The sequence below is a fragment of the Taudactylus pleione genome, unplaced genomic scaffold, assembly GCF_031769625.1.
Source record: "Taudactylus pleione unplaced genomic scaffold, aTauple2 ptg000016l, whole genome shotgun sequence".
NCBI lineage: Eukaryota > Metazoa > Chordata > Amphibia > Anura > Myobatrachidae > Taudactylus > Taudactylus pleione.
Window position 1 is genome coordinate 14,694,489 of NW_028284418.1, and position 286,416 is coordinate 14,980,904.

A 286,416-nucleotide genomic window follows, 5' to 3' on the forward strand; every position below is an offset into this window, starting at 1 on the left:
GGATTCCTAAAAAGCCGGTAAGTATGAATATAATTAATTATAGAGCAACATACAAGTAGACATCATTATCTGTATTAAAATACAACAGAGTATTTGGTTGGTTCTGTAAAGCTGGCACTTCATTGGTGTAGGTCACATACAAAGAGAAGGGAAGGCATTTTTCCTGATAACCATGCCCAGTAAAGGATTAGATAGTGGGCCTGATTCACTATGGATCACTATTTTGCTTATAGACACGCAGCGCAGTTGCTAAAATCAGCGGTGATATGTAAATGTTTGCATTCGCATTGCGATTGCAGCCTGATATAAGGACGCCCACATCCCCTTACTCACATCCGTATACTTGGCCAACATAGAGAAACAATCAGTAACATCGGACGGTTAAGAGTCCAGACCTTACTCAGGAATTGCTTACTTCAGCACACGCTATGAAGCCTCAGGCGGCCTCTGGTATCGCAGTGGCTAATTTATGTGCACCCATGCAACGCTGTTGAAACGCATTGTCACGCTTGCATTCGGCCGACCACCCCCGTCACCACCCACAAACGACACTTCTTGTCAATCATTCTGCCATGGGTCTGTGTTTCCTCTGCGATCGCTGTCCCAATCACAGTACCTAGTTCGCGCACGCGCGCTATGATGCATACGCGGTACGCAACAATCGACCGATTGCGTGCGTATAAGCAACTGCGTTCCTTGCTGAATCAGGCCCAGTGTTCACTGTAGGGTTTTTTTTAGAGCAGGGGTGCTGAATACAGAGGAGGAAAAATCTCTGCACAGCAAAGCAGAGTTGTAACTACACATTTTGGTGACCTGTGTAGTGTTCATTCTAGGATTTTGTTAGGCCCGAGCATTTGCTATCACAGGCATACGCAAACGCATCGGGGGGTTTCCGGCTGCCTGGAACCCCCCCCCTCCCCAGCCCATGACCACAACAGAAATAGAATTTTACTAGTGCTTCATGTTCTTCTCAGTATCACAAATGAAATAATTAGCATCACCTGTAGATCTTTTAACATGTATCAGCCAGTAATAAATAACCTGTGCACCAGCTAGGAGTTCTGGAAAACATGCACTGTTAGGAATGCACTGCTATAGAGCCCAATATGTACATATATGTCCAGGGCAGTGCTAGGTTCTTCTGCTGCTCCTCCAGGCTCCTGGACTTGCTCCAATACTCTGGAATGGTGCCCACAACTAAAATAAAAAAATTCAGCTGAGGCAGGGTGGCCCTACTGATGCATCTAATGGCTTACTGTGATCACTAGTTTAGTATATGCTGGAATTATGACACACAATACACTTTGTATGACGCATATTAAAACTGGTTAAGTACTAATTCTGCCCCCTTCATGGACTGGCAACACGTACTCAATCAAGCTTTTGGAAACCCCCCTCTAGAAATCCTGCGTTTGCCACTGACAGGGGATGGCATACCTGTGCGCGCCTTTGGCGCTCGCATACCAAAAAAGGGCGTGTCTATCTGTGAGGGTCATGGTGCACTTTCCACCACTCATACAACAGAAAAGGAGACAGATGGTTTAATGAATATAAATATGAGCCATAAACACCCAAACCACAGCTTAATGTGGGCCCAGTGTGACCTCACATACTAAGGATACACAAGGAGAACACAGGAAACAAATCATTTGGATGGAAAATAATAATATATAGAATGAATCTCACAATTACTACTACACTAATGTATTATCTGCTCAGCGACATGTGGGATAGGAGCCGCACTCACACTCCTCTTCACCCGGGCAGCGGACATGACACAGTCATACCTGTACTCTTGTGAGGAGGCTACAGAATGCGACACTGAGCCCGGATTCACACAGGCCTAATGCCGGAGCCTGCAGTGATATCACTGCCCGTCCCCCCACCCCCCCAAACAGGCCTATACTACAGAGCAGGACTCCCGATTCATAGAATGGAGGGTTAGGGGGAAGGGGGAGGGTAAGTATATACAGCCAACATTACACACCCATTCCTCCCCATTCACCTTATGCCACACAGTAGTGCCCCTTGTAAGACATTATGCTACACACAGCAGTGCCCCTTATAAGATATTATGCCACACACAGTAATGCCCCTTATACAACATTATGCTACACAGTAATGCCCCTAAGTTATAATACTCTATACCACATACAGTAATGCCCCTTACAACACATTATGACACACAGTATTGCCCCTTATAACACATTATGCAACACACAGTAATGCCCCTTATAATACAATATGCCACACACAGTAATGCCCCTTATAGCAAATTATGCCATACGCAGTAACCCCCTAATAACACATTACGCCACACACAATTAACGCCCCTTGTAATACATTATGCTACACACAGTAACGCACCAGTCACTGTTCAAGTGTTATCTCTATGCTCAGTCACCTCACATGTTTTGCTCCCATCAGCAGCTGCTGGTGTCTGCCTTTGTGTGCAGGACTGTGTGGGGTGGCAGGGGCTCACCTCTCTCAGCCAATGAATGCTCAGATATGGCTCTACAAAGGCTAGAGCCGCTTCTGAACATATGATTTGGGAGATATCAACCATCGTGGTTGGTATCCAGTGCGTGGCTCGGGATTTTCATGTTTGTGTTTTAAGAAGACCTTGGATGCCTACTTTGGACAAGGGGACCACTCCTGGTAGTGTAGGCAAGTATGTGTGTGTGTATGTAATAAAACTGTACTTTCACGGTGTGTTTTTTTTTTTTTAGACATTCTTTACAGGTGAACTACAGGTACCAGTGGGCCCTTAATGTCCCGCATGCTGGTACTTGTGGTTCTTCAAGTACCAGCATGCGGGGTAAAGATAATGTTGATAATTCTATTTTTTACACACCACATACACTATCAACCCACCACCCACCACCCAGGGGTGGCAGGGATAACCCCAGGCTATCAGCCTAGGTCAGGGGTGCCCTGGAGATGGGGACCCCTTTATTGGGGGGGTCCCCAACTCCCCAGGGATTTCTGGCCTGGGCTGACTAGCAGTCAGGACTGATGCTGTGGCTGGGGGGCCCGGTGAAAGGGCTCCCCTGGCTGTGGCATCAGCCCCCGCTAGGGTCTGGTGCTGCTTTTAATTATAGGGGGACCCCACGCAATTTTTTACCCCCTATAATTAAAACCAGGACTGGCCCTGCAGCCTGGTGCTGGTTCCTAAATTACGGTGGAACCCTACTTATTTTGTTCCCCGTAATTTTAGGTACCAGAACTGGCTGGCACGTCCGAGGCTGGTTAGGCTTTAGGGGAGGGACCCTATGTCATTTTAAAAAAAAATATACCCTATTTAAACTATTTACAGGCAGAAACATACACAAATCACAATGATTTGTGTATATTTCAGCCAAACTCGCAGCTCTGGAGGTGAGTGTTTAAAACTTCAATTTGGCAGAGAGTTTGCAGGCATCTCACCCGAGATTGTCATCTCGATTATTGGTAAATTTGCGAGCTGTATTTTTTAGGTGAAAAGTACTTCTGAGTTTGCCAGATGGTGAGTTGATTTCAGTTTGCTAGATCACCTGAGTTTTACGAGTGAGAAGAGAGAAATCTCTCTCTAACTCACCTGACTTTGCCTTTAGTAAATTTGCGAGTTGAAAATCATGCCTAAACTCTCCTGAGATATGCATCTCGACCATTCTTAATTCTTAGTAAATTTACCCCTAGGTCTCTTAAAGAATGAAATTCATACTCCTCTCACTCACCTACAAAGTCATCAATGGTCAGAGAGCAACATTTCCCCCATCGACAGTGAGAGGCATATACTTTAATAGGCTGGACAAGAAATCTCACTTATCCGCTGTGAGGGGTGCCTATACAAATAAAATGACCTTCCCAACCAGTCCAGGTGACCATTGGGAAACCCTCATCCACTCACTGGTCATCTCCAGATTGGACTACTGTAACCTCATCCTATCTGTCCTCCCTGACTCCCACCTCTCTCCACTCCAATCTGTTCTCAATGCTGCTTCTCAGCTCATCTAGCTCTCCAATGATCTACATCTGCCTACCCCTCATATAAGCCGTACAGTGGTTCCTCTTCCCCTCCAGTACCCAATTCAAGGTTCTTACACTCACTTTTACATCTCTGACCTCATCTCCCAACACACTCCTGCCCACCCACTTTGTTCAACAAATGCATGCCACCTCTACTGCCAACTATTTACTTCCACCCACTCCTACCTCCAAGATTTTGCCTGTGCTGTTCCCTACCTCTGAAACTCTTTCCCTCTCCCTTTCAGACTCTCCACCTTTCTACAAATCTTTAAACGGGCTCAAGACCCTCTACCAGGGTTAGACTGGTCCACAAGGGTACAGGGGAAACCGCCGGTGGGCTGCACTGCCCGAGGTCCTACCCCTTTCTCTAGAATTCAGGTTCCAGACTACTGTATATTTTCTACAATGCATTGCTGTTTGTAATCTGGTACATTATCTTGCATGCACACAGGGCGTATCTGTAATGGGTGCAGGGTGTACACAGGCCCCTAGGTCCAGGGGGGCCCACACCGCACACCCTGCACCCATACTTTCTAATACTTACCTCTCCAAAGTCCCACATCGCCTGGAGAGGCACTACACAGAATGCCTGGAAAATGGCCACAGCGGCCATTTTCCCAGCGTTCTGCGCATGCGCTGTAGGGAAATTGCCGGGAAAATGGCTGCAGCACCATTTTCCAGGTGTCCTGCGCAGTAGACTCTGGACACAGATTAGTGCCCGGAGTCTACTGAACCCATCATGGCGCTGCGGCCGCGGGAGAGAAAGGATTGGTCCCCAGATGGTGCGTGAACAGGGCCCCCTCCTCTCTAAATACACCCCTACAAGCACTAGCAGTATTTACTATATATATATATTTAAAGGGGCTCAGACCATGTACTCTATTGGGTAGCCAAGCCTCCGTGGAGGCTGGCATTGTATAGTTTATATTAACCCCCACTGGAGATTGGCCCCACCCCTAAGTCTGGGCCCCTATCACTACATTCCCCCAGTGGACCCTTCATGCCCCAGTTCGACACTGCCCGCTACTTCATAGCCTTCCAGCTCTCATCCTAACCCACTGCTAAATGCTCCTTCCTCCCTGTCTTCCCCATCTGTGTCATGCCTGTTTGTCTGCTCCTCCCCTTTAGAATGTAAGCTCTCATGAGTAGGGCCCTCTTCTCTACTGTGCTTCCCCTTACTTATACTTTCATCTACTCCTTACTCCCCACAAGGGCACCTAACACTTGGTTGCTTATACGCTGCAGAACACTTGTGGTGCCATATACTGTAAATAAAGGATTATAATAATAATTATAACAAACTGGAAACTGGAAGCAATGTCCCTTTTTTTGTAAAATGGATAAAAAAATTCTAGAAAATGGGGTGGAATGATGAATTTAAGTCTCTGTCTCCCCTATATCTGTCCCCATGTCCCTAAAAAGATAGGGCACACTCTTTTGAAAAAGGGAAGACCCTTCTTTCATACTAGGTACCCCTATATAAATTATTGCCAGCTGATTACTTTTATCATCAATATCCCCTACGCTACAAGAAAAACATGGAGTCCAGACATGGGGAAGATCCCTCCCAACCTAGTTTCCATTAAAGTCCAAATTAGGGGTGTCGCAGAATATCCCCACTACAATAACGAAGGGGCAGCTGGCCTCTATGGCTGTGGCAGCTGTCAGGGTTCAGCCTAGGATCGGCCTCTCACCTCATTGCCGGCTTCCCCTGACTTCCTTGCGGTCAGACGTCTGGTGCAGTGATGGATGTGGGGCTGAGTATTCTGCCTTAGGTGCTTTTCGCGAGCTTCCATGGTCGGCTGTGTGTGCTGGGGATCGGAGTTCCCATCATGGGTGCCGCCATGACAGTTCCTCTCATGTGACAGTACTCCTAACCTATGGTAGCATGATTTCAGTCAGCTGATGCTGTGCTCCAGTAATCTGCTACCCCTGGGTATAAATCCGCCTCCAGAACTCCAGGAAGTTGCTGTTCAACTTCTTCTTCTCTGTTCCAGTGATACCAGTGTTGCTCTGTGCTAATCTTTCAGAGAGTTACTTCAGCCTGTTCACAGTTCTCCAGTTTCCAGTATTAGCTTCCAAGCTATTCTTAGTCTGAGAGTAGTTCTCTCCCAGTATCCAGACTGTTTTGTTTTCTATGTCTGTGTGTCTTTGTATATGTGCTGCTAGTATTGCAGCTTCCTTGTGTCACTGAGGTCTCAGATTACCTGCTGGTATTATTAGCCCACAGTTGGACCTCCCAGCACATATCTGTGTCAATCTGCCCATTGTCTTGTCAGTGCAAATCTGCACTTGCATTTAGCACTCTCCTAGTGTATGCCTGACTTCTCTTTGTGTCTTGTCTCTGCCAATCATTTCCAGCGTTCCCATATATTCCCTGAGTCCACTCTGCTCTTGTCTGTGCAATCTCCAGTATATGTCTGTGTTCTTTGCTCAGTGTCTTGTCTCCGGTAATCAGCTCCAATCATTTCCAACATTTCCATATATTCCCTGAGTCCACTCTGCTCTTGTCTGTGCAATCTCCAGTATATGTCTGTGTTCTTTGCTCAGCGTCTTGTCTCTGGTAATCAGCTCCAATCATTTCTAGCATTCCCATATATTCCCTGAGTCCTCTCTGCTCTTGCCTTTGCAATCCCCAGTATATGTCTGTGTTTTTCTGCATACTTAACTGTTTCCAGTCATTGCCTGTGTTATAGCATTCAGTTCCATTTCCAGAGTTCATTCATTCCATTCACCTCCAGTCATATTGCATTCATTATAGTTTCCGGTCTTCTGCCATTCCCAGGTACCTGTCCAGAGGGTTGCGACCTGCTCACTTGGTGCAGTTGAAAACCAAATCCCAATTGGAGGGGTCACTGGAGAAAACCACCAAGTGAGTTAGACTCCGCGCCTCTGGGCAGGTCTAGCCAAACCTGGGGTTGGCTGCAACTAGAAGACCTAGTCTAGTCACTCCCCTAGTCACCCGAACCCCTCGGCTCACCGTCCTCCACAGAGGAATTCTTGCACTGGATCGTGACAGTTTGAACAGCCCAATATGCAAGCCGCCGGGTTCCAGGGTGATGCAGGGTTTCAGGATTTACTCTTTCGTGTGACTGCACAGGAGACAGCTTTGCAATCCGTCAGACAGCAGCTGCAAGAACTCTCTAGTCAAATGATGGTTATTCATTCAGTTCTAGCTGCTTTGTCCCCAGACACACCACAAGTTCCACCAGCGAATTCTCCACAGTTTTGTTCTGAAGTTTCAATTACACCTACAGATGAGAAAATTTCTGTGCAAGCTAGTGAACCTCTCAAGTGTCCTCTGGTTCCCCAATTTTCTGATATGCGTGACCCTGAACCTTTCAAGAGTTTCTACTGGCTTCTAGAACAACTACAAAATCTCCGTCCCAAAATTTTTCAAGTTATTCCCAAGCTTTCTAGTGCTACTCCTGACTTGACTAACAGCTTTTCCAAACAAACTAAAGTAAAGCATCAAAGTTTCCTGCACCCTAAACTTACTGAGGTTGAACGTCAGCGATGCCGGGAACTGCATCTCTGTTTATATTGTGGTTATGACAATCACTTTCTTAAGGACTGTACTCTGCGCCCACTGAGAAGTGGTGACAAGTGTGTGACTCCCAATGTCTGCGCTTTCAGTTCTCCCCATCATCCATCAGTGATTCCCGTTTCTTCAGTTACAGATATGGAGGTGATGTCCACTGAGCAAAAGAAAGTTCAAGTTTTCGATTGGGGCCCTGCTACAAGATGCTTCAACCCTCGTCTAAGAAATATTGGGAGGATATTACAACCTTCTAAAGTCAGGGACACTGCTCATTCCATCTCTACTGATCACGGCCCGGATTCCATTTCCATCAGTCCCAGTCCGGATTCTGTTTTTCCCAATACGGGACTCCAGTCAGTAGCCCCAGGAGGGGTCTCAACTTCCTTACCTGGAGTGGAGGTCCCAAGTCTCACACCCCAGCAGGGGGTCCCAAGTCTCGCACCCCAGGAGGGGGTCCCAAGTCTCGCACCCCAGGAGGGGGTCCCAAGTCTTGCACCCCACGAGGGGGTCCCAAGTCTCGCACCCCAAGAGGGGGTCTCAAGTTCCACACCCCAGAAGGGGGCCTTCGTTTCAAGTTTCATGCCCCAGGAGAGGGTTTCAAATATCTCACCCCAGAAGGGGGTTACAAGTGTTGTACCCCAGGAGGGGGCTTTCATTTCAAGTTTCACACCCCAGGGAGGGGTCTTCGTTTCGAGTTTCATGCCCCAGGAGGGGGCCTTTGTTTCGAGTTACACGCCTCAAGAGGAGACCATCGTTTCGAGTTTCACACTCCAGGAGAGGGCCTTCGTTTCGAGTTTCATGCCTCAAGGGGAGGCCTTCATTTCGAGTGTTATGCCCCAGGAGCGGGCCGTAATTTCAAGTGTTACTCCCCAAGAAAGGGTCTCAAGTTCCATACCTCAAGAGGAGGTTCTGAGCCACTCACCCCAGGAGGAAGTCTGTGTTCTTGCATCCCAAAAGGGGGTTTCATATTGCGTACCCCAAAAGGAAAAGCCAAGTCAGCTTCCCCAGAAGGGGGTTTTAGGTCCCATAGTCCAACAGGGAGTGTCAAGTTCTGTACTCCCGGAGGGGGCCTTGAGTATCTCACCCCAAAAGAAGGTTTCAAATCATGTTTCCCAGGAAGGGGCCTCAAGTCAAGTACCTCAACAGGGGTTTCCTGACTCTATACCCCAGGAGAGGGTTTCAAGTGTCGTACCCCAAGGAGGGGCCTCTAATGCTATACTCCAAGAGGGGGTTCCTAGTGTTACGCCCCAAGAGGGAGCCTTAAATATTCTTCCCCAGAAAGGGATTTCAAGTATTCCACCCCAGGATGGGGTTCCAGTGTCATACCCCAGGAGGGGAATTCAAGTGTCTCACACCAGGATGGGGTTCCCAGTGTTGTGCCCCAAGGGGGAATTTCAAGCGATTCTCCAAGAAGGGACCTCAAGTGTCTCACCCCAGGATGGGGTTCCAAGTGTTGTACCTCAAGATGGGATTCCCAGTGTTATACCCCAGGAGGGGATTTCAAGTGCCTCATCCCAAGATGGGGTTCCCAGTGTAATGCCCCAAGATGGGGTTCGTGGTGTTATTCCCCTGGAGGGGACTTCAAGTGTCTCACCCTGGGATGGGGTTCCCAGTGTAATACCCCAGGAGGGGATTTCCAGTGTTATGTTTCAAGAGAAAGTTCTTGTTTCAAGTTCTTCACCCCAGGATAGGGTTTCTAGTGTTATACCCCAGGAGGGGATTTCAAGTGTTACACCCCAAGAGGAAATCCTCGTTTCAAGTTCTTCACCCCAGGAGGGTGTTTCAAGCCTCTTACCCAGAGAGAAGGTTCCTAGTGTCCTTCCCCAGGTGGGGACTTCAAGTGTCTCACTCCTGGATGGGGTTCCCAGTGTCATTCCCCAGGAGGGGATTTCGAGTAGTATACTTCAAAGAACAACTTCCGCTAATTTGTACATCCCAGTTATAAATTCTTCTGTTCCTATGTTCAGGGGATCTTCACAAGCCTCACGCTCTTTTGAATCGGAGTCTAGCATTTTTGAACAGAATTCCCAGGAGATTGATAACCACTTGGAAAATTTGACTTTTGTGATCTCAGAGGTCCCTGGGCTTCTGGGGAAAAAAGGACTCAAGTCTCTAGTTGAGGCAGTTGGAGGTAGAGTTGTGGAAAATCTTAGTAAAGAAACCAATTACCTCATCATGAGCCCCAACGGTGATAAATCTAAACGGAAAGTGGCAGAAAATCTTGGTATCAAGGTCATCGACGAGGACCAATTGTTTGAAATAATGTATTCTTTGTCCAATGACGTAGTAGGTACTGACCATATAATCCCTGAGAATAACAAATGTTTTAATTCTGGTGCAGATAAAGAACATCAATTAATGCCAATTACATCTCCTGTTTATCAATCGATGGATCTCCAGTATAATTCCATGTCCACTCCTAACTGTGTTTTGTCCATTCCAGTATGCTCAACTAAAGTGTCTGAGGTATCTTCAATTCCAAAAGGGAAAAGCCCTAAATCAAAGACCAAAGAAATGTCATGCTCACAACCAGTTCTCCTACCTTCCTCTTCGGATAAAACCAGTTCTTCAACTAAAGACCTTATCTCTGAGCAAAATTTTTTGGGAACAGATAATTGCCTGAAGGACTTGTCTTTTGTGATCTCGGGAGTCTTAGAATCTGTTGAGAATAATGAAGCCAAATCTTTAATAGAAACTTATGGAGGCAAAGTTTTTGAGAAACTCAGCAGTAAAATCAATTATCTTATTTTGGGCCATGATGGTGGGAGATCCAGGCGAGCAAAAGCAAAAGATTTGGGGGTCAAAGTCATTAATGAGGATAAATTTTTTGAATTGGTGGACATTTATTTCAGCAAACAGTTACTTCTTGAACAAGCCTCCTTATGTAGTATTCCAGTACTTCCAGTCTCTAAAAACGGATACGAAAGTTGGGAGGATATCTGAAAAGTTATTTTTTCTAGTCTGCTGGAACCCAGTTCTTATTGTGTCTTCAAGCAAGATTTTTTTTCTTGTTGATGTTTTCAAGTCGGATTTTCGAGTTTCCTGTGTTTTTCAAGTATATTTTTTGTGTCTTTCTGAGGAGTTCCAGTTGAACCTTTATGGGTGTTCGGTGCCCACCCTAAAAGGAGGGGGTACTGTCAGGGTTCAGCCTAGGATCGGCCTCTCTGAGCTCCTTGCCGGCTTCCCCTGACTTCCTTGCGGTCAGAAGTCTGGTGCAGTGATGGATGTGGGGCTGAGTATTCTGCCTTAGGTGCTTTTTGCGGCTCTGTGTGCTGGGGATCGGAGTTCCCATCATGGGCGCCGCCATGACAGTTCCTCTCATGTGACAGTACTCCTAACCTATGGTAGCATGATTTCAGTCAGCTGATGCTGTGCTCCAGTAATCTGCTACCCCTGGGTATAAATCCGCCTCCAGAACTCCAGGAAGTTGATGTTCAACTTCTTCTTCTCTGTTCCAGTGATACCAGCGTTGCTCTGTGCTAATCTTTCAGAGAGTTACTTCAGCCTGTTCACAGTTCTCCAGTTTCCAGTATTAGCTTCCAAGCTATTCTTAGTCTGAGAGTAGTTCTCTCCCAGTATCCAGACTGTTTTGTTTTCTATGTCTGTGTGTCTTTGTATATGTGCTGCTAGTATTGCAGCTTCCTTGTGTCACTGAGGTCTCAGATTACCTGCTGGTATTATTAGCCCACAGTTGGACCTCCCAGCACATATCTGTGTCAATCTGCCCATTGTCTTGTCAGTGCAAATCTGCACTTGCATTTAGCACTCTCCTAGTGTATGCCTGACTTCTCTTTGTGTCTTGTCTCTGCCAATCATTTCCAGCGTTCCCATATATTCCCTGAGTCCACTCTGCTCTTGTCTGTGCAATCTCCAGTATATGTCTGTGTTCTTTGCTCAGTGTCTTGTCTCCGGTAATCAGCTCCAATCATTTCCAACATTTCCATATATTCCCTGAGTCCACTCTGCTCTTGTCTGTGCAATCTCCAGTATATGTCTGTGTTCTTTGCTCAGCGTCTTGTCTCTGGTAATCAGCTCCAATCATTTCTAGCATTCCCATATATTCCCTGAGTCCTCTCTGCTCTTGCCTTTGCAATCCCCAGTATATGTCTGTGTTTTTCTGCATACTTAAATGTTTCCAGTCATTGCCTGTGTTATAGCATTCAGTTCCATTTCCAGAGTTCATTCATTCCATTCACCTCCAGTCATATTGCATTCATTATAGTTTCCGGTCTTCTGCCATTCCCAGGTACCTGTCCAGAGCGGGGTCGCAACCTGCTCACTTGGTGCAGTTGAAAACCAAATCCCAATTGGAGGGGTCACTGGAGAAAACCACCAAGTGAGTTGGGCAGGTCTAGCCAAACCTGGGGTTGGCCGCAACTAGGAGACCTAGTCTAGTCACTCCCCTAGTCACCAGAACCCCTCGGCTCACCATCCTCCACAGAGGAATTCTTGCACTGGATCGTAACAGCAGCAATGGAGATCAATAAATGTATCTTGCCCCAAATTAAATCACAATTCGAAGACCTTAATGCTCGCTACGATTCAGCTCTGGCTAAGATCAGTTCTAATACTACCCATATTACTGCTTTAGAGAAGCGGACTAAGTTCTAACTTATCCATATCTCAGCAGTTAATCACAGCTACACAGAAATAAACACTAATCTGTATATACTTATTAATACATTATATAATATACTTTTAGATCAAACATTAAACAAAATGACTGATGCAACAGGGACCCATCTATTTACTTTGGAGAGGAAAAGGGTAGGCCTTATTTCTCTCCAGGCCTGAGACCCTTCAACAAATGCGACACAGCTGCACCTCACACAACTATACTAATACAGAATCTCATCCTAACATTTCTATATATTCTACCTTGCAATATAAGGGAAAATAAAGGAACATAAGCATGCATATATTCGTGAATTGCTGAAAGAATATGTACGACCACATATTCCTGCGTTATCAGTCCAGCCTCATGAACCTTCGTCATAACTCAGAAGAAAGTTCATATCTCATAATCGCATCGTCTAATTTCTTTTTAATACATTGGAAAATCTTCCTGAAGCATTTCACTAATAAATAGAAAATCAACAACATTATCATGATAAAAAATATTAATGTTCTCAATATATGCATAATATTGCTTAACCAATTTCCAACCCATGCGAACAAGGTACTGGGGTTCGACCAAGTGAACCAGCTGTCGGGAACTACACCCTCACGTTTATTCTGCAAATTCATTTTTAACCCGAGTAACTTCATTTAACCTTTATTTTATTTCTTCTGCATCAGAAGAATTTGTGATGTATGTATAACACTTTAGCCCATATACTGTTTGTAATTTGACACAATATCCAAAGTTGCAGCTGTAAGGTAGTGTGTGCTGCATTTAATTCAATGTTTTATTGCTTGAAACTCTCTTACCACAATGTCTGCAATATTGTTTATTAATAATACCCATTCCAAAAGAATTCACCAGTAATCATTTATAAGCTCTATGCCCACACATATATAACATAACCCCTGCGGTAGTGTCATGGTTTACTAGACAATGTGTTAAAAAAAAAGCATTATAAGGAACATTACAACGGGCACTCTTTTCATCCACGCTTTCTTCTTGCTTGTCACATTCTGCGATAGGATGACTTTTTTTTATTGTACCCCTACATTCCTTCTGTTATTACACAGTTTATTAATGCACTTACACATTATTTTTATAAGGTTTTTGTGTATTTAATGATCTCTAAAAGATCCCCAAACAAGTTTATTTCTGTAAGGTCCTCTTTGTAAAATTGTGTTACAAATACTGGTTCCTAAATAAGTACCTTCAGCCATACCGTTTTGTTAATACACATTATTAAGTTATCCTGATCATACCTTGGATACATTGTTAATTCCAAACATAGGGAACCTGTGACATTATAGGGTTCAAGTGTGTGAGTTCCACATAGTGAGTGAAGTGTTGTTTGATTTGAGTGCAATGAAATAGACATTAGCACATGGTGACTACATACCCAACAATCAACTTTATTGTTCCTCCTATGCGCTCATGATAAGTGTTAAGGGAAGAAGTGTCAGTGTATATAGAGGTGCTGTCTCTGCACCATTGTATACCCCTTTTCTCTGAATTTAAACCACAGTATTTACATAAACACCTTGGAGTTGTGAGGTAAACCTTCACACCTTTGCCTTACTGTAATGGCTCTTTTCCGATATTTCACCAGATACATCTTTTACCTAGTACCAGTGAGGTAAACCTTCACACCTTTGCCTTACTGTAATGGCTCTTTTCCGATATTTCACCAGATACATCTTTTACCTAGTACCAGTATGAGACCTTATTTACCTGTATTTCATTACTTTAATGTATTTCTTTTAAACTTTCTAATTATTTTTACATATGGGTTAATAAGAATTTTTCACCTTGGTCTTCTGACCATCCTCTGATGCGTACCTATACCTGGGAGTATCAGTAGTAAAATGAGTGTGTGCGTCTTTTATGACTCTTAATGTGATTAAAACCATATCCCTTATGATCATGAGTTTTAAAATAGGAGAGGAGTCTACCAAAATGACCCCGGCAGTACCCCTAGGATAACTCTCCACACCGTCCTCATCAGTCACCAGTCCTTGTCAGCTCTTATTCACTAGAAAAAATTAAAATGAAAAATGCAACAAAAATAACTGTCCCAATTAATGGATACACAGAGGCTTGTTCACATCTAGCCATCTTTCCTTTTCTTTGTCCACAACCTGCAGACCACTACTAATAATGTCCCCTATTCTGTAAACCTTATCTTGGCCTGAACTGTGACTTTGATCAGGCCCATCATCTAATAAGTTTGTTAAATTTAAATCACAGTCAATATCTTTATCTGTGTCTTCTTTTGCTTTAACTGACCTCACCGCCGGGTCGGAAACCTACTTGCAGTGAGATAAGTGAATCCAATTGTCCTTTTCAGCCACATGGAGGTTGTTAGCAGAACCTGGAATGGGCCTTGCCATCGATCTATGAGACAACCAGAACATAAGAAATTTCTCACCATTACCAGTGGCAAATGCAGGATTTCTAGAGGGGGTTTCCAAATGCTTGATTTTAGAGTGAGTGTGGCCTGTCCACGAGGAGGGTATAGTGTGTCATAATCCCAGCATATACAGGACCAGCAATCACAGTAAGCCATTAGATGCGGCAGTAGGGCCATTGTGCCTGAGCTGAATGTTTTATTTCAGATGTGGGCACAATTCCAGAGCATTGGAGCAAGTTTGGGAGTCTGGGGGAGCGACAGAAGAACCTAGCACTGCCCTGGACCTATATGTACATATAATAATAATAATAATAATAATAATAATAATAATAATAATAATTTTATTTATATAGCGCTTTTCTCCTAAAGGACTCAAAGTGCTTTACATTTACAGTGCAAAATACAAAATAAACTTAAACAAGGGACATTAGTGAAATGCTTGGGTGAATAGGTGAGTCTTGAGTCTATTTTTGAAGGATTCTAGAGTGGAGGCCTCTTGAACTGTGCGGGGAAGTGAGTTCCATAAGGTTGGAGCCACAAAACTGAAAGCTCGACCCCCAGACGAATTCCGTGAGATTCTAGGTACTGTTAATAGTCCTTCATCAACGGATCGCAGTAATCGAGTGGGACAGTAGGGAATCAGAAGCTGCTTCAGGTACCCTGGGCCATGGTCATGAAGGGCTTTGTAAGTTATTAATCCAATCTTGAAAGCAATTCGCCATCTGACAGGCAGCCAGTGAAGGCAGTAGAGAATGGGTGTTATGTGGCTGGAACGGGGCTGGTTGGTTAATAGCCTGGCAGCTGCGTTTTGTACCATCTGCAAGCGGTGTAATTCTTTTGCTGGGAGACCGAGGTAGAGGGCATTGCAGTAGTCTAGGCGTGATGATATAAATGCATGTATGACTTTAGGCAGATCTTCTGAGGGAATTAAGTGCTTGATTCTGGCTATGTTCCTCAGATGAAAGAATGAGGATTTGATTGTGGCTGATACCTGATGTTTAAGTGTCAAGCCACTATCCAGGACAACACCAAGATTCTGCACATGTTTAGTGTTTTGTAATTCTGAACCCCCAAGCGTAAGTCCTGTTGGTTGGCTATGCTGTAGCCCTGTCCTGTGACCTATCATAAGAACCTCTGTTTTATCAGGGTTCAGTCGCAGCCAACTGGCAGTCATCCACTCCTGAAGCTCAGCTAGGCAGCCATTTAGGGTTGTTATTGGGTCCTTTGTACCTGGAGCAAAGGACAGGTACAGTTGTGTATCATCTGCATAGCAGTGGTAAACCAGGCCATGACGTCTGATTATTTCACCCAGTGGCAGCATGTATACTGCAAAAAGCATGGGAGATAGTATAGAACCCTGTGGGACACCGCATGGAAGTGACACTGGTGATGAAGAGTTTACTCCAGAAGAAACTCTCTGTGACCTGCCAGTGAGAAATGATTTGAACCATCTAAGGACTGTGCCATCCAGTCCACACAAATTTTTCAGGCGCTCAATTAGAATCCCATGGTCCACAGTCTCAAATGCTGCTGAGAGATCCAGAAGGATTAAGATTGAACAATCACCTCTGTCTCTTGCCATCAGAAGATCATTAAGCACACATACCAGGGCTGTTTCAGTGCTATGTCTTCTCCTGAATCCCGACTTGAATGGATCATAAATATCATGGGTAGACAGGTGGGTTTCCAGTTGCATTGCCACCACTTTCTCAATGACCTTTCCTAGAAAAGGAAGGTTTGATACTGGTCTATAGTTGGTCATGCAGTCGGGGTCTAAATTAGGTTTTTTAAGAAGTGGTCTAACAATTGCTTCCTTTAGTGGTTCTGGAAAAATGGCTGTTTGCAAAGAGCATTGAACTATTTTTGCAATTACAGGGCCAATAATGTCTCTACACCCTATGAGAAGCTTGGTTGAGGCAGGGTCCAGATCACAGGTGGTGGGTCGCAACATTCTGATAATTTTAGCAATGTCTTTTGCATCCATATCGGTCTCCTTATGTACTGGATAGTGTACAGTATTAATAATTAGCCCTATAGATGGTCTATAGCAGTGCACCCCTAACAGTGCATGTTTTCCACATCTTCTAGTTGGTGCACAGGTATATTTATTACTGGCTGGCACATTTTAAAAGATCCACAGGTGGTGCTAATTATTTCATTTGTGATACTGAGAACAACATGCAGCACTAGTAATTCTATTATATTAGTATTTCTATTGTGGTCATGGTGTTGGCTGGGGAGGGGGGTTTCCAGGCAGATGGAAACCCCCCCAGCATTTGCCTATGAGTCTCTTCATAGGCTTTCCTTGCTTTTCTTGTAACTTCTTCAGATGCTGTGAGAATTGTATAACATAGTCCGTAGTTAAATCATATAAGAGTGACAAGTCTGTTGCTGGACTAACAATAAGTATAGGCAGTTTTCAAAAAAATAGCTCATAAGGCACAGGTTAAGTGGCTGTTTTGGAGTGGTGTGGATACTATACAAAACCAGAGGCAAAGGCCCCAGCCAACTCATGGCAGTCTCCATACCCACCTTAGCTAACTTTGCTTAATGTTAGTGTTTACACATTCAATTTTGCTTTTCTTTATATACTCATATATTGACATATTCCTTGGAATACCTTTCCTGTAAAATGTGTACCTCTGTCACCTTCAACGACACATGGGATACTATATCTGGGCACAAATTCCTGCACTGCGAATAATGCTGCTCATGATGACAGATTTTTGTGACAACATCAGGAAACTGTGAAGTCCTCACAAACAACAAATGATTAGATAAATGTAAGGTATCCAGGACACATTGAACCTGCTAATGATAGTGAGATTAGTTGCAGGAAGGACACGGACATCAGTAATAATCATCAATTGAATCAGTTGAATCAGATCTAACAGTTCACTTCTGGGGAATAGAATAAACAAATTGTTGATTAGAATAAACAGGCATAGCTATAACCGTAAGCTTAGAGATTAAGTCAGCTTCAGAGACAATAGTCTATAAGATACAAATCTTGGTATTACTGATTAAAATAAGCAAGCATAGATATAGCAATAAGCTCAGGCGTTACATCAACATTGTCATCATCAAAGACAGTAATCTCTGAGGTTCAAATTTTGAATAAAACAAAATAAAGAGACAAAACAGGAGAAATAATAACAGTTCTATAGGAAATAGGTAATGGGGTTTGGGGAAGGGGGGCAAGGGGAGGAGGAAGGAGGAGAGCCGCTATGAGGGTGAGAGAACCTTCTTATTGCTACACTGTGAGAAATTACAATTGTTTGATGAAATACATTTGGTCAATTTGGATAAAATAATTGTTGCTTTAAAAGTTTCTTAAAGCAGATTAAATGTGCCAGACACTGGTAAAAGTTCTGGTGGTTCTGGTGACCATTTAGAAACAAAATTCACATTCTCATCATCATACAAGTCTTTCATAATTGCATACATACTTGTCATTCCTAATCACATATGCATTTTTTTTATTATTATCCCTAGATCCCGCATTATGCTACCTCCATTCCCCATCCTCTGCTTCCACGCTCTAAACATTTTTTTTTAAATTGACTAGCCTCATAACTTTCTGGCAACTCGCTCGATGCCATACATGAAAAATGTCTTTCCCTTTTCTTTTCTCTCTGCTGCAAAAATAAAACTCCATTTTTTTTTCTCAAATAGCTAATCTCTATGACCTTGAAACGGGAACACTCTTCCAGCTCCTCAAATAAGCTTTACACTTACAATGAGAAACCTTAATTCTTTCTTAAGTACAAGTTTGTTAATGGGATACTTTTATAATTTTCATGGTAAACTACCCTGGTTTCAGATTTCCGTTTCACCAAACCAATTCCTTCTCACCTTCATTCAAACAACCATTACCATCCAGGTGCGTCACACACCATTCCCCCATACTCTGTAGCTTATCAAGCTACAATCAACCTCTGCACCCTCAAATCACTTGCTCATACCCTCTATCACTTACAGGAACTTCCTTCAATCCCATACAAGTACTTAGACAGTGTTGCCCTTTAAAAATCAAATGAGATTAACTTTTTTCCCTTTCAAAATTGTGACACATCTGTCAAAATGAAAACCCCCCAAATCTACCCTCATGTTACCTGTCTTTCGTTATCAGGTCAACACGCCCTTCATGTACAATCTGACTTCGTTAACAGATTTGTACTTCAGTTACCTGGTGCCTCCCTTGTCTTTGTTATCAGGGTTCCGCGCACCTGTTACACCTGTGACTATACGTATACCTTATGCACCTGCCCTCGTTATCAGGTTTTTCGCACATTTTATGTACAATCTGCCCTCGTCATCAGATTTGTACCTATACTGTGCTTATCTGCCGTTCGTTATCAGATTTAGCAATTTTACATCAATATTATCTTGTTTTTAAATATCTGCAGATCGATTTTACACTATCTAGCCACGCGCATGGACTTCTCTTCTTTGTTTATAATATTACCCTCGCAACTGCCACATAAACAGATTCACGTCTCAATACACAACGTTCATAAAAGACAATAAAGAAAATCCAAAAAAAACACCTATGTCACCAATGCCCATTACCTCAACCCCTAAATAATTACTTAAAAACAACAAAAATCTACACATTTATCTGGTACAAAACAGGGACAGAAAAAAATAAAAACTGGTTTGCACAATTTTTTCTTTGGAGTGAGTAGATATCAATGCAATTCTTTGATACTTACAAGTTCAAAACATTCTATTTTCAAGAAATTATTATAGCATAACAGTCTATCCAATCCAGTAATAATTTCAGAAATCCTGTACCAATAAACAGAATAATGCAAAGACAATTACTCAATTTGCAAATTTAAAGTCCATCAATATCTTACACCTAACATATTTCAGGGGAAAATGTTGCGCCGGACATGAAATAACTTTCTCTTATCTAATGGCGCACTGCCCAGACTGTGAAGGAGTCCCAGAACACACTAATCTGTATATACTTTTTGATACATTATATAATATACTTTTAGATCAAACATTAAACAAAATGACTGATACAACAGGGACCCATCTATTTACTTTGGAGAGGAAAAGGGTAGGCCTTATTTCTCTCCAGGTCTGAGACCATTCAACAAATGAGAAACAGCTGCACCTCACACAACTATACTGATACTGAATCTCATCCTAACATTTCTATATATTCTACATTGCAATATAAGGGAAAATAAAGGAACATAAGCATGCATATATTCGTGAATTGCTGACGGAATATGTACGACCACATATTCCTGCATTATCACCGGTTATCTTCTCCCCTTACTGCACTAATAACATATAATCACTGCAATTTGAACACATGTGCACGTATTTCCTTCTTACAAATTGTTCTTTATCCTGCCTAGTTTGTCAGCGCCTTGAGGGGGTGAGTAGCCATATCGTCCTGTACTTTTCTAACAACCATTAACCAATATCCATCTGATATTTATCTCATGGAATGTGGGATGTATCACTTCCCCTTTTAAGAGTAAAAAAGTGATAACTCATCTTAAAGTAATACCTTGACATGATGTGTCTTCAAGAAATGTATTAGGTTAACTCTGATTCCTCTTCTCTTAGGGCCATTGGATTGGGACTTGTGTTTCTGCCTCATTCCGATCTAAGGGCCTGATTCATTGCAAATCGCAACTGCGTTTGCAGTAGCGATTACACACGCAGTCTCACTGCGATAGTATGCTAATCCATTGCGATCGCTATACCGTCGCAGTACACCATAAGGATGCCCACTTCCCCTTACATCCATAATCCTTAGCAGTGGTGTAACTAGGGGGGGTTAAGCAGGGCACGTGCCCTGGGCACTGTGTCAGGCCCAGCAGAGGGGCGCCACCGGCCAGAGCATCATACCCGCACCGGCCCCCTCCACCCCCAATGTGTCCAGATCAAAGAGGACTTGTCAGTCTAATAATGAGCAGGTAACTGTGCCTGCTGGTGCTGGCTGTAGGGGGAGCAGCAGCAGAAGTGTGCAGCCCCTCCCAGGCAGTCACTGTTATTCCCATCAGAGTTGCCGGGTGACAGAGTGACTCACTCTTCCTTCCCCAGCACTCTCTCTGCTCAGGAGCAGCCACTGGCCAGCCAGGTAAGTATTAGATTTTTTGCTAGGTGGGGGGTGCGTACTGCGGCAGGGCGGTGACTTTTAAAAACAATTGATGTGAGTCTGTGTCAGTGTGTGTGTGACTGTGTGTCCGTGTGTGTGTCTGTTAGTGTCTGTGTCCATCTGTCAGTGTGTGTGTGTGTATCTATCAGTGTGTGCATCTGTCAGTGTGTGTTTGTGTGTGTTTCTGTGTTGGTGTGACACAGAAGGGGGGAGGTGATGTGTTCTGAGAGACGACACAGGGAGGAGGTGATGGTGTGGCCGAGAGACAACAAGTGGGGGGAGGTGATGGTGTGCTGAGAGATGACACAGGGGGAGGTGATTTGTGCTGAGAGACAAGGCAGAGGGGAGGCAATGGTGTTCTGAGATATTATTCAGTGGGGAGGTGATGGTGTGGCTGAGAGATGATGCAGGGGGAGGTGATGTATGCTGAGAGATGACTCAGGGGGGAGGTGATGTGTGCTGAGAGACGAGGCAGGGGGGATGCAATGGTGTGGCTGAGAGAAGATGCAGGGGGGAGGCAGTAGTGCACTGAGATATGATGCAGGGGGAGGTGATGGTGTGCTGAGAGACAATGCAGGGAGGAGGTGATGGTGTGGCTCAGAGATGATACATGGGGGGAGGTGATGGTGTGGCTGAGAGATGACACAGTGGGGGGAGGTGATGGTGTGCTGAGAGATGATGCAGGGGGAGGTGATGTTTGCTGAGAGATGAGGCAGAGGAGTGGCAATGGTGTTCTGAGAGATGATGCAGGGGGGAGATGATGGTGTGGCTGAGAGATGACGCAGGGGGGAGGTGAGTGATGTATGCTGAGAGACAACTCATGAGGGGAGGCGATGGTGTGGCTGAGAGACGATGCAGGGGGGAGGCGATGGTGTGGTGGAGAGACGATGCAGGAGGAGGCAGTAGTGTGCTGAGAGATGACGCAGGGAGGAGGTGATGGTGTGGCTGAGAGATGACGCAGTGGGGGGAGGTGATGGTGTGCTGAGAGACGACGCAGGGGGAGGTGATGTGTGCTGAGAGACGATGAAGGGGGGAGGCAGAAGTGTGCTGAGAGATGACACAGGGGGTGAGGTGATGGCTTGCTGAGAGACAATGCAGGGAGGAAGTGATGGTGTGGCTGAGACGACGCATGGGGGGAGGTGATGGTGTGGCTGAGAGATGACAGGTGATGGTGTGCTGAGAGATGACGCAGGGGGAGGTGATGTGTGCTAAGAGATGAGGCAGAGGATTATGCAGGGGGAGGTGATGGTGTGGCTGAGAGATGACGCAGGGGGGAGGAGAGTGATGTATGCTGAGAGATGACTCAGGAGGTGAGGCGATGGTGTGGCTGAGAGACAATGCAGGGGGAAGACAATGGTGTTGCAGACAGACGATGCAGGAGGCAGTAGTGTGCTGAGAGATGACGCAGGGGGAGGAGGCGATGGTGTGGCTGAGAAAAGACGCATGGGGGGAGGTGATGGGGTGGCTGAGAGATGACGCAGTGGGGGTAGGTGATGGTATGCTGACAGACGATGCAGGGGGGAGGTGATGTGTGCTGAGAGATGATGAAGGGGGGAGGCAGTAGTGTGCTGAGAGATGACACAGGGGGGAGGTGATGGCTTGCTGAGAGACAATGCAAAGAGGAGGTGATGGTGTGGCTGACAGACGACGCATGGGGGAGGTGATAGTGTGGCTGAGAGACGACACATGGGGGGAGGCGATGGTGTGGCTGAGAGATGACAGGTGATGGTGTGCTGAGAGATGACACAGGGGGAGGTGATGTGTGCTAAGAGACAAGGCAGAGGGGAGGCAATCGTGTTCTGGAAGATTATGCAGGGGGAGGTGACGGTGTGGCTGAGAGATGATGCAGGGGAAAGGTGGTGTATGCCGAGAGACGATGCAGGGTGAGGTGATGGTGTGGCAGAGTGATGATGCAGGGGGAGGCAGTAGTGTGCTGAGATATGACGCAGGGGGGAGGCGATGAAGTGCTGAGAGACGATGCAGGGAGGAGGTGATGGTGTGGCTGAGAGACGACGCATGGGAGGAGGTGATGGTGTGGCTGAGAGATGACGCAGTTGGGGGAGGTGATGGTGTGCTGAGAGATGACACAGGGGGAGGTGATGTGTGCTGAGAGATGAGGCAGAGGAGAGGCAATGGTGTTCTGAGAGATTATTCAGGGGGGAGGTGATGGTGTGGCTGAGAGATGACGCAGGGGGGAGGTGAGTGATGTATGCTGAGAGACAACTCAGGAGGGGAGGCGATGGTGTGGTGGAGAGACGATGCAGGGGGGAGGCGATGGTGTGGTGGAGAGATGATGCAGGGGGAGGCAGTAGTGTGCTGAGAGATGACGCAGGGGGGAGGTGATGGTGTGGCTGAGAGACGACGCAGGGAGGTGATGGTGTGGCTGAGAGATGATGCAGGGAGGTGATGGTGTGGCTGAGAAACGAAGCATGGGGGAAGGTGATGGTGTGCTGAGAGAAAACGCAGGGGGGAGGTGATGTCTGCTGAGAGACGATGCAGGGGGAGGCAGTAGTGTGCTGAGAGATGATGCAGGGGGGAGGCGATGGTGTGCTGAGAAACGATGCAGGGAGGAGGTGATGGTGTGGCTGAGAGATGAAAGGTGATGGTGTGCTGAGAGATGATGCAGGGGGGAGGTGATGTGTGCTGAGAGACGAGGCAGAGGAGAGGCAATGGTGTTCTGAGATTATTCAGGGGGGAGGTGATGGTCTGGCTGAGATATGATGCAGGGGAGAGGTGATGTTTGCTGAGAGATGACTCAGGAGGGGAGGCGATGGTGTGGCTGAGAGACAATGCAGGGAGGATGTGATGGTGTGGCGGAGAGATGATGCAGGGGGAGGCAGTAGTGTGCTGAGAGATGACGCAGGGTGGGAGGTGATGGTGTGGCTGAGAGATGATGCAGGGAGGAGGTTATGGTGTGGCTGAGAAATGACGCATGGGGGGAGGTGATGGTGTGGCTGAGAGATGATGCAGTGGGGGGAGGTGATGGTGTGGCTGAGAGATGACAGGCGATGGTGTGCGAGAGATGATGTAGGGGGAAGTGATGTGTGCTAAGAGACAATGCAGAGGGGAGGCAATCGTGTTCTGAGAGATTTTGCAGGGGGAGGTGATGGTGTGGCTGAGAGATGACACAGGGGGAGGTGATGTATACTGAGAGACGACTCAGGAGGGGAGGTGATGGTGTGGCTGAGAGACAATGCAGGGAGGAGGTTATGATGTGGCTGAGAGACGACGCATGGGGGGAGGTGATGGTGTGGCTGAGAGATGACACAGTGGGGGGAGGTGATGGTGTGCTGAGAGATGATGCAGGGGGAGGTGATGTGTGCTGAGAGATGAGGCAGAGGGGAGGCAATGGTGTTCTGAGAGATTATGCAGGGGGGAGGTGACGGTGTGGCTGAGAGATGACGCAGGGGGGAGGTGAGTGATGTATGCTTAAAGTCGACATAGGAGGGGAGGCGATGGTGTGGCAGAGAGACGATGCAAGGGGAGGCAGTAGTGTGCTGAGAAATGATGCAGGGGAGGTGATGGTATGGCTGAGAGATGACACAGGGAGGAGGTTATGGTGTGGCTGAGAGACGACGCATGGGGGAGGTGATGGTGTGGCTGAGAGATGACACAGTGCGGGGAGATAATGGTGTGCTGAGAGACGAGGTAGGGGGGAGGTGATGTGTGCTGAGAGACGAGGCAGGGGGGAGGCAATGGTGTGGCTGAGAGACGATGTAGGGGGGAGGCAGTAGAATGCTGGGATATGATGCAGGGGGAGGCGATGGTGTGCTGAGAGATGATGCAGGGAGGAGGTGATGGTGTGGCTGAGAGATGAGGCAGGGGGGAGGCAATGGTGTTCTGAGAGATTATGCAGGGGGGAGATGATGGTGTGGCTGAGAGATGACGCAGCGTGGAGGTGAGTGATGTATACTGAGAGATGACTCAGGAGGGGAGGCGATGGTGTGGCTGAGAGATGATGCAGGGGAAGGCGATGGTGTGGCGGAGAGACGATGCAGGGGGAGGCAATAATGTGCTGAGAGATGACGCAGGGAGGAGGTGATGGTGTGGCTGAGAGGCAATGCATGGGAGGAGGTGATGGTGGGCGGAGCGATGATGTAGTGGGGGGAGGTAATGGTGTGCTGAGAGATGACACAGGGGGAGGTGATGTGTGCTGAGAGTTGAGGCAGAGGAGAGGCAATGGTGTTCTGAGAGATTATGCAGGGGGGAGGGGATGGTGTGGCTGAGAAATGACGCAGTGGGGGGAGGTGATGGTGTGCTGAGAGATGACACAGGGGGAGGTGATGTGTGCTGATAGATGAGGCAGAGGAGAGGCACTGGTTTTCTGAGAGATTATGCAGGGGGGAGGTGATGGTGTGGCTGAGAGATGACGCAGGGGGGAGGTGAGTGATGTATACTGAGAGATGACTCAGGAGGGGAGGCGATGGTGTGGTGGAGAGACGATGCAGGGGGAAGGCGATGGTGTGGTGGAGAGACGATGCAGGGGGAGGCAGAAGTGTGTTGAGAGATGACGCAGGGGGGAGGTGATGGTGTGGCTGAGAGACGACGCAGGGAGGTGATGGTGTGGCTGAGAGATGTCGCATGGGGGAGGTGATGGTGTGGCTGAGAGATGATGCAGGGGGGAGGTGATGTGTGCTGAGAGACGAGGCAGAGGAGAGGCAATGGTGTTCTGAGATTATTCAGGGGGGAGGTGATGGTCTGGCTGAGATATGATGCAGGGGGAGGTGATGTATGCTGAGAGATGACTCAGGAGGGGAGGCGATGGTGTGGCTGAGAGACGATGCAGGGGGGACGTGATGGTGTGGTGGAGAGATGATGCAGGGGGAGGCAGTAGTGTGCTGAGAGATGACGCAGGGTGGGAGGTGATGGTGTGGCTGAGAGATGATGCAAGGAGGAGGTTATGGTGTGGCTGAGAAATGACGCATGGGGGAGGTGATGGTGTGGCTGAGAGATGATGCAGTGGGGGGAGGTGATGGTGTGGCTGAGAGATGACAGGTGATGGTGTGCGAGAGATGATGTAGGGGGAAGTGATGTGTGCTAAGAGACAATGCAGAGGGGAGGCAATCGTGTTCTGAGAGATTATGCAGGGGGAGGTGATGGTGTGGCTGAGAGATGACACAGGGGGAGGTGATGTATACTGAGACGACTCAGGAGGGGAGGTGATGGTGTGGCTGAGAGACGATGCAGGGAGGAGGTTATGATGTGGCTGAGAGACGACGCATGGGGGGAGGTGATGGTGTGGCTGAGAGATGACACAGTGTGGGGAGGTGATGGTGTGCTGAGAGACGATGCAGGGGGGAGGTGATGTGTGCTGAGAGATGAGGCAGAGGGGAGGCAATGGTGTCCTGGGAGATTATGCAGGGGGAGGTGATGGTGTGGCTGAGAGATGACGCAGGGGGGAGGTGAGTGTTTTATGCTTAAAGTCGACATAGGAGGGGAGGCGATGGTGTGGCAGAGAGATGATGCAAGGGGAGGCAGTAGTGTGCTGAGAAATGATGCAGGGGGAGGTGATGGTATGGCTGAGAGATGACACAGGGAGGAGGTTATGGTGTGGCTGAGAGACAACGCATGGGGGAGGTGATGGTGTGGCTGAGAGATGACACAGTGCGGGGAGGTAATGGTGTGCTGAGAGACGAGGTAGGGGGGAGGTGATGTGTGCTGAGAGACGAGGCAGGGGGGAGGCAATGGTGTGGCTGAGAGACGATGTAGGGGGGAGGCAGTAGAATGCTGGGATATGATGCAGGGGGAGGCGATGGTGTGCTGAGAGATGATGCAGGGAGGAGGTGATGGTGTGGCTGAGAGATGAGGCAGGGGGGAGGCAATGGTGTTCTGAGAGATTATGCAGGGGGGAGATGATGGTGTGGCTGAGAGATGACGCAGCGTGGAGGTGAGTGATGTATACTGAGAGATGACTCAGGAGGGGAGGCGATGGTGTGGCTGAGAGATGATGCAGGGGAAGATGATGGTGTGGCGGAGAGACGATGCAGGGGGAGGCAATAGTGTGCTGAGAGATGACGCAGGGAGGAGGTGATGGTGTGGCTGAGAGGCAATGCATGGAAGGAGGTGATGGTGGGCGGAGTGATGATGTAGTGGGGGGAGGTAATGGTGTGCTGAGAGATGACACAGGGGGAGGTGATGTGTGCTGAGAGTTGAGGCAGAGGAGAGGCAATGGTGTTCTGAGAGATTATGCAGGGGGGAAGGGGATGGTGTGGCTGAGAGATGACGCAGTGGGGGGAGGTGATGGTGTGCTGAGAGATGACACAGGGGGAGGTGATGTGTGCTGATAGATGAGGCAGAGGAGAGGCAATGGTTTTCTGAGAGATTATGCAGGGGGGAGGTGATGGTGTGGCTGAGAGATGACGCAGGGGGGAGGTGAGTGATGTATACTGAGAGATGACTCAGGAGGGGAGGCGATGGTGTGGTGGAGAGACGATGCAGGGGGAAGGCGATGGTGTGGTGGAGAGACGATGCAGGGGGAGGCAGAAGTGTGCTGAGAGATGACGCAGGGGGGAGGTGATGGTGTGGCTGAGAGACGACGCAGGGAGGTGATGGTGTGGCTGAGAGATGATGCATGGGGGAAGGTGATGGTGTGGCTGAGATGATGCAGGGAGGAGGTTATGGTGTGGCTGAGAAATGATGCATGGGGGAGGTGATGGTGTGGCTGAGAGATGATGCTGTGGGGGGAGGTGATGGTGTGGCTGAGAGATGACAGGCGATGGTGTGCGAGAGATGATGTAGGGGGAAGTGATGTGTGCTAAGAGACAATGCAGAGGGGAGGCAATCGTGTTCTGAGAGATTATGCAGGGGGAGGTGATGGTGTGGCTGAGAGATGACACGGGGAGGTGATGTATACTGAGAGACGACTCAGGAGGGGAGGTGATGGTGTGGCTGAGAGACGATGCAGGGAGGAGGTTATGATGTGGCTGAGAGACGACGCATGGGGGGAGGTGATGGTGTGGCTGAGAGATGACACAGTGGGGGGAGGTGATGGTGTGCTGAGAGACGATGCAGGGGGGAGGTGATGTGTGCTGAGAGATGAGGCAGAGGGGAGGCAATGGTGTTCTGAGAGATTATGCAGGGGGGAGGTGACGGTGTGGCTGAGAGATGATGCAGGGGGGAGGTGAGTGTTTTATGCTTAAAGTCGACATAGGAGGGGAGGCGATGGTGTGGCAGAGAGATGATGCAAGGGGAGGCAGTAGTGTGCTGAGAAATGATGCAGGGGGAGGTGATGGTATGGCTGAGAGATGACACAGGGAGGAGGTTATGGTGTGGCTGAGAGATGACGCATGGGGGAGGTGATGGTGTGGCTGAGAGATGACACAGTGCGGGGAGGTAATGGTGTGCTGAGAGATGAGGCAGGGGGAGGTGATGTGTGCTGAGAGACGAGGCAGGGGGGAGGCAATGATGTGGCTGAGAGACGATGTAGGGGGGAGGCAGTAGTATGCTGAGATATGATGCAGGGGGAGGTGATGGTGTGCTGAGAGATTATGCAGGGGGGAGATGATGGTGTGGCTGAGAGATGACGCAGCATGGAGGTGAGTGATGTATACTGAGAGATGACTCAGGAAGGGAGGCGATGGTGTGGCTGAGAGACAATGCAGGGGGAGGCGATGGTGTGGCGGAGAGACGATGCAGGGGGAGGCAATAGTGTGCTGAGAGATGACGCAGGGAGGAGGTGATAGAGTGGCTGAGAGGCAATGCATGGGGGGAGGTGATGGTGGGCAGAGCGATGATGTAGTGGGGGGAGGTGATGGTGTGCTGATAGATGACTCAGGGGGAGGTGATGTGTGCTGAGAGTTGAGGCAGAGGGGAGGCAATGGTGTTCTGAGAGATTATGTAGGGGGGAGGTGATGGTGTGGCTGAGAGATGATGCAGGGGGGAGGTGTGTGATGTATGCTGAGAGATGACTAAGGAGGGGAGGCGATGGTGTGGCTGAGAGACGATGCAGGGGGAGGCAATAGTGTGCTGAGAGATGACACAGGGGGGAGGCGATGGTGTGGCTGAGAGACGATGCAGGGAGGAGGTGATGGTGTGGCTGAGAGACGGCTTATGGGGGATGTGATGGTGTGGTTGAGAGATAAAAGTTGATGGTGTGCTGAGAGATGATGCAGGGGGAGGTGATGTGTGCTGAGAGATGAGGCAGAGGAGAGGCAATGGTGTTCTGAGAGATGATGCAGTGGGGGGAGGTGATGGTGTGCTGACAGATGATGCAGGGGGGAGGTGATGTGTGCTGAGAGACGATGAAGGGGGGAAGCAGTAGTGTGCTGAGAGATGACACAGGGGTGAGGTGATGGCTTGCTGAGAGACAATGCAGGGAGGAGGTGATGGTGTGGCTGAAAGACGACGCATGGGGGAGTTGATGGTGTGGCTGAGAGATGACAAGTGATGCAGGGGGGAGGCAATAGTGTGCTGAGAGATGACGCAGGGGGGAGGCGATGGTGTGCTGAGAGACGATGCAGGGAGGAGGTGATGGTGTGGCTGAGAGACGACGCATGGGGGATGTGATGGTGTGGCTGAGAGAGAAAAGGTGATGTTGTGCTGAGAGATGATGCATGGGGGGAGGTGATGGTGTGGCTGAGAGACTACACAGGGAGGATGTGATGGTGTGGCTGAGAGATGACGCAGGGAGGGGTTGGTGTCGCTGAGAGATGACGCATGGGGCAAGGTGATGGTGTGCTGAGAGATGATGCAGGGGGGAGGTGATGTGTGCTGAGAGATGATGTAGGGGGGAGGTGATGGTGTGGCTGAGAGACGACGCATGGGGAAAGGTGATGGTGTGCTGAGAGATGACGCAGGGGGGAGGTGATGTGTGCTGCAAGACGATGCAGGGGGGAGGCAGTAGTATGCTGAGAGCTGATGCAGGGGGGAGGCGATGGTGTTCTGAGAGACGATGCAGGGAGGAGGTGATGGTGTGGCTAAGAGATGATGTATGGGGGAGTTGTTGGTGTGGCTGAGAGAAGAAAGGTGATGGTGTGCTGAGGGACAATGCAGGGGGGAGGTGATGTGTACTGCGAGACAAGGCAGAGTAGAGGCAATGATTTTTCTGAGAGATTATGCGGGGGGCAGGTGATGGTGTGGATGAGAGATGATGCAGGGGGTAGGTGATGTATGCTGAGTGACAACTCAGGAGGGGAGGCAATGGTGTGGCTGAGAGACAGTGCAGGGTGGGAAGTGATGGTGTGGCGGAAGAGGCCTTAAATTTGAAAAAATTTATATGTGCCTTTATCATGAGGCCTTATAATTGGTATAATTAATGCAGGGGGAGGCAGTAGTGTGCTGAGAGATGACGCAGGGTGGGAGGCGATGGTGTGGCTGAGAGACAACGCAGGGAGGAGGTTATGGTGTGGCTGAGAAATGACACATGGGGGGAGGTGATGGTGTGTCTGAGACATGACGCAGTGGGGGGAGGTGATGGTTTGGCTGAGAGACGATGCATGGGGGGAGGTGATGGTGTGGCTGAGAGATGACAGGTGATGGTGTGTTGAGAGATGATGCAGGGGGAGGTGATGTGTGCTAAGAGACGAGGCAGAGGGGAAGCAATCATTTTCTGAGAGATTATGCAGGGGGAGGTGATGGTATGGCTGAGAGATGATGCAGGGGTGAGGTGATGTATGCTGAGAAACGACTCAGGAGGGGTGGCGATGGTGTGGCTGAGAGAAGACGCAGGGAGGAGGTGATGGTGTGGCTGAGAGACGATGCATGGGAGGAGGTGATGGTGTGGCTGAGATGACGCAGTGTGGGGAGGTGATGATGTGCTTAGAGAAGACGCAGAGGGGAGTTGATGTGTGCTGAGGGACGAGGCAGGGGGAGGCAATGGTGTGGCTGAGAGATGATATAGGGGGGAGGCAGTAGTGTGCTGAGATATGACACAAGGTGGGAGGCGATGGTGTGCTGAGAGACGATGCAGGGAGGAGGTGACGGTGTGGCTGAGAGATGACGCATGGGGGGAGGTGATGGTGTGGCTGAGAGATGACACAGTGGGGGAGGTGATGTTGTGCTGAGAGACAATGCAGTGGGGAGGTGATGTGTGCTGAGAGATGAGGCAGAGGGGAGGCAATGGTGTTCTGAGAGATTATGCAGGGGGGAAGTGATGGTGTGGCTGAGATGATGCAGGGGGGAGGTGATGTATGCTGAGAGATGACTCAGGAGGGGAGGCGATGGTGTGGCTGAAAGATGATGCAGGGGGAGCTGATGGTGTGGTGGAGAGATGATGCAGGGGGAGGCAGTAGTGTGCTGAGAGATGATGCAGGGGTGGAGGCAATGGTGTGGCGGAGAGACAGTGCAAGGAGGAGGTTATGGTGTGGCTTAGAAATGATGCATGGGGGGAGGTGATGGTGTGGCTGAGAGATGATGCAGTGGGGGGAGGTGATGGTGTGGCTGACAGACAACACAAGGAGGAGGTTATGGTGTGGCTGAGAAATGATGCATGGGGGGAGATGATGGTGTGGCTGAGAGATGATGCAGTGGGGCAAGGTGATGGTGTGCTGAGAAACAACGCAGCGGGAGGTGATGTGTGCTGAGAGATGATGCAGGGAGGTGATGGTGTGGTTGAGAGATGACGCAGTGGGGGGATGTGATGGTGTGCTGAGAGACAACACAGGGGGGATGTGATGTGTGCTGAGAGATGAGGCAGAGGGGAGGCAATGGTGTTCTGAGAGATTATGCAAGGGGGCGGTGAGTGATGTATGCTGAGTGACGGCTCAGGAGGGGAGACGATGGTGTGGCTGAGAGACGACACAGGGGGGAGGTGATGGTGTGGCGGAGAGTGAATATAGGAGGAGGCAGTAGTGTGCTGAGAGATGTCGCCGGGGGGAGATGATGGTGTGGCTGAGAGACGATGAAAGAGGAGGTCATGGTGTGGCTGAGAGATGCTGCATGGGGGGAGGTGATGGTGTGGCTGAGAGATGACGCAGTGGGGGGAGGTGATGGTGTGCTGAGAGACGACGCAGGGGGGAGGTGATGTGTGCTGAGAGATGAGGCAGAGGGGATGCAATGGTGTTCTGAGAGATTATGCAGGGGGGCGGTGATGGTGTGGCTGAGAGATGACGCAGGGGGAGGTGAGTGATGTATGCTGAGAGACGGCTCAGGAGGGGAGGCGATGGTGTGGCTGAGAGATGACACAGGGGGGAGGTGATGGTGTGGCAGAGAGAGAATATAGGGGGAGGCAGTAGTGTGCTGAGAGATGTCGCCGGGGGGAGGCGATGGTGTGGCTGAGAGACGACGAAAGAGGAGGTCATGGTGTGGCTGAGAGATGCTGCATGGGGGGAGGTGATGGTGTGGCTGAGAGATGACGCAGTGGGGCAAGGTGATGGTGTGCTGAGAAACAACGCAGCGGGAGGTGATGTGTGCTGAGAGATGATGCAGGGAGGTGATGGTGTGGCTGAGAGATGACGCAGTGGGGGGATGTGATGGTGTGCTGAGAGACAACACAGGGGGGATGTGATGTGTGCTGAGAGATGAGGCAGAGGAGAGGCAATGGTGTTCTGAGAGATTATGCAAGGGGGCGGTGAGTGATGTATGCTGAGTGACGGCTCAGGAGGGGAGGCGATGGTGTGGCTGAGAGACAACACAGGGGGAAGGTGATGGTGTGGCGGAGAGTGAATATAGGAGGAGGCAGTAGTGTGCTGAGAGATGTCGCCGGGGGGAGATGATGGTGTGGCTGAGAGACGACGAAAGAGGAGGTCATGGTGTGGCTGAGAGATGCTGCATGGGGGGAGGTGATGGTGTGGCTGAGAGATGACGCAGTGGGGGGAGGTGATGGTGTGCTGAGAGACGACGCAGGGGGGAGGTGATGTGTGCTGAGAGATGAGGCAGAGGGGATGCAATGGTGTTCTGAGAGATTATGCAGGGGGGCGGTGATGGTGTGGCTGAGAGATGACACAGGGGGGAGGTGAGTGATGTATGCTGAGAGACGGCTCAGGAGGGGAGGCGATGGTGTGGCTGAGAGATGACACAGGGGGGAGGTGATGGTGTGGCAGAGAGAGAATATAGGGGGAGGCAGTAGTGTGCTGAGAGATGTCACCGGGGGGAGGCGATGGTGTGGCTGAGAGATGACGAAAGAGGAGGTCATGGTGTGGCTGAGAGATGCTGCATGGGGGGAGGTGATGGTGTGGCTGAGAGATGACTCAGTGGGGGGTGGTGATGGTGTGCTGAGAGACAAGGCAGGGGGAGGCTATGATGTGCTGAGAGATTATGCAGGGGGGATGTGATGGTGTGGCTAAGAGACAACACAGGGGGGAGGTGATGTGTGATGAGAGATGACTCAGGAGGGGAGGCGATGGTGTGGCTAAGAGACGACACAGGGGGGAAGTGATGGTGTGGCGGATAGACGACACAGGTGGGAGGTAATGGTGTGGCAGCAAGATGACGCAGGGGGGAGGCAATGGTGTGCTGAGAGATGACACAGGTTGGGAGGCTATGTGTAGCTGAGAAATGATGCAGGGGGGAGGTTATGGTGTGCTGAGAGATGACGTGGGGGGAGGTTATGGTGTGCTGAGAGACGATGCAGGGGGAGATTGTGTGGCTGAGAGATGCAGGGGGAAGGGAGTTACACAGGGGAAACAAGTCTGGTTGAACCGCTGTTTTATGATAATGACCTTGTTAATATACCTACACAAACAGGCACCTTCCGGATGATGTGACCTACATGAATAGTGAATACCAACTGAAGACGCTGTCTTCCAAGGGAGGATACATTTCTTCAGAGGTTCCACATTGTGAGAAACTACCGTATAGGTCAGGTGCATATGGAATGGAGAGGAATATTCCCAGAGTGATGAGAAATGGGTGGCGTGTCATGTTAGCACACCCCATTTTCAGTGGCCATGCCCCTTCGGTATGTGACCACGCCCATCTAGTTATGCCACTGATCCTTAGCAAGGCTTCAAAACCATTGCCATCGCAGCCTCATGCATACTTGCTCTGACCTTACTCAGAAATTGCTAACTTCGTCACACACTATGAGTATTCAAACTGCATACGGCATCATAGAGGATAATTTATGCACATCCCTGCAACGGCGTTCAAACGCCTTGACATGCTTGCATTTCGCCGCCCCCCCTCCCACGTCACCCCCCCAAACTGTACTTCCTGTCTATCACTCTGCGATGGAACTGTGTAGTCACTGCGATCGCAGTCCCGATCATAGTGGCTGGCTCGCACGCACTGCTATGTATGCGAAGAACGTAACAATCGCCCAATTGCGTGCGTATCAGCTTTTCTGATCGGTAATGAATCAGGCCCTAAGTCCAGAGGTGTGCCCATACTATTTAGATGTAATTCACTGTGTGACATAGTAGACCAACTTTCCAAAAGGACGTTACATTGTTCTGAAGCTTAATATTTACAAAACTTGCTACACTTTGGTTAATTATGCTCCTAATGTTAACGCTGCTCAATATTTCCAATTTATTATGCAACTGTTGGCTCAGAGGGATCCCACAACTCTGGTGCTTATAGGTGCTTTCAACACAGTGGAAGATCTGTGCTTTGATAAATCACCTCCTCCAAGACAGTGGTCTCCTTCTCAGTATTGCCTTATTCCTGCCATTCAAGCGGTCCATCATTTAATTGTCCCTCAGACCATTCATACATCTTTCATTCTCTAGTACATCGGTCTTTCTCCCGTATAGACTATATACTTATTTCTGATACTTTGGTAGCCAGACTCTGCAATGTAGATATCCATGACATACTTATCTCTGACCATGCCCCTCTCTTTCATATTGGTTTTCCCTGCTGAGCATTCAGTTGACCACCTTTGGCGCTTCTCCATATGTTTCAGCAATTCAGAGAATTTGATTAAAAATTCTGAATATGCGTTGGTCAGAATATTTGGATGATAACGTAGAACATTGAAGCCCTCCTGTCCTTTTTTGTAAGAGGTCAAATTCGATCATGCATGAACACATTAACAATTATGTTTCTAAGCAATGGAATGAAGTTGAGACAACCCACATATCTCTTCGAGACTCACTGACTACAAGTTTCTCAACCTATTCCTCTGACCCAACTGACAAGAATTTACTTACAATTGTATTTAAATAAAAACATGCCTGTCATCTTCTTGAAAAGTTTCTTTTGACCTATGCCCAAAACAATGTGGCATTAAGTAGACTTAAATGTAACAGATGGGATAATAATGCAGACTTCTGTTAGCAAACATGGCAAAACCATGGGAGCCTAATGCCTCTTCGCTGACTACCTCCTTTAAGGCTATGTACAACATTTTATATGCATACTTTACCAAGCTTTATGCTGACCTGCCCATAGATGCCAAGCTTCAGACTTGGCTTCTCTATGAGGTTAATCTCCCCAAGTTATCGTCGTCTCTAAGGACATTTTTAGAAGGAGATGTGACAGAAACTGAATAAAATGTTACCATATCCTACTGTATCTGCCTCATAATAAGTTCCCTATATTCAATGGCTTATCTGGAAAATATTATAAACTGCTCCAGCATAATTTAATACCTACCCTTCTAGAGGTGTATGGGATCATTCAGAATAATTCCTCACCATTCCCAATTATTATTTTTTCAATATAACACTTTAATTAATTTCCGTCACAAAATATATATAACAAAACATACAATAAAATAAAAGAAACAATAAAATAATAATAGTGGAATGCAAATGTATATTAACATAGGTACATATCCATAATTTTAAAACCTTTATTAGGTATCATTAATAAACAATATTGTTAAAATCAGCAAAGTAAAATTATATAGAATAGTAGTGAAAATTAAAATAAAAGGCTGTAAACATCTCTATGTCCCATTCTTAGTATTTCAAGCTGTATTCATTGAGTATCCTTTGTCGAAGCTGGATTATTGACTGAGACCAGATCAGTTTAAAATTGGATCGCAACGACGCCATCTTGCGACTGGTCGCAAGACGCCATCTTGGAAATGAGATCGCAAGACGCCATTTTGCGAATGTCCGCCTAAGCGCCATTTTAGATAAACTCACACTTTAGTACATGTGGCGATATTACTATTAGCATCATGCGATTGCATCTGTGACCATCGCCATAAGTTATGGCGACTCATCAGAAGCCCATTTCATGACTTTACGTAGTTTGGGTGGTCTGGATAAAGTGTGTGTATTATTATAATTCCCCTAAAGGATATATTTCAGAAATGGCTGTACAGTATGTCAAAATTGGATTGCATTAGCTAAACAGAGCAAATGGCCACGTGACAACTAGCCTGTGAAGACAAGCTTCATGGACATAACGTCTGCTCTCACTCCAGGTGGCCCTGCTCGAATACAGCAAGAGGGTCATTTGTAGCACCTTACATTAGCAGGCTTCCTACAATAAAATACCTTCAAAGCCAAGAGTGTTATCTGAAGTTTGGGTTTTGTAGCTGTGCTAATTTGCATTTACACAGGCCCTGGGAGAACAAAGACCAGTATTTTGGAGCCTGAAAAGGGTGGGGGCTGCTGGGGCATGAGCAAGTCATGGAGCTGCAATGCTCAGCATTACACACTGCTCTAGGGATAGCTGAGAGCGAAGAAGTGCTCCCCATGTCGGTCTATGGTGGTCTCCCTCCACACAGATTCTCTAAGACTTCAGATCAGCATTATCTCTGTGCTCTAATGAATTCATGTGCCTATAGAGGCTCATGCTATAATTGCATAATCACTGTGAGTTTAAGTGAGATTTAAGTGCACCATTTCTCATACACACATTAATACGCACAATTGCGCTGTTAACTAGTCGCATATTAGCGAATGCATAAGACCCTGTATGAAAACGCTGAATATTAGCTTCACGCACACGCATCTGCACCAAGTTAACTAGCGTCTTTACATCAAACCCCACATACTCACACATTACATATTCACATACAAGGTTCCATAAGCTTTAAGGTATAAGATTCGAGTATGCACATTTATTATAATTGTTAGGAAATAAATATTATTTCGTAACTAAGGTTTTATATGTGATAAGTAAGCCATGTTTGGTATTGTACTGATGCGTACTCTCTCAACAGTATTCCGGTAATATCGATGGAGAGATCGCAACATGCATTCTCAACTTATGGACCACAGAGACTTCAAGCAACAAAATGTACATTATATGAACAACTGTTAGAATTTGCATGAGGCGGGAAACCAGAGACCACCAGTTAGAGGCTGGATTGTGTCTATTTGAATCTACCTGTTAAATGCCTTGTAACATATGCCCTCTCCTTTAGGATCAATGGTATTAGCAACAAACTTCTCTATTGTGTTGTTTATTCCTGGGGGGTATAAATATGTGTGCTCTGACCCTGGGATCCTAGTCTTTGTGCTGAATGCTGATTGACGAGGGGTTTCTTGCTGATGCCTAACATCTGGACCAGAGAGCGCTGCGTATGTATAATTGTACTTGGGTCTGTATAATCTCTTTGCACTAAGATTATATGAGGATCATAGCGTGTAACTGCTGTACTTTTACTTGAATAATACTTTGTGCTTTGGAACCACAGGTTCTAGGTCTGGAGTCTTTATTTACTGTATGACTGCGTACGCAAATTAGCGTCATCCTTAGAGGTTTATAGGCAGGATATTAGAAGGTATAGGCAGGGGTATATAGAGGTTCAAAGACAGTATCTTTACCTTTGACAGGTTTTTAATATTGCAGATTGCTGAAAACTGAAATATTAATAAACCTGTCAAAGGATGCTCAATAAATACATAGAAAATGATCTTACAAATCCACGCTAATGAGATGTTTCCAGATAACGAACCTTTTTCACAGACTCCAAACGTATTGAAATCAGTCCATATGCAAAAGAACATAGAAAAAAGCACTCTTTTGTGATAAAGTTCTTACTATAAGTATAGTACACCTTCAGTGCTGAAAACGGATGGAGAGGTGAAAACAGTCCCGATCCACAGTGGAGGTAGATTGTAGGAGAATAGTCAAAACGTCCATAAAGAATGCATCCACACTGTGATCACAATAAGTGGTGCTTACATGTAAGCTTACATAAGTCAGGTATGGTACACCCACGTAGCGGTTTCTTTAGGGGTCTCCTTTAACAATCACAAATCCGCAGATTCCTCATATGAATAGGATCCACGACACCCCAAAAATAAAGGGACCAAACAGTCACCACGGATAGCTAACACTCCAAAGTTTAATACAAAAACATAAAAACATAATAAACATACCCTATGTGCATCAAACAATCCTACAGCGTAAAGATGGATCCCGGGAATAACGCTAAAGTAGGTAGGTAGATCACACAGGGTGGGAAAATACAGACACTAGGACGCGTTTCGACGCTCTGCGGCGTCTTTATCAACTTTAATGTCTGTATAAATGAAGAAGTATGCACCCTAAATAAAGTGCAACACATATAAAATAATAATACAGGACAGTGTAGTATCGCTTACCAAAAACGTGCAGCATGTGTGATCATACGGCCGCCATCTTGTTTGGAATAACTACATGTCCCATAAACCACTGCTGGTATTTAAACCCTATGCCCGATGTCCAGATATTTAATTGGACATCGCAGTCACGTGTCCACCAGAACATCATTACAGTGCGTCACGCACAACTACATGACGCGAAACACGTAGTAACGTAAGCGCCATCCGAAAGGCAATGGCCTAACGCGCACCACGTGATATCACGGCGCCATTTTGATAAGAAAAACTACAAATCCCATAAAATATAAGGATTTGCTTGAATGAATGAGAACGGCCTCATTAACTCCCTCGTATATTTGTTATCATTCTGGGTGGAAGACCTATAATGTCACATGATCCCTCTATCTTGAGATTAAAAATAATAAAACTTGCAATTACTAAATGGGATATCTATGAAATGTGAAACTATATATACGATGTCCAAATGTAAAATTGGACATAGAAGTCATCTCTTGATCTAACTCCAACTGCCATTATCACAATAACATGGTATGACACACGCCATCCAGATGGTAAGAAACTACAAAACCTAATGATATGACGTGAACTACGTGATATAACAGGCGCCATTTTAATCCTAAAACTACATATCCCATGAATCAAAGATGACTGAGTTATATATAATAAATCTCATAACTGTCTCTCTAATTCCGCATATATTTATTAAAGACCCCAGGCAAGAGACATGTTGCATCACTAGATCATTTTATATGATCATAGTATATAAAGTCTTAAAAAGAATTTTGAAAAACTTGCAGTTGCTTAGCAACCCAAAAAAGGGAAATGACCATAGCATTATAGTCGGTTTCCATCTTGTACATTACACATAGTAAAACAAACATAATAAATACAATCAAATGAAAAACATATTATAATAAAAACATATAGAATAAAAAAATAAAATAAAAAAACATACTTTATAAAAACCACTTAATTTCAAAATCGAAGTTTAATCCTTTGGGTTTAAGTGTCTGAAGTTCATATATACAGCGCATCTCTATTTTAGCGAGTCTGATATCCCTATCTCTAACATGCCAATTGTCCCTAACACAGACAATGCTCAATGACTACAGCTTGAAATACTAATAATGGGACAAAGAGATGTTTACAGTCTTTTATTTTAATTTTCACCTATTCTATATAATTTTACTTCGCTGATTTTAACAATATTGTTGGAGCCTGTCGGGGGTTAAATACATCCTGTAAATAAGTTTCTAAAACATTTCCACATGGGATATACATTTAAAAATACGGAAGCACGTTTTGAAAATAGAGCCCCAGCCATCTTCTGTAAGAGATCTAGAAAGATCCGATTCCCATTTCAAGAGAGCTGAGAAAAGTTACAGGTTTGGAAGCACCTACTAATAAACTATACCACCAAGATATATTTTCTTATATCGCCCTCAGATAAGTCTCTCAAACATGTATTGTGGGGTAGCCTGCAAAGGCTGAGAGCCCAATTGTAAACTTTGCAACCAATGGCGTAACTGTAAGTATTTATAGAAATCTCTTGACGAAACAGAATACAATTCTTGAATGTGGGAGATCGGGAAAAGGACTCTATTGGCATAACATCGTTCAGTGAAGACACCCCCTGAGCCAACCATATATCACATTTCAAATCAGGGATCAAAACAGCTATAAGTAAGATTAGTAGTGGGAAGTCGAAAATCGTTCAGTCTAACTACAGCTTTATACCATGCAGACACAGAGGCACTTATTGCCATTGAGGAAGAAGGCACTGGCTTTTACAGATATACGGTAACCATAGTAAATCAGATAATGAAAAAGAATGAGACATGTTCCGCTCCTAAATTACCCATGGTTTAGGAACCTCTAAGTGAAACCAATCCCCAAATAACATAAAATATATGCCCACTGGTACAATTCTAGGTCTGGAAATGCAAGATCCCCCCCGTCTTAGGCAAGGACAGAATACATCTATAGACAACCTAGATAAAAATATCATAAAATGTAGATAACACTGACAAAAGGAATAACTTGGGAATGGTGCGAAATAGGTACATTAACTTGGGTAACAGTACCATTTTTAAAGCAGCAAAATGGCCCAACCATGAAAATTCTTTTAACATCCAATCAGCTGTTAAGAGTGAACATTTAGTCAAAAATTTAGTTACAAGCCACAATATCAACCCCCCTATTTGGAAAATGAACCCCCAAATATGTAAGACTCTTATCTTGCCATGTATAGTTGGAAAACCCTTTAAGCCTAGTCAGAAGCTCAGGATAAAAATTTATAGGAAGTGCCTCTATCTTAGCTATATTTAGTTTATAATAAGACACTCTGGAATATTGTTCCAATATCGTATGTAATAACGACCATGAGGATTCAGGGCTAGTAACGCACAGTAATACGTCGTCAGCAAACAAATAGATTTTGTGAGATGAGCTCCCCAACTGAGGACCCTGTATCATTCCCAGTTTTTAAGTAGTCTCACACTGCTCTCATTCTCAAACCTAATAAAGACACCCAAGTTATGGACTCTTATCACCCGATTACACTGTTTAATCTTGACTTAAATCCTCTCTAAAATCATGGCCACCAGACTTCAATGTATTTTACCTTAGATGCTTACTATCAGCTAGGTTTTGCACAGGGTCGCCATTCTGTACTTGTTATCCAGACAGCCTTTACGATAGTGGTGGCATCCTTCCACGGCCCGCAGATGGAGCCCATGCTTCTTGTGCTTGATACACAGAAGGTTCTTTGGTCCCACCTTTATTTTGTACTTAAATGTAGGGAGCTTGACTGTGACTTTATTAGACTGATAACATATTTTTGTCCTTCACCCTCTGCTTCTTTACTTGTGAATGATGGGGAACTCGGCAGGGATGTCCCCTTTCCCCATTGCTATTTACAGACGAGCAGTCAGGGTAGGCAGGGGAAGCAGAGCATCCCCTGTCACAGTCCTGATATTTAATATAAAAATGATTTGAATAATACAAAGAATATATAACTTATAAACATCGTCTTTGTTTATTGTAATCATTTTTATGGTTAACACTCACCAGCTTTGCTGGGAGATGAGAGATGAGGCAACAACAGCTCAGCCTTGCTTCTGTATAGTCAGACACTGCTTGAAGAGCTGGGGTGGGGCCATACCACAGGCAGTAAGCTGCACAAAAAGAGAGCTAATAGAGTCATGCCTCCGAGTATGGAGGGTGTGCCTTGAGCACTGATGGACACATTGGATGTGTCATCTGACCAGGAAGTGCACTGTAGTGTTCAGAGTTCGGAGCCCAGCCAGCAGCAGCAAGAGAAGACACAGTGATGTAGGAATGAGAATCAATAAGCACTGAAGCTTAGTGTAGTGAGGGGAGAGTTACAGTGAGTAGGGGGTGAGACAGGCTCCCAGCACTCAGACCCATCTCCATGTGTGCCTCCCCAGCCATTGACCTCACTGCACATCACTGGCTATTTAATTTAGTGATAGATCCTCTACTTCAGATCTGGTCCAAGGGTAGATTGCAATCTACCGGTAGCTCACGGGGAATCCAATGGTAGATCGTGACCAACTGATGTAAAATAAACCTGAAACTGCTTCTGGAGCCTCAGAAGCCCAGCTCCCAGTACTGCAGCGCGCGGGTGAAGTCATGACATCATGCACGCACTGTAAGGATCCCGCCGCTGCTACTGTTAGCCTGCCTGGCCCTACAGAGCATGCTGAGTGTCATGGGGAGCTGCTGTCCCACCAGCACATAGGCTCCTCACAGCACCAAGCACATTCCCAGACTGGTAGCAGTAGTCTTTTTGCAAGTGCCGGAGCCGCTCCTGGAGGTAGTGTGTGTGGAGTGATTGTGTCATATGTGCGGTAAAGGGGCTGCAGCGTGACACTGCCAGGGCACAGCCTCCTCCTGCTATGGTACCATGCCACCCAGGGCCGGCTCCAGGGGTCGGAGCACCCTGTTATGTATGTGAGAGCTGTTGTATAATACTACTGTATTTTATATATGTGAGAGCTGTTGAATAATACTACTGTCGTTTATGTATGTGAGAGCTATTGTATAATACTACTGTATTTTATGTATGTGAGAGCTGTTGTATAATACTACTGTATTTATGTATGTGAGAGCTGTTGGGAAAACAAAATCAGTGCGCATAGTGCCTGTGAGCCTGATCAGAGGTGGGCTCTATGGACGCACAACTGCGATTTCTTATAGATTTATACCTGCAAAAATATGCAGTCACCGTCTATAATACCAGCGATCCCATAAGCAACTGCGATTGCCATTGTAAAGTTAGGGGATTTTGCAGTAACAAAAATAAATTGCTGAACAGCACAAACATCGGCATAGCGTCCACCTTTGAATCAGGTCCTTTGACGCTGGTAGATCACCGCTAAATAAGTGAACAAAAAGTAGATCCCAGGTCACAAAAGTCTGGCAACAAAATTCTCTCTTTAGGGGCATTTCTCTAGGTCATAGTGAGATCAAGGTGACGGCATTTGCTGACAATCTCCTTTATATATGTCCAAACCTCGGGATTCTTTACCTTGCATTTTTCATTTGTTTGAGTTGTTTTGCCAGATCTTTGGATTTTATATTAACCCTAGTAAATCTATAGCTATGCTACAGGATACACGCAAAGTCTGTCTTAGTTGCGGAAATTCTCTTCCCTTTCGGTGGGAGCCTACCAATTTTCCTATTTGGGTATTCATTTACCGAAAAATATTGTTCTACTGTACTGTGCAAAAGTTTTAAGGTAGGTGTGGAAAAAATGCTGCAAAATAAGAATGCTTTCAAAAATAGAAGTGTTAATAGTTTATTTTTATCAATTAACAAAATTCAAAGTGCATGAACAGGAGAAATCTAAATCAAATCAATATTTGGTGTGACCACTCTTTGCCTTCAAAACAGCATGAATTCTTCTAGGTACACTTGCTCACAGTTTTTAAAGGAACTCGGCAGGGAGGTTGTTCCAAACATCTTGGAGAACTAACCACAGATCTTCTGTGGACGTAGGCTTGCTCAAATCCTTCTGTCTCTTCATGTAATCCCAGGCAGACTCAATGATGTGGAGATCAGGGCTCTGTGGGGGCCATATCATCACTTCCAGGACTCTTTGTTCTTCTTCACGCTGAAGATAGTTCTTAATGACATTGGCTGTATGTTTGTCCGGCTGCAAAATAAATTTGGAGCCAATCAGACGCCTCCCTGATGGTACTGCATGATGGATAAGTACCTGGCTGTATTTCTCAGCATTGAGGACACCATTAATCCTGACCAAATCCCCAACTCCATTTGCTGAAATGCAGCCCCAAACTTGCAAGGAACCTCCACCACACTTCACTGTTGCCTGCAGACTCTCATTATTGTACCTCTCTCCAGCCCTTCGGAGAACAAACTGCCTTCTGTTACAGCCAAATATTTCATATTTTGACTCATCAGTCCAGAGCACCTGCTGCCATTTTTCTGCACCCAGTTCCTATGTTTTCATGCATAGTTGAGTCGATTGGCCTAATTTCCACATTGAAGTTATGACTTTAAACAATAAACAAAATTCCTCTGTGTGCAAATGAATACCATACAAAACAAGGTAACTCTGTCAGAAGAAACTACATAAGACCATCCAGTTTTCAGTCACTCACCCCAAATCCCACTCGAGCCAGAGACTCAAGTCTGGATTCACAAACATAAACATGACATCTACCCACTGTAATGGGTAACATGAAGTGTTTGAAGTGTTTCTTGACATGTTTCAAGATATAGGGATTACACCATCAAGTATTATTTAGCTGTTTTCAGATAGTTTAAAGAGAATATTTAGGGCCACATTTACAGTTGAATGTTCACCAATTTGTTTGCATATGCTATAGTGCCTACCATTTGGACTTTCCACTTCTACTAGAACATCTACCAGAATGCTTGTAGTTCTTATGGCCACTCTCAGAAAACAAGAGATCATGGTATTGTCTAATCTGGATAACATCTTTGAAAATTGTTACGTTACCACATACAGAATGACCCAGGTGATGACGATGAAGAGTCATCTGGTGTCAAATGATGCCACTAATAAATTGTCTTTGTATAGTGTTCTTATGCACTACAGAATTCTTCCTTTAGCAAGGTGGCATATGCAGATCTTCAATTTGGCTTATTCAATTAGTGGAATAGCAAACCAACGAGTTATCAGAATTACAAATATCTTAAGGACATCCCAATCCAACGATAAAAGATCATGGAGTACCTCTTAGAACCACAATGGATTGTTTCTACCACAAACTCAAGCACCAAATGCTGGGGTTCTCATCTATTTACAGAAGTAGTACAAGGAGTATAACTCCAGTATGAAAAATGACTGCACGTAAACATACTGGAAATGAGGACAGTATGGTATTTGAGCCACAAACAGGATTTTTTCCCCACAACAGGACACTAATTGCTTTCCTATACCACTATTAAGCAGAGCCATGATGGTGAAAGATATCAACAATAATGTCATGGGCATATGAAAATGTGATATCCCTCTCTGTTTTACACATACAAAAACAACAAAATAGCAGATCTCCATCACATCCAGAGGTATGGACCTTACATACTTGCTCAATTTGCCGACTTTGTGGCTGCCTCATCCAGAAGGGGGCAGGTAGATTGGTGTGGGGCTTGATTCTGCTATTGTGTCATCATGGCTCTGCCCCATCTATGCAATTCCCAAATTACTGGTATTGTAAAACTGGAGGTGGGGCCATAATGATGCAATTCAGCACAAATCGTGTCATCAAGCTGCCTGGACCACCAACTTCACTCATGAAGCGAGTGGCCCCAGGGACATTTGCCTACTATTCCAGGCCTCCAGGAGAGCCACCTAAAATTCAGGAGTCTCCTACCATTCCATGAGAGTAGGCAAGTATGCTCTAGCCTTCTCAGAAGGCTTCAGGATGCCTACCCCAAGACTGGAATGAAGATAGCTGATAGACACTAGATGCAGGAGGTATCCATCAATCTCTGGGATGAATAATACCATGTCAGAGACTACCAAAGTCTGGTAACAGGTATCCAAATAAAAAAGGGCACAGGCAATAATTAGTCATGAGATAAATCAGAGTTCTGGCAACAGGTATCCAAATAGAAAGGACACATGCAACAAATCCAAGTTTGGCAGCAGGTATCCAAAGAAGAAAGCAATAGGGGCTGAGGCACAAGAGTTAGGAACCAAGGTGTCTGCAAGGAAGACTAATCACCTAACATCTCCTGTTAGTTGAAACTCCATTAAATAGGCTAGAGTGGGAGAACCTTGCATGCTGGTCCGGGCAGGCACCCAAACTTCTGGCTTTTGTGTATCAGGAGCTTAAGACATAAGTGCTTCTGTGCAGGTACCTAGGTCTGTGATTCATACACAGCTCCAGGGGCAATATAGACATGACTGCAGGTGCCAGGTACAGCAGCCTGCTCGCGGAGAGCAGACTGCAAGTGCTAACACAAATTTGTTTTGCTCCCAACTTTGAATCAGCCCCTTGATGTACAAAAGGAAAATACATCTAGATAGATATGAGGTTGGTGCAAAAGTGTGGTGCTGGGTCTACCTAGATGAAACTAATTAACTTTGCAATAGTATGAACCAAGTTCTGAGTAAAATAATTTTGTGATATTGGAGGATAATCAATTACTTGAAAAAGAAATGTGTGGTTTATAAAGCAAAGGTTTATTGAAGAGAAAAAATATTGAAATATTTTCTTACCTAAAATTGTCATATGCAGGGACAAATAAGAGTTTGAGAAACCGATTTAAAAGAATCTCTGGAAGAAGAGCATAAAATTAAGGTTCTTAAAGTGTTTTGCAGAGCCAATAAGAGAGAGAGATTCTGGGGCATTTTCAATTTGGGGCGAGAACTGCTTTTAAGGACTAGGAGACAGGATTATGACTAATAGTTACAGTGAATGCCTTGAGGAATGTGAATTATTGAAATAAACTGCAATGCAAGGAGGCCACTAAAGTAGACTCATACCAGAAGGATCAAGATATTGTTTTGGATCAAAAAACGGACATAAAGAGAATTTATAAAAGGGCATCAGAGCATATGCAGGGTGTGAATGGGAGACAGTGGCCCATCAAACTTAAATATTGAAATAAAAAGACCCTAATCCAATCCTAACAAATAAGACCTGCAAACTGTACTTAGACTCTTCAAAACTGCTTTGAGGAACAAATGGAATCCTTCACTTGTTACTGACTTATGCTAGGTAAAAGAGACATGCTGAGATGAAGAGGTTGAAAGAGACATTCTCTAGCTTGTACAAAAGTTGTGGTCTTTTCTGTTCTAAAATTTCAAGAAAAGACTCTTCAAGAGCTACAACAGTTACTGAATTTGGGGAAAACTCTTTTGGCCAGATATGCAAAAGAAAGTGATGGTGCAGAACCAGAGGCTTTAAATAAAAAAACAAAGCTCTGTGGCTTTGGTATGCTCACTATAAGAGGAATTGGAGCGTAATTCTGATTTTTGAAGACTAAACACGCAACAGTACAAAGAGATGGAGTACTTAAAAAGCACTAATGAGACGTGCCCAATTTATTGAGAACCTGTCTGAGCAGCTGGAACAGACAAATTAGATGAAAGAGAGCTTAGAAAAGGTCAACCAAACTTGAGAGTGAACGTAATGAGCTAGCATATCAGGTAAAGCCTCATTAAGATTCAGACTTGCTAGTTGGAGAGATTCTACTAAAGAAAGCATAAAAGAAATTTGTAATGAAACGGACCAAGATCAAGGTCTAGAAAGCACTGGAGGCGGAAGTTTCGGGTATGACAGGGTGTGTGGCGATGTGCAGAAGGTGGGCAGATAGAAGAATGACCCAGGTTGCTCTTTGATGCCAATTTATCTAAACAGTCTGTGAAGGATGTTGATAATCCAGTCAAAGATGTTATATACAGGTTGTAATTATCATAAAGAAAAAGCTACTGAAAGGAAAAAGAGAAGAAACCAAGCTAATCCAGGGAAAGTTTTCTCAGGAGAATGAAACTGTCACATCTCCTCGCATGTGGTACCTTGCTCTCATGTATGATCCTTGACTTGTTCCTGAATTCTCTCTAATTATTCCTTGACCTCTCTGGATATGACCTCTGACTTGATTCTGATTCCTCTCAGTGTATTTAGTCATTTATCTGTTACCTTAAGTGTACCAGCCCTGGCTTGCTGACTTCTCACAGAGTACTAGATCATAATATTATCACACTAGGGCCTAGTACAGGAAATGTAAAAGGTACAGCAAAGCCCAGACCTCCTTATGGGAGCACATGGCGAAACCAGTGATGCATTAGACTTCGCACCTCTGACACTTGTAGCACTAATACTAGCTGATAATTACAAGAATCCAAAATTCCAACAGAAATGTGACCAAAACCTAATGGAGAACTCAGCTAAATGAAGAGTGATAGAAAAAGACCAAAGTTGAACAGAATGATGGATTACTGAAATACTGGCAATACAGCATAGACCATATTGCAGGTGTAAGAAAGTTTGCTTTGCCACAGAAACAGATCTTAAAGCCGTGGTGCAGAGGGGAGGGGGGCAATAATATTGTATCTGACAATGAGGGTGATGATGATGATGACTGTATTGTACCTTAAAAAGATGATGTTCATGGTAATGAATGTATCCAAGTAAGACAGTCACCATTGGTTCCACCTCATGCCCATGGCAAGCGCATTGTTGTTATGTCTGGCCAAAAGATCAAACAATCCACCACTCAGGTTGGAACTATTTCTACCCCATCCCAGACAATGTTTGCCAAGCTAAGTCGAGGTAGGAATGTTAACTATCTAAAGCAATTGGAGTTGTAAGAGAGAGCTGGAGAAACTATAAATATCAGAAGCAGTTTCTTGAGCATAAACAAGAAATAAAATGCAGCTGACTTTTACCATGAACAGCACAGATACTAGCAGCTCTAGAGTTGGAGTTACCTGACAATAGCCATGACATGAAAAGGCACCAATCTGTTTAAAGTGAAAGAACACTTTTCTAGTGCCAGCAATTGGGCTAAGTTGATAAAAAGCTAACATGTAACAGAAAATAGACAAAGATTAGAGCACCAGATTGGAGAAGAAAAAGGATGGTCTTGTAGAGGTGGAAAGAACCTGATGAAGTAGTGGAAGAGGCACTTTACCATAAATTACTTTATCCAGAAGTCGGTCACCCCTGAGCTTGTGAGCTGGGGATGGGGATATGTGGTGCTTACTGGCCAAGTGGCACTGGTTAGTCACCTGTTCATGACTTGGAAATCAGGATTGGCTCCCACACAAGATTAATAAGAGGTGTGAGCACACCTTAGAGGCAGCTTAGTGCAGACCTACAGGTGGCAGGCTAGCAGCCTAGAGGGCCTAGTGGGCCATTGTATAACTGGCGAGAGGTAAGAGATGAAAAGATGAGAGGCAAAGATGATTTACAGGTAAGAGGATCTGCAGCAAGCAAATCTGCAGAAACAGAGAGAAAATGGGAAATGACTAAGTACACACACTGTACTGGGAAATGACTAAGTACACACACTGTGGATCCAGACGCAGAACTGGCACAGGATGATGACACTTCGGAGATAGTACTAAGGGGCTGATTCAGAGCCGCTCGCAAGTGGCTCGATGTTACCCCACTGCGCATTTGCTGCCTTTCGCATGCGCATGTGCGAGACCCGTCCAGCGACTGCAGCTCAATCACTACGGGTCTCGCTACAAGACGGGGCGGCTGTCAATGGTGAGTGACAGCTCACCCCGTTTTGCAGGCGGGGAGGGGGTGTGGCTTAGCAATGCCTCATGTTTTTGGGCGGCCGTACTGACATCACTAGTGATGTCAGTAGTGGACTTCCTGCTCTATTGGGCTTGCGGGAGCTGAGACCCTACCACAGGGTCTCGTCGCAAGCCCGATGGTCTCGATAATCGCGACGGACTCCAGGCAGCTCGCACAAGCTGTGGATGGTCACTCACAGCTTTGCAAGTGGGCTGTTGAAAAAAAAAAACGCCCTGATTCAGAGCGAGCTCTCGCCAGCAGTGAGCTGCTCTGAATCAGACCCTAAGTACACACACACCGGGGTAACACTAGGAGAGTATCACTGGAAGAAAGGAGTTTGGAACCTGGAAAGTTGCAACAGCAAGTATACACTGGAAGTAACAATGTTGTACAACTTCCTATTGTCTGGAGCCCGGCTAAATACCTTAAGGTAGCAGTCCATTGGAGGATAGTGTTGGCTGACAGCAACCAATGCTACCGTTGGCTAAAGGGCAATCAGGTGATGTAGACTGTCATGGCTGCGCCCATGACGGTAACCGCAGGAACCAAATCACGGAGCGAGCACATGGTTGTCCTAGCAGATCCCAGGTATAATCCTAAGCGTGTCACTCGCCGCCGCACCTGTTGTCTGACCGCTTCAGAGGTCAGGGGAAGCCAGCGCTGAGGTGAGTAATGGCCGATCCTAGGCCGCAACCTGACACAGGATTTGTATTGAGACGCCCACCGGTGGCTTCGCAGATCCAAGTGCTTGCACCAAGACACAGCATCAGAGACAGATCAGTTGATTATCAAAGTTCTGAGTAACCCTATAGTTAATCATAATAGTCGTCGGAGCTAAGATGCCAGGGCCATCAAAACTACATACAAGGACACAGTTGTTGGCTGCAACACACCTACAAAACAGTCGCGTCACTCCTGTAACCACCATGGATTACCTCCCACAAATGGTCCCTACCTATCAATTACTCTACATGTAAATCCACTATGTGAGCGACAATGGTATACCATAGGGATGCATGCGCCGCGTGACTCCAATGCATGCACAGTAATTAAAATGTCATCCAACTGTGAAAATATTGTGTTTATATCCATCCTTGAATAAGGCCCTAAATTATCGACTCATCTTGAAGGTTGGAATTATAATAGACTAACTTTCAAACTAGGGACTTTGTCTACGATTTCTATCTCAACACGATAGTCCAGATTTTGGGAAAGATGTATCCAGCATTGGAAATGGATACAGAGGAGGAGTTGCCCAAGCAACTAAACAGCTTCTAACTGTCATTTATTTAGTACACTCTTTGAAATGACAGAAAATGAATGGTTGCTTTTGACAAACTACCCCACTTCTAGGGGTGAGCGGGTTCGGTTTTACTCGGTTTTACTCAGATCTTTTTATTGGCTATCGCCGAACACGTGTTTTGGATAGCGAATGAAATCGAGCCGAAATTGCGGTAAAGTGGCGATAAGAACCGAGTAAAACCGAGTAAAACCGAACCCGCTCACCCGTTCTCTCCAAGGCTAGCAGTGGATCCTCTTTCTAATTGTGTTACCTTGAATATTACCACCTTATTGTTTGCTATGACTCTATCACTATTATCTCACATTAATCTCACTGTTTATTTGTGCAATGAAGCAAGCAAGTTTAAACAGTAATGCAAACTTTAATTTTCAAAAATAGAATTTTAAAGAGGACTTTATATAAATAAATAACAATAATAATAAAAAGTGAACATCGCACATATTACTAAAATTATTTCTTAAATGAATGTATTTCATGTTCTGGCCCAGGGCTACCCAGATGAGACCCATCTGTTGATCGACAGGTGTTCCCAGGCGAGCTCCATTTTCTCCTCTAGTAAGAAATCTCCTTCCTCATGTGCGTCAATATTTACATATGTTTTCGGCAAAATGAAAACATGCCCTTTATGCAGTTTATCCATTACTCTTATACCAAGGAGAAAGTTGCATTATTTTTTTAGAAAATGTTTTTGCACTGATGATCATGTGCAGTTTGTTTTTCATATTCATTATTATTTTATAGTGAACATTCTGAAAAAGTCTGCTATGATTGTAGCTAATTTGTAAAAAAAATTTAACCATTTAACTAACAATTTTTTTTATAACAAATGCCCTCCAAAAAGTTAAAAACCTATTTTAAAAAATGATCTAAAATAATTTATTGAAATAATTCTGCACACTCATGTCCATAGGCCCCCTTTGTAACATTATCTCCGCCCACTGGCAATAGACCCCCACCCCAGTGGCAATTGCTCTCCATTAGCATTGCCCCCTAGTGGTAATAGATCCCTGTGTAATAGTCCCCATTTCTGCTCCCATCCCTCCCCCCCAACTGATCGATGTCATTTTTAACTAATTTAAAAACCCTCCATTAACTAAATGTCTTTACTTAGGGAATTACACACCCTACCCCCACACCCAGTGCAAACAGAGCCACCCCATTGCAATTACCATCCCCACCCCCCACACTCATGAGGCATTACCCCTCCCCCACATGCAGAGTGCAGTGGAGCCTGTGTGTTATAATTCCCAAAGCCTGCTCTGTGTGAACCCCCTAGAACCCAGGCTAGCGAGGTCTTCTGCCAATAACAACCACCCGTTCCCTTAGAACTAGGTTACGTTCAACGGTACTTAGGCGGCCGTCTGAGCTTACAACTCGGGGTACTAGTGACTCACACGAAGGTACAAGGGAATTCAGTGGTGAGAGGAACGACAGGAACAGTAACAGGTTCAGGTAGACTTTGGAGTCTATGGTACGACTTAGTGAACTGAAGGTGTGGCTTTGAAGCCAATGGTGTGGCTTGGAGCCGGTATCAGAAGAAAGTAACAGTTGATGCAGCTTACAGAAGATAGTACACAATTGATATGGCTTTTGAGAGCCGATGGTGCGACTTGGAGCTGGTTACAAAAAATAGTACACAATTGATGCGGCTTTGAGAGCCGATGGTGCGGCTTGGAGCCGGTAGCAGAAGAAAGTAAAAATTGATGCAGCTTTGAGAGCCGATGGTGCAGCTTGGAGCCTCATTACAGAAGAAAGTACACAATTGCTGTGGCTTTTGAGAGCCGATGGTGTGGCTCGGTGCCGGTTACAGAAGATATTATACAACTGATGTGGCTTTGAGAGCAGATGGTGCGGCTTGGAGCCGGTAGCAGAAGAAAGTAACAATTGATGCAACTTTGAGAGCCGATGGTGTGGCTTTGAGCCAGTTACAGAAGATAGTACACAATTGATGCGGCTTTGAGAGCCGATGGTGCACAAGTTAGAGTACTAGCACGTGTACTAATTAGTGTACTGCATCCATAAGAGTTGGTACACGAGTTTGAGTACTAGTTTGTGTACTGCGGTTTTGAGAGCTGGTACACAGGTCTGTGTTGTATGGTACGGCTTTGGGAGCCGGCGGCAGCACAGAAGCTGCTGGGGCAGCTAAGGAACTATAGGAGAGACTGGAGAGCCAGTGGCAGAACAGAAACTGCTGGTACGGCTATTTGCCGAGGCAGGAGAGCCGTTTGCAGCATGGAAGCTGCTGGTGCGGCTAGGGAGCCATTGGAGTAGGTAAGAGCCGGGAGCAAGGTAATACCACTGGAGTACCCTTCCACGAGGTGATACAGAATGCTGACGGTGCAGCTGAGCTGAGAGGACCTACAGCAATGCTATAGTCGGCGAGGCGGCAAAAGACCAACGTGTACACATAGGAAGACAAACCAATCACGCTGTGTGGATAACATGTGACCTACTGAGGCGTGCAGATCGCCTAGCAACTGAGGGAACCAGAACAACAGCGTCCTGAGAAGGTAAACTGCTAGAGAGAGACAAGTCATGACCGCGACTTGTAACACTGTGTCTAGGGAGCTGATGATCAGTTCCTCCTGCTTCAACTGATCTCTGCACTTGTCAAATAGGCCTGGGAGGGGGAATCCCCTCCTCGTACTTTTGTCTACGGCACAGCATTCTTGGGCATGATTATGGCAGTGATTTCCGTGGTTACAGACCACTACATCACTGCCTTAGGGGCCTGGGAGTCAGAGGAGATCCGTTCTGCACATGGATCTCCTTTTTAAAAGCAGTGGGTTAGCACAATCGCATGTGATGCGACCGTGTCAGCTAAAGTCCAGCTGGCTGCAGTGGCATCCCATGTGACCACACCAATTAACTGATTAAGAAGTAACATTAATTTTTAAGAACAATGTAATTTCCTTCTCACAATCCTTCTCTTTTTGCAACAGCTGTCTGCTTTGTAATTGGCAAACAGAGCAACTTACTAAGGCTGTTCAAAAATGTCATCCTATTACTGTGCCCTTATGTTAGAAATCCTTTTATTTAAAAAATACTATAATTCTTATCTCTAAATACTTTTTGATCTATTTGAATGTTTGTATTGTGCTAATTCTGTCCTTTGTACATGTCCAGTTCTTGACCTCAGCCCATACCTCATTTAGTAGCCCTTTTCTAATTTTTGTTTTGTATTTTATTAATGTATTTTTGGAAATAGGGTGTCCAAAACTCTATGCAGTCCTTGAGGTGATCAAGTAACTTCTGTTTGTTAGTAAGTTATTTGTATCTTCAGTATATTAGGGCCTCTTTCCCTGTAGCCCTAGTTAACCATATGTAAGCAATATGATGTCATTGTGGTTGTAGATCTACCATTCAGACTAGTCACCAGACCCTGGTGAGGGAACACTATAATAGACTATTTCTAAACTTTAAGTAAGCTCAGTACCTAAAGGGCGTCTTCACCCTGAACGGCTGAAATTGTGACTTCCTTACTTGATGTTTATTTGATGTTTACAGTATTACACTATTGTGATTTCTTTCTTTACATGATTGTGGGAGACCTCATTCATCGTAATCAACATGACGACCACTAAGGATAGAATGCAGTTAGTTAGTTTTTTATTTATGTTTCTCTACTTGTAGATCAGCTCTACATTTTTTACACACTAAGGACCCCCATTTAACAAAGCGCTTAGCTTACCGTTGTTTGCCACTGTATCGCTTTGACACTGTATCGCTTACGCCATCTATAGATAGCAATACGGTTCCCATTGCCGGCAATGGGAACCTAGCAATAGCCTCTCCAGCTTCAGAGAAGCCTTCCAGGCATGGCTGAGTCTCTGCGAGGTGAAAGTGTAATGCGCAGACTGGCCGTCACGCACTCTCATGACACACAGCCCAACACTGGCAGCGATAGGCATGGAGGATGCCGCCAAGAAGGGAGACATCACTGGATCTCGCCAGAGGGGTAAGTAATGTTAAATACCAATATCATATTAATTAGTATCACTGTGATACTAAACAATATATGCCGCTGGTAATAAGTATAGTTAAATGGGGCCCTAAGCTTTCTGTTTATCTTTTTATCCATCGTGCCAGTTAACATAGCTTTCTTCTTTATCATTTTCCCAGTTCTTCAGTGTAGCATATATTTTATAGGCTGCTCACTTGAGGATAAAAAGCACAGTTGTGTTCACTATCACTGTCATTTACTATACACTGTTAAGTGGCATTTATAGCATATTTCTGCTTGTTAGAGCACACCCGCATTAACTCCTAGAATCTAACAGAGAGGTCTTCGCATATAACAGCTTCCATTCCCTTAGAGATGTACACTTTTACTGGTACTAGGATGCCACCAGGTCTTAAACAATAGTAGGAGTTTATGCAAAAAACTAGGTGGCTACGGAGAATTGGTGATAGGCGACAGAATACTTGAGGCAGCTGTAAATATTGAGAGGCAGGATTAAGGCCAGGAACAGTGTGCAGATTGAACATGGAGCAGGTACTGCAGGAGACTGCAGTGGAAATGGGGTATGCTAGTAAGATGGATTAACCATGAGAACAGGCACGTCACAGAACTGTAGAGAATAACAGGAGTCCAACATGATCTAATGACAGGCACAGCATAGACTGGAATCAAGAATAAACAAGATGCCAGCAGTCTGGACAAGTCAGGAATACAGCAGGTAGGTCTGCTAGCTTGCAGGGAAGAACGCTATAACTATCACTGCCTTTTACCCAGGTGGCTGACCAATCAGGGCACCTGTAAGGACAAGATCCCTAATCAAAGGAAACTTGCTGCAGCTGCCGGGGCAGAAGCAGTGGTACTGCATCCCAGCTGCTAGGCAACACTGAGGACCAACATGCCCCGCGACTGGCGTGATGTAGCCACCCAGTGTCCCGGTGGCCTAGCAAAGGCCGGGACCTGGCAGTGAGTATGAGCCACTGCAAGCAGCGTGGTGGCTAATAACACTGCTATATTCCACAAGAGAGTTTTGATATATTTTTTGGATGCATCACTAGAGCTGTTATTGGATGAGAGGGCATCAAATTGGTTGTAAATCAGATTTGCATACCTCATGCAGTAATATAAAAGTAAAAGGATTAAGGGAAGGTAGAAAAAGTATATATGAAGTTATGTTGGAAATTGTTTGTGTTTTAGAATCAGTCCAGCGCTGAAGAATTGTCCAAATCTTCTGACCTTCCCTAGCAGCAAATTATGCATGTGAGATCTCTTTTGTATCTGTGCGTTATTTCTGCTTTGTTTTAAGAAACTCTTTTGCTTTTACAATTCTGTAGAGCTGTTTTTGTTAGTCTACTATTGCAAAAAATGCATTAGCACACATGAACACCAGCCTGCCCATGACAAGCCTCCTAATTTAGAGCAGTAACTGGTGTTTGTTTCACAGTTTTCATACTGGTTTCTTGCCCATAGAAGAAACTAGATTGGGGGATCATTGCCAGAGATGCCTTGCACTGTGATATTAAGTCAGTTATTGATGCAATTTACTAAGAAAACGTCAACTGGTCAGCTGAGAGATACAGCAATACAGACTGGATGTCTCACACGTGCAGCATCATTCTTCCACTAGAAAGTCAGACCACTGGACAGTGGACAGGAAGCCTGGACTTCGGTTTCCAGTTCCAAAAAAAGTTAGTGAAAAACTAAAAATAAATAAAAAGAAAAATTAGAAAATGCCCTACACACATAATGTCAAATGTATATGTGGCTAAGTCATTTTCTAAAGATTGGGATAGAGACTTGGGGAATTTTATCGATGATCAATGGCTATTATCTGTGCAACTCAAAGCAGTTCAATTAGTGTATCAGTTATAGAAACCCATTATAAGGTCCTTTCTATATGGTATTGAATTTACTCTTGAAAATGTATCCAGGGACATCTGTGAACTGCTGGCAGTGCAATGGAGCTCTGGGGGACCCCTACATTTTTGATGGCTTTGTCCCAGATTGCAGGCTTTTCGGGATGGAGTGATCGCCATTGCAGGAGAAGTTTTTGGTTCCTGTTAAATTCGTAAATAAACCTTTTAATACATTCCTGCCTATAAACCTCTAAGATTCACCTGCCTAGAACCTCTAAGACAAAACCTGCCTGTACCTTCTAAAACCACAAGATGTCGCTATTTTTATTATACCATTAATGAAATACCAAGACAGTTGATTAGCGGTCCGAAGCGCTAAAGATTATTATTCAGGTAAAAGTACAGATGTTACAACGCTATGATCTAATAATGAGCGCAAATAAATTGTACAAACATTAGGTCATAAGGTACAGTTAAAATACATTAAACGGTTATTAAAGATCAAAATACAATGAGCAATATGAGAAAGAGAGAGAGAGAGAGAGAGAGAGAGAGAGAAAGAGACATATTAAAATACAATGAGAGATATATCAATGTCTGCTGAGAGCACATGTTCAAGATGGCTGGTGATGGAGTATGTGTGTGTTTGTTTGTGTGTGAGGGGGGTTGGGCCGAAGCACATGTTTTTCCTTTGTTTGCAAGCCTCATGATCCCTAGGCAAACTCCATCCTGCACCAAGCTGCAACTCCGCAAATCATCCATCAATGACCACAACCACAACAAAGACAATATACCTATCTGACCCACACAACACCACAACTGGGCAGAATCACCATTTCCCTTGTTCACCCCACATGGAGGCAAGCCATCTCCAACAAACCGCAGACAACATACCCATCTGACTCACACAACACCACACGGCAACCACCCACGACCATTCAAAGCTGCCATCAATTCAACCTCCACGATACAACACTGACACCACCCTATGATCACATTCATGAGTATACAGCACACACAAAGCTCATCTCTCCAACCAGCATCAATCATTCACAAATGGGAAGGCAAATACAGAACACATGGCAAGGCCCCAACACAGAACACATGGCAGGGCCCCAACACAGAACACATGGCAGGGCCCCAACACAGAACACATGGCAGGGCCCCAACACAGAACACATGGCAGGCCCCAACACAGAACACATGGCAGGCCCCAACACAGAACACATCAGAGGATCTCAATCAACCAGCATCAATCATTCACAAATATCACAACAATTCCACAATCAATCCCTTTCCTGCATGCTAACAACAGACTATTGTACCCTACAGTGTAGATGAAGAGTACAGATTAGATAACATATCATCCACTGTATGCTAACACAGACTCATGAATATCCTTAGAAAACTACAAACCACACACCATGCTAAGCTAATAACAGATTAACACCTAACATAGCTACAGACACCCAAATAGGCTAAATATTACACATTTTATACTCAGCTATAACCCAGGGGAACTGAGATCCATATTCCGTTGTCTTGTGAGAGAGGAAACCTCTCTCTCCTCCAAAAATCTGCCAGTCTCTGCTAAGCTGTGTTTTCTCAGCTATGTGCATGCTATGTTCCAGCCCCCTTTTACCTGTGAGGTCATCAGAAAGGGAGTATCCTTTTGGGTTACCTGAGACTACTGTTTCTACTCTCAGCTAGCTAGCTCTATTGATTAGACTGGAATAACCAGTCCTTTGGAGAAATCTGTTACAGGGCATTTATTGGACAATTCCAAATGGATACAAAAGGTCTCCAACCTCCTTTTGTATCCCCCAACATGCAAATCTAAGCTGCTATGGAAAACAACATTTCAAATAGATATTCTCTCTAACATTCATATTTCATAGCCGCATGTTCTGATCTTCATATTGATGTCACCGGAATGCTGTGGAAACAGAGTCGATCAGTACGTTTCCACACACAGTTCAATTGTCATTTACTAAGCCATAGTTACAGAAAACATTTCTTTATATACTGACATTGCGTTTAAACCAAGTAATAATTAACCTTTTTGTGTTATGGGACCATTGCTTTTAAATGTATGTATGCAGGGAAAACACCACTGAATTGCGTTGTGCGTCTGAGGGTCGGTGGGGCACTCAGCGAGCAGCACTAAGCTGGAAGGGCATCTATGTGTGTGTGTGGCCATGCCAGTATGATTTTGGGAAGGATCACTAATAAACTGACTGTATTCTGTTTAACATTGTGTGTATGAGTTGCAGGGAATTTTGCTACTTTTCAAATATAAGTCTGTGTGATATTATAAATGGGCCACATATACACACACATATATATATATATATATATATATACAAGCACACATGTATTTTTCTGATGTTTTTAAACTGCAATTGCAAAATGTGTTTATACAGTGAATTTAATTCTCATACAGGAAGGAGGCTTCCAGCTGTGCTGTCGGAGCCTCCCTGTCTAGTCTGCCTGTGTTTGAGGAAGGCTGACTATGTACCTTTTGTTTACAAAATAGTGCTGTGAGATTTTATTTCTAAGATGGAGTCTTGGCCCTTTACAAGACAGCATTGCGCAGATTCCAATTGCAAACAGATTCTGTCTTCGCCAATTATCCGGTTTTGACAGTCCACCCTTTGATAGCCAATCAAGCGCTATCACAACCTGTTCTGAATCTGTTTAGCCATGCATGAGAATATACCGTTCAATGTTATTATGGTATGACACGGTATGGTCATTTGAACCATTCAGATAATGCGTCTCCGGGAGGGACATGAAACTGTCCTTATACGCACACCGCGGATCCTTAAGGGATCATGGGAAAGATGTTGGGATGCACCTATCCTATAAGGAGAGCCTTGGAAGGAGTTGGGACTGCATTACCTAAGATGACTTAAAACAACATAAACATTATATCCATGCATGACCACTCAAACTCAGGCTACATTATTATACACTACATATTGGACCGGCACTCCCCTGGTTTGGTATAGCACTCCTCCTTTCGACTCCTCTGCATCAATGCCGACATCAGCTCCCATTGTCTGTATCAGTCCCCTATCACCGAAACCAGGAATCCCCGAGCAACCCAGGATGATGAAAACTCTGAAAAAGAATACAAAAATGAACACAGCGGACTGGTCCATTGCTGCAACACTGATCTGCAATTTCTTTAGCTCAGACAGCTCACAGTCACCTTTTAATCTTCCCGGCACAAGCTCACGATCGACAGGTACATGCTATCGGCCTCGTCTCCGCCTTGCATCTCCCCCGGTAGATTAATCCTCCCTGTATTTGGTGGAATGGACTCTGGCATCTTAGTCGGCCACCCTTTGAGGATGTAGAATTTAGTTAACACGTCGGATATGGTTCTCTCCAGGTTTAACATCATTACAGTTTGCTTCAGGCATGTTAGTAAATAACACTTCAATTCCTGTTGTTCTTACACATTGTCATGAGAACCTGCACAGTAACCTCATAATATTTTCACATGAGGCTACCTGGCAAACAGTATCTCAACGGGAGACAGACAGGTGGTCTGGGATGATCTTGATACTAGTACCTATCACATTTCACATGTTGTAAAAGATATTACTTGTGAAATGAGTATCCCTTCCATCACTAATTCTAAGGATACTGTATTGATACAAAATTCCTGCAATAAAAAAATTCTGTTATAAATGTCTACGGTTCTATTGTTTCCTTGTCCCCTGAGTAGGGCAGTACTTCAAATATTTAACCTTAGCCGGGTATGGCTGTCGTATGTCTTTGGCAGCCTTGCGTCCTGTATATGAGAGATAAAGCACAACAGTTTAATATCATTTAAACATACGGGCTGAAAAGATTTTAAACAGTTCTATAAAGCTTTGACAAACAATACTGGGTTAGTCCCTGGGACCCTGAGGCTTTCGTGTCTATGTGCAGTGTACCTCTCCCTTATATGGAAGCAAGAGGGCACTGGTAGTGGGGGTATGGGAGGGAGAAAATAAACAATAGTTAAGCTACCTTACTCTGGATCTCTTACATTTTTATGGGTTTTCACATTGACTGTACCTACACCCCCATCCGCATATGACGGTGGTGGTGCACGTGAACCATCTGTACTACCTTCCACAACGCTACCGTGCCACACATTGTTAAGCCACGCATCCCCTTCATGCTGCCATATTTTTCTAAACATTCAAAATACTTAATCTTTTTCTCTCAGGATCGCACCATACTGATGTGATCCTGGACATTGTCTAACACATTTTTATCAAAACCACCAAGTCTGGGAAACGGTCTAACACTCATTCTCATCATATTCCTCCATTAGCAGCACATCATTGCCTAACAATTCTACTGTTTGCGTGGCTCCCATTTTTAGACAACTCCTACGCTTTTCAATAAAGATTTAAGCCGGTGAAAGACAATCAAAATACTTTCACTTACCTACGGACGTTATTTCTAGATGCGCCACGCTCACCTACGGACGTTATTTCTAGATGCGCCACGCTCACCTACGGACGTTATTTCTAGATGCGCCACGCTCACCTATGAAAGTTATTTCTAGATGCTTTCACTCACCTGTTCTCTCTCAGCTCACAATCACACCTAGTGCGGCTCAACTATAATGCTCAAATATTATTGAACATTGCAGTCACACTGAGAGCCGGTCCCTAACAAAAATAACAAACCATACACCTGCTCTGTGTTTAGAACGGTAAAGCTGCTTACCGAGCGACTAGGCTAACCCTTGCACCTAGCCCTTAAGGATCATATGATACCCTTAACTGTCCAACACATACTCACTGTTACACACTTTTTTCTCTGCGCAGAAAATAAACGTTTAACCCAGATATTGGTAGATAGAAAAAAAATGTAAACCTCAATGGCTTTGTTCAAACATGTGGCAGCAGAACCGGAAGTGCGTATACGCTTATTGTGCAACCGGCCGCATACACAATTATGCGACTACCACACAAGCGTATAATGACTTTTTAACTGCGTACGCAAAAATGCGTCTCAGCCGCATACTCAATACTGCGGCACCCCTCTAAACGTAAGGTTCTATCAACAAAGGAAAAATAAACTTTTTCCTTTCTTGTCCCTGGATTCTGATCAGCGCTTCCTCTACACAATAACCGGCAGTACGCTCTCAGCAACACTGTGGTAATGAGAGACTAATGCGTCTCTCAAAAGGCGCCTCCACCCTTTTGCTGAGAGAGGACTGACCGATTGTTATCGTGTATCAGATAGTGTGATAAACCGATGCGAGCCCCCACTGTTAAATTCGTAAATAAACCTTTTAATACATTCCTGCCTATAAACCTCTAAGATTCACCTGCCTAGAACCTCTAAGACAAAACCTGCCTGTACCTTCTAAAACCACAAGATGTCGCTATTTTTATTATACCATTAATGAAATACCAAGACAGTTGATTAGCGGTCCGAAGCGCTAAAGATTATTATTCAGGTAAAAGTACAGATGTTACAATGCTATGATCTAATAATGAGCGCAAATAAATTGTACAAACATTAGGTCATAAGGTACAGTTAAAATACATTAAACGGTTATTAAAGATCAAAATACAATGAGCAATATGAGAGAGAGAGAGAGAGAGAGAGAGAGAGAGAGAGAGAAAGAGACATATTAAAATACAATGAGAGATATATCAATGTCTGCTGAGAGCACATGTTCAAGATGGCTGGTGATGGAGTGTGTGTGTGTTTGTTTGTGTGTGAGAGGGGTTGGGCCGAAGCACATGTTTTTCCTTTGTTTGCAAGCCTCATGATCCCTAGGCAAACTCCATCCTGCACCAAGCTGCAACTCCGCAAATCATCCATCAATGACCACAACCACAACAAAGACAATATACCTATCTGACCCACACAACACCACAACTGGGCAGAATCACCATTTCCCTTGTTCACCCCACATGGAGGCAAGCCATCTCCAACAAACCACAGACAACATACCCATCTGACTCACACAACACCACACGGCAACCACCCACGACCATTCAAAGCTGCCATCAATTCAATCTCCACGATACAACACTGACACCACCCTATGATCACATTCATGAGTATACAGCACACACAAAGCTCATCTCTCCAACCAGCATCAATCATTCACAAATGGGAAGGCAAACACAGAACACATGGCAAGGCCCCAACACAGAACACATGGCAGGGCCCCAACACAGAACACATGGCAGGGCCCCAACACAGAACACATGGCAGGCCCCAACACAGAACACATGGCAGGCCCCAACACAGAACACATCAGAGGATCTCAATCAACCAGCATCAATCATTCACAAATACCACAACAATTCCACAATCAATCCCTTTCCTGCATGCTAACAACAGACTATTGTACCCTACAGTGTAGATGAAGAGTACAGATTAGATAACATATCATCCACTGTATGCTAACACAGACTCATGAATATCCTTAGAAAACTACAAACCACACACCATGCTAAGCTAATAACAGATTAACACCTAACATAGCTACAGACACCCAAATAGGCTAAATATTGCACATTTCATACTCAGCTATAACCCAGGGGAACTGAGATCCATATTCCGTTGTCTTGTGAGAGAGGAAACCTCTCTCTCCTCCAAAAATCTGCCAGTCTCTGCTAAGCTGTGTTTTCTCAGCTATGTGCATGCTATGTTCCCGCCCCCTTTTACCTGTGAGGTCATCAGAAAGGGAGTATCCTTTTGGGTTACCTGAGACTACTGTTTCTTCTCTCAGCTAGCTAGCTCTATTGATTAGACTGGAGTAACCAGTCCTTTGGAGAAATCTGTTACAGGGCATTTATTGGACAATTCCAAATAGATACAAAAGGTCTCCAACCTCCTTTTGTATCCCCCAACATGCAAATCTAAGCTGCTATGGAAAACAACATTTAAAATAGATATTCTCTCTAACATTCATATTTCATAGCCGCATGTTCTGATCTTCATATTGATGTCACCGGAATGCTGTGGAAACAGAGTCGATCAGTACGGTTCCACACACAGTTCAATTGTCATTTACTAAGCCATAGTTACAGAAAACATTTCTTTATATACTGACATTGCGTTTAAACCAAGTAATAATTAACCTTTTTGCGTTACGGGACCATTGCTTTTAAATGTATGTATGCGGGGAAAACACCACTGAATTGCATTGTGCGTCTGATGGTCGGTGGGGAACTCAGCGAGCAGCACTAAGCTGGAAGGGCATCTATGTGTGTGTGTGGCCATGCCAGTATGATTTTGGGAAGGATCACTAAAAAACTGACTGTATTCTGTTTAACATTGTGTGTATGAGTTGCAGGGAATTTTGCTACTTTTCAAATATAAGCCTGTGTGATATTATAAATGGGCCACATATACACACACACATATATATATATATATATATATTATATATACAAGCACACAAGTATTTTTCTGATGTTTTTAAACTGCAATTGCAAAATGTGTTTATACAGTGAATTTAATTCTCATACAGGAAGGAGGCTTCCAGCTGTGCTGTCGAAGCCTCCCTGTCTAGTCTGCCTGTGTTTGAGGAAGGCTGACTATGTACCTTTTGTTTACAAAATAGTGCTGTGAGATTTTATTTCTAAGATGGAGTCTTGGCCCTTTACAAGACAGCATTGCGCAGATTCCAATTGCAAACAGATTCTGTCTTCGCCAATTATCCGGTTTTGACACTCCTTACAGTCCAGATTGCACTTGATTTGTGGCTTCTGACCTTGAAAACCACAAGATACAAGATATATACAGTCAGGTGCATAAATATTGGGACATTGACAGAATTTTCATATTTTGGCCTCTATTCACCACCACAATGGCTTTGAAATGAAACAAACAAGATGTGCTTTAACTGCAGACATTCAGATTTAATTTGAGGGTAATTACATCCAAATCAGGTGAACGGTGTAGGAATTACAACGGTTTCTATATGTGCCTCCCACTTTTTAAGGGGCCATAAGTAATGGGACTATCAACTCAAAAGCTATTTCATGGACAGGTGTGGGCTATTCCCTCATTATTTCATTATCAATTAAGCATGCAAAAGGTCTGGAGTTGATTCTAGGTGTGACATTTGCATTTTGAATCAGTTGCTGTCGACTCTCAATTTGAGATCCAAAGAGCTGTCACTATCAGTGAAGCAAGCCATCAATAGGCTAAAAAATCAAAACAAACCCATCAGTGAGATAGCAAAAACATTAGGTGTGGCCAAATCAACTGTTTGGAACATTCTTAAAAAGAAAGAAGAGCTCAGCAACACCAAAAGACCCGGATGACCACGGACAACAACTGTGGTGGATGACAGAAGAATTATTTCCCTGGTGAAGAAAAACCCCTTCACAACAGTTGGCCAACTCAAGAACACTCTCCAGGAGGCAGGTGTATATGTGTCAAAGTCAACAATCAAGAGAAGACTTCACAAGAGTGAATATAGAGGGTTCACCACAAGATGTTAACCATTGGTGAGCCACAAAAACAGGAAGACCAGATTAGAGTTTGAGTTTGCCAAAAAACATTTAAAAAAGCCATTACAGTTCTGAAACAACATCCTAAGGACAGATGAGACAAAGATCAACTTGTACCAGAGTGATGGGAAGAGAAGAGTATGGAGAAGGAAAGGAACTGCTCATGATCCAAAACATACCACCTCATCAGTGAAGCATGGTGGTGGTAGTGTCATGGCGTGGGCATGTATGGCTGCCAATGGAACTGGTTCCCTTGTATTTATTGATGATGTGACTGCTGACAAAAGCAGCAAAATGAATTCTGAAGTGTTTCGGGCAATATTATATGCTCATATTCAGTCAATTGCTTCAGAACTCATTGGATGGCGCTTCACAGTGCAAATGGACAATGACCCGTAGCATACTGCTAAAGCAACCAAAGAGTTTTTTAAGGTTAAAAAGTGGAATGTTATGCAATGGCCAAGTCAATCCCCGACCTGAATCCGATTGAGCATGCATTTCACTTGATGAAGACAAAACTGAAGGGAAAATGCCCCAAGAACAAGCAGGAACTGAAGACATTTGCAGTAGAGGCCTGGCAGAACATCACCAGGGATGAAACCCAGCGTCTGGTGATGTCTATGCGTTTCAGACTTCAGGCTGTAATTGCCTGCAAAGGATTTGCAACAAAGTATTAAAAAGTGAAAGTTAGATTTAGGATTGTTTAGTTTGTCCCAATACTTTTGACCCCTTAAAAAGTGGGAGGCATATGTAGAAACCATTGTAATTCCTACACCGTTCACCTGATTTGGATGTAATTACCCTCAAATTAAATCTGAAAATTTGCAGTTAAAGCACATGTTGTTTGTTTCATTTCAAAGCCATGGTGGTGGTGACTAGAGGCCAAAATATGAATATTCTGTCAATATCCCAATATTTATGCACCTGACTGTGTGTATATATATATATATATATATATATATATATATATATATATATTTTTTTTTTATTATTTTTTTTTTCAAAATATTTTATTGGTAAACTGCACGTTTGTAGAATACATGTAACATGTCACAATTATATGCAAAGATAGGTATATCCATTGTATTAATATTGAAACAATGACATATAACATACTTAATTAAATGGGAACGGTGAGAGAACTGCACGTACTCCTATTAGACGTTTTGGATCATTTGAGCAATTATTTAAAAAAGGTGGAGTTCCTGTTAAAATAACTTCTAGGTTATACCAAGTAGTTAACATCACTGCTCGGCGTAAATTGTCTCGTGTCAAAGAAGGTAATGTACAAATACATGGTAACCAAATTTTCTTTTCCTTATTAATTGACATTTCTAGCCAATCCATATGAAACAGAAATATTTATTTTAATACTTCAGCAGTGGGGTAAAAGGATTAATACCCATGCATTGGATATCCTCCTCTCTCCCAATGGTCAAAGGGGTTAATTCAGTGAGGTGCAAGTTAGTCACAGCCGCGAGTAAATGAGACTAAGGACCTGATTCAGACCCGGTCGCTAAATCGCGCTCGCTCTGAGCGATTTTCGGCCATCTGCGCATGCGTATAATTTGCAGTGCGCGTGCGCAAGCCAGTCTTTGCGATTGGATTTTGGTTGCTCGTAAGCCACTATCAGGTCGCTACTTTGAGTGACAGAGAGTGCCGTTTGTGAGTGGTAACAGGGGAAGGTGCATGTAAACGGGGGAGTGGTGTTGCGGATGCAGGTGTGTCAGGCCGACAAAAATGCAGTTTAATGGCAGTGCGTAATTAAGAAAGTAGCGTCATTGTACACGTCACCTGCATGTATTTCAGCCAGCACTGATCACTGCGCTTGCGGTGGGGAAAGACAACCTCAAGGGCTGTGAGCAGCTCCGATGGCTCTCGATGTTACCGATTAATGCACCATTCCTGGAGATGGCGTGTGTTGCGAGGGGAAAGGGGGCGTCTTTATACACTAGCGAGTTCTCAGTGCCATAGCTCGCTAAGACATAGAGGGCGTTCTTACGCCAGGCAGTGCGATTGAGGAATTTGAATATCCGGCCCCTTTTCATCAGCGAGTGACCACATCTTGCGAGCAGGTCTGAATGAGCTCCTATATGCTGTACATAAGGTACCGCCAGAATCGCAGATTTTTTTCGCAGCCCCATAGGGTTAAAAAATCCACGAGTCTGAGGTGAGATCGGGCCGTGAGGGAGGCAACTTCAGTTGCCATTGCCAACGTTTCTCACTGGGAGGATTTATTCGCAAAGTGATCTACAGACAGGGACCATTTGTGGGTGGTAACGAAGGGGGAGGGGTGGCGGCCATTTTTGGGGCATGTCTCTGTGACTGAACTTGTATGCTGTAATAATGCCTCTGGTGGCCATTCTGTGCAACCATAGGGTTACTCAGAAGAATGATAACTGACTTATCTGCAACCAAGCAGTGTCTTTGTACGCTGTTACTTGTATTTGCAAAGCCACTGGTGGGCTTCTCAATACAAATCCCCGGCTGCGACATTTGCATGTTTTCGCACAGCTGCTGCATACAAATTCGCAGCGGCATTAGCATCCATCTCTGATCAGGCCCTTTGTGCGATTGCATAGTCTTGTTTTTCATGTTTAAACCTATAAAAACTGATTGCAAAAAAAAATGAAATAAAAAATAATAATAGAAAATACAATATTAATCTATATGTATTCTTTATTTAAATAAAATTAACTTTTAATATGGAAAATAAAATCTTTATATTATTTGTAGGAATTTCTGGTGGCCTAACAAGAGCTGATGTGGAAAATGTTTTTGCATGCTTGCTATATCTGTACATAGAATTACAGCAGTCCCCTTTGTCAAAAACAGCAGGACCCTGTTAATACCATCCACGCCTCTCAATGGACCTTATTATTACACATTTACGCTCTGCCAGAGGACATTCTGTGAGCCAGGTTTTGGTAGACTAGTTTTCTAAAATGAAAATACTTAGTAATATTTGCACTTAGTTCAAAAAGCAGCAATTAGTAGAATCTGTGCATTCACCTTAACAACACTCAGTATAAAAAAATTAATAATTCAATATATATATACTCTAAGGAGATGAAATAATGATACCATGATATAAAATTCAAGTAGATGTTAGAGAGAGCCCCAATCAATTAATCTAATTAGAGGTATACTGCATATACGAGGACATACTGTATATATGGGAATCGGTATGAATCACCACCGGACCTAAACCCGACGGAAGATATATTGACGCCGGAAGGCCGGCAGCTGAAGATCCCGAATGAGGTAACACCCCAAACCCTCCCCTCACCCCCCCTAATCCTAACCCTCCCTTAGGGGTGCCTAAACATAACCCGCCCTCCCCGCCCCCTAAACCTAACCCTCTCGGGGGGGGGGTGCCTAAACCTAACCTCCCCTCGGTGGTGCCTGACCCTAACCCCCCCTTCCCCTAGCCTAAACCTAACCCTCTCGGGGTCCCCCTGGTAGTCCCTAATCCTAACCCTCCCCCCCCCCTCCCGCGGCTAAGCACTCCCGACGCACGGCTTACCTACGATTGGTATACTAGGCGTCAGGATTTCGGCATGGGACTGATGAAAGCCGTCAGAATTTAGATGCCTATCATTAGTCCCATGCTGGGATTTCATAGTCGGGAAGCCGGCGGTCGGCATTTCGACCACCGGCTTCCTAACTACATCCCGTATATATGTACTTATTGGAGGTTTGCTATATCATCCGTTTAATATGGGACACACATGAATTACACAGGTTCTGTGGCTAATTAAAACCGGATGAAATTAAATGTATAACACGGGGAGTTTGAAGGGGGACAGGTGGCAATATGAATAGAAACCAGATGGGGACAGGAGGCAATGAGGATGGCAATAATACGTGGCACACTCAGGCAGTCCTGCAGTGTGATGATAATTGTGTTATTAATGAGAGGAGGAATGAAAGAAGAGTAATGAATATATACCTGTATATCTTGTGACTTTCCAGGAGTATTGTGCTGAAATATGCAGCTGTTTTATTTGTACTATTTGTACTATTGTATTTAATTTACACCCTCCACTATCATTATTCCTACATTCAATCAGTTTGAAAAACAAAAAATTCCCATTGGCTCAGTCATTACTGTACATCCTGACCTAGACTCACCTATTCCCCCAAGCATTTCACTAATGTCCCTTGTTTAGTATTCTTAGCTGTAAAGCACTTTGAGTCAGGGGCGTTTTAAGAGAAGATGGAGCCCGTGTGCAGCCTCCGTTTGAGCCCCCCCCACTCTGTCAAAGCAGTAGATTCTGGCTTCATGCCAGAATCTACTGCTCATGGGAGGGCCTGCGCCTTTTTCCCAGGTCCGCTCTGGTCCGGTGCTGTAGAGCAGCGCAAAAGAATCTGCGAAAAGGTAAGTATAACTAAATATGGGTGTTAGGTGTATGCCCCTGCTTTGAGTCCTTTAGGAGAAAAGTGCTTTATAAATAACATTATTATTATTATTATTATTATTATTATTATTATCCAACGTGGAAACCAAGCGAGTGGCCTAGTAGCCCTGGAGGAGCCGACCTCCTGCTGGTCCCAGATGTTGGCAGAAAGCAGGTAAATCAGGCTTTCCTACATTCCCGATTTGGTCGGGAGCCTCCTGTATATCGGGTTCCGCTCCAGACCCCCCGGAAAGGCAGGCAAGCCTCCCGGCTGCCGCCTGCCCCCCCAGACTACTACTAGAAACCCCCGCAGCGGGGAGGCCCGATGACGCGATTCACGCTGGATCGCGTAATCGTGGCTCCGCCCCCTGCTTCACAATGCCTTTATGTTTGGCATTGTGAACAGGGGTGGGGCCACGATGACGCAATAGTGTGGTCACGCCCCCAATATGGAGTCATTGCCCGGCGACGCCCCCCACTATATGCAGGCATTCAGCTCCCTCCCGGAAGGAGGGAGCTGAATGTCGGCAAGTATGAGGTAAATAGCACCAGGGCTACTCATTAATATGGTGGGGAGGTCAATGTGATGTGAGGGGAATCTGGGCCTGATTCAGAGCCGGACGCTCTTTCAGAGCGTTCACTCTGAATCAGTGCCCGCCTACTGTATTTTTAGAGCTCAGCGAGCGGGTCTGAATCAGGCCCTCTGTGTCAATGTGCTATGGGGGATCTAGCTGTGATATGGGGGAGAGCTTTAGATATGAGAGAGAAATGTAATAAGAATACAAAGACTGTTTAAAATATGTGGTGCAAAATGTCAGTATGGCACCTATGTGGGCAGGGGAGATATTAAGTACAGCATCAGAATGGAAATCTGTTTGCACTGCAGTTTCTAAATTAGTCTCTGAGCTCACCTTTGTTCCAGCCAGAACACAACATAAGTTTGCATTACACTTATATCCTACTATTAAATTGAGTAATAATGTTAATTGCCTTTCTCCAAACGTGTAGTACTCAATTGAATTCAAAACTTGACTCAGTGGAGTAAGTTCATCCCAGACGCCCAGATGCAAGTTATAATTTGGCGCCCCCCCCCCTAAAAAAAGGAAAATAAATATGGTGTCTATCTATCTATCTATCTATAAGCACAAACACACTAATATAGAATATGTGAATTTGTTTCTATTAGGCCTATTTACTGAAGTAAATTTGTAGGATATCCACCCAAAACACCTATTTTTGGGTATATACAGCTATGCGGTAGTCACAGATAAGATAGTGGACCTGATTCAGACCCGCTCGCAAGCAGGTTGATGGTGGGGCATTGCGCATGCATGGCGTGCGCAATGCGCGTGCGCAAGCCCCAGAGCGAGTGAGAAATTCACTCGCTCCGGGGCTCACTACAAACGGGATGGCTGTCGATGTTGATCGACAGCTCGCCCTGTTTTGTAGGCGGGGTGGCTGGACAAACGGAGGCGTTCCTGAAGGAACGTCTGCCGTTTGTGAGCCAGAGGCTCACTGGGGCTTGCGGCAGACGAGACTCTACCACAAGGGTCTCGTCGCAAGCCCGATGGTCGCGATCATCACGACCATCACGTGGCCGCTCGCAAAAGCTGTGGGTGGTCACCCACAGCTTAGTGAGCGGCCAGGAGGCCGGGTTTTTTCTTAAAAAAAAGCGGCCGCCCTGATTCAGAGCGAGCACTCACTTTTTGCCCACTGTCCTGATACCTCTGAAGGAGGGAAAAACCAACTGATGTGGATGCGAAGCCCCCCTGATACCCCAGATAGAGGTGAAAACCACCTGATGTGGGGGCTTTGAGGACTATGGGCCTGATGCAGCAAGGATCGCTATTCTGCTAATACGCACGCACAGCAGTTGCGTGAAATGCAAATGTTTGCAATTGCATTGCGTTCCCAGCTTACCATAAGGGCACCCATTTCCCCTTACACACATCCGTATACTTGTGCAACATAGCGCAATAATTGGCAACATCGAGTAACATCTGACCCATACGCAAAGTTAATGCAGGTCAGACCTCACTCAGTAATTGCTAACTTCAGCACACGCTATGAGCCCTCAGACTGCGTATGGTATTGCAGTGGATAATTTATGCACGCCCCTGCAACGCCTGCGTTCGCCCGACCACCCCCAACCGTCACCACCCACATACGTCACTTCCTGTCAATCACTGTGCTCTGGGTCTGTGTAGTCTTTGCAGATGCAGTTCACATTGCAATTGCTAGTTCACGCATGTGCACTGCGATTAATCATCCAATTGCGTGTGTCTTTGCAACTGCGATCCTTGCTGAATCAGGCCCCGAGTTTGAGTCAAGATACTGTAAGACTGCTACTGTGGTGGAGCTACAAATCACAAAATGCCCAGTCTAGTGCCGACTGCTTCACATGCCGGGGAGTTGCTCCACCAAAGATCTGCCCCCAGACTCAGTCGCTGGTGCCCCAGTCCCCCGCCTCCCATGCCCTCTTACCCGTAGCTCCGTCTGGTGCATCCTTGTTGACATCCAGCTCCTGGAAGATCTGCAGCCGTGCTTATGCTCTGGCCCGCAGCACAGGTCCACGGCTAGAGCTGCCACCAGGGAGAAAAGGGACGGTGAGTTGTGGGTGAAGGGGGGTGCCAGAGTCACAATGGCATGAGAAGCTGCTGACGTCTAGCACAAATGTTTTTGTACACTGCCCAAAAGGTTCGAGATCATTTCATACACGGATACATCTGCTTGGTGCTGGTATCTAATTTCTGGAAAAGCAAGATTTCTAAATGATGAATTAACAGAAAACGGCTAAATTTGCAGACAAGCTTACATGAAAAAGGCTAGTTTTTATTTTTAGCCACCTCAGCATTGATTGATTGAGCAGAGACAGGCTATAGATAGACGAAGCGGCATCTGATGGTCTAACACGGAGCCCTCCAATAGTATATGGGTATGGTAGCTTCTCAGGTGCCGGGAAGAGGTGCCATGTATTGGGCGGCCATGACGGTACACTCCGGGTACATATTTACAGCCCTAAGTGGGGTGAATTAATTGTGGACAATGAAGGAGGTGCCCCTTCAGTGCTTGCGCCCTGCGGAAGGCGCCTCCATTGTCTACCATAGTTCTGCCCCTGGGGAGTGTATATATTGTGAAAGATCCTGGACTCCTGTATGTCAGTGTCTGGACATGCTGATGTTTTCAGAGAATAAATGTAATTATCGTACTTGTCTTTTATTTCTTTTGTCATTGTTTGTGCTGCCTGGAATCCATTGTAAATTTAGTGTTTTGTACCGATTTTCTCTCTTGTTTCTTACTTTCCCATTAATCATATCATTTCTAGTAACTTGTGCCAGGTGCCACCTCCCTTATTTATCAATACTAAGTAACTTGTTTTATCAATACCAGTGATCGCGCTGAGTAACAAAATATGTGGGTCGCAGGGACCCTTCACTTTAAAAAAAATGGGGTCCTACCTGACCATTTCTGTGTCCCATCATAATTTATGCTTTAGTGCTCCCCATATGCCCCTCAGACTTCCCCACATGCCACCCCACATACCCCTAGAATGCCCATATGATACCCCCAACACCATAAGATCTCCCCTCATGCCCCTTAAATGCATGTTTAATGCTGCCTCCATGATCCTACAGGTGATATGACTTGTCTGTACACAAAGCCCATGAATAAGGCATTAGGTGATAAGATGAATATTTATCAAAGAATATGTGCAGTATTACCCAGTAAACAACTGGTTTCGGAGGTGGTATATAAATGTTAAGAACTACCAGGATGTACTGTATGTACAGGGGACCACAGCAGATATTCCAGATACCTGCTGCAATCCCCTAGCCTTCACGTTAGGGCAGGCAGGGCGCCTTTCAGAAATGGACACTTCACTGAAAAAGGGGTGTGGTCATTTAGAAAAGGGGTGTGTCTTAGAGATGCATCCCCTTTTCATCACTGTAGGGGGCATGTACAGCACTTACAGAGATGCTGGGCTGCCCCCAAGCTCTGCCTGCAGTGTGAATAGATGCCGTACCATGCCGGTCACTGCGGCCCACAGGTGGGGATGGCTGTTTTAGTCTTTCACTGTATAGTGGGCCTGATTCATTACCAATCGCAACTGCCATTACGCACACAATCAGATGATTGTTGCGTTCTGCGCATGCGTATGCATTGCGCATGCGCGAACCAGCCACTGCGATAGGGACTGCGATCGCAGTGATTACGCAGAGTGATTGACAGGAAGTACCATTTGAGGGTGGTAACGGGGGAGTGGTTGGCAAAATGCAGGCATGCCAGTGCGTTTGAACGTAGTTGCATAGGCATGCATACAGCTTGAGTACTCATAGCATGCAATGAGGTTAGCAATTCCTGAGTAAGGTCAGAGCTTGTGCAAGTGTGCGTGAGGCTGCGATGGTACTCAATGTTACCGATGGTTTTGCAGTCTTGCTAAGGATTACAGATGTGTGTAAGGTAAAGTGGGTATCCTTATGTTGTGCTGCAATGGCTTAGCGATCGCAGTGGATTAGCATACTATCACTGTAAGACTGCGTGAGTAATTGCTATTGCAATCGCAGTTGCCATCCATAATGAATCAGGCCCAGTGTCCCTTATTCACGTTATGTCACACAGTAGTGCCTTTTATTCACGTGTCACCACAGTAGCACAGTAGTGCTCGCCTACAAAATAGGGCGACCTGTCAATCAACATTGACAGCCGCCCTGTCTTGTAGCGAGACCCATTGCGACGGAGCTGCCGTCGCAGTACGGGTCTCGCGCATGCGCACACAAGAGGTGGCGCATGCGCAGTCGGGGGACCATCGACCCGCTTGCGAGCGATGTCTGAATCAGGCCCCTAATCTCCCGGGGGGGAGGTGCCTAACTCTAACCTCCCCCCAGGGGTGCCTAACCCTAACCCCCGCTTCCCCAAGCCTAACCCTAAGTCCCCCCCGGGAGCCCCTAACCTAACCCTCCCCCCCAGCGGCTGTCTGCGCCCGAAAACTGGCTTACCTTCGATCGGGATGCCGGGCACCGGGCTCCCGGCGTAGGTAAAATGACAGATGTCGGGATTTCGATGCCTGTCATTTAAACCCTGCTGGGATTAGACAGTTGGGAAGCCGACGGTCGGGATTCCGTCCGTCAGCTTCCCGACTGCATCCCAGACAAACATCTAAGACCAAGTAATTGCATCAACATTCTAGAAATTTGATTATGTATTCTCCTAAAAACTTCGAATTTATAAAAAAAAATTTGCAAAAAATTTATTTTTATAATTTCACTCCATGGTATCTTCTCTAAGGCTATCACATCCTTCATTCTCCCTGCTGCTCACCCCTCTGTACATATTGCAGCCTCAATAGTCTAGTCCCCTCTTATTAACACACAAGAGCTTTTTACTTATCTATGCACATTGACAATAACATCCTCAACCTGTCGCCATAAAAATCTTTCATAAACATCCCACAACTATATTTATATATCTCCTGCTGCTTCTAGTAGCTGTTGACATATCACCAAATCCAGGCCACACCCACATGCACCACTCACAACGGGATATAAATCCTCATAAACATAACGTGTCTCCCATCACCCTCCAAGTCACTAACGTGCCTTATGGAATACACGCTCAGTTTGCAATAAATTAACATCCATCCATGACATCTTTATCTCTTTATCTCAACTAACCTCAACTTTCTGGCTATAACAGAAACATGTCTCACACAATCAGACACTGCCTCCTCTCCAGCACTTTCACACGGTGGCCTACATTTCACACACACCTCCAGGCCTGGTAATTGTAAAGGAGGTGGGGTTGGAATATTCCTGTCCCAATCTTTCACATACATAGTTCTCCCAAAGGTACCATCACTCACATTTACATCATTTGAAGTACATTCTATCAGGACTTTCACCCATTTCTCTCTGCATATTGCTGCTATCTATCGCCCACCTGGACCACCCCAAAAATTTCTGTCTGGCTCCTTCACTTTCTATCCCCTGACATTTCCACCATCGTCATGGGTGATTTCAATATCCCTATTGACAGTCCACAATCTCTTCATACCTCCAAACTTCTCTCTCCCAATGGATTGACTCCTCTACTGATCAGGAGGGCCACTGCCTTGATTTTGTATTCACCAAACTATGGTCCTCATTCAGAGCCACTGCTAGCGGCAGTACGCTCGTTCCGAGCGATGTTCGCACATCTGCGCATGCGTACGGTTTTTAGTACGCATGCGCGAACCAGTCAGTGCGGCCGAAAATCGTTGGTACGCAATATAGCGAGGGCCTGCTATTTTGAGTGACAGAATGAGGCGTATGTGGGTGGTAACAGGGGAAGGTGCTTGAAAACGGGGAGTGGAGATCCGAACGCAGGCGTGCTTAAAGGTCAAAACGGGTGTTTTAAGGGAGTGCATAATTAATACAGCAGCGTCATTGACCACGTCACTTGTTTTTTTTTAACTCAGAACTGCTCGCAAAATAGCGGTTGAAAACACCAACCACAAGAATAGCGAGCAGTTCATACGCTGTACGATGTACTCGATTAATCTAATAAATAGCGGACATGACGTATGGTGCGTGCGGCCAGGGGGCGTTTTTATCAAATAAACGAGCGTATGTTTTGCTCGCTCGTTCAGACTTAGAGGTGGGAACAGACTGCAATTTGCGAACGGATCATTTGAATAGCCACCCCTTGTTTTTGAACGAACGACCACAAATAGCGAACGGCTCTGAATCAGGCCCTATGCTAAGTTTCTGATTTCAGTAACGCTCCTTTCCCTCTCTCAGATCACAACCTTATCATCTGCAAACTCTCCTCCATTACATCAATCTCAATGTCATTGAAATCAACCAAACCTCCTCAAACCTGCAGAAATATTAATGCTATTACTTTTCAACAACTATTCACCTCTATGCGACTGCTGTATCACACCTTAACCAGACTTTAGAAAAAGCTATCAATGAAGTCGCTCCAAGTACCCATAACACTCCACATAGACGTATACGTCAACTGTGGCATTCTAAATTAGCAAGACACCTACAGAAACTCTCACGTAAAGTACAATGTCAGTGGCATAAATCTCATACTCCAAGTGACTTCCTTACATATAAGACTATCTAACACTTTTACCGTAATGCTCTGAACACTGTCAAACAAACATATTTCCAATCTCTCATCTCTGCTCAAGCCTAGAACCCCAAGCGACTTTTTAATACATTTAAATTACTTCTTACCCCTCCCTCACCCAACCCACCTGTTACTATCCATGCGCAAGATCTTGCTTCCTATTTCAAAGACAAGATTGATAAGATCCGAAATAAAATGGTATGCTTTTCCTCAGCCAGTGACTTTATTCCCTACATGAACCCTCTGGCACATTCTCTTCATTTGACCCCACAAATGAAGATGACGTTTCTACACTCTTTTCATCCTCCTACTCTACTACCTCTCTTCTTGATCCTATACCCTCACAAATCAATAGAGCTTTGTCTCCTGTGCTCCAACCTTAACTAAAATCAGTAATATCTCGCTACTGGTATCTTTCCATCAATGCTCAAGCAAGCATTGATTACTCCCATTCTGAAAAAAAATAAATTCTGACCCTAACTTTCTCTCAAATTACTGTTCCATCTCCCATGCCCCTCCAAGCTACTTGAGAGACTTGTCTAGTCACACACTTTGTTAACTCACACATCTTATTGGACCCACTTCAGTCAGGCTTTCATTCCCAACACTCCACAGAGACAGCACTGACTAAAGTAGTGAATGATCTGGTCACTACCAAAGGCCATTACTCACTTCTTATTCTTCTATTCTTATTCTGCTGCTTTTGACACTGATGATTACTCTCTTCTCATACAAACACTACAATACATAGGTCTTAAGAACACAGCCCTTTCTTGGTTCTCATCCTACCTATCTAATCGCTCTTTCACTGTTCGTTTTTATGATTCTGCCTCCACGTCACTACCTCTATCAGTTGGAGTACCGCAAGGCTTAGTCTTAGGTCCACAATCTATACTACCTCTCTTGGCAAACTAATCAGCTCTTTTGGATTTCAGTATCATCGGTACGCGGATTATACGCAAATCTACCTATCCTCCCCAGATCTGTCACCATCTGTAATGGTCCCTGTCACAGAATGTCTTTCTGCTATTTCATCTTGGATCGTCATCTCGCCACCTCAAACTTAATATTTCCAAAACAAAATTAATTATATTCCCATTGGCCAATAGAAGTTACCAACCTGATATCTTTATCACTGTTGATAACTCAACAATCAAACCTACCCCACAAGCTCGCTGCCTAGGTGTCATCCTTGACTATGAGCTGTCCTTTGTTCCCCACATTCAATCTGTCTCAAAATCATGTTATATACATCTAAAAAACACATCCAAAATTCGATAATTTCTAACCCAAGACACTGCAGAAACTCTAATCCATGCACTCATTATTTTCCACATTCACTTTTGCAATAGTCTCCTTACTAGTCTTCCCAAAATCAGGCTCTCACCACTACAATCCATTCTAAATACTGCTGCGAGGCTGGTCTTCCACGCCAAACGTTCATCATCTGCTGCTCTGCTCTGTCAGTACCTCCATTGTTTACTAGTTTTCTACCATGTTCAATACAAAATACTTTTACTTGCACATAAAGCTATTGACCAAACCACACCAACATACATATATCTCAAAATATCTCCCAACCCGACCTCTCCACTCTGCACTAGATCTACGTCTTTCATCCACACGCATTACTTGCTCCCTTTAACGGTTACAGGACTTTTTTCCAAACCTTCAAGCATTCCCTGAAAACTCACCTCTTCAGACAAGCTTATCAGATTCCAGAACCACCCACACAACCTTCATAGCTTCAATATCTAATTACATCCCCTCTCACAGTCCACACATAACCTCACACATTTTCTTCACTTTCGATCTTTGGCCAACATTCCTGTGTGACTGGATCATACAGCCCACTAAGAATCTCTTAAATCTGGCTGGACCACTATGCAGTATGTAGAACCTATCCTTGTGTATCAATGCCTATTTACTTATAGATTGTAAGTTTGCAAGCAGGGCATTCCTACCTCTATGTCTGTCTGTTAATACCCAGTTTTGTTCTATTAATGATTCCAATTGTAAATCGCAACAGAATATGTTGCATTATATAAGAAATTGTTAATAATTAATAGTATTTCATGCTGTCAATTGTAAATGGTCTTCATAGGGATTTTTCACTTTTGAACAATCCCTTTATTCTACCCATGTAGACCTTAAATATTTTTCTAGACCTTAAATATTTTTCTCACCTCCCAGTGTTGTCACCATTGTACTCGTATTTGACTAACATATTATCAGCACTAATTAAATGCGGATAAAAGTGCTATGAATACTGCTGCATAGGAGATGTAACTCCTCGAGGCTCGGTAGGTATGCAGTGTCCACTGCAGCTGACTGACAGGAGCCACAGCAAATCCATTCAGCTGCCTCATATAAATTACCCTCCCCTGCCCCATTCTAGTTATTTCAGTAGCAAAGAGTTTGGGGAAACACATAAGGGATGGGACGGCTGAAATTATGATTGTCTATTTAGTACAATTTGGTGTTATTTCTATAGAACCATTTTATTTACATCAACCAAACTATTTCTACATATTTAGAATAACTGCAAAGGCCCAAAATTATGATCAGTGGCTATGTAGAATTATGACTAATTTACACAATAGAAACTGTCAAAAATCATTTTGTACAGTCTCAGCTCACTGAGCGTCCATCAAATGCATGACTGCCTTCTTGTAGCCATGAATTACACAGCCCACACATTTAGCGAACCTGCTGCTCAGCTCTCACACAAGGGTGGTTAATTGGAAGAGATCCTGCAGTTAGACAGTCTTGCTGAGCACACGGATCTTTTCCAGCTTCAGTGCGCTTGCAGGATGAGAGTGCGCAGACGGGCCAATAGAGAGCAGTAAATCTGCTTATACATTTGCATTTTAAGATAATTAATATTATATCAAGCTGACTAGCCAATAACTATCATGGGATATGTGCTTATATTATATTAGGTGGTCTTAAAACTCCATATAGATCTTTCCAGCAAAAAATCCCCATGTGTAAATTATTTCAAATTAAGGGGTCTATATTTTTTAAAATACTTGGGATATTCCCTATGTATACTATGGGGGTCATTCAGACCCACTCGAGAGCGGCAGTACGCTCGCAAGTGGGTCGATGTTCCCCACTGCGCATGCGCACGACGGAGGGAGCTCCATCGTGCGCATGCACGAGACCCGGTGAGCGACGGGCTTTCCATCGCTCCGGGTCTCGCACCAAAGGGGGCGTGCTGTCGATGTTGATTGATGTCAGTGGGAGTCATTTTGGCTCTGATAGAGCCAAAATCCCGCCAGGGCTTGTGGCTGGGAAACCCGACCGCAGGGTTTTCTTCGCAAGTCCGATGGTCGCGATGGTCAAGACAATCGCGACCATCTTGTTGGACGCTCGTATATGCTGTGGGTGGTGACCCACAGGTATACAAGCGTCCAGGAGGACGCTCCATTTTAATGGCGGAGGGCCCTGATTCAGAGCGAGCGCTCTGGTCTGAGAGCGTCCGGCTCTGAATCAGGCCCTATGTTTGTATATAAACCCTACGTTCCAATATTTATTTATGGTAGAATTCTTTCAGCTTATATACTGGCTGCATGTGGAATAAGTTGTTCTTCCCTTAGACCTATGAATATAGGATCATGTGCAGTAATTATGTCATTATATTGCAGTAGGTTGTTTTAAATATATCAATTTGAACAATTCTGTATACAACAAACAACATGTTAAATATTACCAACTTGATACAAACAGATACAGCTGTACCTCAGCAGTTTTTATGAAATTATTTATAACTGTAACATCAGACACAGGGCGCCCCACTGTGCTCACAGCGGGACCCCAACCAGCACAGACCTTTATAACTGACGACTGCAAAAGTTCTATACTACAGGTACCTTTATTTCTCCTTCTCTCCACTGTACTCTCATTGGCTAGGTCCTAACGACTCCGGGTACACATATCAAGAGCCAAAAGCAGATGCAGACCTATCTGTAACACTTATACCCAGTGTAACCAACTGCAGTTGGATTCTCTCATTGTTTTATTCACTGTCTTTGAGCAAAACACATTGAAAAGCAGATATCTAGTACATGTGGCTGCAAATCTTTTCTGTACTATGGGGGTCATTCAGGACGCTCGCAAGCGGGTCGATGTTGCCCCACTGCGCATGCGCACGACGGAGGGAGCTCCATCGTGCGCATGCGCGAGAACCGGATAGCGACGGGCTCTCCGTCGCTCCGGGTCTCGCACCAAAGGGGGCGTGCTGTCGATGTTGATTGACAGCACGCCCCCTTTGGTGGGCGTGCCGGGGGCGTGGCTGCCAGATGGAGGCGTTCCCATGGGAACGCCTACCGTCTGAAGCCGGCCCCACTGACATCACTAGTGATGTCAGTGGGAGTGATTTTGGCTCTGATAGAGCCAAAATCACTCCAGGGCTTGCGGCAGCGAGACCCTACCGCAGGGTCTCCGTCGCAAGCCCGATGGTCGCGATTGTCTTGACCATCGTGACCATCATCATGGATGCTCGCATAAGCTGTGGGTGGTCACCCACAGCTATGCGAGCGTCCAGGAGAACGCTCCATTTTCATGGAGGAGGGCCCTGATTCAGAGCGAGCGCTCTGGTCAGAGCGTTCGTCTCTGAATCAGGCCCTATGTGCCTGATTCAGACCCGCTGGTGAGCGCACAGCGATCGCAAGTGAGACGATGGTCCCCCACTGTGCATGCGCACGCTGGAGTCGTAATTTCATATAGTTTCATTGTATATATAAAAAACTGCTGATAAATTAATATAAAATAACATCTACTATTTAATAGCATTCACCAATTATGTTTTCAATATCTGCAGAGCCCCCTGGACCGGTACAATTGTATACGTTTGTATCAAGTTGGTAATATTAACACATTGGGCCTGATTCAGCAAGAAACGCAATTGCAAAGCTGCATTTGCAATAGTGCGAATACAGCAGGAAGTGTATGATGCCCCCTGATTCATTTGCGAACCCAGCACTGCAACGGAGGTCACAGTGCTCGGATCACCATCGCAACTATCGGTGGTCGATGGTCGCGATGGTGGATGGCATCGGGTAGCTGGCCACCTGAGTAAGCCTCAGCTTACTCAGCCTGGGCGGCTTGCGAGCTTAGGATACTGCGTTGATCAACGCAGATCCTCAGCATAACACTCCCGGAAAACAGGGTGGATACGCCCATGTTTCCGGGAAAGGTGCCCGCCCATTAAATGCCTCTGCCTGTCAGTCAGGCAGAGGAATTCAAGGGCTAGCGTACGTGTTAGCAGGACCTATTGTGCACACTCGGAGAATGGGTCCTGCATGCACTGCTGAATTAGCCTCATTGTTTGATGTATACAGAATCGTTTGAATTGATATATTTAAATCAGACCTCTGCAATATAATTACTGCATATGATCTTATATTCATAGGTCTATAGGGAAGAACAACTTATTCCACATGCAGCCAGTTATTTCAACTGGAAGAATTCCGCCATTGGAAAATAGGGTCTATATACAAACATATAATACAGAGGGAATATCCCCAGTGTTTAAGAAAACATAGACCCCTTTATTTTATAGAATTATGCATGACGATTTTTTGTGGGAAAGATCTTTATGGAGTTTAAAGACCACCTACTTTGAGCAAATAGCCCATGATAGTTATTGGCTAGTCAGCTTGATATAATATGAATATCTGCATACCGATACATTGTGGCAAATGAAACAAAATATTCGGCAGATACTTGATCTACAATAGGTCATTTCAGTGGTAGCTCTGCTCTGTACTATTATTTTAGTTGGACTGAAGCAATATTAGGATATAATTATTCCATTATAAACATATATTACATGTAACTTTCTTCTTAAGAAGAGGAAAGATACAGGTATATGGTTGAGAAATATTTTATTGTCACTAGTTTTTTCTATACACTTCCAGTTTTATTATTTTTCTGCTTATTTTTAAACATGTAATATAAATATTAAATTATTTTAATGAGTGATTTAATAAAAGTTATAGATTATTTATTTTTCTCTGTACACATTGGACTATTCCTCTTTTGTCTGCGGTAGCGCCTTCTATCTTGAATGATTAGTCTGAATACATAAGGGGGTTATCCAACAGATCTCATTAATAAGGAAATCTCCTAGTGCACAGGTTCTCAAACTCGGTCCCAGGACCCAAACAATTCACATTTTCCAGGTCTCCTTATAGAATCACAAGTGAAATCATTAGCTCCACCTTTGGATTTTTTAAAATGTGTCAGTGAGTAATGACTACACCTGTGCACCTGCTGAGTGGCCTGGAAAATGTGACCTGTGTGGGGTCCTGAGGACTGTTTGAGAACCACTGTCCTAGTGCAATAGGCGTCTCTTCTCTCTTCTATTAGCAATGAAAGAAACATTGCCAGATAATGGTTATTTGGAAGATTGGACTTACCAACAGGCCTTTATCAGATGTTGAACAGGGTTGCTGGTCAGTTTTTACCCACAAAGGCTTTGAACTTTGAACAAATCTACTCAAAACAACCAAATTGACTGTAGAACTTTACAGTAGACAGTAGAACTTTTACATTTCCTAATTGCCATTTCCTTGACTTGTACTTTGACCCGTGACACTTCCTGGTCTGACCATGTTTGAATTTCAAACTCTTAAAGTAATCTTTTGGGACTAGATTTTTACTTAGCAATATTTATTTATACAGCCCAAGCATATTCCGTTGTGCTTTATCTGAGGTCTGGCATTCAGTCTATACAGTAAGTCCCCTAAAATCCTGTTTGCAGCCTCTGCTACTCCGCTTGCTGTGCCAAAGTATAATGTAACTTCTGCGTCTGTGCCATATTGCATCACAGTAAATTTGGCACAGTGGCCCATGGGCAGGACAGCACAATGGGTGCAGTTTGGGTGGCACAGGTACCGTGTGCGTTATCGCAGGGCTCCCTTTGTTATAGTTTTACAATTTTATTTTAGTAACTTTGAGTATATTACATTTCCCATTACAAGTATGGGAACAAGTACAAGTACATTTAAGGGCTTGGAGTAGTTTTTTATGACAAAATGCTCAAAAAGCCCTTTAATACATTTAAGTGATACTAAAATAATGTGAAAAGGGTGTGAAAAGTAAACAGCCATTTTCACATTAGTTTAGTAAAAATAATATTGATAAATATTCCCGCATGTGTGACATAATCATGGCCCTTTAAAAAAAAATATATATATATATCACTGTTCTTTCATGTCACTTATAGACATAAAATATATGAATAAATTGAGTCCACAGCACAATAGACAATTATTTCTTCCCTCTCATTTGAAAGTATTATTTTCTATCTAGAAATGTACAAATACAAATTTTAAGTTGAATAGTTCCAGAGAAACATCTTTGAAGTAATGTTTAATATTTCTCCTTTTCATCTTGGCGTGACAAGCTCCCAGCTGGTGCGGGGTTGATCTGCTATGAATATAATGAGTTTAGTATGACCTTATGGCTGTTCTGTAAAATATAACTGAAATATTCAGAGTAAAGCCACAAATATGTAATGAGCAGGGCATATCCAGCCGAATGGTTTCTGTCCCCAAAATAAATTGTTTTTTACAGGGCTTTTATCTGATGCAATCTGTGACTGTAAAGCCTGATAGTCATAGTTCAGGAATGAAATTAGGCGCGTTCACCTTCTGTGAAGCTGAATATGACAATGCAAGCAGAATGAGCAGACAAACAGAATTCATACTAGTTTAAGTGCAGTAAAGACAGTTGCTTTATTACAGTTGTCAGTGCTAATATACAGTACTGTGCAAAAGTTTTATGCAGGTGTGGAAAAAATGCTGCGAAGTAAGAATGCTTTCAAAACTAGAATTGTTAATAGTTTATTTTTATCAATTACCAAAATACAAAGCGTATGAATAAAAGAGAAATCTAAATCAATATTTGGCGTGACCACCCTTTGCCTTCAAAACATCATAATTAATTCTAGTTACGCTTGCACACAGTTTTTGAAGGAACTCGGCAGGGAGGTTGTTCCAAACATCTTGGAGAATTAACCACACTACTTCTGTGGATGTAGGCTTGCTCAAATCCTTCTGTCTCCTCATGCAATCCCAGACAGACTCAATGATGTGGAGATCAGGGCTCTGTGGGGGCCATATCATCACTTCCAGGACTCCTTGTTCTTCTTTTTGCTGAAGATAGTTCTTAATGACATTGGCTGTATGTTTGGGGTTGTTGTCCTGCTGCAGAATAAATTTGGAGCCAATCAGACGCCTCCCTGATGGTATTGCATGATGGATAAGTACCTTCCTGTATTTCTCAGCATTGAGGACATCACTAATCCTGACCAAATCATCAACTCCATTTGCTGAAATGCATCCCCAAACTTGCAAGGAACCTTCACCATGCTTCACTGTTGGAGAGCAATACTCATTATTGTACCTCTCTCCAGCCCTTCGGCAAACAAACTACCTTCTGTTACAGCCAAATCTTAAAAATTTTGACTCACCAGTCCAGAGCACCTGCTGCAATTTTTCTGCACCCCGGTTCCTATGTTTTCATGCATAGTTGAGTTGCTTGGCCTTGTTTCCACGTTGAAGGTATGTCTTTTTGGCCACAATTCTTCCATGAAGACCACTTCTGGCCAGACTTCTCCAAACAGTAGATGGGTGTACCTGGATCCCACTGGTTTCTGCCATTTCTGAGCTGATGGCACTGTTGAATATCTTCCAATTTCGAAGGGAAGTAAGCATGATGTGTCTTTCATCTGATGCACTAAGTTTCCTTGGCCGACCATTGTGTCTACGGTCTTCAATGTTGCCCGTTTCCTTGTTGCTTCTTCAAAAGAGCCTGAACAGCACATCTTGAAACCCCAGTCTGCTTTGAAATCTTTGCCTGGGAGAGACCTTGCTGATGCAGTATAACTACCTTGTGCCTTGTTGCTGTGCTCAGTCTTGCCATGGTGTATGACCTGTAACATGAACCTCACCTTTGTAGCAGAGTTTGACTGTTCCTCACCCAGTTTTAAGCCTTCTGCACAGCTGTTTCAGTTAATGACTGTGTTTCAATCTACACACGAAATTCATTCACCTCACTATAATTCTACAAAATCCCTGACTTTGTGCAAGTGTACCTAGAAGAATTGATGCTGTTTTGAAGGCAAAGGGTGGTCACACCAAATATTGATTTGATGTAGATTTCTCTTCTGTTCATTCACTTTACATTTTGTTAATTGATAAAAATAAACTATTAATACTTCTATTTTTGAAAGCATTCTTACTTTGCAGCATTTTTTCTACACCTGCCTAAAACTTTTGCACAGTACTGTATATTATCAGAGAAGAGCGTTAACTATCCGGTTTTTCATAGTTTGTTGGAAGACAGCTGAAATAACAATAAACAAAACACTGTTCTAGTAACATTTAATTATATAGCTACAACATACTCTGCAACATTTTATAACTGGGAAAAAAAACACTGCCCACAAGCTAACAATCAATTGAAAAATGGGAGTTTGTTAACTGAAGCTCAGTAACACATATTGTATCTTTGTCCAGCTAGATTGCAATGGGAATAAATACTTCGGGCCGCATTCAATTAGCTGCGAAAAGCGCAATGATTTCGCCTCATTCGCCTGTTTGGATGCAATGTTTTCTCCATGCGCTTCAACACTTTTCACCCTATTCAATTTACAGGCGAAAACGCAGATCGGTGAATGAAGTGAATAGCGAAAAGGACAGAAGAATATTTGGGGAAAATCAGTCTGTGCTCCATAAAAAGCCTAACTGACCCTGGGAATCAATATAGAATAGTATTAATAGCCCTAATAAAAGTATTTAGTGAACTTATATTGAGCCAAAGGGCTGTTATATGCATATGTGTATCAGTGTGGAAAAATGATATAAAGCAATTTTTTTTTAGAAAAATAAATACCGTAGTTAAATTTGGGGTACATGTAAACGGGTACTGGTATATTTTGTTGTCTCTAAAGTGAAGATTTAAAAAAAATCTAAAATATACACCTGCTGCAGCCGCCTGCAATCCTAAAAACACCTGTCTCATCCATATAGCCCCCCCAAATACCAGGCCCTCTACTTTTACCCATTTTTCAACACTTTTCCACCCCAAAAATGAGAAGCCGTTTTTAAGGTGTTTTAAGTTTTTTTTCTTTTCCTTATTAGTCATTGGGGGGGCATGTCCAAAGGGTTCTGACCCCTCATTTGTACCCCAAAATAGAGATTTTTCACCTAATTTTGCTTTCCTCTGGGTGGAGAAGCGTATTCACCTGTTTTTGCCTATGGAATTTTCATGCGGGTGAAAACGTACTGGAATTGAGTAGAGAGAAAAGCGGAAAACAGGCGAAAAGCGCAAATCGGTGAAAACTTTTTGCAGATCACGGATTTTCACCTCTAATTGAATACTAAGTTGGGTTATATGATCCATTCACACAGCATGATGATTTTAAGGTCGGAGGTTTGTTTTGAGTATATAAATAGGATAAATACATGGCCAAATTAACAGTAAAAAAACAATGCAGTACATGGCATTAGTGGTTATAATACTCAAACAAGCAGCAGGGTGGCAGAAACCAAGGGTGAGTTGCCGTGGTAGACCGTATGGAGTATATGCGCATAGAAAAAGTCTATTCCACCTGATTTTTGCTCGTTTTGCCGTTGGTTTTGACTAAAATCTATGATTTGCAAAACCAACAGGAAATCACTCTCTCATCCTGACCGATGGTGGAGCCCAGGGCCGGACTGGCCATCTGGCCATTCTGGCAAATGCCAGAAGGGCCGATGCCCTTATTGTCCGCCGGGGTCCGGACCGGTCACACGTACAGAGAGTTGATTAAGTCACTCAAAGCCCCGCCCCCTACTGTACGAGGCCAGTAAGCAGTGGGTGCCGTCACTGTTCTGCGCTAGTGAGCTGCATAGGAGGTGGGAGCCTGACTGTGCTGCCCGCCCTCACTGACATGCATCAGGCATCGCGGAGAACACACACCACAGCACTGCAACAGGCAAGAGGAGCAGAGTGGGTGGAGACTGAAGAGCAAGCACAAAAGGTCAGTAGGTGCATGGAGCCACGGACCTCAATGAAGGAGGTGAGAAACTCCCTCAGTCTCTCCACTGTTCTGTGCAGCAGCTGCTTTGCTGGAACTGACCACTGTATACAGTATGTACAGTGGCCAGTTCCAGCAATGCAGGGGTTAATCTGTTGCTGCACGAACAGTGGAGAGACTGAGGAAGATTCTTACCTCCCCCATCTTGGTCTGGGCAGTGGGCACATGCAGAGACTTGATTTGCCTGGCTGTCACTACACACACTACACACAGGCTACTATACTGTCTCTGGAAGCAGCAGTAATGGAATGTTCTCCTGGATGGAGCAAGTAAGGAGCTGCTGTTAACTTGCTTGTCTCAATAGCTGCTCCTAATGCACTGGGGAATGGGGAGGCCCAGCATGCATGCACAATCACTAGCAGGAATACCTCCATGTATATACAATCAGACCCCCTCCTCCCAGCCTGTCACCAAGAGGGATGCAGTCACCACCTGGCACCTGCAGAACAGCACCAGGTACCTGCAGTCTCAGCCCCATTCATGATATGCCCTCTCTCACTGTGACTCCCACTTGCCCCGACCAGCTGCATGACATCACTCAGACAGCTACTGATTGGCTGTGACCAGTGTCAGTCTGGCTGTGGAGTATCGTAGATATTGCAACTTGCATGCAGCTAAAAGCTCCTACACCAGCACCCTGACACCGCTATACCCACCACTACCGTTCCATGCCCACCTCTTCCTTTCTGCATTACCCCCTGGCCCTTCCATGCCCGTCACTACCTTTCTGCACTACACCCCTGACCCCTTCATGCCCGCCTCTATTTCTCTGCACTACTACCCTGACCCTTCCATACTGTACCTGCCACTACGTATCTGCACTACCCCCCTTACCCCTCCATACCCTAAACTACACCTCTGTACTATATCACTTAGCCCTACATAACTGACCCCTCCATACCCAGCACTATAACACTGATCTGTGAAGCTACTGGTTTTGTTTGCCTACAACCAGACACTCATCCCTCACGAGGCCACGTCTCTCCCCATGAGAATCCACTTCTTTTCTGGAGTGCTAAGGGCCTCATTTACTAACGAGTTTTATCATCAAAACGAGTGATAATGTCACTGTGTGTGATAAATGGTGCTCCAGCCAATCACCTCGCAGCTGTCACCTGTTAGAAAAATGACAGTTGAGAGCTGATTGGCTGGAGCACCATTATCATACACAGTGACATTATCACTCGTTTTGGTGATAAAACTCATTAATAAAGTAAACTAAGTATCTACAATGACAGAAATGATTGATGTGGGCAGAACACCAAGCATGATACACTCCACCAGCAACACCCCATTTGCGTCCAACTATATTCTGCATGGAGCCCACAGCAAGTGGGCCTGTGTGCTTTAAATGCCAGGACCAATTTTTCCAGCCCTGGTGGAGCCCTGCAGTGCATAGCAACCTGGTCCATGCCGGTTATCACACACACATGGAGAGCAGAAGTGACCCTGCAACTCCTACCTAGCTACCCCTCAAACTGGCTGTTTCCTGCGTATTGCGCACAGTAAGCCAATGGGTTTTTAGTGCATCATTACAACTCGTTTTCCTTTCTATCCACACTCACACATATGAAACAACAGAAATGTCAGTTACTCATATACTGTAACTGTATACCTATTTATTTGGATACACTTTTGTGACTGGCAGAATAACATCCTATGTTCCTTTGATTGCTTTGCTGATTACCTGTTATGTAGGTATTATTCAAAGTACCCCAGTGACAATTGTTTTTTTGAGTTGTTTGGATTGAGTTGTTATGAAGTATTTAGATATTGAGCTGTTAGAACTTTTTAGATACTCGAGTGATAATACTACATCAACATACCCTATACCCTGACGAGTTCCAAAGGCAAAGATCCTTAATGACTTATACATATCTATTTGTTTTGATCTCCTATGTAGCTCTTAATGATAATACTGAGATATATCCACAGATCAACAGACATTTCTATTTTCTATATTACTTGTCCTATATTTCTCAAGAATATTCGGTAGGGAACTGAGAGAATAAAAAACATATTTTCACCAAGTAGGGTATATCAGTTTTATTTACGCCATGCCCCTCAAAAAACATAGATATTTATGTATATTATCTTAGGTTTAAAAAAAAAAGCAAACTCCTTTCACATTATTGTGATTTTTCTGTTTTTGTTGTTCTGCTCCTTCATTTTATGTGTGCTATATTAAAAGTTAGATTTTAACCTATAGATTCAAATACATATTTCTAAGTTGTGTCCCCACAAAGGTTTCTTCCTCAAAGCTAACCCTGGTATCTAGTTGTACTGTTGTCAACCCCGGGGAGCACCGCCAACCTCACATTTGCCTTAGGCTATGTCTTAGCCAAGTACCTCAACCGTTGGTATCAAAATCTGTCTATTTATCTATCTATATTGTACAAATCCTGTGCAGGATATCAATAGTTACACATTAGCTATTTCCCTTCTCTGTCGAGATATGCAGAAAATGAGGGAAAGGATTGGGGAAAAAAGAGACCCGTATTTCCATGTTTGAGGCTAATACTGACCCTCTTTTAGCATGCCTGACATCCCTGGAATCACAAATGGTGTGATTCCAGGGATGCCTTTGCCGTAATAATATTTGCTTGATTAGTTTGCCCGTGAAGGCGGAAGGTACTAATCCAGAACATTTTCTGGAATCCTGGCTCACTAATACCTTTGGACCAGATGCCTTCAATGTCGGCACTGTCCCAGACGCAGATAGCATGTAATAGATGCTTAAATGCAAAAAAGGATGGCAAAAATATATATTAAATCCCTTATTTATAAAGATAATATCACTCAATTATTAAAGAGATATCTGACAGTGACACACGGTCCCAAAATAGGCTATATGAGGCAGTCTCCAAAGTTTTGTGCCAGTATTATCATTCAGCTGACATTCACATATAGGGCCTCATTCAGAGGCGGTCGGAGGATGCAAGCGGTCGCTCAGAAACTGGACGGCCGCTTGCATCCTGACCGCCCACCTCTGTTTCGGTCGTTAGGCTGTGGGTTTACACCCACAGCTCTAACGACCGCTAGCAGGGGCTGGCTGGCAACTGTTAGCCTGGAGGGCAAGTCCAGAGCACTGGCCCATAAACTACGGCTTATCCTTAAATAGAGATTGCGAGATCTCTCGCGCAGACCGACCGGCACAGATGAACAATTAGTGTCCTAATAATATAGACAATGAGGTGAGATCTATCATTTGTGGGTGACATGCAGATCAGCTCTTATGTGTAGCGCAAATGAATAGTGATGCATGCTAAACCATGAGTCAAAGGGATTCGTCAGATCTCTAATGTATACCACATCAGCTAGCCAAGGTGTAATCCCGTTAGTTAGCAAAAGTTGTAGCAAGCTAAGCCGGTTAATTTACAGTCCATTACAGTATGAGCGCGTATAGGTGGGACAGGTATTCCATATTATATATTATATACTTACCATGTTTGGATTAATAAGGTTTGGCAACCAATCATGCATAATGTGAATGATGTATGTACTACGGACTATCTATCAATTAGTGGAATTTTATTATGGAACAAACTGTATCCAGGATCACACAGACACCTATAGAATGTGTATCGATCAGTAGGATTTTATATGGAGCAAACTGTATCCAGGATCAAATAGAAACCTACGATCTGAGATAGACAACAGGCAGACATTAATTGAGTGACTGAACAGCCCACCAATCCGCATATGTTAACAAGGACCAATCAGATTTGAAGGCGGGCAACATAAGGGCACTTAACCACCTCCTTATCAACTACCTTTCACTACTCCCAGAGAAAGACCTTAATGGTTGAAACGCGTTGGAGACATACCAGATAAACCAACTATCACACATCTTCTGCATGCCAAAGCAGAACTACGCGTGCAAAGAACACTGCTACTCCCATTCACTCACGGACGTGACCGGCATTCACTCACTCACGTGACCGGCAAATCACACGTGACCAGGAAGTAACAGAAGCGGAGAAGGGAGAACGGACCAGGACGACACAGACGTCGCCGAACAGAAGACAGGACACTCGAGCAGAAGGAGGAGGGATCCGGCCACACGGGAGGACAGACAGACAGGTAAGTCTCTGATATAGGAGGGGGAAGCCGGATCAGGTCAGGAGTGATCGCGTCCGATGATTCCCCTCCCCAGACAGGGGAGTGACAGGTTACTCAGTTGAAGTGCAGGATACAGTCTTTAATTAGACGTATCACTCACTTCACTGTACCCTGCATGACCCAGGTCCGGAGATCCTGCACTGCCACCCAGGTGGTTCTCCTCTCTTCTGCAAAGAAGAAAGTCCGGGCCACCATCTATTGGAACACATCATTTGGACAATTGTATCTGGACTTTTATGGGTGACACAGCGGGACGCCGCTAGCCCTATACACATCCACCCCAAGGACTGTATCATCCCCCAAATTCCTACCAAGAGTTCACAGACAGTGTACACAATCGCCACCAATTAGCATTTACAAATCAACCACACAGCAGTTTCTTTGCATTTCAGACCATTGTGATTATATATGTATTTTTCACATGTTATTTTAACAATTAAATAACAAGATTTATTTTGATTATGCCGTACTGTCATTTCCACTTTGTATAGCTAATTGTAGTATCAAGACATGTGAATCAGGCATTGGCCTTAACCCAGCAGAATATATAAGAGTTCAAAAGGGATAGCGCTGTTACTCATTTCTTTGTATACTGCATCCTAGGGAAAGGGGAGAACACCCTTTTGTATACAGCAGCTCTCGAAACAAAGAATAGGTCGGTTGCCCAGTGCTCAGTACTACTTTTTTGTATTACTTTTGTGTGTCCTAATAAGGATGTCAGTCTCAGTACATACACTAAGATAAAGAAAACATTATAAGAGGAAAATAAAATGTTGGACATTTCTCAGAAAAAGAGACAATATAGGGCCCCATTTAACAACAAAACATAATCCCTTTAGCACTTACTAACAGGGTTATGGTCTCCTTTTACTATTTAACAAACAGCGGTAAGCTTAGCGTATCGCTGCACCGCCTGAGCCATCTATACATGGCAATAGTGATGCTGTCCCCATAGCAGGCATTGAGGACCCAGCAACAGTCTTTCCAGCTTCAGTTAAGCTATGCAGGCTCTGCTGTGCCCCGGGCAGGTGAAAGTGTAATGCGCATGTGCGGACTGACCGTCACACATAACACAACAGCCCGTCACTGTCAGCCCAAGTATGTGTGTGAGGGGGCTGGAGGGCAGCAGTCTGCATACACATATATACAGTACACACACACACACATGGGAGAGGAGCTTCTTGGTGAGAATTACACTGGGCTAGCTGCATGGTCACATTGGGACACTGGGGGCAGAGTGGAGCTGCGGCTGCACTGCAGCTTCTGGTAGATGCTGGGCTGCTTGATCACTGTGGCCACAGTGTTGGGTATATTCTGGGGATGGAGCCACAGCCAGCACCAGGTAGGGAGTGTGTTTGAATTACCCGATTACTGTGGCCAGCAGTGATCTGGATAAATTTGGGGTTGAGCTGTGGGTGCAGAGGGGCCGGGAAGTCCCTCTGAGATTGGCGGCTGCTGGAACATTAACTTCCAGCAGCGCCCAGTGAGCATTTCTGACTGGTCACATTAGATGCGACCATCTCAGGGAAAGTCAAGCTTGGTGTGGTTGCGTCTGATGTGACCAATCCACGCAAGTGGTTAAAAAAATATTTTAAAATAATTGGAGAAAAATCCATAATGGCTAAATAAATGAAAGCTGTGCTTACCTGATGGTCGCTCCTCCGTTCAGTCTCTTCTGATCAGCAGCCATTGAATGAGGGAGCAGAGGCACACGAGGATAAAGGGGACAGAGGCTCAAATGGGGATAGGCACACAGGGTAAAAGATGACAGGAGCATAGATAGGGAGGGGGCAGAGGCACAAATGTGGGGAAAGGGCAAATGCACAGATATAGGAAGGTTGGGAAAAGGCAGAAGGACATATAAATAAGGGGCAAAGGCAAAAATATGTTAGTCTAATCGAGGCACAGATATTTGGAGGCAGCACAGGCACATATATGGGGAAGGGGCATAGGAAAGATGGTAAAGAGCACAGCAACATATAGGAAAGGGGTAGAGGCACATATATGGGAAAGGGGGCATAGGAAAGATGGTAAAGAGGACGGTGGGACAAATTACAGGAGGAAGGGCTGAGGCACCTGATAGGGCAGAGCTGTCTCACTCACATTGCTTGTAATCTTCTGTGCAGTACATTCACAGTTGCACGCAGCCCGGCCATTGGGAGCAGGAGAGGAGAGCTGGAGCCTGGGGGTGGGAAGCTGTAGAGGCAGAGATATGGGAAGCTTCTTCGGTGGGGGACCTGAGAAGATGGACATGCAGGTGACAGGGGGACCTAAGGCTCCTAACTTGCCAATGATCCCTGTGGGGGAAGAAAGCAGAGGGGGGGTCGCGGCCCGCGGGAGGGGCGTAGCCTATGGTTAGGGGCGGGGCCTCAGAAGGCAACTGACAGGCATTTTTTTTCCTGTCTACAGCTCCACCCACCCAATTAATCCGGCCCTGAAGTGTGTACGCAGGCTGCCGGGGGCGAGACACAGACAAGCAAAGGCGGAACTGCTGTGACAGCAGCACTTTCTGTGCCTGACTGAAAGCTGGTAGCAGGCAGAGGAACCTTCCCGGCTGTCAGGTATATGCATATACACTGACGGCCCTAGCACTGTAGAATTGTACCGGCACGGGGAGCAGATGGCACCCTGCCCCCCGGTCCAGCCCGCCACTGACCGCTAGGGTGATGGTCGCGATGGTCAGAGACCATCGCGACCATCGGGGCTTACGACGAGACCCTAGGGTAGGGTCTCACTTGTCGTAAGCCCCGGAGAGCTTCTGGCTCTGTCAGAGCCGGAAGCTCTCCACTGACATCACTAGTGAAGTCACTAGTGAAGTCAGTGGGGCCTCCCCCAAACGGTAGGCATTCCCATGGGAACGCCTCCGTTTGGGCTGCCACCCCACCGGCCCGCCTTCCAAACGGGGCGAGCTGTCAATCAACATCGACAGCTCGCCCCCTTTGGAAAGAGACCCGCTACGACTGGCACTGTCGGTCGTAGCGGGTCTCACGCATGCGCACGAAGGAGCCGGCTCCCTCGTGCGCATGCGCACTTGACAAACATCAAGGCGGCCCTGCACTCGTAGACCGTACGGCCGCCTCTGAATGAAGGCCATAGTATTTATCACACAGGTAGATATCATTGGATAGTCCCAGAGTAGTAATGAACTCACACAGTTATACATCACTCTATGGGGCATATGTATCAAAGCTTGATGTGAGATAAATTTGTGAGATATATATGACCAACCAATCAGCTTCGAACTTACATTTTGCAGGCTGTGTTTAAAAAATGATAGTTAGGAGCTGATTGGTTGGTGATATATATCTCACAATTTTATCTCACATCAACCTTTGATACATATGCCCCTAGATCAGGAATGTTGCAATAATTATTCAAGGCTGAGTGAGTTGCTCACATACTGTAGCCTTGAATATTTATTATGGTTTTCAAGGTACAAGGTGATAACTGAATGTGTGTGTTTATGCAGGGTAACATATGTACGTGTTACTCTGGGGATATTTCCCAGGTCCTGGTTATATCCAAATCGCCTCTACATACTTTGCACTGCACATTGCCTATAGTTATTTTTTCTTGATTCTACACTCTTGTGTCCTCTACGTTGCGGCTGCGATAATATGTACATGCTAGTTCCAGCCTTCTGTTTGAATGAGCAAGCACTGAGACGCCCACTTTCAGTGACTCTGCACGCTGTAACACCACCGGTGAGTCTTTAGATGCCACCATCGCACGCACCATCCACAATTGCATCAGCCCTACAGCAGGTGCAGTTTCTCTGTCTGAACATGGCCGCTGTGGCTGTGCGTCTCAGGATGCAGCTGCTTTCACTGACACGCCGGCATCACTCCCATAACACTCCCATGAGATTTATATATATTTTTTTGCGTCCACTTTAGTCACCCATTATATCATCTGTCCTATACGCAACAGCACCCTTTGTGCATACACGTGTAACGCATGCGTCCTAGGGGTATTCAGGACTTTCCGCGCATGCGCAGTCGCAAATAATCGCTCAGCTATGTGAACATCAGCACTGTTTGTATTACGTGCAACTATGAATTAGGCCCCTGGAATCAACAAAGTGGCCTCCTATGAGCTGAGGACATGTCACTTCCCTATGATGTTTCATAATGAACACTTCTGTTCCCCTCCTTACCATAGCTAGTCACGTATGTGTTGGATTGTTTGAGTGGGATAGTCTATCCCCCCACCCCTGCCCCCTACCTTCCTTTCTCTATCATAAACTAAAATCTATAGTGTTCCATTTGCAAGGGTTCTTGCTTGCTGTTGATTTGCAGCATTTGTTCCATGATGTTTACATCAGGTAACCTTTTTTCATTTGTTTTTCTATAACATTTTCCAAACTAAAGAATGTATGAAATAATCCAATGCATTAGTGTGCTATTGTTCTGGGCCCCAAGTGTCTGCGTGTCATTGTTCTGGGACCCCAAGCATCAGTTTACCATTTATCTGGGACCCCAGGTGTCAGTGCGTCTCTGTTCTGGGACTCCTTAAGAGGCCGTTCCAAATAGAATGTTTTGCGTATCTGAAATTATTCTGCATAATAATAATAATTAGGATTCCCTAAAACCAGGCACTTGGGGTCCCACTGTATGTCCTTTGCCTGGGCTACAGCATACATGAATGAGCTCAAAACTGGAATAAATTGCATAGAATTTATAAATACCTCTAATATAGTCAAGATTGTCTTTCTCACATCAAAATCTACAATTTCCTTTTTTTAGATTTCCTTAATAGAATGGCATTTACGAAAATCATGAACTTTGATTCCTTATTAGGTTCAACTCTATTTGGCATCCAAAGTACCAAGTTTATTAGAAGAACATTAAAGTCCAGCTCTGTTGCATGAATTAACATCCTTACATTCTGTTGAATATAAATAAGCTGTTTGCAATTTGCTTAATACATTTTTGGTAAATGCTGTTAGCTCTGTGATATAAAGAAAACTGCCCACTGTCATTGATGAGATGGTACAAAGGGCCTGATTCAGAGATGAACGCTCTGAAAGAGCGCTTGCTCTGAATCAGGGCCATTTTTTTTTTTTGGAGCGGCTATAGCGAGCGGCCAGGTTGATGGTCGCGATGGTCAAGACCATCGCGACCATCGGGCTTGCAACGAGACCCTTGTGGTAGGGTCTCATGGCTGCAAGCCCCAGAGAGCTTTTGGCTCCAATAGAGCCGGAAGCTCTCCCACTGACATCACTGGTGATGTCAGTGGGACCGCCCCCAAACGGCAAGCGTTCCTTCCAGAAACGCCTCCGTTTGGCCTGCCACGCCCCCTGCCCACCTCCCAAACGGGGCGAGCTGTCACTCACCATCGACAGCTCGCCCCCTTTGGTGCGAGACCCCTAGCGATGGAGCGCCCGTCGCTAGCCGGGTCTCGCGCATGCGCATGTCGGAGCCGGCTCCGACGTGCGCATGCCCAGTGGGGGAACATCGACCCGGTTGTGAGTGCTCAGCGCTTGCGACCGGGTCTGAATGACCCCCAAAATTCGCTCTTTAAAATGCTTGGCACCAGAAAATTGTAAATTAGTGTCAACTTTATTACTGTAATAATTACCAAATGATTCAATGTAAAAGGTTGTTGTCTAGTTATAACATACATTGGGCGGGATGCATGATGCATCGGACTTGGAATGCGGTGCATTCCGCCGGTCATGGCATGCATTGCGGTGTTGGTAACGCCGGTATATACTGTATGTATGACGAACCCCGCAAAGGACCGCTCTGTCGGTAAGAGCAGCCCTTTGCGATGGAGAGACTTCCTGGCCTATGACCAAGAAGCCCCTCCGGCGTCCTTCTGCGCATGTGTAGAAGGACGCATGCGCCATGGGGGTGCTGGAAGGGATCCGATTTTCCCAGCATCCATTGCAGCAGGTCTGACCTGACCTGCTGCTCTCGGACGCCGGCGCATGTGCAGTAAGAATACAGGCATATCGGGCTCCTGATATGTCTGTCTTCTCACTGCGTACAGGGATCGCGGAGGGGCTGGACATCGCCCAAAGACGCCGGACAGGTAAGTATACATGAATGGCTATTAAACTTCATTTTTTATCGAATCGATGTGATGCGATATATAGTGATATCTTTTAGTAGCCACTTCATGTTTTACATGAATAGATCCATATATTCAGAAGCATATGTTTTTAAATACCATTTAAAGCAAATGTCCTGCTTAAACACAAAGACATTCGGCAGCTTTTGCAAGCCAACGCTTAGTAAATGTACCGCCATAATACGCCAGAATAGCTAAACAAACTTTATAGTCCAATCTAACACTGGTTCATTTAAATAACTTTTACTCTTCGTGATGAACTGTCACTGTGGAGTTTAGCTAACTGTCTAATTCAGTAGGAAGTGGGTGTGATGCTGGTGGGTCACCTATTCTTCCAGAGTCCTGGACTCCTACGGCAAAAATTCCTGAAGCATACTAAAGGTTCAGAGACTTGGGAGCCGGCAAGTTTTCTGTGCTGGCAAAGAGGGAGAGTTGAGGATGAACCAGACCTTCTCACAGCCTTCTCTGTAACAGTGTGGGGACGGTAAAGGTCATGCCACAAGCAGTGATGGTTAATCACTCCTGGCCATGCTGACATGACTCCTAAGGATATCCCTCAACAGGGACCATCTTGTGCCACATGGATTAGATAATTTGATGCCAGCCTACAAATCCCGGGGGCTCTCTTCATTCCCTGCCATTTTCATGGTGTGTGGACTCTGGTGAGAGCCAAGCTTTCAATAAATGCTCTAGACTTAAGAGCATTGCTAAATGCTCTGTTACAACTTCTAGTGCAGGGAAAACCCATAAGGATTCAGTGATACAATGTATGTACATCTACCATAAAGGAGGTGCAAAAAGCTCCCTTGCAATGAACAGGATCATGCACTTGGCAGAATAAAATATTCCAGCTATACCTGCCGTGTTCATACCTGGGATGGAAAAGTAGGAGGCCAATTACCTCAGCAGTTATGTCCTGCACCCTGGTGAGTGATCCCTCAACTCAGACAACTTGCAACAAATTGTGGAGAGACAGGGTCAACCAGATGTCATCATGGTAACATATTTGTACGGAGAACCTTGATGCTATGATAGTACCATGGAATTTTCAACCAATTTAAATATATATACTCAGGTGCTGATGCTTCTGCCCATCCTAACAGTTGTACAGCAGAGAGATGTCTGAGTCCTGTCAGTAGCACTAGACTGGCCAAGAGGTTGATTTCTAATCACCATAGGCATAGGAAATGGTTATTTACTGCCAGGGGGGATTAACCTGTAAAACAGTCATTCCCAACCTCGGTCCTCAAGGCACACTAACAGTCCTGGTTTAAGTGATAGCCATGCTGCAGCACAGATGGTTAAATCAAATTAACTGGGATACTAATTAAGTCACCTGTGCTCAAGTATGGCTATCCTTAAAACCAGGACTGTTAGTGTGCCTTGAGGACCATGGTTGGAAACCCCTGCTGTAAAAGTTACTGCTCCTTCAGGTGGAAATGCGAAATTAACTATAATTTAAGAAATGTAAGAATTCAGTGGATGCTATGTAATTAGTATAGAACAGTATGAAGATGATTTATACCCCTCTGAGGGATTCTCTCCCTTCCTCTGGATCCACACATATTTTGAAATGCTGAACTTGAAATGGCAGTTAGGAGCTGATTGGTTGGAACTTTATCTCCATCCACTTTGTCACTCTCCAAGGCTTAGTACATCTACCCATGAGTATGGAGGAATTGTGGTTCTGCTAGCAACCTAACCACAACTACATGACTACTTTACTCATTGTTAACGCCCCCTGGTGAGTATGGAAGTCCTGCTAATACAGGCCATGAAGTTGACCAACTGGCAATGGTAGGAGGGGGTGACTTTGTGCAATGAAGTACATCATGCTCAAGATTCATAAAGGAAAGACATTTTGTCAGAGTTGACATGTTGAATGTCGACATTCTGAATGTTGACAAAGTAACATACCAGTTGTATAATGTGACTGACAGTACAGATGTGCCCACATACATCTATCCTCCATGCACCACACATAACGCGGGAGCTCAGTGTGACTCGGTAGCACAGAGCGTTTTATCATGCATCTTTTTACCTTCAAATCCGTCTTATTCGTACAACAATGTGAATACATAGCACAAGCAGCTTCTGCTGATTAAAATGATATGCAGAATGCCTATTTTCAGTGTGTGACTGCGGGTGTATCTGCATACAAAACGCTACGTTACAGTGTTACAGCCGCTGACACTGTAATGTAGCATTTTGCATGCTGTACATATTATAAGGCCAAGGAAAATTGACAGAGAACACCACAAAAACATATTTGTTTTCATTATTTTTAATAATATGAGAGTGCAACATACACAAGACTATCTTGAAGCAGCAATATTTAACAGGAGCAAGAAAATAATGTATGAAAAAAAAGAAACCATCACGATTATTTATTTTTACTAAAATATATAGACCTACACTACACTTGGTCCTGCTGCGGTCAACAGAGGGAGGATCACAAAGGGTACTTTAACAGACAGTGAAAGTCCTAGCAGGTTCTGAAGATCTGCAAAGGCCGTACTCCTTAATGCAACTACAGTTCCTGAGTCTTTAGCTGACAGTACATTATACCGATGTCCACCTCTCATCTCTGTGTCATAAGTGCAGCAGAACCTCTCATTCCCTTCAAGGGAAATTCTAGTGTAGATACACCTGTTACTCACAGGTGACCAGTTCACTCTCCAACTAGAACAGGGGCAACCTGTGGCAATGCAGATGCTGTGGAACTATACATCCTAGCATGCCCTGCCAGAGTCTTGCTGTTAGAGCACGCTAAAACTGTGGTAGGGCATGCTGGAAGGTGTAGTTCCACAGCAGCTGGAGTGCCAATAGTTGCCTACCCCTACTCTAGAATATGCCCCTCCCCCCCCCAAAAAAACTAATTTGATTTCTCCCTTGACTATTGCCAGCCCTTCATATAAAGAAAGACTTCAAATAAAAAATAATGAAATAAAGATCCAAAGTGCTGTCTGTTATTATAGAATGATGTCTTTTAGACACTTGGTGTTAACTTAAATTCTTTGTTTTGCTGAGTGACAAGGGACGGGCAGGGCGGAGAATTTCTCCTACCATCTGTTAAATCCATTCTTCAGAGTCAGCTCTCACTTTACCCTTTTCCAACTTACAGGTTAATCTTACACACAGAGGGAAGATATTTAAAACCTGCCCCCGGTGTATGTGTGCATGAGAGATTAGTTTAAGAGGTTTACTGTCCATAAGTGATACAGAATTGATGCTAAATGCATCTCAAACTAGTGAATGAGTGACCCGCTGAAAAAATAAGAGATACAATAAATACTTAACATTAAAAACAAAATAATAATTATACAAAAACCACAGACACCCAGACGGTAAGATTGACAGAGGTTTCTCTTTACAAAGACCTGTGTCATTATTCAGACTTCTTAGTCCCTTCACAGGCATGGAGATGCCTCAGAGAGCAAGTCCTATTCACTCCTATGTGGGTGTGCATGGTTTTCTAAGTGCTATGTCTTGCCTTTGGAATACTGATAATAACAACATGCTACAAAATAAACTTTACTCCTACTCTATGTAGAAGGCATGGAATCTTTCACTGTGTTCAGTACAACATAGAGCAGAGAAGGTAAGGAAAGGGAGCACTCCAGGGTTGACCACTGAAGTGGGCATTATGGCACTGGGCAGTGTGGGTGGGGCCTTGCCCTACGTGACTGTGCCTGGATGAGAAACCAGATGTCCTGTGAAGCCATTTTCTCCTTTGTGGAGCCTATGTAAACCTGGCAAGGAGATGACCGCTTCAGTACTCTTGTCTAACCCTCCCGGACACTGGTGCGAGGTTCAGCTAGTGAACCATGAATGATGCTTATAATGGATTCAACTCCAGTTCCTTCCAGGAAGGTGCGGTGATCTCCCTCTATGACATGAATAGACACCTTCCCATCGCACACCTGTTGGAAGAGATAAGAAAAATATTTCTATCTATACTCGGCACATTAAATAATACCACACAAACGAACAAATCCAAGCAAGCATCTACTCTGAGAATAAGCTACATCTGAGATTCAGAGAATATATAGCAGCTAATATAGCTCTATGTAGCCATAGAGTAGGATTTATGCTTTTGTGAAGTGTTATAAACAAGTGACTCTTCTGTAGCATGAATCCACAACAAGTATATACGGGGCTCATGTAGAGTATATGTGCACACATTGTGTCTTTTTACCGTTTATGAATGCAGAAAGCAAATCTTATTCCCCTATGCCTGTGTAGATTTATTATTTTATTACAGTAAATGGACAGTTTTTTGTAACATGTAATCTTTTTGTGTTAAATTATTGGATATTCGTAGATCCAAATTATATTTTCGGATCACTTAATATAGCGACGGACATCAGGGTATTAAATTAATGTCCAAGGCGCATGCACATCCAATTTAGGGTGAGTACATTATATATCATCTGTAAAGTATAATATATTGGTTCTAATCTGCACCATGGTAGCACCGCATTGTGTCCCCTACTATATATCGTTATGGATAAAGTAAATTACAGGAATGCAGAGAGAGCCATGTTGCCTGAGCAACCACCATAGGACAATGGTGTGATTTCTGTCCAACGCTTGTGTACCACTAGCATAGGGTGAGTTGACATATTTACATTTACAGGTTACCTGAATACCATTATGGCACACACTATTGCCACACCATTTTTCTCTGTAACTATTTTTATACTTTATTGAGATACATCATTTAGCACTTAGGGCCTGATTCAGACCCGCTCGCTGCCGGAGGCAGCTCGCAGGCCTGATGGGCGTTTTTTTTTTCCTCCAGCCCGCTCGCAAAGCTGTGGGTGACCACCCACAGCTTGTGCGAGCGGCCTGGAGTCCGTCGCAATTATAGCGAACATCGGGCTCGCGACGAGACCCTGTGGTAGGGTCTCTGCTCCCGCAAGCATGAGTGGACTTCCTGCTCTAAGGGAACGCCTGCGTTTGTGCAGCCACACCCCATCCCTGCCTACAAAATGGTGCGAGCTGTCACTCACCATCGACAGCCGTCTTGTAGTGAGAACAGTAGCGACAGAGCATGCGCAGTGGGGGACCGCGAGTGGAACTGAATCAGGCCCTTAGTGCTGGTTCTATTTTTTTCTTGCTTTTTTCCTTCAAGGGTTGGTATACCTTGTATTCTTAGCTGCTCATATCCCTTTCATACACAGCATAAATACCCAGGTTTTTACCAGTACCCATATCTAAACTATGGGCCTGATTCAGACCTGGTCGCGAGCGCTTAGCGCTCGCAACCGGGTCGATGGTGGCCCAGAGCGCATGCGCACAACGGAGCCGGCTCCGTCGGGCGCATGCGCGAGACCCGGTTAGCGACGGGCAATCCGTCGCTCCGGGTCTCGTACCAATGGGGTTGTGCTGTCGATGTTGAGTGACAGCACGCCCCCTTTGGTGGGCGGGCCGGGGTAGTGGCTGCCCAAACGGAGGCGTTCCCATGTGAACGCCTCAGTATGGGGCCGGCCCCACTGACATCACGAATGATGTCAGTGGGAGAGATTTCGGCTGTTAGAGCCCAAATCTCTCTGGGTCTTGCGGCAACGAGATCCTACCACAAGGGTCTCGTCGCAAGCCTGATGGTCGCAATGGTCTTGAACATCGCGACCATCTTCCAGGCCGCTCGCTATAGCTGTGGGTGGTCACCCACAGCTATGCGAGCGGCCAGGAGGCCGTTCTAAAGAAAAAATAGCCCGGCCCTGATTCAGAGCGAGCGCTCTGTCAGAGCGTCCGGCTCTGAATCAGGCCCAATGTGTGAAAGGGTCTGACCCGGGTATTTCACAGGTTGATAGACCCGTGTATTTCCTGTGTGGTCGGTCTGAAAGGGATATTAGAGATGTCCTTATAGAGCTCAATCATTAGTTTAGAATTGAGCTGTAATTTGAATCCTACTCTTTTATAAAACCCTATTTAGACTATTCTTGAGCACCTAATGGTTTCCTGTTAAGTTATTTTAATTGCATAGGACATTTTCATGCATTGCAGCGGTGGATGATCTCATGGAGGCGCTTAGTTGACAGGAGAGGGAAATTGTGTAATGAGGAGAAAGAAATGCAGTAATTACAGGCACTACAATATAGAAGAGTTGCAGGGGTGCTTTATCAGAGGGGGCCCATGTGCAAACTCCACTGGGGCTACCCCTCTAGAAGGAGTCTAATGTGCATGTGCAAAATCTACGGAAAAATTGTGCTGACGCCATATTTCCAGTGATTTCATCTACGCCATATTTCTGAAGAAAGCACCAGGAAAATGGAACTGGTGGCCACAAGGAAAGAAAACTCAGTGGGTGCAGGGTGTGTGTTGTGTGACCCAGGGGCCCATGTGCACTGCACTAAGTATAGATACCCCAGTGAAGAGCTCTATGAAGAAGACATTGCGGATGAAATTTCAAGAATGATAAAAAAAAAAAAAATCAGTCCTAGGACATGTGAATAATAATTAAAAAAAAGGTATTTTTTTTTGTTTCTTCTATTCACCTCTGACAATCTGTAATCTGCACCAAGACCAATTCCATACTCATTTCGTGTCTTTGCCCTCAGCAGCGTAATGTTTCCATGATACTTATCGATTGGGACATACTGGTCTGCGGCTTTCAGCTTGTAGTAGAAGGAGGAGGCTGCAAATTGAAGGGCCTCCTGATTGATAGACTTGTGACTCTGTTTTATCAGTTCCACTGCGGCGTTGACTCTGGCCTCCAAGTCCTTCTGGGGGAGGAGAGTTTCCAGTAGCTGTAGGCAGACAACGTAAGTATCTATCAGTGATTCTGCATTAGCAGCCGATCTACTAGGTCAAATATAAGTGGCATAACAATTACCTTGTTATATTCTGTACCAGTGAATTGCTGGATGAATGCGCAGAGAGCCTCTGTTTCAGCCTCGGCATCACTGCCTGGAGTTAATTTGGCACGGTAGCTCTAGACACAAATTAGAAGATCCATTAGTCAATGCATAACTGAGAGCACAAATTCATTTGTTTCTAATGAAAAAATGGTGTCAGATGACCATTAAAAAAGAGCTAATCCTCATAGCACTCAAACAATGCTGTGCGGGCAGGCTTACGTAAAGGGCGAACGATCCTTCCGTCACATGCCAGTGATTATGTTTAGAAGAATTTACATGCAGTATCTTCAGAGTTAAATGGTTCCTATGTGACAGGGGAGGAGTGTTCCCTCTTCGCTTCAACTTTTTTGCATGGAAACAATTGACCGCTCTGGCTGAAAAAGCATAGCGCTAAAAGCGCCAGTGTGGGCACCAATGTAACGGCACTGTTAGCGATACACTGAAACTGCTGCCTGCTCTAAAAGAGGCCCAATGTAATCAACCACTCAAATCTCATTATACCACGGGATATACTCATATTACACAAGTAATACCTATGTTTTGTTTTTACATTTTACCATACTTCATTTTCATTTATTTTTTTGGAACGGAGTTATTTTGTGGCACTAAACTTGGATTTGTGTGTATTAATTGCCTCTTCAGAATGAATGAAAGCCATGTAACAGATGTGCCCTCATACATCTAGGCTGAATACACCATGCAGTGTGACTTGCCTGGCGTGAGGGAGCCACCAGGTCTCCTGCTATTGTGCTATTATCTTCTAGAAGGTGCTAGATAAATGATAAGTAGAATCTGATTGGCTGCTATAGGGAACATCTCCACTTCTATAAACCCGCACTTTAGTAAATATACCCGATAGTGCAAAAGGTGTAATAATGGTCCACGGATTTCCATAAACCGTAAAAGTCACAGGAACGTCTCAATGTCCCTAAATGTAACATGTGCCACTCACAGTTTTCTAAATACATTTTGAGCATACTTGCCTACTTTTGAAACCTAGCTTGAGGGAGATTATAAATGGTAGTAGAATGTGGTGCGTGTAGTGTCGGTGAGGGGGCGTGACCAGCTCCGCCCAAAGGGCGTGGTTAGATCCACCTATTAGCACATCTATTGCCACTCGGGTGTGTCCTGCAGTGAAAGGTGAATACTGTAGTACTATATTATTACCAGTTAATTATATAGCATGCAGTTTGAAGCTAAAAACTCAATTTCAAAATCTACCTTATAATGACTTTGACTTTTAATATAGGCAGGCTATCACAGTAAATTCCTCTATGGGCCCTTCTGCTGCAAGAAGGTGGAAATGAGAGGGTGTGCGACATAATGGGATACATTACCACCTTGTCACAGACCCTCTCTTTTCCACCTCCTTGCAGCAGAGCAGTCATTGCTGAACTGACTATTAGGGACAACTAACAATACTGCAAGAGTTTATTATGTTGTAATCGGCTATTTAACACCACATACAGCAAGTAAGACTATACGGTAAAGAGGGAAGAGCCACCCAGCAGAGAAGAGCAGTAACTAGCCAGCCCTCATTCTCCCGAGTCCCTATAGTACTTACATTTCGTTTTTAATAGAGCTTGTACTCGTGTGAGGAGACACGCTGCTGCCGCTTGTCGCTGGCACCAGGATCCAGCGGGGAGGTAACTGCGTGCTGGACTAGGCACTATCCCGCGGTGGTCGGCCTATTCAGTGAAATGATGTCACGCGGCTTGACATCCCCAAACTAGGTCCCGCCCCAGTCGCATCCATACTCGCGCATGCGCAGTCTGGATTTTCTGCAAGCAGTATGGAAAGCAGGGGATTCTGTTTGCTTTCCGTGGTAGCGGGAGCTCCCACATTAAGTCGGTAGGCTCCCGCGGAAATCGGGAGGGTAGGAAAGTATGATTTTGATCTGAATATCTTTCCATTTACCTACACTAAAATGTTTATATATAAGCAAACATACTGTTTGCAGTATTCACACATCTTACTTTGTCATTAATAAAGGTGTAACTTCTTGTCAGGAAATGTTATAGAAAAGAGATATGGAGGTTATGTAATAGGGTCTGAGATTACAGAACCGATGTGAGTTCTATGAGTTTGCCGCTTAATTTAGAGCAGCAATCAGTTAATGCAAAACTAACCTTATAACTGATTGGCGCATTAAACTTAGCAGCAAACTATCCAAAATAATACCAGATCCTTTATATTGGAACCTATTACATAAACCCTTATATCTCTCGCAAAGGGACTGATTCTGAGTCACATGCAAAGTGGCTGCAGCTGCGGGCAGCGCAGACACCTGATTTATTCCCTTATGCTAATGTGATAATCCATAAAACTAATGCTGGGGTATGTGCGTCTGCAAAGCCTCCAACGTGACCCCTTCCACCAGGTAGAAAGTGCTCTGCTCCTGGATTTATGATTGCCGTCGCCTGTGCTGCATCTCATCAATTAATCAGTTCAACAGAGGTGACTGCAATCATATATTAAGAGGGAAGTCCAGGAGCAGAGCATTTTGTACCTGGTGGAAGGGATCATGTTGGAGGGTCTGCGTCTGTAAGCGGTAACCCGCACTGCACATTGATTTTATAATGGTCACCATAATAGTCATCATTAGTATCGCCCCTTGCACCAGGTTGAGAGACACGTCAGAGACCCATGCTAGGTGTGAGAGACTCGTCAGAAACAGGCTTCCCTTCTCGTACGCATGACGCAGAATAGCAGGGAGCATTAGGTACGCGCCCATGACACTCCCACATCACGCCCATGACATTCCCACATCACGCCCATGACACTCCCACATCAAGCCCATGACACTCCCACATCACGCCCATGACATTCCCACATCACGCCCATGACATTCCCACATCACGCTCATGACACTCCCACATCACGCCCATGACACTCCCACAACTCGCCCATGACATTCCCACAACACGCTCATGACATTCCCGCAACACGCTCATGACATTCCCGCAACACGCCCATGACACTCCACATCACGCCCATGACACACCACATCACGCCCATGACACTCCCACATCACGCCCATGACACTCCACATCATACCCATGACATTCCCACAACTCGCCCATGACATTCCCACAACACGCTACTGACACTCCACATCACGCCCATGACTCTCCCACATCACGCCCATGACACTCCCACAACTCGCCCATGACACTCCCACAACACGCCCATGACATTCCCACAACACGCCCATGACATTCCCACATCACGCCCATGACATTCCACATCACGCCCATGACACTGCCACATCACGCCCATGACACTCCCACATCACGCCCATGACACTGCCACATCAGGCCCATGACAGTCCCACATCACGCCCATGACACTCCCACAACACGCCCATGACACTCCCACAACACGCCCATGACATTCCCACAACACGCCCATGACATTCCCACATCACGCCCATGACATTCCACATCACGCCCATGACACTGCCACATCACGCCCATGACACTCCCACATCACGCCCATGACACTGCCACATCAGGCCCATGACACTCCCACATCACGCCCATGACTCTCCCACATCACGCCCATGACACTCCCACAATCCCACAACACGCCCATGACATTCCCACAACACGCCCATGACATTCCCACATCACGCCCATGATATTCCACATCACGCCCATGACACTGCCACATCACGCCCATGACACTCCCACATCACGCCCATGACACTGCCACATCACGCCCATGACACTCCCACATCACGCCCATGACACTGCCACAACACGCCCATGACATTCCCACAATACGCTCCTGACACTCCACATCACGCCCATGACTCTCCCACATCACGCCCATGACACTCCCACAACTCGCCCACGACACTCCCACGACACTCCCACGACACTCCCACGACACGCCCACGACACTCCCATGACATTCCCACGACACGCCCATGACACTCCCACGACACGCCCATGACACTCCCACGACACGCCCATGACACTCCCACGACACGCCCATGACATTCCACATCACGCCCATGACACTGCCACATCACGCCCATGACACTCCCACATCACGCCCATGACACTGCCACATCACGCCCATGACACTCCCACATCACGCCCATGACACTGCCACATCACGCCCATGACACTCCCACATCACGCCCATGACACTGCCACATCACGCCCATGACACTGCCACATCACGCCCATGACACTCCCACATCACGCCCATGACACTCCCACAACACGTCCAGGACACTCCCACAACACACCCAGGACACTCCCACAACACTCCCACGACACGCCCATGACACTCCCACGACACGTCCATGACACTCCCACAACACGCCCATGACACTCCCACAACACGCTCATGACACTCCCACAACACGCCCATGACACTCCCACAACACGTCCATGACACTCCCACAACATGCTCATGACATTCCCACAACATGCCCATTCCATGACAGTCCCACAACACACCCACAGCATGCCCATTCCATGACAGTCCCACAACATGTCCATGACACTCCCACAACACACCCATGACACTCCCACAGCATGCCCATTCCATGACAGTCCCACAACACGCCCATGACACTCCCACAACACGCCCATGACACTCCCACAACACGCCCATGACACTCCCACAAGACAGCACGGATTTGTGTGTTCACATTGTAGCTGCCCCGAAATGCCCAATTTCCCAGAAAGATAGATCCGTCTTACTCAGAATAGAATGATATACGCAAAAATGTATAAATCTGCATCTGCATATGCACTATATGCCAAAACTCGCCATTCGTGTCCGGGCACAGAGCTCGATGCGACTCAGAATAAGCCCCAAAGTGTCACAATACAATTTGCTCTACAGATCAATTAGACAATAACAATGAAATGTATAGCTCTACAGATCAATTAGACAATAACAATGAAATGTATAGCTCTACAGATCAATTAGACAATAACAATGAAATGTATAGCTCTACAGATCAATTAGACAATAACAATGAAATGTATAGCTCTACAGATCAATTAGACAATAACAATGAAATGTATAGCTCTACAGATCAATTAGACAATAACAATGAATTCCAGCAATGTCCAGGAAACATTTCTGTTTAAAAACTGTGAATGTAAATGTGTGACCTTACCTGTGTATGTGCAGCAACATAAGAATGTGACCCATCAAAAAGAAACAAACTGTCAGGAGCGTGTGAGCTGTCCCGCCGAGCTTGCAGTTGGGAGCACATCTCAAAGGCCACACAAGCTCCAAATGAGTAGCCAGCTATCCAGTAAGGGCCCTCTGCCTGCACTTGCTTTATGCACTTTATGTAGAAGGCTGCAAGGTCCTGAATGCTGTCCAGCGGAGCAGCTGCAAAATGCAAAAATATTCAATGTTAAGTTAGTTTAAGTTATCTTCTCCTCCCCATAAGTATCCAGTGACAATATGTTGCTAAGAGCAAGATTAGACACCAGTGATACCAGCGGTGTGGTATGAAAAGTTGACATTGTGGATGTTGAGAGTTTTTTAATGTCGACATGGGCGTTAGGTTAACATTCACAAATGTCGACATGTTCATAATGTCAACATTTAACATGTCGACATAAAGTTTTTTTTAGCATATTTTAGCCTAACCCTTAACCTAACCCATAACCCTAAAAATATCACATAAAAGTACTTATGAACATGTCAAAATTTGTTAATGTTGACATTTTTCTTGTTGACCATGACCATGTTGGCATTTTGAGGGAATATGGATAACAACAGTCTCCTTTGTATGTACACAGAACATTACGAAAGCAGATAAAGACAAAAGCTCTTCCTCAAAGACACAGCTGGCATTCATATTCTCTGGATCATGCATTTACTGCAGTGTAAACTGCTCCCAGCTGCATGCCTAATCTTCCAGCCCAGCCAACCAATCAGAGGACAGCCGGCGCTCATGCTGCTATTCCAGCTACTGAAAGTAACTGAAGCCAAAATAAATCCAGGCTCAGGTGCTGCAGTATGTCCCCTACAGCAACAGAGAAAAAAGGAGAGGATAACACCAGAGGACATAGCAGCACATTTATGCTGAGTCCAACTCATTCTATGGCAGATGCAGTAGGGTCCATGTTCCTCCTACAGTGATGTCACAGTGAGTGATAACACCAATGACATCAAAAACAATTAAATTCTAATTGTGGTATTATAAATGAATGGTTACTATCATAATGGGTGACATCAGGGATAAACATTGCAATATCTAACAAGTGAGTACACAACTGTTTATTCTCCATTAATAGCATTAAATCGAGTGAACTCAACAATAGCATAAGAACAGCTGGTATCACATTGAGTGACATCACTGACTATATTACAACTGATACATCTGATGTCATCATAATTGTTACATTACAGTTGATATCACTACTGTTATGCAACTGATGACTGAATTATAACTGATGTAGAGTTGACATTTCAGATGATATAACAATAGTTATATATTTAGTAAGATCCATTAATAACATCACTGATCACCCAATGTGTAATATTACTCATAACCTAACAATGGGTGATATAATGACAGCTCTATGCATCAGACCACAGGTGATATCATATTGTTGACCAATCAATGATGCCATTATATTTTTCTGAACATGACAATGAGTGACATCACAGCCAGTTGCTGAATCGCCAATGCATAGGTTACACAATGACATCACTGATTACATCAAAATGTGCGCCATAACCAGTGTCATTACAATTGTTGAATCACAAATGTTGATATAAATGGTGACACTGATGACAATGGGAAAGTCACAATGAGTGACATTACAGATAGATGACATAACAAATGTGATCACATCATATGTTGTGAAAACAAGAGATATGGTAAGAACTTACCTTTGTTATCTCTGTTTCTACGAAGTCCATAGGGTCCACAGGGTGACCTTGGGGTATAGCTGGATCCTGGATCCTCGGGCACCACGGAGTTAAAGCTTTCAGCTGCTCCCAGGATGCACTTGGGTCCAACCTCCCCTATACCCCGCCCCCGAGCCACAGGCACCTCAGTTGGTAAGCAGCCCAGGCCAGAGGAGGAGACGAAACAGAGAGAAGGAAGACTGGAACACACAAGAACCATACTCACAGAAATGGGAGACGGAAAACCGGTGACCAGTCACAGAGCCCATATGAAGCCAGGTGCGTCAGGGCGGGTGCCCTGTGGACCCTATGGACTTCGTAGAAACAGAGATAACAAAGGTAAGTTCTTACCATATCTCTTGTTTTCTACTTCAGGGTCCATAGGGGTCCACAGGGTGACCTTGGGGATGTCCCAAAGCAGTCCAACTAAGGGCGGGGACGCTCCTGTGCTGATAGGAGAACCCGGCGCCCAAAGGATGCATCCTGAGAGGCAAAGGTGTCAAACGCATAGAACCTCAAAAAGGTCTGAATGGAAGACCAGGTGGCCGCCTTACAGAGCTGAACAGCAGAGGCGCCACGGCTAGCAGCCCAAGAAGGGCCCACGGACCGAGTGGAATGAGCCTTAACAGAGGCTGGAACAGGTAAACCCTCCTGCATATAAGCCTCAATAATAACAGAACGAAGCCAACGGGCTAGAGTCTGTTTGTTGGCAGGCCAACCCCTCTTGTGAAAACCAAAGAGGATAAACAAAGAATCCGACTTCCTCACAGAACTAGTCCGGTCCACATAAACCTGGAGTGCCCTTACAACGTCTAAGGAAGTCTCCCCAGCCGAAAGATCAGGTGACTGAAAGGCTGGTACAACAATTTCCTGATTAATGTGGAACCTGGAAACCACCTTAGGCAGGAAATCAGGACGAGTGCGAAGCACCGCTCTGTCCTGATGAAAAATCAGAAAAGGGGGACGACAAGAAAGCGCTCCCAAATCTGAAACCCTCCTGGCAGAAGCAATTGCCAAGAGGAAAACAGTTTTAAAAGTTAGCCACTTGAGCTCCACTGACTCCAAGGGCTCAAAAGGAGGACCCTGTAAGGCCCTAAGAACCACCGCCAAATCCCACGGGGCCACAGGTGGCACAAAGGGAGGCTGGATTCTCAAAACACCCTGGAAAAAGGTGTGTACGTCCGGCATAGCAGCGATCCTGCGCTGGAACCACACCGACAGACCAGACACGTGTACCTTCAGTGAAGAAAGACGTAATCCTAAGTCCAAACCGGACTGAAGGAAAGCCAGAATACGCGAAACTCGGAACACCTGGGGATCATAGTTTCTGGCCTCGCACCACTGAAAGTAAGTGTGCCACACTCTGTGATAGATCCTCGCGGAAGCAGGCTTGCGCGCCCTCAGCATGGTGGTAATAACGGAGCTAGAAAAGCCCCGAGACCTCAGGACGGCTGTCTCAAGAGCCACGCCGTCAAAGATAGTCGACCCAGATCCGGGTGAAGACAGGGCCCCTGAGACAACAGGTCCCGCCGTTGAGGTAGGAGGTACGGAGCGTCGATGGACAGGCTCCGCAGATCGGAGTACCACGGCCTTCTGGGCCACGCTGGGGCCACCAGGATCAGTGTGCCTCCGTCCTGTTTGAACTTGCGCAGGACCCGAGGCAGCAGAGATATCGGAGGGAACAAGTAAGCCAGTTGAAATAGCCATTTCACCGACAGCGCGTCTATCAGACTTGCGCCTGCGTCCCTTGTCCTTGACCCGTACACAGGCAGCTTGTGATTGTAACGGGACGCCATCAGGTCCAGCTCTGGCAGCCCCCACTTGTCCACGAGTAGTTGGAATACCTCTGGATGAAGCGACCATTCCCCGGGATGCACATCGTAACGGCTGAGGAAGTCTGCCTCCTAATTGAGGACTCCTGGGATGAAAACTGCCGAGAGAGCTGGAAGATAGCGCTCCGCCCAAGCCAGGACGCGGGACACCTCCGACATCGCAGCTCGACTGCGAGTCCCTCCCTGGTGATTGATGTACGCCACCGTGGTGGCGTTGTCCGACTGCACCTGAACGGCCCTTCCGTGAAGAGCGGTGCCGGACGACTGCAGGGCTCTGTATACTGCCCGCAGTTCCAGGATGTTGATGGGAAGAATCGCTTCCTCCGCCGACCAACGACCCTGAAGTGACAAGGAGCCTGTCACCACCCCCCAACCCCGGAGACTGGCATCTGTCGTGAGCAGAACCCATTCCGGGATCCAAAAGGGGCGCCCCTCCAGGAGATGCGCTGTCTGCAGCCACCAGGCTAGGGACAGACGCACCTCCGAGGACAACACCAGCATCTGAGAGCGGATCCTGTGTGGCAATCCGTTCCATTCTGAAAGAATCAGCCCCTGCATGGGCCTGGCATGGAACTGGGCAAACTCCACCATGTCGAATGCCGACACCATGGACCCCAAAACTCTCATCGCTGAGTGCACCGACACTCTGCCACTGCTCAGACAACTGTGAATCTGCAGCTGTAAGGAGGAGACCTTCTCCGGAGTCAGAAAAATCCGTTGCTGACGAGAGTCCAGCAGGGCCCCCAAATGAACCATCCGTTGTGATGGGATGAGGGAGGATTTCTTCCAGTTGATCAACCAGCCGTGCGCCTGTGGACAAGCGACCGTCAGGTGGAGATGCTGGATCAGTACCTCCGGGGAGCTTGCCAGCAAGAGGAGGTCGTCTAGATACGGTAGCAACCGTATCCCCTGGCTCCGAAGGTGAGCCGCCATGACCGCCATCACCTTGGTAAATACCCTTGGTGCCGTGGAGAGACCAAAGGGTAGAGCCCTGAATTGGTAGTGGTTGTGGAGAATAGCAAACCGCAGAAACCGTTGGTGCGATGTTGCTATAGGCACATGGAGGTAGGCGTCCTGGATATCCAGGGAGACCATATAATCCCCCGGTTCCATCGCCAGTATGATGGAACGCAAAGTTTCCATCCTGAATTTGGGAACCCTGAGAAACCTGTTCAGGGACTTCAAATTGAGGATGGAGCGATGAGAGCCATTGGGTTTCTGCACCAGAAACAGCGTAGAGTAATACCCCATCCCACGTTGAGACTGTGGTACGGGTATAATGACCCCCGCCGTCAGCAAGGCCTCTATGGCTTCCTGAACCTGCAAGGCCTTGGTTTTGTCCTGAGAAGGACTTGTGCAAAAAAACTGGCAAGGCGGCCTGTGCCGAAAAGACAGGGCGTACCCCTGGGAGACCACTTCTCGCACCCAGGCATCCGTGGTTGTATTGTGCCAGCACTGGGCGAATTGAAGAAGTCGGCCTCCCACTCTGGGGTCCCCCAGAGGGAGGCCCGTCCCATCACGCAGAAGGCTTATCTTCTGGCTTGGAAGAAGGGCGCCTAGCACTCCAGGCTTGCTTCTTTGGCTTTGAGGCGGTCTTGGGTGCGGACTGCCTCGGGAAGGACTGACCCTTTGCCTTGCCCTGAACCCGAAAGGAACGAAACGCCGAGCTCCGGACCTTAGCAGGTGTAGTAGCTGAAGGGAGGAAGGCTGACTTGGATTTTGCCAGGGTATCTACTATTTTGTCCAGGTCCGGACCAAATAGTAATTCCCCATTAAAAGGTAAGGCCTCCAAGCCTTTCTTTGAATCCACGTCTGCTCTCCAAGACCGCAACCACAAGGATCTACGAGCAGACACTGCTGCCGCCGAAACCCTAGAGGTCAACAGGCTAGCATCCAAAGATGCTTCTCCAATGTAGGAGGCGGCATCTCTCATCTGTCCTAACAACGCCCTCTGGACGTCCGGAGATTCATCCGTAAACGTGTCCTCCAAGGCGTTGGCCCACCCCTCAATGGCCTTGGCCACCCAGGAGATGGCCATGGACGGCCGGGCTACAGCCCCTGAGAGAGAATAAATAGACTTTAGACAAGTCTCCACCTTCCTGTCCGTAGGATCCTTCAGCGAGGATATAGACGGCAATGGCAAAGTAGCACTCCTGATGAGGCGTGTTACATGGGAATCGACTGCAGGCGGAGTTTCCCATTTCTTACAATGCGCTTCCGGGAATGGATAATTGGACGCCAAGCGTTTCTGTGGCAGGAAACGCTTACTGGGCGTCTGCCAGGCCACCGCCATGTGATCAGTCAACTGATCAGACAAGGGGAACGCTGTAGAAGTAACCTTAGCTTTTTTAAAACTAGGATACCTTGACTTGGGAGCGGGTGCCTCATCCTCAATCAGAAGAATAGCCCGCACCGCCTTAACCAGAGCCCGCACATTGATGGAAGACTTAGTGTCTACCTCCTGGACTGAGGCATCTGAGGCTGAGTCATCCTGTACCTCACCATCATCCGAGAACCCCTCAGAATCCGAAAGATGCGCAGCCTGTGCCATGACTGAGCGTTTAGACGCCCTGGAGGGCACGTCACTGCGCAACATCGACTGAAAAGCCGAAGATGCTGCCGCCAAATCTTGGACAGTGTGGGAAAGCGCATCCACCCAGGGTGGAGGAGCTGTCACAGGAGCCTGAAACGGCACCACAGCCGGCTGTGCCACAGGGGTGGACTGAATATACATTGGCAACCCCGCATAGTGACCAACAGGCTGAGACCCCGGGGGAGTCTGCAATAATTGTGGGACACCCGGGGAATGGGGGATGGCAGGCTGGGGCAACGCCCTAGTAGGGGCGGCAGTCGGGACCGACAGACGGTCCGCGATGGACACCAGCACCTGGGAAAACATCGCCCATGGTGGCTCCTGCGAAATGGGAGGTTTAGACATACCAGGGACCGCCTGGCACCGTCCGCACAGGCCGTCCTGTGACAAATCCTCCCTATCCACTCCTGCAGAACAGCGCCTGCAGGAGAACAATGCTGGAGCCCCGGAGTGCTCAATCTCCTCCTCAGACATGACTTAGGAAGAAAACGTGCGCACTCACCAGTGTGCTGAACAACAGCCCACAATATGGCACCGTGTAGCACACAACTGTATGTGACGGACCTCACAAATACGTGATCTATATAGGTGAGGTCAGTAGAAACACCCTTCCCCCGCACACCTGTAGGGCTTGTAGGAGAAGGAAAGGGATAGGTACAGGCTGACAGTAAGTAGAAAAAAGACACAGACAGGCAGCACTAGCAAAAGTCACATACCATGCAGGAAGATATACTCACTGCACCTTTCCACTACAATCAACCTGCCCAGATTCAGTGTCTGGGAGGGCTATAGCGCTGTGTACACTGTCCTTCTGCAGGGGAGAGGTACACAGGGGGACCGGTCCGCGTGCTCCCTGAGAGTATCCACGCTGCCACAGAGAAAATGGCCGCTGGAGACCTCAGAGGAGGAGTGGCCGAGTATCTGCAGCTCAGCGACGCCAGACTCCGAGCTGAAAGGCGCGCTGAGCTGAGGGGAGGAGCCGCTAGACAGGGAAGGCTTCCTCCCCTGGCTAGCATATTAACCCCCGGGTTGCCGGCATCCCGCTTGCCGCGATATTAACCCTGGTGGTCTAGTGGTCTGGCGGGGTATGCCTCCGCTGGAGGGGGGGCCCGCCGCCACCGCTAGCGCCCCCGGTCTGTTCCCTAGACCGGGGGCATGGGACTGCATTTGAAAGGAACCCGCGCACCGCCGCTAATCAGCGGTGCGCGGCTTACCTGATCTCCCCGGCGTCTTCCGGCAGCAGTCCCGGGGGAAACCAGAGTCCGGCTAGTACAGACTCTGGCTTCCCCCGCCGCGATCCCCAGTTCAGTGCTGGCGTCGCGGCGCCAGCAGGGAGAAGGAGCGGCAGCGTGGGCGTCTGTACAGACAGCCCAGCGCTGCTGCTCTAGAGAAAAAACTTATAGTAAAAAATAAATAAATTTAACTAAGTTAAATAAAAAATTAAAAGCTTTAGGGGGCTGCTCCTGCAGCCCACCCCGCAGGGTGACCCGACTCCGGCCGGGCACCATCTAAAACTGAGGTGCCTGTGGCTCGGGGGCGGGGTATAGGGGAGGTTGGACCCAAGTGCATCCTGGGAGCAGCTGAAAGCTTTAACTCCGTGGTGCCCGAGGATCCAGGATCCAGCTATACCCCAAGGTCACCCTGTGGACCCCTATGGACCCTGAAGTAGAAATAACCAGTGCTATGTTTCAGCAGGAACTCAGTTCCTGAACCTCTCATTAACTATGACGTAATGTCCTGGGCCAAAATGTATTTTCCATAACATAAGTTTCATTTTAAAGTCCCTTTGAGTGCCTTCTTGTCTAAATACTATATATAATATAGATAATCTATATTTAATTGTTTTTATATAGCTCCACCTCCATCTCCTGAACCTATTTTTCCTTAATCTTGGTAATAACCAATGATAAAATAGTTGACCTCGACAAAATAGTCAGAATGGGTGATGTATCCATGTCACTTACGACAGCAAGATTGATGAACAATCAAAAATGACATCACAGATGTTATCACATTGGATAATATCACCAATCATGTCACTATAGTTCACATCACTGATGACATTATAAAGCAGATCTCTGAACGTTGGATCATAATGGGTCTCATCGACATTGTTTAGCAGCTAATGAATAGTGAGCTCACAGTGGATGCGATCACTGATGAAATCACAAATGTTGACCACTGATGGAATCATTATTTGTTAACTCACAAATAATATAATAGGGTGACGTTACTAAAGTAGCTCCATTGGTAAAGCATCCAATCATATTTCAGTCAGCAATGACATTACTATTACTCAAAAACCATTAATGATGTTTCCAATGATATATTGGGTAAGATGGCAACTGTGGTTAACATAACAAAGGATGTTATCTCTAATGACATCATAATTGGTGACTTCACTACTGTTTAACCTTTAATGATGACATCATAGTTGGTTGTCTAATGAAAGCGATACATCAACCACTATTAATGACATGACTCACCCAACCATGATAACATCACGCCTTGTATGTGTCTTGACAAAGGTCATGGCTGGAAAAAATGCTAATAATAATAATATACTAATCTAATAATACTAATTAATAATACTAACATACTAATTGGCAGTAAGCAGCTCTCATTGCCAAGCAGCTGTTGCAATATTCATAGCTATTAAAACGTTGGTATTCTTAAAAAGAACCAAACATAGATTTAGGGCCAGATTCAATTAGCCACGAAAAGCCGCGGTTTGGTGAAAAGTTTTTGCAGGTGCGAACTTCTCGCATAAAAATGCGTATCGTGCAATCCTGTTGCCGAAGTTTTTACATGTGCGAATTCTCCACAGACAAAAAACGTCAAACTGTTTTCACCATCTCAGAGCAGGTGAAAAGTTGTGCAAAATCCCTATTTTTGTTTAAAAATGTGGGGACTTGGTTCAGAACCCCTTGGACACCCCGCTATTGACAAAGTAGGCAAAAATTATTTTTAAATTAGCTTCATTTGGCCGTTAATGACATGTCAATTTTGGGGTGAAATAATTAAAAGAAGTGGAAAATGGGATTAAAGTAGTGGATCAGGTATTTTGGGGGGCTGTACGGATGGGCCATGTGTTTTAAACATTGCAGGTTGCTGCACCTGGTGTATTTTTAAGTGCACGTTTTTGAAATATACTTGCACCCATTTTAATGTACCCCTAATTTAACTGCAGCATTTATTCTCTCCAAAAAAACAAAAGCTTTTTTATCATATTTCCACACTTATGCAAATATGCATAAAACAGCCATCTGACACAATTAAAGAACCCCAAATACTTTTATTAGGGCCACTAATTTACCTATGTCAGTTACCTAATTTAAGGGGTACAGACAGATTTCCCCCAATTACCAGTACTTTTAGCTGGTTACTCCAAAAACAGTTTTCGTGCAAATGCGTTTTTGCGTCTTTTGTAGTTGGATAGTGAAAAAACGGGAGCGCGCATAGACAAAACACGCAAATTGTGCAAAAACTTCTCTGATGCTAAATTTTTGCATTGTCGCATCTAATGGAAATACCCCCTTGTAGAAGTCATTCTAAACAATTACTTGCACATAAGGCCGGTGTCATGTATCTGATTTTCACCCATAAGAAATATCTCTACCTAGTATCTGGGTTTGTTTGTTATGAAGGTTACACCTTACCAATTTTTGTCACAAAAGAATCTTCTTGAAAGAAATAAAAATAAATCATCTAAGACACAGTAATTATGTAAAACATAAATTTATTAAATAGAAGTGACTTCTTCATACCTCTGCATGTTATCCTAGGTGCGATAGCACTGGGTACTTAAATGTATTTGTGTGACGTTTAAATGCTATTGTGTTTTACAAGAGATCACAATGCATAAGTCACCATTACCTTTTGTACACTGGAGTCCGTAGCAAGATATATTGAGTTTGGAAGCTAAGCTCTGGAATGCTGCAATGGATCCCTCGATAGGGTGCACCAGGAAGAGATGGCAGTCCTTACTTTGCACATCATTTAGTTTAGTGATGGTGGAAGCATCAGGATTCACCAGGAGGTTGTTGAGATCCAGAAAGCTGAGATCTGGTTGCACAGAGGTTTTCTGAGAGGGCTTGGATTCTAGAAAATAAGTTAATAGAAGCTAATCTTTAATTATGCAAATTATATCACTAATAGGTGAGCTTTATTTATTGACTTGTAAATATCCTTCTGTATTGTTTCCTTAATATGCTTTTATCTTTCTGAATTCCTTCTATGTTGCTGTCATTTATATCATCTAGGCCATTGTACAATGACTTCACGTAAACACTCTGTGCCAAATCTAAGGGCAACAATTATGCCTCAGTAATATAAAGACCGTAATGGAAGGCAACAAAACAAGGAGGTATGACCAGCGTATGGTTTGTCCTATTCCTAAGGAAATAATTCTGATCATGATGAGGCGGACTCACAATTAACCACACCAACGTAATCATGTATTCTGTTAGCAGAATTATTAATCCCCATCAGCATAATCATTAACCCCTATTAGCATAATCACTTCCATCAGCTTAATGATTAACACAAAATTCCCCCTCCCCATTCTCCACATCAAACACTGGCCAGTTGTCTGACTGTGAGGTTTCATCTGACTCACTCAGAGGCTGCTGTATCCATTGCTCAGCCTGGAATGAAGACAAGCGGGCACCTAGCCCGTCTGCTGGCTCCTCTCTGCCATCAGGGAGGGAGTGTGTAAGGCACCCTGCTGCTTGTCAGCGTGATTCTCTCCCGCACTGCAGTACTGAAATATGCCTCCTCAAAGTCCACACAAACTTAGTTAAAGTAACTTCCAGGAACTTCTGGAACCTGGCAGGACTCATGAGAACCTTACCCTGGACTTGTCTGGGATCAGGTTAGGATTGTGACTGTGTAACTTTGGGTGCAGGCTCGGTCCATAAATCAATGGGTTGGTGCAGGGCCCCACACCCATGGTGGATACGCCGCTGAAACTCTCTACTAAACTGACCATTTGGCAGTAAAATGTAGGGTTATGGGAGTATAGTGAGCTACAGTATAGATTACTTGTCACTTCTTATCTTACCTTCAGTATTTCCCGGTTTGGAAGAGAGCTCACGCAATTTGTTAATCGTTAGTTGTCTAACTTCTCTCATTGCCATAACAATGTCATAATCACGCTCCAGCGTCTGCCGCACCTCTACACCCATTAGAGAATCTAGTCCCAAATCAGCCAAAGTAGTATCAGGATTCAAACTGCTCACTTCCCGGACACCTGGCAGGAACAAGAGGAAAAATATCTGAAATGTGTTACAAAACAATGGGGTAAGGTCAGGCTTGCAGAGAGCTGGAGTTGCTGATAGAAAATAATTTGCCCACTCACTTCCAGCCACTAAGTCACTTTTCCAAATAAGCTTCTAGAACACTCTGGTTTACAGCAAAAACAAATCTTACCTAAAATGTGAGCCACAGCTTCCACCAAATCCTGCTGCCCAGCTCCTTTGGTTTTGACAGAGATGGTTTTCTCGGCCAGGACAAAACTGGACATAACGGGATGAGTCTGGTTTAGGAATTGGTCCAGAACTTCCAGACAGGAACTGATCCTCTGAGGTAAAGTCCCTCCTATCACAGTGTCATTACTTCCCATCGTTTCCAGCACAACTCCCACGTCGCCAATAGCTCCCCACTGCACAGCCAAGCCTGCGGAGATCGGTACACACTACCAATTACTATATATGGCAATGTATTATGCCAACACTCATACCATGTACTACACTCTAATTGCAAATAAGTTATATGTAGATGGATACTGAGTGGTAAATTTAGTAAAGGTCGATTTCAAGCTATTAAAAATCTATCTCAATTGTGTTTCGGGGGCTAAATCACACATTTACTAACAGACGATTTTTTTATATAGATTTTTAAGTGTTAGTAAATGTGTAAGTCAGCCCCTACTTACACTACATTGATATTGATCGATTTAGATCAATTTTTAATCGATTAAAATCAACTTTTAGTAAATGTACCCCCTAATGTGAGATGATGAACTATGCAGAAAGTAGTCTTCTATACCTGGCAGATGGTCCTGTCGTCGCTTTTCACAAATACGTTCCATAGTTGAGTTGGCAAATCCGTAGTTGCTCTGACCAGCATTTCCTCTACCACAACTCACAGAGGAAAATACCACAAAGTGATCCAGCTCCGGGCACTTTTCACGGCTGACCCTGGAGAATAACAATCAGAACTCCTCAGCGATGTGTAGTGGTAGAGTGCACTCATCTAACTTATTAGTGGGTCACTTTATCACCATCACCTATTAACTAACTAAAATGTAAAATTAATTCTGTAAACCCAGGCAGGCATTAGGTAGCTAATAGAGGAGCCTGTTTATACATCAGAAAGGATAACACTTTGGAAATTAAAAGGACACAGGAAGATGGTTGATGAAATATTATCCCCCCTCCCCCCCCAATCTAATCTTCCATATACCGTCCCTTCCTTCACTTATTCATGACCTACCCACTAAACATATTCTCCTCCCTTAACTCACCATCATCTGCCACCTTTCTTTTGGTTTTCCTTTCCCTCTCTCAACCCCCCTCTACCCCTCCAACTTTCTGATTTCCTTTCCTCACTAATCACCCCCTTACCTTACATACGGCAGGAGGGGCGCCAGGGAAGGAGCCAGATGCAACGCTAGTAACAACATTGCAGCAGGCGCACGGCACTGCCCCCAGGGAATCCTGCACTCTGTGTGGCGGCACTGGCCACACACCCCTAGTTACGCCTCCCCCATATGCAGAGCTGTATATCTGTATCTGTGCCTGGTTTATTACTAGCCATCATCAATGTGCACTTCCACCTACTATAAGCTATGCACCAAAAGATTAGCCTCTAAAGAGGCGTATCATCGCTTGCATTCAGGTCCCGACACCACACATTTGCATGAACACGCCCCCACTGTACTTTACATACAGGAGAACAGCCCATCATACAGGAAATCATATAGCAAATGTAGATATGATCACAATGCTTATGACTCTGCATAGCCCGTGCTTGCGTGTGTCTCTCTTTATAGCACGCACATTGCACAAAGGCAGTATGCTCCGCATACAGGTGTATATGGTATGGGCAACATCTCCACTTCTAAAACTCTCACTTTAGTAAATTTACCCCTTAATGTGAGAGAGAAGTAGATTTGGGAGGGGTGTGTACTAGCTCAAATCTAAATCGCAGTGTAAAAATAAAGCTGTGCAGTATTTGTGGGCTACATGTAAAAGCAGCCAGTATATACCCTGCATGTACAAACAATAAATGTAATTGCAACCCTTGCACTGCAACATGGTTTGTCCCGATGCATTTACCATTTCTTTGTTTGCTTTTCTCCCAACTCATAATCAGCCCCTTTACCCTCAAATGTGCATATTATATTATTTACCTGTCCAGATTAAGAGTACCATCATACTTTGGTTTGTTCACATCCTGAAACAGTTTTGTGGATAAGTTTTCAATCATGGCATCTTTAAGAACCTGTTCACAAAATCAAAATATCAAATGAAAACTGCACGAAACCATTTCTCAGACTATAATATGTCATTAGATATACTTTTACAAATCTATTTTAAAAAGAGGTTACCATTAAAACTATTGTTTTCTGGACTAAACACTGGAAATAATGCAGTTCTGAATACAGTGTACAGTGTATTGTCATGGCTGTAGATGGTCAGTCTGCTCTTCTCTAAAGCATTGTGTCCAACTTATTTTGGAAGGGGCTATAGTTATCCAACAAATTATCCCCTTATGCTAATTGAGCACAATTACCCTGAAAAGTAGGGTCTCTGCCACTTCTCCACTACCCCTACAAATGTCTCTATAAACAAGCCCTCAATAAAGAAATTCAATTCATCAATATAGCAAATGTCCCTCCAAATTTCCAGTGTAGCACACAAAATCTCCCTTTGGTACATAAATAGCATCTTCATCATTCATTACAGAATTATAAGCCCCCACCTTCAGTAAACAACCAACTCCCACCGCATATGCGCACACGTGCCCTTCAGCACATACATGGACACTATTATCCCCTAGCAAACAAATACTTTCTTTTTTTCTTCTATTCTCTCTCTACTCACATTTTCACATGGTAAGTGCAAAAATATATGAAATAGATAAGTTGCTGGTCTTTCAGAATACACATGAATTTATTGATAGTTTCCATCTTCAATAATGTGAGCATTGTGGAGAGTTGACAAGGTTGCACCCACATTGATGTACTCACCATGGCTAGGTTAAATATTCCACCCACAGGTCCTAACTGTGATGCTTCTTCTATCAGTTGCCGAGTTCCCCCTATGGAGGCCACATCTTTGGTAGAAACAATCACAGTAATACCAGCTTCCTTCCAACTTTGGACTTGTTTGGATTGATAACCTAAAAGGAAAAGCAAAATCTAGGTGAAGAGTCAAAACTCTAAAAATTGGAATCAAAATAACTTTATTCTTATTGTTATTGTATAAGTCTGGCGGTAACCAAAGATTACCGTTTCGTATCCCGGATCGAGACGTCAGGATAAGATATTGAGCACCTCTTTCAATTAACCACTGAGCCAACTCCAAACCAAATCCACCAAGGCCGCCTGTGATGATGTAGGACTTTGCTGGAGGGAAGGATGTCCGAGGAATAGCTGGTAATAAAACTTCAGACTCACGAGCAGACCCCACCTCTTCATCACGCACCTTAACATATAATAATAATAAGTCTGATTTAGAATACATCATATGAGTGTTATTCAAAAATAAATAAATAATACAGCTAGTCAGCACCCTGAGTTTCGTGACCTGCTTATACAAATTTCTTTATAACAGCAAGAATTGCTTATTGGGCATTCATGATACAGTATGTCTGTATGTATTCTCAACTCAACAGCAAGCACTCACCAAACCTGTACAATATCACTTAGACAGAAATGTTTTCCATGGGGTGTACATCACAGACAGAGGTCCAGTATGTTTTGTTGACAATCAAAATGTTGGCAGTTATTATGTAGACTCCATAATGTCACCAGGTACAAAATGTTGACATGTTTAGAATGTCGATAGCTTCAAAATGTCAACACTCACTTTTAGGCCTAAACCTAACCGTAAAATTTCTACTGTTGACATTTCATCTGTAAACATTTTGTATGTGTCAATATTTTGCAGGTGTCGGCATGTTGAATGATGAAATTATGTTGACCTTTTCACTGTCTAAAGAGGTGGGGCACTCACCGACCCCTTACATGTGCCGGAGGTGCGTACTCAGAAGGGGACATGGTCTTGCACCCTGGTGTGCCATTTTGGGGGTGTCCTCGTCACTCTGGGCGCTTACCCAGTTCTCCAGGAGCTGTGGGAATCCTCCAGCACAGTGCGGATTAACACCCTGATTCAGCGCTGGTCGGTGACACCATCCGGGGGGCTGAAACCACAATAGCAGAGCAGTTCTGCTATTTTGGTGTCACCCAGTGTGGCCCGCAACCCCGGCACCCCCCAGTGATGCCAATGACTGTCGACATTATGAGTTTAGATATGATGACTGTATCCCACAGACAGCTATATAAACGTATACCTATAGATCACCTTATAGTAACAATGTTCTGTTCTATCAATGTGCATCTAACTTTGACATCAGTTTATGCTTTTTTTAAACTATATATCTTCACATAACCAGTACTCACCACAGCCATATAGTCAAAGGCATTGTGTGTCACTATCTAGGGGGGTATTCATGAAAGCTTGGAGAGAGATAAAGTGGAGAGAGATAAAGTGCCAACCAATCACCTCCTAATCGTTATTTTTCAAATACACCCTGTAAAGTGACAGTTAGGAGCAGATTGGTTGATACTTAATCTCTCTCCAAGCTTTCATGAATACCCCCCTAGTGTTCCTCATCACACATTCAGTACGTTGACCCCACCTACCGTTACCTTTACATACTGCTATCCCATGACTTGTGGCACTTCAGTGTAAGATTATTAAAGCAATATCCTGAAGTACCTTTATGAGCACTTTGCCAATGTGCTTTCCTTGGGCCATGAACCGGAAAGCTGGCTCCACCTCATCACGGGTGAAGACAGTGCATTTTAGTGGCCTCACCACTCCATCCTTTATTCCAGATTTTAACAGATCTGACACTTCTACCCATTCCTTATTTCCATCTTCAAAGAGGGCATCGAGTAGGATTCCATGGAACGCCACGTTCTTCAGAAACAGAGCCATTCCTGCAAGGTGACAGCACAGAAAGTACACGGTTATTCCAAGCTTCTGTTGTCAGTGTCCTGTCTATCACACAGGAGGAGAAAGGCCCAGTCCAACTGACATCTGGTTATTTCTTCATTATTTAGTTTTCTATATTACAATGTGCCAGCTCAATGCTGAAATGTATGGCAGGAAACCTGAAATATGTGGCTTGTATATAATGACAGTGTAAACACTATACACAGCTCAGGCTTCAGGTGGTCAATTCATAGAACAGGGAATGGGCAAAGCCTTCATTTATTCATGTGAAGAATGTGATCAGCCTGGTGTGATCATGGCATTGGCACTTGGAAGGTTGGACTTCTGGAAGAGTTACTGCACAGACAGAAACATTCCGCCTTGTGCCTGCTGGAGTAGCATCTGTTACACATGGAATTGTGTCTGTAAATGGAAACTATTTTACCCATTTTATACTAGATCTCCTGTTTTATATTTTCCCTGTTTTACTTTATCTTAAACGCCTTTGAGAAGTCTATAGCAATCTTCCAAAGTTAGTAAAAATGCCAGTAACAAACACATCCATGAAGTACATTTGCGATTCAGTTGCTTCTTTAATAGTGTTAAAAATAAAAATGCAACACCAGTGGGTACCTGGCCATTGGGATGCATTATGATCTGAAGCGGTTGCAGCGCTAATGACGGTAGAGAGCTAGCATTGAAGATCTTATATTTTAACATACTGGAAACTTTGTTTAAGCTCACCCAATGGACTGTTGTTAGACAGATCATATTTGCCGATTTCCAAGAAGCGTCCATGACGTGCCAGGCAGCGGAGGCTGGCCTGCAGCTTTTCCTCTGCCAGAGAGTTTAGGATCAGATCGACGCCTGTGAAGAAGAGTAACGTTGAGTCTGGTTGTGGCCAGGACCACTCATCTAACCAATGTAGTAGCTGTCAGGGTCACAGCTGCTCTCACCTCTCCCTCCGGTAGCACTGAGAACATGCTGTTCAAAAGACGTGTTTCTGGAATTGGCAAAGCAGCCGGCATCAAGTTGTGGGAATCTGCTCTGGAGATATTCCTGCTTCTCCACAGATCCTGAGTGATACACATGAATATTTACTGTCTATCCAGTCCTCCCAACCTAATATATACAGCTAAACATGTATTTAATACTATTAATACTATTTTCATCAGTAGCTTTAACTTATTGTATTACTTTGTGAAACAGATGTAAATATGTGAAGGTATATTTTTATTAATTCATCATTACTATATCAGTGAGGCTCTATTAGTGATTACCATGTCATGCTAACTGACTTATCCCAACACAGTCACACAAGAGATATGGTAAAAGATCAATTAATCATCTAGATCAGTGTTATTGTGCATATATATATATATATATATATACATACACACACAAGAAAATGGCTTCATTTACTTTACAACTATTTGCTTGTGGGCTGAATGCTATTAAAATAAATGATGTCATATAACAGAGTTTATGTATGCAGCTAGGGGTAGTGAGGTTTACAAAAAAGCCCTGGAGGAGAGGCAGCTGGGCAGCCATAAATAACGTGTTCCTTATTATGGTCATAGGCAGTGGCATAACTAGTGTATTTGGAGCCCAAGGCAAATAAAAAAATGGAGCCCCCCTCTTAGTAGGTGCACGCGCCGAAGCCGTACAGCAAAAAAGTGGCTGTGGTCACATGCCACAATGGCGTGGCCACTGGAAACTGGGGCCGTGGCAACATGACACACCACCGTTTCTCGTCACTCTGGGAACATTCCTTTCCATTCCATATGCACCTTAATGCCCCAAGTAGTAGTGTCCCTCTTGCAATTCCCACTGTAGTAGTGCCCCTTATGCAATGTCCCTAGTAGCAGTGCCCCTTATGCAGTGCCCCTTATGCAGTGCCTACAGTAGTGCACCCTTATACAGTGCCCCTTATGCAGTGCACCCAGTAGTGCCACTTATACAGTGCCCCCAGTAATGCCCCTTATACAGTGCTGCTAGTAGTGGTCCCCCATATGCAGTGCCGCTTATACAGTGCCCCCAGTGGTGATCCCCCCCTATGCCGTGCCCCTTATACAGTGCCCCAGTAGTAGTCCCCCTATGCAGTTCCCAGTAATGCCCATTATACAGTGCCCCCCAGTAGTGGTCCCCCTTATGCAGTGGTCCCAGGCATGCCTCTTATACAATGCCCCCAGTAGTGGCCCCCCCTAAGCAGTGCCCCTTATACAGTGCTACAGAAGTCCCCCCTCTGCAGTGCCCCCAGTAGTAGTCTCCCCTATGGGGTGCCCCTTATACAGTGGCCCAGTATTAGTCCCCTCTATGCAGTGCCCCCAATAGGGGTCTCCCCATGCAGTGCTCCCTGTAGTGTCCCCCCTAAGCAGTGCCCCCAGTATGACTATGGGAAAGATGTCATGACGACTCTCTCATCACCCACTGCAGTCGGAAGATGGAACTCACTCATGAGCTCCAGCCCTACTCCGGCAGTGGGCGCAGCTCAGTAGTCAATGAGAGTCTATCTGACTCTTATTGGCTGCCAAAACAAACACACTGCCGCTGGGTAGTACGAGTGTACTAGCCGGCGGCGGTGTTTGTTACTGTGAAGTGCGGACCGCACGGAGTGCAGTCCGCACTACACTGACCAGTGTCCTGGACCACTGCTGTCTGCGCCCCCCTGCGCTGCCTATACAATAGCGCTCAGGACACGAGCCCTGCTCAACCCCCCCTTAGATACGCCACTGGTCATAGGTGATGTAAATAATTGCGTTCGATAGCATTATTACATGAAAGTAGATATGCTACTCTGCTGATCTCCCACGCAATCACACCGGTGGAAGCCATCAGGTAGTAAGTGAATGGCGATGTTTAGTGTTACCCTTGTGACTTTCAGTTCTGCACATATTTTCCTTTTGTTAGATGGCTAAATGCTGTATGTCAGATTCACACAGTCAGGGCTGCATGTAATCCATGAAAGAATTGTGAGGCCCTGGAAAATACAATGGGATTCCCCAATAATATAGACGTGTATTACTGAATTATGGATCTATTAAAGCAGAGATTTTACATCCTTGTTTCATAGATCTAAACAGTTGGAACTTGCTCTAACATTTCTCCTAATTCCATTCATGATTGGTAAAAATAGTAAAGTTCTCTGAGTTTTTATCACAGGGCTTTGCCGATTATAAATGTACCGTTTATGAATTTACTATTTTTACATTCAGTGTATTCATTTTAGACAGAACGTTACATAGAATTGACCAGTTAAGCTTATTATCTAGTGTTTGGTGTGTGGAACAGAAGCATATAACCTACATGAGACAACCTACCGACTGTGGTGAAGACATGGCAACCCAAGCTGAGAGATATTGCTATGGCTGCTTGGCCAACACCTCCTGATCCAGAGTGGATAAGAACACTCTCGCCCCTTCTTAAACGTCCTCGCACAACAAGGGCGTAGTAAGCTGTGGCATAGACCACTGGGACTGAGGCTGCATCAGCCAAGGACCTGCAAAAAAAGGGAGTTTCGTACTTACACAGTGGGATTCCCCTTATTCTGCATACAAAAGGACATAATGAACAGTAAAGGCATATAGGCCTAAATAACATAGCATGTGAGTTGCGGGCACTGACATGTTTCAGCGATTCAGACCGCTAACTTTAAATCAGCAATAATTTAAAAAGCAATGCCAGGTTGGTTTTGCCTTTAAAATTATTGTCATTCTAAACTAGGTACAGATGAGCCCTTATACACCAAGCCTCAATTCGCCATGCGGCATTAGATGCCTGGCGCAAGTGAGCAGCGCCAAGCAGTGTAGATTCTTTTCATGTCTTTTTTGCCCAGAAATGTGTCTTAGTGGCAATGCGACAGGCCGCCTCATGAGATGGCATTATTTCACTTCATATGTAACACTTGTATATCTATGATTCTGTTTATAAAGCACAATGGACCTTGGACAAAAGCTGCTGCCACTGCATGGTAGCACTTCATATACAGGTTCAGACTCAGTCGCACACAGATATACAAGTGTTGCATATCAAATGAATCAGCACAGTCTCCTGAAGCGGTTTTGTAGCACCGCATTGTGACTAAGATGCATTTTTGGATGAAAAAGATGAGAAAAAGACACTCAGTGTAAGCCGAGTCGCACAGGATCTGGCTCACTGAGAGGGGCTGGTTGGAGCGACTGTCGCAATAGTGTATGAGGACACATCTGTATGCACTTGACAAGGATTACAATAAGCATCCACGAGGGCTGAAATGATCCTACTATTTAATTACAACAATTAAAGTCCCGAAAGGTGGTGTTTTTAAATTCACTATGTTGGCCGGATCACGTGCACGCTACATTGGTGGAATAGGCTCATCGAGATTGGCTAGTGCACCTGATACCGAGAGCAGACCCGACGGGTTTACACAGTGTGCAATAATCGTACTGGGCAGCCGAGAATTGGCGGTGGCATAATTAGTTTGGATGACATACGTCAACGTTATTGGTGGCACTAACAAGATGTACCTGTCAAGCAGCTTGTAAGAAGTTTTACTGCTCTCCCTGAGGGCTGCTATTTCAGTATACCATGCTGGCGTGCATACATTATCCATTGCCATCTCCTTCCCAGCATGGGAGCTCTCAGCATGTCAGGAGAGACGCAGTGTTTAAGACAGGTCAGACTTACTCAGATGCTTCATGGCTGTCTGATCTGCGTCCATGTTACAGATGTATAAGCTGGTGCATGACGTCGGATGTATATGAGAAGGCAGCAGTGAGTGTCCCTATGGTCGGGTAAGCTTGGGAAGCATTAGCTGCGTTTTGTGCAAAATCATAGCTGCGATTGCATTAGCGTATATATATCTCTAAATCAGACCCCAAGTTTGGTGAGAAAGCTAAGGCCCAGGGACAATCCATAATTATTTTATAGCGTTTGCATATTTACAACTAGGACATATCTGCACTAATATATGGCTATATACATATATGCTTGCATAACTAAGGGTATGAATCTGAGATGTACGTTAATGCAATCGCAGCTGCAATTTCGCATGGAACGCAGCTGCAAAAATATGCTAATGTTTCCAAAGCTTACCCGCATATAGGGACGCCTACTGCTGCCTTCTCATATCCATCTGACGTCACACACCAGCATAAACATCGGTAACATAGACGCAGATCAGGCAGCATATGCAGCAAGTCTGACCTGCCTCTAACACAGCATTTCTCCTGCTATGCAGAGCTCTCATGCTGCGAAGGAGATCGTAGTGGCTAATTTATGCACGCCCATGACATGGTGTTTAAACAGTCAGACACACCTGCGTTTGCCTAACCATCCCCCGTTACCACCTCCAAACGCTGACTACCTGTCACTCACTTTGCTAATTAATCCTCTGTGTGGGCGTAATCGCTAAACAATCGCTGCATGTGCGCAGTGCAGCTTACACTCATGCACAATGGCAAACAATCGCTCAATCTGTGTAAATATCGGCATTGCGTCCATCTCTCAATCAGGCTCTAAGCCTGCCGCAGATGTATTAGCCTTTAGCAAGTTCCTGCATGACTAATTATGTACATTACATGCTAGCTTTAGTGCTTCTATTTATAATCAACATAATTGTTCTGCTTTGAGACACTCTGGGGGTTATGTAATAGGTTCTGAGGTTTCAGAAGCAGCTTGATTCCAGCGATCTCGGCTGCAAATTTAAAGCAGCAATAATATAAATGGCAAACCAGCCTGGCTTTGCCATTTGCATTATTGCCGCTTTATATCTTCAGCCGAGATCGCCATAATCGCATGGCTTCTGAAGACTCGGAACGTACAGATGTGTCTTCATACACCTAGCCTCAATACACCATGGGGTCTATTAACTAAGCTTTGTTAGGAGATAAAGTGAACGGTGATAAGGTACCAGCCAATCAGCTCTTAACTGCCATGTCACAGGCTGTGTTTGAAAAATGGCAGTTAGAAGCTGATTGGCTGACACCTTATCTCCTAACAAAGCTTAGTAAATAGACCCCCATGTGTTGTGAGACGCCTGGCATAGTGAGCTGCGAGGTCCCATGTGAAACTGCTAGCGTCAAGCATCTTTTTGTGTCTTATTCGGACGAAAATGTGTCTTATCGCAATGTGAAGCGACTAAGACACACCATGAGACTGCCCTGATTAATATGTGACACTTATATATCTGTGTGTGACTGCAAATTATTTAAATGTCTGCTGATAAAAAGTGTTCAGTTATCATGGAAGCTGATCTGCGCTTACTGGGCCTGATTCAGAGTTGTACGCAAACCCGATGGCTTGCGTACACCTCCGATGTTAGAAGATCTGCGCATGTGCAGATCTTCTTCTGTGAGCTCACTCACAGTGCCCAGATGCCGCAGTCTGACTGACATGGGATGTGTTATCCCATTTTCTGGGCGTGCTGAAGCCAGTGGCGCAGCTTCTTCCGTGCAATATCGTACAATTGTGAATCAGGCCCATTATGCAGTATTGCTTTAATTAAGCATCAGGAAGGCATCTTTTAGCATTTATTAATCTACATGTAAAATGCCCTTAGCACAACGGAACTTTATATGGCATAACCATTTTAGAATCAATTGTCAACCTAACATTTTCTATAGGCTTATAGAAGAGAGGTATATGTAAGTAGCTTAATTTCTGTTATATTCCTAAAAATATGTGAATTTGTAAGTGATATATTTCAAGTAGATTTTTCTTTTTAAGAAAAGTAACATTGCAAATGTCATTTAACACTACTATTGAAAATTGTCATTAATTAAATATAGGGATTTACCAGTCTTCTGGAACATTCCACAAAAATCGCTGGTCAGCATCTACAACAGTAGCGAGGCCCTTTGCTGGAAGAAGCCCCATGACCCTTTTGCCAGCAGGGTCACGACCTGAAAACTCCATTCCCAGCATGCACTGCTGTAGTGCCAGGTCACCTGGACAAAAAGAATTAAGAATTGTCAACAAAGGAAATAACTAGAAGTTCCGTTCCATAGACAGAAATAAATATATTGGCGTAAACAAAGTATAAGAGACATTTGTATGTCTGCAAAGTTTTCCATTATTATACAGGTTCTTACCAGGGATCGCATCTGGGGGGAGTTTCCCAGTTGCCAACATAATGTCACGGAAATTGAGCGATGCGTAGTAGACTTTACACAATTTCACATTAGGACTGGTAGGTTGAAAGTTGCGTAGAGGAGAGGCGATCCAGCGTAAAGTGGAAAGGTCACCGCGGGTCAGTACGTTCACAAAGGCAAAAGCTGTTTTATCCTGAGCTTTTTCTACAGAATGAGAATATTGTATAACAGAGAATACAAATCTGACAATGTAATTAGTGAGAGGTGTTTATATGTGGATAAAGGACAATGGGCCTGATTCAGACCCACTCGCGAGCGGCTGTACGCACGCAAGTGGGTCGATGGTCTGCACTGAGCATGCGCACGACGGAGGGAGCTCCGTCGTGCGCATGCGCCAGACACGACGAGCGAAGGACTTTCCTTCGCTCGTTGTGTCCGATCAAAGGGGGCGTGCTGTCAATGTTGATTGACAGCACGCCCCCTTTGGTGGGCGTGCCGGGGGCGTGCCTCCCTGACGGGGGCGTTCCCACGGGAACGCCTCCCGTCAGAAGCCGGCCCACTGACATCACTAGTGATGTCAGTGGGAGTGATTTTGGCTCTGATAGAGCCAAAATCACTCCGGAGCTTGCGGTTGAAAACCTCAACCGCAGGCTCCGGCTCGCAATTTCGATGGTCGCGATGGTCACGACCATCGCGGCCATCAAAATGCACGCTCGTATAGCCTGTGGGTGGTGACCCACAGCTATACGAGCGTCCAGGAGGACGCTCCATGAAAAAGGAGCCCGGCCCTCATGCAGAGCGTGCGCTCTGCTCAGAGCGTACGGCTCTGAATGAGGGCCAATGTAGGCTATTTACCAACACTGCTAAAATGTGCTAAAATGCACCCAAACCATAACAATCAATTAGACATTTCCTTATACTGTGTAAACAGATAATATATGGGAATAATATATGGGATGTAGTCAGCATCTCGACAGTCAGGATGCCGACAATCACAATAACGACAGCGGCATCTCGCTGTCAGAATACAGACAGATCCCGGAGGTAAGTATTAGGGTTAGGGCTTATGCTGGGTAAATCCTAGGCGACCAGGCAATGTGACTCCCGATGATATAACGATACAATATATTGGGCGGTCAGTACACACTGCACGACCCAGTGAACAACCGCCCGGTATATATAGTTCACCCTCCTGGCGTCGGCAGCTAGGTCGTTCTTTTGGCTATGCATGCACAGCCGATGGGAAGACCCCAATGTCGGCGCATAGAAGCGCGCATAGTGCATACACACTAGTCTAGTGTGTACCCAGCATTAGGGTTAAGGGGAGGGTTAGAGTTCGGTACTAGGGGGAGGTTTAGGGTTAGGAACTAGTAGGAGATAGTGTTAGGCTGCAGGAAGGGAGGGTTAGGGGTAGGCTGCAGGAGGGGATGGTTAGGGGTAGGCTGCAGGATGGGAGGGTTAGGCTGCAGGATGGGAGGGTTAGGCTGCAGGAAGGTAGGGTTAGGCTGCAGGATGGGAGGGTTAGGCTGCAGGATGGGAGGGTTAGGGTTAGGCTGCAGGATGGGAGGGTTAGGGTTAGGCTGCAGAATGGGAGGGTTAGGCTGCAGGATGGGAGGGTTAGGGTTAGGCTGCAGGATGGGAGGGTTAGGGTTAGGCTGCAGGAAGGGAGGGTTAGGGTTAGGCTGCAGGATGGGAGGGTTAGGCTGCAGAATGGGAGGGTTAGGCTGCAGGATGGGGGGGTTAGGGTTAGGCTGCAGGATGGGAGGGTTAGGGTTAGGCTGCAGAATGGGAGGGTTAGGCTGCAGGATGGGAGGGTTAGGGTTAGGCTGCAGACTGGGAGGGTTAGGCTGCAGGATGGGAGGGTTAGGGTTAGGCACTAGGAGGAGGGTTAGGCTGCAGGATGGGAGGGTTAGGCTGCAGAATGGGTGGGTCAGGCTTAGGCTGCAGGGTGGGAGGGTTAGGCTGCAGAATGGGAGGGTTAGGGTTAGGCTGCAGGATGGGTGGGTCAGGCTTAGGCTACAGGGTGGGAGAGTTAGGGTTAGGCTGCAGGGTGGGAGGGTTAGGCTGCAGGATGCGAGGGTTAGGGTTAGGCTGCAGGATGGGAGGGTTAGGCTGCAGGATGGGAGGGTTAGGGGGAGGGTAAGGGTTATAATACTTACAGAAACCTGTTGATATGCAGCTGTCAGTATTCGGATCATCAGCATCCCCTACCCAACCCTAATATATAACTGCTGATTGCTTACTATAGTTTTAGTACATATTAGTACATATTTGCAGCAGTATGCTCTATATGAGAGAAGCCAGGTAATTAGCTGTCAGTATTCGGACCATCGGCATCCCTTACCCAATCCTAATATATAACTGCTGATTGCTTACTATAGTTTTAGTACATATTTACAGCAGTATGCTCTATATGAGAGAAGTCATGTAATTAGCAGTCAGTTAAGTTATAAGGGATCAATTCAATTATACACCAAATACTCGCCGGCTGCTAGTAAGTAAGGCTACATGCCGCACTTATGGTACTGCCGGACTTGTGGATTTGTGTCTGTGTACAGAGCGTAGCTGTCGGGAGTGTTTCCACGCTGTTACATCGGCAGCTCACCTCGTGTCTAATTGAATTGAACCCTATGTCTGAGGTTTCTATTAAGTACAATCGATATTCTACTTGCAATAAAAACAAACAAATGTAATACTCCAGGACAATTATATAATTAAACTTTCTATTTGCTAGCAAAGGACCTGCAATTATATGGTATCACACTGTAATATATTACATTGTTTGAAATACTGTTACAGATCTACAGATCACATGCGACACAAAAGGTAGGTACCTAAGAGTAGATGGGCCTGTTGACATTTGTATCTCCTGCAATTCGGCATCTATGTGCTTCTTCATTCCCTTATTGACCTCACAAGACTAACAATTGCTTTGAAATGAATATAACACTCCTACACAACACATGACATATTCACTTTCCTTATTCAGCCAATGACAGAGGCACTTGAGATCGCTCTTCACAAACTCACCATAAGTGTTTACAATTAATGGCACAAAGCACTTGAATAGATTGTTATTCACTTACCCCTATGAAAGGAGATGTGACGGAAAGCTCCCCACTCTCCTCCCTGGTAGACATTCATCACCAGATCCTTATGCTGCAGCTGTTGAAGCTCATTATCAGAAACATCATAAGAATTAACATCAGCATTAAAGATGCACCTGGAATTAGAATGGAAGGATGCAATTATTTCTTCAGCTGTAAGTCGTAATAATTACTTTATTTAATGAGACATTCAGTCAAACAGTTGTATGTTGGCAATAGTGTGTTTATTTGACAACACATTTTAAAGGGCCCCAAACTAAAAATACTTTAAGTTTGAATTGAAAGAGCATCTTGTAACATTAATAAATGTATATGTAAAGATTTGCATACCATATAATTAGAGATGAGCGGGTCCGGTTCTCCGAGAACCGAACCCACCCGAACATAGTGGATCCGAGTAGGATCCAAGTCCGGCTAGGGTTTTCCCGCTTAACTCGGAATCCAAAATGAGGCAAAACGTCATCCTCCCGCTGTCGGATTCTTGAGTCCAGGTGATCTGCACCATTTTCACTTCAGCTGTGGATAGTGTACACAACAGACATGCTCTGTGCTGCTCTGTCTGTTCAAGGAAGCAGTGTTGTCGGGCTGGGGCTACAGTACATAAAGGGGGGGTGCTGCTGTATCACTGTTGTCCCGTCAATCAAGGGGCTGGGGTGGCTGCAGTACATACAGGGCTGCTGCTGTGTTGTCCATTAAGGGGCTGGGGCCACAGTACATAAAGGGGGGGGGGTGCTGCTGTGTCACTGCTGTCCTGTCAATCAATGGGCTGCAGTACATAAAGGGCTGCTGCTGTGTTGTCCATAAAAGGCCTGGGGCTGCAGTACATAGAGGGGTACTGATGTGTTGCCCTGTCCAACAAGGGGCTAGGGCTGCAGTACATAAAGGGGTGCTATGTCATCTAGGAGTGCTCTATCAATCCAGAGGTGCTCTTCCCCAGTTTAAAAAAAAATAAAAAGTTATTTAAAAATAATAATTATCATTGTGCGTGCTAGCTACGCTATTATTGTTCGGTGACACTGCCGGCCAGACCGCAGTTTACCATCCACGTATTGTGACACTATAAGTCAAACCGCATTGTGTTATTCTTATTCATAAAAAAATCTTGTAACAATGTAAGTGGTAGCGCAGTGTGTTATTCTTATTTATAAAAAATCTTGTGACACTAAGTGGTAGTGCAGTGTTTTACTCATAAAGAAATCTCGTGACACTAGGTGGTAGCACAGTGTATTCTTTCTTATTCATAAAAAACCTTGTGACACTAAGTGGTAGCACAGTGTTTTACTCATAAAAAATCTTGTGACACTGTAAGTGGTAGCACAGTGTGTTATTCTTATTCATAAAACTCTTGTGACACTAAGTGTTAGTGCAGTGTTTTACGCATAAAAAATCTCATGACACTAGGTGGTAGCGCGGTGTATTCTTTCTTATTCATAAAAAATCTTGTGACACTGTAAGTGGTAGCGCAGTGTGTTATTTTCTTATTCATAAAAAACCTTGTGACACTAAGTGGTAGCGCAGTGTTTTACTCATAAAAAATCTTGTGACACTGTAAGTGGTAGCACAGTGTGTTATTCTTATTCATAAAAAGTCTTGTGACACTAAGTGTTAGTGCAGTGTTTTACGCATAAAAAATCTCGTGACACTAGGTGGTAGCGCGGTGTATTCTTTCTTATTCATAAAAAATCTTGTGACACTGTAAGTGGTAGCGCAGTGTGTTATTTTCTTATTCATAAAAAATATTGTGACACTGTAGGTCATTGATACCACGGTGTAATATTTAGAATTGGTACACATTGACGTGTGTGCTATACCCCACTTCATACGTGTTTGTTGATATGGAGAACGATCAGTTGAGAAGAGAGCAGGAACCACATACTAGGGCTGGAGTTGCTGACAGTGCCACCAGTGATGATGATACTAGTCTGTCTACGTCATCTACTAAAGCTGATGCCCAAGGGCATACAGGGCTTAAGTCAGGGCATCTAAAATCAAATAACCAATCTTTTACATTGGTAAAGAATAAAGCATCAAAGGAAAAGTTAGCTGCAGAAAGACATAAAATTGGCAATATGCCTTTCACCACACAAAGTGGGAAGGAAAAGCTAAGGCCTTGGCCTTTATTTATGACTGGCAGTTCTGCCTCTTATGATGATGCAAGCCCTTCTCCCTGTAGATGTTTAAAAAAAATGTAAATCGTTAAGACACAGGAACCAACTGTACACTCAGAAATGTTACAAATCCCTGAGGAGAGTCTAAGTGTGTCGGCTGATGCCATGTGTGAGCCTGACCTTTCCAAAACTGTACTCGAAGAATAGCCTCCTTCCACAACTTGTGCATCCTCTGCAAATATGGGGATAAGCAGCACAAGTCAACATGCTGACATAGAAATTCAGGATGCTTCTGTGGAAGTGCACCTGGATGAGGAGGATATTTGTGTAGCTGATGCTAATAAGGATGTTGATGATGAGGATGCTGATGATGAGGATGTTGTTTGTGTAAATCAGGCCCCAGTGGAAACAGTTGTTGCCCATGATAATGAAAAGCCCATTGCCATGCCTGGGCATAAAACAAAAAAATCCACTTCTTATGTGTGGAATAATTACTACCCAAATCCAGACAACAATTGTCAAACCATCTGTACCCATTGTCATGCAGAATTCAGAAACTTTGTCTAAACAAGTAACAACAAGCAGTCCAGCATCAGCTAGCTCCCTTCTCTCTGCTAGATCCAAGCACCTGGCATCTTCACCACCAACACCTTCGTCAACAATATCCTCAGTCATGATCGGAAGTAGTCCTGCATCCAATTTGATAAGGCTAACTCAGTCCTCCCTTATCCTGGATTCCTCAGAAGAATCCTTGAGCACTACGTCTGCTGCTGCTGGGAGTGGATCTTCATCCCAGAAGGGAACCAGCAAGACTACTAGTAGTAATTCTAAAAAAACAATTGACTGTTAAACAATCTTTTCCAAGAGAGAGCAAGTATGACAGCAGTCACCAAGTTACACAGAGGATCACTGACGCCATAACATCTATGCTGGTGGTGCAAAATTGTTTAAAAAATGACAGGGTCGTGCAGGAGATGCTCTCTGTGGCCCACAACATTTCTGGGCATTTTCGCCATTCAGCAGGAGCATGTAGAAGTTTGCAGCACCTACAAGAAATGTTGAATTTGCCCTGTCACCAGCTGAGGCAAGAAGTAGTTATGGGGTGGAACTCCACCCTTTATATTCTTGAGCAGATGGAGGAACAGCAGAAAGCCATCCAAAGCTACACAACGAAGTATGACATAGGAAGAAGAGGGGGACTGTACCTTACTCAAGCTCAGTGGAAAATACTTTCCATGTTGTGCAGAGTGCTGAAACCCTTCGAAGTAGTAACCTGTGAAGTGGGTTCAAACACTGCCACTTTAGTCAGGTGATTCCCCTCATTTTACTGTTGGAAAAGCAGCTTGAGAAACTGAAGGAGCTGAAACAAAGCGATTCCACTAAGCATGTCGGACTTGTAGATCAAGTCCTTTATTCGTTACGCCAGGATCCAAGGGTTGTCAGGATCTTCCAATCAGAGCAATACATTTTGGCGACTGCGTTCGACCCTAGGTTTAAGTCATACGTTGTCTTTCTTCCAAACGGACACAGATCTGAAGAGATACAAAGAGCTGTTGGTAAGCAAACTGTCAGCGCAAGCAACACGTGATGCAGTGATGGCTCCTCCTTCAGTTTCTCCACTAAGTGCAGCTGCCAGGAAAAACTAAACTTTCCCAAAAAAAAGACCCACTGGTGATGCAGATGGGTCAACACAACCAAGTTTTGATATCTGGTCGGGTCTAAAAGAATTGCTTACAATTGAGACCACTACCGTGACTCCATCTGATATGGTCACCACTCAAAGAATACCAAATAGGCATGTTAGACAGTCCGTTTGACTAATGGCAGTAAAAAAGGCAATCTGGAGGCCCTTGCACAAACTGGCTTTGCTTTACACCCTCTAGTGTGTACTCAGAAAGAGTTTTCAGCACAGCCGTGAACCTTGTCAGGAATCGGCGTAGGAGGCTACTTCTTCAAAATGTGGAAAAGATGATGTTCATCAAAATGAACTACAAATTCTATGAGGAAGACCTTTACAGCCAATTACATCCAAAAATTACAGAGGCACCAGAGGCTGTAATGGTGGATTCCAGCGAGGACAAATGAATATTGTGTGAAGATGATGTACACAATGATGAGGGTGAGGAATCAGATGATGATGGCAACAGCATTTGTGCATGGAGAGATCATTGACAGCAATGTCAGCTGCCCATTGGTAGGTTGCTTTGTGGGGGCCCAAACAAACCAATCATTTCAGCCACAATTGGCAGTTCCTGTGGCTGAAGTGATTGGTTTGTTAATCTGTGCATGTCCTATATACAACATGAGGGTGGGTGGAAGGGCACAAGGACAATTCCATCTTGCACCTCTTTTCTTTGCATTATGTGCTGCTTGGGGCATTACTGCCTGAAATTTTTAATTTTATAGTTTATGAAACTGCCATCCTGTCTGCCACTGCTGTGTTGCAAAAGTTTAATAGATGTCCTATATTTTTTTAAACTGCTGTGCTTTTGTGCCGCTGCTTTGATGCTTACTTTTTTTTACTAGTTTCATACTGTATTTATTTCTTCTAAAATCACAAATAGGTTTTCCTTGATCATAACAGCCATGTTTGGTCAGATGCAACTCAAACACCAAATGGAAAGGCTATTTTGTGATGGTTTTTGGAGATGTTCTCTCTTCTCCCCTCCTAGCCTTCCCATCCATAATCCCAGAAGCACAATGATAAGCGATGTTTAGTACCAGTTTTTAAAAACCCTCTGCCCCCTTCCTGTTCAGAGCATCCGTTTTTGTGCTGCCACAGACAGCATCTCCTGCATGCCCCGCGTGTTTGTGCCACCCACTGCTGCCATTTAGCTTAGTCAGCCAGCAAGCTTGGTGCAAATTATAGGCCTAAACTGGATGAAAACAATATTGTGAGCTGTGAGGTGGTCAAAATTGACTTGAAACGAGTGGAAATAAATGGTATTGAGGTTAATAATACTGTAGAAAAAAATACAGATCCAAAACCAAAACGCACAAGGGTGGTTTTGCCCAAACCAAATCCAGATCCAAAACACAAAGGAGATACTGATTTGAAACCAAAACCAAAACACGGGGGTCAGAGCAAATCCCTACATATAATACTTAGCTTAGGAAGTGCCCTTGTTATGTTAGCCTTACACACAAGAAGTAGTGGAGGCAAGAAAAAAATACTTGACTATAAACCTTGTGAGTCCTATTGCCACTTGTAGCTCTTTTATATACTTTTATTTTTCTGTTTAGTTCTGCTTATCGTGCTACTTCTCTTAGTGTTTACCTCTTCATGAGTAACATTTGTTTGACCGTTTGTCTGTGCACCATTTCTTAGGCTAGGTACACACTAGACGGTATGTCGTCCGATCCTGTGGATCTGGCCGACATATCGGACACTATGGGGGGTATTCAATTAGGCTGGGAAAAGTCGGAATCGGGGTTAACTTTTCACCGATGACATCATTTTCGCCTATTTCAATTATCCCTGCATTCAATTTCAAAGACTTTTCGCAGGTTCGAAAAGTCTTTGAAAAAAAACGGGGATAACTTTTCACCATGTTTTACATGGTGAAAAAAAGTGCAGAATTTGGGTTTAGGGGTGCAGGCTTAAAACAAATAGCCTGCAATACCCCTGGGAATGTCATTTAAAAATAAACTGTGTCAAAAAAAGTAAAAAAAAAAAAAGGACACCCCAAAAAATTTATTTAAAAATTTGTGGTGAAAAAAAAAAAAAAAAGGGCAAACAGTGTTTAAAAATAGGGAAATAGGTGCAGGGGTGTTCTGTAAGTATGCGCAGGTGTTTTCTAAAATGGGCTATTAGCGACAGGTGCATTATTGCAGAATCTATTAAAAATAACTTTAGGGATTTAAAAATATGCTAGCACCCATTTTCATGTACCCCAAATTTGATGGGACCACTTAAAAAAATAAAAAAAGTGCTCTTCTGCATCACTTCTTCAATGTCGGGAAAAAAACACCTTCCGCGGCTATTTAAAAACCCGACTTTCTTCTGCAGGCAAAAAAAGGGGTACCCATAGAGATCCCCCATGTCTGGACATCTTTATGGGGGGTTCTACAATTATTTCCTGAAAATTCCCATTTTTCTTGGTAGATCCCAATTCGCCAGGTCCCGTTTTAGCTCATTTTAAATTGAATATGGGGATAAAGCGGGCACGCGCCTGAAACTTTATCCCCAGAAAAGCTCCGATGTGGAGGGAAAGTCCAGCATGGACTTTTCGCTCCTTAATTGAATACGTGCCTCTGTGAGCTCTTATGGGTCGTTCGTCGGGGTTGTTCCATTGACCTACAGGCACGGCCGATGGAGCAACCCAGTTACTGATGCCAGCAAGGTCAATTGTGGCGGTGAACAATATATCGGAAGGTCGTTCACAGGATCGTGTACCGACCACCTGATATATCGCTCATTGGCACCATCAGGTGTTGCATTGGCAGGTTGCTAACTGTGTACCCAGCATTACTTGTGATATGTATCTTCTGTTTGTCCTACCTGATTCTGTGCCCTCCAGGCTCCTGGCGCAGACAGTTTAACATCCCGACAATACCAGAATTCGCTTGCTTCATGGCTGTGACCCAAATATGGTGATCTGTCGTGTCTGCCATAGCATTCTGTGTAAAACAATCATGACATTTATGATAATAAAGAATCATTACTTAGATACCCCAGCAAGACTGAATTTCTGATCACCATGAAATGCTGTACCTTCAGTGATTCCACCCAAGTGCAGTCCATGTCCTCAACTGATAGAAAAATTGGCGTCTTCACAGGGATACGTCGACGACATAAGAATATGACAGAGCTATAGAAGGATTTTTTCAAAGCAACCAGGTCCATGGAGGCACTGTCAAACAACTTCTCCCACTCTGCCTGGTCAGTGATAAGAAAACAGACATCTACAGTAAGTATGCTTTGCTACAGGCAGATATGCTATGGAACTTTTTATTTTTATATATGGCGCAAAGAACAGCAATCAGATGCCAGTTATATCATGTATAAAAGAAAATCCATATATGAACGGTTGCTTTGGTTATTTATTATATAAAGCCCCTTTGTGTGCTCTTCTGATTACGCCACCCTTATCTCTTCTGCCATATTCTGAATGTGTTTCAATGAAAGATTTCATATCTGCTAGTAATAATGTAACACCTATGTGTGATGCGTGGAGCTATACATAATAAAAGGCTGCTGGAAACATTACAGTTATATGCCATCTTCAGCTTTAGATCATTAGCCACAGGAGCATTATATGCTATGCCCATGCTAGGTGCATGAGATCTGCCAGATACAGGCTTCACTTCCCCACACACATGACTCAGAATCACACATGGAGTTTTAATACAAACCCACAATGCTCCCGTGGCATTCCCACAAGCCAGGACCATTCATGCGCTCGCATTCTTGCTGCCCCGAAAGGCTCTATTTCATGGAAAGACAGATCCATCCGAGTTCCGTATAGCGAACATATGCAAAAAAGTGCATGTGCTGTATGCAAGAAGTCGCCATTTGTGTCCGTGCACAGAGATTAGTATAGCTCTGAATCAGCCCTTATGTCCCAGAAAATAGGCTTTGTAGCTCCAATTTAAATAACTAGATAACTATAGCTAAAGTGCTTACTGATTTACAGTCACAAAACTAACATTCAGGCCAGTCTTCTGTATATGATTCAATCAATTGTTTGCTTAGAATTGTATTAAAATTATACTGACTTGTCCATGCTACATAGATTAATATGCAGATAACAGCCAGCTTTGCATTATAATGCAGCTAAATGATCACCTACAGTTATTGGTGAAATCACAAGCTGTAGTATTAGCATTCTCAGATTCTGTATAGTTGTATGAATATCGCTAATGTCACAATGGTACAGGACCGTATTCATATGGGTAGGATGGTAGCTCGCAATGAACAATGTATGATGAAGAAAATGGCTGCCCTCTCACTGAATAGGCTGTACAAAGAATATGGAAGTCCTTGCTGTGTCTTTATGTGGGTGTCATGCCACCAATAAGAACTGATACATGGCACACACAATGGATGTGGTTTCCCAGCTTGGGGACATTGCCATAGATAAATGTGGGCAGAGTGTTTAGGCAAATGGACAACTTGGCTAAATTATGTGATGGTTGGCATGTGGTGTGCACTTTAATAGTGTAAGGAAATGACTTATAATCCTTCTTTATATTATCATTATGTTGTGTTGCACCATAAAATATATAGATTAAATATTGTTAGTAATTTAGCAATTAATAATTTTACAGGGCATATACAGTACACATCATTATAACAGAAAGAGTGTCATACCTGGGACAGGAGACCATCTTTTTCCTGGAGGTTTTGTGTCCTCAGAAAGGCTATGGTTTCTCCAAGAGTGTCTCCTTTAAGAAGAGTATGAAGCAAAACAAATCCTCCTTCTTTCACAGTTGCTGCCATATTTACGAGAACCTGTCTTGGATCCCTTAGCAGATGAGCTGAACTGTTACACACCAGCAAATCGGCACCACTTAAATTGCTAGGAGGTGGCATCAATGGGTCCCACTGCTCCACAGAAACCCCAATTTCTTTTAGATTGTCCTCCAATGTTGATAGTATTTTTAAAGTCTGGTCAGTGGCAATGTAGTCTACCTGAAGCATTGGCTGGGTGTTCAGCAGACTTAGAACACAAGAAGACAAGCTACCATTTCCAGACAGTGCCTGTACGACAAACCAAAACATTTTTAGAGATGTATGGCGTGTATACAGTTTCCAAAAAAAGTCACATTTAATTTTGATATATCCTATCTTGTAAATGTAGGATGAAAGTTTTAGTGTATTGTTACAAATTATATTACACCAGACATAAATACTCCTTATCAGAAGAATATAACATTTGGAAAGGACATTTAAGACGTTGTTGACCAACAAATTTACACAAATTGACCTTGAAGTATACTGTATATTCACTTATGGACATTATGATTTGATTTTTTATTTGTGGGTCTCAGAGCGTCGTTGTTTTCACTATCCTTCAGTTTTTTGTTGTTGTATGGTTGTATTGAGGGTCACCCACAGGTAAAAAAGGCTGCACTGAGAAGAGCACTGAACGAAAAGTTATTTGTTTAATAAATAACTCCTGCGCAACATATCCAGAAATTTTATTCACAGTTTGGCAACAATTACATGAACATTCTTCATAGTGATGTTAAGGTACTTACTTCAATAATCTTCATTTTTTTTGCATTGCTGTTCTCCAAGACTGTATCTAGACATGTTTTCAGATTAGGAGAATAGAGCAACCCATTCAGAAGAGGGTCATCTCGAAGCTGATTGTCCTTCTGCATCAGAGTTTCCTCCAGTTCTGAATGCAGGTTGCCATTCAGCTCGAGGTTGCAGATCTCAGTGAGGACATGTAGAAGGCCGTGGTCTGTGGAATTACTAGGCCTATGGTCCTTTTTGGTCTTTCTGGAAGACTTGGTGCTTGGAATACCGATCTTTAATCCATGTTGCGCTACTTTCGACTCTAATTCATAAATCTTATCTGCAAGATAACACAATGGAAGTTTGTAGCATAAGAATACACTTTTATACACATTTATTGTTTATTTTTCGCAGATTTTTGTTGTTTTAGGGCCTGATTCACATTTGGATGCAGCATTGATGGCGCACGTAGTTGGCCGATGTTTTAAGTCTGCGCATGTGTCGCACTGAGCATGTTTCCAGATTGTTAATGCTCAGAGACGTAGAACAGAATGGGATGTACAGTATGTTCTGTGGGTGGCAGAGCAGATGCGGGCGAGCTGCTGTAAGTGACTGGGTACAAAGACGCACAGAGGAGGTCATGTTCAGAGGATGAAACTGCACCTGCCATAGAGCTGGTCAAGTTTTGATGGTGCATCTGATGGTATAGCCATGGCGCATCTAAAGACGCAGCCAGAGGGAAATGCACCCTCACAAGAAGCTGCAAGTGGGCATCTCAGTATTAATTATATCAGCCACGGCATTAGCATAAAGTGTCTAAACTACAATTGAGGTCAATCCTGCTACCCACAAGTTGGCTCACGGCACGAGTATGTGCGGCCATTTACCACACTTAGGACAAGTACAGATCGGGCCGAGAGTTGCTGTGCCGCTGCAGGTGTTTCCATGCAGTTGCAATGGCGACTCGCCCCCCACGTACCCCTTAGTAAGGATGAAAACACAGTAGTTTGAGTTGGCGGATCTCCCCTCCCTTCCCTAATCTATACGATAGGGAATGATAGACAGTCCTTATTACTAGACCTATTCATTTCAGACACAACACACCATATACGTGAATAACAATGTTATTAAAGAAAAAGTGTTCCTCTCCATTAACATATTAATACTGTCATTAGAACGCATAGCATGCATACATCTGTCTACACAGCTGTGCTGTGGGGTTTTCACTGAGTAGAAAAAATAAGGCAGACCTGATGTGGCAAACACTTCTTCATGGGAACAAACATTCTGGACCTACATGGCACCGGGTTTGTGAGTAACTGTGGTATATAATAGTACCTGTGCATTGCTCTAGAAGAGACTGAAGGTCATGGTTGTCTCGTAGACATTCATCTTCAAAGTAAGGGGTGAAAACGAAGCTCTCCAGGGTCGGTGGAGTTTGCTGCTGCTGGCGCCGGGGCGCTGTGGTGGCATGCAGCCCAGATATCTGAACCCCTCCAGACACTATTTTTTCTAAACAGGTGTTAACGGCAACAGGAATAGCTGAAATGTAACAAAATACATATTTGAAGCAGTAAATACAGCGTACAAAGGGGAATGGGAAATGCTGATATTGTATATCTAAATTTCATGGTAGGATGTCATACCTGCTGTTTGTGGTGCTCTAGATTCACTTCATACTAGTACTTTTACATTGTTAGTCATTTGCATATGTTCTTCAGTAGATGTGGCCAGCACACCACAAGGACACCATCCAAATTAGTGGATTACAGTCCCACCTAGAGTCACCTATCAGGGTTTGGCAGGCTGTGTAACAAGGGTCCACCTGAATCCTATGATAGTCTTAGGTTTGTTAATTAGGGTCAGGGGGTAAAGTCATGATCTGCAGTTCGATTGCCAGGATAGTGACTGCAAAATGACAGCTTCAACCAGTCAAACACAATAATCATATTAGTAGAAGTCTAAATGTATCCAAACCAGCAGGCGGCTTCATTGGCAGACGCTTTATTCACAACTGAGTGAGAAAACGCTCTACATTTGATTGGACTGAAGTCTCTTTGAGCAAACGGACACTGACAGGACATAGGCGGGGGAATAGGTGTTGCAGTCTATCTGCTTACTACAGTACATGAAATCTTCCTCTTCACTTCAATTTCCAGTGCACATAGCGCAGAGTTCTAGTGTCTCTGTTACCACAGTGCCAGTCATACAGAGCAAAAAGGGACTCCAATGACGGAGCAATATGTGTCTTTTGTGCTGCACTGCAGATAACGCCTTCACACTGTGCACTAGAAAGTAGATTTTGGTACATACCTACTGTATAATTATATACCACATCTGCAGTCTGTGTAATATCATTTTGCCAATACATGCTGTGGGTAATATAAGCTAATTGTACTATAAAAAGGCCGCAATGCTTTCTTATACATTGTATACTGTGGTACTAAACTCTGTAACTATTTGCTTGGCACCTATACATTTAGATCAGCAGTAAGTTACTGCAAGTTTTGTATTTTGATTAGTAAACACTCTAATGTCTCATATAATGGAATATATACGTGATAGGAAGAGGTGTAGAGATGTAAGTGACTATCAGAAAATGATTCTCTCTATTGTATTCAGAGGTCGTATAGAACCACAATGTAAATTAACTGTAATGTTAATGTTGGTCTCCCAGGAGCAGGAGATGGGGCTGATTCTGAGTCACATGGACGCAAATGGCGATTTCTGCATACAGCGCGTGCGCAGAAGCAAGCTTCCGCATTTTTGTGTGTGTCCGTCCTATTCTCATTCAGAGGCAACTTGGAGGCATCTGTCTTTCCATGAAATTGGGCGATTCAGGGAGGCTGTAAATTGATTGCATGTAACCACCGTCTTGTGGGAGTGTCATGGGGTGTGTATTTAAGCTCTGTGCAAGTTGTGCGTATGGGTTAGGGACGCCTGTCTCTTACGAATCTCTTGCACGTAGCATGGGGCTGATGCAAGTGCCAATACTAATGATGATAGTTGCGTTGGCCAGTGTAAGATCAGTGGGCACATGCACAAGCCCCCGCATTAGTTGAACAGATACTAGCATTGGCATAAAGTAATAAATCAGGTTTCTGTGACAGCCCACACCTACAATCGCTTTGCGTGCAACTCAGAACCAGCCCCATGCTGTGGGACACTCACAGAGGGCAGGGAGTGTGGTGTCACGTGAGCGCCCTATTCACCTGACAGGAAAGCAGTGCCCAGAGATCACACATTCGTCAGGTAGGGAATGGGTACGTGTGCCATGATGAAGATGTGGGTATGAAGTACATATGCTGAAGAGAATAAAAAGAAACATTTCAGCAATTTACCTTCTCTGTTATCTGGAAGCACACATGCTCGTTCCTCGTGTATTGCAGGGTCAATGCAGACAGAGAGGATCCTTGTTGGTAAACGAAGGCTGCGGCCTTTTATCCCTAAAACCAACATCTGCAGCATGTTGTCCAGGAATGTCACCCAGTTTCCAGTCCACAGCAGTTTTCCCTTGTCCCCTATTATATCAAGCAGTGATTAGTTACATGAAACCTGAATTACACAATGGATCTGATTTAGAGTTACATGTATGTGCATTTGTGCAGCGCAATGATACATATGGATGCAGAATTTACACACTGTACATAAGAAGCACTTGAAGCTACATGTACTGTATCTTATGGCACATTGCTCCTAGAGTGGCAGATCAGAGATCTTATAACTACCATGAAATAAGGGCATCCAGTGGCAAAATAAGGACAACCATTAAAGATTTGATTTATGAATGTGTCTTATTTTGAATCAATTACATTTGTACATACATAGATCATGTACAAGTTTGAAGTCCATGATGATTGACCATCTCTACTTTGGCCCACACCTGCCCCATCCCGTTAGACCTACCCCTTGTTCCCAGTTCTCTTCTCTGGGTGGTCTGTCCTATCGCTGCAGTGGGATCTTGCAGCCTGTACCCCGGCTTCCACTGTACGCACCGTGCATGTTATGCGGCGATTTGAAAACGTACTACACCTCGGTATGTTTTCAAATTCAGCCCGATGCATCGCATGCTGCTGTGAATGGTAAATGATGCATCTTACAAGATGCTTCGATTACCTATTTAACAGCATGATGGATCGCAGATCTTATGGTTTTTCCATAAGATCTACGATGCTGATGTACGACGGCGGTGACGCGCATCGCCGTCGTACAGCATGCCAAACCACACATGATATGCACGATTGATCGCTGCGATCGATCAAAATCATGCACATCGTATAAAAAAATCTTACCGTGTATGGCCGGCTCTAGGTGTGAGGTGCACGCACAAACGTGTTGACATAACTTTTATTACCCTTCAGTTTTATAGAATTGATTAAAGGATTCACATACTGTATCTTGTGATTGCTCAGAATACAGATGTAAAACCACCAGTGTGCACATCTTTGCTCATATACAAATTCAACTCATATCAGGCCCAGATTTTTTTTTATTGAGGCGTTATTTAACAATGCTCAATTAGGTTTTGTAAATGTATCTGTATAATAGATATCAGATTATGGGAGACATTTTTCCATTTGCACATCTGACTTCCGACAGTGTATTCATGAGAGTGTAGATAATGTCTATTTGCTAGTTACATTACTGAGCCAATGTACATTTCATACCTCATGTCTCAGTAATGTGACTAATGTCCTGTGAATAAATGGACTACTTCCCATGTGTGCAGACAGGGCTGCCGTTAGCTTGGATGGGCCTGACATTGGTGGTGGCATGGCAAGTGGGGGTGTACCCTCTCCTCTGAAAAGACTATGCACCATAGTGCTGAGTGGGGCATGACTGTGCCATCATGGGGGCACAGTTACACCTCCCTGACCAGCCCAGCCCAGGCCCTCGGACATCCCTGTGTGCAGGCATCAGTTACACTGACGGACACTGCAAGGATTTATTTTGCAACAACTTAATGTGATGTAGACCGTTAGCAATTTGTAGAGGAGTAAAACCATCTGAAATCTTCCATGTATAAGACATCATTGAGATTACAGAACAAAAACTGTGGCAGCACCACTTAAAGCCAAAACATTCAAATCATTCTTCCCCTGTTTATTAATAAGACACTTCATTTGTGCACTAGTTTGCTGCTTATACAGAACAGGTTACACACAGTGTCTTCTTATGTTGTTCACAGCTTTTATTGAAGAAAACTCGTATCCTGTATAAAAAATATGACATTTAAGATACTCACCACAGCCCTAATTGTCCATAAATAACCTAAATAACCACAGTTATACAATAAGAACCTGCCAACCTGTCCCATGCACTAGCCAAAACTCTACAGTCTGTAGCCTGGCTGGTCCTGTCACAGAGGAAGAGCTAGTGGTTCTACTACCTCAGATAATTATTGTAAGCTGTCTTCTACCCAGTTAATGGAACATGTGCAAAGCTCAATTAAACTCAGGTGAAATAATTTCTCACATTCTGGGAGTTGCTCTTAGAGGTAAATTTACTAAAATGGGAGTTCTATTTAAGAAGTGATGTTGCCCATAATAACCAATCAGATTCTACTTCTCATTTATCTAGCACCTTCTAGAAGATAATACCTGGAATCTGATTGGTTGCTATGGGCAACATCACTTCTTAATACAACTCCCATCTTAGTAAATGTACCTCTTACTGTGTTGATAAAATGAGAAAAGACCTGAAATGCGCACTGCACAGGGGAAGCCTTTCAGCCATCCATAAACACAGGCCTATTGTGTGTAACACTATATAGAGTACTGGCAATTCCCACCTCTGCTGTTGGACTCAATAATTCCTTGGAAAGTTGGTCCGTAGTCATATCCTCGCAGTCGCAGTTCTTTGTAGACATCTTTGTCGGACAATAAGAAATCTTCGTTTTCGTTGCTCTTGGTCACATGATCTGACAGCTGAGTCTGGAAATCATTCAAGTTATTTTCTTCCATGATAGAAATCTTCCCTAGAAACAGAAAGTTGTGAAATGTTTGATTATTTTACCACTGTTCTCCTAACTTTGAATCCTAGCAAATGTAAATCAAGAAACAAAAGTCATTTCAACCCACCACTAGCTGCCAGATTTCCACTTTCAGAGACCTCAAACCGCTTTGATGCTGGCGTGAGTCGGACCTCCAGCTGGACAATTCCTGCAGAGAGATGACAAAGATATATTTCTGCTCCATGTTGGTTTAGCAACAGTGTAAAAGCTGTAATAATCTGTCAGATTGCAAATAAGGGCATTCATTTATTTGTTCTCATTTAGATCAGCGTAATTCTATGAACTGGCTGGCCTGTTTAGCTGATTCTTAATGACAAGAAGTATAGAAGCACATTCTGTAGTGTGACCATATGGTATGGTGACCATATGGTATAACACACCAATAAAATGTAAGGTCATTTATATACAGTATATATAGACAGGTATGATATTTAGGAGTGCAGAGATAGCTGGGTGCAGTAGCAGTCAATTCCTTGGCATCAGTGGTAAATGTAGTATTTAGGGGAGGTTCTAGCTTTATCTAAAGTACACCAACCAGCCAGAAGCACAAACTGATGTGTCCAATTCTCCCATAAACCACTATGTGACCATCAGTATATCACACATTAAAATAATTTTATTGTACACAATGAACATGAAAGATTAATACAAATTAACCTACAATGTTTAAAACCACTATGTAAAAACTAAGGCCCTGATTCAGCGCTCGCTCTGAATCAGGGCGGGCCGTTTTTTTTTCCACCATCCTCCAGGCCGCTCGCTAAGCTTTAGTGGACGGCCTGGCGATGGTAGCGGTTATTGCGACCATCGGGCTTGCGACAAGACCCTTGTGGTAGGGTCTCGTCCACCGCACACTGGTGATGTCAGTAGGGCCGCCCACAAACGGCACGCCTACAAAACAGGGCGAACTGTCAATCACAATTGACAGCCGCCCCGTCTTGTAGTGAGTCCCGCAGCGAGTGAAAATTCACTCGCTATGGGGCTTGCGCACGCCACGCGTGCACACTGCCCGGCCAACGAGCGGGTCTGAATCAGGACCTAAGTGAATAATCCAGAGATGGACAAAATGCTGATGTTTATGCAGTTTGAGCGATTATCGGTAATCTGCGCATGCATGTTAGTCGCACTGCGCATGTATCGAGATTCATTACCGATGTTGCTCGCACTAAAGATATATTCACAAAGTAATTGATAGGCAGAGACCCTTTGTGGGCAGTAACGGGGAGGTGGCGACTCTGCATGTCGCAACCTTTTTTGAGGCGTACACAGTCAAGTCTCAATTCCTGCAATCATTCTGTGCAACAATATTGTTAGTCAGAAGCCTGATAATGACTGTACTGCGATTGGCGTCCTTGTACACAGTCACTTGGATTTGTGAAGCCGCCGGCGGGCATCTTAATACAAATCACGGCGACTGCGACATCTCCATATTTTCGCACAGCTGCAGCGTACAAATTTGCAGTTGTGGTTGCATTAGCGTACATCTCAGGCCCTAAGTACATAGTGGTGTCACTAAGTATATTTGTAATCAAGATAGTAATCATCTCTACCAGGAGTCGCAGATTTTACAGCTCCTGTAGGAATCTTGTACTTTATAGGTGTGAAGCGCCTGCCTTTCGCCCTAGCTGTAACAATCACCTGTTTTGGGGAGGATTGTTGCTCTGTGGATTGTAACCTCTTCAAAAATTACAGGTGTCTGTTCCATAACAACACCCAGGGATCTTGCCAGTGTTCTCCAGGCCAAAACCAAATAGCCTGTAGCTGGGTACAGAACCCGACCATCGATGCAATGTCCATTCATAAAAATATCAGGAGAATCAGGGCTCATATCTGACAAAAAGTAAAATAAACTATGATGAGAACCTGAGAGCAGAATAAATAAATAAAAAAAACATAAAAAATACCAAAAACAGCAAATAAAGACTGCAAAAAGATCTACATAATGCTGTTTGTAAACAAAATATTCTGCATTTACAGGCTGCTGGGTGCCACCAATAAATCTATTTACTTTACCAATGTTATAGACAGTGGCGGATGATGATCCCCCCGAACCAGCAGGGAAATCTTCAGGTTTGGGGACATCCCAGGTTTGGCTATGATCCCACTGAATAAGAGGGGAGATGAGGGGGCTTCCGGCAGGAATAGGGTACTCCAATGGAGGGTAGATATTATTACACTGAACGTTAATGCTGTGAAAAGAGAACAGGACAATTACTAAACCAAAGGAAAATTCTAGCCTTATGAATTTCTTATGAAAAACTTGGCACTTTGTGCTAAAAATATAAAACCAAGAACAACTGTAGTAAAAATGTATAATAATAATAATATTAATAATGTTCCATACCCATTCAAGTAGACTTTTCCAATGTTTGTAAGGAAAAACTCTAGATTGTTACTATGTCCTTTTTTCATTAATGGGAGGATTGTGTTAGTTGGCTTCAAACTTCTCCTCAAGATTGCCTGGTGAAATGGAGGATATAAAATGTTGTAGCTTTAGATAGAAAATCAGCACTAAACACTTCTGTATATGTTGATTAAAAGTAGGGGTGAGCGGGTTCGGATTTCTGAAATCCGAACCCCCCCGAGCCCCCCCGATCCGAGTCCGATCCGAATCAGGCTCGACTTTTCCCGCCTGACTCGGATCTGAAATCGAGGCAAAACGTCATCATCCCGCCTTCCGAGTCTCGCGGGTTTTGGATCCTATATAAGGTACCCACGTCGGCGCCATTTTCTCACTCGGCTGTGGACAGTGAAGAGGGAGGGTGGGAGTTAGGGCTGTGTAGTGTAGTGTAGTGTAGTGCTGCTGTTGTCCACTACTTCAAAGTCCATAGGGGCTGGCTGTGTTGTGCTGTGCTGCTGTTGTTAATAGGGGCTGTGTCCACTACTTCAAAGTCCATAGGGGCTGGCTGGACTGTGTTGTGCAGTCAGTTCTCCATAGGGGCTGTGTCCACTCCAAAGTCCTGTGCAGTGTCCCAGTCCTAAAGAGGTGCTGTAGTGTTGTCCAGGGGGTGCTCTGTCCATCAGGGGTGCTCCCCCCAAGTGCTAAAAAAATAATATATTTTCTGTGTTTGTGAATTGTGTGCGCAGTAGCCGCACGTGCATCAACAAAGTAGTGCCAAGCGTGCGCCTGTGTCATAAGTAAAGGGCCGGCTGGCTTGACCGTTAAAGGGTGCTGTAACCCCCGAAAGTACACTCCAGTCCAAACCAAAAAAATTTTATTTTCTGTGTTTGTGAATTGTGTGCGCAGTAGCCGCACGTGCATCAACAAAGTAGTGCCAAGCGTGCGCCTGTGTCATAAGTAAAGGGCCGGCTGGCTTGACCGTTAAGGGTGCTGTAACCCCCGAAAGTACACTCCAGTCCAAACCAAAAAAAAAATTATTTTCTGTGTTTGTGAATTGTGTGCGCAGTAGCCGCACGTGCATCAACAAAGTAGTGCCAAGCGTGCGCCTGTGTCATAAGTAAAGGGCCGGCTGGCTTGACCGTTAAGGGTGCTGTAACCCCCGAAAGTACACTCCAGTCCAAACCAAAAAAAAAATTATTTTCTGTGTTTGTGAATTGTGTGCGCAGTAGCCGCACGTGCATCAACAAAGTAGTGCCAAGCGTGCGCCTGTGTCATAAGTAAAGGGCCGGCTGGCTTGACCGTTAAGGGTGCTGTAACCCCCAAAGTACACTCCAGTCCAAACCAAAAAAAAAATTATTTTCTGTGTTTGTGAATTGTGTGCGCAGTAGCCGCACGTGCATCAACAAAGTAGTGCCAAGCGTGCGCCTGTGTCATAAGTAAAGGGCCGGCTGGCTTGACCGTTAAGGGTGCTGTAACCCCCGAAAGTACACTCCAGTCCAAACCAAAAAAAAAATTATTTTCTGTGTTTGTGAATTGTGTGCGCAGTAGCCGCACGTGCATCAACAAAGTAGTGCCAAGCGTGCGCCTGTGTCATAAGTAAAGGGCCGGCTGGCTTGACCGTTAAAGGGTGCTGTAACCCCCAAAGTACACTCCAGTCCAAACCAAAAAAAAAATTATTTTCTGTGTTTGTGAATTGTGTGCGCAGTAGCCGCACGTGCATCAACAAAGTAGTGCCAAGCGTGCGCCTGTGTCATAAGTAAAGGGCCGGCTGGCTTGACCGTTAAAGGGTGCTGTAACCCCCGAAAGTACACTCCAGTCCAAACCAAAAAAAAATTATTTTCTGTGTTTGTGAATTGTGTGCGCAGTAGCCGCACGTGCATCAACAAAGTAGTGCCAAGCGTGCGCCTGTGTCATAAGTAAAGGGCCGGCTGGCTTGACCGTTAAGGGTGCTGTAACCCCCGAAAGTACACTCCAGTCCAAACCAAAAAAAAAATTATTTTCTGTGTTTGTGAATTGTGTGCGCAGTAGCCGCACGTGCATCAACAAAGTAGTGCCAAGCGTGCGCCTGTGTCATAAGTAAAGGGCCGGCTGGCTTGACCGTTAAGGGTGCTGTAACCCCCGAAAGTACACTCCAGTCCAAACCAAAAAAAAAATTATTTTCTGTGTTTGTGAATTGTGTGCGCAGTAGCCGCACGTGCATCAACAAAGTAGTGCCAAGCGTGCGCCTGTGTCATAAGTAAAGGGCCGGCTGGCTTGACCGTTAAGGGTGCTGTAACCCCCGAAAGTACACTCCAGTCCAAACCAAAAAAAAAATTATTTTCTGTGTTTGTGAATTGTGTGCGCAGTAGCCGCACGTGCATCAACAAAGTAGTGCCAAGCGTGCGCCTGTGTCATAAGTAAAGGGCCGGCTGGCTTGACCGTTAAAGGGTGTTGTAACCCCCAAAGTACACTCCAGTCCAAACCAAAAAAAAAATTATTTTCTGTGTTTGTGAATTGTGTGCGCAGTAGCCGCACGTGCATCAACAAAGTAGTGCCAAGCGTGCGCCTGTGTCATAAGTAAAGGGCCGGCTGGCTTGACCGTTAAGGGTGCTGTAACCCCCGAAAGTACACTCCAGTCCAAACCAAAAAAAAAATTATTTTCTGTGTTTGTGAATTGTGTGCGCAGTAGCCGCACGTGCATCAACAAAGTAGTGCCAAGCGTGCGCCTGTGTCATAAGTAAAGGGCCGGCTGGCTTGACCGTTAAAGGGTGCTGTAACCCCCAAAGTACACTCCAGTCCAAACCAAAAAAAAAATTATTTTCTGTGTTTGTGAATTGTGTGCGCAGTAGCCGCATGTGCATCAACAAAGTAGTGCCAAGCGTGCGCCTGTGTCATAAGTAAAGGGCCAGCTGGCTTGACCGTTAAAGGGTGCTGTAACCCCCAAAGTACACTCCAGTCCAAACCAAAAAAAAATTTATTTTCTATGTTTGTGAATTGTGTGCGCAGTAGCCGCACGTGCATCAACAAAGTAGTGCCAAGCGTGCGCCTGTGTCATAAGTAAAGGGCCGGCTGGCTTGACCGTTAAAGGGTGCTGTAACCCCCGAAAGTACACTCCAGTCCAAACCAAAAAAAATATTATTTTCTGTGTTTGTGAATTGTGTGCGCAGTAGCCGCACGTGCATCAACAAAGTAGTGCCAAGCGTGCACCTGTGTCATAAGTAAAGGGCCGGCTGGCTTGACCGTTAAGGGTGCTGTAACCCCCGAAAGTACACTCCAGTCCAAACCAAAAAAAAAATTATTTTCTGTGTTTGTGAATTGTGTGCGCAGTAGACGCACGTGCATCAACAAAATAGTGCCAAGCGTGCGCCTGTGTCATAAGTAAAGGGCCGGCTGGCTTGACCGTTAAAGGGTGCTGTAACCCCCAAAGTACACTCCAGTCCAAACCAAAAAAAAAATTATTTTCTGTGTTTGTGAATTGTGTGCGCAGTAGCCGCACGTGCATCAACAAAGTAGTGCCAAGCGTGCGCCTGTGTCATAAGTAAAGGGCCGGCTGGCTTGACCGTTAAAGGGTGCTGTAACCCCCGAAAGTACACTCCAGTCCAAACCAAAAAAAAAATTATTTTCTGTGTTTGTGAATTGTGTGCGCAGTAGCCGCACGTGCATCAACAAAGTAGTGCCAAGCGTGCGCCTGTGTCATAAGTAAAGGGCCGGCTGGCTTGACCGTTAAAGGGTGCTGTAACCCCCAAAGTACACTCCAGTCCAAACCAAAAAAAAAATTATTTTCTGTGTTTGTGAATTGTGTGCGCAGTAGCCGCATGTGCATCAACAAAGTAGTGCCAAGCGTGCGCCTGTGTCATAAGTAAAGGGCCAGCTGGCTTGACCGTTAAAGGGTGCTGTAACCCCCAAAGTACACTCCAGTCCAAACCAAAAAAAAATTTATTTTCTGTGTTTGTGAATTGTGTGCGCAGTAGCCGCACGTGCATCAACAAAGTAGTGCCAAGCGTGCGCCTGTGTCATAAGTAAAGGGCCGGCTGGCTTGACCGTTAAAGGGTGCTGTAACCCCCGAAAGTACACTCCAGTCCAAACCAAAAAAAAAATTATTTTCTGTGTTTGTGAATTGTGTGCGCAGTAGCCGCACGTGCATCAACAAAGTAGTGCCAAGCGTGCGCCTGTGTCATAAGTAAAGGGCCGGCTGGCTTGACCGTTAAAGGGTGCTGTAACCCCCAAAGTACACTCCAGTCCAAACCGAAAAAAAATTATTTTCTGTGTTTGTGAATTGTGTGCGCAGTAGCCGCACGTGCATCAACAAAGTAGTGCCAAGTGTGCGCCTGTGTCATAAGTAAAGGGCCGGCTGGCTTGACCGTTAAAGGGTGCTGTAACCCCCGAAAGTACACTCCAGTCCAAACCAAAAAAAAAATTATTTTCTGTGTTTGTGAATTGTGTGCGCAGTAGCCGCACGTGCATCAACAAAGTAGTGCCAAGCGTGCGCCTGTGTCATAAGTAAAGGGCCGGCTGGCTTGACCGTTAAAGGGTTCTGTAACCCCCAAAGTACACTCCAAACCAAAAAAATATATATTTTCTGTGTTTGTGACTTGTGTGCACTGTGGCTGCACGTGCATCAACAAAGGAGCAGCGCCAAGCGTGCGCCTGTGTCCCATAAGTAAAGAGCCGGCTGGCTCATTTCTTAAAGGGTGGTGTAACCCACAAAGTGCACTACTCTCCAGCAAAAATAAAAAAATATTTTCTGTGTTTGTGTGCGCTTTAGCCGCACGTATATATATCAATATAACATAAATGGAGGACCAAACTTTCTCTGATAAAAATAAAATAGGGAAAGATCAAGAACCACTTCCTACTAGTGCTGTTGCTGCTGCTGGGAGTTGTTCATCATCCCAGAGAGGAAGTAGGAACATCACTACTTTTACTAAACAATTGACCCTCCAACAGTCCCTAGCGATGAGGATGAAGTACGACAGCAGTCATCCTGAAGCAAAACGTATAACTGAGGCCTTGACTGCTATGTTGGTGTTAGACGTGCGTCCGGTATCCGACATTAGTGCAGTGGGATTTAGACAATTGATGGAGGTAGTGTGTCCTCGGTTCCAAATCCCGTCTAGATTCCACCTGCATCCTCAAAGCAGCAGCGACAAGCGTGCGTCTGTCTGTTAAAGGGTGGTGACACCCTCAAAGTGTGCTACACAAACAATTAAAATATTGTTCTTTTTTTTCTGTCTTTGTGAAATGTGTGGGCTGTAGCCGCACCTGCATCCTTAAAGCAGCAGCGACAAGCGTGCGTCTGTCTGTTAAAGGGTGGTGACACCCTCAAAGTGTGCTACACAAACAATAAAAATATTCTTCTTTTTTTTTCGGTCTTTGTGAAATGTGTGGGCTGTAGCCGCACCTGCATCCTTAAAGCAGCAGCGACAAGCGTGCGTCTGTCTGTTAAAGGGTGGTGTAACTCTCAAAGTGCTCCAAAAAATAAAAAACTATTTTTTTAATGTGTTTGTGACTTGTGTGCGATGTAGCCACACTTGCATCCTCAAAGCAGCAGCGACAAGCGTGCGTCTGTCTGTTAAAGGGTGGTGACACCCTCAAAGTGTGCTCCACAAACAATAAAAATATTCTTCTTCTTTTTTCTGTCTTTGTGAATTGTGTGGGCTGTAGCCGCACCTGCATCCTTAAAGCAGCAGCGACAAGCGTGCGTCTGTCTGTTAAAGGGTGGTGACACCCTCAAAGTGTTCTACACAAACAATTAAAATATTGTTCTTTTTTTTCGGTCTTTGTGAAATGTGTGGGCTGTAGCCGCACCTGCATCCTTAAAGCAGCAGCGACAAGCGTGCGTCTGTCTGTTAAAGGGTGGTGTAACTCTCAAAGTGCTCCAAAAAATAAAAAACTATTTTTTTTGTGTTTGTGACTTGTGTGCGATGTAGCCGCACTTGCATCCTCAAAGCAGCAGCGACAAGCGTGCGTCTGTCTGTTAAAGCGTGGTGACACCCTCAAAGTGTGCTACACAAACAATAAAAATATTCTTCTTTTTTCTGTCTTTGTGAATTGTGTGGGCTGTAGCCGCACCTGCATCCTTAAAGCAGCAGCGACAAGCGTGCGTCTGTCTGTTAAAGGGTGGTGACACCCTCAAAGTGTGCTACACAAACAATTAAAATATTGTTCTTTTTTTTTCGGTCTTTGTGAAATGTGTGGGCTGTAGCCGCACCTGCATCCTTAAAGCAGCAGCGACAAGCGTGCGTCTGTCTGTTAAAGGGTGGTGACACCCTCAAAGTGTGCTACACAAAGAATAAAAATATTCTTCTTCTTTTTTCTGTCTTTGTGAATTGTGTGGGCTGTAGCCGCACTTGCATCCTCAAAGCAGCAGCGACAAGCGTGCGTCTGTCTGTTAGAGGGTGGTGTAACCCTCAAAGTGTGCTCCACAAACAATAAAAATATTCTTTTTTTTTTTCTGTCTTTGTGAATTGTGTGGGCTGTAGCCGCACTTGAATCCTCAAAGCAGCAGCGACAAGCGTGCGTCTGTCTGTTAAAGGATTACATCGGTGACAGCATCCAAGTAGGCATGTCAGACAGTCCGTACCTGTATTGGCAGGAAAAAGAAGCAATTTGGAGGTCCCTGTACAAACTGGCTCTATTTTACCTGAGTTGCCCCCCCTCCAGTGTGTACTCCGAAAGAGTGTTTAGTGCAGCCGGGAACCTTGTTAGCGAAAGGCGTAGGAGGTTGCTTCCACAAAATGTGGAGAAGATGATGTTCATAAAATGAATGATCAACTCTTCCAGGGAGACCAGCCTCCAGAACGTACAGAGGGACCTGTGGTTCCAGCAGGGACGAATTAATACTCTGTGAGGATGAGGATGTACATAACACTGAAGAGGGTGAGGAATCTGTGGATGAGGAGGATGAGGACGACTTCTTGCCTCCGTAGAGCCAGTTTGTGCAGGGACAGATTAATTGCCAGCTTGTTTTGTGGGGGCCCAAACGAACCAATCATTTCAGCCACAGTTGTGTGGCAGACCCTGGCGCTGAAATGATTGGTTTGTTAAAGTGTGCATGTCCTATTTATACAACATAAGGGTGGGTGGGAGGGCCCAAGGACAATTCCATCTTGCACCTCTTTTTTTTCTTTGCATTATGTACAGTTTGGGGCCTAGTTTTTCAATGCCATCCTGTCTGCCACTGCAGTTTCACGCCTAGATGGGTCACGTGTTTGTGCCGCCCACTCGTGTCGCTTAGCATAGTCATCCAGCTACCTCGGTGCAACCTTTTGGACATAAAAACACTATTGTGAGGTGTGAGGTATTCAGAATAGACTGGAAATGAGTGGAAATTAAGGTTATTGAGGTTAATAATAGCATAGGAGCAGAAAAACCTACAAATTCTGTGATTTTAGCTGTTTTTATGCTTTTTTTCAAAAAAATACAGATCCAAAACACAAAACCCAGAACCCAAAACACGGAAGGGTGGTTTTGGCAAAACCAATCCAGATCCAAAACACGAAGAAAGATCCAGATCCAAAACCAAAACACGAAAAGTGGCCGATGCACACCCCTAATTAAAAGCATTAAATGCTATTAAACAAAAAAAAAGTATTGATTCGCTTAGCCTTAGAATGTTAAACAAACCTAGTACTTATTATTAGCCAGTAGATGTCACTGTTCCCTCATCTTTATGAGTTTGTCTTGATTTTTAACAGCCTTCTTCTCAACTGTAAACTCTAGTTTATATAACAGTACAAGCATCATTCTAAATAGTTTTTCTATACATCATATTTTATTCTTTACTGATACAGAAAACTATTATTTTAATGTAAACGTAACATGCTAAATCACACCTCTAATCTGTACCACAAGGTGTATTTAAGTGTTTACATGTGTACTGTACCGCTGATGAAAGTGTGCAGTAACACTGAAACGTTGGATATAGCAGAGCTGTTTGTCATTCTTATCCTCAGTGCCACCTCATTCCATGTTTACCTTTATACTATAATCACGAGAAAAGCAACAGCGACAAGTTGTCTCCGATCACTGAGAGTGCCAAAAGCAATGCAGTTCTTTATAGATATATAGATTGAATTTAACGGAGCTAGAGACAATGTATCTGTGTAAGGGATGAGCTCTGCTGGGCAGCATATCTGTATTCTGCTTTGAGACAGGAGCAGAGCAGCTACAGTCTGTAACACACTATGGGCCTGATTCTACGCAGGCATGATTCTACTCCACGGCGCATGTGTGAAACAGAGTGTATGCACAGAGGTGCTGCTGCCATCGGACATCAGAAATGGGGGGGAAAGTGATGGGCGTTCCTGGGCAGTGACTGGGAAATGGATACAAACAGTCCATCTTATGGGAGTGTCGCAGGCGTGCCAGTGATAGCGGCTACGTTCCCAGACGTGCACCCGCAGCCATTGGAGGTCATAGTCATACAGGGAAACTGCACCTGACATAGGGCTGATGTAAGTGTCGATGTTGTAAGCGATGGTGCGCCGATGGTGGTGTCTAAAGAATCACTGGCGGTATTACAGCGTGCAGAGACGCAGAAAGTGGGCATCCCAGTCATTGCCCATTCAGATGAAGGCTACTACACCAGGAAAAGAGTTGATACCAGCATTTGCAAATATCACAGACACACCTCCAGCAACAGACGCAAGAGCATATGCAGCTGCATCCATCACTGAATCAGCAAGAGCACTTGCAGCTGCATCCATCGCTATTTGGGAACAATGGGTCTGATTCAGACCCACTCGCGAGCGGCTGTACGCTCGCAAGTGGGTCGATGGTCTGCACTGAGCATGCGCACGACGGAGGGAGCTCCGTCGTGCGCATGCGCCAGACACGACGAGCGAAGGACTTTCCTTCGCTCGTTGTGTCCGATCAAAGGGGGCGTGCTGTCAATGTTGATTGACAGCACGCCCCCTTTGGTGGGCGTGCCGGGGGCGTGCCTCCCTGACGGGGGCGTGCCCACGGGAACGCCTCCCGTCAGAAGCCGGCCCACTGACATCACTAGTGATGTCAGTGGGAGTGATTTTGGCTCTGATAGAGCCAAAATCACTCCGGAGCTTGCGGTTGAAAACCTCAACCGCAGGCTCCGGCTCGCAATTTCGATGGTCGCGATGGTCACGACCATCGCGGCCATCAAAATGCACGCTCGTATAGCCTGTGGGTGGTGACCCACAGCTATACGAGCGTCCAGGAGGACGCTCCATGAAAAAGGAGCCCGGCCCTCATGCAGAGCGTGCGCTCTGCTCAGAGCGTACGGCTCTGAATGAGGGCCAATGAATTCTAATTGATGAGTAGGGGACAGGGAATCTGTAGATGTGCTCCCAACTTTTCTTTTACTCAGACCCTGGGATCTATTTTAACGAATATGTACCCAGGGCAGTAACAGGGGAAAATGAGTCTTGTGCCAGTCCCGCTCCCCAAACATGTGACATCATGTCGTTGGGATGAAGGAGTAGCTGAGCACCTATAGCATCCTAAAGACATTGTATAGCTGAGCACCAGCAGCATCCTTAGGACGTTTTGTTAGCTGAGCACCTGCAGCATCCTAAAGACATTTTATAGCTGAGCACCTACAGCATCCTAAGGACGTTGTATAGCTGAGCACCTGCAGCATCCTAAGGACGTTGTTTAGCCGAGCACCTACAGCATCCTAAGGACGTTGTATAGCCAAGCACCTGCAGCATCCTAAGGACGTTGTATAGCTGAGCACCTGCAGCATCCTAAGGACGTTGTATAGCTGAGCACCTGCAGCATCCTAAGGACGTTGTATAGCTGAGCACCAGCAGCATCCTAAGGACATTGTATAGCTGAGCACCTACAGCTTCCTAAGGACGTTGTTTAGCCGAGCACCTACAGCATCCTAAGGACGTTGTATAGCCGAGCACCTGCAGCATCCTAAGGACGTTGTATAGCTGAGCACCTACAGCATCCTAAGGACGTTGTATAGCTGAGCACCTACAGCATCCTAAGGACGTTGTATAGCCGAGCACCTGCAGCATCCTAAGGACATTGTATAGCCGAGCACCTACAGCATCCTAAGGACATTGTATAGCCGAGCACCTACAGCATCCTAAGGACATTGTATAGCCGAGCACCTGCAGCATCCTAAGGACGTTGTATAGCTGAGCACCTACAGCATCCTAAGGACGTTGTATAGCCAAGCACCTGCAGCATCCTAAGGACGTTGTATAGCTGAGCACCTGCAGCATCCTAAGGACGTTGTATAGCTGAGCACCTGCAGCATCCTAAGGACGTTGTATAGCTGAGCACCAGCAGCATCCTAAGGACATTGTATAGCTGAGCACCTACAGCTTCCTAAGGACGTTGTTTAGCCGAGCACCTACAGCATCCTAAGGACGTTGTATAGCCGAGCACCTGCAGCATCCTAAGGACGTTGTATAGCTGAGCACCTGCAGCATCCTAAGGACGTTGTATAGCTGAGCACCTGCAGCATCCTAAGGACGTTGTATAGCTGAGCACCTGCAGCATCCTAAGGACATTGTATAGCTGAGCAGTTGTTTAGCCGAGCACCTACAGCATCCTAAGGACGTTGTAAAGCCGAGCACCTGCAGCATCCTAAGGACTTTGTATAGCCGAGCACCTACAGCATCCTAAGGACGTTGTATAGCCGAGCACCTGCAGCATCCTAAGGACAATGTAGAGCCGAGCACCTGCAGCATCCTAAGGACGTTGTATAGCCGAGCACCTGCAGCATCCTAAGGACATTGTATAGCCGAGCACCTGCAGCATCCTAAGGACAATGTATAGCCGAGCACCTGCAGCATCCTAAGGACGTTGTATAGCCGAGCACCTGCAGCATCCTAAGGACGTTGTATAGCCGAGCACCTGCAGCATCCTAAGGACGATGTATAGCCGAGCACCTGCAGCATCCTAAGGACGTTGTATAGCCGAGCACCTGCAGCATCCTAAGGACGTTGTATAGCCGAGCACCTGCAGCATCCTAAGGACTTTGTATAGCCGAGCACCTACAGCATCCTAAAGACATTGTATAGCCGAGCACCTACAGCATCCTAAGGACGTTGTATAGCCGAGCACCTGCAGCATCTTAAGGACGTTGTATAGCCGAGCACCTACAGCATCCTAAGGACATTGTATAGCCGAGCACCTACAGCATCCTAAGGACGTTGTATAGATGAACATCTACAGCATCCTAAGGACGTTGTATAGCTGAGCACCTGCAGCATCCTAAGGACATTGTATAGCCGAGCACCTACAGCATCCTAAGGACATTGTATAGCCGAGCACTTACAGCATCCTAAGGACATTGTATAACTGAGCACCTACAGCATCCTAAGGACATTGTATAGCTGAGCACCTACAGCATCCTAAGGACATTGAATAGCTGAGCATCTACAGCATCCTAAGGACGTTGTATAGCTGAGCACCTACAGCATCCTAAGGACGTTGTATAGCTGAGCACCTACAGCATCCTAAGGAAATTGAATAGCTGAGCATCTACAGCATCCTAAAGACATTGTATAGCCGAGCATCTACAGCATCCTAAGGACGTTGTATAGCTGAGCACCTGCAGCATCCTAAGGAGATTGTATAGCTGAGCACCAGCAGCATCCTAAGGAGATTGTATAGCTGAGCACCTACAGCATCCTAAGGACGTTGTATAGCTGAGCACCTACAGCATCCTAAGGACGTTGTATAGCTGAGCACCTACAGCATCCTAAAGACGTTGTATAGCTGAGCACCTACAGCATCCTAAGGACGTTGTATAGCTGAGCACCTATAGCATCCTAAGGACATTGTATAGCCGAGCACCTACAGCATCCTAAGAACATTGTATAACTGAGCACCTACAGCATCCTAAGGACATTGAATAGCTGAGCATCTACAGCATCCTAAGGACGTTGTATAGCTGAGCACCTACAGCATCCTAAGGACGTTGTATAGCTGAGCACCTACAGCATCCTAAGGACATTGTATAGCTGAGCATCTACAGCATCCTAAAGACATTGTATAGCCGAGCACCTACAGCATCCTAAGGACGTTGTATAGCCGAGCACCTGCAGCATCCTAAGGACGTTGTATAGCTGAGAACCTACAGCATCCTAAGGACGTTGTATAGCTGGGCACCTACAGCATCCTAAGGACGTTGTATAGATGAACATCTACAGCATCCTAAGGACATTGTATAGCCGTGCACCTACAGCATCCTAAGGACATTGTATAACTGAGCACCTACAGCATCCTAAGGACATTGTATAGCTGAGCACCTATAGCATCCTAAATACCTTATATAGCTGAGCACCTGCAGCATCCTAAGGACGTTGTATAGCTGAGCACCTACAGCATCCTACAGACGTTGTTGGCTGCACCGCGGCAGCTTGCTGCCAGGACCAAGGATGCTCCGGATGGTGCAGGGAGAAGCTGAGCGCCTGCAGCAGCCTAAGGACACTCCAGACAGTGGCTCTCTAAGCTGCAAAATACATGCCACGGGGCATGCCAAATACAGGTGCCACGGGGCAATAACGGTGCTGTACCCTAGGCTATGCACCCTGGCAGTATGTACCTAAACAGTTTTATTCCATTTTCCTGCAGAAATATAATAATGAGGTGCTAATAAAGGGGAAGTGCACTGTCACCATACCAAATGTTTGACGCTTTTACATGCAGCTTGTAAACTGTGAGATGTAATAAAGACCAAATTAAATCACTATATTGTAAAACCGCATGTCAAACCACAAGTGAATAGGCAAAAATATTAGACGTGGGTCTTATAAGTGAGATGACAGAAATCGCATATCAGTATATGATGCCTACCTTCCTGCTATTGAGGATCTGCATTATCTGGAGTAATGATGAATGCTATAGCTGATATACTGTAGTAAGTATAACACATTTCAATGTTTACTTGAGTTAAGAAATTAATTTTTTTAGTGCACATATTGTTTTCAGTGGAGAGAATGTTGTATTTGCGATACGAGATATCTTGCGATACGAGAACACAAACTGGAGCCTTTCTATATTTTCCCCAAAGCCTACATTTGAACTTACCTGAAGGAGGGCATGGGGGGCTATTTCTACCACCACAGCATTTTCGGGGATGCTCTGTAAGCCTTCCTGGAATAAGACTGGACTGACTAAATTATTTACGTGGTACTCGGCCGATGAGAACTGAGCAAGGTCACTCTGCCACTGAGACTCAGGGATAGATGTGCTGATCCAACGATGGGAACGTCGTTTTGGAACAGTAATAACCTGGGAATCATGAAATAGTACAATTTTGTAAATGCACATGAAAAGTACATGCAAGCTAACTGTTATCTCAAGACCTGGTGAACAATAATTTTAGCCACCCTGAGGAGTGATACCCTTCCTTTAAAATATACATCTATATTGTGATTTTTATCCTGGGGGTGGGCCAGATCTGTAATGTCATATGTAAGCTTCAAGAGTTATGGCTCTTTATCTATAGCCTCCGAGTGAGAGTGAATTGGGGATTGAAAGAAGTGAGTGTACTTAGTGCTAGACTGCAGACTAGAGCATCTGAGCTCACGGCTGCTGGGAATGAGGTAGGGTACAGTAGACTAGCCCTTAAAGGAACATAGCTGCAGTAGTGAGACTATGAAAGAGACAGACCCATGCTGCAAGCTAAGTTCCAGTGAAGACATAAGGGTTACTAAGCCTCGGAGAGAGATAAAGTGGAGAGAGATAAAGTACCAACCAATCAGCTCCTCTCATTTTTCAAACACAGCGTGTAAAGTGACAGTTAGGAGCTGACTGGTTGGTACTTTCTCTTCATCCACTTAATCTCTCTCCAAGACTTAGTACATAGACTCTATTGATGTTACTAGTTCAGGACAGGGGCTTTTGTTTTAATAAAAAAGTTACATACCTGACTTACTAAATTAATTTAGTGGTTTAGCTTTAACAAGACAAGAGACTCTATAATGATTCATTTGGGTAAATATATTTCAGAAGACTTGAGAATAAATAAAAATAGATAATTAGAAGAAAAAAACAATGATGACCAGGAACATCCTCACTTACTTTTTTCAGGGCATTGAGAAGGGATGGGGCAATAGAGGCCATGTAATATGAGTGAAAGGCCACCCCTGCACTCTGCACCTCTTTGGCAAATACACCATCCTTCTTCAGTTTTGCAACAAAGTCTCGCACAGAATCCTAAGACACAGACAAATAGGGACTCTCTTCAGTGTGATGCCATAAAGCAGTGAGTTCAGCTGCAGTGTCTCAAGCTGCACATTCACTCACAGGCCAACACTGGCTGCCAGTGATTACTGTCAGCATAGAGCAGAACCATTACCTGGGGGCCCGATATTGTGACCGTGTCCTCGGAATTATGGCAGGCGGGTACCACGCCCTGTGGGCACTGAATTTTGCATTCCTCCCATGTCAACCCTGCCAAGAGTAAACATGTAATATTTATCTGCTGGCACATGCCACATCTATTTAGCAAAAAGGAGCAATGTGAATATTTACTTGCGCAATGATTGCAAAAAAATATCAAAACTAAGTTTAGTATTTAAAATATTAGCAGATAATAAACTAATAGACTTGGAATAAACCATTAACTGCTTTGATTGAGTAAGTAGATCACAGATATGGTTCCTATCTTGTTACCCAAAGAGGATATATTACAGATAATGTCCCCAATGCCTGCAATCCTAATTCATTTATAAATTTAAGATCCTGTTTTCAAAATCAGAGAAACTATATACATTTACAAGCACAGTGATCAATAATACCACTTTCTAGACAGAAAATGGCAAAAAACCTGGATTTTTCCCGACTTTTGCGTACCGGGTTGTTTTGCCATTCTCTGCCTGTACCCCCATTCAGACAGAAGAGCATATTACCAGGTCAAAAATTTCAACCCAATAATTTGCTGATTTACACGGGTATTCCTTCTGTCTGAATGGATCAGCCCAGGTCTAAATTTCCGTGTCTCCGACCCTGGTAAATTCCTGGGTCGAAGTCCTGGGAATTTAGACCCAGGTTGACCCTTTCAGACAGAAAAAGGACCTGTGAAAATCACCAAATTACCGGGTTGAAATTTTTAACCCGGTAATTTGGATTTCTGTCGAAAGGGGTATTAAGGAGAGGATTCATTTATGTTTGCAAAAAAGCCCTGCTTCCCAGGCTACTAGTTCTCTTTATGAAGAACACACAGATCTCTTTAGCCATTTAACATACCACTTATGCCTGGTTAGCTAATATAACTCAGACCCCTTTTACACCAGAGCTAAAACCTGGGTTATTGCAGGTATAACCCGGGCAGCTCCTTGGTGTAAAAGGGGACAGGGTTGGATTCCCAGATCGAGTGACCCGGCAATCCAAACCAGGTAACTTGCAGGGTTTAACACGGGAATAACCTCATCAGAGGCGCTTGGAGATGAGATCATCCACTTCCACACCGGAAGAGCCGGGTCACTGCAGACCCGGCTTCAGTGTGAATGGCGCCGACTCTGGAATTTCCTGGGTCGGCGCCTGCTAAATTCCGGGTCTGATCCGGTTTGGAACCCTGTTCCAACCTCCAGGACAGACCTGGAATTTAGGTATAAAAGCAGTATCAGTGGTGCCTGCATGGTTCATGGAAGAGAGGTTCAAAGCAGATGAGATCTCATGACAAATCTATCTATATAGCACTGGGCAGCCAGCACTCTATGTCCCCCCTCAGGAGTGTGGCACATTGATTCCACTACCCATGAGATCACGTAGATATTTACAAAAACGAGAGGGCACTCACCATATGCGTAGCAGAAAGCATTTTTTTTTTTTACATACCACCAATTAATCTTCCAATAAATGAATAAATAAAACATATATTTTAAATCTATTATTACTGATTTTCTGGGATTTCATCTATGACTATAGAATATTATTAAATTCTTTTTCACAGATGTAATTACCAGACATCAGTAATGTAAAAGTGAGCACTGGACAGGATGCACCAGTTGTACAGTGACTGTACATGAGTACATGCAGGAACCATTACATAACATTGATCAATATTTAGTAGCTGAGCTGTCAGGAGGATGAAGCTAAGTAACCCCATAAAATACCCTCTTCAGTTACATTTTTAGTCTTTGCCCTTTGTTTTGTTACATCTATAATATTTAGTGATGTTTATTATCATGTACATATAAAAATACTACAGTATTTTGCTTTAATAGAAATGAGCAACTCATCTTTTTTGAAGCCTACTTCTGGGATAATCAGTTTACTGTACATAGCAACCCTATGAGTCAACGTCTTACCCACTGGCTATTCAGAACAAGACAATGGGCAGTGGTGGGAGGTTTACCACCTACGGACAGACTGTTTAACCCATAATGTGGACTCATCAGTGTATGACAAGGGTTTTCACTAGGTCTGTGAAGCTCTAAAGAGAGAGACATTCATTGAAATTGTCTCTCTGAAACCATGAGAAGAGTTAGGGACTGTTTTAAGATTATTTTAGTAACAATATATGCTCTGTTGGGAAGGTAAGTCCTCTGTTAGGAAGGTAAGTGCTCTGTTGGGAAGGTAAGTCCTCTGTTAGGAAGGTAAGTGCTCTGTTGGGAAGGTAAGTTCTCTGTTAGGAAGGTAAGTGCTCTGTTGGGAAGGTAAGTCCTCTGTTAGGAAGGTAAGTGCTCTGTTGGGAAGGTAAGTGCTCTGTTGGGAAGGTAAGTGCTCTGTTGGGAAGGTAAGTTTTCTGTTAGGAAGGTAAGTCCTCTGTTAGGAAGGTAAGTCCTCTGTTAGGAAAGTATTTGCTCTTTAGGAAAGGAAACAACTAATAAACGGGTTCAACAGCACCATTTGTTTGTGCATCTTAGTAAAGGGGAGCCGCAACATTGTGCTAGAGATGAAAACACTGTAATTACAAGAGAGACAGACATATCCATAGCACTATTTTACCAGCATTGTAAAAATTAGGTTACACAATAATGTTGTTTGAACATACCAACAGCAGCCATTCCACCTGGCGGAAGCTTCGCCTCTTTGATGCATCGACCTCTCCAGTAAGCAGCAAGGATGGCTTCAGCGTGGCTAAGGGAATCATCTGCGTAACCACAGGCTAATTCTCCAACTGAGTGCCCAACGATGCCGTCAGGTTCCAGTTTCATTGCTTTAAGCATGTCAATCTGAGCAATCTGAAAGACCATGTGAAGTTCCATTCATCAGTGATGGGATCCAGACACACAGAGGAGTTGGGTGATTGTTAATGGAGTAAAATGAGAGAGCTATCTCAGGCAGAAGCTTCTGATGGCACAGGACACTAGGAACTAATTACAACATGTGATTTTATTTCTGGAAAACATGACTCAGTGGTTCCTACACTGGTAGAAGATTTAATGGACAATATTTGTGCTTTGTAGTATACACTGTATTAATATAGATGTAAATGTCGACTTGTGTAAGATGTGAGTTGGGGGCCATATAAAGACCCTACCTGAATAGCAGCAAGCCCAACAAATGCATGTACAGTGTCCTCAAAGGTGCTGTCGTCAGCATGAAGCAGAAGTTCTGACACTTTTAGTCCAGTTCCTTTTAACGCTTCATCAGACCGCATAATGGACTCCCGAAAGGCATCTAGGTTCATAAGACTATGTCCCATCCCTTTCCATTGTGTTCCCATTCCTGTAAAAGACAAAATGCATTTAAGATGATCCTATTGATTACAGGCCCTTTAGATGTCTAGGGACTCTGCTTGGTCCTTGCAATGGGATACGTTTAATATCCCGACAGCGGGGATTCCACCCTTTGCAATCATTGGTATTTATACAACAATATTACAGATTTTACTATTCATTAACATTCATTAGTTTGTACATTGATTTTATTTTTTACTCTATTTACTATATTGGTTAATGCCCCTACAAAAAAACATTTCAGTGATCAAAGACATCATAAAATTCAACACTGCTTTTTACAGACATGTCCCTGTTTGAATCAGTTCTGAATATTAACATCAACTTTATGGGATTTTAAAGATAGGTACAATTGGAGGAATCTTGTAATGTCTGTTGTCCCTATTTCAGAAGCTGAAGTGGAGGCATTTGTAATAAAGTTTGGATTGCGTCATGAATGTGAAGTGTCCTGGTCTTTCTCCTCTATGGTTGAATGCATTACTTTAGCATTAAACCCATCAAATTGTCAAACATACACAGAATATGTTGATGTTTAAAGTGTAGCACTTGCGATTTCCCCATACAGAACAGAGGGCCTGATTCAGACCCACTCGCAAGCGGCTGTCCGCACGCAAGTGGGTCGATGGTGTGCACTGCGCATGCGCACGACCGCGGGAGCTCCGTCGTGCGCATGCGCCAGACGCGACGAGCGAAGGACTTTCCTTCGCTCGTTGTGTCTGATCAAAGGGGGCGTGCTGTCGATGTTGATTGACAGCACGCCCCCTTTGGTGGGCGTGCTGGGGGCGTGACTCCCCGACGGGGGCGTTCCCAAGGGAACGCCTACCGTCAGAAGCCGGCCCACTGACATCACTAGTGATGTCAGTGGGAGTGATTTTGGCTCTGGTAGAGCCAAAATCACTCCGGGCCTTGCGGTTGAGAAACTCAACCGCAGGTTCCGGCTCACAGTGGCGATGGTCGCGATGGTCAAGACCATCGCGGCCATCAACCTGCACGCTCGTATAGGCTGTGGGTGGTGACCCACAGCTATACGAGCGTCCAGGAGGACGCTCCATAATTATGGAGGACGGCCCTCATTCAGAGCGTGCGCTCTGCTCAGAGCGTCCGGCTCTGAATGAGGGCCAGAATTCTTACACTACATGCTGATCCTTAAACAACTACGAGTGTGGATGGAGGAACAATCTGCTGTTTCAAGAAGTACCGTACCTTGATTTGTTTTATAGTATAATAAGAAGGTTGAGGAACACTGCTTGTTACCTGAACAGATGTACCAAAGGGGTCTGCCGGATGCCTGTGTCTGTTGGATCTCCTTCACGTTACTCTCCGTGCCCACCAGTGTGAAACCCCGGTATGTCATGGATGAGGGGGAAATCCCAGAGATGTTATTCAACAAGTTTACAAATGTGGCATCTGTGGCAAGTTTCTGGCTCTTCTCTATCAGATAATCAACTGCCTCTTGTGTCCTCCCACAAACCTGAATCAGGCGGGGAAGTGATAGCGTCCCCTCACTAGAGGTCAGTTTCTTCTTGTTTGGTCTCAAGATCACATGGACATTGGAGCCACCAAAACCAAAAGAGTTGATGCCTACAATGCCACCTTTAATTGGGATGGGCTCCGTCACTACTTGGATTCTGCCGTCTTGCAAAGCTGGAATATCTTGGTTTGGACTCTTGTAATGTAGATTTGGGGCCCAGACACCATGCTCCAGGGACAAAATTACCTATTATAGCATGTAAATAAAAAAATTATATTTATTATCATATTACACAAAAAGAATGAACTGTTGCTAAAACACACTAAGGCAGTACAGTTTGGAGATCACAGCAATAATTGTTAAAATAAGGTGTAGAGTAGTGGTTAGGGATGGTGACCTAAACAGACAATAGTGTGGACCATGGAAAAGGCAATCAGTAATAGAATCATTTAAAATGCATAAATGAAACATTGAGATGTTTGGTGTCAAGTCATTGATTGAATGCAGTACATCACATGTCTATCGGGCCTATTCATCACTGAAGGCCGTATGGCCTCCGATGATTTAGTATTGAACTCGCTGCGAGGGATACTTAAATATCCAACTTGCAGCGGGGAATAGATTGCCCCAGAGGAATTCATCATTGCTCCGGTGAGGGGACCGCTGTGCGAAAGCAACTGTCCCCTCGGTTAGTATCGCAGCTACAGATGTAGCTGCGTTACTTACCTCCTCCCCGTAGGCCCAGCTACGCATGCGTGACTCGAGGTCACACATGTGCCCAGCCGCCAGTCCGTGAGAAGGCGGCGGAGGGATCCGCTCGGGTCCCTCTTTGCATCCCCGGAACTCCTTCCCATAGGAAGGAGAGGGGATCCGAGAACAAGCGCCGTCTGAAGATGGCGCTTGTTCTTGGCAGCAAACTCCGAAAACCTTCAGTTTTCTGAGTTTGCTGAATATCAGGGGGTCCTACCGGACCCCGCGAGATGAATAGCCCGGTAAGTAAAATATGCGGAAACTATTGTTTCCGCATGGTTACCCGACCATTTATCGATGATGAATAAGCCCCCAGAGATGTGATCATTATATATGAAGTTTTCAACAATACTAAGCATTATGAAGCTCAAACAAATACTGTAACAGCAGTTTGGGTTTGTGTGTATACAGTATTTGATACATGCTGTATATGAAACACACATATAATGAAACACTCAATATGTTTGATGCAGTCTCACTAGGGGGTATATTTACTAAAGGTTGATTTTTATTTATTTTGATCAATTTAAAATTGATGAAAATCGATCAACATTGATGTTGTGTTTCTGGGGCTAAATCACACATTTACTAATACTTATAGTACTAAATCAAAAATTGCCTGTTAGTAAATGTGTGATTTAGTCCCAGAAACACAACATCGAAGTTGATAAATGTTGATCGATTTTAAATAGATTAAAATCGATCTTTAGTAAAGATACCCCTAAATGTTGAAAGTGTTATCATACATCATTATTGTAGAGTTCTGGAGGTATATGGTTATAGCAGAGGGATTTAAATGGGCAATACTATTAAATGCAAAACACTTCTGCCATCTGGTTTTGCATTTAACATTACTACCCGTTCAGATCCTACGGCCAGAGCCGCTGACAAGCGGCTGCTTTGAAAAACCACTGCTTAGTAAATATACCCCCTGATGTTTAACTTTTTATATTGCTAGAAATTCTAGGTAGGAAAAGACATTCTAAAATTTGATTCTGATACTGTATGACAAAAGTGGACAACGATATAGGAGACTTGCACCTTATTTACACACATCTGAATAATTCTAAAGTGCAAAAATAAGCAGGGCAACCTTAGGGGTAAATTGTGAAACGAACTGAAGTTTATTTGTTTAGACCTAATGATTATTTTTAAAATCTAAAAATGGTGTGTATGTTCTGTAGCCCGTAGCTACCAGTCAGATAATGTCCTTCATTAGGCTTAGATGAGCAAGACAAATGTATAAAGGCACATCCACATCTGTGTCTTTGCGGAAAGTTTCACAACCATACACTGCATTAACTAATCAGTCAGAGGACACATGCCTTAATGTGCTGGTAATAGTTCAGGAAGATGGAAAGATGTGAGATAGCACCAACTGGTTGTTATGGGTTACAGTATTTGTAAAATGTTTTTAAACACAACATGCAATGACTTATAATATATTAAATATCACAATCAATGAATTAGAAAAAATTACCATTCATAAAAATATGACCATTCATATTTGATCATTAGTGTATGATATGAATTCACAGTAACATAGTTATAAACTGTCCCTTGTTTAACATTTGTCCCTGGAACCTATACCTGAAAATGTACTTATTTTTTCAAAACTGATTAACTGTCCAATACAATTTTGCTTATTTTGTCTAAAACGCAAATATCCAAATTGATTTAGAGGTTGTTTTGCTATTGAGAGCTCTGTCCTTTTAAATGTTGGGTTCACATTTTTCCGGGAAGTAAATAAACCATTTACAGATAGACAGGGCTGTAACTAGAGCTTGGCCAGGATGGCACCCATCAGAAGCGTTGGTCGAAGGGGGGGAGGAGTGGGGGGCTTCCTGGCCGTAGTCAAAACTACATTGGTTCTTCTGACCTAACAATCAATGGAACTCCTTTCAGAGGAGTCACAATGTCAGGCCAGCCAAGCCCCTCCCAGCATTATAAATGATGCAGGTGGTGTTCCTGTCTATTGGCACACCTTACCCTTCTCCTTCGCCAGCCTTCATGGTGATAACGAGACATGACTTGGAAAAAGTGGCATAAGTCAGAACTGGTGCTGCTGCAGCATTCATAGAGGCTGAAATCAGCAAGTTAGTCAAAAAATAATATGGGGAGCAGCATGGCATATCATTTGAATTGGGGACACTGTGTCATAATGTGAATTGGGGAATACACAGTGTGGCCTAATATTTCAGTCTCAGTTAGTGACAGGAGTGTTAAAATAAATATTTAGCAATATCAAATTCACTAAATCTTCTGGGGGGCTAGGCAGCCTGAAAACCCCCAGCCATTAACCTAAAATTTACATCCCACATTGGCAATCACATTTATGTAGCTGATTCAATTAACCGCGAGCTGGACAAAAATTGCTTAACATGGCTAATAAATTAGAGAATCCATGTTAAGTTAACACAGGTTTCAATGGGAGCCTTGCACCCCTTGCATTGTAATATGATTTGTCCTAGTGCAAAATTTGCATCCCTTAGTTCCTAACGCTATGAGTCCCACTGTTATCTATAAAACAAGGCAACATATGAAATTTCATGTACAAAGCCCAAAATTTCAAATTCAATCACACAATATTTTGTGGTTTAGCCTATATACACATTATCAGGTATTCTGCCACACCCTCACATGTGAGCCATGCCCATTGGGGAGGCCAGGTCACGCCCACTATGACACAATGATGCCCCATCATGATGCAGCCACAAGTCCTAATTTCATGATTAGCTAATGTGGGAAGGTATAGTAAATAAAGTTATACATAATTCCCTACGTTGTATCCACATCTCTTAAACAACTTAAGGGAATCCTAATGCATGTTTCCATTATTTATTTATTTTTGTTTAAAGGAGAATGAAGGAGAGACAGATATTCTCAGAGATCGTTTATAGAGATCATGCATAGAGAGATGTAAGTCCAGTGCACACACACGTGCTTTATAGAAGCAGATGACAAAATACAGAAAGGAGACTAGGGGGTATATTTACTAAAGTGCAGGTTTACAAAAGGGAGATGTTGCCCCCAGCAACCAATCAGATTCTATATATCATTTTCTAGAAGTTGAAACTGTAGCAGTTAGAGAAAAATGTAAAATAACAATGAGCATGGGAAATCTGCATTGTAATTTGTAACTAACTAAAGTGAAATGAAGTAATCAGTTATTACAATAGGGTGTGGTTGTTGCCAAGATGACAAAAGAAACTTTAAACCTGTAGAAAAACTCAATACCACACCTGCTGTTATATGACAATGCCGGTATTACCCAATCTTCAGAGTGTGTCAGATTACGCTTTCCACTGTCACGGTCTAGATCAGTTTTAGCATGGCCAAATAGCAAAACTGTGGCAGGGCATGCTGGGATGTGTAGTTCTACAACTCTTTATTCCTTATTACGAGTTATGTAAGAAGGAGAAGCTCCATCACATCACTGATGCCGGCCATACACGGTGTGATGAGGCGACGGGGGATCCGACGTCCGACATATCAGGCGGTCCGCACACACAGTGCGATCGGGTGGCCGCCCGTCCGATATGCCGGCTCCCCCCTCCCTCACCTGCATAGCAATACATGGGATCGCACATCGCATCCCCTGATTGCATGGTTCTGAAGTGCGATCAGGTCATGCGATGTACGACCCCATGGGCGCGCGCTTTGTACGAAATCAGGCCCATACACGGTGCGATATTGTACCAATCCATCGGATCGGCTACTTTATCGCACCATGTATGGGCCGCCTATCATTTTGCTTGTTAGTCTTGAGCAAAGAGATGAGAGTATTGTTTTCCATTGAACGGTTCCCCATCGATGGTCTCCATCAATGGCTCCATCCATACTTTCCATCAATAGCAGAAAACCATACTTCCCATCGATGGATGTTGCCGGATATATGACAGCGGTGGAGCCAAAAGCAAAAGGTGGGTGAGGCGAAGGTAAAGTGAAGTGAACTGTAATGTGCTAGGGAGAAGTGTGCACAGTAGCCGCTAATTGCCCACCCTTAGTCTAGATGATTAATTTCAGTTCTGACAGATGACAGCAATGACAGTAACCTCACTGGGTTCAGGAGCTGGCCTGAGAGTCCAATATATCTTCAAAACAACCCTGTCCTAATGGGTGTCACTTCTAATTTTCCATGACCGTCACACATTTTTTTATGTTTATTTGAGAAGAGATTTATATTGGAATCATGACAAAGTGATGGAAATACCCAACAATACTTCCTTTTGGGTGATGATTTAGTCCTACCTATCCTGAAAATTAGGGTTCATCAAAATTGGGTTAAACATGGGATAATTTTAGTAAAAAAATAAATAAAAAGATGATGTCATTCAACAGACATTGTTTGCCATTGGCTCACACACTTGGGCCATACATGCAGTATTATATATTAGACTATGACCTAACTGACTGATGGTATTACAGTGCATGTGGGCAGCAGTCTTCCAATAACATTGATGATTGTTTAGGTTATTTGTCATTTCAAGCCATAAGAATTTAATATGGGGTTTGTTGTACTGCTTGCAAGTGGCATTCAGCAATATACAGCAGCTTGCCTTCTGCCTTTGGTTATTCAGCATAATATTAATCATAGGTTTTACATCTTACCTTAGCCAATGCCGCAAGACCAGATGAAGGTTCTGGATGACCCATATTTGACTTGGTGGATCCAATTAACAACGGCTCTCGTTCTGACTTGCAGAAAACATTGACAATCCCATTTACTTCCTGCGGGTCTCCAACCTGTGGATTACAAGATTGTTCAGTCGCTTCAAATGCTAAGCTTGTATATTTTATCATTTTGTGCAATTCCATCAATATAATACATTAGCATATGTGTGATATCTTTGTGGAAGGGTATCCACCTTCTACAGGTCATTATAGCAGCAGCCATGGACTGATCAGTAGAGGGAGATTAGCGAGGAGGTGAGAAATGGTTGGCTTCATGCACATGGGGATCCTTATGAAGCACATGTCTAGTTACAGACCGGGAGGTTATACCGCATTACATGTTACATGGAGCTGTGTGCTACATACAGTATACAACAATTTTACATTTCAGTTTAGGTGGAATTTAATGTCATTGTTTTATTTCCTCAACAGCAACCACTAAGTTCTGTAGTTAATACTGTATATGAATCCAATACAATTCAATAGAGGTCATATTTAATTGCCAGCCATTAATGCAAACCATGAGTGGTACAGATGTTTCAGCACTCTCCCTCTATTCCTTATTACAGAGTTATGTAAGAAGGAGAAGCTCCATCCCATCACTGACATTTTGCTTGTTAGTCTTGAGCAAAGAGACGAGATTATTGTTTTCCATTGAACGGTTCCCCATCAATGGCTCCATCCATACTTTCCATCGATAGCAAAAAACCATACTTCCCATTGATGGATGTTGCCGGATATATGACAGCGGTGGAGCCAACAGGAGAAGGTGGGTGAGGCGAAGGTAAAGTGAACTGTAATGTGCTGGGGAGAAGTGTGCATAGTAGCCTGGACTCCAGTAGTGTCAAACACTGTTGCATCGCCACCAGACTACCAATGATGGATGAAAAATAATGGACCTCTGCCATCGATGACAAAACAATTGCCCCTCTGTAGCAGACCATCGATGTTCGATGGCCATCCATGGATAGGACACATAATAGTATTTTTAACTAAATAAATTATATCGTTTTACAGTAAAGACCAACATATTTCTTGAATGCAAGGTTTTGTAAATAAAACAGGATTAGAAACCACAAGATGATAATGGCAATGTGTTTATTCATTTATTTGAGGTGACTACCTTAGTGCCTGTGCCATGTGCTTCCACATATTCCACCTCGCTGGTCTGGATCCCAGCCTCTCTGTACAAAGAGTTCAGCAACTGCTGCTGCACTTCTCCTGATGGGAAGGTCACTCCTATTAGCAGAATGCAGTTTAGTCAGAGAAGACAGCAAGGCAGAATACAGATGAGATGGAGGTCATTACTCCACAGAGAGAGTGCTGCTGTACAATGACCATATTAACACACCTGGGGGTCATTCAGACCCGCTCGCGAGCGCAGGACGCTCGCAAGCGGGTCGATGGTGCGCATGCGCGAGACCCGGCTAGCGACGGGATAGCCGTCGCTCCGGGTCTCGCACCAAAGGGGGCGTGCTGTCGATGTTGATTGACAGCACGCCCCCTTTGGTGGGCATGCCGGGGGCGTGGCTGCCAGACGGAGGCGTTCCCATGGGAACGCCTACCGTCTGAAGCCGGCCCCACTGACATCACTAGTGATGTCAGTGGGAGTGATTTTGGCTCTTTTGGCTCTGATAGAGCCAAAATCACTCCAGGGCTTGCGGCAGCGAGACCCTACCGCAGGGTCTCCGTCGCAAGCCCGATGGTCGCGATGGTCTTGACCATCGCGACCATCATCATGGACGCTCGCTATAGCTGTGGGTGGTCACCCACAGCTATGCGAGCGTCCAAGAGGCCGCTCCATTTTCATGGAGGAGGGCCCTGATTCAGAGCGAGCGCTCTGGTCAGAGCGTTCGGCTCTGAATCAGGCCCACAGTTCTCCCCCTTTCTGCAAATTCCACTCCCTGAATAAGAAACTATAAAAAGTTACTGCACAGACCTAAAATGTAGTTCAAGAAACATTCTGTTTTATTCTGATACTTTTCTATCATCAAAATAGTCCCAGCTTTCCTAATCTTGGACTATAAGCTGTCCAATATTACATTGTTATCTGTACCTGAGTGTATTTTCCAGGGGACACATCGCTGCATCAGTCTAACTCAGTGATAGACAACCTGATGCACTTCAGGGGCCACAATGAGTGTCCCTGTAGCCTTGTCATGGACTACACATTACCTTTAAACTCAATAATAAGTTATACCAAAGCATGTAAAGAGACACCTACCTGTAATAAAATATCAGCAGGCATTATAAACAAGTGTCACAAGCCATGACCAACAAACCAAGAAAAAACTGGAGGCCGCAATTAAAGGCTTGGAGGGCCACATGTGGCCCTATGTCCCATTGTTGCCCATCACTGTCCTAATTGATATTTATCCCAAAGCAAACCCCACATAGCTCCTATCAGTACACAGCCCGTGTAGTATTATGTGTAAGCACTTATGGCCTGATTCAGAGATGGATGCTGTAGCACAGCCGCTGTGTCTTTGAACGCAGCGGATGTGCTACAATATACAAAAGTCGCAACAGATGTCTTAAGTAATAAGATGCCCACTGCCGGCTTCTCTGATCCGATGTTGTGTCCGGAGATGCAACCTTTGGATAAACTGCATGAACATCGGTCATCTGAGAAACCAGTTTACTATGGATGGCCGTGTATTTTATGCTACTGGGACAGTGAAGCGCCACTGGCCTCTGAACGCCCGGAAAACTCCTGGTTTCTGGGATGTTGGCCATTGCCGCCCCTCCCTCGCCCCCCATCAACGTCGCAGACACTGATCAGCACATGCACAGATCGCAAAACATCGGAGTTGTATGTAAACCATCGGGTTTGAGCACAGCTCTGAATCAGGCCCTTAATCATTAACACATATCTGACCTTTATTTTCATTATACACATATATATATATATATTTGGCACAGTTCGGCAGAGGTGCGGCACTCACAGACAGTAATTCCAAGCACTGCTAGTGAATCGGTAGTTAACGTTTCAGTTTAATCCAACTGTCTTCTGAAGACAGTTGGATTAAACTGAAACGTTAACTACCGATTCACTAGCAGTGCTTGGAATTACTGTCCGTGAGTGCCGCACCTCTGCCGAACTGTATTTATGCTATATCATGCTGTGGAGGCACCCGGCAAAGCTGCACCTTTTGTTCTGAGTGCCGATCCTGGGGATTATTATTATATATTTGGCACCGCATTTAATTCTATGTAGCAGAATCATAATAAAAAATTATAAATTTAGCAATGTTGATAAATAAAACAAAAGTGGTTCAATATTTGGTTAGTATTTTAATTAAAATTGGCTTCCTTAGATTAAATAACACGTTAACATTCAGCATTATGTCATAAACTATCAATACATTTTTTCCACTAATGATTACGTCTTACATTTGTATGTTTAATGCCTGTCCTTTGCTGAGTTTCCTTCTAGTGCCAGTGACATATTTAGCAGCACTCTAGTAGGCGTTAAATGCATTTCTTAAACCACATGTTGAGCAGATCCAACACACTATCATGAAACGACAGCTGTCGCCAACCAATCAGACATCTCCAATGCAACACAAGAGCTTGTCATGTCAAGAGCACTAGCCAATCACTGTTCTGGAAACATGATATGCCGTTATGTGTCTGAAGTACAAAGTTTTACCTCTTTCCTACCAGAGCTCGGAGGAAAATCAGCTGTTAGAGAGACTGTGAGTGGGCCTCTCCTGAACTGAGAGCCCGATTCAGACCCAGACGCAAAGCCGCGAATGCTTGCTATGAGCAATTGTCTGCCGTCTGCGCATGCGTCACAGTGCACGTGCGCGAACCAGTCTGTGCAATGGGGAATTGCCCGCTCGAAGCCCGCAGATGGGCTGCTCCTTTGAGTGACAGATAGTGCCGTTTGCGGGTGGTAACAGCGGAAGGGCCTTGAAAACGGGGGAGTGGATGTGCGAACGCAGGCGTGTCTGAGCGTCAAAACGGCGTTCTTTGGGCGTGCATAATTAACAAGGAAGCTTCATTGTACACGTCACCTGGTTGTATTTCAGCCTGCAGTGATCGCAGAGCTTACGGCGGGGCAGGATCTACTTTAAGGGCTGCGAGCAGCTCCGGGGGCTCTCGATGTTACTGAGTAATCATACACTTCCTGGAGATGACGTGTGCTAAGAAAGAAAAGTGGGCGTCATTACACTGGCGTGCAAATATTCTGCTGTCGCTCTCTAAGACAGAGAGGGTGTCCTTTAGCCTGGCTGTGCGATCGAGGCATTTGCATATCCGCCCCCTGACGGCTGCGAGAGAGCGCAGCTTAGCGTCCAGGTCTGAATAAACCCCTGAGTTCTGATACTTGGGCCCATATTCAATTAACGGCGAAAAGCCAAGAACGGTGATAATCGCAATGTTTTCGCCTCATTCACCTGTTTTGAGGCAAAGGTTATTGCGTACTGTCACAATGCGCGCTCCTGCTTTTCGCCCTATTCAATTGCAAAACAGGCGAAAACGCGGACGTGCAAATGCTGTGAATAGTGAAACTAGCGAAAGGACTTCTTTTTGGTGGAAAATCAGTCTGTACCCCAAAAAAAGCGTAAGTGACAGCGTAATCAATATAGAAGTGTATTAAAAGCTGTAATAAAAGTATTTTGGGTTCCTAAATTGTGGATGTAATATGCAATTTTGCATTAGTGTGAAAAAATTATATAAAGCAATTTCTTGGTGACAAATAATTGCTGTAGTTAAATTGGGGGTACGTTTAAATGGGTACTAGTACATCTTGGAGTTAATAAAGTGCAATTTAATTTTTTTTTATAAAAAAATAGCTGCTGCAGCCCCCTGCAATCCTAAAAACACTTTTTAAATTTTCACCCCAACAATGATATGTCTTTTTCAGGGGGTATTAAGCTATATATATATTTTTTGCCTAATTTGTCATTATGGGGGTAGGTCTGCCCAAAGGGTTCTGAACCAAGTCCCCCCATTGTTAATAAAAAATAGGAATTTTCTACTTCTTTTCTCCTGCCTTTGAGTGGAGAAACTTTTTTGCCTGTTTTTGCCTATGGAGTTAAAGAAGAATATAAAATTATGTTGACCCTGACTCTGAAATTATCTATTTTCATTTGAACACTAGTTACATTTTTAAAGTAGGGTCCTCTGAAAAATAAAGAAGGTAAGCGTGATGACAGCTTTGGTACGCAGGGTGAGGAAGTATTTTAGGAACGGTTCCTTTAAGTTCCTTTCCACAGCTTAGACAAACTCACCTATGCAGTTCTATGTTACTGTGACTGATATCATAGGAACATAGACATATACAACTGAGAGTTGTCCTCTTTGAAGTTACCCACCTTGCTCTTTGTAGCCATCTGTATTGCTTCCAGCATTCACAATAGTAGCATAAACCCGTTTTGCCATAGACTTCTTAGTGACCAGGACAGCGCATGCAGCTTCAGAACGGCAATATCCATTTCCTTTTGAAAAGAGATGAAGGTGGGTCTGAGTGACAATATCGCAAACATTAGACAGAGACGTAATCCTACTATACAATGTCATTTTACATGTTTTCACTTGTATGCCTAAAATGCTTATACACCAAGCAAGGAAAACATTATTGCTCCTAATAACACTAGAAACTTATTTAACACCTTCAGGCCACATTTAGGGGCAAATTCAATTAGCCGCTGGACTTACCACAGGGTTTTAGCTTAGGCTAAGTGCCTGGAGTTATTCAATTATGTCCCACGTAAGCCAATGCAATTACTTCCCATGGTAAGACAGCAAGCTTTTTCAGAGGCACTAGGATTTCCGTCCACACCTCAGGAGAGGACAAGCAAAAATCCGTGTTCAGTGCACCATTGAGCTAAAATCCAACATGTGGGCTTGATTCAGCATTGGACTCTATTAAGATCACAGCTGCGATTACGCACGGAGGTCTGCTGCGAAAATATGGTCATGAATGCAATCGCAAAGTCGTCGCAGAGCCAGCATATAGACACCCACTACCACTATCTCACATCTGTACTTACCTTGCAGTCCTGCATATACATCGGGAACATCAAGTAACATCAGCCCCTTACACAGAATTACAGCAGTTCTGATCTGCCGCAGAAACTGCAAGTCTTTTTGAACACAGTGAGTAGTCAAGCTGTGTATGCCATCTCAGTGGCTAATTTATGCACGCCCAGGAAATGGCGTTCAAACGGACAGACACGCCTACATTTCTCTGACCACTCCCCCATCACCACCCCCAAACACTCACAGCCTGTCACTCACTCTGCGATGGCTTTTATTCTGCTTGAGCGATCGCATAGCAATTGCAATGCTAACTCACGGACGCGCGCCCTGCGTTGCATACGTATGCGCAGTATGCCCCATCGATCGGTCTGCGTACGCTGTTTTAATAGCAATCGCGCTGAATCAGGCCCTAAGTCCAGCGGCTAATTGAATCTGTCCCTTAGTGTCTGCCCTCACAAAGTTTTTACTAAATACATTGCTTTATCTTTCAGTGTTTTTCACCAAAGTCTTTATATTATCCAGACAGGATTGTTTAATTTGAGGCCACTGGATAGTGGTAAAAACTGCTTTGAGCACCTGTGATTTGCTTATATTACAATTTGAAACATAATGGAGCAGAACAAATGACTAAAATGTTTGTAGATTATATCATTTGTAATTCGAGAATATGAATTAAAGACATCTAAGCTAATTAAGTTGATAATTTCCTTTAATAGTGGTACAAAAATGGGACTAACATGTAACAAGAAGGCAGCCATACACCCTCCACTATTCCTAGTATGCAGTATTTAAATGAAGAGCCACTGTGACACATTCCCACTTCTCCAGTACAAACAGATGCCCCAGGAGCCTATATAATGGGAAGTGTAAAAATTACATTCTCATTTCCTAGAAACACTATCCTGGACTCTACTTAGAAAACGGGACAAATAGGAGCCCAAGCCAAGAGACAGCAGTCCTGGGGTGCACTGTCCATGGGGTAGCTGATACTCTAAGTTCATTTATTTATTTAATTACTTCGTTTCTTAAATTTTTCTGTGCTGAAAGCCTGGGGTGTCCAGTGCAGTAACTGAATCAGCTGTGTGCAGCATAAGAAGGAAATACCATTATTTCTCTATTAGGGGGTTTTCATGCAGGAGCCTTGTATAGAATAAACTGAAGTACAATCCAAATCCTATGAAGCATCATTGGCAACAGTCACTCCTTACTCACCTGAGGCATCAAAAGACTTGCAGGTTCCGTCCGGGCTCAGCATGCCCAGTTTCATGAACTGTACTGATGTGTTGGGTTTTAGAAGTAAGTTGACGCCCCCTACGACGGCTGCGTTGCACTGCCCATGGTAGATTGCTTTGTATGCATTTTCTAACGCCAACAAGCTAGAGGAGCATGCAGTGTCAATAGCCAAACTGGGGCCTAAAAACAGACAACATACCCACTGTTAAATGTATATATACATACAGTATATTTATATAAATACACCATAGTCAGTCCATACCTTTTAAATCAAAAAAGTATGAGATACGATTTGCAAACATGGCACGTTGGCATCCAGTCATGCTGTACCCGAGCAACTCTTCTGGATCCCGACTAAAGGCTTCACCCGCTTCTGATCCGCTAACACCTACCCAGACCCCGGTGTTTGTGCCACGTAGATCTGATGGGTTAATACCTAGATGAATAAAACAGGAATATCACAACAAGGGACCATTGTATAATATACAGTTTGGAGTTTTTATTACAAAATAACAACAAACAGTACATAAAGTGAACTAATAAACCTAACCTATACTATACACTGATTGGTAGAAAAGAACTATCCAGAGCTACATTAACCACCGTATCAACGCAAGACCTAAAGCTGTAATCTGTGATTCTATGCATTTCAAGACTTTCTGTCGGAAATCATATTTATTCTATGTATTATATAAAGAAAATAGGAGGAAGTCACTGAGAACCTAAAACAGAATTACAGTGGAGAATAGCTTATAACCAAATAGACGAAAAAAGAGGGGAATTGGTATAGTATGGTGTAATATATGTTGCTTTTTTTAAATGACTTAATATATTAAACGTAAAAAGTTCTGTTCTCAGAAATATATTCTAATACTAACAAAATAAATGAAAATTTCTAAATGTGCTAAAGATTAAAAATTGTGTTTTAAAATAAAATTGTTCCAATGTTACTATTGTGTGTATCCCTTATATTATGGTATATCACTGGCTTTCATATCTGTGCCAGATTACTATCATACATTAACACTGCCTTTCATACTGTATCTGTGCTAGATTAATATTATTATACTAATGTGGTAATTAGGTAATGATCTCTGGGCCTGATTCAGAGCCGCTCGTTCGCGGCCCCTCGTTCGTTCCGAGCGATGTTTGCACAACTGCGCATGCGTACGGATCGTAATATGCATGCGCGATCAAGTCAGTGCGGCCGAAAATCGTTTGTTCGCTAAATAGCGAATGCCTGCTATTTTGAGTGACAGGAGGAGGCGTATGTGGGTGGTAACAGGGGAAGGTGCTTGAAAACGGGGAGTGGAGATCCGAACGCAGGCATGCTTAAAGGTCAAAACGGGCGTTTTAAGGGTGTGCATAATTAATACAGCAGCGTCATTCACCACGTCACTTGGTTATTTTATAGTCAGAACTGCTCGCAAGATTGCGGTAGGAAAAACCAACCACAAGAATAGCGAGCAGTTCATACGCTGATGTACTCGATTAATCTAATAAATAGCGGACATGACGTAGGATGCAAGCGGCCAGGGGGCGTATTTTTCCAAAAAACTACCGCATGTTTTGTTCGCTCGTTCAGACCTAGAGGCGTGAACAGACCGCAAAAAGCGAACGGTTCATTTGAATAGCCACCCCTTTTTTCTGAACGAGCGAGCGCAAATAGCGTCCGGCTCTGAATGAAGCCCTCTGTTCCTTTGGGCATATAATTCAATTAATTGATACAGTGCATCCGGAAAGTATTCACAACGCTTAACTTTTTCCACATTTTGTTATGTTACAGCCTTATTCCAAAATGGAATAAATTCATTTTTGTCCTCAAAATTCTAAACACAATACCCCATAATGACAACGTGTAAAAAGTTTTTTTTTTAGATTTTTGCAAATTTAATTAAAAAAAAAAACAACAACTAAGAAATCACAAGTACATAAGTATTTACAGCCTTTGCTCAATACTTTGTTGATGCACCTTTGGCAGCAATTACAGCCTCAAGTCTTTTTGAATATGATGCCACAAGCTTGTCACACCTTTCTTTGGGCAGTTTCGCCCATTCCTCTTTGCAGCACCTCTCAAGCTCCATCAGGTTGGATGGGAAGCGTCAGTGCACAGCCATTTTCAGATCTCTCCAGAGATGTTCAATTGGATTCAAGTCTGGGCTCTGGCTGGGCCACTCAAGGACATTCACAGAGCTGTCCTGAAGCCACTCCTTTGATATCTTGGCTGTGTGCTTAGGGTCATTGTCCTGCTGAAAAATGAACCGTCGGCCCAGTTTGACGTCAAGAGCGCTCTGGAGCACGTTTTCATCTGGGATGTCTCTGTACATTGCTGCATTCACCTTTCCCTCTATCCTGAATAGTCTCCCAGTTCCTGCCGCTGAAAAGCATCCTCACAGCATGATGTTGCCACCACCATGCTTCACTGTTGGGATGGTATTGGCCTGGTTATAAGCGGTGCCTGGTTTCCTCCAAATATAACGCCTGGCATTCACGTGGGCTGCCATGTTCTTTTTACTAAGGCAATGGCTTCCGTCTGGCCACTCTACCATACAGGCCTGATTGGTGGATTGCTGCAGAGGGTTGACCTTCTGCACAGAGGAATGCTGTAGCTCTGACAGAGTGACCATCGGGTTCTTGATCACCTCCCTGACTAGGGCCCTTCTCCCCCCGATTGCTCAGATTAGACGGCCGGACAACCCTATGAAGAGTGTGGGACCTTATATAGACAGGTGTATGCCTTTCAAAATCATGTCCAATCAACTGAATTTACCACAGGTGGACTCCAATTAAGATGTAGGAACATCTCTAGGATGATCAGTGGAAACAGGATGCACCTGAGCTCAATTTTGAACTTCATGGCAAAGGCCGTGAATACTTAGGTACATGTGATTTCTTAGTGGGTTTTTTTTTATTAAATTTGCCAAAATCTCAAAAAAACTTCTTACACGTTGTCATTATCGGATATTGGACCTCATTCAGACCCGGTCGCGAGCGCTGAGTGCTCGCAACCGGGTCGATGATTAGGCCCTGCGCACGCGAGAAATTCTCTCGCTCTGGAGCTCACTACAAAAGGCGCGGCTGTTGATGTTGATCGACAGCTCGACCCGTTTTGTAGGCGTGGTGGGGGGGTGGTTTCACAAACGGAGGCGTTCCTTAAAGAACGCCTGCCGTTTTGTGGGCGGCCGCACTGACATCAGCAGTGATGTTAGTGGGGAGCTTCCTGCTCGATTAGAGCAGGAAGCTCCCTGGGGCTTGCGGTTGCCGAGACCCAACCTTAGGGTCTCGTCGCAAGCCCCGATGGTCGCGATGGCCTTGACCATCGCGACCATCACCCTGGTCGGTCGCTAAAGCTGTGGGTGGTAACCCACAGCTTAGCTAGCGTCCAGGAGGAGGCACTTGAAAAGTCAAGCGGCCGCCCTCATTCAGAGCGAGCGCTCACTTCTTGCGACCGCCTCTGAATGAGGGGCATTGTGTGTAGAATTTTGAGGGCAAAAATTTATTTATTCCATTTTGGAATAAGACTGTAACATAACAAAATGTGGAAAAAGTGAACTGTTGTGAATACTTTCCGGATGCACTGTATATCAGATATCAGTTTCTTTTGTTTCATATATGTGGAAAACACTTCCAAATTGTGTATTGCAGCGGTTCCCAAAGTGTGTGCCGCAGCTCCCAGGGGTCCCGTGGCACTGATGCACAGTTGCCACGGGTGGATGCTTTGCCCATCCCTACTTTAACAGCTAGTAAGCTGGTCAGGCCGCGCGCAGCCTCTCTAAGCAGCCTGTGGCCATTTACACACACAGCCGGCCCCATGCTGTGCTGCTGCTCCCGACTCTCACTGACTGTCATAGTCAGAGCCGTGTAGCTCCGCCCCCTCCTACTCTTCCTGGACTCTAGCAATTCTTTCCTCCTGCAGGCTGCGCCTCACAACGTGGCTCCTGTAATCTCCTCTGCCTTGGTCAGTGATATTCAGGGACACTGGGCTGTATTCAGAGGCGGCCGTACGGTCTACGACCGCACGGCCGCCTCGATGTTTGTCTAGTGCGCTTGCGCACGAGGGAGCCGGCTCCTTCGTGCGCATGCGTGAGACCAGCTACGACCGACAGCGCTGGTCGTAGCGGGTCTCTTTCCAAAGGGGGCGAGCTGTCGATGTTGACTGACAGCTCGCCCCGTTTGGAAGGCGGGCCAGGGGGGTGACAGCCCAAAAGGAGGCGTTCCCATGGGAACGCCTGCCGTTTGGGGGAGGCCCCACTGACATCACTAGTGATGTCAGTGGAGAGCTTCCGGCTCTGACAGAGCCAGAAGCTCTCCGGGGCTTACGACAAGTGAGACCCTACCCTAGGGTCTCGTCGTAAGCCCCGATGGTCGCGATGGTCAATGACCATCGTGACCATCACCCTAGCGGTCGTTAGAGCTGTGGGTGTTAACCCACAGCCTAACGACCGAAACAGAGGCGGCCGGTCAGGATGCAAGCGGCCGCCCAGTTTCTGAGCGACTGCTTGCATCCTCCGACCGCCTCTGAATGAGGCCCACAGTGTGTTTGAAGTTTTAAGGGAAGTGAAGATGTTATTTATTAAAATTTAATATATTTATTGTACCCCTATATTATATTAAGTTTTTAATTGTTAAATAATCTATATTTAGCACTGGCGTGGTGTGGGGTGGGTGTATTGCAGTCCTTGGTAAAGTTATTATTACATGGTTATAGATATTTTAAATAGAGATATAGGGCCTGATTCAGAGCCGCTTGTAAGCGGCCGCTCGTTCGCTCCGAGCGATGTTCGCACATCTGCGCATGTGTATGGGTCGTAATGCGCATGCGTCAACCAGTCAGTGCGGTCGGAATTCGTGTGCTTGCAAATAGTGAATGCCTCCTAATTTGAGTGACAGAATGAGGCGTTTGTGGGTGGTAACGGGGGAAGGTGCTTGAAAACGGGGAGTGGTTATCCGAATGCAGGCGTGCCAAACGGTCAAAACGGGCGTTTTAAGGGTGTGCATAATTAACAAAGCAGCGTCATCAACCACGTCACTTGGTTGTCTTTTAGCCTGAACTGTTCGCATGATTGCGGTAGGAAAATCCTACCACAAGCACTGCGAGCAGTTCAGATGCCTTTCGATGTATTCGATTAATCAAATAAATAGTGGAGATGACTTAGGATGCGAGCGGCCAGGGGACGTCTTTACAAAATAGCGAGCGCATGTTTCGTTCGCTCGCTCAGCCATAGAGGCGTCAACAGACCACAAAGAGCGAGCGCTCAATTTAAATAGCCGGACCCTTTTTCTGAACGAGCGAGCGCAAATAGCGTCCGGCTCTGAATCAAGCCGATAGTGCATGAAACTTACATAGAATCAGTAACAGTGGGGGAGAAGCAAGAAGGAGTAAGTGCCAAATGCCATAAAACCAGCGCTATTTGCCAGTTAAACATCAGCATATATGAAAGCAGATAATGTAGAGAAATATTACTTTTCTCTACGTTATCTGCAAACATCTAATGATTGTGATATCACCATACCATAGTATACAACAGAAAATCATTCAGATGTTATTAAAAAACCATATAAACGCACTTTTGTGCCTTATTTTTTTTCAAATATTGGCACAATTACCTCTTGCTGTTTGGTTTTCAATTTATTTATTTATGTCATTCTTTATAATGGCTACTTAGTTGGTACGATAGAATGTTAGTTTTTTTCTTTTGGCCTAGGGGTGCCGCGAAAAACCATAGCGATGTGCTCAAGATGAGCCGATGTGTACGATTTCCCTTGAAACTCTCCCCGGCAGCTCTGCACACGATCTCCACACGATCTGCACACAATTTGGTGTCCAATCTTCAAACGTTCTCTCCTGCATCCAGACTTTCACAGTGCATCGTGTCCTAGATTGTCAGATCTGCCCTACTGCACGGCAGATCTAAAGATGCGATGTGCGACCAGCGGGGACGCGCATCGCAGCGTGATCGTGATTTACTCTCAATTTGGCCATATTTTTACACAATCTGTCGTTCCACTGTTTCGCAATCGGCCAGATCGGGTAAAATATCGCCATGTGTGTGGCCAGCTTAAGGGTGCCTTGAAGTGAAAAAGTTTGAGAACCACTGGTGTATTGTATACTTGTTATAATAATATATATATGCATATCATAAATATATGAGTGTATTTCAATTTACAAATTAGCATAAAATTGGTTAAAGGTTCTTGAATTGAGCTGCTGCTTTCAGGCGTATTACTGGATTTAATTCTACTGTATGTTAATGCGTGCAGCCACCAATTCTATGCAAGTGACTTATATCATACACGCTAAAGCAATCTCTCGATAGATAGTATAATCCTATGGGATATAACCCTGTTATCAGGTTAATCCATGTGCTTCTGTTCCTTATCAGTCACAGAGAACTGTAAAATTGTGCTATAATTTATACGCATGTCATTTAGAGCTCTGGTTACTAGACAGTTGGTTTTCAAAACCAGCAATTATTAGCATTTTTTGCCATCAGAATTTATAAAACCAATACTCGGCTGGTTTTGCACTAAATAGTATTGCTATGTTAAATTAAAATAGACACATTGGGACTCAAAACACCAAAAACATAGGAGTAAATTGGGTTATTAAAAAAATGCCATTTGCGTGATATGAAGAACCGCAGTTATTTTAAAATGATGCGACTGTGAATATTATATACAATTTGTATTTTTTGTACTTTAAGCAAATAGGCAAGACATGCTAAAGTGACCTCTTTTTTTATTATAATTTATTTTCTAGGTTTGGCAAGTCTTGTAATGAAGAGTATGAGACATGCAGCAGGGGGAGGCAGCTATAACAGATACACCTCCTAGAGGGCATGTATGCAGTGGCTTCCCCTCTACATAGTACATAAGGAGCATGAAAATGTCCTTGCTGTACTGGAGCAACATCAACCTGCCCCTTCCCTCCCCTGTTCAGTCTTTCTCATATGCATAGAAGCATATGCACCCCCCTCTCATATGCATAGAAGCATATGCACCCCCCTCTCATATGCACCCCCCTCTCATATGCACCCCCCTCTCATATGCATAGAAGCATATGCACCCCCCTCTCATATGCATAGAAGCATATGCACCCCCCTCTCATATGCACCCCCCTCTCATATGCATAGAAGCATTTGCACCCCCCTCTCATATGCACCCCCCTCTCATATGCACCCCCCTTTTAATGTGGGTGCACAGTGTAGGAAAGTGCATCTTGCTCTTCCATGTGGGATTTACACCCAACTCTACATGAGCCCCAGTGTAATACGTGTGACTAGCCGCTGTTACTTAGCGGAGCCTGACAGACTGTTAGTTTTGGCAATTGATATGCAAGGTTGATAGCTGCCGGGGGTTTGCACTAAATATATGTGCAAACCTTGCTATCCCTATACTTGGGATCCTTCATTACTAGAAATAGGAAGTTAAACCTAGACTTTGAGATATTTTGCCTGTATATCACTAATTGAGTATTCATTAATACCAAAATTAAGTTATGTAAATCAAGTTTATTCAAAGTATTGATAAGAGCTTCAATATGATATTCTGGGAATATAATGCACTTGGTGAGCTTTTTCCAGGCTGAAACCCAAAATGCAAAATGGAGGGGGATTTAACATGTTACTCATATTTATGTCAAATTGCAAGGGTTAACTTCATAAATATAGTTATTGTGTAAAATTAGAAGCTGTCACATGTTTAGAACAGTCTGTTATTTACTATGTATTTTACATGCTATTTGTTTTATAGTCATACTCTTGTTAGTCCCAGTTTTATATGTCCATTGTTTCATTGATCACTTAAGATTTATTATAGATGGAAGTTTTTAAACATAGGGCCTCATCTATCAATGAGTTTTATCATATGCAACAAGTGATAAAACTCATTGTGTATGATGAATGGTGCTCCAGCCAATCAGCTCCCATCTGTCATTTTTCAAACAGATGACAGTTGGGAGATGATTGGCTGGAGCACTATTATCATACGCAACAAGCTTTATCACTCGTTGTGAATGATAAAACTCGTTGATAAATGAGGCCTAAATTTTGTTTATAGTAATATCCAATTCCAGTTTATTTATACAATGTATGGTCTTATCAAAGTCATAATGATTATGGACCTCATTCAGAGTAGGTCGTTGCAGCCGCACGGTCGTACGCCACCGATGTTTGCTAAACTGCGCATGCGTAAAGTTCACAATGCGCGTGTGCAAACTAGCTGTTACGATCAGAAATATCTCTCTCCTTGAACACAGCCAGGTCGGTAGTTTGAGTGACAAAATGAGGCGTTTGTGGGTGGTAACAGGGGAAGGTGCTTGAAAATGGGGGAGTGGAGATCCGAACGCAGGTGTGCCTAATTATGCGAACGGCGTTTTATGGGAGTGCATAATTAACAAAGTAGTGCCATAGCACACTTGACATGGGAGGTTTGTACACTGACCTGATCGTACTGCTTAAGAGAGGGTATGGTCAACTACGACCAGTTCCGATGGTTCCCGATGGTCTCGATTAATCCTTATATGGCCGGAGATGACGTGTAATGCGTACGAGAAGGGGGCGTATTTTTTGTCTTACGGCCGCATCCTCCCCTTGGTCGGCCAGCTAACGATCTGATCTTAAGGACGCAACTTGCAAGTGCATCATTTGCATATCCGGCCCCTTTTCCCTTACGACCGTGCGGCTGCAACGACCGACTCTGAATGAGGTCCTATGTCCTTAGATTATATGAACAGGTTATAATGTGGTGTCAGCCACTGCATTCCCAATTAGAGAATAACTTGTACATACAATTTCAAATGGATGTGCACAGCTCTATTATCAACTGCTTTCTTAATAATAACTTATATTGTTGTCAAATATCTAAAAATTAAGAAGAACAAATAAGTAAACTAAGATTTAAATCATATTGGCTTTCAAATAAATCAGTTGACCTAAATTCAATTTTATGACTGAACACATACAGTATATGGCTTTAACAATATAGTTAAAAGTAACATATTTTTTGATGAGTAACCCATCAGTAATAAGAATGGTCAGGTAATGGCCTGATGGGGAACACAATTTCACCGCAATCATTAAAAGACAGAAGAGCCTATTAGAGAAATGCTTTGAATAACACTATTACTATTAGGGGGAAATGTACCAAGTCTTGGAGAGAGATAAAGTGGAGGAGTTGCTCAAAGCAACCAATCAGCTTCTGTCATTTATCTAGCACAGTGGTTAGCAAACTTTCTGGAATTACGGCGCCCTAGAGTATCAGCATTGTTTTCACGGCACCCCTAAGCCAAAAGTTTGTTATTGAGAAATTCAGAAAAAATGTAGTAAATTAGTGAAGTGAAGTAGATTGTGCTTATCTGTCACCCTTAGGGTCAGTTAGGTGGTGGTGGCGGACAGGTTTGTGCTTCTGTTTGTCCACATATTTACATTACATTGACCATAAATAATTTGATTTCGTACTGGGCCACCAACCTGAGGCACCCCTGCAAGTGTCCCGAGGCACCCCAGGGTGCCATAGCGCACAGTTTGGGAACCACTGATCTAACACAGTCTTTGAAATGACAGTTAGGAGCTGATTGGTTGCTTTGAGCAACTTCTCTACTTTATCTTTCTCCAAGGCTTGATACATCCTACCCTCAGTCCCTTAAGTATACCATCCCCAACTCATAGTTACCTCACCTCCATCTACTATGGCCTCGTAGCACACTTCCAAAAGTAAACGTAACTGCGGATCCATAGTGTGAGCCTGCTTAGGATGAACACCGAAAAATGAGGCATCAAATTTGTTGATTTCTTTAAGCTTTCCATTTCTCTTTGGTAATCCATACAGTCCTGATGAATACAATGAAATAAATGATATACAGTATATAAAACGCCAATGAAAACAAGCAGGTTACTGATTCAGCGGAAATCCAAAAAAGAACTTATTTTTCTTCCTGAAATTGGATATCGGATACTGTATACTTTTTCTTATGTGAATACATCAAGAGCTACCTATATTACAAGTTGAAAATGTTACACTTTCAGTTTAATTCGTTACAAAGATGTATATTTGCATCAGGGGCGTCACTAGGTATTTGAAGGCCCCATAGCAAAAGTTTGTAAGCACCCCTATGTATTACCCAATTGTGAAAAATGTATATAACGCATGTAACTTTGACAAAGAAGATGGCCCCCCTCAGCTCTGGGCCCCATAACACCTGCACCCCTTGCACCTATGGTAGTTATGCCCATGATTTACATCCTCCTCCTGCTTTTTTGTAGGACACAGGGAAATGCACCATTCATACAGCCCTCCCATTAATCCGAGTCTAATAAAGTAAGCTACTTACCTGGTTTCCACCTTCTGTCATCCTCTGTTACCATGTCCACTCCTCCTATGAGGTTTTCCCAGAATTCCTGCAGATTGTCTGATTCCGGCAGCCTCCCCGCTATTCCTGCTATCACTATGTCCTCCATGTTCACTCTGTGGGTACCAAGGTTTAGTCAGTCACTTATGAAACACAATAAGCGCCACATTGTAAATGAGATGTTACCCCATAAATTATTAGCATTGATATTTAGTAATATCATAGATATCTATGATTAACCAGTGATATGACTTCAGTAACACCATGTAATGCCATGGCAGAGCTTATGGGTACAAGCTGTCTGATTATAATACGGTGTGAGTGAGCAGCTGCAGAGTTAGAAATTACAAAACAAATGGAACCCTGGGCAACAATAGAAAAGCATTCATTAGCTATTGTTACAGTATGTAGCAGTAACCTTCCCTCACTGCCTCATGGAGCCTGCCTTGCTGACTGTATACGCCTGCACAGCAGCTTCCTGGTTCAGTTTCAGTTCAGTAAACAGTTAGCATGGTCCAGAAGCACTAACAGTATCTCCTCCATACTTGCCTACTTTTGAAAAAGCATTTCAGGGAGATTGTGAAAGCAATAACTATGAACGCGGCGGTAAAGTGGGCGTGTACCGCTACACCTGAGAGGCGTGTCATAAAACTGACTTACATCCAAATGTAAACGACCCCAAAAGCAGTTAGTAAGATCTAATTTTTTATGAAAACACACTGATACATTACAGAAAATGCATGTAGCCATAGGGATCACTGTGCCTTATAACCAATGCAGGGAAATGATACTAATGATCCCATTTGAATGTAAATATCTCTGTTTATTTTTATATAACAGCTTCATAATGGGGGTAAGGTAGAATCAGAGAGATAGCTAGGTTCTTCAGGGAGACAGAGAGACAGCTACTGTTTCAAGAAGGCTCCCTGACAATCAAGAAGCGTTGGCAAGTATGATTCACAGGTATGTCCAATATATATGATGGCTGCACATTGATACATAGATGATAACCAATCTGGGGATGTAGTCAGGATTCTGACGGTCACAATACCTGACAGATTCCGACAGTGAGTATTAAGCCGCATACACACTAGACCAGGGCTTGACAAATCCTGGGGGCCAGGTCGCCATGTCAACCAGATTTTGCTGCCTGGCTACCAGATTTTGCAAGGAGGGCAGAAGTAAACCTTTGTCAGCCCCAGTGCAGATTAGTGTCTGTAGTACTGCAGTGGTCATTTCATGCACAGGGGTGCATGTGCTGAGAGTCACCTGCGCTGGCTGTCCGTCTTGGCCTGCGCTGGCTTCTCCTGTACATCCCATCCTGCACTGACTCCTCCTCTCCGTCCTGGGCCTGCGCTGACTCAGCCTCTCCATCCCGGGCCTGCTGTGACTCCTGCTGTCTGTCCCAGTCTGTGCTTATGCTCCTGTACGTCCCGGCTGTCTGCTGTACTCCGGCTGCATAGAGCTTTCCGGTAAGATGGTTTATGCATACCTCCCAACATGACCCTCTCCAGGAGGGACACAATGCTCTGGTCCTGGACTTCCCTGGTAAGAGGTGGGGCTGCAGCGCAGTTCAAAATTCAAATAGGGGAGCCACACCAACTGTCATTTCACACACTGCCACACATCACTGGCTGGGACTCACTGGCAGTTGGTGTGACTCCCCTATTTGAATTTTGGACTGTACTGCAGCCCCACCTCTGGAGCCTCCACCAATCATAAATTACCAGGGAAGTCCAGGACCAGAACATTGTGTCCCTCCTGGAGAGGGTCATGTTCGGAGGTATGGTTTATGTGTGGCCAGGGATTGCGGAGATAGAGGGATAGTGGTGTGACCACGAGGGGGGCGGCATGGCTGCGGAGGAGTGGTATGTCAGCAGGTACCCCCCTAGTTGTGTGGCAATTGGGGGGGGGGGTTAGCTGCTCAGTAATGTGACCGTGAGGGGGTGGGGGGAGGTGTGGGTTGTTTGCCCGGGGGGATGCTGCACAGTAATGTTGTCGCAGTGTGGTGGTTTGCCTGGGGGTACCCTCTCAGTAGTGTGGCTGTGGGGGTTGGTTGCCTGGGGAGGTAGGTGCTCAGGAATGTGGCCCAGGGGGAGCTGTGCAGAGAAGTGAGAAGGCCTCCGTTTTACTATATCCATTCAACTGTGTACATTTTGTGGGCTAGTATAGTGTGTATAACAGTTGCATAACACACAGAGCTGTGCTCCTCACTCACTCCTGTAATTTTTTTGGGAGGACGGCGGTCTGGTTCCTACACTTTCATCCTGGCTCCTAGATTGTAGAAAAATTAGTCAAGCCCTGCACTAGACGATAAAATGAACGATATGTACTGAACGATAACGATATAGTTGTCGTTCATTATGTTCAATAGTTAACGATGTCTTCCATCGCCCAAACTTGCAAGTCAATCTGACGATATCATCAGATACTGCATGTTCAGGGATGTGGCGGGGTGACGTCACTGAACGATATCGTTAATGATATCGTTCAGTGTGTATGCTCAATGTTGTTCCCGACATTGAGCCTGGCAGTTCCAGGAATAGCACTGACGATATCGCTCATGGAACATATCGTCTAGTGTGTATCCGCCTTTAGGGTTAGGCACTAAAGGGAGGGTTAGACTGCGGTAGGGGACGGTTAGGGTTAGGCTGCGGGAGGGGATGGTTAGAGTTAGGCTGCGGGAGGGGACGGTTAGGGTTAGGCTGCAGGAGTGGATGGTTAGGCTGTGGGAGGGGACAGTTAGGGTTAGACTGCGGGAGGGGATGGTTAGGCTGCGGGAGGGGATGGTTAGGGTTAGGCTGTGGGATGGTATGGTTAGGGTTAGGCTGTGGGAGGGGACTGTTAGGGTTAGGCTGTGGGAGGTGTGGGTTAGGGATAGGGCTAGGATTGGGATTAGCAATTCAATTCAATTGTTGCTCTGTCTGAGCGAGATAGCCACCAGTGCAGGCATTTCTGCTCGCACCCTCAGGAGGGTACGAGCAAAAATATGCAAGAAACCCATGGTTACGGCAACCTAACCGCAGTTAGCTTGCCCTAACCATGACTTTAGACAGGTTTATCCATTTTACACGGCCAAACCCAGTCTAATAGGGCATGAAGAGGGCGATAATTAATGAGCACCCAGAACAATTGAATTTCAAACTGGGCGCTCATTAATTATCGCCGCCCACGTAACAACTGAATAGCCCGCGCTGACCCCTTTGCACTATTAAATATGTTTTGTTTCCTTATTTCAATGTTCACCATTTTAAAACTGTAATATAATACATATGCAGCACTAGTCACACCTCTTTTCCATGAAACCCAACCAGATTTTCAGTAGGCTATGCCCCTTTGGCCTCTGATTTGTCTTGGGAGTAATAATCTATTCACTGAAGAAATTTCAGCAACTGAGGCAAATCAAGAATTTTGGAGAAAGAGATTTCAAATATGAGATGTATATTAGTATTGTATGTTATCATATTTTTGAAACATAGTAATTTTATGGTTTTCACACACATAATATATACCCTCCATCCCTCTAGGGTGTAAGCACTCATGAGCAGGGTGCTTTCTACCTTAATTCTCATGTATGTGCACTTTAACTTTTATCTATTTTATATTTGATGGGCCAATTCCACCTGGAAATCAACACCTGGAAGCGGTTGATCTGGCTGTATTTTAGCAAGCTCACAAGGCAAGGGTTTTATATGCCAAACAAGGCCCATCCCTGCAGAACTCCTGCTCAGACCTTTAGATGCACTGGACGACCTGATAGAGCCTCCTAGTGCCAGTTAGCTAAACAAAGGAAGCTCAACTCACAAGGTATCAACAAAAGAGACAATGTTGGTTTTAGGTGTAATTTATGTAGGCTAGTCATCAATGGCGTAAGTTCACCCCAGACGCCCGGAGGCAAGTTATAATTTGGTGCCCCCCGACACAGCCGCTGACATTGTAATGTAGCAATTCGCATGCAGACAGGCTATAGATAGACGAAGGCAGCAACTGTTCGTGTGATATGGAAGCTCTCCACTAGTGTATGGTGGCTTCTCAGGTGTCGGGAAGAGGTGCCATGTATTGGGCAGCTGTGACAGTACTCTCCGGGTACATAGTTACAGCCCTAAGTGGGGTGAACATGTTGTGGACAATGGAGGAGGTGCCCCCTTCAGAGCTGGAGCCCGGCGGCAGGTGCCTCCATTGTCTCCCATAGTTCTGCCCCTGCTAGTCATACTATGACTAATAAAGTAATTTTATCAGTTGTTCAGTAGTTGTATTACAAATTAACCTGTTCCTTTAGAGGGTTGTTCTAACAGAGGAGCTGGAGAAACCCATAGTGAGCACACTAACAACTAACAGAATTATATACTACGTGGCCATAATGAAAGTTTCCCTATTCACAGTTGTCTGTAGCTCTAACTAATAGGTAGAATGCCACCAAATTTAATAAGTATACTATTCAAGGCATAAGGATGGCTGGATGAAGTGAAAAAAAACCTTTTAGTTTAAAAATTTGCCAATAGGGGAAAATATGGTGCTGTACAAGGTAAAATCATGAAAAGGAACCTGCTGACTTATGTTTAGTGCACACTTTTCAGTTCCGTTTTACAAAATTTTCAATTTAATTTCAATTTGCAGGCAGCAGTGGCGGCTCCTTACCTGTTATGTCCAGGGGGTCTGTAGATCGAGATCCCGCTCATGTGCACAAATTAACAAGCCGGGTAGTGCTGGCATGATAGAACGGGAGTGGCTCTCTGCTATCGCAGTCCGGACTGGCAGTCCCAGGGGGAGAATACACCTCCCCCTGTGACTGCCTATCTAGCTGTGATTAGCAGAAAGCACTTCCAATGGGAAGACACGGCCAGTGCAGTCTCTGAGATTTTACTGGGTGGGAAGTGGGCGCAGCAGCCTTGCAGCCTGTACGTAAAATCCATTCCTGGTTGGTGCCTTTTCCTGCATTTTACCTTGTACATTTTTACCAGATAGCCAGTAAAAAGGTCGATAGTTTGTAGATAGACATCAGATGTTAGACAGTCAATAGGTCGACTGGGACTAAAGGTTGACAGGGACAAACGGTCGACAGACTAAAGGTTGACATGTAAGAATGTTGACAGGTACACATGGTCGATAGGGTCAAAGGGTCAACATGGAAATGGTCGACAGAAGAAAAAATGGTCGACACATGATTTTTATTTTTTAGCCCTAATCGTCACCCTAACCCTCCCCTTGGTGCCTAACCCTAACCCACGCCTTGGTGACTAACCCTAACACTCCCCTCCTGGTGCCTAACCCTAACCGTCAGGGTAGGTGCCTGACACTAACCATCCCTTCTAGTGCCTAACACTAACCCTCCGTTAAGTGCCTAACCCTAACCGTTGGGGTAAGTGCCTAACCCTAAAAAAAAAATATCTTGTGTCGACCATTTATTTTTGCCCGACAATTGTCACAATGACCTTTGTACCATGTCAACAATTTGCACCTGTCAACATACTTTCATGTCGACCTTTAATGTGTCGACATTTGTCCCTGTCGACCTTTTGTCCCAGTTGACCTATTGACTGTCTAACATCTGGTATCTATCTTGTCATTGTTGACGTTTTTACCGTCTCTCTGTAGTCCGGAATCCATCCAGGCCATGGACAATAAGAGGTAAATTTATGAAAGGTGGATTTTAGTCAGTTAAAAATCGATCTAAATCGATCAACATCGATGTTGTGTTTCAGGGGCTAAATCACATATTTACAAACACATTTTTTTTTTTACATTGATTCTTAAGTGTTAGTAAATGTATGATTTAGCCCCTGAAACACATCGATTTAGATTGATTTCTAATCGATTAAAATACACATTTCATAAATCACTAAGAATCGTGTCTGGTCCAAGATTGCCAGAGTTTAAAGACTCACAGCATCCCTGAAACACGGGAGACTTTTGACAGCTGAAACACTGAAATTTACCAATCTTGAACCATATTTTGCTGAATCGTGTTTTTCAATGGTGTATGTGTTTCGTAGTCTGTTAGCCAATCATCGAACTGGCTGTTGATTGACAGCCAGGCCACTCACAGACAATCAGCAGCCGCTTAATCTAGTAGCGGCCTGGTTGGCGGGTAGGTCACGTCACTTGCCAGGGAAAAGCTGCATATGTAAACACATACAGCTCTTCTGTACGAAATTGGTTTGGGTCATTGCATTTTTTTTTTAATGGCCGGGGACTCTACTGGACAAGAGGACCGACCTGCGCCAAGGAGTAAATGAGTATTTAATTTATTTTTTGTCAAAAACCGGAATGCTACTGGAGAAGAGGACCGGGCACCGGGGACAAGGTGAGTGTATGTAAAAAAAAACTTTTACTGTCTACAGTGTGTGTATTGTGGTTATTTTATAAAAAAATGTTTACAGTGGGGGTAATGGTGTCAACTGCCTGCTGGTACTTGTAGTTCTACAAGTGCCAAAGGCCAGACACACTGGGTCCCTTAGTCCCACTGTAAAAAACAATATTACTCTATTATTATTACCACTATTACACCTTGCCCCCACCTGCCAGGGGTGCAGGGAAGAGCTTCAGCCCAGGCCTGGGGTGCTCAGGAGGGGGGACCCCTTTATTTGGGGATCCCTACCTCCCCTGAGATCTCTGGCCTAGACTGACTAGTTTGGGGTGCTAATGCTTTGGGTGGGGGACCCAGTGAAAGGGTCCCCTGGCTGCAGGATTACAACTCGGCTAGTGAAGCCCAGTGCTGGTTTTCAAAATACAGAGAACCCCACACCATTTTTTCCTGTAGTTTTAAAACCAGGACCACCTCGTAGAGCTCAGTGCTGGTTCATTAAATACAGGAGACCCCTAAACATTTGTCCCATGTATTTTCTGAATCAGGACTGGCTTACAGAGCCCGGGGCTGGTTATGCTTTGGGGTTGGGCAACACCATTTTTGTTTTCAATTTAACTTTTTTTTTTGGGTTAATTACAGGCAAAAACATGCATGGATTGCACTGATCTGTGCATTATTCTGCTAAACACGACGCTCAGGAGGTAGTCTATTCAAAACTTCTATTTTGGACTGAGTTTGCTTAAATTACACCCGAGATTCCAATCACGATTCTTGGTAAATTAACATGTTGTATCCACATTCATGCATGGCTGCATGGGGAGTCAGGGCCGTAACTAGGGTGGTGCAACATGTGCCATGGCACAGGGCACCGTAGGTGGTGCTGTTCGAACCGGTCATTGTTTTTGTATATGTTCATTCTTACTTGTAGCTTCCTATTATTTTATCCCCGGCATCTCCCGGTCACCCCTATCTCTTCCCTGGCCAACTCTATCTGGCCACCCCCCCAGGTGTTATCACCACACCTGAACTATCCTTGCCTGTGAGTTCAGCTGCCCATGCACGGTACATACACGGACCTCCCCATCGCTGATATTTGCTGCATATACCATACAAGCAGTGTTCTTTCTATACCTTCAGTCCGTGATCTACACTGCGGGCTCCAGGCTTGTGCACAGCTGTTCTGATGGACAATACCTGCTGCAGCTTCACCAGTGGTGGCAAAAGCTGCCAGTATTTACCCTACATGCAAAAAATTGTATGTATTTGCCCCCCTTGCATTGCAAGATGGTTGGTCCAGGTACAGTTACTTGCTATTTCTTACTCTGAATAAGGCCGATGGTCTAAATGTCAACATGGTTAAAATGGAGCCATTTAACACGTCAACACCACAATGTGGACAGTATATTTTTGTGTTATTTTTAGGGTTAGGTATAGAGTTAGGGGGTTAAAGTTAGGCTTAGGGTTAAGCACAATACGAACTGAGGTGCAGCAAAAAACTGAAATCCCCAGTTCACACCTGTCGCTTTATATACCATATAATTGTAAATTGTAGAATCAAAATATAATGTTTAGTAATGATCTTTTGCACAATATACAGCGCTGCAAAAACGTAATTGTCAGTTGCTAGTCTGACATGCACAACAGAGAAAAAGGAAAACTAAATATAAATTGCGTTGCTGTAATGTGAAGTGCAATTTACCAGAATGATCCACATCAGAAACGTCTCTGAATCATAAAAAAAACACATTTAATATACATACAATAGATGACACTCATAAATATCCATAAAATGGTCATAGAAATCTCTTTGTGAAGAATATAATATCAGATTATAAATTGCAACAATGTCTGTGACTGCTCTTGAAATTCTAATAAATGTATCTAATTCTGATACAGTTCAATTCAATTGCTCACCGCTTGATAAATCAAGATAGTTGTAGTATCCCATAGATGTTTCAATGTCAATACTTTGATTATACTTGTAGTGCACTAAGGGCCTGATTCAGAGCCGGTCGCTATTTGCGCTCGCTCGTCCAGAAAATAGGGGTGGCTATTCAAATGAACCGTTCGCTGTTTGTGGTCTGTTCACGCCTCTAGGTCTGAACGAGCGAACAAAACTTGCGGTCATTTTTTGGGAAACTGCGCCCCCTGGCCGCTCGCATCCTACGTTATGTCCGCTATTTATTAGATTAATCGAGTACATCGAACAGGGTATGAGCTGCTCGCTATTCTTGTGGTTGGTTTTTGCTACCACAATTTTGCGAGCAGTTCTGGCTTAAAAAAAACCCAGTGACGTGGTCAATGACGCTGCTGTTTTAATTATGCACACCCATAAAACGCCCGTTTTGACCTGTAAGCATGCCTGCGAACGGATCTCCACTCCCCGTTTTCAAGCACCTTCCCCTGTTACCACCCACATACGCCTCATCCTGTCACTCAATTTATCAGGCATTCGCTATTTTGCGAGCACATGAATTTCGGCTGCACTGACTGGTTCGCGCATGCGTATAACGATCCGTACGCATGCGCAGTTGGGCAAACATCGCTCGGAGCGAACAAGCTGCCGCTTACGAGTGGCTCTGAATCAGGCCCTAAAGCTCTTTATAGATGATCAATGCAGAAGACACAAGGGGTTCCTGGTATCGGGATCTATTCATTAAACAGGGGGGGGAGGGGGGATAAAGTGGAGAGAGATAAAGTACCAACCAGTCAGCTTCTGTTTACGGACTGTGCTAGAAAAATGACAGAAGCTGATTGGTTGGTACAGTACTTTATCTCTCTCCAAGATTTGATAAATCTCCCCCTAGATTTGTAGTCAATCCTCTGACAATGTCCGTTTGGAGGTTTGCTTCATTTTTTATGTAGTGTGAACATAAACATAGCTGTACATAGGAACTGTGATAAGGGGCAATATACCAAGCCTGTCAGAGCTTAGCTCTGGTAGCTAATGCCTACTAATGCTGGCCCTGTTAGGTACCCTCTTTTCTCTGGGCTCCACAGGACTCTAACGTCTAAGGCCCGTATTCAATTTGAGCCAAGCCGCGTTAACTTAACGCGGCCCAGACTTAACGCCGACCTCGCCTGTTTTCCAGGCGTTAAATCATCGCGAGCGTGCTCGCGTATCCCCGTATTCAATTTGAAAGTAGGCGAAAACGGGACCCGGCGATACTAGGATCAGCGGTAAAAAAACTGGAATTTTCGGGAAATAATCCTAGGACCCCCCTAAAGATGTCCAGACATGGGGGATCACTATGGGTACCCCTGTTTTTGGCTGCAAAAGAAAGTCGGGTTTTTAAATAGCTGCAGCAGGTGTTTTTTTTTCACGACTTTGAAGAAGTGATGCATAAGGGCATTTAGCTTATTTTTTTCGTTTTCAAAAATGGTCCCATCAAATTTGGGGTACATGAAAATGGGTACTAGCATATTTTTAAGTCCCTAAAGTCATTTATAAAAAATTCAGCAAAAATGCACCTGCCGGCGGCTATTACAAATCACGACTTATAAAATGGGGGTACCCATAGTGATCCCCTATGTCTAAATATCTTTAGGGGGTTTCCTGGATTTTTTCCCTAAAATTCCTGTTGTGTTTATACCTGTAAAAAAACGGGTTAAAAGTTTTTAAAAAAAAATTACATAGGGCCCCCCTCCAAAAGCCGAACCAGCCCCAGGCTTGGCAGCCAGTGGTGGTTTCTAAAAATACGGGGAACAAAATGTGTAGGGTTCCACCGTATTTTAGAAACCAACACCAGGCTGCAGGGACTAGTGCTGGTTTTAAATATAGGGGACAAAAAGACGTGGGGTACCCCCTATATTTAAGACCAGCACCAGACCCAACCGACCGGGCTGTAATGCCACAGCCCGGAGACCCAATCACCGGGGCTCCAGGTCCAAAGCATTAGCACCCCAAGTCGGTCAGCGCAAGCTGGTGATCTCGGGGGAGTCGGGGACCCCCCAAAGAAGGGTCTCCCCCCCTCCCGAGCACCCCAGGCTTACGCTGAATGCCCGGGGCTCTTCCCCATACACCTGGAGCGGTGGGTATGGGAGTAATGGGGGGGCAAATAATTGTAAGACTATTGTACTTTACAGTGGAACTACAAGTGCCAGCATGCCAGCCTTTTGGGGGGGACCTTATGTCATTTTTAATTTTACTACTTTTTTTTACAGGTTAAATAAAACGGGAATTTTCAGGAAATATTCTAGGGACTCCCCTAAAGATGTGTAGACATGGGGGATCACTATGGGTACCCCCATTTTTTACTACTGGAAGTTGGGGTTTCTAATAGCCGGGGCAGGTGCATAAATGCGGCTTTGAATAAGGTGATGCAGAAGAGCATTTAAAAGATTTTTTTAGGGCAAAACAACTATGGCCATCAAATTTGGGGTACTTAAAAATGGGGTTCAGCATATTTTAAAGTTGCTAAAGTGACTTAAAAAAATCATGAAAAACCCACCTGCCGCAAACACCTGCAATCAAAAAAACACTTGGGGCATACTTGGGGACCCCCCAGAGTCAAGTTCGCTATTTTTTAAGGTTGTACCCCAACTTTTTTTTTTCACCCCCTTTTTCAATGTCAATTTTTGTGGTGCTCTTAATTTTTCTTTTTTTTTTACACAGATTACCTTTGGGGGACTGGCTGAAGGATGCACGGGGTTCCCGAAATGTTGCACCCCAAAACCGCATTTCTGCACTTTTTAACACCTGCCATTCATAGGCGATACTTTACCGCCTATTACATTGCATTGACTTAACGCCTAGGCGTAAAGTCTTTCAAATTGAATACGGGGTAAAACTAAAACAGGGGATAATGACGCCATCGGCGGTAAATTACCGCGAATCCGGACTTAACGCCTCAAATTGAAAACGGCCCTAGGTCTAGGTGGATGGGGACACATCCACTAAATCTAGAATTTAAAAAAAAAAGAAAAAAAAAGCTGCAATGACATATAAATGAGGAAACAACTAAATGAATAATCACCATGTACTACTGCCACAATCTCTGCAAGGAATTTAAAAAAATTCCTGTTGTTTGGCCAAAAGACCAGGGTCAAAAGGTGCAACATGTAGTATGACAGTTCAGACTGTGAAAAATGCTGAGTCCTCTATATGAATCAAGTCAGCTGACCGTCACTGATAACAGATTGCAAATCCGGGATGCTCTGCAGCAGACATGTTATTTTTTATTTTAAGTGTTTGCACAGGGACCCACTTCAACATCTCATAAGGTCAAAATTACTTGTACTTCACCAATCCTGATAAGAACAAACTGACCCAGAAACACTGAGTACTACGCTTGATGTTGCCCAAATGGGCCTTCATAAAATAAAAGAAACACTTAAAGGAGATGATGAGGCAACTTCCTAGAGACAAACCCATATATCATTTCTGCAATATAGACTTCTGTGAAATTGATAAAGCAAAATCAGTATCTTCCCACTGGGTAACCAGAGAATGACACAGACCAGTACTTGGATACGACTTCAGAGGGTTTTCTACAAACTTCTAGGAAATTGCACTTGGCGGACGTCTGTGCTCCAGGAGTCGCTTATTTGCATATTTGTTTCTATGTAGTTGCTTCAAACTCTCACTATTTTTTTTTTTTATCACTGTGTCAGTCAGCTGCCTCCATTGTACAACAATTCACATGCTGAGCGGGAACAAAACATATAAACAAAAATACAATACTGTCTAATACAGAGCTGTCAGCCGTAATTTAGGGCCCTGTTGTGGTCGTTCTTGGGGCCCTCTCCATGCTGCATACACAGCCTCAGGATTTGTGACTGTGGGCCTGATTCATTACGGATCGCAACTGCGATTGCAATAGTGATTACGCACCCAGTTCAACTATGATAGTATGCTAATCCATTGCGATCGCTATGCCACCGCAGCACAACATAAGGACGCCCACTTTACTTACACACATCTGTAATGTTTAGCAAGACATTGGTAACATCTAGTACCATCGCAGCCTCACGCACACTTGCACAAGCTCTGACCTTACTCAGAAATTGCTAACTTAATCGCACGCTACTTAGGGCATTGCAGTGGATAATTTATGCACGGCCATGCAACGGCGTCCAAATACACTTGCACGCCTGCGTTTCCCCGACCACCCCCAGTCACCACCCACAAACGGGACTTCCTGTCAATCACTAGGTAATGGGTCTGCGTGGTCACTGCGATCGCAGTCCCGATCGCAGTGGCTGACATGTGCACTGCGATGCATACACATGCGTAGTATGCAACAATCGGCCGATTGCGTGCGTATTAGCAACTGCGATACAAGCAGAATGGGGCACAATTATTATATTGCTTGTCGGTGACTGATATTATTATATTGATTGACTGTCAGTGACTAATATTATGCTCTATTAATATTTTAAATAATTATTATTAAAATATACATTTTATAATATCTTCATCATATTAATCATATAAGTGTGCCCCACAAAGAGTATTCTTGTTGAGTCTTTGCATACCAAGTTTTGAGTACTTTGTATTCTACTCTTGGGAGCACCATAACATTATGTAATTTCCTGGAGTAAGGACTAGAGAATTAGAAATAGTTGGTTTCATACTGTACATGTAATTGTATTTGTTCCAATACAGAATCACCACTCCCCACTTCTATGCCTATTTGTGATCTATCATTCCAGTTGTTGGATAAGGATCTGAAGATTTTGATATGGATGTAGTATCTATAAAGCTTTCTTTTTAGGAAAATCCCATCATTTTAGAGCTAGGGTGCCATCAGCCCCGTCCTTTCTCCAAGAGTGGTCAGATGCTGAAGGAAAAATGGCGCGGAGATGAGTGGGAGCTAGATAGCATCAATATAGTTTTTCATATTTGTTTTCCTTGATTCTGACTTCATGGAGCCCTCTTTAATCTGAGCCAACACCTACTGGACCAAGGCTTCCCCAATTTTCAACTTCCCAAGCCAACTCTTGCAGATCTTTCTGAAGGCTGGTTGTGAGCAAGTAATAAGTGATATAGAACATACTTGCCTACTCTCCAGGAGACATTCAAATTTCGGTGAGATCTTCCTGATCCCATGAAGTGGGTGGTCCAGAGGTTTGATGACATATGTAGCGCTGAAAGTATCATCATAGCTTCACCCCCACTGTATTACACTGAAAGCATTGTATAGTTAAGGGGGCTGGGCCATGATGACTTGGATCCACAACACACCCCTAGCACCTTCTCCTTGACCGCCACCCCCAGGATTTTTCTGGAGACTACATTTTAAATGTGTGCAAGTATGATATAGGGATGATATCAGCCCATTTCAGTTCAAGCTTTTGAGACATAAGGATCCTAAAGGAGAGTATGTGGCCCTACAGATGGGGCACATTGTAGAGAATGTCCACATTTACAGTGTTGCAATGGACAAAATGTAAGCATGGTAATTGTGTCGACATTATGAATGTCGACAGTCACAATGTCGACAGTACAAGTTTAGGGTTAAGCCACCATCCACGCTTATACATAATCCGAAGGTGACCGCAATAATAGTCTCCTGTGGGTTAGATCCCAATTTGGAACTAACTATATTTGTTCATAACTGTGGAGCTGCACATTTGATTAAGTTTATACAATTACGCCAGGAAGGAGGCTGTGTACCGACAAGTACATCTGTGATATAAATGTTGCAGTTATACACTGCTAAATAGCAGCAATTTTGTTAGAGCAATAATAGTCTCCTGAAGGTTAGATCCCAACTTGGAACTAACTATAATTGCTTATTAATCCCCTGTTTAGGTATAGTGCGTGATCCATTCTTCTAACAGGGATATCAGTCAATATCTGGTCATGTCTATGAACCACACGGTGATAATTTATATTTATCCCCTATGGTAAACCTGAAATTCAGCATACTCTTATATAGGGATTGATATTTAGATTGTTTGTAGGGTTTGATAAGTTTTTATTAACGAAGTGTGGGGAGAAGAAGAGACAGGTTTATTGATAATCTGACCACACTTAAAACATAGAAACATAGAATTTGACGGCAGATAAGAAACACTTGGCCCATCTAGTCTGCCCTTTTTTCGTCAGATTTCCTTTGAATCTATCTACCCAGTCTCAGTACATATCCTCGTGTTCTAGTACTTCTCTTCTTTTGAAGAATGTCTCCCTCCTGCACCTTGTTAAAACCCATGATATATTTGAAAGTTTCTATCATGTCCCCCATTTCCCTTCTCTGCTCCAGACTATGCATATTGAGATCTCTTAGTCTTTCCTGGTAAGTTTTGTGATGTAGTTTTAGTTGCCCTTCTTTGTACAGTCTCTAATGTATTTATATCCTTCTGGAGATGTAGCCTCCAGACAGGGCCGGATTAAGGTCTGTGGGGGCCCCTGGGCAACAAACTTGTGGGGGCACCTATATACCACCGTTTCTCGTCACCCTAGGATTTTTTTCTTCTTTCTATTCACCTTAATGCCCCTCTTGCAATGCCCACTGTAGAAGTGCCCCTCATGCAATGTCCCCAGTAATGGACCCCCCTATGCATTGCTCCTTATGCAGTGCCCCCTGTAGTAGTCCTCCCTATGCAGTGCCCCCTGTAGTAGTGCCCCTTATGCAGTGCCCCCAGTATTGGTCTTCCCTATGCAGTGTCCCTTATATAATGCCCACAGTAGTGGTCCCCCCTATAGAGTGCCCCCAGTAGTTGTCCCCCCTATGCATTGCCCTCAGTAGCAGTTCCCCCTATGCATTGCCCGCAGTAGTCCACCCCTAAACATTGCCCCCAGTAGTAACCTCCCCTATAGTGTCCTTTATATAGTGCCCCAGTAGTATTCCCCCAAAAGCATTACCCCCAGTAGTAGTCCCCCCCTATACAGTGCCCCCAGTAGTAGTCCCCCATGCTTTGCCCCCAGTAGCAGCCCCCCCCCCCGCCCTATGCATTGCCCCCAGTAGCACACACAGTGCTATACAGTGCCCCCATGAAGTGGCCTCCCTATACAGGGATGCCTGTAGCGCTCCCCCCCATGCAGTGACAGTGCTGCTCCCACACACACACACACAAAAAAACAAAACTTACCTGAATCCCCACTCCCGACGCGAGTCCTGGCTCTTCTGTTGCACAGTTTGGAGAGAGGTCAGCGTCATGACTTCTCTCCCAACATCACCAGCTGGGGGGGGAGCCGGAAGGCGGAGCTCATGAGTGAGCTCCAGCCGGCTTCCTCAGCTGACGAAGCAGCCAATGAGAGTCTGTGTGACTCTCATCGGCTGCTGTAACATATACACAGCTGCCACCGGCGGCTGTGTGTATGTTACTGTGTAGTGTGGTCACGCTCATTGCGCGGTCTACACTACTCTATCGGAGGGGACACTAGCGGCAGGCGAGACAGTGCACCGCTGCTAGTGGGGGCCCCTCCATGTGTGGGGACGCAGAGACGACCGCCCCTGTCGCTCCCCCCCCTTAATCCGGCCCTGCCTCCAGAACTGAACAAAGTATTCTAGATGAGGACGTACTAATGACCTATACAGTGGCATTATTACTTCTTTCTTCCTGCTACTGATTCCTGTCCCTATGCAATCAAGCATCTGACTTGCCTTTCTCATTGCTTTGTTACAATGCTTACCTGCCCTTAAGTCACCTGAAATAGTGGCTCCTAGATCCCTTTTCTCCTCTGTAGTTTCCATTAGAGTACCTTCAATAGTATATTTAGCTTTTGGGTTCTTGATACCCAAGTGCACAAATGTGCAATTTTTAGCATTAAACTGTAGTTGTCATGTTCTTGACCATTCCTCTAGTCTACCTAGATCCTCCATCATTTGTCTTACCCCTCCAGGTGTGTCTACCCGGTTGCATATTTCTGTAATCTGCAAAAAGGCATACTTTCCCTTTAATACCATTTGCAATGTCACCAACGAAGATATTAAAAAGCACTGGCCCAAGTACAGAACCTTGGGGTACACCACTTGTCACAATTCCCTCCTGAGACTGCACTCCATTTACTACAACTCACTGTTTCTTATTCTGCAACCAAGTTCTTACGCATTTAACAATCGTAGAATCCAGTCCCAAGTTTTCAAGTTTATTTATCAGTCTGCGACGTGGGACCGTGTCAAAAGCTTTTCTAAAGTCTAGATAAGCTACATCTACGCCCCCCCCTTGATCTATTACTCTAGTCACTCAGTCAAAACAATCAATAAGATTTGTTTGGCATGATATCCCCCTAGTAAACCCATGCTGTTTGGGATCCTGTAAATTGTTTGATTTGAGATGTTCCACAAGTCTTTCTATTAATAGTGATTCCATTACTTTCCCTACTACTGATGTTAGGCTCACTGGTCGGTAGTTACTTGCCTCTTCCTTGCTTTCACTTTTGTGCAGTGGGATTACATTTGCTCTTTTCCAGTCCTCTGGAATTACTCCTATAGCTAAAGACTGGTTGAATATTTGGTTAATGGTGTTACCAGCACCCCTTTAAGCTCTTTTAGTATCCTTGGATGTATCCCATCTGGCCCCATTGATTTGTCCACTTTCAGTTTTGTCAGTTCTGTTAGTACCTTTTCCTCTGTAAGTATACTTGTATCTACCTCATGTATATCCTTGCAACTTAAATGTGGCCCCTTTCCCTCTTCTTCTGTAGTGAATACCGAGCAAAAATAACCATTTAGATGATCTGCTATGGCCTTGTCTCCTTCCACAAGGCTCTGTCTGTCTTCATTCTTATTATTCCACCATTTGATTTTGTTCTTTAATTTATATACTTAAAAAAAGTTTTGACCCCTTTACTTACTGACTGGGCCATTTTCTCTTCAGCCTGTGCCTTTGCACATCTGATCACCTTCTTGGTCTCCAACCTTCTGACAAGGTACACCTCTATGTCTTCATTATTCTGAGTCTGTTTATATTTCCTAAGTGCCCTCTTTTTTGCTTTCATTTGTGAACCATTATTATTATTATTATTATTATTATTATTATTATCCTTTATTTATATGGTGCCACAAGTGTTCCGCAGCGCCTTACATAGTACATAGAACTAATAGGTGAACAAGAAACAAGTAACTTACAGTACATTACAGTGCAGGACAAGGACACGACTTATATACATAGCTGAAATAGTGATTAAAGCACTCACAATAAGCTGCCGGGAGTTGGCGGTCCCGTGTTAGGTGCCCTAATGGGGAGTAGAGAGTAGAAGAAAATGTAAAGAGAAGCACATGAGGGAAGAGGTCCCTGCTCGTGAGAGCTTACATTCTAAGGGACCATACTGACTTCCTTTTCCATGTACCTCACCTAACCCTTTTTATACAAAGATCTGTTGCTGTCAGTATTGCACTTCTTAATTTTTCCCACCTCTCCTGCACTCCTACTCTTCCAAGTTCCTCCAGTCTGCCAATGAGCAAATCTCCCCATTACTGCAAAATCAGCCTTCCTAAAATCTAAAGGTGCCCACACACAAACCGACTTGCTCCCAATCAGCCGATGTACACGATTTCCCCTGAACGATCCCTGAACTCTCTCCATGCATTCGTGGTCACAATTTGGAGTTAAAAATGTCCAATCTGACTGAAGATCTATCTTGCAGCCAGTGCATTGTAACCCAGATTGGCTAATCTGCCCTACAGTATGGCAGATCTGAAGATGCGAGGTACGACGAGCGGGGACGATCATCGGCATCGTGATCAAGAGTAGAAACTCACGATTTGGCCATTTTTTACATGATCTGTCGTCACGATTCGTCGAAATCGGCCAAATTGGATGAAAAGTCGGTATGTGTGTGGGCACCTTAACACCTTTTAGTTTTGTGTAGCATGAGTCGAACCCTTTCTTTATGCTAATCCATACTGCTTGATGGTCACTGGATCCTGGGTTCTCTCCAACACTTACATCTGATATCCTATTATCATTTGTTAGTATGATGTCACTTGTTATATAAACATTTTATTAGTGATCTCTGAAATATATAAATCCTGCCAAAACGTTCTTATAATAGTATACAATCATATTTTTTGATTACACATTGACTAGAATTGAGTATTATTGCTCATAGCGAATGTTGAAACATAAAATATATTTAAGGTGCAGCATGTATTGATGCAGTGTGAACATTTTAATAACGCATTTCCTACTTTATTTCACTTTTTTCTATTCTTTATGGTTGTAATATTTCACTGTACAAGGTGTTTTCCCATTTAAACATTATAACATTTATATTTTATAGTATCTAATTAATTTAGTTTGTTCGCCAATAAGTGACAATCCTCCTGGATACGACAATATCAATTGAAATGTAGACCTACTCTCTTCTGTTTTGTTCTTCTAGTCAGTGGCGTCACAAGGGGTGGTGATACCAACGTGTTGAATCCCCCTCAGTGACAGACGCCGGGTGCTGCACTGTAGCATTACAGGCAGCACTCGGCTCCTGACACAGGGCCTGATTCAGAGCCGGACGCTCTGACCAGAGCGCTCGCTCTGAATCAGGGCCCACCTCCATGAAAATGGAGCGGCCTCCTGGCCGCTCGTATAGCTGTGGGTGACCACCCACAGCATATGCGAGTGACCAAAAAGATGGTCGTGATGGTCTTGACCATCGCACTTGCGACGGAGACCCTGCGGTAGGGTCTCCCAGCCACAAGCCCTGGAGTGATTTTGGCTCTATCAGAACCAAAATCACTCCCACTGACATCACTAGCGATGTCAGTGGGGCCGGCTTCAGACGGTAGGCATTTCCGACACACCCACCAAAGGGGGCGTGCTGTCAATCAACATCGACAGCACGCCCCCTTTGGTGCGAGACCCGGAGCGATGGAAAGTCCGTCGCTCCCCGGGTCTCGCGCATGCGCACGACGGAGCTCCCTCCGTCATGCGCAGTGGGGAACATCGACCCGCTTGCGAGCGTACTGCTGCTCGCGAACGGGTCTGAATGACCCCCACAGTGAGGGAGCCGGCACTGCAAATACACTGGTTCCTGGGGGCAGGACCCCCCAGAGAGACTAAAATGGGGGTTCAGGCCACATGGCCACAACCCTTACTATAAGGTCATGCCCCCTTTACTGGTGCCCCGCTTAGCCACATGCACTACTCTACTGACTGCACCGGGTGTCACCCAGTGGAGGGACAACACTGCTTCTAGTTTCTTCTTGGGCTCAGAGTGCGGCGCTGCACCGGCTGACCGGCAGGCAGGCTGTGCAGTGGGGCTATATGGCAATGCAGGCATGACGTCAGAGGTCACGCTGCGCAGCCCCACGCCAGCCCACCCCCTCAACAGCCGCGTCTGGACTGGAGCCCGCGGAGGTGAATCGAAGACAGGAGCTGCAGGCGCTGCCTTGGGTCACTGGCTGCTGCTGTGATATTGCCTCGGCCCGGAGGGTGAGATAATTAATGTTTTTTTTTCTTAAAGTGTGGTGCTGCTGGTGGGCTGGTTGTGGGGGCACACTGTGTGTGTATGTATATATATATATAGATATATATATATACTCGGATCACTGATAGGGGGCCCCACAAGTTTGTTGCCCAGGGGCCCCCACAGACCTTAATCCGGCCCTGCTGGGTACACACTACAATGACAGGTCGATCAGCAGACCGATCTGCCGTCTGAGTGGCTGATTGGTAAGCTTATACACACTTACCAATCGGCCACACGATAAGTCTGGCCTGACATCACAACTGGATGGGCATTTATATTTACCCAACCAGTTGAGATGTCAGTGTCAGCGTCTCTGCAGCAAGTGTACGGGCAACCTGCGGGTCACCTGTACACACATGCAGATGCACGATAAATCTTTCACGTTATTCACAGACATATCGGGTGTACACATCCGTCTGATGCACTTGCAATATATCGTTCGTCGATTGAACAAACGATATATCGACAAGTGTGTACCCAGCATAAAGCTCCAATTTTATCTGAAATAATTTTTTCAATTGTAAATAGCACATAACTCACTACAGTATCGAGGGACAGAGGGTTAGAGAGCAAAAAATGTATACTATGTACACCAGGTTTATTATAGTATGCGTTGCGTTTCCTTACATGTTAAACAACCCTGGCTAAATAGAAAATAAACAAGAAGATGCTCAGTGCATGCTGTTGCCATAGATGTGTCAAAGTCCCTTCCACATCCATGACTCTAATCAATAGGTAGGAAGCCCTGTTACACTGCAGCACTATTGTTTAACCTTCTTTTCCTGGTTACATATCGCACCTTTACAATCACAGATAATCAGGGCTGAGGCTAAGCATTCCCATTATCATATTACTCACAGTACACAAGGACCAGCAGTCACTGTAAATCAGAATATCATAACAGATTATATAAGAGTGCAAATTTACACACAATATCCATTTACCACTTAAATGTGTATGCATATATATGGCTCATATGTGAAATGTGTATTTTAATTTAATCTGTATCAGGGGTCTTACAGTTCTATAATAGTTTAAGAACGTTTATGATCTCTAGTTTCAACATTCAATGGTTGAGTCCTTTGCTTAGGCAACATTCGGTATTAGTATAACAGTATATATATATATATATATATATATATATATATATATATATATCAGTGGACAGCATGCATACAGTAGTTGCATCCATGATGAGTTTCACAATGCTTAGAGGCTCAGAAAATTATGCCACATGGAAGTTTGCAATGGAAATGCTGCTTAAGCATGAGAAATTATGGAAGGTTACTATTAAACCAGATGACAGTCCAAACCCAGATGATGTAGAAAGAACCATGGGAACCATAGGCTTTAGTATTGAACAACACATTTATTCTATCAGACATGGAAAGATGTCAGCAAAAGCCATGTCCAAGTCGATGACAAGGAGAACGATATGGCGATGATATAGAATTCAATGTTTAAATTTGATTTCCTAGTAGTAGTGTTAGAATACAGCTAAGCTTTCATCAGAGATCATTAAGATGAAGCTGTTGCAGTTCCAAGAACATGTATCAGTTGAATTAAGGGCCTGATTCAGAGCCGGACGCTATTTGCGCTCACTCGTTCAGAAAAAAGGGGTGGCTATTCAAATGAACCGTTCGCTCTTTGCGGTCTGTTCACACCTCTATGTCTGAACGAGCGAACAAAACTTGCGGTCGTTTTTTGGGAAACTAGCCCCCTGGCCACTCGCATCCTACGTCATGTCCGCTATTTATTAGATTAATCGAGTACGTCGACCAGCGTATGAACTGCTCACTATTCTTGTGGTTGGTTTTTCCTACCGCAATCATGCGTGCAGTTCTGACTATAAAATAACACAGTGACGTGGTCAATGACGCTGCTGTATTACTTATGCACACCCATAAAACGCCCGTTTTGACCTTTAAGCACACCTGCGTTCTGATCTCCACTCCCCGTTTTCAAGCACCTTCCCCTGTTACCACCCACATACGCCTCCTCCTGTCACTCAAAATAGCAGGCATTCGCTATTTAGCGAACAAACGATTTGCGGCCGCACTGACTGGTTCGCGCATGCGAACCAGTCAGTAATCCGTACGCATGCGCAGTTGTGCAAACATCGCTCGGAACGAACGAGCGGCCGCTTACGAGCGGCTCTGAATCAGGCCCTAAGCTCATTCAGACCCGCTCGCTAGATGCATTAGCTCGCTCCCAGCGTATGCAAATCTAACACATGCCCAGCAAGGCAGGCGATCATATGGCAATGTATTAGCACGCCCACTATGCTTTTGCGTGCGATCACTTTGTGTATGCAGATGCCCACCAGCCATTTGTAAGACGCCAACTTGCGCACGTCATCTACTGGAAGTGCATGAAAACAGTGGCACATCGAGCACCATCAGATGTGCTCGCAGCGCTTGAGGTTGACTATACCTTGCCACAAGCACTGCGATCACTTCAGTGTGAATTACAACCAGGTGACGTGTACTATGACGCTGCCTGTTAGTTATGCACGCCTCTTAAACGGCGTGGAAACACTCAGGCACGCCTGCGTTTGTACCTCTGCTCTCCCATTTCTAGTGGCCTGCCCGTTACCACCCACAAACGGCCTCTCCTGTCACTCATGCAACTGGGCTGTCTATGCTGGGCGAACGAGTGCTTTCCGATCTTTTGCAGTGGTTCGCATACATGCATTGCGATACATACGCATAAGCAGATTGCAAATATCAGCCAGCTACGAGCGAATGCATCCTAGCGAGCAGGTCTGAATCAGCCCCTAAGTGCCAAGAATATTGCATTAAACATTAATGATTCAAAGACCAGACAATTCAAGTAAAAGCGTTATGTATGTCATAAGAAGTATAACAGTAGAGATAAGTCAGGTTTGGGCGTCACAGACAGTTGCAGAGGAGATTGTTGGTATATTAAGTCAGGTGCCACAAGACATTTCAACTGCAATCAAGAGTGTTTCACTAAATTGAACATGTGTGATCCTATAACGATTAGAAAAGTAGGAAATAAAGTACTTTCAGCTACAAAAGTTGGGATAGTTACAGCTCACCTGAAAATAAGGGGTGAAACAAAAGTCACAGAAATTCAAGATGTGTTATATGTACCTGATATGGGGCCAAACCTCATAGCCATAAGTATCCTAGAGCAAAGTGGGTATAAAGTCCAGTTTGCAGAAGGAAAGTGGGTTGTAAGGAACAGAAGAGGGACTGTAATAGCATAAATATATGCACTTGACACAGAGCAATGTTATGCAATGATGGCTTCTGACTCACAATCTATGGAACCCTGGCACAAATACTGATGGCTACAGGAGTATCTATGAACAACACTGAAAAACCAATGTGTGAAAGCTGTATAATAGGTAAGCAAAGTCATTGCTTTATCCAAAATCAGTATGTGGAGCTGAGGCGCCCCTGGAATGTTGCAATACAAATGTGTGTGGTCCAATGGAAGTAAAATCGATAATTGGATACAAATACTGTATAACATTCATCAAAGAAAAGAGTGAAGTGATGAGCAAAAGAGATCAGTGGAAATTCAACCTGAACACGTTGAAGGTTTTGAGGTCTGACAATAGAGGAGCATATCTAAATAAAGATGTCAAAATCTTTCTAAAGAAGCATGGCATTGAACATCAATTGACCGTTACACCAGAATAAAATGGTGTAAGTGAAGGTGCTAACCACACTAAAGTTGAAAAAGCTTGATCTATGCTAACAGATGCCAGCCTGAAGAAGCACTTTTGGGCAGCAGCAGTATCTACTGCAGTGTATCTAAAGAATTGTGTTCCCACAGTTGCCCTAAAAGATAAAACCCCGATAGAGGCTAGGTCTGGAATAAAGCCAAGAATCAACCGTCTCAGAGTCTTTGGGTGTACTGCATATGTACATATCAACAAGGAGAAAAGACACAAGCTGGATACAAAATTAAAGAAGTATATCATGCCTAGATATTGCCAACAGAGTAAAGGATACAGACTCTGGAATCCTAAAAGGAGTAAGCTCATAAATTAGAGTTGCAGAACAAGTATATTGGATATGCCAGCAGCTGGAGGCATGTCTAAACCAGAAACTACCATTTAACCACAAAAAATTATTCCTGCAAGGCCAAATACTTGAGAACCACCTAGAATATATTATGATGAGTTTGCAAATATCGCATTCTGTGATCCCCAAAATATCCAGAAACCATAATTCAAGGTCCTGCACACTACTTGCTGCTAAGCTTGAGAATCAACCAAGATTTAGTGAAAGGGATCATAACCATAGATCAGCAAACCTACATTGAAAACATACTTGAAAAATATGGTAGTGAGTATGATAGTCATTCTTACACAGGATACATATTTCTACTGACAGGCACTGCAGAAAGCTGGTCAAGTAGGAAACAACCCACTGAAGCCCTAACTACCACTGAGGCGGAATATATGGTTGCAGAATCAGTCAAGGAAGCACTACATTTTAAATAGACTTTAAGACTTAAGTCTTATAAACAAAGATGACACCATCAACATGAAATGTAACAATAAAGGTGCAATTAATCTGTCCTATAGCAGGGGGCTTGGCCTGACCTTTGAGGAAGATGGATGATGCAGCCTGAGCTCCCGCTGATTAAGGGGATTATTCAGCTCCTGATACGTCTTGGCGACTGATTTTCGCCCACCATACCCACCAATATACTACCTGATCAGACATGCGAGGTCCGTGGAATCGGGCAGTGAGTTTTCTCGCTGCCGCGGGTTGCAGCCTCCAAACACACTTCAAGCCGTGACCTCGATTTCCGTCCGCTTCCAGACGGGACTCACGGCTGCCACACACGCTGCACGTTAAGGTACCCCCTCTCCCTCCGCCCTGCAGTGATACCCCGCGACTTACCTCCATCATCTCGCGGCGGTCCTCAGGATCCGGAGCTGCCCTCCGGTGCGTGTCTGGTGGTGGGTCTGAGAGGAGACGCCGGCGTCATTTTGAGGATTGCTGGGAGCAGTGCGCTGGTCGCGGTTCAGCTCAAGGACAAAACACTTGGAGACGGGAGGTTTATGAATCTTCTGACTTGATCTCTACTAAGCCTATACATTCCAACCCCAAGCAGCCTATAAGTTATGCATCAATGGTGCAGGATATAAAAGACACAATGGGTCCGATGCTGCAAGATCAAGCTACCATCTTTACACAGGTTATAGCTGACATTAAGTCTAATGTTACACAGGTGGAAACACTTGTGGCCACAATCGAAAATAGAGTGGGGGTCAACTTCCATGACATACAAATTCTTAAAAGTAAATGTGAAACGGTGGAAAAATCTAACCATCAATTATGCAGCAAGATCGACGACCTGGAAAATCGTTCCAGAAGGAACAACCTAAGACTAGTAGGATTTCCTGAAACTTTCAAGGGAGCTGCCTTATACCATTTTTTACGTCAGACTCTTCCTGAGTTGTTAGAGTTGAGTGATATTAGCTCTGATCTTGTGATTGAACGAGCGCACCGTCTAGGGCCTGTCAGAGACACAGGTTCAACTAGACCTAGAGTAGTAATCTTCAAATGCTTAAATTTCACGCATAAAGAAGCCATCTGGTCAGCTTCTCGACGTAAACGCAATTTAGTGTGGGAAAACACCAAGCTATTCTTGTTCCAAGACTATTCTACCGAGGTTACCAGAGCCTGTAAAGAGTTCAGTCCAGAGTGCTCTCGGCTGATTAAGGATGGGCGCAAGTTTGCACTACTATTCCCTGCACGTCTTCGGATGTTTGATGGCTCCTCATATCAAGATTTCTCCACAGCTGCAGATGCGATGGCATTCCTATCGGAAGAAGGTGACGCTGTTCAAACATCCTCACCCGTCCACTCCGCCCCTTCGGTGGGATGACTTAGAGACTACCTCAATATGTTCAGGAAAGGTGCATAGTGAATGTGGTAAATGCTATAATTTTCATACTTGTTTCTCTTCTGTTGGCGTATTTTAACGTTCCTATAAATATATATGATAAATGTCAACACTCATATTATAGGGTCGTGGCAAGCTAAGAGTATAATTTGTTATATTGCTCTTCTTTTCTTTTCCTTTTTCTTTGCCTGAGGTTTTGGGTGTTAGTTCTAATAATGTCGGAGGTTCTAGTGCGTTGCCTGAGGGCATCAGTTATAGATTACCTCCCTTTGGAGGATAATTATAGATGTTTTTCTTTTGTCTTTAATTTGTTGAATGTCCTTCTTTCTCATTTCCCCCCCCCTTCCCCTCTCTTTTCACTTCCTAATCCACCCCACTCCCCCAGACTTGATGAGGATAATGTACTGAACATGCAACACACCACTTTTAAGAATACACCAAAGCTTATTTCTACCAACCTGGTATTTGGGACAACCTTTAGTAGTGATGCTAGTGTGAGACCTGATTTATCTCCTACACAATGGGCTCCCTAAACATTGGCTCATGGAATCTAGGTGGTTTGCATTCACCTATTAAAAGGAAAAGAGTGTTTACCTCTATTCGCAAAATATGCATTGACTTGATGATGTTTCAGGAAACCCATTTACTAGAACCTGAAGTAAATAAATTGAACATATTCCAATATAAAATTATTGCCTATGCTTCTTTCACTTCCAAGGCGAGAGGTGTGGTGGTACTAATACATAAAAGGCACTCCTATGTGATACATTCTTCTGTCCTAGACCCAGAGGGCCGTTTTGTAATAATTGATGTGACTATAAATAGTACTAGATACAAAATATGCAATGTTTATGCCCCTAATGTATATGACAGATCTTTTTTTCTAAAAATTCTTAATAAACTAAGCTCACCTACTGGGACCAGGCTTATAGTGGGAGGAGATTTTAACATCGTATCGTTACCAATTCTAGACAGACAAACATCTAAGACACGTCCAACTAAACCGCCTAAACTAGGTATTTCATCCTTTGAACAACAATTATAGATATATGGAGAACGCTGCATCCATTAGAAAGAGAATACACATGCCTATCGGCTGCTCATGGCTCACTTTCTAGAATCGACTATTTGTTGATTTCGACTAATCTTTTCCCTAAGGTACAAGAGGAGCATATTGACACGATATGTATTTCCGATCACGCATTGATTCGGGTCACTATCATAGAAGAAGTTGACAAAGGTCCTTATAGGCAATGGAAATTCCCCACGCACTTGGTCAACTCAATAGAATTTAGATCCATGCTAGAATCTGCCTGGCAAAAATATAAAAATGATAATGAGGAGCACAGGCTCACGAATCCTACCCTGTTCTGGCAAGCGTCCAAAACAGTAATAAGAGGCGAAATAATATCCTATGTTAAGCAACATACGAGGAATTACTATAAAAATTACCATAAAGCCCAACGGGAACTAACTGACGCTTTCCAAGCATATAAATTAACACTTTCTCCCATACAAAAAAGAATCTAGATAGATAAAAAATTGTTTTTTTGATTCCATTGTGTCAAACTATCATGATAGATCTCAATATGTATCAGATTTTAAATTCCACAAATTTGGCAACAAAACAGGTTGTCTACTTTCAATCTGTTACGTGGCCCTCGCACAACAAATTTCATTCAATCCCTAAGAGATCAAAAAGGTAATCAAATACACACCGATGCACAAATATCTGAAACTCTTAGGACGTTTTACTCAGATCTATATGCAAACAGTCAGATAGACTACACACAAAAAGATAGGTTCTGGGAGGATTTACACTTACCTCAAATCAGTCAAGAAATCGCGGAAAGTCTGAGTACCCCTATTACGTTATTGGAACTCACTAGAGCTATACGCTTACTCAAACCCAATAAAGCTCCGGGTCCTGATGGCCTCACCGGAGAATATTTAAAAATTGTCTTCCACCAATGTGGAGACACTTTATTAGAAATGTATACTGATATCCTTCAAAATAAGTCCTTACCACTTTATTTTAACAGTGCTATTCTTAAATTACTCCCAAAGCCAGGAAGAGATCTTGAACAACCAGGGTCTTACAAACCTATCTCTCTACTAAATTCGGATTATAAACTTTTTACAAAGATTTTGGCAGATCGTCTCAAGTTGTGTCTTCCATCGGTAATACATACAGACCAAACTGGTTTAATCGTGGGTAGACACTCAGTAACCAATATTCGGAGAGTTATTTCGATTATGCAGGGATTAGAACTCAGGGGGAGCCAGGGGACGCCTTTGCTTCTTTCTCTAGATGCCGAAAAGGCGTTCGATTTACTAACATGGGATCATCTTTTCGAATCTCTAAGACATTTTGGATTCCCTGAAAATGTTATAAATCTAATTTCTGCTATTTATGCTAGTCCAAAAACCAGATAGCCTGCAACGGTTATCTTTCTCATCCTGTTGCGATAGGCAGACGGACGAGACAGGGAGGTCCGTTGTCCCCCTTGCTGTTCGGATTAGCACTGGAACCTCTGGCGGTCACCCTGAGGAGAGACGAGAGGTTTTCTGGTATCAGAATAGGAACGGTGGAGTCCAAGTTGGCTCTATTTGCGGATGACATGATGCTGTTTGTCTCCCATCCAGATACTTCTCTACCCGCAATTTTAGAAAACATTGAACGCTTTGGATCCTTCTCGGGATATAGAGTTAATTTCCACAAATCTGAGTTATTATATTTGGGAACAAACTTCCCTTCTATCCCGCCCACAATTTGCTCCCAATTCATAAGATCGCAGAACACTTTAAATACTTAGGAATTTACATTCCCGAAATAACCTCTAAAATATACAGCTGTAATTTTTCCCCAATGCTCTCAAAAATCAATAAGCAATTGGAGGATTGGCGTGACCTTCCTTTGTCACTTATGGGATGAGTAGCGGTCCTGAAGAGTATAATCTTCCCAAAAATTGCTTATCTGATTCAAATGCTTCCTATAGCCCTTACCCAAATTGATATTAATATTTACTCAAAAGCAGCCTCCAAATTTTTGTGGCGCAGCGGGAAAACCAGAATAGCTTTAGCCAAGCTTAAATGTAATAGAGGGAAGGGTGGTTTAGGTATCCCGGATCTGAAAGACTTCTCAGAGGCTGTGTTTTATAGATATGTGTTAGATTGGTGTCTTGAACGTAATATATATACGGATCTGTCTCTAGAAACAGAACTACTCTCTCCCTTCGCTCCAAGTGCTCTTTTACACACGCCTAAACCCAAACTCCCCAATTTAATTTTAAAGAATATGATTTTTCGAGACACCTACAAGGCGTGGTGGGCCATCAACCGGAGACTCAACCGAAGCGCCAGCTCTACAAAATACAACACTCTTTGGGGTAACCCTATGTTTAGCCCGAGCTTAGAAAACTCCCACTTCCGCGTCTGGAAAACTAAGGGTCTTGCGAAAGTCAAAGATGTTTTTGACCCAGGGGGCACCCTTCTTACGTTTCAAACTCTTAAAGAAAAATTGAATCTCCCTAATACGCAATTCTTTATGTATCTTCAAGTCAGACACTTTATTCAACATATACCTCCTGCTTTGAAAGACCCAGATGCAAAAGATACATTAGAATCTATATTTACGTTCATAATACAAAATAATTACAAAACTACATTTTTGACTACTGAATTCATTTCATCTAAAGCAAACTCCCTATTGCACAAATGTGCGGTGAGGTGGGCTATGGATATCCCCGCAGTAAATTCTCCTGAAACTCTTTTGAGATATTATGAGAACACCTTGAGAATTTTACACTCAGCTCGCCTACAAGAAGTCCATGTGAAGATTTTACACAGAGCTTATATTTCACAAAGTAGTAGAGCTCATATGGTATTAGAAGAGACAGGACAGTGTGTGAAGTGTAAAGCCTCTAAAGCCACCTTCTGGCACAATATATGGGAATGTGGTCGCATCCGCAAATTTTGGGATAAACTTATGTGCTTTATAAATGACTTGCTATCATTACGTCTGCTAAAAGACCCTTTAGCTTTAATTTTAGCAAATTTTAGTAATTGGGATGTATCCCCACACAATAAAAAAACAGTAATACTGCTCCTTACGACAATAGTGACGATCGCTAAGAAAGCTATTCTCATAAATTGGACGGTAAAGACTCCTCCTTTTCTTGGTGATGTCAACCATATGTTACTTCAAGTACTCTATTTTGACCGGCGTGACAGTCTCCCAGATATAGAGAGGGGTATAGAACGTTTTCAGAGAAAATGGGGACTTTATATATCACATTTGGATGACACCACTCAATCCCATATTAATAAAATTTTTGAAACCACAACGTGGTACTCACACCAACGGCTGACTTAGTTCATATAATGCGATTGTTCCCAATGAGGGATTTGAAAGAATTTGGTTCAAGTTTTTTGTATCAAAATATTGGATGTCTCTACTATAGAAGATTCAACCTTAGAAGCACCTAGAATTATGGGTACTTATCTCCCCCCTCTCTATCCTGTTTCCTTTTCTTTTTACCCCTTCATTATGATTATTGTCTATATATATTTATTTTAGTTTTTGTATTATCGTACTATTTTGTATTATTTTGTCAACGATATGTATTGCCTTTATTCAATAAGATACCAGAATTTGAAAAAGAAAAGATCTGTCTTTACAATTTCTGTGTGTTTTATGAGATTGGAATTACCTTTAGAGCTCTTTATTACTACATTGTTTAAATTCATTTGTAGTCAGGCTGAGATATTTGATAATAATTATCTAAATTCTGGTCGACTTTTCTGTTTTACTCAATATGTTTGTATTTACTCTGTCATATTTAGTGACTCCTTTTTGTCATATTTGTGCGAGTATTTTGTTATTATTTTCTGTACTTTTCTGACTGAAAAACTAAAATAAAAAGATATTTGAAAAAAATCTGTCCTATAGCACCAAGCACAATGGATGATCCAAGCTCATTGAAATCAGACACCACTATATCCAGGAGCTCCGGGAGAGTGCTGTGGTCTATATAGCAAGTGAGAAGAATCCTGCTGATATGCTCACTAATGGGTGTTACGTCACTGTTGTTAATTTTCTTTCTAAAGGAATGTGGACTAGAAAATACCTGAAATATTAATGTGTTATTATTTATTATATTATTATGTGTTATTATATCATGTTTGATACATCCCAATAATCATAACATTTCCAAATAATAATCATAATCCAGATAATTATCATGTGGGTTACAGTTCATCAACCACAACATTTCTAGAAAATAATTATATAGAGAATACGTGATATTTCCCGTTATCAACAATATTCTTAGATAATAATCCAATTTTAAAGATAGGTCTGTGTGGTGCATACCATCATCCACAACATTCTCAGACAATAATTATATTCTAGAGACACAACTTTATAAGAATATTTATTACAGGTTAAGTCTCCCATATCCAAATATTCCGAAATACAGAATATTCCGAAATATGGAATTTTTTTAGCGCGACTGAGATAGCGACACCTTTGCTTTCTGATGTTTCAATGTATACAAAGTTTGTTTGATGCACCAAATTATTCGCTATGCAAAGATGCTTAAAGGCCGCAACCCCCCAGGTGAAGACGCGGAAGCCCCGGGAAGGTGGCAGCCCCCAGGTGAAGATGCAGTGTAATGAACTTTTATTAAAAAATCAAGTCTATTGTATTTATTTTAATATTTTCTTTACAGGCAAACTACAGGTGCCAGCAGGCCCTTAATGTCTGGGCATGTAGGCACTTGTGGTTCTCCAAGTACAGGCATGCTGAGGCCTGTAGGCCGCCTGTAAAAAACATTTTTATTATACCATAAACCCCTTTACCCACTGCCACCAGTGGTGTGGGGGCATAGCACTGGGCTTTCAACCCAGTGCTGGTTGTTGCTCAGGAGAGGGGACCCAATTTAAATTTTTTGAGGACCCCCATTTTCTGAGAAATGACAGCACTGGACTGACTAGTTTAGGGGTGGTTAATATGATGGCAGGGAGGACCCCACACTGAGTGTACCCCCTGCTATGGCATTATCCTCCTGGCTGGTTCAGCCTGGTGCTGGTTACTGTTAAATAGCAGAGGGGGGGCTGTGGGGGTTAATCAGCCAGCGCCTCCCCAGGCATTGACCTTACCGCACATCACAGATATGTAACATAATTGCATCGTGTGTTTAGACTTGGGTCCCATTCCCAAGATATTTCATTATAGTATGCATATATTCCAAAATACTGAAAAATCAGTCCTGTGTCATGCCAACAGTAAAGCATCCTGAGACCATTCATGTGTGGGGTTGCTTCTCAGCCAAGGGAGTGGGCTCACTCACAATTTTGCCTAAGAACACAACCATGAATAAAGAATGGTACCAAAACATCCTCCAAGAGCAACTGCTCCCAACAATCCAAGAACAGTTTGGTGACGAACAAGAGAGGATTCCGCCGGTCAGAATTCTGGCGCCGGAATACCAACCTGTCAGATTCCAGGCACCAGCATCCCGACAGCTGGAATCTCAAAGGAAAGTAGCGGAGTTGGGGGGAAGGGTTAGGGTTAGGCACTAGGGGAGGGCAAGGGTTCGGCACTGGGGGGGAGGGCAAGGGTTAGGTTTAGGGTGTGGGGAGGGGAGGCTAGGTTTAGGAAATAGAGGGAGAGGTTAGGGTTAGGCACCGAGGAGAGGGTTAGAGTTAGGGTGGGCAGAGAGGGAGAATTAGCATACCGAACAACAAATTCGGGTATTCTAACCCTGTCTGGATGCCGGCGTCGGGATTCTGACCGCCAGGATCACGAACGCTGGCATCATGTACCCATCCTATCTACAACATAGTAAACCTATTCTAGAGACAGACTTGTGTGGTACATTCTACCCTACACAACATTCTTGGATAAGAATATACTAGAAAAAAGCTAGTGAGGAACAACAAATTCTACAGCTTTCTGTCATAATAATCCCCTATTCTAGATACAGACATTCTCATTACTAGCCTTTTTAAATAGCAAGACTGCTGTTGTAGTCACATATAAATAATTACATTAAATATTTGTGTACAATTCATTTTAAAATTCCTGTTAAACATTCACGTTACACATTATCATCAGTACACCCCAGACAATAAGCATGTTCTGCAGACAGACCTATTTGTAGACTTTCACAATACACTAGTACACAAAAGTAGAACAAATGTTATGAGCAACATATTTTTGCTAATTGCCCAACCATTTTCCCACTGCAAACATGGTTAGAGACAAACCTATTCACAAAATAGGGATTACATACTCACATTGGGGTTCATGTAGAGTGAGACCTACGCCAGTTTGAGTAGCGTCAAAAATGGCTACAAATTGCTTTGCTCATGCCCACAGAACAGGCCGCAGCATATGCACTTGTGCAGATTTACTGCCACTACCATCTGGAGGGACAGGACAAGTGAGTACAAGGGCGGTCTAAGGTACAGTAGGCTGACAACAGGACGGGTGTTTTTGTATAATTGGGAAGAACTGCATGCTGGCACAGAGACACAGACTATATTATTTTTAAGTGCTTGATTGCAGGTGCAAATACAAAATGATGAACAAGACACTAACCAACAGTTTGCCTGATTCTGATTCATTGCTGGCAGTGAGACAGAGACTGGTGCCTGCTGTATTAGAGAGTGCTATTAAAGTCTAATATTGAATATGTATTTAGCAAGCAAAACAAATGGTTAACGCATGCTTGTAATAGTACGGTTTTGACAGCACTTGGGCTTCCGGCGGTCAGACCCCAGACGCCGGCATCCCGTCAGGGTTAGGATACCAACAAATGTCAGTCAGTATCCTAACCCTCCCCCTCTCCCTACCACTAACCATAACCCTCCATCCCCGATGCCTAAACCTAACCTCCCCCCAGTGCCTAAACCTGTTCTAACCCTCCCCACACCCTAACCCTCCCCCTAGTGCCTAATCCTAACCCTCCCTCTAGTGCCTAACCCTAACGCTCCCCCTAACCCTCCCTCTAGTGCCTAACTCTAACGCTCCCCCTAACCCTCCCTCTAGTGCCTAACAGTAACCCCTAACCCTCCCTCTAGTGCCTAACCCTAACGCTCCCCCTAACCCTCCCTCTAGTGCCTAACCCTAACGCTCCCCCTAACCCTCCCTCTATTGCCTAACTCTAACGCTCCCCCTAACCCTCCCTCTAGTGCCTAACAGTAACCCCTAACCCAAGTACATACCGTCAGCGGCAGGATTTGTACAGGTGTCGGGATCCCAGCGCCGGCATCCCGTCTGTTGGGATTTTGACCGGATCCCTTTGTAATTGTATGTGATGCATGCTTGATGTAAACCAGATGCATAGGCTACTGGTGTCTACCTGCTCGAAACTTACACTAGGGGGTAAATTTACTAAGAATCGAGTCTGGAAGAGTTTTGCTTTTTTTTTCAACTCGATGAGCTTCACCTAAACTCGGGTGATTTGAAGCTCCTGAGACTCGCAAATTTACAAAGAAATGAGTTTAGCTGAGAGTGAGATGTCCGATGGTGAAGCAGAACAAGGGTTTTCTCCCGAGTAGTAGGTTTTGCAGGAGATGAATCACCCGAGTTTGCAGTTCCCACGTGGGAACTCTCAGAAGCCGAAGCCAATCAGCGGGCACTCTACAGTTAGTGCGGCCGCTGAATTGGCTGGTGGGACTGCAAAGCCTGTGCAGTCCCGTCAGCTGGCATTCAGGAGGTATCAGTATGTGTGGCAACACACATACTGATACCGGGTGCGTGGATCGGTAAGCTCATTTTTTTTTCCAAAGTCCATGGATTACTGCGGAGACCAGCGCCAGGATATAGGTGAGTATGCAATCTTTTTTGCAGGACCAGTCATTACGGATTCTACTGGAGAAGAGGACAGAAGCATCTGGTATAGGTAAGTATGTGTGAATGGGTAGGTTTATGTAATAAGTTATACTTGGCACGGTGTGTGTGTTTTGTCTTTAATTAACTATTAATTTTACAATGGGGGTACAGGTGCCGCCCGTCTGCTGGCACTTGTAGTTCCACAAGTGCCAAAGGGCAGGCATGCTGGCACCTGTAGCCCCACTGTAAAATACAATAGTTTACTTCTATTTCCCCACTTTATTACCCCCATACCCAACGCTCCAGGGGTGGGGAGAAGAGCCCCGGGCTTCAGACCAAGCCTGGGGTTTCGGGGGGGGAGACCCCTTCTTGGGGGGGTTCTCACCTCCCCTGAGATCCCCGGTTTGGCCTGACCGGCATGGGCTGATAATGCTTTGGCCCCGGAGCCCCGGTGAAAGGGTCTTTACAGCCCGGCCGTTTTGTGTCTGGTGCTGGTTTTAAATATAGGGGGGACACAATGCAATTTTTCCCCCCTATATTTAAAACCAGGACTGGCCCTGCAGCCTGGTGTTGGTTTCTAAATTACGGTGGAAACCTACACATTTTGTTCCCCGTAATTTTAGAAACCAGGACTGGCTGGCAAGCCTGGGGCTGGTTAGGCATTTGGGGGAGACCCTATGTCATTTTTTTTTCTGATATTTACATTTTTTTTCTAGATTTACAGGCAGAAACATACATGGATCACAGTGATCTGTGTATGTTTCTGCCAAACTCTCAGATCACAGGCAGGTGTATTTTTTTCACGAGTTTTTACAGGAGAGTTTAGAAATCTCTGCTTGGTAAATTCCCGAATCCTATCTTCACTAGTGAAAAGGTTCTCGAGTTTTGCCGATGGTGAATTGAAGAGAGTTTGCTAACTCTCCAGTATTTTCCCGTAGCAAAGGAGATCTCTCTCCGAGTTTGACATTAGTAATTTGAGAGTGGGAAAAAATGCTCAAACTCTCCGAGACTCTCAGCTTAGTAAATTTACCCCTAGGTGTCACTTTGCATATGCTCGCAATTGCTGCTATTTAGCGATTTATTTATTTTTTAAATCTGGGGAGTAGGAAAAAAATATGTTCAAAAGCTGCATCAACCCCATTGTGTAAATAAAAGCTAGAACTTAAAACAACCTTCCAGGTTATAAAACTAATTTGAATATATCAATTAAATCTAATATTAGACAGGTTTTTATGGTATTCAGCACAATTCTGTTTACACCATGCAAGGGATGTCTTACAGTATAACCCATTTCTGATCTAAGAGCCTGATTCATGCAGACGACCAATTGTTGCTTACTGCGCATGTGTATGCATCTCAGTGCACGAAGGCTCCACTGAGATTGTGCTGGGATCTCAGTGACTTCGCAGGCCTATCGCAGAGTGATTGACAGGAAGTGAGCGTTTGGGGGTGGTGACGGGGGTAGGGGAAATGCAGGTGTGCCAATGCGTTTGAACGCCGTTACAGGGGCATGTATAAATTAGCCACTGCGATGGCATACGCAGCTTGAGCTCTCACTGCATGCGATGAGGTTAGCAATTTCTGAGTAAGGTCTGACCTTTTGCATGTGTACATGAGGCTCTGCTGTTACTTGATGTTACCGACGGTTTCGCAGTCTTGCAAAGTATTACGGACGTGTGTAAGAGGGAGTGGGCGTCCTTATGTTGGCCTGCGACGGCATAGTTATGGCAGACATTAGCACATTTTTGCGGCAGGACTGTGATCGCAATAGTGATCTGTAATGAATCAGGCCCTAAATACTTAAAATAGTAGTGTACCCATCCCCAGAGGAATCATTAAGTCTTGTAAAAATTCAATAGAAAAAATGCTAACCAGCAAGATGGAAAATACAATCCTCTATATATAATATCAGCATGTGCAGGAAGTTATCAACTGTTAGTGAGCAACATTGTATATTTTAGAGTGTTGCTACTTTGTGGGGTAAACTTTACTTTGACCAGAATAGGTGACCTTTACAGCCCAATACAACACGGAGAATTAGCTGGTCATCTTCAACTGAACAAATCTATGGTTTCTTGTGCCTGTCTGTCCTTCGTATCACATTCTTAGTTATTAACCTATGGTCTATTTGTAATAATAACCTCCCACAAGTGATCTGTGGAAAGCAGAAACTAACCCTTATATTTTAACACCTGATAATTGTTATTACTCAGTTTATCCATTGCTAGTTTAAGCTTTGAGCTGCCAGACATTCTCTTTTCATTTTCCTTCTTTACTCCTTTTTGAAATAGAGTGTGGGTTTACTCATACGCACACTGTGCACATTTCACAGTACTCTTTTGCTGTGCTGTGTCTGGGCTCATGATCTAAATCAGAAAATGTTATTATTATTATTATTATTATTATTATTATCGTTTATTTATATGGCGCTACAAGTGTCCCGCAGCACCTTACAAAGTACATAAACAAATAGATTGATTTACAGTGACTTACAGTACAGTACAATACAATACATTACAGGACATGGATAATATACATTGCTACATTCACGACCATAACACCCAGATAAGCAACAATGCAAAGCAATCAAGTGTAAGGTGCCCTGGTAGAGAGTAAGAAGTAGATGAAGGTAATTGTAAGGAGATGCACAAGAGGGTAGAGGGCCCTACTCACAGGAGCTTACATTCTAAGGGGGAGGGACAGACAAACAGGGGTGAAACAGATGGGGTAGGCAGGGAGGAAGGAGTATGTAGCAGCAAGTTAAGATGAGAGCTGGAAGGCTTTGATGAAATAGTGGGTCTTGAGAGCCTGTTTGAAGGATTGTAGAGAGGTGGAGAGTCTGATGGGAAGTGGGAGAGAGTTCCAAAGGTGGGGAGCAGTGCAGGCAAAATCTTGGAGGCGGGAGTGGGAGGAAGTAATCAATTGGCATGAGAGGCGACGAGCATTTGTTGAACGAAGAGGGCGGACAAGAGAGTGAAGGGAGATGAGATCAGAGATGTAAATGGGAGAGGAATGGCTGAGGGCTTTGTAAGTGAGTGTGAGAACCTTAAATTGGGTTCTAAAGGGGAAGGGGAGCCAGTGGAGGCTTTGTAGGAGAGGGGAGGCAGATGCAGAGCGTTTTGAGAGGAAGATGAGCCGAGCAGCAGCATTGAGGACAGACTGGAGAGGGGAGAGAAGGGATTTGGGGAGGCCAGATAGGAGGTTACAGTAGTCCAATCTGGAGATGACCAATGAGTGTATGAGGGTTTTAGTGGCATCCTGGGTGAGAAAGGGTCTAATCTTGGAAATATTTTTAAGATGAAAGCGACAGGACTGTGAGAGATTCTGGATATGTGGTTTGAAGGAGAGGGAGGAGTCCAGGATAACTCCAAGACAGCGCACTTTGGGGCTAGAGGAGATAGTTGTGCCATTAATTGATAAAGAAATGGTGCGAAGTGTGGTTATGTAGGTGGGAGGGAAGATGATTAGCTCAGTCTTAGACATATTAAGTTAAAGAAATCGCTGGGACATCCAGGAAGAAATGGCAGAGAGACAGTTGGAGACACGAGTGAGGAGAGAGGGAGAGAGGTCAGGGGAGGAAAGGTAGATCTGAGTATCATCAGCATAGAGATGATATTGGAGGTCAAAAGAGCTGATGAGTTCACCTAGTGAGGATGTATAGAGTGAGAAAAGGAGAGGTCCAAGAACAGAACCTTGGGGAACACCCACTGCAAGAGGCTGTGGGGGACAAGAGGAGTCATGAGAGGAGACAGAGAAGGATCGGTCAGAGAGGTAGGAGGATAGCCAGGAGAGGGCAGTGTCACGCAGACCAAGGGAGTGAAGGATTTGCAGAAGGAGAGGGTGGTCCACAGTGTCAAAAGCAGCAGAAAGATCAAGGAGAATGAGCAGAGAGTAGTGGCCCTTGGATTTAGCAGCAAGGAGGTCATTGCTGACTTTTGTGAGGGCAGTTTCAGTGGAGTGGAGAGAACAGAAGCCAGACTGAAAAGGGTCAAGGAGGGAATGAGAGGAAACAAAGGTGGTAAGGTGCTTGAAAACAACAAGATGGGATGGTAGTTGGAGAGTGTTAGAATCAAGGGTTGGTTTTTTTAGTATGGGGGAGACAAGGGCATGTTTGAATGCAGACGGGACAGTGCCTGATGATAGGGAGAGATTAAGGAGGTGGGCAAGATGGGAGCAGGCAGAAGGAGAGAGGTAGCGGAGGAGACGTGAAGGGATAGGGTCAAGGGGGAGGTGGAAGGCGGGGGAGGACTGGATGAGGGACATGACTTCCTCTCCAGAGACAGGGGAGAAGAAAGTTAGAGTCGGTAAAATTGAAGGAAAGGGGTTATCTGGGAAGAGAGGAGGTGGATAGCAGGGGGACTGGTGGGATATGATGTCCTGACGTATGGAGTCAATTTTAGATGTAAAGTAGGTAGCAAAGTCAAGGGCAGAGAGCGAGGAGGGGAGGAGAGGAGGTGGTGGGCGAAGGAGGGAGTTGAAGGTGGTGAAGAGACATTGGGGATTTGAGGACTGAGAGGAGATGAGGTTCTTGAAATATGACTGTTGAGAGCATAAATTTGAAATGGAGAAAATCAGCCTTAGAGCATGATCTTCTCCAATGTCGCTCGGCAGTTCGCGAACATTTTACAGGTATCTGGTGCATTTGGAATGCCAAGCTTGAGGTGTAAATCTGCGACAGTGAATAGTGATCGCCGGAGCAACAGAGTCCAGAGCAGAAGTAAGGGAGGTATTGTATAGAGAAATGGCTTGTTTAGGGCAGGAGAGAGAGAGGATAGGGGAGAGAAGTGAGTCAAGCTGGGAAGAAAAAGAAACGGTGTCAATAGCGTCAATGTTACGCTTAGTGATAGTGGCCTTTGGGGGTAGAGGAAGGGAAGGAGAGAGGGATAGGTTAAAAGAGAGAAGGTGATGGTCTGAGAGGGTGAATGGGGAATTGGAGTAATCAGAAATATCACAACGGTGAGTGAAGACCAGGTCAAGCGAATGCCCACTCACATGGGAGGGTGAGGAGGTCCATTGGGAGAGACCGAATGAAGACATGAGGGTGAGGAGTTTGGAGGCAGAGGCTTCTGTGGGGATATCAACAGGAATATTGAAGTCACCTAGGATAATAGAGGGAAGGTCAGAGGAGAGAAAGTGAGGAACCCAGGAAGCAAAGTTGTCAATGAATTTGGAAGGAGGGCCAGGCGGACGGTAAATGACAGCTACTCTAAGGTGAACTGGTTGGAAGAGGTGTATAGTATGAACCTCAAATGTAGAGAAAGTAAGAGATGGTTCAGAGGGTAGGAGTTGGTAGGAGTAACCGGGGGATAGAAGGACCCCTACCCCACCACCATGGCGACCCCCAGGCCGAGGGGTATGAGAGAAGATGAGGCCCTCAGAGGAGAGAGCAGCAGGGGAAGTGGTGTCAGAGGGTGAAATCCAGGTTTCCGAAATGGCTAGGAGATGCAAGTGTTTACAGATAAAAAGGTCATGGGTGGGTACGAGTTTTTAACATACTGATCTGGCATTCCAGAGGGCACAGGGTAGAGGGACAGTGTTTGTGGGAGAGATGTGAATTAGATTATTTGGGTTGCTGTAGCGAGAAGGTGAGTTTAATATGGGTGGCCGAGATGAATGTCGTGGAGAGATTATGCGGGGACCAGTGCTGGGAAGGGAACCTGTAGGTGGTTGGCAGGGAGGGAGTTTAATATGATGGGGGTGGTATGGGGTGACATGGAGAGGAGGTTTGGAGGAAGGATTATCAGTGGGGTAGTAGGACATAGGAGGGGTAGAAGAGAATGAAAGTGTAGTAGTGGGAGAGGTGAGGGAGGAAGGCAGACAGAGGAGGGGAGATAAAGGAAGGAGGAGGTGGAGGAGACAAGGGGGAAATGATATAGGAGGAAATAGGGGGTAGAGCAGAGTATTAGGTAGACAGTGAGTGGAGTGGGAGGTACACATGATAATGGTGTGGAAGAGTTGGGTAGGGGGAGGAAAACTAGATATAGGAATAAAGTATGAGTGCAGAGAAGCAAGTAATAGTACAATGGAGGAAAATGTGCCTGCAAAATTTCCAAACTATTATTGAGCAGAGGAGAAATGGAATATTAAAGTAAACTGAATTAGAAGACAGATGACAGGCTAGGAAAAGAAGAGAGGTGGGAAGACATTATTTCTAAGACATATACTAAAATTGGCACTGAATACAGTAAGCTATGAGTTGTTTGTGTAACGAGCGAGTCAGTACAAATAATAGCAGGTGTAAATTCTTATAGTGAGCAAACAGAGGCCAGTGAAGATTGCCCAGGTGATGAAGACAGCAGTTGCTTGTAGTGTAGATATTGTGAACTTACATTTCATAATTATACTTTGTCCATATGTTCTTGTTAAAGAATAGTTTAAGGTTAGAGTGGTATCCTTCAGTTTAACTTCGGTTTAATGCCGGTATAATGCCGAATTTGGTAAGAAATGCACTTTTACAAATTATGCACTTATAATAATTATGCCCTACTCAGCCCAGGGGCCTTCAGCCTTCCTATGAACTTAAATAGTCAGTGCTTGCATGTATATGCAATGACTTCAATCATCCCCCAATACCCTCCCACTAATATGGCTAGCAATAAATGTCCTAACATAAACAAACAGTGAATGTCACAAAGCTAAGAAGAACTAGGTCTAGTTATCTATTCACTTTTCAAATAATTAAAAATTAGATGATCAGCAGCAATGATGAGGTTACCTAGTTTGCAGTACACTTTTCAAATAATTAAAAATTACATGATCTGCAGCAATGATGAGGTTACCTAGTTTGCAGTACACTTTTCAAATAATTAAAAATTAGATGATCTGCAGCAATGATGAGGTTACCTAGTTTGCAGTACAACAACTTCAAGGGATGGTTTTGGGATCATTTTACTATCACCAGAACAGGTAAAACTTGTAACATAACATGAAGGATAAATATTAAGCAGATATAAGAAAGTACACATCATAGATATATGACAGAGTATGCTGAGAAGACATTGTCACATACTATCCCTCCAGTATAGTCACTTCGCTAATAGTCGGCATGCAGCTTTTGCTATACTCCAACATAGATGGTAGTTTATAGGGATTCAGTATGATTTACCGCTGACCGCATGGCCGGCGGATCAAATCCCAACAGCGGCATCCCGGCAGCAGTGAAAATCCCGATCGTCGAGAGGTAAGTAATGACTAACCTATTCTACCCCCCCAACCCTCCCTTAGGGGTGCCTAACCCTAACCTCCCCCCCCAAGTGCCTAACCTTAATCTCCCCTCTAAGTGCCTAAACCTAACTCACCCCAGGGGGGTGCCTAACCCTAACCCTCCCTTCCCCTAGCCTAACCCTAAACTCCGGGTGGGGGGGGGTGCCTAACCCTAAGTCCCCCCCTCGGGAATCCTAAACCTAACCCTCCCCCCGCGCGGCTGTCCGCGCCCGGCTTACCTTTGTTCAGTAAGCCGGGTGTCGGGCTCCTGGCGTAGGTAAAATGACAGGCGTCGGGATTTCGACGCCTGTCATTTAGCCCTTGCTGGAATTAGACAGTTGGGAAGCCGACGTTCCAGATTCCGTCCATCGGCTTCCCGACTGCTTCCCGTTTATAGTGCAGGTCACCAAGATAGCCAGTTATTTATTGACCAATAACTAGGAATCTTTTGTAGTCTGGTATTTTGCTTAAATCTTCAAACCCCCAAATCTATACAATCTCCCATCATCTGTGTAGTCAGATTTGCCATAGATTCTTCTGTTTGGTTAATGGGTTTATTGACATCAATGGAGATATATGTAGCCACCATTTAAGTTGTAGTGTAGACAGAGGTATTTTACTTTTGCTTAAATCCCAACTATATAACCATGTGCAGCATCTCAGTAGTTGTCCTGGCACTAAAGATACAAAGCTTATGATGCAAGTAACAGAGAGGAAGAATACTCCTTAGTTATAACATGTCATACTTGCCAACTCTCCCTGATATAGAAGTAATATCCTTGACTCCCTGAAGAGACTTGCAAGCTCCTTGATTGCACCTTACCCCCATTATGCAGCTGTTATATACTCGGGGAAAAAAAGGAAATCAGAGATATATACAGTATACATTCAAATGAGATCATCAGTGCCGTTTCCCTGCATTGGTTATAAGCATACATGCCTACTCTCCCGGAAGTCGCGGGAGGCTCACGATTTTTCAGGTAAGCCCCCACACCCCTGTTAGAGTAGGCACTTCTCCTGCATTCCTGACCACTTCCTAGTGAAGTGGGCAGAATGGGGACAATTTTCACGGAGACCGTGGGTCCCCGAGTAGAGGCCGGGCCTAAATAACGCGATTCGACACGTCCACTTTACAACCGCGCTTATAGGTGTTGCTTTCACAATCTCCCTGAAATGCTTTTTCAAATGTAGGAAAGTATGTAACATGTATGTTGGATATGCTTACAGACATGTTAAGAGAGACTGAATAAGTTGATACATAAAGATCTATGAAAAACACTGAAAAGAAGTACAAGAGGCTTCCAATCAAAAAAGGTACTTGTAGCAGATATGGGGCCTCATTTACTAACGAGTTTTATCACCAAAACGAGTGATACATTTCACTGTGTATGATAAATGGTGCTCCAGCCAATCAGCTCCCAACTGTCAACTGTTAGAAAAATGACAGTTGGGAGCTGATTGGCTGGAGCACCATTTATCATACGCAGTGACATTTATCACTCGTTTTGGTGATAAAACTCGTTAGTAAATGGGGGCCATGGTTATTTGTTGGTATCCAGGAGCATTACATTCAACACCCTGACTATATTTACTATAGTCCTGCTTGAACAGAGGTGAATTGATCAGTGACATATAAGATATAAACCTAACAGTCACTGTGCAAGATGGACAAGCAGTTTATTACAGTGAATACTGCAAGATAAGTTGTTGTTCCTTTACTTGAAAACCAGACAAAGGGCCTGATTCACACCCACTCGCGAGCGGCTGTCCCCTCGCAAGTGGGTCGATGTTATGGACTGAGCATGCGCACGACGGAGGGAGCTCCGTCGTGCGCATGCGCCAGACGCGACGAGCGAAGGAAAGTCCTTCACTCATTGTGTCCGATCAAAGGGGGCGTGCTGTCAATGTTGATTGACAGCACGCCCCCTTTGGTAGGCGTTCCGGGGGCGTGCCTCCCTGACGGGGGCGTTCCCACGGGAACGCCTCCCGTCAAAAGCCGGCCCACTGACATCACTAGTGATGTCAGTGGGAGTGATTTTGGCTCTGATAGAGCCAAAATCACTCCGGAGCTTGCGGTTGAAAACCTCAACCGCAGGCTCCGGCTCGCAATTTCGATGGTCGCGATGGTCACGACCATCGCGACCATCAAAATGCACGCTCGTATAGCCTGTGGGTGGTGACCCACAGCTATACGAGCGTCCAGGAGGACGCTCCATTTTCATGGAGCCCGGCCCTCATTCAGAGCGTGCGCTCTGCTCAGAGCGTACGGCTCTGAATGAGGGCCAAAATCCCTAATATGCCCAGACAAAAACATCTGAATGATTGAATCTAAGCGGACTTGTGTTATTCTTGCATGAAAACAAATGTCGTGTTTCTGCAAAATCCTGAACATATAATGGTTTAGATGACTGTATTAAAAACAATAAAGAACTTATGCATCTTTGTTATTAATTTGCCCTCTTGTCATTTTAATGTACTAGAATTTCTGCTGATTCCTTCTTCCTTCCCTCCTTTGTCTTTGTCATTGAACATAAGGAGTTAACTGTAGTTAAGTGAGTTGTTTGGGACACATGCAGCAATTATGCTGAATCATTAATAATAAAAAGAACAATATTAATATGCTTTAGTACAAAATAGTATTATTTGGACAGAAGTATACTGATAGTGTTTAATTACTAGTTATAAAAAAAGAAATAAGTGACTTAAGGTATGCATTATATTATAGGCGCAGGATTAATCTACATTAACAATCATATCTTGTTCCATAATTGGGAACCACTCATTAAGAAATACAGTATTCCTTGAATATAAACAGCTAAACTGTAAAATGATATAGGTGCTGTAATGTAGACTCCTACAAACATTGTACCTTCAGGATGTGCCACACATTAAGATGAGAGGTAGACCGTAGAATAACTGAAAACATATTTTCCAAAGCTGACATAATATTTTATATAAAATCTTAAATAAGAGAGAACCTGCCATCATATGGGCACTGCAGGAGGGAGGGGGTCTACTCCTTCAAGCCCCTGACATGAACACAAAGCTTTGTTGAATTAGCAATGGGGCCCTGTTTCCCATGGTCTTACTAGGACATATAACTGTGAATAAGAATCCGGTGGAAATGCACCAAGAGAATGGGAGCTGGATTCAAGCACCTACTGTAACAGAAGGCATTTTGTGTCTCAATGCATAAGCGGCTGAACACCATCTTAGCACACACATGCTTCTAGATGCCATAGGAAAATACCTTTACTACGGAGCTACAGGCACTGACGTGATGCAGAAAAAGGATTCAGCTGAGGATTAATCGTGGCCTACAAAGCCGTTGTGTTGTGTACTGCGTAGACCTTGATTTGATGAAAGGGATGAAGTGATCACCTCATTGGGACAGGAAGTGATTGTAGGAGCATAATATGCTGTCCCCTGCAATACATTTACCATCTATGTCATCTCTCTACTATTTTAGTCTATCTGTGAGACAGTACATAAAAAACAGTATTTATGAGTTATTTTAATAAGACCTATAGCTACTATATTTAATTTTGGGAGCAGGAAACGTTTGGGCATAAGTATAATTGGGCTTCCGCGATTTACATAGACTGTATACCTGAGCTCCTGTTTCATTTCAAAGAACTGTATACAGGGCCTGATCAGATATGGGCGCTAATGCCACCACTGGAAAAGTGCTTTCCTTCCCTCAACCAGTAGGACTAAAGGGGTACATGAGTACAACAGTGGCTCTACAAGTTGGAGAAGGATGCTTCAGCTGAAACAATGACATATTGATTGAGTTCCCCTTTAAATATATGTTTTGTTTTAGTCATCATTAAATCAAGTCAGTAAACTTTATAGCAAAGAAAAAATAAATAAGTAGGAATAATTATAGAAGACTCATGTGTTCCGGATAAAATGGACCATTTTGGAAGATATGGTATATAGTGGTACAAGAAGTAATTACATCACAGTATAAAGTACGATAAATTTCACGTTATGTGATGGGTTTTTCGCGCCAATAAAATAATTCATGATAAGTTACTGCAATTGGAAAATAAAGAAGGCAATATGACATATATAGTTCACAGCACAGCATATAGTTGGACAAGGTATAAGAGCATAGAGCAGCTAGTACAGCTCTATATTATAGGACATGTAGTGTATTATAGGCCACCTAATAAGTACACAACTGCTACAAATGCAGTAAGTCAGGATAACATAAAGTACATACCCACTGGCGTTAAATTGTGCAGCTAAACTTGAGTCATGGTTTTGTTAATGATTACAAAATAAAACTGTACAAATGAAGAGGGACAAATTGGCCCTTTAATGTTCTCTTCACTTACTTTGCAATACATTATTTTGAACACTTCCTGTCCCATTTTAGTGCATCAATGCTGATGAATATTTATATTTATCACAATGGGAATGCATTGTCAACCTAACAAGATATGTTTTAACAACGATTATAAGTGTGTTTGGATTGAACAATATATCTATTCCCTCTTTAGATGCATGGTAAAAGAAAAAAAAATATTGTACAGTATCTCAAACGTACAAAAACACAATGAGGTATATATGCTTTTATGTATATTTTAACATCTAACATTTCAAATACCAGTGTGCTTGTAGCCATTCAATTAACCATTCCTGGGTCCCATTTTTGGTGTTTTAATGGTAGGTAAATATTATTTGTAACCATGGATACCATTGTTTAAACATATCAATCTTGTTGAACACTTGTAAATAGATATCAGAAGTGTTACACAAGGTGATGTATATTAACAGTCATTTTCAGATAAATGATTCATACATGTGTAATCTGATTCATACATGTGTAATCTGCACACAATCCCAAATTGTTGCAAAATCACCAATTATAAATATCCAATCCTTAATCCAAATGCATCTAATTACATGACCCCTGCAAAGCCCCAAGTGGTCCAAGTTATCCCTGCAATGAACCAGTTCTGCAACAGCGATGGTGATAGGCTATAACTCAGGTGTTTTCTAGTCGGTGACTGTGCTCTGCACACAGGCAGCAACAAGGTTATCCCACAGCACTACATAATCTGTTCTTACATAAAGCAAGGAGGTCATCTCTTATACCTCTACATTTACAGACCATTTCCACCCACAGCATGGCATGGAAGTATCAGATCACAATGCTTGCAGCCAGTGACCCTGTTCTACAAAGATGACTGAGCCCCGAAAACATTAATGTGAAGGGCCTACTTCTTACCAACCAAAGGTAATCCAAACTGCATCACAAGCACATAAAGCCACCTAGAAACCCAACAGGCGTGCCATGTGCTGGCATGCATGCCCGCCTCTAATAGCCCTGTAATTATGTATCCAACCCACCAGAGTGTGGTCCATCCCTGCCAGGAGATGGATGGAATATCGCTGCATGCGCATTGTCCTATGTGGTAGAGCTGTCTCTCTCCTCCCTCCATCTTCCTCCATTGTATATGCAGGGTAATGATGGCATGATGGAAGTATGCCCCAGTTCTCATATCTGCTGCATCACCCCTTTATAATGGAGACATGATGGAGAGGGGGCACTTACCTCTGCTGCAGAGCCTGTGCCTTGCTGGCGAGGATGACTCTCCCGGTGTCTGTAATGCCTGAGCAGGTATTATAATCCCTCCTGATGCAGCAGCAGGTTACAGCTGGCTCCTCCTCTGTCTCCCCTCCTGTGTGATCTCTTTCCTCTCCCCTCCCTGATATCTCTCCTCCTGTGTGATCTCTGTCTCCGGGTTTCCTCCTCTCGGTCTCCCTCTAGTTCTCGATCCTCAGACTATTTAAATGACAGACATCCTATGCCGGCCACGCCACATGGGCTGACAGCTTTCCCCTGCTAGCATCCAATGAGAGGGGAGGCCGGGAATCGGGGCTCGGCCGTGGGGTGATTCCACACCCCCTCCCCAAATGCGAGGAGGAGAGACGTCCAAGGATGAGAGTCATAACCTGAGGGGAAAATGCATTTGCAGAAACGTCACACATTATACAAAATATTCCCAATAAAGTGAACGCATAAAATGCACATCACACAGATCATATGACTATTATAGGAGGATATTTTGTACTGAAGAAGGAGACAATCTTCTAAACACTGCTGTATAGACCTGTCCCGCAGAGCTTGCACTCGCTCTCTAGACACATAGTTTTCTCAGAAACACAAAAAAAAAAATAGCGCAGCTAAATAACAGGGGGCACTTTTATTGCAACAAGAAGTCAGTTTCATTTCATCTGAATTAACCTTGGAAACTATGCAAATATAAGAAGGAACAGGGGATGGTGAACTGTTCAGTATTTACTATAAAGAGCATTGAAAGTCTCCCTTTGCATGTATTAGGTGATGGGGGTAGAGGTGATGTCACAGTACCCCAACTCACACATGCATTAAATGACATCTCTCATGTAGGGTCAAAAATCATCCTAATTAAAAAACACTGGAAGAGACTATGGGGCACATTTATTAATGATCACATTTGCAATGCTGGAATGTATCTTCTGGCACACGCAGGGACAGGGGCTCTGAAAGGAGCCTGTCCCTGCGATGTGCCCGATGTGCTGTCGGGGATGCTGTGCATGCCCAGTCCCGCTGACTGCACATCAGAGCCGGCCCTAGCCAAATTAGATTTTGGGTGGTGCCCCCCATAGGATCCTGAAAAAGCGTGTGGCTTCACAGAAGGGGCATGGTCTCACTGTGCTGTGGCCCCTTTTCCATTGTGCAGCGCTCCCAGCAGCCCTCACCCAGCACAGCACCCTTCTGCCAGCACAGATCACAGCACAGTACCCCTCACCCAGCACCCTGTCCCAGCACAGCACTCCTCACCCAGCACAGCACCCATCACCGCACTCCCAGCACAGCGCTAACCACTAGCCGTTGTCCAGGTGCCCCGACTGCCGCTGCCCGCTCACTGTTAGCTGCCGCTAGGCCCGATCGGAGCTATCAGCTGAGTTCCGATCGTGGACGAGGCACAGTGACTATAGCAGCTGCTATAGTCTCTGCCCAGCCAGCAGCAGGTGCCCCGGCCGTGCCTGCCCCAAACCTCTGTCGGCATTAGGTGGGCTTGGGTGCCCCTAGGTATTCCAAATGCCCTAGGCATCTGCTTAGTTTGTGCACATGCACAGCTGCCATTGCTGGGGGATGGTTCCTATGGAACCCCGATAAGTTTGCGATGTGCAGCCCATTGGCTGCAATAAGCTAATGCCATCTCCAGATGGCATTAGCTGTGGAGGCCAATATCCGGCATGCACCACATTCCGGATGTTGGTAAATCTGGCAGCATCACATCCCCCATTGAAACCTATGGGGGATGAGGCTGCCTGCGGGAATGGAGGGATCGCAGCAGGTATCAGAGATATCTGCTACGGTTCCTCCTTCATACATGGGGGTGATACTAAATATTTGTGGTTACCCCTTGCAAAATCTGCATTAAGTGCAAAACCGAGGTTTACCATGCAGGGTAGCCGGCAGTAACTGAATAGCTCAGGGCAGATTTGCAACTGTGCAGTAAGTCCTGCATCTAATTGAATCTGCCCTTTATTGTTAGAAGTCGGAGAGTGATAAAAGATCAGATCGGTCTTTGAGATTTAGCAGTAGGCAAGAGGCCGTCATTCCCCTATATAGAAAATTAGTTGGGCCCACCACAGAGTCTTCTGCTCCGTTTTGGATACTTAGGGGCCTATTTATCAAGGGTTTTTTTTTCATAAAATTATGTAGAAACTGCAGTTTCTGCATAATTTAATGAATTATTGCTATGTACGAACAGCCTAATGCAGAAGATTTCACAGACATCTCCTGCAAAAGGCTAATTGTCGCTGCAGACGGCAGTCCCCATTATTATCAAGGAGAGTACGACTCAGAGTCAGGGCCATCTCTTCCATTAGGCTTGTTGGGCAGTTGCCCAAGGGCCCGAAGCTTGTAGGGGGCCACCAACCCGCCCCCCTGCAGCTGCGGCCAGTTGGTAAATTTGAGTCTCTCTGCAAGTGTGGGAGGTTTGGTGGGCATGCGGGAGGGTTTAATTTTATTGACCATTTCAATGGGTGGGTAGGAGCCCCAGACATAAAGCTCAATAGTTCTAACCTTTAAAATGGTAAACAAAGGTAATTACTCTAGTACAAGTTTAGTGTTTTTGCTGTGCAGATAACATTATGAAATATCTACACTTATGATGCAGTCAGTACGAGTTTCATTTTGCTATTAGCTATTTACTTACTGTACATATGAAGCATCCCACTGTGGGGTCATGCCCTGGTAATCTCTATATACTGCACTGATGCTGCTGCTGCTGCTGCTGGCTACTTTGTGTGGTTAAAGCGATAGTATCCAGGAGCAGTCTAAAAAATACATTCTATCAACAGAAAAAAAACAACTAAAGTTTAGGTTCCTGAGAAGAAGAATTAATCAGCCCATATGTGCAGCAGTTTGGGCAGATAATTTGGCTGTTTTATACCAAATAGGCCCCAAATTACTGTTTGTGCACCAACTGTACTGAATTGGTATTTAATTTTGATGAAATGTTGATCAGGACTTCTATATGCAGGTTGGTAAATTACCTTGATCTACCACTGTGTTTAGATCAGTTTGACATTACTAATCTGGTTGCTCGATATTCAGTATACTGATTGGAACTGTAGATTATGATATATGGGTAACTTTGAAGGTTGTTTCTATTGGAAATCTTGAGAACTATGATGAGGAAATCAGCATTACAGTTCCTATAAAAGAGGATCTTTTTTATGATGTTAGAAACCAATACTCCCCAGCTATTCAAGGTCTGATTATCAATCTGTGGAATGACACCATCGGAGGGGGTGACAGAAAAATAGCAGAGTCTTTAGACTACAACAATTGATATATTATCTGTGTTGACTTGTACAATTGTGTTATGCCATTATAATGACTTGTTCTCAAAAAGTAACTTCTGTCATTATGTACAATTTGTTTATGTCTCAAGGCATTTCCTACTTTGTACACTGTTTTGCATTTTGTAATCTTTTCGGTATTCCCCAATAATATGACCTTTTTGTCAAAATAGCAAAGATTCTCAACTATTTTGGTGTCACCCAGCAACAGTGATACTGTGCAGGGAGTTGGGAGAGGCTGGGGGCTGCCCAGCAGTTCCCGGAGCACTGGACAAGAGCCAGCATGGCAAGAACGTGGCATGAGGCCATGCCAACAAGTACAAAGTGGTGCAATGGGTGACATGACCCCTGTGATGCCACTGGCACACACTCTGATCCTCTGATCCGGAACCCTCACTTCACATCTTCTGCAGCTACTATGTAGCATTCCTGGAACCAATGCATCCACTGGATACAACAAGACCAGGCACAGTATCTTCAAGTATATGACTGTGGCCTATGTTCCCGGCAGGAAGTGCCCCCAACGTTAGGTGCTAACTGCATGCATTGCTGATGTTCACGTAGTTGGCCAATGTCGTACTGATTGTTACCGCATGGAGACGCAGCACGAATTTAGGCGCAGGGAGCGTGGATGTTAGTAGGTGTTCCTGGGAGGTAATGGGGGGGGGTGGTTAGGTAGATGCGGGCGTGTCGCAAAGCTGTTCACATAGGTTGGCATGGTCAGAAACTGTACCTGCAATAGGGCTGGTGCAAGTTTTGATGGTGTGTCTAACGCACTGAGATGGATTTGCACAGGCACAAGGCATCTCAGTTTAAATAAATCGTCCATGGCCTTAGCAAAAGACGCAGGTGCAGTTACCGTGTCTTCGCCTGACTCAGAATCAGCCCCTATTGGAGTCACAGAGAATGACTACAGATACTACTAGTCAGAGCAACAATTTGTTACCCCAAAAAAAGATACAGAAAAACATATATTGCATCTGGTAATCTGCCCTCTTTCCTGGTCTGGCTGGCTTCAAAGGACCTCAGTTTACCCATCAGCCCCTCTGCAGCACGGACCTAGGTCAGCTATAGGGCATAGAATGCAGTTGCCTTATTATACAAAGTTCATGAAATATAATTTCTGGTGATTATTTCTGGGCCATACTTACCTACTCTCCCAAAATGGTTGGGAGCCTCCCGAAAATCGTGTGGCGTCTCCCAGAACCGGCCGCCAGCGGCCCGCACCCCCCGTTGCCGCCCGTGCTCCCCCCGTGACTGCCCACTTACAGTGCAGAAGTGGGTAGTTTGGGGAACCAATGATGCGATTCGTGCTGAAATGAGTCTTCGTAGCCCCTCCCCCGCTTTACAGTGCCTATATTATTGGCTCTGTACAGTGGAGGGCGGGGCCACAATGAAGCGATTAAGCCACCACTCCTCCTGTACCGCCCACCTGCTGTGAGTAGAGAGTCGATCTGGCTGCCCCCTCCCGGAGGTAAGTATGTTCTGTGGCTATTCGCTACAACCAGCTATTTTTGGGGGGATTCTCAACATAGAAAATATGCTCACAAAACTGTCAAAGTAATACTTAATAAAAAGGAATCTGAATATAATTTCCGAGGACACTTTGCTTTGGAGCAAGTGCATCTATTCTAAGCTTGTCACACGCTGTAAACAAAGGTTGTCAGATTATCTCTTTAATAAGGGACACATATGAATTACAGAGGGTCTGTGGCTGATTAAAACCAGGTGCAATGGAGACTTGGGGTTATTTTTACTAAAGTGCAGGTTTACAGAAGTGGGGGTGTTGCCCATAGCAACCAATCAGATTCTAACTATTATCTTCTAGAGCAGGGATGTGGAACCTCAGGCCCGGGGGCCATATAAGGCCCCTGGAATCATTTGGTCTGGCCCTCTGAGCTTTTTTTCTGCTAGCCTCATCTGGCTAGCAGGGTGCCTAGAATGGCCCCCTGCAGCCAGAATCTATGCAGCAGTGCTACCTGGAGCATCCTTAGGACGCTTCAGACGGTCACACCGCTGCCCTTACAGTTCCATAGAGCATCCTCAGGATGCTCCGGGCATTGGTGTAATCACCGGTGATTGTGACCCTGCCCCCGTGTGACGTCACATGGAGGGGGTGTGGCCTGCACCAGGCCCGCTAATTATGTTATATATATCAATACGGCACTCGGCAGAAAAACGGTGCCCCACCCCTGTTCTAGATGGAACTAGATTAAAGATAAGTAGAATCTGATTGGTTACTATAGCCAACACCTTCTATAAACCTGCACTTTAGTTAATAAGTTAGCCAGCCACATAATCTGTGTAATTCTTAAATTTCTCTTTTAAAGGGGATGAGGTGGCAACTGACAACAACAGAATAGCCACAGCTATGGTAAGCTCACTAGTGTCTCAATCCTTGAACTGTAAGGTCACTTAAACCTTAAACATAGATCTACTAAGCTTCAGAAAGAGATAAAGAGTGAGGGGGAGATGTACTAAGCCTTGGAGAGAGATAAAGTGGAGTGAGATACAGTACCAACCAATCAGTATCTAACTGTCATTTTATAGGCTGCTGTATTTGAAAAATGACAGTTAAGAGCGGATTGGTTGGTATCTCTCTCCAAGGCTTAGTACATCTGAGAGATAAAGTACCAACCAATCAGCTCCAAATTATAATTTTTTCAAAAACAACCTGTAAAGTCACAGGAGCTCATTGGTTGATACGTCATCTCTCTCCAAAGCTTAGTAAATCTCTTCCTTTGGGATGGGATGTATCATACATAGCATATTCAATGCAATACAATCCACCACTTACCCCATGCATAGTGGCATTTATTAATGCCGCACGCATGTATTTTTGCAATTAAAACTGCAGCGGACAGCTCTTTCGAGAAGATGGCATTGCCTATCAGGTGCAAGCTGCCTAACGTGAACTTGATATGGCAAATGTGGCCAAACCTCCGAAAACTGTTTGACAGCATTTTATTAGGACATCCCACCCAGACTGCAGTTACAGTATATACACCTGGTATTCCTTATGTACATTCGCAACTAATAAAGACCACAATGACATCCAATTTAAATATATAATAGATTACAGGTGTGTGTTTGCAGTTCTCCATATATGTAGCATAATCCTTGATTAAAAAAACATTTATCATACAGGTGAGAAAAGTGTTACTGAGCAGCTGGTAATATCTAGAAGAAGAAAAAAATCAATAAGGACATTATATACAGTATATATCCTGTATGCAAGAATCATTTGAACTGTAAATCTGAATTGATTAATTCTGTTAAATAAAGTCAGCACGTAGAACTGACCTCAGGTAACCCTGTGTTACTGACTGCTCCCTACCATCATGCAGATCTTCTCAACCAATGTGCAGCTGTGATGACCCAATTTAAATATATCACCGTCACTGGTCCAGGAAACCACCTTTTAGTCACACATATACTGTAGGATTACATACTGGGCAGAAATCATATATTGCTAAACATTGCTTGTTTATTGTTTTGCATAAAACTATTAATTTTTTATTTTTTATTTTATTTAAAGTAGATCCCAAGGGTTCCCAGCTAGCAATGTAAAATGAGCATTCTTGCTAGGTATTTTGTTAATGAAACAACTCTCATTCACGGCTGAGGTGTGCAGCAGTGGGTGTTTCCTAACCAATCAGCAGAGATGTGTGGGTGTTGCTAGGAGATAGGGTGATGTGATGACTGTACAAGTGGGTTGGCTTTGCTACAGAGATGAAGCCAGCAGTGATGCAATATAAGCTTCTCTCCACAGTCTTACTTCAGGTCATTCACCTCCAGCATCAGAGCCTTAAAGGGTTACTACAGTTCACATATACTGAAGTTTAGTAGAAATTAAAAACTGGGTCTGATTTCCACCAGTTCAATGACACAATATTAGCTGAATCTGCAACATTTCCACACAGTGCTGTACATTACGTTCCTGGGTAAAGAGCAATATGAAATAGCACAAATAGTGAGGAGAATACAGACTGGCTTTGTTATCTCACTAGTGATGCATGTACCATAACTATAGGCTGTTATAACTGAGCTATGCAGCACAGGACCAAACCGAATAAGCCAAGATTGGGCAACAGCTGTGGAACTAGAAGTCCCAGGATGAACTACCTGAAATTCCTCAGCAGCAGGAGAGGCACGGGCTGACCCAGCATACCACACATTGAGAACTGACTATAGGCTGAGACTGGCCATTCTGGCTCCAGGTTGCCCACACAAAACATAAGTGGTAAAACATGATGAAATCATGGCAGAAAATTATGGGATTTATAGTTTTACAACAGATATAGAGCCACAGTTAGTGCAAGCTTACATTATACTTTAATACTACACGTTTTAGGAACAATATACATTTTATACATCTCTGGAATAAAACAGAAAGACATTATTAAAAAGTTACTTGTATTAACTCTTGCAAGTATAGATTATATTTTATGATATTTAGAGCCTCTGGGAGCGCTGTTCCATTGTCATATATGGATTATATGTCATTGTACACAGACCGTGGAAGCAATGTGGCATCTCCAACTGTGCAATGTGCAGATTACTGTCATTATGAAACACAGTCACAAATGCACTGGTACATACATACAGTATGTGGTTAGCAATTAATGATCAGAAATTATTCTGTCCATGCACAGTGATTAACCACAAAATAACAATCACACGGGCCAGCAAAATCTCCATGTAAAAGCGTATCTCTCTTATAATGGCTGTCAAACATTTTTGACCATTTGTTTCCCAAATAATACAAGCTTAGTTATTATTTGCTAGACTTAGGGGTAGATTTACTAAAGCTTCTAAAACATAGAACTGTCAAAGCCAGATATTTGGCTGAGACAGAATCTGTTAAAATTAAAATCTGCACGACGCCATTTTGCGAATGGCAACACAACGCCATTTTGTGAATGGCCGCACAACGCCATTTTAGCGAATCCCACAGTATCAGTACATACGCCGATGCTATTATTTAGCGTTGTGTGATTCCCACGCAATAGAACAATGTTAAAAGTCCTCATTATATAAATACATACATTTACCAAAACATATAATATGAACAACCCTGCAAAACACGTACCACGGTGTACTTCACAAACACGTAGTCGCACAACGCTAACTAGCGTCTTTTCTTAATATCCTTACACTTACACTTTGCACACTTACATAGGAAGGTTCCCTAGCATTTAAGGTTAATATCCAAGGTTTTATTCATTATTAATTATGTAATAAAGCGACTGTATTTAAGATCTCAGGTTTAGTACATAATAAGCAGACCGTGTTTGGTGCCATACTGAACCACTGTTTATTTGCAGATTTCCGGTTCCATCGGCGAGGAAATCGTAACATGCGTCTGCAAATTATGGATAATAGAGAGATACAGTCAGGTCCATAATTATTGGGACATTGACAGAAATTTAATATTTTGACCTCTATTCACCACAATGGCTTTGAAATGAAACAAACAAGATGTGCTTTAACTGCAGACTTTCAGATTTAATTTGAGAGTAATTGCATCCAAATCAGGTGAACGGTGTAGGAATTACAATGGTTTCTATATGTGCCTCCCACTTTTTAAGGGGCCAAAAGTAATGGGACAAACTAAACAATCTTAAATCTAACTTTCTCTTTTTAATATTTTGTTGCAAATCCTGTGCAGGCAATTACAGCCTGAAGTCTGGAACGCATAGACATCACCAAACGCTGGGTTTCATCCCTGATGATGCTCTGCCAGACCTCTACTGCAAATGTCTTCAGTTCCTGCTTGTTCTTGGGGCATTTTCCCTTCAGTTTTGTCTTCATCAAGTGAAATGCATGCTCAATCGGATTCAGGTCAGGGGATTGACTTGGTCATTGCATAACATTCCACTTTTTAGCCTTAAAAAACTCTTTGGTTGCTTTTGCAGTATGCTTCGGGTCATTGTCCATCTGCACTGTGAAGCGCCGTCCAATGAGTTCTGAAGCATTTGACTGAATATGAGCATATAATATTGCCCGAAACACTTCAGAATTCATTCTGCTGCTTTTGTCAGCAGTCACATCATCAATAAATACAAGGGAACCAGTTCCATTGGCAGCCATACATGCCCACGCCATGACACTACCACCACCATGCTTCAATGATGAGGTGGTATGTTTTGGATCATGAGCAGTTCCTTTCCTTCTCCATACTCTTCTCTTCCCATCACTCTGGTACAAGTTGATCTTTGTCTCATCTGTCCATAGGATGTTGTTCCAGAACTGTAATGGCTTTTTTAGATGTTGTTTGGCAAACTCTAATCTGGTCTTCCTGTTTCTGTGGCTCACCAATTGTTTACATCTTGTGGTGAACCCTCTATAATCACTCTTGTGAACTCTTCTCTTGATTGTTGACTTTGACACATATACACCTACCTCATGGAGAGTGTTCTTGATTTGGCCAACTGTTGTGAAGGGGTTTTTCTTCACCAGGGAAATAATGCTTTTGTCATCCACCACAGTTGTTTTCCGTGGTCTTCCGGTTCTTTTGGTGTTGCTGAGCTCTCCCGTGCATTTTGTCTTTTTAAGAATGTTCCAAACAATTGATTTGGCCACACCTAATGTTCTTGCTATCTCTCTGATGGGTTTGTTTTGATTTTTCAGCCTAATGATGGCTTGCTTCACTGATAGTGACAGCTTTTTGGATCTCATATTGAGAGTTGACAGCAACTGATTCCAAATGCAAATGTCACACCAAGAATCAACTCCAGACCTTTTACCTGCTTAATTGATAATGAAATAATGAGGGAATAGCCCACACCTGTCCATGAAATAGCTTTTGAGTTGATAGTCCCATTACTTTTGGCCCCGTAAAAAGTGGGAGGCACATATTGAAACTGTTGTAATTCCTACACCGTTCACCCGATTTGGATGTAATTACCCTCAAATTAAATCTGAAAGTCTGCAGTTAAAGCACATCTTGTTTGTTTAATTTCAAAGCCATTGTGGTGGTGAATAGAGGCCAAAATCTGAAAATTCTGTCAATGTCCCAATATTTATGGACCTGACTGTAGATATTGAAATGTACTCTGTAAATGTAATGTAATTTGCCAGTTTAGACTTGTTCTTCGGCTGGAAAAAGGACACAAAGAAGATGTTGGAGGCTGAACTATTACAATATAAACTGACCTATGAACTGCATCGTAACAGAAGAACCAGGAAGAAGAACCAATGGGATTATGCCAACTAGTTCTATTGTATTGCCTATCTCTGTAAGGGTATATATGCAAGCTCTCTGAATCTGTTAGTTAGTCATCATTTTCTTGCTATTGACGGAAATCTGGATCCAGAGCGCCTGCGTATGTATCGACTGGACCTTGTGATTGTATAATTTTGTTTGCGCTAATTGTATTTAGATCACAGCATGTAACTATCTGCTTTTTGGTGAATAATATCTTTTTGTGCTTTGGAACCACAATCAAAGTCTGGAAAGCAATTATTTCTTGTGCGACTTATAACGCTAAATAGCGACATTTAGAGTGTATAGATAGGTAGGTATCAATAGTTGGGGGCTCATAGACTGAAATCACGCTACCATTCACACAGTAACACACGGTGATCGATCTCTCAGCAAAGGGTGGAGGCGCCATATGCGTAGGAAAGAAAGCATTATGCCTTTGAATACCTGCTACCACTTTGTTGGTGAGAGACCGCTATACGTTATTGTGTGAGTTCAAGGAGTGCTGATTAGAATCCAGGGACAAGGAAGGAAAAAGTTTGTTTTCCTTCGTTGATAAAATTTCATGTTAAAAGGGGAAGTCGCACAATAGCGTAAGGTTAATAATACGTTTTGTGTATGCAACTAGTCGCACAATAGTGTATACGTATTTCCTGTATTGCTGCCGCGTGTTTAAACAAAGCCGTTGAGATTGCATTGTGATATTGATAGCGTGATAGCATTGTTTTAAAGATCTTAGTTGGTGCTGCCATATCTGGGAAAACATTTATTTTTCTGCGCAGGAAAAGGTGTGTAACAGTGAACGTGTGTTGGTAGGGGTAACATGTTCCCTAGCTAGGAGTATTGTAGGACCCTTAGGGGCTAGGCGCCTGGTGTCGGCCTAGTGTTTCGGTAGTAGATACCGGAGTCTATACACACAGCAGGTGTAGTTGTTGTTGTTTGTGTTAGGTATCGGCTATCAGTGTGATCGCAGCATCCAGTGATCAGTTAGGGGTATTGGGCATTGTGATTGAACCGCACGGTTGTGGCATATCGTGATTGTGAACTGAGTTGTGGTGGACGAAGTCACTGAAAAGGGTAAGTGTTATTGGAATGCTTAAATTCTAGCAGTGCATAGTACTCAAAAAGGGCTTATGTGCGTGGAAGCAGCCTGGTTATTCTTCCATAGGTGTGTGGGCGTGGCCTGTTAAATCGTCCACAGGTAAGTGAAAGTAGCCTTGACATTCTTTCACCGATTTAAATCTCTATTGAAAAATTTAGTGTTATTTTCCCAAGATGGGAGGCAAGCAAATGGTAAAGATGTTAGATGATGTGCTGCTCTTGGTAGCGCCGATTGGTTCGGCACGGCATATAATGCATACTAAGTACAGTGCGTACGCAACTGTGTACTGTGATGTATGGTTTAAGATGACGAGAATGAGTGTTAAACCTTTTCCCAGAATTGGCAGCTTTGATAAGGAGGTATTGAACAATGGGCCTGATTCAGAGCCGCTCGTAAGCGGCCGCTCGTTTGCTCCGAGCAATGTTCGCGCAACTGCGCATGCGTATGGGTTGTAATACGCATGCGCGAACCAGTCATTGCGGTCGGAAATTGTGTGCTCGCAAAATAGCGAATGCCTGCTAATTTGAGTGACAGAATGAGGCGTTTGTGGGTGGTAACAGGGGAAGGTGCTTGAAAACGGGGAGTGGAGATCCGAACGCAGGCGTGCCAAAAGGTCAAAATGGGCGTTTTAAGGGTGTGCATAATTAACAAAGCAGCGTCATCGACCATGTCACTTGGTTGTTTCTTAGCCTGAACTGTTCGCATGATTGCGGTAGGAAAATCCTACCACAAGCACTGCGAGCAGTTCAGATGCCTTTCGATGTACTCGATTAATCAAATAAATAGCGGAGATGACGTAGGATGCGAGCGGCCAGGGGGCGTCTTTACAAAATAGCGAGCGCATATTTCGTTCGCTCGCTCAGACATAGAGGCGTCAACAGACCGCAAAGACCAAGCGCTCAATTTAAATAGCTGGCCCCTTTTCTGAACGAGTGAGCGCAAATAGTGTCCGGCTCTGAATCAGGCCCAATGTCTGAGATAGCATAGGTATGGGTCACTCTCGAAAGAAAAAGATAAAGTATAAAGATTGTTTAAAGTTGTGGCAACACGAGGGGGATACGTAGTTTAGGGGGTATGCATGCGATGCAAACCAGCTTCGCGTGCACGATGCAGGGGAGTGCGCACGCAGTGCTAAGCAGCGTTGCGTGCGTGCCGCACAGCAAGGTAGCATTGCGGAAGGTAATGTCAGTAGCTCATGCGCTCCACCACCGCCCTTTGCGAATGGGGGTGAAGGTACAATCGATGTAAAAACTCATAAAAATGTAACATGTAACCTGTACCCCTCTCTTGAGTAATTATAAGGAACATGTTGATGATGTAGATGTTGAACCTGTTGTAATGTCCGCTCTCTCCCATGTTGCACAAATGTTAAATGTACCACCACAGCAAGCACAGGTAGCTGCCTCACTAGTACCAGAAATGGAGATAGCCCCACCCATACAGGAAGTACTAACCCCCACTTTAACAGTAGTGGAGATTACTAATACCATACGTAGTAGCAGTAGGCTGAACCCTCAACTAGGTAATTCGGCCAAAGGTAGCATTACGGCAGGCATCCATCCCATCCAGACAATAACTGTTCCCAATGGGAATCCGGATGCGAATGGTGTGGTGCCACCAAGAGATGTAGTGATGCATTGTCCTTGGACAAGAGCTGAACTAAATTCCATAATGACCGACTTCCCTGACCCTAAGAAGGAATTAGCAAAATGCCAAAGATTTGTGAAAAACTTGGGTAATGCTCATGAGCCAACCAATAAAGATTAGCGAGTAGTGTTAAGGACGTGTCTTCCGCTCAATACCGACGTGAAAAAGTTTATCACGGATTGCATATTGGAGGGAGATGATCCCTTTACAGACGAGGATAACCAAGGTAACATTACCCACATAATAAATCAATGGGGTGTATATTTTCCGTTAGTAGTTACCTGGAGTAAAATTTTCACCATAAAACAAAAAGAGAGTGAATATGCAGAAGATTACTGTACCCGAGCTCTGCAGGCTATCACCCACTACACTGGGATAGAAGATATTAAAGATAGCACTCACCATGGAAATGGTCATCACGGTACTTATGGATGGTCTTAAAGACAATCTAAAGCCCCGAGTCCAGACCTCTCTACCTGGCTGGAGGGGAGTTACTGTAGACACACTCAGGGAGTCTGCTGTTGAGCATGATAGAAACATCCTCAAGAAGAGAGAGACCAAGAGCGAGAAGCTAATGGCTGTTAGCATTCAAGCTCTAGAAAGAATGAATATACCATCACAGCCACCAGACACACATGCACCTGCACAGCTACATGCCCTCACCAATCCTACACCACCACAAACACATCCCTATCCCACTTATCACACACAGCCACAAAACCCATACTACCCTCAGCCACCATATTACCCTCAAAATCCTTATCCACACTCTTTCTCTAATACACAACCCACACAACAACCTTTTCTCCCACCCCACTCACGAAGGTGTTTTAACTGCAACCAAGTGGGACATGTAATTAGGAACTGTAAGGTGAAGAGGGTAGGACCCCCTAACCAGGGAGTACCTAGATATCTACATAAGGGATATATGCAGAATGCAGGGAATTCTCCACAATCACCTGCTCCAATTGTGGCCTTAAATGCTGTATTGTAGAGTGAGAGTCAACGCTAGGGGGCAGGTCATACCTGTAGTCTACAGCCAGTCAGGTTAACTGGGAATGTTAGAGAAGAACATGTAATGTTAATTGACGTAGCTGGTACTAAACATTCTTTTCTTGTAGACACAGGGGTGACCAGATCAGTGATAAAATCTCCATCTAATTTACAGATGACCAGCGAAACAGTACCAGCAATGTGTGTAACGAGTAAAGTGCAAAATTATCCTTTAACCAAATCTGCAGAGGTTACTATCGGTCCATTGCATACCAGGCATTCCTTTCTCCTGGCAGCAGCGGCTCCTACTAACCTACTGGGAAGGGATTTGTTATGTAAAATGGGATGTGTCATTTATTGTACCCCTGATGGTATATTTCTAGATATCCCAGAGAGAGTTGTGCACGAGGTGAGGGATATATTGGACACCCCCCAAAGGTTAATGTTTCACTCTACTGTTGCAGATAAAAATCCATCTCAAGTAGAACAAATGCTATCTCAGATACCGGGGTCCCTCTGGACCAAAGATGGACAGGACACTGGATTGATGGCAAATATAGCTCCCGTAATGGTAAATTTAAAAAGTGGTAGGCAAGCTCCAAAATTCCCCAGTACCCGCTAAAACAGGAGGTAGAGATAGGGGTTTATCCCATAATTGAGCGGTTATTACAACAGGGAATTTTAGTATGCACAGCAAGTGTAGCCAACAGTCCCATCTTTCCTATGAAGAAGAGTGGTGGGATGGGTTATAGGCTGGTACAGGACCTTAGAGGGGTTAACAAGGTAGTAGAAAGCCAATTCCCCGTAGTGCCGAATCCAGCTGTCATTCTCATGCAGATCCCACCAAATGCAACCCATTTTACTGTCATTGACCTCTGTTCTGCTTTCTTCTCTGTCCCTCTTCATCCTGTGAGCACCTATTTGCATTTACATACAGGGGGGTACAATATACATGGACACGATTGCCCAAAGGTTTCATAGACAGCCCCAGTATCTTCTACCAGGCCTTACACGACTGTTTACAATCTTTTCAACCTGCCAACGGATCTGTTCTAATACAATATGTGGACAATTTATTGTTGTGTTCTAATTCGTTTATGTCATGTTTAATTGATACTAAACTTTTACTGCTTCATCTCTCGCAAACAGGACACAAGGTTGCTAAGGACAAACTACAGCCATGCCAGTCCAGGGTTAAATACTTGGGACATTGCCTAACTCAGGGGTTATGACATCTGACCACTGACAGAATCCAAGCCATACAGACCTTGACACTGCCGCAGAACCAACTGCAAATCTGTACCTTCTTGGGAATGTGTGGATACTGCAGAATGTGGATCCCAGGGTTTTCTATTTTGGCCTTGCCATTATAGGACTTAGGGGGTCATTCAGACCCGGTCGCAAGCGCTGAATGCTCACAACCGGGTCGATGTTCCCCCACTGGGCATGCGCACGTCAGAGCCGGCTCCATTGTGTGCATGCACGATACCCAGCTAGCGATGGGCGCTGCGTCGCTAGGGGTCTCGCACCAAAGGGGGCGAGCTGTCGATGGTGAGTGACAGCATGCCCTATTTGGGAGGCGGGCTGGGGGCATGGCCGGCCTAACAGAGGTGTTCCCAAAAGGAACACTTGCCATTTGGGGGCAGCCCCACTAACATCAGCAGTGATGTCAGTGGGGAGCTTCCTGCTTGATCAGAGCAGGAAGCTCCCCGGGGCTTGCGAGTGCCGAGACCCAACCTTAGGGTCTCGTCACAAGCCCCGATGGTCGCGATGGTCTTGATCATTGTGACCATCACCCTGGTCGGTCACTAGAGCTGTGGGTGGTAACCCACAGCTTAGCGATCGACCAAGAGACGGCACTACAAGATGCAAGCGGCCGTCCTCACTCAGAGCAACCGCTTGCATCTAACGACCGCCTCTGTATGAGGTCCTTAGTCTCTTCCTCAAAGCCCGATCGTGTCGCACACACTGAGGAAACAGAGCTGGCTTTCCTTAACCTTAAGGATAGTCAGACAAGAGCACCTGCCTTGGGAATACCTGATTATGAAAAACCTTTTGATTTGTATGTACGGAAGCTAATGGTTGCGCAGCAGGTGTCCTCACACAAAAACATGGTGATGCCAGTAGGCCTGTAGCATAGTACATGGCACAATTGGACACTGTGGCCAGGGGAACAGAGAGGGGGGGAGCGCATACAGATTACCGGGGCCCAGGCTTCCTGAGAAGCCCAGTTGGGGCCCGGGTCTGGTGCCGCTCCCCTTCCCTCACAGCAGCCCAGCACACAGCGTGTGCTGAGCTGCAGTGGAGACTGCTCGCAGCTGCTGAGCAGCAGCCACAGCAGTCTCCTATGCCTGTGGGGGGGAGCGATCACACTGATCACGCCCCCCTGGCTTTAAGCAGGGCTGAGGGGGCCCAGAGCACCCCCTTCCCCAGCACGCAGTGCTGCAAATCTTTTTTTTCTGGGAAGGGGGCGTGGCCACACCTCCCGCTATTAGGCCACGCCCCCTATTACCCGGGCCCGCTGCAGCTCTCAGCGGGCCTGACTGTGGCAAGATCACTCCCAATGTGTTTAAGAAGTGTAGCAGCAACTGCTCTTTTGGTCAGTAAGAGTGAGGATGTAGTATTAGGCCATGAAATTTATTTATTTATTTATTTATTAACAGTTTCTTATATAGCGCAGCATATTCCGTTGCGCTTTACAATTGGAAACATTGATAGAACAAAACAGGGTAATAACAGACAGACATAGAGGTAAGAGGGCCCTGCTTGCAAGCTTACAATCTATAGGGAAACAGGCATTGATACACAAGGATAGGTGCTATATATATTGCAATTTGGTCTGGCCAGAATGCAGAGTTTCTTGGTGGGCTGCATGATCCAGTCACATAGGAATGTCGGCAAAATGTCAGGAGTATGTGAAAGAAAGACAATATGTGAGGTTATGTGTGGACTGTGAGAGGGGATGTGATAAGACATGGAAGCTATGAAGGTTATGTGGTCGGTTCTGGAATCTGATAAGCTTGTCTGAAGAGGTGAGTTTTCAGGGAACGCTTGAAGGATTGAAGAGTAGAGGTAAGTCTTATTGTGTGTGGTAAGGCATTCCATAGAGTGGGTGCAGCCCGAAGAAAGTCCTGTAACCATAAATGGGAGCAAGTAATGCGTGGGGATGAGAGACGCAGTTCTTGTGCTGAGCGGAGAGGTCGGGTTGGGAGATATTTTGAGATGAGTGAAGAGATGTATGTTGGTGTAATTCGGTTAATGGCCTTATGTGTAAGTAACAGTATTTTGTATTGAATACGGTAGAAAACTGGCAACCAATGGAGGGACTGACAGAGCGGGGCAGCAGACGATGAACGTTTGGCAAGGAAGATAAGCCTCGCAGCTGCATTCATATTTGGCAAGGAAGATAAGCCTCGCAGCTGCATTCATAATGGATTGTAATGGCGATAGCCTGTTTTTGGGAAGACCAGTAAGGAGACTATTGCAATAGTCAATGCGGGAAATAATGAGTGCATGGATTAGAGTTTTTGCAGTGTCTTGTGTGAGATATGGTCGAATTTTGTATATGTTTTTTAGATGTATGTAACATGATTTTGAGACAGATTGAATGTGGGGAACAAAGGACAATTCAGAATCAAGGATGACACCAAGGCAGCGAGCTTGTGGGGTGGGGTGGATTGTTGAGTTATCAACAGTGATAAAGAGATCAGATTGGTAACTGTTATTGGTCGGTGGAAATATAATTAATTCTGTTTTAGAATTAAATGATTGTTTACACACCGCATGCTGTATCTGCTTTGCTGAATTCTTGCCAAACCAGACATGTCTCCTCAGCTAGGTTCACAAAATGGGAACTAGCCCTAATAGCACCTGCAGACATCACCATCAAACAGTGCAGTACGTTAAATCCAGCAACGTAATTACCATATGTGCAAAAGGATGCACAAAGGGAGGAGAGAGGTGAGTTGCTGGTGGAAGGTGAGTTCTGCAGGTATATTGATGCACATGATTGTATGGAGTATTTGAATCAGACCTTTATGGCAAGACCTGACATATGGGATACACCTTTAGAAAATGTAGATGTGACATTTTACACGGATGGGAATTGTCATAGACAGACTGACACTGGAGAGTTATGTACAGGTTATACTGTGGTAAATGACGAAGACATCATAGAAGCCGAACCTCTTGGTCCACCTCACTCGGCCCAAGTGGCGGAGCTGGTAGCACTAAGAAGAGTGTGTGAATTAGCAGAAGGCAAATCTGCTAATATCTACACTGACTCTAGGTACGCCTTCGGGGTGGTACATGATTTTGGTGCTCTGTGGAATCTGAGAAATTTTATGACAGCAGCAGGCACACCAGTTGCACATTCCAGACATATAAAAGGACTACTTACAGCAATCCAATTGCCTAAGGCAGTGGCCTTAATTAAGTGTAAAGCCCATACATGTGAGGATGATCCAGTGTCACTGGGCAACAACAGGGCAGATGAAGCTGCCAAATGGGCAGCAGGGTTAAAAGTGAATGTGCCAATTCACCAAATGACGTTTCAAACGATTGACATGCAGAAATTAATTGAGATGCAAAATTTGTGTTCCATTCAGGAAAAGGCAGTCTTAAGGTCCAAAGGATTTGGGCAAGAGTCTTCTGGACTCTGGAGAGATGGACAAGGTAAGCCAGTGGCTCCCAAGGTGTACTACCCAAGCCTGGCTGAGGCAGCGCACGGTTTGACTCACTTGGGAAAGCAAGGTATGTGCAAATTGGTGAGAGCATACTGGTGTGCACCAGGTTTTTCTTATCAAGCGGAAAAGAGAACAATGTCCTGTTTGACCTGCTTGAGGAAAAACATTGGGAAAACAATCCCTACCAAGCCATCCCACATTCCTCTGACCGACGGACCTTTTCAGGTAATACAAATTTATTTAATCCAATTACCACCCTGCAGGAATCTCAAGTATGTATTAGTGTGCACTGATGTGTTTTCTAATTGGATTGAGGCATACCCAGCTGCCACTAATACTGCTGCATTTACTGCTAAGAAAATAGTTCAGGAGTTTGTATGCAGATACGGGATCCCTAGAATTATTGAAGAGATAGGGGTACTCATTTCACAGGTGATGTCTTCCAAAACATGTGTAAGTTGATGGGTATTAATAGTAGACTTCACACCCCCTACCGACCGCAAGCTAGTGCCAAGGTGGAGAGAATGAACGGTACTATTAAAAATAAATTAAGTAAGATCATGGCGGAAACTGGACTGGGTTGGCCAGAAGCACTACCACTTGTCCTTCTTAGTATCAGGACCACTCCTAAACCCCCTCTCAATCTGTCCCCCTTTGAAGTACTGTTTGGTAGACAACCTTATTTGATTATAAGTCCGCAGGAAGATTTGAAAAGTGACAACAAGGTAACTGTAAGGTATCTTATAACAATGAGTAAACAGTTAAAGCAGCAACAGCAGAAACTGAAATTGTTGTCACATGATATGCCAGAAACAAACTGTCATGATGTTGAACCTGGAGAATTTGTTATGATCAGAAAGTTCTTGCGTTCAGGTTGTTTGACTGACCGGTGGGAAGATCCGTATCAGGTGTTGCTGACGAGTACAACTTCTTTGAAAGTGGCAGAGAGATATACCTGGGTCCATTCCACTCACTGTAAGAAGGTCAACCAACCTGTCAATTGCGAGTCTGTTTCGGGAAGGTTAAAGGTTACAGTGAGATACTTGAGCTAAAAAGAAATTTGTAGATCATCATTTTCAGCAATGGATTGGTCTGCTGTGGTTATCTTTGTGTTTTCTCCCAGAGTTCTCATTATCCTGGGTTGTTTCGGGATCTCTGGTTTCTGTGATGGAGAACAGAGGATGGAGGGGGGAGCTGATGGTGATATCAATGGAGTGGAGTTGGGAGAAGGAGTGCTAAACCAACCGGGGGAGTATCTGACCAAATCCAGAACAGTAATTGTTAAGAGATCTGCTATGTTGGAAACTCAGAGACAGTGTGAAGGTCTATCGTCTGAGGATTATTGTATTTGTGAGTTTTGTGGGTCCTTAGTTAATGAGAATTGCATCCAGCAGTGCCAACCTAAGTATAACCAGTATTGGGGTGGGTATCCTTTAGAGGATTATCATTCTATGGTGGGCAAAGTTTTAAACCAGACTGACTGTTGGGTGTGTTCTCATGTGCCCCAGGGACAGCATAATGTAGGGTTAGTGCCATTTCCATTAAATGTCTCTGAGGTTTTAGAACTGCAACAAGGGAAGACGATGGATGGAAAATTTCTAAACACCAAACCACCTCATTTTAAACTCCACCAGTACAAAGTAGATAAATCACTTTTATGTTTGAACATCACCAACTCCAATAAACTAGGAAGTTGGGAGGTGACTGGGAATAACCAGACGATGACCTTCTCACTAAGCACTGGTTATGAGCCTATAAATTTTTAACTGTTACACACAATTAGGTTAAATGGGAGACACTTCCGATATTGGTATACATTAAGTAACCCCAAAGAAATAGTTGTCAGAGTACCAGAAGGGTACTGTGCCAGGGTTATACAACCAGAAACGTGTAGTAGCCAGATGGGAGAACCTGAGATAGAATCATTTGTGAGGGAAATGTGTTGGATGAACATGATGCATTCTATTCCTTATGTTCTCCCTGATGATGTATATTTTATATGTGGAAGGAAGGCGTATAAATGGCTCTCTCCGAGTTCCGAAGGTTTGTGTTATCTGGGAAGAGTACTCCCAAAGGTTATGACCCTTACACATGGTGATATGCTTGGTATTCATAAAAACACACCATCACCATATCTTCACACACAGTATGAACATAGAGACAAAAGAAATATGATACCTGGTGATGTACATAAAGCCATACAAGTGATTAGTGAAACAACTGGCTTTCAAGTTTTAGTCACATTGGATCCCACCAGGATTGCTCGGGGTACACTAAATTTCAGATATATTCAAGATCTTGCTAAATAGATAATATCACCGAGATGTATGATGACACATTTAGGTACACAGGTAAGGAGTTACAGGCCTACAAGAAAGAACTTATGCAATACAGATTAGTATTAAATTATTTAACAGCTGTCACTGGAGGATACTGCGTGACCTTAGCCACCCAATTTGGTGTAGTGTTGCACATACATTACAAACGATACCAGTGACCCCTAGGAGGTGATAGACCGGAAGATGGATGAAATTCTGCAGTTAAAATGGGAATCTCGGAAGAACCATAATGCTTCAGTGGCTGAAGTAGAGGAGAAGGTAGAAGAATAGGTTTCATGGTTGAACCCTGTGAAATGGTTGTCCGGTCTAGGGGAGTGGGTCCAGGAAATAGTTGCTAGCATAGGTAAACTCCCGATCCTCATATTGGTTGTCATCATAGTAATTGGCTTGTGTGTCAAATGTGTTCCTACTGTGTTGAAAGGTGGAAAATGTAAAGATAAGGTAGATCGAAGGAATGAAATTATGATGGTGGTTAGTAGTAACAATATGAATACTGAGGTAAATGAAGGACTGCATTACAACCCTGAACTAGAATGTACCATCAGATGATGTATAAATTTAGACATGCATGAAATGTATTATAAAATGTTATTTTAAACATCTTAAATAATGTAAGTCCCTATTCCCCTTCAAGACTTCCTTTATAGGATAGGTGCATCCCCTATCCCTATCTTTCCCATCATCTCCCAAGATCCGCGGTGTGCATATAAGGGTAGTTTTATGTCCCTCCCAGAGACACATTATTGACGGTTTAAGAATCACCTTGTGCCATCCCATAATATAACATTAAATAATATGTCATAGTGTAAGCCTAAATTAAATTTTTTAAATCAGAGTGAGATAGCATGTTGTTGGCTATCAAAGGGTGGACTGTCGAAGCCGGATAATTGGCTGAGACAGTGGGCCTGATTCAGACCCGCTCGTGAGCGCTGAGCGCTTGCAAGTGGGTCGATGTTGCCCAAGTGCTCATGCGCACGACGGAGCTGGCTCCGTCATGCGCATGCGCGAGACCCGAATAACGTTGACCAAGCCGTTGTGATGTCACTAGTGATGTCAGTGGGAGTGCTTTTGGCTCTGATAGGGCCAAAAGCACTCCAGGGCTTGCGACAGCGAGACCCTACAACAAGGGTCTCGTCTCAAGCCCGATGGTCGCGATTGTCTTGACCATCTCGACCATCATTTTAGCTGCTCACTATAGCTTCACCTTTGATGCCGGAAATCTGGATCCAGAGCGCCTGCGTATGTATCCACTGTACCTTGTGATTGTATAATTTGTTTGCGCTAATTGTATTTAGATCACAGCGTGTACAGTAACTATCTGCTTTTTGGTGAATAATATCTTTTTGTGCTTTGGAACCACAATCAAAGTCTGGAAAGCAATTATTTCTTGTGCGACTTATAGAGTGTATAGATAGGTAGGAATCAATACACCAATCATATAATTTTCTAGAAAGCAATAAAGAAATGATAGCTATAATCAGTGGCGTATCAAATAACGATACTGGATCAGAACCTCTATACACTCCTTCCTATACCTTCTAATATCCTGCCTATACCTTCTAATATCCTGCCTATACCTTCTAAGGATGATGCTAATTTGCGTACGCAGTCATACAGTAAATAAAGACTTAAGACCTGGAATCTGTGGTTCCAAGCATCAAGTAAAAGTACAGTAAGTTACACGCTATTGATCCAGACACAATTCAGCGCAAAGGAATTATACAAAGTACAGTATACATACGCAGCGCTTCCGGACCAGATGTTAGGCATCAGCAAGAAACCCCTCGTCTATCAGCATTCAGCATGAAGACTAAAGACCCAGTGTTGGAGCACACATATTTATACCCCCCAAGAATAGACAACACAATAGGGAAGTTTGTTGCTGATGCTATTGGTTCCCAAGAGGGATCCATCTGTTACAGAGCATTTAACAGGCTGATTCAAATAGACACAACCCAGCCTCCGACAACTGAGGGTCCCTAGATTTCCGCCACATGCAACATCCTAACAGTTATTCATATCATATACATTCTGTTGCTTGAAGTCTCTGCGGTCCATAAGTCGAGAATGCATGATACGATCTCCCCACCGATAACACCGGAATACTGTGCAAAGAGTACGCATCAGTACAAAACCAAACATGGCTTACTTAGCATGTATAAATCCTTAGTTACCAAACAATCTTTATTTCATAGCATTTATACTAAATGAACAAACTTAAATCTTATACCTTAAAGTCTATGAAACCTTGTATGTGAATATGTAATGTGTGAGTATGCGGGGTTTGATATAAAGACGCTAGTTAACTTGGTGCGGATACGTGCGCATTTAGCTACTAAACGGTGTTTTCATATAAGATCTTATGCATTCGCTAATATGCGACTAGTTAACAGTGCATTTGTGCGTATTACTGTGTATATGAGAAATTATGAAAGATGCAACCGCATGGTGCTAATAGTAATATCGCCATATGTACTTAAATGTGAGTTTATCTAAAATGGCGCTTGGGCGGCCATTCGCAAAATGGCATCTTGCGATCTCATTTCCAAGATCGCGTCTTGAGGCCAGTCGCAAGATGGCGTCGCTGCGATTCAATTTTAAACTGATATTGTCTCAGCCAATTTCCCAGCTTCGACAGTCCACCCTTTGATAGCAAACAACATACTATCACAATCTACTCTTGGAGTTTAATTTAGGCTTACATTTACATATTATTTAGTGTTATTATGAAATGACACAAGGTGGTTCTTAATCCATCAATAATGTGTCTCTGTGTGGGACATAAAACTACTATTATACGCACACCGCGGATCTTGGAAGATCATGTGAAAGGTGTGGGAATGCACCAGTCTAATAAAAGCAGTCTTGAAGGGGAATTGAGACTTTACATTATCTGAGGTGTTCAAAAAAAATAACATTTCAATAATACATTCTATGCATGTCTAAATATAATAAATTAAATGATGGTATTTCCTAGTTCAGGGTTGTAATGCAGTTCTATATTTACCTTGGTTTTCATATTGTCATTACTGACCACCATCATAGTTTCGTTCTTGCGTTTTATTCTATTTTTACATTTTCCACACTTCAACATAATAGGAACACACCGGACGCATATGCCAATTATTATGATAACAATTAGTATAAGGATCAAGAATTTGCCTATGCTAGCGATCACTTCCTGGACCCATTCCCCTAGGCCTGAGAACCATTTTACTGGGTTCAGCCATGAAACCCATCCTTCTATCTTTTCCCCTACTTCAGCCACTGAAGCGTTATGGTTCTTACGAAACTCCCATTTTAGCTGCAGAATTTCATCCATCTTTCGGTCTATCACCTCCTTGGGGTCGCTGGTATCATTGGTGACATAGGTGCAACATTTAACTCCGAACTGGGTGGCTAACATTACGCAATACCCTCCAGTAACAGCAGTTAAATAATTCAACACTAGCCTGTGTTGCACCAGTTCTTTCTTGTACGCTTGCAATTCTCTCCCTGTATACCTGAATGTGTCATCGTACATCTCGGTGATATTATCTATCAATTTAGCAAGTTCCTGAATATACCTAAAATTTAATGTACCCCGAGCAATCCTGGTGGGATCCAATGCGACTAAAACTTGAAAGCCAGTTGTCTCACTGATTAACTGAGTGGCTTTATGCACGTCACCAGGTATCATATTTCTTTTGCCTCTGTGTTCATATTGTGAAGATATGGTGATGGTGTGTTTTTAGGTATACCAAGCATTTCAACATGTGTGAGGGTCATAACTTCTGGAACTAGTCTTCCCAGGTAACACAAACCTTCTGAACTCGGGGAGAGCCATTTATATGCTTTTCTTCCACATATGAAATATACATTATCAGGGAGAACATAAGGAATGGTATGCATCAATATCATTAAGCACATTTCCCTTACAAACAATCCTATTTCTGGGTCTTCCATCTGGTACATGCAAGTTTCTGGCTGTATTATATTAGCACAATAACCATTTGGCACCTTGCCAATAATTTCTTTGGTGGAACTTAATGTATACCGATACCTAAAGTGTTTCCCACCAGACTTAATTGAGCATAACAGATCATGGTTTATGGACTCATTATCAGCTCTTGAGTGAGAAGGTCATCTTCTGATTATTCCCAGTCACTTCCCAACTCCCGGGTTTATTGGGGTTGGTTATGTTTAAACACAAAAGTGATCTATCTACTAGGGATGTGCAGGCTCGGTTAGGTTCGAGTTTGCACGTGGAGTTCGGATTTTTCCCTCCAAAAAAACGGAACTCACAACGAGGCAAAACGTCATCTTACATGGACGAACATCATCATTCCTGGTCTTTTGTCCAGGAATGATGATGTTCGTCCATGCAAGATGACGTTTTGCCTCGTTCTGAGTTCCGTTTTTTTGGAGGGAAAAATCCGAACTCCACGTGCAAACTCGAACCTATCCGAGCCTGCACATCCCTACTATCTACATGGAATTGATATAGTTTGAAATGAGGTGGTTTGGATGAGAGAAATTTTCCATACAATGTTTCCCTTTCTGTAATTCTAAAACTTCCATGATATTCAGTGGAAATGGCACCAACCCTACGTTATGCTGTCCCTGTGGCACATGTGAACACACCCAGCAATCAGTTTGATTTAATACTTTGCCTAGCATACTATGATAATCCTCTAAAGGATACCCACCCTAGTACGGGTTATATTTAGGTTGGCACCGTTGGATACAGTTCTCATCAACTAGGGACCCACAAAGCTCACAAATACAGGAATCTTCAGACGATAAACCTCCACACTTTCCCCGAGTATCCGGAATGATAGCTCTCTTAACAATAACAGTACTAAGATTGGTCAGACACTTCCGTGATTGGCATTGCACTCCTCCTGACTCCACTCAATCAGCACTGCCATCAGCTCCTATTTCCTCGATCGGTCTCCCATCACAGAAACTGGATATTCCCGAACCGACCAAGATGGTGAACACTCTAAAAGAGAATATGAAAATGAACACAGCAGGCCCGTCCATTGTCATAACAAAACCTGCAAGTTTCTTTTAGTTCAGGTATCTCACTACAACCTTTTCAATCCTCCCGGAACAAGCTCGCGAGCGACAGGTCCACACTATCAGCCTTGTCTCCGACTTGTTTCTCCACCAGTTGATTGACCTTTTTGCAGTGAGTGGAATGGACCCAGGTATCTCTCTCGGCCACCTTCAAAGATGTAGTACTTGTCAGCAGCACCTGGTACGGACCTTCCCACCGATCAGTCAAACAACCTGAACGCAAGAAATTTCCGATCATTACATATTCTCCTGGTTCAACATTGTGAGTTAGTTTCAGGCATATCATTAGACAACAATTTCAGTTTCTGCTGCTGTTGCTTTAACTGCTTACTCATTGATATAAGATACTTTACAGTTACCTCGTTGTTACACTTCAGGTCTTCCTGTGGACTTATAATCCAATGAGGTTGTCTACCGAACAATATTTCAAATGGGTACAGATTTAGAGGGGGTCTAGGAGTGGTCCTTATGCTATGTAGGACCAAAGGTAACGCCTCTGGCCATCCTAGTCCAGTCTCTGCCATGATTTTACTTAACTTATTTTTAATAGTCCCATTCATCCTCTCTACCTTGGCACTGGCTTGCGGTCGGTAGGGGGTATGAAGTCGGCTATTAATACCCATCAGCTTACACATATTTTAGAAAAACATCACCTGTGAAAAGAGTACCCCTGTCACACTCGATGATTTTAGGGATACCGTACCTGCATAGAAATTCCTGAACTATTTTCTTGGCAGTAAACGCAGCAGTATTAGTGGCCGCTGGGTAGGCCTCAACCCAGTTAGAAAATACGTCTGTGCACACTAATACATACTTAAGGTTCCTGCAGGGTGGTAATTGGATGAAATCAATTTGTATCACCTGGAAAGGTCCATCAGTTGGTGGAATGTGGGACGGTTCGGTAGGGATCGCTTTCCCTATGTTCTTCCTCAAGCAGGTCAGACAGGACATTGCTATCTTTTCTACTTGTGAAAAAAAACCTGGTGAGCACCAGTATGCTCTCACCAACTTGCACATACCCTGTTTACCCAGATGAGTCAGACTGTGCTGCCTCAGCCAGGCTGGGGTAATATGCCTTGGGGGCTACTGGCTAACCTTGTCCGTCCCTCCAGAGCCCGGAGGACTCTTGCCCACATCCCTTGGACTTCCAAATGGATTTTTCCTGATTTGAACACAAATTTTGCATCTCAATTAATTTCAGCATATCAATTGTTTGGAAAGACATAATTTTTTCAGTGGGAGAAAACATTTTTAACCCTGCTGCCCATTTTGCAGCTTCATCGGCTCTGTTGTTGTCCAGTGACACCGGATCATCCTCACATGTATGGGCTTTACATTTAATTACTGCCACTGCTTTGGGCAGTTGGATTGCTTCTAAAAGATGTTTTATGTGTCGGGAATGTGCAACTGGTGTGCCTGCTGCTGTCACAAAATTTCTCAGATGCCATAGAGCCCCAAAATCGTGCATCACCCTGAATGCGTACCTCGAGTCAGTGTAAATGTTAGCAGATTTGCCTGCTGCCAGTTCACACGCTCTAGTTAGTTCTGCTAGCTCTGCCACCTGGGCTGAGTGAGGAGGACCAAGAGGTTTAGATACTATGATGTCTGTGTCATTTACAACAGCATAACCTGTACATAATTCACCTGTGTCTGTTTGTCTATGACAACTCCCATCCATATAAAAAGTCACATGCACATTCTCTAAAGGTGTGTCATGTATGTCAGGTCTAGCAGTAAAGGTCTGATTCAGATATGTCATACAATCGTGCGTATCATTATGTCTGCCGAACTCATCTCCCGCCAGCAACTCCTCTCCTTCCACCCTTTGTACATCCTGTTGTACATATGGCAAATACTTTGCTGGATTCAGCGTGCTGCAACGTTTAACAGTAATGTTTGCGGGTGCGATTAAAGCTAGTTCCCTAAACCTAGCTGAAGAGACGTGTCTGGTTTGAGCTGAGTTCAACAGAGCAGATACAGCATGGGGAGTGTAGACAATCATATCATGACCCAATACTATGTCCTCACTTTTACTCACCAATAGAGCGGTGGCTGCTACACTTCTCAAACAGGTGGGGAATGATCTTGCCACAGTGTCCAATTGGGCACTGTAGTATGCTACGGGCCTACTGGCATCACCATGTTTTTGTGTAAGGACACCTGCAGCACAACCATCGGCTTCCGTACAATACAAATCAAAAGGTTTTTCATAATCAGGTATTCCCAATGCAGGAGCTTTTGTCAGACTATCCTTAAGATTAAGGAAAGCCTGTTCTGATTCCTCTGTGTGTACGATATGATCGGGCTTTGAGGAAGAGACTAATTCCTGTAAAGGTAAGACCAAAATAGAAAAACCTGGGATCCACATTCTACAGTATCCACACATTCCCAAGAAGGTACGGATTTGCTGTTGTTTCTGCGGCAGTGTCATATTTTGTACGGCCTGGATTCTATCCGTTGTAAGATGTCATAAACCCAGGGTTAGGCAGTGTCCCATATATTTTACTCTGGATTGGCACGGCTGTAGTTTGTCCTTAGCCACCTTGTGTCCTGTATGCGAGAGATGAAGTAACAAAAGTTTAGTATCATTTATTTTAAACATGACATAAATGAGTCAGAACATAACAATAAATCGTCCACATATTGAATTAGAACAGATCCATTGGCAGGTTGTAAAGATTGTAAACAGTCGTGCAATGCCTGGGAGAAGATACTGGGGCTGTCTATGAAACCTTGGGGTAACCGTGTCCATGTGTATTGTAAACCTCTGTATGTAAATGCGAATAGATACTGACAGTCAGGGTGGAGAGGCACAGAGAAGAAAGCAGAACAGAGGTCAATGACAGTGAAATGGGTTGCATTTGGTGGGATCTGCATCAGAATGACAGCTGGATTTGGCACTGCAGGGAATTGGCTCTCTACCACCTTATTAACACCTCTAAGGTCTTGTACCAGCCTATAACCCCTCCCACCACTCTTTTTCACTGGAAAAATGGGACTGTTGGCTATACTAGCTGTACGAGCCAAAATTCCCTGTTGCAATAATCGCTCAATTATTGGAAAAACCCCTAATTCTACCTCCTGTTTTAATGGGTACTGGGGAATTTTTGGAGCTTGCCTACCGCCTTTTAAATTTACCATTACAGGGCTTACGATTGCCATTAATCCAGTGTCCTGTCCATCCTTAGTCCAAAGGGAATCTGGAATTTGGGACAACATTTCATCTACCTTGGATGGATTTTCATTTAAACTTGTAGAGTGATACATTATCCTTTGGGGAGTGTTCAATATATCCCGCACCTCGTGTGCAACTCTCTCTGGAATATCTAAAAATACACCATCAGGGGTGCAGTATATAGCGCATCCCATCTTACATAACAAGTCTCTTCCCAGCAGGTTAGTAGGAGCCGCAGCAGCCAGGAGAAAAGAATGCCTGGTATGCAACGGCCCAATAGTAACCTCTGTGGACTTTGTTAAAGGATAATGTTCCACTTTACCTGTTACACCCATTGTTGGTACTGTCTCGTTGGTCACCTGTAAATTAACGGGAGATTTTATCACTGACCTGGTCGCCCCTGTGTCTAAAAGAAAAGGATATTCAATACCAGCTACATCAACCATCATGATCGGTTCTTCCCTAGTACTTCCCGTTAACCTGACTATCTGTAGACTACAGGTATGACTTGACCCCTAGTGTTGGCTACCATTCTCCAATAAAGCATTTATGGCCACAATTGGAGCTGGTGCTTGATGAACATTTGCTGGTCTCTGTGCATATCCCCTATGGGGATATCCAGGTCTTCCCTGACTTGGGGTTCCTACTCTTTTTACTGTACAGTTTCTACTTAAGTGTCCTGTTTGTTTACAGTTGAAACATGTTCGTGGATCGGGTGAAGATGTGTTGTTGTGAGGTTTGAGCAGCAGGTAAAGGTGGTGGATATGGGTAAGGATAGGGAGGGTAAGGGTATTGTGGGGGATAAGAAGTTTGTGAGTAGTATGGGACCTGTGGTTGTATCGGGTTAGTGGGATACAACCACAGAGTTGTGTTTGTTGTTGCGTGGGGTTAGTGAGGGCACATACTTGTTCAGATGTAAGTGTGTGTGCAAGTGCAAGTGTGTCTGTTGGCTGTGATGTTACCGTCATTCCCTCCAGAGCTTGGATACTGACAGCCATAATTTTTTTGCTCTGGGCTTCTCTCTTCTTTGAGATGTTTTTATCATGTTCGATGGCGGTTTCTATGAGGGCATCTATTGTGTGTCCCCGCCAGCCAGGCTGTGAGGTCTGAACCTGAATTTTTAAACTCTCTTTCAGACCGTCCACGAGTACCGTGACTATCATTCCCCTGTGGTGAGTGCTATCTTTAATATCTTCTATCCCAGTGTACTGGGTGATAGCCTGCAGAGCCCGGTCGCAATAATCTTCTGCAGATTCACTCTCCTTTTGCTTAATGGTGAAAATTTTGTTCCAGTTAAGTACTACTGGAAAATATATACCCAATTGAGTTACAATGTGGGAAATGTTACCTTGGTTTACTTGGTCTGTTAAGGGAACGTCACCATCCAATACACAATCCGTGATAAATTTTGTCACGTCGGTATTGCGTGGTAGAGAGGCCCTTAGCACCACACGCCAATCTTTATTAGTTGGCTCATGTGAACTACCCAAATTTCTCAAAAATCTTTGACATTTGCCTAGTTCCTTTTTGGGATCGGGGAAATCATTTATGATGGAATTTAGTTCTGCTCTCGTCCAAGGACAATGCATTACTACTTCCCTCGTGGCCACTACACCATTCGCATCTGCATTTCCATTTGGAATGGTTATTGTCCGAATGGGATGCAGACCGGTAGCGCTGCTACCTTTGACCTGGTTACCTGGCTGGGGGTTTAGTCTGCTGCTGCTACGTATAGTATGAACAACTTCCTCTACGGGCGCAGCGGGTGTTAACACTTCCCTTGCTGTTACCGATGGAGATGATGGCACCACTCGTGATTGTGGTGATGCAGCATCTATCATCTGCACAGCATGGGAAATGGCAGACATTACAATAGGCTCATCGTCCACATCATAAACATTTTCTTTATGGTTGCTTAAGAGAGGGTACAAATTGCTTGTTACATTTTTATGAGTATTTTTGGTAACTGTACTTGCACCTCCATCCACAATGCTGCCTTGCCGCACGTGCGCGCCATTTTGCGGCTCGCCCGTATTGCAATTTAGCGCCACGGATGTATTCTCTGGCAATGTGCTCGCGACGCTAGTTTGCGTCACTTGCACACCTTTAAGCCACTCATCCCCTTCATGCTGCCACAGTTTTAAACACTCATAATATTTAACCTTTTGTCTCTCGGGAGCGCATCAGGCTGATGTGATCCCGGACATTATCTAATACATTTTTATCAAAACTACCAATTCTGGGAAACGGTCTAACACTCTTCATCGTCATTTTAAACCATACATCACAATACCTTATCACATAAGTACCGTACTTAGTATGCATAATACGACGAGCCAATCCGATCGGCGCCTCCATTAGCAGCACATCATTGTCTAACATCTCTACTGTTTGCGCGGCTCCCATTCTGAGACAAAATCCTACGCTTTTCAATGAATATTTAAACTGGTGAAAGACAATCAAGATTTCACTTACCTGTGGATGATTTAAGTCGGCGGCGCCCACACACCTGGATAAGATTTGAAAAAGGCAACTTCCACACCCGGATAAGATTTAGTAAGGCAACTTCCACATCTATGGAAGTTTGTATGTCAGCCACTTCCACGCACCTCTCTACAACAAAGATAACATGTACACCTGCTACTGTGTATAGAACGGTAAAGCTGCTTACCGAGCGACTAGCACTTAGCCCTTAAAGGTCATACGGTACCTTTAACTGTAGGGAACAAGTTACCCCTACCAACAAACACTCACTGTTACACACTTTTTCCTGCACAGAAAAATACACGTTAACCCAGACATTGATAACAACTGAAAAAATGTAAACCTCAACGGCTTTATTTAAACACATGGCAGCACAACCGGAAGTACGTATACGCTATTGTGCGACCAGTTGCATACACAATAATGCGACTACCACACAATCGTATGACAACCTTTAGCTGCGTACACAAAAGTGTGTCTTTGCTGTGCGCAAACCTGCGACTCAGCCGCGTACTCAGTACTGCGTTACCCCTTTAAACGTTAGGTTCTATCAAACAAACTTTTTTCTCTCTTGTCCCTGGATTCTAGACAGCTTCTTTGATTCACACGGAGACATATAGCGATCTTTCAGCACAAAGCGGTTTCAGGTAAACCCTGCATGTGGCCACTCCACCCTTTGCTGAAATATCGATAGCTGTATGTACCATGTGAGCAGGTAAGTGACTTCACTACGAGCCCCCAACTAACGATACTGGATCAGAACCTCTATACACTCCTTCCTATACCTTCTAAGGATGACGCTAATTGGCGTATGCAGTCATACAGTAAATAAAGACTTAAGACCTGGAATCTGTGGTTCCAAAGCACAAGTATTATTCAAGTAAAAGTACAGTCAGTTACATGCTATTGATCCAGACACAATTCGGCGCAAAGGAATTATACAGACCCAAGTACAGTATACATACGCAGCGCTTCCGGACCAGATGTTAGGCATCAGCAAGAAACCCCTCGTCTATCAGCATTCAGCATGAAGACTAAAGACCCAGTGTTGGAGCACACATATTTATACCCCCCAAGAATAGACAACACAATAGGGAAGATTGTTGCTGATGCTATTGGTTCCCAAGGGGGATCCATCTGTTACAGAGCATTTAACAGGCTGATTCAAATAGACACAACCCAGCCTCTGACAACTGAGGGTCCCTAGATTCCCGCCACATGCAACATCCTAACAGTTATTCATATCATATACATTCTGTTGCTTGAAGTCTCTGCGGTCCATAAGTCGAGAATGCATGATGCGATCTCCCCACCGATAACACCAGAATACTGTGGAAAGAGTACTCATCAGTACAAAACCAAACATGGCTTACTTAGCATGTATAAAACCTTAGTTACCAAACAATCTTTATTTCATAGCATTTATACTAAATGAACAAACTTAAATCTTATACCTCAAAGTCTATGAAAGCTTGTATGTGAATATGTAATGTGTGAGTATGCGGGGTTTGATATAAAGACACTAGTTAACTTGGTGCGGATACGTGCGCATTTAGCTACTAAACGGTGTTTTCATATAAGATCTTATGCATTCGCTAATATGCGACTAGTTAACAGGGCAATTGTGCGTATTACTGTGTATATGAGAAATGATGAAAGATGCAACCGCATGGTGCTAATAGTAATATCACCATATGTACTTAAATGTGAGTTTATCTAAAATGGCGCTTGGGCGGCCATTCACAAAATGGCATCTTGCGATCTCATTTCCAAGATGGCGTCGCCGCGATTCAATTTTAAACTGATATTGTCTCAGCCAATTTCCCAGCTTCAACACAAGAGAGGAAGGGGCCCGTGTTCAGTCCCCGCCCGGGGCCCCCTCCTCTCTCCCCGGCTGCTGTCAGCTAACTGACAGATGCAGTAGACTCCGGGCACTAGAGTGTGTCCGGTGTCTACTGCACATTCGCAGAACACCGGGAAAATGGAGCAGTGGCCATTTTCCCAGTGATTTCCTACTGCGCATGCACAAAATGCAGGGAAAATGGCCACTGCGGCCATTTTTCAGCATTTTGTGCATTGCTGTGGCACCCGTCGTGGGACCTCGGAGAGGTGAGTATTAGAGTATATGGGTGCAGGTTGTGCGGTGCTGTGCGGGCCCCCCTGGACTTGGGGGCCCGTGTGCACCGCACACTCTGCACCCATTATAAATATACCCCTGGCTATAATCTGATAGGTTGCTATGGGCAACTCAACTTGTCTGTTTTAGAAGCTTTAGAAAATCCATGTTTTTTTAATTGCTGCCCCAATAATGAAATACCACATCCCCTATAAGGGCAGACAACCCTTTGATTCGACTGGATCCCTCCCAGGGGGGAGATGCGAATCGAAACTCGATGGTTTCTATTGGGCAACGCCATCTAAAGATGGTGTTGCCCACGGCATCCAAGCCCCTGTATGCTTCACTCATTAATCGTTCATTAATCGTGCTGTAAAATGCCATCAACGACCAGCGATGCGCATTCCCGCTGGTCGTTGTCTGCATTTGTCATCTCCCGAACATGCTGGCCAACCTGTTGATATCGACAAGTTGTGCGGGGATGAGGGAGGGTGTCTGCACTATACAACATATCGTTCAGTGTGGGCACATTATCCACTGCACAGGATAATGAACGATTGCACGATTAAAATGTTGTGATCGTACAGTCGTTCCACTCTCATATAGTGGATACGCACCTTAAGACCTCTACTGCCTATTTCTTGTTCTTCCATAGAGTACTGGCAATTAGAGACAAAAGAAGGAACACATAATTTAGTTGAACGTTCCATCGAATTGACAGACTTCTATTCCCTTAGTTATGGTGCCCTTGTGAAAGGTATACAAATGTGTTATCTTGGTGTTTGAATATGTCACCATCAGATATATTGGAGGGAGTCCAAACTTCTATACTAGTAGATGAAGTTGGTATGATTTTGACAACCCAGATTCTGGGTTGTCTGCAATTCTGATTGCGGATCCATCTCTCCATTTCAGCAAATTATGCTTGCAACATTGCAATTTACGAGCAAAATGGAGTTGACTGCTTCTCACATAGAGCTGGATGGCGATACTGGATGGAAACAGGGCATCCTCCCGTGAAAGAAATGTGTAATGGGCATGTAGACAGAGTTGTAGGCTATTCTGAGGTGAGTGCATAGCTCACCACAAAGCACCAAGAATGGGGCCGGTGTAAATGTTGATTCTAGTAAACGAGGGGAAGGGGCATACTTACCGACTCTGGCTACTCCCTCCAGGAGGGGACAGCCAGGTCAGCTTTCTCCTCAGAGCAGGTGGGCATTAAATGGCAATAGGTGGGCATTTCGGGGGGCATGGTGGCTCAGTTGCATCATAGTGGCCCCACCCCCCGCTGTACAGAGCCGATATTACAGGCACTATAAAGCGTGGGGCGGGGCTGCAATGATGTGACTCTGCCCCCCCGGACTGCCCACTTTTGCTCAGTAAGTTGTCAGCCATGGGAGGGGGGAAGAGAGATTGTGCTGGCAGCAACAGCGGGAGGGGGAGTGCGGGCTGGCAGCGGACTGTTCCGAGAGACTTGTCTTCTCTTCCAGGTGGCCGGCAGCACCACCCAAGTTTCGGGGGCCGCCATACCAGGAGTGTAAGCAAGTATGGGCAGGGGGCACTATGGTCATATACTTTAGATGTGTCTGACTCAGAATACATGGTGGATGTTTTCATGGACTATCGGATTGCTGGAAGTGTCTGGATTTGTGGCTGCATTACGTGCGACTTAGAATCAGGCCAAGTGAATGTTTTTTCTCTTGGGTGCTCGCAGGTTCTTTCAATCAACAGTGGCAATATTTACCAGAATACTCAGGGCGCAATGAGATTATTTCCAGATTCGATCATATTTCAGTATATAATTTCTACTGTAATTTATGACCCACTGTTTTGTTAACCAATTTGTTCTAATCAGAAAGAGTAGGACCTCCCTGTATGCCAACCACACTCATGTTATACACAACTTAGCTAACATAAGCAAATTGATTATATATTTTTTGGAATATTGTCATCAGTTTATTTATAGTATCTGCAGCTTTAACTTGAAACTGCAAGTACTCGGATCAGAAAAGGCCGTTTTGTGACATTTACCCTTAAATATTGTAATTTAGGACATTTCCAGAGCAGATGCCAAAATGTTGCGGGGGACATTTAGGTCAACTTGTTGTATGGCCGCCGCTAAGGGGCATATCCAATTAGCTGCGGGGTTTACCCCGAGGCTAATTGTTGCGCTGGACGGGATTCAATTAGCGGGGATTCCACGTGCGCGGGTCCCCGCTGTTTGACTTTACCTCGCACCTCATGTAGTTGCGAGGTAAAATCAGCGTGAGGCTGCCTTATTCGGCCTCGCGCGAGAGGGTATTACACACTGATGCCACAGTTTTCGCGGAATCAGTGTGTTCTCGCACGGGAGTCCCGGTCTAGTGACGCGGGGAAATAGCTATTTAATTGAATAGCTAAACCCCGCATCACGGAATTTTGCCTGTCAGCTAGCTGCGGGTGAAATCCCGTGGCTAATTGGATATGCCCCTAAGTGTTGCTATTCTGATGAGGGTGAGGTAAGCGCTATGTAGTCTATAGACCTGTATCTGTTGAAATCTAAGGGAAGATGTGGATTTGTTTGAGCCATATAGCCAGGGCCGGCGCTAGGCTGTAATGCGCCCAGCGCCGTCCTGTGTTGCCGCCCCTTCCCTCCTCCGCTCCCTCCCCATGAGCTTACATATGTGCTATAGCGCCGGGTGGAGGGTGAGCATTTCCTGCGCCCTCCGGAACCAGTAGCGCTCCGGGCGACGGACCGGCTTGCCCGTGCCTGGAGCCGCTACTGCATACAGCATAAATTCCTATCCTCACTCATGAATATCCCCAAATCTATCTCCCATTTTGCTTTTAGTGTCAGCAGAACTTTAGAACCAGACTTACACTGTAAATATGAATGCATTCATGAATTAAATACATTTTCTGGAGGCCTAAATGAGAGCTTCTTGAAGTTCTGGCTCCTTAATGTAAGCTGCACAGTTAAAGCATGTTAAAGCAGCAGGTACCGAAAACACATAGCTGTGAGAATGTTGAACTATACTCGTAGTTGCTCAAAAGACGTAAGCATTTAATTTGCATTTAACTGCCCTAAGGCATTTATCCCTTGCCCAGAGTAAAGCAAACTCATCTCCATTGAGCCTAATTTTCTCATCCCACGTTTCCCTATGTATGGGTGCATATACCATTGACTCTCAGCAGTTTATGGGGCTCATTTAAAGTTTCATGCAACTCCATTTAGCACTGCACATGCTCTATAGCTGAGCATACACATGTATGGGGAGAATTTGTGAAGCAGCGGCTTCTGTAAACCGCTGCTACCCGGTGGATTGCAAGTGAGTATTTTAAACGACACCCGGAGTGCCTTTGCATGTAGGTTGGGCATGTTATGGGCGTGTAGGTGAAATTGCAGGCTATGAAGAGTTGTCGCAGAGATCCATCTGTTTTCAGACGGATCTCTTGGGCTGGTGCAAATGCATGCTGATAGTGCAGACAGTTACTTTCACAAGCGGATGGATGGGGGAGGTAACGCTGCATAAGACTGAATATCCACATTAATTTCCGTGCATGCAATACAGCTGGTTAGCATGCAACTCTGAGGGTCTGATTCAGAGATGGACAATATTGCAGAGCCGCACACAAGTGGCTGTGCAATTCCGTCCATACTAATACAGCAAGAGGTGTTTATAGGAGACAGACACCCCCTTGCTGCATCTGTGATGATCCCAGCACTGTGTCTGAGGTCACAGCATGGGATCACCATCACAACCACGATGGTTACTCCTTTGGCCAGGCTGCGGAGGCTGAAGCTTACCGCAGCCTGGCCGGTTCCTGGAAATTTGCGAAGTCAGGAAATCTGCGTTCACCGACGCAGGCCCTGGCCTCGTCCCTAGGGGAAAATGGGGGTGACACACCTCCGTTTCCAGGAATGGTGACCAGCCATGCCCCCGCTTCACCCCTCAAATGCCGAAGCATGTCAATCATGCTGCAGCTTGGGAGGGTCTGCAGGCGAGATCGCAGGACCAGTTCTGCACATGCGCAGGCCACTCACCATCGGAGATGTACTCTAAACATCGGGTTAGCGTACGTCAGGCCCTATGTGTGTAAAACCAATTTTTTTGGCCTGCATCAGCAGAGTGTAAGCGCCAGTTCTGATTGGCCCTGCGGATAAAACCATTCGAGAGGTATGAGTGGTGCTAGACTTGACCGCTAATTCCCACTGTATGCTCAGGATCAGTAATATAAAGCCTCAAATGTGTTCACGGAGAAACAAAATCTAAGTTTCGGAAAAGCAAGTCTGCACGAGTTTCAGGACAGACACAGGAATTTAATTCTGATCTTAGCCCGTATCACACCCCACACCAAGGATATGTAGTTTTTCTATTACACTAAATAAAAGGAGGACGAGATAAACATCAGGGCTTGTTGTAGGACATATAAAAACTAGGGTGGTCTCTCATCTTAACTATATTGACCCTTACAGTGATTTGTGTGAATATTACAATTAAGATAGTAAATTAATGGGAGTATCTTCAGCTGCAGAGTCAGACATTAGTACTATAACTTTATTGATTCTAAGAGCTAATTTTTTTGTCAGGATTTTTACGTCAGTAGAAAATAGAGATATTGACGAAAATGACATCCAGCGTTAAAATACAGCTGATGTTTAACATCGGGTATGGCCGCGGTGTGCTATTGCGCATGCAGCGATATTTTGTGCATGCGGTTATCAGTGTTTTATCCATCAAATTATTTTGATGCGATGGTTAGTTACCATTGTGGCGAAAGTTTACATGGTGGAAGGGCCAGCTACCATTTGATGGTGGGCTTCCAATGTCCATCCCTAAGCAGAAGCTCAACTACTCTGTCTGGCGCGGCTGAGGTGCTGTGCTGGTGACATCACTGTCAGTGCAACACCGGTCGACCTCTCTGCAACTCCCAGCATGACCCGTCTCCTCCTCTGTATTCATTCATTATGGGTTGCGGGCAGGCTCCTCCAGGGGAGTGGAATTGGAGCTGGCCAGGATGCAGGAGCGGATGAAGGAGGAGGTACATAAGCCCAGATCCATGGAGGCAATGAGTAATACATTTTATAGACTTTTGCAGTGCGTGTGGCTATGGGGGCAGGCTATGGGGCAATGTGCGAGGCTATGGTGGGGACAGGTTATGGGACAATGTGTATGGCTACGGGGCAGGTTATGGGGGCAGTGTGTGTGGCTATGGGGGAAAACTATGGGACAGTGTGTGTGTGGTTATGGGTGAAGACTATGGATCAGTGTGGCTATGGGGCAGTATGTGGCTATGGGGTAAGGCTGTGGGGCAATTTATGAGGGCAGTGTGTGTGTGGCTATGGGGGTAGACTATGTGGCAGTGTGAGGCTATGGGAAAGACTATAAGGCAGTGTGTGTGGCTATGGAGGCAGGTTATGGGGCAGTGTGTGTGGCTATGGGGCAGTGTGTGTGGCTATGGGGCAGTGTGTGTGTGTGTGGCTACGGAGACAGGTTATTATCGGCAGTGTGTGAGGCTATGGGGGCAGTGTGTGGCAATGGGGCAGGTTATGGAGCAGTGTGTTTGGCTATGCGGCAGTGTATGTAGTTATGGGTGAAGCCTACGGGGCAGTGTGTGTGGCTATGAGGGAAGGCTATGGTGTAATTTATGAGGGCAGTGTGTGTCTCCATGGAAGAGGGGGGGGGGGGGGGGTGATGCCAAAGGAGATTCTTGCCCTGGGCTCCACTTGATCTAGAACCAGCCCTGAGACCATTGCATGTTTCCAACAACTGAGTTGGAAATGGGGAGTAAGGCGTGTATTCCAAAAGTGTATTCAACTGTTTGTCATGGTAAAGATAGTGAAAATCTTGCATTGTATCATGGACAGAGCATGTTGTAATTACCACATACACAGCAGCCAATGACAACCAGTAGTAAATTTCAGGCATTACTTATGACAATTCTGTGTCACTGCTCCTATATTAAATATCTCATGACTTCAGCTGCAGGGAGGGTATAGATGTTATACCAGTTAGGCACTCAGAGTCTGTAATGTATACTAGTTTTTATTTCAGTCATGCTCTATTGCACATGTAAACAGGGATGTATCGTGGGTGGAGCATGTGCTCGAGATGCCGAAGGGGACAGGAGGTGCCTCCAGGGGCAGACTGCCCTTGATTTTTATATTCAACATGTCTAATGATTGACCACACGGTTCCCACCCATGAAAGCGCCCAGTGCACAGCCGCATGCTGCCTATTCCTAGAGTGAGCATGTGGTTACTCTATTCCAATAGGGGCTGCAGCTCTTGATCTTCACATGCTGCGCCCCCTGACTATCTGCTCGACCCCATCCATCCGGACTATTACATCTGAAACCTCTGCTCTTCCCGGTTTGCAACACATCACAGTTTAGGTAAGTTTATTCCCCCCCTGCTGCTCCCAAGTAAGGATCCTATTAAGAGTTTGTGGGCCAAATGTAGTAGGGTGTGCGTTTTTAGTGCAGGACAAACTTGCACCTTCTTGCACATTTGAAAGGTGAGAGTTTGTCCCTAAACTCGCAAATGTAATAGGGTGCGAGTTTAAGTAACCAGTTTGACTCACATGCGAGTGCATGCTAGTTAAACTTGCACCTTGTAATACGACTTTCATTACAAGGTATGAGTTACCAAAAGAATGCTCAGATCAGTGAGATCTGTGCATGCATCTGTGTGAAAAAATCTATAAAAGTGTCAAATAAAAAAATAACTATGTGGTGCCCCCCTAAAAGTACAACCGGCACCAGGCTTTTCTGACCCTGTCCAGGTTGTGAAAGTACGGGGGGGAAAAAGACGTAAGGGATCCCCCCGTATTTTCATCAACCAGCACCAGGCTCAGTGAGACAATCCTGGTTGTGGAAATACAGAAGACAAAATTAGTAGGGGTTCCCCATATTAGCCACAACCAGCACCACTCTTTTTAGCGGGGTGTAATGCTACAGCCGTGGCACCCACTTCACGGGGTCCCCAAGCCAAAGCATAAAATGCTACACTAGTCAGCCAAGGCCCGGGATCCCTGGGGAGGTGGTGACGCCTGCCAGTGGGTGCCGGGTTGATTGTGTGAAAAAAAGCATAATATTGTCCTTTACAGGAGAACTAGAGGTCCAAGCAAGCCTTCCCGCATGCTGGTACTCGGAGAACCACAAGTACCAACATGCGGGGCATTAAGAGTCCGCTGGTACCTCTACTTCACCTACAAAAGAAATATTAAAGAAACCGCAGGACACAGACACCGAAGGTTTTATTATTTTATTACATCACTTATTCACTCACACTACATACTTACCTTGTCCCTAGCGCTGGTATGTCCCCTTGTCCAGTAGAAACCACATGGGGACCTGTGAAAAACAAAAACATACTCACCTACCCCTTGGCTCTGGTCCATGTAGGCATCCTTCTTAAAATAAAACGAAAAAACGCGGACCACCTGACATAAGTACCGTCCTCTAAGGACGAATGCATTTACCATAGAAATGCATTGGCTGAACGTCGCCTCTTCCAACTTCCTCGAGTAGCTGCCTTTATTCGTCCTCCTGGCCTTAGTTCAAAATTCCCTGATAGCTTTGCTTCCTGGCTCCTAATCTTCAAATGGGCTCTCAAGACCCCTTTCTTCCTCAAAGCTTTCAGCGCTCATCCTAACCCATTACTCCGTTCCTTAATCACAATCCAGCCCATCTGTGTCACCCGTTTGTCTGCCTCTCCCCTTTAGAATGTTAGCTCTCACGAGCAGGGCCCTCTTTCCTCACGTATTTCTTTTCCTTACTTATACTTTAATTTACAACAGCACCTACAACAGCGAGCGCTCTGTCAGAGCATCCGGCTCTGAATCAGGGCCATTATCCAATATAGTTAAATCATTAGATTTAGCAAATGTGACACATGAAATAATGAACCAATAGAGGCAAGGACACCTAAAGACTGTATAATTATTATACATAATTATTTTTTTTTACATTTTTCCTCGAGTCTATGCTACTGCACCACCCAGCCAAGTTCAAGTGTAAATACATAGAATTATAGTTTCCCTTCTGTATTGCAGGGTCTGGGTGCATAGGGGTTAACAAGACACAAGGCTGAATTCTTTTTACTCTGTGGTGGTTGATAAAGAAAACCCAGTGAAGGCAGGCCAAGATACCACAACCTCAGCTAAGCTGCCAGCATTGAAATCGAGGACCCTCCATTGAATAGGGGTCTGTAGTCCATGGGAATACAGTCATGTGGCAGGATTCCCAGACCTCTAACTGAACAGAATCACTTGCCCAATAATGCCAAGTGAAACCATTTCAGATGTCTTTCTTTTCTCAGCCTTAAACATCCTAAAACAAAGTTGTTAATTCTCACTCGAGTCTATTGATGTCATGTCTTCTATATTCTGGAAGGGTTCCTAGAAGCATGCTTATTATGCTATATGCATTGGATTTGTGAGACGCTATTAATCAATATTTAAGTATATCTATATCTTTTATGGGCATAAGGGGACTTGGCTGAAAAGCTTCAATAATCCAGATGTAGATTTTTCTACAGTGCCCCTGAAGCTATATTATACACTGGTCACCATTACTGAAAGATGTACAGTACTTTTTATGGAAAAATAACCTACAGTGTATTAGTTTCCTAAAAGATATGGGAGAAACTCATCTGATAACTGCGGCACAATAAAGAGCCTCAACTGTTGATCACTGTACAATGTAGATTGCAGTTTTAGAATATAGATCTAGCTTGATGACTGTGATGCAGTGTGGTTCCATACCTTATGGCCACTATAGAGCACAGAACTGGATTATGTGGGAACAATACAAATAGTGACATGTAAGCTACAGACCATTGAAAACTAGACATTATACAAGAGCTGCATTCTGGTTATCTCTATGCAGAGTTCCATTCTTGCAGCCATTATACAATGACAAAAGCCATCAAGCTGTACTAATCATCCCTTCCAGAACTTCCAGGAGGTATGGGTGTGACAAAAGCAACAGCTGTCGACACTGATTTCACAATCGACCCCAAGTAATCTGGAGCCAAACCAAGAAAGGCATGTTCACATAATTATTTATTTGGGGTTGGGTATGATATCCCGACAGCTGAGTAGCCGCCGGGTGAAATACCGATGCCAGAATCCCAATGATGAGAGATCCCGACAGGGGAAGTTAAGTACACTAACCCTACCCTTCTCCCCCTAACCCTCCCCTTAGTGGTGCCTAACCCTAACCTCCTTGGGGGTGCCTAACCCTCCCCCGATGGTGCCTAACCCAAACCCCCCCTCTCCGCACCCTAAACCTAACCCTCCCCGGGGGGTGCCTAACCCTAACCTCCCCCCGGAGGTGCCTAACCCCAACCCCCCCTCTATGCACCCTAAACCTAACCCTCCCCGGGGGGTGTCTAACCCCAACCCCCCCCCTCCCTGCAGCCTAACCCTAACCCCCCCTCTGCGCACCCTAAACCTAACCCTCCCCGGTGGTGCCTAACCCTAAGTCCCCTCGAGGGTGCCGAAACCTAACCCCCCCCCCAACCACGGCTAAGAAGTAGGACGG

At 44.4% G+C, this 286,416-nt stretch overlaps 1 protein-coding gene across 1 annotated transcript; it reads right to left on the reverse strand.

The window, feature by feature from the left end:
* Positions 1-99,554: 99,554 nt before the first annotated feature.
* On the reverse strand, positions 99,555-243,103 carry FASN (fatty acid synthase). The gene is made up of 43 exons (XM_088474922.1): positions 242,772-243,103; positions 195,584-195,717; positions 194,931-195,083; positions 185,516-185,689; positions 185,233-185,433; positions 183,354-183,476; positions 179,156-179,271; positions 177,970-178,104; positions 172,392-172,854; positions 170,939-171,126; positions 170,450-170,639; positions 167,810-167,904; positions 167,533-167,667; positions 166,537-166,740; positions 153,532-153,647; positions 153,201-153,376; positions 152,826-153,017; positions 151,255-151,335; positions 150,966-151,151; positions 148,516-148,695; positions 146,513-146,716; positions 145,192-145,514; positions 144,302-144,691; positions 142,703-142,867; positions 142,490-142,608; positions 135,860-135,996; positions 132,774-132,977; positions 132,479-132,629; positions 129,021-129,199; positions 126,657-126,776; positions 126,445-126,567; positions 125,482-125,705; positions 123,990-124,185; positions 123,729-123,880; positions 122,889-122,980; positions 121,523-121,674; positions 120,905-121,150; positions 120,537-120,725; positions 119,351-119,575; positions 109,296-109,516; positions 104,128-104,226; positions 103,790-104,041; positions 99,555-101,209 (listed from the first exon to the last, which is right to left on the reverse strand). Exons 2-43 carry the CDS (start codon positions 195,708-195,710, stop codon positions 101,072-101,074), a joined length of 7,536 nt encoding a protein of 2,511 aa, XP_088331048.1. The 5' UTR covers positions 195,711-195,717; positions 242,772-243,103; the 3' UTR covers positions 99,555-101,071.
* Positions 243,104-286,416: the final 43,313 nt, after the last annotated feature.

Excerpts from the sequence above, each read along its gene's own strand:
- FASN (XM_088474922.1), bottom strand. The coding sequence starts at position 195,710 with ATGGAGGACATAGTGATAGCAGGAATAGCGGGGAGGCTGCCGGAATCA. Across the intron at positions 151,336-152,825 it reads AACAATCCTCCCCAAAACAG|GAATTGTCCAGCTGGAGGTC; the intron begins GTGATTGTTACA and ends ATCTCTCTGCAG. Across the intron at positions 135,997-142,489 it reads CCTGGAGGGCACAGAATCAG|GTGCATCTTTAATGCTGATG; the intron begins GTAGGACAAACA and ends TTCTAATTCCAG.